Source organism: Brienomyrus brachyistius, unplaced genomic scaffold (genome assembly GCF_023856365.1).
Source record: "Brienomyrus brachyistius isolate T26 unplaced genomic scaffold, BBRACH_0.4 scaffold32, whole genome shotgun sequence".
In the NCBI taxonomy this organism is placed as follows: Eukaryota; Metazoa; Chordata; class Actinopteri; order Osteoglossiformes; family Mormyridae; genus Brienomyrus; species Brienomyrus brachyistius.
Genome location: NW_026042307.1, coordinates 3,804,624 through 4,071,515, shown reverse-complemented (window position 1 = coordinate 4,071,515; position 266,892 = coordinate 3,804,624). Strand labels below are relative to the sequence as shown.

Below are 266,892 nucleotides of genomic sequence, written 5' to 3'. Positions count from 1 at the left end.
ATTAATTAGTCTGGTTATGTTTTTATTGTTTCACAACAGACTGACATTCAAGGGGATGTCCTTGTGCCCTTGAAATTATTAGCCATTGAGAGATGGGTGTGTTTGTTTCAGGAGGGTGTGATTGAATATGTGAATTGAATGGAGGTGCTTCATTCTGGTGAGGAAACTGGGGAGTTAGACCCCGTACCACATCTTGGTCTCCGTAAGTGACTTTTAAGGCATAGCGCTGGGTCAGTCAGCATCCAGCACCCCAGGGAAGTTGGTAATATGATTACTCTGTGACTCATGGGCTTCAAACCCACAACCATCCGGACACACATTCATAATCCCTCTGAGTTACACATCTTGGATTTATCGAAATGGATGGTAGGGGGGCAGTCATGTCGCTCCGCCCACCGTCTCACTGGTACCACGGTGTCGTCCCCCAGAGCGGGAGAAGGAGCGACACAAGAAGCGTAGCCGCAGCCGGTCTCTGAGCCGTGGCGAGAAGCACCGCCACTGGAGCAAGGACTCCAGGGGGCGGAGTCACGAGAAGCGCAGCAGCAGCCGCGACCGCAAGGGTCGTGACCGACGGAGCAGCTCACGCGAGCACAAGAAGCACAGGTACCCCCCCTCACGGTCCCGGTTACAGGCACTGAAGCTGATATCTAGCTTGGTTTGAGGCCTCTTAACAAGTTTCTTTCACAATCAACCAATTGGTTTCTTCGTGGTGGGAAGGGGGACTGTACCCATATTAAATTTTAACTGGCGTTTATAAGTAGCCCCCGCCATAGCGATGGGACCTCAAAGCCAGCCTAAAAAGTGGCGCATGGTCACACCCTCATGACCTTAAACTGCCTGCGATCCAAAGTTAAATGTAAACATTCTGCCATCTGTTTGTTTTTGCCAGATTCTGAGTGTTTACACTGTATTGTTTGGGGAAAACAACCTTCTGTTTTGTGTTTGGGCAGCTACTCTTCTCGGAGAAGCCGTAAGAAAAGGACATACAAGTACTGGGATGTTCCCCCTCCGGGATTCGAGCACATCACCCCCATGCAGTACAAGGCAATGCAAGGTATGGATGCGACGCTTCCATGTGTGCTAGTTCAGTATTGCAAGGTTATGGTATATTGGTTGCAATGAAAGCATTTATTCTGGAGTGCCCTCCTCCCCCCCTGCTGGTCAAAGAGGGAATAACACTTGGGATGATTTCAGACAGTGTGAAGAGAGCTTAAACCTAGGGGTTAGAAGCAAATGAAGGCGACGATCCGGATGTTCTGGCCGTCCCTGGTTGGGGTCTTGAAGCCCTTTCTCCTCCCCACAGCTGCAGGGCAGATCCCCACGATAGCTTTACTGGCAACATCCACCACCAGCGGCGTGGCAGTGACGCCCACCCAGGTGCCGATGGTCGGCAGCCAGATGACCCGGCAGGCCAGGCGGCTTTATGTCGGCAACATCCCCTTCGGCCTGACGGAGGTGAGTCCAGGCAAAGTCCCGCGTTGCCTTCTGTCATGCATACTGGTGTCATGTGTAGCTCAGTGAGTTAGGACACTGAGCCGGTCACAAGAAGGTTGTTGGTTCAAATCCCTTGGGCAGCAGAGTGATTTCACCATTGGGCCCCCGAGCGCAGCCCTTAAGCACTATTTGCTCTAGGAACTGTCTGGTCCTGCTTCTTCAATGAAATGTATGTTGCTTTGGATGAAAGTGTCCGCAAAATAAATAGATAAATGTACTAGACTTGTCAGTCATTTTTTTTCTCGTTTGCCTGTTTTGATGTCTTCAGACGTCTGCCTGTCTTCATTCAGTGTGTCTGCCTGTCTTTTTAGGAGGCCATGGCGGATTTCTTCAATACCCAGATGCGATTGGCTGGCTTATGTCAAGGTCCCACCAATCCCGTCCTCGCTGTTCAGATAAACCAGGACAAGAACTTTGCCTTCCTTGAAGTAAGAGTCTTTCCTGCCTAATGGCTGCTGTGTCCAGGCGGAGACCGCAGCCTTCCCTGATTAACGACGTTCTTCGTTCTGCCCTAGTTTCGGTCCGTGGATGAGACCACGCAGGCAATGGCCTTCGACGGCATCATTTTCCAGGGTCAGTCGTTAAAAATCAGGCGGCCCCACGACTATCGCCCCCTGCCTGGCATCTCAGAGCAGCCCGCCTTCCACGTACCAGGTCCGTTTTGCTTGTCGCCGTCATAACCTTAATCTTTATTTACCTTTGAAGAGCCGATCGGCAAGGCCAGTTTTTTGTACTCGTTACGGACTGACTGTCCTTCGCAAGCTGCGGATGTCTTGTCATATAAAGAGGGAGACTTTCACTTTTATTTACTTAATGTTGTAAATATTTAGCAGACAGTTTTATCCAAAGTGAAGAATGTTTTTTTTTTTTTTTTTTTTTTTTTTTTTTTGAGAAATCAGGGTCAGCCTGTCCCTAGAGCAAACTCGCCGGCCCAGTGGTGTGATCACCAGTGATGTGAACCAGTGATCTTCTGATGATAACGCTGGCATCCTAACCAGCTGAGCCACACACACACACACACAGCTCAGTCACTCACTTCTTACTGTTAACATAGGCTGTGTGGCTCTGTGATGTTTGCCCATGAAAAGAAGGTTGCTGGTTCAAATACCAGGGTTGGCAGAGTGATTTCACCACTGGGCCCTTGAGCAAGGACCCTAACCCCCAAATTGTTCTAGGGTTGCTGGCTCCTATTCTAGTCAAAAATTCTGGACACACCTACTGAAAATGACTTGTTTTTCAGCAAGATAATGACCCAAAGCCCACCTTGAAGGTTATGCAAGTAGCTTATTACCTTGTGAACTAGGAAAGAGATGGTCCCCACAGCCCCCCAACCTAAACTCTATAGAGCTGGTTTGGGATCAGTTGGATGAGAGTAAGAGTAAGGTAGCCAGCTTGCGCGCAGAACTTGTGGAAACTCGAGGACTGTTGGAGAAACGGTCCAGGTGGGTACATATGTTAGCTGGTTGAGTCCGCAATGCTGTCATCGAAGCCAATGGCTCCTATTTTGAAGAGACAAAAATTTTGTCTTTGCAGTACTTCATATGCATAACTTCCATGCCCAAAGGCCTTTTACTATAAGGTGAATAACAGCTAAAATAGAGACAAATGCATTAAGAGCAGGTGTGTCCATACTTTTGACTGGTGCTGCATGTGTCAGCATCTCCCATGGAGAGCAAGATGGGAGAGACAAAAAACAGTCGTCAAACTGCCCCAGTATTTAGGTATTTTTTTGCTGGAGTTACATTTATCTGATATTATATAGAAGATAACGACGTCATACTGATTTGAAGTTGGCTTATTTCACTCGCGCCGTTTGCTCGTGGTCATTATCCGGCATGTTGACGGTTTGCTGTGATCGGCCGGCTTTGGGCGCCGTGCCGCTCTGTCTGCAGGGGTCGTCTCCACCGTGGTTCCAGACTCGCCACACAAGCTCTTTGTCGGAGGCCTGCCCAACTATCTCAGTGACGATCAGGTACCCCGCCCTCAGTCTCTGTCGCCGGGGAGCCGACCCACAACCCTCCTGTGTTTCTGTCCCACTGCTGCACGTGGAACTCAAGCAGGCATGCACACACACGCACGCACGCACGCACGCACGCGCACGCACATACATACATACATAAAATAAACACTCGTCTCTGTGTAACTGATTAGTAGGAAAAGAAAGCCTGTCAAAGTTACCTCACCGCTTAAAATTCATTACAAGATACTGGGGGGTCAAATGTCAGCATCATGTTTAAAGCTAGCTGCTGAAAATAGCCGCACATTTGAGTTTTTTTTTTTTTTTTTTTTTAAAGATATTCATGGGATTTATTAAACATTTATTAGACATGTAGGTAATGAGTTGACAGTTACATTACGCTCATTGTTTATCCAGCTGTAAATTATGAAGATATTGAGACCCCGCTAATGTAAAAGGTACGTTTCCCAAAACCTCATGTTATCGACTTGCATAGTTGGAACCATTCAGTTGTAAGTTGCTAATGTTGTTAGCAAATAACCTTATTAGCAACAAAGGCTTTGGGAAACGTGCCTTACAGCTGGCGGCTTGCCAAACCAGTCACGTAGCCAGTCCCTGTGCTGCCTGTTGCTGGGTACCCTGGAATATTTGTATATCGGGTTAATTGCTGAGTGTTAGTCGGATGAATCAGCCGCGTCGTTTTGCTGCATGAAAATTTAAAATCGAGTCATCTGCGCGTCACCTAACTGACGAATACCTCCACATTGCCGTACACCTGTGTTTGCCCAATCCCAGTCCTCGGGGAACCGCCGACTGTCCACATTTTCGCTCCCTCCTAGCTCCCAGCCAATCAGGAACACCGAATACCTGGTACAGGTGCGCTGAGAGGAAGCAAAAACGTGGACTGACCGGGGGGGTACCCCCGAGGACTGGGCTGGGAAACACTACCATAGACTGTGCTTGAAATGTGGGGGAGATCGACCAAGTCCCCAAACGCTTCAGTATTCGCAGACGTGCCGTGTCTCACGTCCATGTCCGCACACTGAGAACGATGACTTCACATCCCGTTAACAGCGATGGGGAGCTGCGGAAGAATCGTTCCCTACATTGCTGTGTCGCTCGAAAGGCAGAAAATACTTCGGACCTTTTTCCCGGTGAACGATTATCAGCTTCACTGGAGTTTTCACATCGTGCCCCATGCCCTATTCTGTTATGACGTCAGTGATGGATAATATTACCATAACAACATGCACAGATGAGGTCGTCTTACTCTGAAAGTGTTGAAAGGGTCACATTTTAGACATTTTCTACTTCTCATTAGCATCTTTTATGATTTTTTTTTTTTCTTCCTATATCGCCACCCCACTGAAATCGGCCCATTATAGACATAATCCATACAGGCATTTAATAGTTTACCTATTTATTTTGCAAAAGTTAATCGCAAAACGTTTTGCGTCCACCCCTGCATTGTAACATTTTGAGCTCCGGTGTCCCACTCACTTTAGCCTAAACTGTTAAAAATGGCAAGACTCAGCCCACAAGATAGTGATCGCGGTTTCAGTGAAAGGTAAGTGAGAAGTGCAGTCAGTTTGTTTTTCTTTGATTTTTTTCCTCCTTTTCGGATTGTCATCGTAATCTTTCTTATCCAGTGTGAGTCACATGTAATTCAAGTCAAGAGGAAGGCTGTACCAAAGCAGCACTGGGGGGAGAGAGTTTGAATCCAGCAGAACTGTTAATGTATTTCATGTCAAAGCCAGTAAATGTGCCATAGACAGGTGAAATGGAAACCGCTGCTTGTATCCTGGTGTTTACATTTTTTTTGCAGTCCCTGCTACCGCTTTGATACTTACAGCTCTTTCATTTTTGTTCCCCACTTTGTCCCCAGCTAGGGGCCTGTAAGATCGTTAAGTCTTCGCTCATAATTTGTTCAGTAGTACTGACCTACTGCTGCCATGCCAACATGTAACACAAGGCAAGTAAGACATTCCGTCCCTTGCACGGATATCCTCCCTGTCGACGGCCTGCCCCTGTGGGGGGGCTCTGTCCTGGAGTGCTCTTAAGCATATGGGGTCCTTTTTTTGGGGGTTGAAGGCTGGGGAGAGACTTATTATGCTGATCACAGGGTATAAATTTGATTTTTTTTTTTTTTTTGCCCCTAAGAGAAGGTAGGAGGTAGCGCCCTCTTGTGGCTGCCAGTGTCCCAGGTGACTCCTTTCTGAAGTCAGTGGTTAATGCGGCTTTACAGTAGATTCCTGTAGAATAAGTGAGGAATGATGTTAGCAGAGCTATTTCGTCCTGTTTGGCTTCAAGCCGTGGCCCCTTTAGCAGGACCCTGTGGCGGCTCTTAGCTTTACCTGTGAGTTTATCTCCTGTAGGCTTTGTCCCTCTAATTAACTGCACCAATGTGGTTCTTGGTTTTAAGAACAGGAAGTCAGTGATTCGGCTGGGTTTGTGTTCTGCCGAGTCGCCCCCCCCCCCTCCACATTGTATACATGGAACACTTAACATATAATTAGCTGTTTTTATTTAGTTTTTTTTTTATATACCATCTAGCTTAATTATTGTGGCCCTTAAAATCAGATGCAACTCGGTCCATATTTCAAAATTCGTAGTTGGAATTATCAGAGAACTTGATTAGGAATTCAGTTGTGTTGTATATGCTGTAGGATGGGGGGGGGGGAATCTGTGTTATCATTCATTGACAAGAATCAAAATAGTTACTTTTGTACGCTCCCAGTAAGTAAGTCATGCAGAAAGGGCACAGGGGGCTTTGAGCTCTAGTGTTGCACCGTAATGTCGAGCCACTTGTCATAAAGCCATTTTCCTGATGTCTTCACTGTTTCCTCATGTCGTTTTGCAAAGTTTAACATGCTGCTTCTCCCACAGTTAAGATTAGCATTTCTAGCGAGGCGCCGTGCCTGGACTGTCGGGCTAATCGCCCCCCCGCGTCTCCTCCTCTTGCCCAGGTGAAGGAACTCTTGACGTCGTTCGGACCTCTTAAGGCCTTCAACCTTGTGAAGGACAGTGCCACGTCACTGTCTAAGGGTTACGCTTTCTGTGAATACGTGGACATCAGTGCCACTGACCAGGTGCGTGAGGTGGGGCAGCAGCTGGAAGGTCTGGGGTGACTCGGGGCTTCCGGATGGAATTGCTGACGCTTGTGTGGGATGCATCCCGCAGGCCGTGGCTGGACTCAATGGCATGCAGCTCGGAGACAAGAAGCTCATCGTCCAGCGGGCAAGCGTGGGGGCTAAGAATGCCAACGCTGTGAGTATTTGCCCTCGGCTGCCGCCTTTCTGATGTCCTAAACCCAACTTGGTTCCTGGGTGCCTCCCAGGAAGCTTAATGCCCCTATTTCTTGGGTTTATTTGGGTCCATGTAAATTTCTCGCTGTTACTCGAGACGATTGGACGATCAGGGGGTATCTGACACTCTTGTCGCCCCCCGGGACAGACGGCCATCATTGAGACGCCGGTGACGCTGCAGGTTCCAGGGCTGCAGCGGCTGCAGAGCTCCGGCATGCCCACGGAGGTGCTGTGCCTCCTCAACATGGTCATGCCCGAGGAGCTGGTGGACGACGAGGACTACGAGGAGATCCTGGAGGACATCCGGGAGGAGTGTTGCAAGTACGGCAACGTGCGCTCCATCGAGATTCCGCGGCCCGTCGATGGCGTGGAGGTGCCTGGCTGTGGCAAGGTGGGACCCGTACTCTCCTGTACCAGTGGCAAAAAGAAGACCTCTGTAGGCACTAAACACAGGCTCATGGGAGCATTTCTTGCACAAAAGTGTTTTGAAAACGGAATAATTTTTTGTGTAAGAAAAACAATCTGATTGGTTCAGATAGACAGACAATCTGATTGGTTCAGATAGACAGACAATCTGATCGGTTCAGATAGACAGACAATCTGATCGGTTCAGATAGACAGACAATCTGATCGGTTCAGATAGACAGACAATCTGATCGGTTCAGATAGACAGACAATCATTTTTCATTCTGCCCTCAACATTTTCTTTGTGTAAGAAAGAAAATTTTGTACAATCATTGATTACTCGCAAATGTTAATAGTCATCCGCTGTTTATCTTGAATATGTAAAAGCAGTGCGCGTATATTTCCTCGTTAGTATAGTGGTGAGTATCCCCGCCTGTCACGCGGGGGCCGGTCGCGTATAGCCATAACACAGTGGCAGCCAATGAAATTGAAGGATTTTTTTTGCGAAGCGAAGAGACCCTCCCCGGCGCTGCAAAATCTCCGTTAATGATTTTTTTTCTGATACATTTCAAGTTAGAATGCTAATCATTTTGAGGCATGTTTTCAAAAAAGCATGAACAAATTTCTCCATTTCTTGTAATCACATTCATCCATTATTCTTCGTTTTCTTGATATTGATGTATTTAATAAACAGCTTAAAACTATGGTTACAATTTTATTTATTTATTTATTTATGTCGCTGTGGTAATTAAACAGACATAGACAGTTATGAATAAAATGTATTGTTTATTGAGTCTATTTACACAGAAAGAGACAAGTACTCAGGTTCTCATACTCAGGGGTATGATAAGATATACATCCATCCATCCATCCATTTTCCAAACCGCTTATTCTACTGGGTCACGGGGGTCCGGAGCCTATCCCGGAAGCAATGGGCACGAGGCAGGGAACAACCCAGGATGGGGGGCCAGCCCATCGCAGGGCACACTCACACACCATTCACTCTCACATGCACACCTATGGGCAATTTAGCAACTCCAATTAGCCTCAGCATGTTTTTGGACTGTGGGGGGAAACCGGAGTACCCCCCACGACGACATGGGGAGAACATGCAAACTCCACACACATGTGACACAGGCGGCGACTCAAACCTGGGTCCCAGAGGTGTGAGGCAACAGTGCTAACCACTGCACCACCATGCCACCCCCAAGATATACATTACCGCTCAAAAGTTTGGGATCACATGCAAATTTCTTTGTTTTCCAAAGAAAAACACATTTTCATGCAATTCACAAAATTTTATCCACATCTACATATAGAGGCCTATTATCAGCAACTGGCAGTCCTCTGCATCAATCTCCTGGTATGTCTGACTGCTTATTCTTTAAATATTGCTAACACATTTTGGAGGTTTGGTTTGGGTCATTATCCTTTTGTAGGATAAAACTGACCCCAATCAAGTCTTGTCACAGGGTATATAATTGAACGGTAGTGTATGTCAAATATTAAATAGATGAAATGATTAATTTTCTTAAACAGCAGTGTTAATGCATGCATTTTGTAGCATGTTAACAAATGACTCATTGAATCCTGAATCAAAACAAAAAGCATAATTAAAAATAGCATTGTTATGACAATACTAACAGTGATGCTGCAGCATTTTAACAACTGTCAGATAGTTAGACATACAGTACCAGTCAGTAATTTGGACACACCACTCTGCCTACAAAGGGACTGGGTCATATTACCTGGATACTTGAGCTAAACCCAGTAGAAATGTTTTTCAAGGAGTCTGACCAGAGAGTTAAAGAAAATCGGCTGAGTGCTCAGCATATATGAGACGGCTCCTTCAGGAGAGCTGGAAAAGCATTCCAGGAGGCCACCTCATTAAACTAGTATAAAGTAGAAAGCAGGATCAGTCAGTCCCTGGAGCAGCTGGGGTTAAGGGCCTTGCTCAAGGGCCCAATGGTGGGATCACTCGGCCAGCCCTGGGATTTGAACCGGCAACCTTCTGAGTTCCAACAGAATTGTCCCCCCCAACAAATTATTTTTTTTAAATAACTTTTCTGAGTAGTGCATAATTCCATGTGTATTACTTTATAGTTATGATGTCTTTATAAATATTATAAAATGTAAAGAATAGTACAAAGAAACAATTCTATAGGTAGGTGTGCCCAAAACTCCTGACTGACGCCGTAACACTTTCTTAGACTCACCACACTGGTTGATGTGGTGATGAGACAAGAGAGATTTAGCCAGTGGATAGGGAATGATTAATAGGACAGATCTGAAAGGGTCACGATGGGGAATTTAGCCATTGGGGTAACTGCCCCACACTTTGAGAGATGCTCAGGGATAATTTATGACCTTAGAGAATCAGGAACAAACAAGGAACATATTAACCATATGTTAAAATGCTGCAAGTGTATATTCAAACAATACTGAACTATAAAGAATATAAAACAATCTTTACTTTTTTTGTTTTAAAAAAAAACTATGCTTGCCACTTCTTTAAGAAAACCTACCTAACAGCGGCAATTTTTACAATCTGATTGTAACCCACCTGTTGCCATGCATTATTTGTCAGTGAAAAATGAGCCCAGACACAAAATAGCTGTTCTTAATAAAGTGGACAGAGTGTATATGGAAAACATTTACAATTTTTACAAATAACGCTGCTCTTGAAGTAGCAGGTAGTGTGTTACTTTTTTCTCTCCGCTGACCAACGCTGCTTTTCAGCCTCATAAAAAGGAGATTTTTGAAACTCCCTCCAGGTCATCTCTGGCTGCATAGTCTTGAACAATGGAACAAACAGAACACAGGCATCAAAACGGGCCTGAACGTGGCCAAAACAAGATGAATAATAAAGAACTTGGATGAAAAATTCTGATCATGACATCCAGAATTATCCTCCATAATTGAAGGGAAAGAACCTTTAGCATCATGGACTCCAACAACTTGCAAACCTGAAAGCAAAGTGAAAAAACCACAAATGAACCACAAATAATATTGATTCCTTAATTTATACTGAATCCTGAAGAGTGACTGTTTGTGTGTGTGCATGCATATGAGATTCTCACTCATCGGGCCTTCGGTTTTGGAAGGGGACCAACAAAGCATCATCCTCTCCAATTCCTCATCTTCCTCTATTTCTATAAAACAAAATAGATATGAATAAAAGACATAATCAATGCACAGAACCACATATATGAAACTGTCAGCCAACCTGGAGGATTAGTAGAAGTGTCTGGAAGTGCTGGTCTTGAGGGAGCAGAAGCCTCCAGTGTCATCTGAAGATTGCTGTGCTTCAGCCTCAGGTACTGCTGTAGTCGGTACATTTTGCTGCCTGGTACGCATTGTTGTTTGAGGATAACAGCCTCATACCCATCATCCCTACTGTCCCAAATATCCTTCCAGGTCTTACCAGCACGGACTCCAAACCCAACCAAATTCTCATCCTCACTTTTGACAGGTGGTAGTTGACAGGCGTAAAGAAACACAGAAGGGCATGGAATTATAAACAAGAATTCTGTGATCTGACACCTTTGCCATTTGGTAGCAAAGTAAGTGTAATAGCTTCTAACTGACTTGCTTTAACCTAAAACAAGGTTTGTTTGAACAACTTTAGTAGGTTTAATACTTAACGATTATGTGAGGAATTCTTTAATATCTAAGTTAACGGCAATGCCAGCAAACAATATGCATAAAAAAGTTGTAGTTAAATATCAATGACTTACAGGAAAGTTACCGTCACAGTACCTTGCATATAGGAACGTGCAGAATTAGTATATGTATAATACACTATATATATAAGGTTAGTTTATAAACGGTAATCCAGTTTATTCTGTCTCATCTGCCTAGACTCATTCTACTTGACCAGTGTATGCTCGTTTTACTGCAAATTACTCGTTTTCCATAAATGGACACTGTCTAGCTTAATAAATGTACTGCTTTACCGGGCCACTAATAAAAGATACTTTTGGATTCCTCACGATGAGTGGAATTCTTATAAACGGTACCCGCCTTAATTTCCAAAGTCAAACATGTTTTTATTTAAATTGTGCATTAAAAATTGAATACTAATTATTAAATATTTCAAAAGCAATGCTACCTATGGAGCGAGTGAATAACTACTTCAGCATTACACAGAGAGCTTCGCGAGGGGCTCCGTAAAACGTACAGCATCCAGTTCGATTTTGGAATGTGAAATACATCGGAATATTTAAGAAAATATAAGATTGCTGTTCAGTTTACCTTGGAAAGTCGTCCTTTCCGTTCGACCGGGCGGTTTTTCTTTTAGGTGAATCACCAAATTTACTGAAATACTACTCACTCTCTGCTGCTCTTTTCCAAAATCCAATTGTGTCGACTGTCGGTAGTGATAAGGGTAAAACGTCATTGGAGGCGTCGAAACAGCAACAAAACATCAACCAGCGGCCGAAAGAATATTACATCCGTACTGTTAAGCACTACCATTGAAAATGAATGGGAAAAGTTAAGGGAAGTTAAGCTAAACTATTCTCGCCGCCCGCGCGGGAGGCCCGGGTTCGATTCCCGGACAACGCAAAGCGGCTCTTTTAATAACTGTACACTCAGCGCTGAACTCCAGCTAATTCAGTCTTATCTCAAGACAGGTACTCCACATTTCCGCTCAACCCCTGGCAAGCGGAGCCCTGAGGCTGGCTCATTACAGTTCCCCTAGCTAAAAACTACACAGAGGCATCTCAGCTTCACACTTCTGACCGCCTTCTTGCCCATCCTTGCATCTGTGCACTTTCTCACACATTCCACTGTCTGACATATTGTCTTTGTTGAGCAACAGTCTCGTTGTCACGATATACGTCGGCGGTAGAGGCGCACGGGTAAGGTGATGAGCGGAGAGGCAAGCAAGCAGGCAGACTTAGGGCAAACGGGGATTTATTGGGAGTACGAGGACTCGGGAACATGGCACGCCGACTAACATCAATGACAGACAATGCTAACAGGTAAGACCAGGACTTAAAACCAGACAAGACTAATCAAAGTAAGCAGACACAGCAGGGTACAATCAAGGAAATACACGTGGGAAGGCAGGGGGCGTGGCACACACGAGGAGCGGACAAGCCGGGCATGACAGAGCCCCCCCCCAAAGGCGCGCTGCACCGGGCGCGCCCAGGAGGAGGCGACGAACGGGACGAGGGGACCAGGACCTGAAAAACAAAACCCAAAACCAAGAACAAAAGACCGGGAACTAAACAGAGAGACAGAACAGGCACAAAGACAGGACCAGGGACAAAACCTGACAGAGGACGGGGAACACGGACCGACAGAGAAAGAGAGGGGACACAGAAGGAACCGGCGGGACACAAGGGCCAGGAGTGAACAGAGGGCACAGAGGAGGACGGGCAGCAAAGACAGGAGGAACACGAGGAGCAGAGACGGGCGGGACGAAGGGACGAGCAGAAGAAGGGACAGAGACAGGCGGGACAAAGGCAGGGGCATAGGGAGACAAGGAGGGGGAACAAAGGGGAGCCCGAGGGAGACCCAGCGGGCGACGGGCGGCAGCCGGAGGGGCCGCAGGCGGCCGGGAGGCCGGAGCCGGAGGGGACCTCGGAGGGGCCGAGGAGGCAGGGCGAGGGACCCGCGGAGGGGCCAGGGAGGGAGCAGGAGGGAGCACCGGGGAAGGGGACGAGGGAGCTGGAGGGGCCCACGGCGAAGGCCCGGAGGAGGGGGGAGCCGCAGCAGGCGGCGACGTCCGGCGGAGGGCCGGAGGTAGGGGCCCCGCAGGCAACCGAGGAGCTGCCGTCGGGGAGCCCGCAGGCGGCCGACCAGGCACCGGAGGGGGGAGCGAGGCGGGGCGACGAGGTACTGGAGGGCCAGGACCCGCAGGCGCCAACCGAGCCAGAGCGCAGGCGAGGGAGGGCGAGCCAGGGGGCAGGGCGGGAGGGACCCCAGCCCTGCGTCTGTGTCCCCTTCCCCTGCGGGACACAGACAGGCCGACCCTAGTTCGGGGTCGAAGTCGCCGGGGCGAGGGACAAGGGGTTACAAGTTCTGTCCCCGAGGGGTCCCATTCCAGCTCCTCCACCTCCGAAGAGGGAGGAGCCAAGATGGAGTTGTCCGGGACCACCTCGGGGACTAGGACAGGGACTGGAGCTGCAGCAGTCGGAGGGGGCGCCTCTGGAGCTGCTGCAGTCGGAGGGGGCGCCTCTGGAGCTGCTGCAGTCGGAGGGGGCGCCTCTGGAGCTGCTGCAGTCGGAGGGGGCGCCTCTGGAGCTGCTGCAGTCGGAGGGGGCGCCTCTGGAGCTGCTGCAGGCTGCCGTGGCGCCGGGACAGGAACACGGTCAGGCTGCCGTGGCGCCGGGACAGGAACACGGTCAGGCTGCCGTGGCGCCGGGACAGGAACACGGTCAGGCTGCCGTGGCGCCGGGACAGGAACACGGTCAGGCTGCCGGGGCGCCGGGACAGGAACACGGTCAGGCTGCCGGGGCGCCGGGACAGGAACACGGTCAGGCTGCCGGGGCGCCGGGACAGGAACACGGTCAGGCCGCCGGGGCATCAGCCCGGAAACTGCAGGACGCTGCAGTGGGGACCTCGGCCCAGGTGCTGCAAGCCGCTGTCGTGGGGGCGCCCGCCCGGGAACTGCAGGACGCTGCAGAGGGGGCACCGGCACGGGCGTTGCAAGTCGCCGTCGTGGGGGCGCCCGCCCGGGAACTGCAGGACGCTGCAGTGGGAGCGCCGGCACGGGCGTTGCAAGTCGCCGTCGTGGGGGCGCCCGCCCGGGAACTGCAGGACGCTGCAGTGGGGGCGCCGGCCCAGGCGCTACAAGCCACCGTCGCGGGGGCGCTCGCCCTGGAACTGCAGGACACTGCAGTGGGGGCGCCGGCCCAGGCGCTGCAAGCCGCCGTCGTGGGGGCGCTCGCCCTGGAACTGCAAGACACTGCAGTGGGGGCGCCGGCCCAGGCGCTGCAAGCCGCCGTCGTGGGGGCGCTCGCCCTGGAACTACAGGTGACTGCAGTGGGGGCGCCTCGGAAGCGGCTGTAGCAGGCGGGGACAGGAGCGTCTCGGAAGCGGCTGCGGCGAGATCAGGAACAGGGGCGAGATCAGGAACTGGGGCGAGATCAGGAACTGGGGCGAGATCAGGAACTGGGGCGAGATCAGGAACTGGGGCGAGATCAGGAACTGGGGCTGCAGGCAATTGCTGTGGGGGCGCTCGCCCGGGAACTGCAGGGGACTGCAGCGGGGGCACCTCAGGAGCGGCTGCAGCAGGGCAGTCAGGGACAGGAGCGCAGTCAGGGACAGGAGCGCAGTCAGGGACAGGAGCGCAGTCAGGGACAGGAGCGCAGTCAGGGACTGGAGCTGCAGGCAATTGCTGTGGGGGCGCTCGCCCGGGAACTGCAGGGGACTGCAGCGGGGGCACCTCAGGAGCGGCTGCAGCAGGGCGGTCAGGGACAGGAGCGCAGTCAGGGACAGGAGCTGCAGCAGGCGGCTGCAGTGGGGGCGCCTGCCCGGGAGCTGCAGGTTGCTGCAGTGGGGGCGCCGGCCCGGGAGCTGCAGGTTGCTGCAGTGGGGGCGCCGGCCCGGGAGCTGCAGGTGGCTGCAGTGGGGGCGCCTGGACAGGAACAGGAGCGCGGTCAGGAACAGGAGCGCGGTCAGGAACAGGAGCGCGGTCAGGAACAGGAGCTGGCTGCAGTGGGGGCGCCTGCCCGGGAGCTGCAGCAGGTGGCTGCAGAGGGGGCGCCTGCCCGGGAGCTGCAGCAGGCGGCTGCAGAGGGGGTGCCTCTGCAGGAACTGGAGCGCGGTCAGGAACTGGAACACGGTCAGGAACAGGAGCTGGCTGCAGTGGGGGCGCCTGCCCGGGAGCTGCAGCAGGCGGCTGCAGAGGGGGCGCCTCTGCAGGAACTGGAGCGCAGTCAGGAACAGGAGCTGGCTGCAGTGGGGGCGCCAGCCCGGGAGCTGCAGGTTGCTGCAGTGGGGGCGCCTGCCCGGGAGCTGCAGCAGGCGGCTGCAGAGGGGGTGCCTCTGCAGGAACTGGAGCGCGGTCAGGAACTGGAACACGGTCAGGAACAGGAGCTGGCTGCAGTGGGGGCGCCTGCCCGGGAGCTGCAGCAGGCGGCTGCAGAGGGGGCGCCTCTGCAGGAACTGGAGCGCAGTCAGGAACAGGAGCTGGCTGCAGTGGGGGCGCCAGCCCGGGAGCTGCAGGTTGCTGCAGTGGGGGCGCCTGCCCGGGAGCTGTAACAGGCAGCGAAGGCGGCTGCGCAGGCGGCGGCTGCGCAGGCGGCGGCTGCGCAGGCGGCGGCTGCGCAGGCGGCGGCAGCGGCGAAGGCGGCTGCGCAGGCGGCGGCAGCGGCGAAGGCGGCAATGGCGGCTGCTCTGGAGCAGGGTCCGAGGACAGTGACGGCCGTTCTGGAGTGGGATCCACCGCTCTCCGGAGCAGGAGCAGCCCTCGGAGATCCGCTGCGAGCTGCTCCAGGACTTCCGGGGGGGAAGCAGGAGTGAACGCAGCGAACCCCTCCTCTAGCTGCATCACGAGCTGGTCCGCTTCGGGCGACATCTGCCCGGCCAGTTCATCCCTCACCCTCCAGTATAACCCCTGGAGGGTGAAGAACTGGGTAATGTGAGTCGGGGTTGGAGCGATTACCTCTGGCCGGAGTGTCTCTGCCGTAAGCGGTGGGACGAGCTGAGCCTGCACAGATGAGACGGGCTTGGTCCCTTTAAGACGCCGCGGGATTCGCGGGATGGCATCTCGTACAGTGGCGGCCCCTTTGTTCGCCACCCGCTCAGGCCGGAAGCAATTCCGCTCGAGCGGCGGTGGCAACTCCGTGGCGTCCGGTTCGGATGGCCACAGTAGCAGGGATTCATCCACCTCCTCCTCGCTCAAGGGCCAAAACCTGGCCAACGCGCAGGCTCCCAGACGGAGTACCGGTTCTTCCGGGTTTTGCTTGCTCCGCTTCTTTGCGTGGTCTGTCATTCTGTCACGATATACGTCGGCGGTAGAGGCGCACGGGTAAGGTGATGAGCGGAGAGGCAAGCAAGCAGGCAGACTTAGGGCAAACGGGGATTTATTGGGAGTACGAGGACTCGGGAACATGGCACGCCGACTAACATCAATGACAGACAATGCTAACAGGTAAGACCAGGACTTAAAACCAGACAAGACTAATCAAAGTAAGCAGACACAGCAGGGTACAATCAAGGAAATACACGTGGGAAGGCAGGGGGCGTGGCACACACGAGGAGCGGACAAGCCGGGCATGACACTCGTGTTAGCTTGAGAAGAGCCTCTCACCTGACTCGTGTACCGTACTATGGCTTAAAATCGGACACTTCTCATAGCTTGCTGCTGCTCCAGGTTGACATTCACTGCATGTGGCTCAGGTGGGGAAATGGGCTCCAAAGAAAGAGGCAGAAAACGGCAAGAGTGGAGCTCCCGGTTGTGCCGGAATAGCTCAGTTGGGAGAGCGTTAGACTGAAGATCTAAAGGTCCCTGGTTCAATCCCGGGTTCTGGCAGCACGTGACGTGAGTCTTGGAGCTCGTCTCCGCCTTGGGCTGCGATGTACCAGCTGGTTCCATGGTGTAATGGTTAGCACTCTGGGCTCTGAATCCAGCGATCCGAGTTCAAATCTCGGTGGGACCTGTCATGGGCTCAGTTTTGCGCCCCAAGGCGCACTCTTGCCCTAAAACGTTTCTTTTCCACTTTTTGCATGTGGTGTAGCCGACCTTTTTTGCCGCTTGGCCGGTTAGCTCAGCTGGTTAGAGCGTGGTGCTAATAATGCCAAGGTCATGGGTTCGATCCCCATACGGGCCACGCTTTCTCTTTCTCCCGGTGGTCGGAGTGCTTGGAGATCAGAGGTAGGGAAAATGAAAGTGTCCAACGTGATGATAAGAACACAGTCGTGCCAGATTCACCTGCGTCGTGGTGAGAAAAAGAAATGGAGGATACACGCATTTCTCTTAGCTGACAATTCTGCAGCAAGTGGACTGGCAAAGTGTACGTCTACATACACAATTTGCTCAAAGAGCGTAGTAGTTCTTGAAGAAAAATCCAACCCGCACTGTAAAACCATGCTGCCTTCTGGTGTTGTTTACAAGTTTCTGATGGAACGAGCTTTTTTGGAGGCATTTATTGGAAAAGTCGACGGAGTTGTCAAGCATCCCGAAGCAGCACTTCCACTAGAAGGTCCCAGAGTTCTTGTGCTTCAAGCACTTCAATTTATAAATACTCCGTTGATCTTAACAGTTGTGTGAAATGAGCTGTCATCACTCCGTTTTTGCTTTAGCATTTTTTCCGGTCTTTCGGCGGAAAGTCGGTATCGTGTGTTTGCATGGGTGGTTCAGTGGTAGAATTCTCGCCTGCCACACGGGAGGCCCGGGTTCGATTCCCGGCCAATGCAAAGTGGCTCTTTTAATAACTGTACACTCAGCGCTGAACTCCAGCTAATTCAGTCTTATCTCAAGACAGGTACTCCACATTTCCGCTCAACCCCTGGCAAGCGGAGCCCTGAGGCTGGCTCATTACAGTTCCCCTAGCTAAAAACTACACAGAGGCATCTCAGCTTCACACTTCTGACCGCCTTCTTGCCCATCCTTGCATCTGTGCACTTTCTCACACATTCCACTGTCTGACATATTGTCTTTGTTGAGCAACAGTCTCGTGTTAGCTTGAGAAGAGCCTCTCACCTGACTCGTGTACCGTACTATGGCTTAAAATCGGACACTTCTCATAGCTTGCTGCTGCTCCAGGTTGACATTCACTGCATGTGGCTCAGGTGGGGAGATGGGCTCCAAAGAAAGAGGCAGAAAACGGCAAGAGTGGAGCTCACGGTTGTGCCGGAATAGCTCAGTTGGGAGAGCGTTAGACTGAAGATCTAAAGGTCCCTGGTTCAATCCCAGGTTTTGGCAGCACGTGACGTGAGTCTTGGAGCTCGTCTCCGCCTTGGGCTGCGATGTACCTGCTGGTTCCATGGTGTAATGGTTAGCACTCTGGGCTCTGAATCCAGCGATCCGAGTTCAAATCTCGGTGGGACCTGTCATGGGCTCAGTTTTGCGCCCCAAGGCGCACTCTTGCCCAAAAAACGTTTCTTTTGCACTTTTTGCATGTGGTGTAGCCGACCTTTTCTGCCGCTTGGTCGGTTAGCGCAGCTGGTTAGAGCTTGGTGCTAATAACGCCAAGGTCATGGGTTCGATCCCCATACGGGCCACGCTTTCTCTTTCTCCCGGTGGTCGGAGTGCTTGGAGATCAGAGGTAAGGAAAATGAAAGTGTCCGACGTGATTATAAGAACACAGTCGTGCCAGATTCACCTGCGTCGTGGTGAGAAAAAGAAATGGAGGATACACGCATTTCTCTTAGCTGACAATTCTGCAGCAAGTGGACTGGCAAAGTGTACGTCTACATACACAATTTGCTCAAAGAGCGTAGTAGTTCTTGAAGAAAAATCCAACCCGCACTGTAAAACCATGCTGCCTTCTGGTGTTGTTTACAACTTTCTGATGGAACGAGCTTTTTTGGAGGCATTTATTGGAAAAGTCGACGGAGTTGTCAAGCATCCCGAAGCAGCACTTCCACTAGAAGGTCCCAGAGTTCTTGTGCTTCAAGCACTTCAATTTATAAATACTCCGTTGATCTTAACAGTTGTGTGAAATGAGCTGTCATCACTCTGTTTTTGCTTTAGCAATTTTTCCGGTCTTTCGGCGGAAAGCCGGTCTCGTGTGTTTGCATGGGTGGTTCAGTGGTAGAATTCTCGCCTGCCACGCGGGAGGCCCGGGTTCGATTCCCGGCCAATGCAAAGCGGCTCTTTTAATAACTGTACACTCAGCGCTGAACTCCAGCTAATTCAGTCTTATCTCAAGACAGGTACTCCACATTTCCGCTCAACCCCTGGCAAGCGGAGCCCTGAGGCTGGCTCATTACAGTTCCCCTAGCTAAAAACTACACAGAGGCATCTCAGCTTCACACTTCTGACCGCCTTCTTGCCCATCCTTGCATCTGTGCACTTTCTCACACATTCCACTGTCTGACATATTGTCTTTGTTGAGCAACAGTCTCGTGTTAGCTTGAGAAGAGCCTCTCACCTGACTCGTGTACCGTACTATGGCTTAAAATCGGACACTTCTCATAGCTTGCTGCTGCTCCAGGTTGACATTCACTACATGTGGCTCAGGTGGGGAGATGGGCTCCAAAGAAAGAGGCAGAAAACGGCAAGAGTGGAGCTCACGGTTGTGCCGGAATAGCTCAGTTGGGAGAGCGTTAGACTGAAGATCTAAAGGTCCCTGGTTCAATCCTGGGTTCTGGCAGCACGTGACGTGAGTCTTGGAGCTCGTCTCCGCCTTGGGCTGCGATGTACCAGCTGGTTCCATGGTGTAATGGTTAGCACTCTGGGCTCTGAATCCAGCGATCCGAGTTCAACTCTCGGTGGGACCTGTCATGGGCTCAGTTTTGCGCCCCAAGGCGCACTCTTGCCCAAAAACGTTTCTTTTGCACTTTTTGCATGTGGTGTAGCCGACCTTTTCTGCCACTTGGCCGGTTAGCTCAGCTGGTTAGAGCGTGGTGCTAATAACGCCAAGGTCATGGGTTCGATCCCCATACGGGCCACGCTTTCTCTTTCTCCCGGTGGTCGGAGTGCTTGGAGATCAGAGGTAGGGAAAATGAAAGTGTCCGACGTGATGATAAGAACACAGTCGTGCCAGATTCACCTGCGTCGTGGTGAGAAAAAGAAATGGAGGATACACGCATTTCTCTTAGCTGACAATTCTGCAGCAAGTGGACTGGCAAAGTGTACGTCTACATACACAATTTGCTCAAAGAGCGTAGTAGTTCTTGAAGAAAAATCCAACCCGCACTGTAAAACCATGCTGCCTTCTGGTGTTGTTTACAAGTTTCTGATGGAACGAGCTTTTTTGGAGGCATTTATTGGAAAAGTCGACGGAGTTGTCAAGCATCCCGAAGCAGCACTTCCACTAGAAGGTCCCAGAGTTCTTGTGCTTCAAGCACTTCAATTTATAAATACTCCGTTGATCTTAACAGTTGTGTGAAATGAGCTGTCATCACTCCGTTTTTGCTTTAGCAATTTTTCCGGTCTTTCCGCGGAAAGCCGGTCTTGTGTGTTTGCATGGGTGGTTCAGTGGTAGAATTCTCGCCTGCCACGCGGGAGGCCCGGGTTCGATTCCCGGCCAATGCAAAGCGGCTCTTTTAATAACTGTACACTCAGCGCTGAACTCCAGCTAATTCAGTCTTATCTCAAGACAGGTACTCCACATTTCCGCTCAACCCCTGGCAAGCGGAGCCCTGAGGCTGGCTCATTACAGTTCCCCTAGCTAAAAACTACACAGAGGCATCTCAGCTTCACACTTCTGACCGCCTTCTTGCCCATCCTTGCATCTGTGCACTTTCTCACACATTCCACTGTCTGACATATTGTCTTTGTTGAGCAACAGTCTCGTGTTAGCTTGAGAAGAGCCTCTCACCTGACTCGTGTACCGTACTATGGCTTAAAATCGGACACTTCTCATAGCTTGCTGCTGCTCCAGGTTGACATTCACTGCATGTGGCTCAGGTGGGGAGATGGGCTCCAAAGAAAGAGGCAGAAAACGGCAAGAGTGGAGCTCACAGTTGTGCCGGAATAGCTCAGTTGGGAGAGCGTTAGACTGAAGATCTAAAGGTCCCTGGTTCAATCCCGGGTTCTGGCAGCACGTGACGTGAGTCTTGGAGCTCGTCTCCGCCTTGTGCTGCGATGTACCTGCTGGTTCCATGGTGTAATGGTTAGCACTCTGGGCTCTGAATCCAGCGATCCGAGTTCAAATCTCGGTGGGACCTGTCATGGGCTCAGTTTTGCGCCCCAAGGCGCACTCTTGCCCAAAAACGTTTCTTTTGCACTTTTTGCATGTGGTGTAGCGGACCTTTTCTGCCGCTTGGCCGGTCAGCTCAGCTGGTTAGAGCGTGGTGCTAATAACGCCAAGGTCATGGGTTCGATCCCCATACGGGCCACGCTTTCTCTTTCTCCCGGTGGTCGGAGTGCTTGGAGATCAGAGGTAGGGAAAATGAAAGTGTCCGACGTGATGATAAGAACACAGTCGTGCCAGATTCACCTGCGTCGTGGTGAGAAAAAGAAATGGAGGATACACGCATTTCTCTTAGCTGACAATTCTGCAGCAAGTGGACTGGCAAAGTGTACGTCTACATACACAATTTGCTCAAAGAGCGTAGTAGTTCTTGAAGAAAAATCCAACCCGCACTGTAAAACCATGCTGCCTTCTGGTGTTGTTTACAAGTTTCTGATGGAACGAGCTTTTTTGGAAGCATTTATTGGAAAAGTCGACGGAGTTGTCAAGCATCCCGAAGCAGCACTTCCACTAGAAGGTCCCAGAGTTCTTGTGCTTCAAGCACTTCAATTTATAAATACTCCGTTGATCTTAACAGTTGTGTGAAATGAGCTGTCATCACTCCGTTTTTGCTTTAGCAATTTTTCCGGTCTTTCGGCGGAAAGCCGGTCTCGTGTGTTTGCATGGGTGGTTCAGTGGTAGAATTCTCGCCTGCCACGCGGGAGGTCCGGGTTCGATTCCCGGACAACGCAAAGCGGCTCTTTTAATAACTGTACACTCAGCGCTGAACTCCAGCTAATTCAGTCTTATCTCAAGACAGGTACTCCACATTTCCGCTCAACCCCTGGCAAGCGGAGCCCTGAGGCTGGCTCATTACAGTTCCCCTAGCTAAAAACTACACAGAGGCATCTCAGCTTCACACTTCTGACCGCCTTCTTGCCCATCCTTGCATCTGTGCACTTTCTCACACATTCCACTGTCTGACATATTGTCTTTGTTGAGCAACAGTCTCGTGTTAGCTTGAGAAGAGCCTCTCACCTGACTCGTGTACCGTACTATGGCTTAAAATCAGACACTTCTCATAGCTTGCTGCTGCTCCAGGTTGACATTCACTGCATGTGGCTCAGGTGGGGAGATGGGCTCCAAAGAAAGAGGCAGAAAACGGCAAGAGTGGAGCTCATGGTTGTGCCGGAATAGCTCAGTTGGGAGAGCGTTAGACTGAAGATCAAAAGGTCCCTGATTCAATCCCGGGTTCTGGCAGCACATGACGTGAGTCTTGGAGCTCGTCTCCGCCTTGGGCTGCGATGTACCTGCTGGTTCCATGGTGTAATGGTTAGCACTCTGGGCTCTGAATCCAGCGATCCGAGTTCAAATCTCGGTGGGACCTGTCATGGGCTCAGTTTTGCGCCCCAAGGCGCACTCTTGCCCAAAAACGTTTCTTTTGCACTTTTTGCATGTGGTGTAGCCGACCTTTTCTGCCGCTTGGTCGGTTAGCTCAGCTGGTTAGAGCTTGGTGCTAATAACGCCAAGGTCATGGGTTCGATCCCCATACGGGCCACGCTTTCTCTTTCTCCCGGTGGTCGGAGTGCTTGGAGATCAGAGGTAAGGAAAATGAAAGTGTCCGACGTGATTATAAGAACACAGTCGTGCCAGATTCACCTGCGTCGTGGTGAGAAAAAGAAATGGAGGATACACGCATTTCTCTTAGCTGACAATTCTGCAGCAAGTGGACTGGCAAAGTGTACGTCTACATACACAATTTGCTCAAAGAGCGTAGTAGTTCTTGAAGAAAAATCCAACCCGCACTGTAAAACCATGCTGCCTTCTGGTGTTGTTTACAACTTTCTGATGGAACGAGCTTTTTTGGAGGCATTTATTGGAAAAGTCGACGGAGTTGTCAAGCATCCCGAAGCAGCACTTCCACTAGAAGGTCCCAGAGTTCTTGTGCTTCACGCACTTCAATTTATAAATACTCCGTTGATCTTAACAGTTGTGTGAAATGAGCTGTCATCACTCCGTTTTTGCTTTAGCAATTTTTCCGGTCTTTCGGCGGAAAGCCGGTATCGTGTGTTTGCATGGGTGGTTCAGTGGTAGAATTCTCGCCTGCCACACGGGAGGCCCGGGTTCGATTCCCGGCCAATGCAAAGTGGCTCTTTTAATAACTGTACACTCAGCGCTGAACTCCAGCTAATTCAGTCTTATCTCAAGACAGGTACTCCACATTTCCGCTCAACCCCTGGCAAGCGGAGCCCTGAGGCTGGCTCATTACAGTTCCCCTAGCTAAAAACTACACAGAGGCATCTCAGCTTCACACTTCTGACCGCCTTCTTGCCCATCCTTGCATCTGTGCACTTTCTCACACATTCCACTGTCTGACATATTGTCTTTGTTGAGCAACAGTCTCGTGTTAGCTTGAGAAGAGCCTCTCACCTGACTCGTGTACCGTACTATGGCTTAAAATCGGACACTTCTCATAGCTTGCTGCTGCTCCAGGTTGACATTCACTGCATGTGGCTCAGGTGGGGAGATGGGCTCCAAAGAAAGAGGCAGAAAACGGCAAGAGTGGAGCTCACAGTTGTGCCGGAATAGCTCAGTTGGGAGAGCGTTAGACTGAAGATCTAAAGGTCCCTGGTTCAATCCCGGGTTCTGGCAGCACGTGACGTGAGTCTTGGAGCTCGTCTCCGCCTTGGGCTGCGATGTACCTGCTGGTTCCATGGTGTAATGGTTAGCACTCTGGGCTCTGAATCCAGCGATCCGAGTTCAAATCTCGGTGGGACCTGTCATGGGCTCAGTTTTGCGCCCCAAGGCGCACTCTTGCCCAAAAACGTTTCTTTTGCACTTTTTGCATGTGGTGTAGCGGACCTTTTCTGCCGCTTGGCCGGTCAGCTCAGCTGGTTAGAGCGTGGTGCTAATAACGCCAAGGTCATGGGTTCGATCCCCATACGGGCCACGCTTTCTCTTTCTCCCGGTGGTCGGAGTGCTTGGAGATCAGAGGTAGGGAAAATGAAAGTGTCCGACGTGATGATAAGAACACAGTCGTGCCAGATTCACCTGTGTCGTGGTGAGAAAAAGAAATGGAGGATAGACGCATTTCTCTTAGCTGACAATTCTGCAGCAAGTGGACTGGCAAAGTGTACGTCTACATACACAATTTGCTCAAAGAGCGTAGTAGTTCTTGAAGAAAAATCCAACCCGCACTGTAAAACCATGCTGCCTTCTGGTGTTGTTTACAACTTTCTGATGGAACGAGCTTTTTTGGAGGCATTTATTGGAAAAGTCGACGGAGTTGTCAAGCATCCCGAAGCAGCACTTCCACTAGAAGGTCCCAGAGTTCTTGTGCTTCACGCACTTCAATTTATAAATACTCCGTTGATCTTAACAGTTGTGTGAAATGAGCTGTCATCACTCCGTTTTTGCTTTAGCAATTTTTCCGGTCTTTCGGCGGAAAGCCGGTATCGTATGTTTGCATGGGTGGTTCAGTGGTAGAATTCTCGCCTGCCACACGGGAGGCCCGGGTTCGATTCCCGGCCAATGCAAAGTGGCTCTTTTAATAACTGTACACTCAGCGCTGAACTCCAGCTAATTCAGTCTTATCTCAAGACAGGTACTCCACATTTCCGCTCAACCCCTGGCAAGCGGAGCCCTGAGGCTGGCTCATTACAGTTCCCCTAGCTAAAAACTACACAGAGGCATCTCAGCTTCACACTTCTGACCGCCTTCTTGCCCATCCTTGCATCTGTGCACTTTCTCACACATTCCACTGTCTGACATATTGTCTTTGTTGAGCAACAGTCTCGTGTTAGCTTGAGAAGAGCCTCTCACCTGACTCGTGTACCGTACTATGGCTTAAAATCAGACACTTCTCATAGCTTGCTGCTGCTCCAGGTTGACATTCACTGCATGTGGCTCAGGTGGGGAGATGGGCTCCAAAGAAAGAGGCAGAAAACGGCAAGAGTGGAGCTCATGGTTGTGCCGGAATAGCTCAGTTGGGAGAGCGTTAGACTGAAGATCAAAAGGTCCCTGATTCAATCCCGGGTTCTGGCAGCACATGACGTGAGTCTTGGAGCTCGTCTCCGCCTTGGGCTGCGATGTACCTGCTGGTTCCATGGTGTAATGGTTAGCACTCTGGGCTCTGAATCCAGCGATCCGAGTTCAAATCTCGGTGGGACCTGTCATGGGCTCAGTTTTGCGCCCCAAGGCGCACTCTTGCCCAAAAACGTTTCTTTTGCACTTTTTGCATGTGGTGTAGCCGACCTTTTCTGCCGCTTGGTCGGTTAGCTCAGCTGGTTAGAGCTTGGTGCTAATAACGCCAAGGTCATGGGTTCGATCCCCATACGGGCCACGCTTTCTCTTTCTCCCGGTGGTCGGAGTGCTTGGAGATCAGAGGTAAGGAAAATGAAAGTGTCCGACGTGATTATAAGAACACAGTCGTGCCAGATTCACCTGCGTCGTGGTGAGAAAAAGAAATGGAGGATACACGCATTTCTCTTAGCTGACAATTCTGCAGCAAGTGGACTGGCAAAGTGTACGTCTACATACACAATTTGCTCAAAGAGCGTAGTAGTTCTTGAAGAAAAATCCAACCCGCACTGTAAAACCATGCTGCCTTCTGGTGTTGTTTACAACTTTCTGATGGAACGAGCTTTTTTGGAGGCATTTATTGGAAAAGTCGACGGAGTTGTCAAGCATCCCGAAGCAGCACTTCCACTAGAAGGTCCCAGAGTTCTTGTGCTTCACGCACTTCAATTTATAAATACTCCGTTGATCTTAACAGTTGTGTGAAATGAGCTGTCATCACTCCGTTTTTGCTTTAGCAATTTTTCCGGTCTTTCGGCGGAAAGCCGGTATCGTGTGTTTGCATGGGTGGTTCAGTGGTAGAATTCTCGCCTGCCACACGGGAGGCCCGGGTTCGATTCCCGGCCAATGCAAAGTGGCTCTTTTAATAACTGTACACTCAGCGCTGAACTCCAGCTAATTCAGTCTTATCTCAAGACAGGTACTCCACATTTCCGCTCAACCCCTGGCAAGCGGAGCCCTGAGGCTGGCTCATTACAGTTCCCCTAGCTAAAAACTACACAGAGGCATCTCAGCTTCACACTTCTGACCGCCTTCTTGCCCATCCTTGCATCTGTGCACTTTCTCACACATTCCACTGTCTGACATATTGTCTTTGTTGAGCAACAGTCTCGTGTTAGCTTGAGAAGAGCCTCTCACCTGACTCGTGTACCGTACTATGGCTTAAAATCGGACACTTCTCATAGCTTGCTGCTGCTCCAGGTTGACATTCACTGCATGTGGCTCAGGTGGGGAGATGGGCTCCAAAGAAAGAGGCAGAAAACGGCAAGAGTGGAGCTCACAGTTGTGCCGGAATAGCTCAGTTGGGAGAGCGTTAGACTGAAGATCTAAAGGTCCCTGGTTCAATCCCGGGTTCTGGCAGCACGTGACGTGAGTCTTGGAGCTCGTCTCCGCCTTGGGCTGCGATGTACCTGCTGGTTCCATGGTGTAATGGTTAGCACTCTGGGCTCTGAATCCAGCGATCCGAGTTCAAATCTCGGTGGGACCTGTCATGGGCTCAGTTTTGCGCCCCAAGGCGCACTCTTGCCCAAAAACGTTTCTTTTGCACTTTTTGCATGTGGTGTAGCGGACCTTTTCTGCCGCTTGGCCGGTCAGCTCAGCTGGTTAGAGCGTGGTGCTAATAACGCCAAGGTCATGGGTTCGATCCCCATACGGGCCACGCTTTCTCTTTCTCCCGGTGGTCGGAGTGCTTGGAGATCAGAGGTAGGGAAAATGAAAGTGTCCGACGTGATGATAAGAACACAGTCGTGCCAGATTCACCTGTGTCGTGGTGAGAAAAAGAAATGGAGGATAGACGCATTTCTCTTAGCTGACAATTCTGCAGCAAGTGGACTGGCAAAGTGTACGTCTACATACACAATTTGCTCAAAGAGCGTAGTAGTTCTTGAAGAAAAATCCAACCCGCACTGTAAAACCATGCTGCCTTCTGGTGTTGTTTACAACTTTCTGATGGAACGAGCTTTTTTGGAGGCATTTATTGGAAAAGTCGACGGAGTTGTCAAGCATCCCGAAGCAGCACTTCCACTAGAAGGTCCCAGAGTTCTTGTGCTTCACGCACTTCAATTTATAAATACTCCGTTGATCTTAACAGTTGTGTGAAATGAGCTGTCATCACTCCGTTTTTGCTTTAGCAATTTTTCCGGTCTTTCGGCGGAAAGCCGGTATCGTATGTTTGCATGGGTGGTTCAGTGGTAGAATTCTCGCCTGCCACACGGGAGGCCCGGGTTCGATTCCCGGCCAATGCAAAGTGGCTCTTTTAATAACTGTACACTCAGCGCTGAACTCCAGCTAATTCAGTCTTATCTCAAGACAGGTACTCCACATTTCCGCTCAACCCCTGGCAAGCGGAGCCCTGAGGCTGGCTCATTACAGTTCCCCTAGCTAAAAACTACACAGAGGCATCTCAGCTTCACACTTCTGACCGCCTTCTTGCCCATCCTTGCATCTGTGCACTTTCTCACACATTCCACTGTCTGACATATTGTCTTTGTTGAGCAACAGTCTCGTGTTAGCTTGAGAAGAGCCTCTCACCTGACTCGTGTACCGTACTATGGCTTAAAATCGGACACTTCTCATAGCTTGCTGCTGCTCCAGGTTGACATTCACTGCATGTGGCTCAGGTGGGGAGATGGGCTCCAAAGAAAGAGGCAGAAAACGGCAAGAGTGGAGCTCACAGTTGTGCCGGAATAGCTCAGTTGGGAGAGCGTTAGACTGAAGATCTAAAGGTCCCTGGTTCAATCCCGGGTTCTGGCAGCACGTGACGTGAGTCTTGGAGCTCGTCTCCGCCTTGGGCTGCGATGTACCTGCTGGTTCCATGGTGTAATGGTTAGCACTCTGGGCTCTGAATCCAGCGATCCGAGTTCAAATCTCGGTGGGACCTGTCATGGGCTCAGTTTTGCGCCCCAAGGCGCACTCTTGCCCAAAAACGTTTCTTTTGCACTTTTTGCATGTGGTGTAGCCGACCTTTTCTGCCGCTTGGCCGGTCAGCTCAGCTGGTTAGAGCTTGGTGCTAATAACGCCAAGGTCATGGGTTCGATCCCCATACGGGCCACGCTTTCTCTTTCTCCCAGTGGTCGGAGTGCTTGGAGATCAGAGGTAAGGAAAATGAAAGTGTCCGACGTGATTATAAGAACACAGTCGTGCCAGATTCACCTGCGTCGTGGTGAGAAAAAGAAATGGAGGATACACGCATTTCTCTTAGCTGACAATTCTGCAGCAAGTGGACTGGCAAAGTGTACGTCTACATACACAATTTGCTCAAAGAGCGTAGTAGTTCTTGAAGAAAAATCCAACCCGCACTGTAAAACCATGCTGCCTTCTGGTGTTGTTTACAAGTTTCTGATGGAACGAGCTTTTTTGGAGGCATTTATTGGAAAAGTCGACGGAGTTGTCAAGCATCCCGAAGCAGCACTTCCACTAGAAGGTCCCAGAGTTCTTGTGCTTCAAGCACTTCAATTTATAAATACTCCGTTGATCTTAACAGTTGTGTGAAATGAGCTGTCATCACTCCGTTTTTGCTTTAGCAATTTTTCCGGTCTTTCGGCGGAAAGCCGGTATCGTGTGTTTGCATGGGTGGTTCAGTGGTAGAATTCTCGCCTGCCACACGGGAGGCCCGGGTTCGATTCCCGGCCAATGCAAAGTGGCTCTTTTAATAACTGTACACTCAGCGCTGAACTCCAGCTAATTCAGTCTTATCTCAAGACAGGTACTCCACATTTCCGCTCAACCCCTGGCAAGCGGAGCCCTGAGGCTGGCTCATTACAGTTCCCCTAGCTAAAAACTACACAGAGGCATCTCAGCTTCACACTTCTGACCGCCTTCTTGCCCATCCTTGCATCTGTGCACTTTCTCACACATTCCACTGTCTGACATATTGTCTTTGTTGAGCAACAGTCTCGTGTTAGCTTGAGAAGAGCCTCTCACCTGACTCGTGTACCGTACTATGGCTTAAAATCGGACACTTCTCATAGCTTGCTGCTGCTCCAGGTTGACATTCACTGCATGTGGCTCAGGTGGGGAGATGGGCTCCAAAGAAAGAGGCAAAAAACGGCAAGAGTGGAGCTCACGGTTCTGCCGGAATAGCTCAGTTGGGGGAGCGTTAGACTGAAGATCTAAAGGTCCCTGGTTCAATCCCGGGTTCTGGCAGCACGTGATGTGAGTCTTGGAGCTCGTCTCCGCCTTGGGCTGCAATGTACCTGCTGGTTCCATGGTGTAATGGTTAGCACTCTGGGCTCTGAATCCAGCGATCCGAGTTCAAATCTCGGTGGGACCTGTCATGGGCTCAGTTTTGCGCCCCAAGGCGCACTCTTGCCCAAAAACGTTTCTTTTGCACTTTTTGCATGTGGTGTAGCCGACCTTTTCTACCGCTTGGTCGGTTAGCTCAGCTGGTTAGAGCTTGGTGCTAATAACGCCAAGGTCATGGGTTCGATCCCCATACGGGCCACGCTTTCTCTTTCTCCCGGTGGTCGGAGTGCTTGGAGATCAGAGGTAAGGAAAATGAAAGTGTCCGACGTGATTATAAGAACACAGTCGTGCCAGATTCACCTGCGTCGTGGTGAGAAAAAGAAATGGAGGATACACGCATTTCTCTTAGCTGACAATTCTGCAGCAAGTGGACTGGCAAAGTGTACGTCTACATACACAATTTGCTCAAAGAGCGTAGTAGTTCTTGAAGAAAAATCCAACCCGCACTGTAAAACCATGCTGCCTTCTGGTGTTGTTTACAACTTTCTGATGGAACGAGCTTTTTTGGAGGCATTTATTGGAAAAGTCGACGGAGTTGTCAAGCATCCCGAAGCAGCACTTCCACTAGAAGGTCCCAGAGTTCTTGTGCTTCAAGCACTTCAATTTATAAATACTCCGTTGATCTTAACAGTTGTGTGAAATGAGCTGTCATCACTCCGTTTTTGCTTTAGCAATTTTTCCGGTCTTTCGGCGGAAAGCCGGTCTCGTGTGTTTGCATGGGTGGTTCAGTGGTAGAATTCTCGCCTGCCACGCGGGAGGCCCGGGTTCGATTCCCGGCCAATGCAAAGCGGCTCTTTTAATAACTGTACACTCAGCGCTGAACTCCAGCTAATTCAGTCTTATCTCAAGACAGGTACTCCACATTTCCGCTCAACCCCTGGCAAGCGGAGCCCTGAGGCTGGCTCATTACAGTTCCCCTAGCTAAAAACTACACAGAGGCATCTCAGCTTCACACTTCTGACCGCCTTCTTGCCCATCCTTGCATCTGTGCACTTTCTCACACATTCCACTGTCTGACATATTGTCTTTGTTGAGCAACAGTCTCGTGTTAGCTTGAGAAGAGCCTCTCACCTGACTCGTGTACCGTACTATGGCTTAAAATCGGACACTTCTCATAGCTTGCTGCTGCTCCAGGTTGACATTCACTGCATGTGGCTCAGGTGGGGAGATGGGCTCCAAAGAAAGAGGCAGAAAACGGCAAGAGTGGAGCTCACGATTGTGCCGGAATAGCTCAGTTGGGAGAGCGTTAGACTGAAGATCTAAAGGTCCCTGGTTCAATCCTGGGTTCTGGCAGCACGTGACGTGAGTCTTGGAGCTCGTCTCCGCCTTGGGCTGCGATGTACCCGCTGGTTCCATGGTGTAATGGTTAGCACTCTGGGCTCTGAATCCAGCGATCTGAGTTCAAATCTCGGTGGGATCTGTCATGGGCTCAGTTTTGCGCCCCAAGGCGCACTCTTGCCCAAAAACGTTTCTTTTGCACTTTTTGCATGTGGTGTAGCCGACCTTTTCTGCCGCTTGGTCGGTTAGCTCAGCTGGTTAGAGCGTGGTGCTAATAACGCCAAGGTCATGGGTTCGATCCCCATACGGGCCACGCTTTCTCTTTCTACCGGTGGTCGGAGTGCTTGGAGATCAGAGGTAAGGAAAATGAAAGTGTCCGACGTGATTATAAGAACACAGTCGTGCCAGATTCACCTGCGTCGTGGTGAGAAAATGAAATGGGGGATACACGCATTTCTCTTAGCTGACAATTCTGCAGCAAGTGGACTGGCAAAGTGTACGTCTACATACACAATTTGCTCAAAGAGCGTAGTAGTTCTTGAAGAAAAATCCAACCCGCACTGTAAAACCATGCTGCCTTCTGGTGTTGTTTACAACTTTCTGATGGAACGAGCTTTTTTGGAGGCATTTATTGGAAAAGTCGACGGAGTTGTCAAGCATCCCGAAGCAGCACTTCCACTAGAAGGTCCCAGAGTTCTTGTGCTTCAAGCACTTCAATTTATAAATACTCCGTTGATCTTAACAGTTGTGTGAAATGAGCTGTCATCACTCCGTTTTTGCTTTAGCAATTTTTCCGGTCTTTCGGCGGAAAGCTGGTCTCGTGTGTTTGCATGGGTGGTTCAGTGGTAGAATTCTCGCCTGCCACGCGGGAGGCCCGGGTTCCATTCCCGGCCAATGCAAAGCGGCTCTTTTAATAACTGTACACTCAGCGCTGAACTCCAGCTAATTCAGTCTTATCTCAAGACAGGTACTCCACATTTCCGCTCAACCCCTGGCAAGCGGAGCCCTGAGGCTGGCTCATTACAGTTCCCCTAGCTAAAAACTACACAGAGGCATCTCAGCTTCACACTTCTGACCGCCTTCTTGCCCATCCTTGCATCTGTGCACTTTCTCACACATTCCACTGTCTGACATATTGTCTTTGTTGAGCAACAGTCTCGTGTTAGCTTGAGAAGAGCCTCTCACCTGACTCGTGTACCGTACTATGGCTTAAAATCGGACACTTCTCATAGCTTGCTGCTGCTCCAGGTTGACATTCACTGCATGTGGCTCAGGTGGGGAGATGGGCTCCAAAGAAAGAGGCAGAAAACGGCAAGAGTGGAGCTCACGGTTGTGCCGGAATAGCTCAGTTGGGAGAGCGTTAGACTGAAGATCTAAAGGTCCCTGGTTCAATCCCGGGTTCTGGCAGCACGTGACGTGAGTCTTGGAGCTCGTCTCCGCCTTGGGCTGCGATGTACCCGCTGGTTCCATGGTGTAATGGTTAGCACTCTGGGCTCTGAATCCAGCGATCTGAGTTCAAATCTCGGTGGGACCTGTCATGGGCTCAGTTTTGCGCCCCAAGGCGCACTCTTGCCCAAAAACGTTTCTTTTGCACTTTTTGCATGTGGTGTAGCCGACCTTTTCTGCCGCTTGGCCGGTTAGCTCAGCTGGTTAGAGCGTGGTGCTAATAGCGCCAAGGTCATGGGTTCGATCCCCATACGGGCCACGCTTTCTCTTTCTCCCGGTGGTCGGAGTGCTTGGAGATCAGAGGTAAGGAAAATGAAAGTGTCCGACGTGATTATAAGAACACAGTCGTGCCAGATTCACCTGCGTCGTGGTGAGAAAAAGAAATGGAGGATACACGCATTTCTCTTAGCTGACAATTCTGCAGCAAGTGGACTGGCAAAGTGTACGTCTACATACACAATTTGCTCAAAGAGCGTAGTAGTTCTTGAAGAAAAATCCAACCCGCACTGTAAAACCATGCTGCCTTCTGGTGTTGTTTACAACTTTCTGATGGAACGAGCTTTTTTGGAGGCATTTATTGGAAAAGTCGACGGAGTTGTCAAGCATCCCGAAGCAGCACTTCCACTAGAAGGTCCCAGAGTTCTTGTGCTTCAAGCACTTCAATTTATAAATACTCCGTTGATCTTAACAGTTGTGTGAAATGAGCTGTCATCACTCCGTTTTTGCTTTAGCAATTTTTCCGGTCTTTCGGCGGAAAGCTGGTCTCGTGTGTTAGCATGGGTGGTTCAGTGGTAGAATTCTCGCCTGCCACGCGGGAGGCCCGGGTTCCATTCCCGGCCAATGCAAAGCGGCTCTTTTAATAACTGTACACTCAGCGCTGAACTCCAGCTAATTCAGTCTTATCTCAAGACAGGTACTCCACATTTCCGCTCAACCCCTGGCAAGCGGAGCCCTGAGGCTGGCTCATTACAGTTCCCCTAGCTAAAAACTACACAGAGGCATCTCAGCTTCACACTTCTGACCGCCTTCTTGCCCATCCTTGCATCTGTGCACTTTCTCACACATTCTACTGTCTGACATATTGTCTTTGTTGAGCAACAGTCTCGTGTTAGCTTGAGAAGAGCCTCTCACCTGACTCGTGTACCGTACTATGGCTTAAAATTGGACACTTCTCATAGCTTGCTGGTGCTCCAGGTTGACATTCACTGCATGTGGCTCAGGTGGGGAGATGGGCTCCAAAGAAAGAGGCAGAAAACGGCAAGAGTGGAGCTCACGGTTGTGCCGGAATAGCTCAGTTGGGAGAGCGTTAGACTGAAGATCTAAAGGTCCCTGGTTCAATCCCGGGTTCTGGCAGCACGTGACGTGAGTCTTGGAGCTCGTCTCCGCCTTGGGCTGCGATGTACCCGCTGGTTCCATGGTGTAATGGTTAGCACTCTGGGCTCTGAATCCAGCGATCCGAGTTCAAATCTCGGTGGGACCTGTCATGGGCTCAGTTTTGCGCCCCAAGGCGCACTCTTGCCCAAAAACGTTTCTTTTGCACTTTTTGCATGTGGTGTAGCCGACCTTTTCTGCCGCTTGGCCGGTTAGCTCAGCTGGTTAGAGCGTGCTGCTAATAACGCCAAGGTCATGGGTTTGATCCCCGTACGGGCCACGCTTTCTATTTCTCCCGGTGGTCGGAGTGCTTGGAGATCAGAGGTAAGGAAAATGAAAGTGTCCAACGTGATTATAAGAACAGTCGTGCCATATTCACCTGCGTCGTGGTGAGAAAAAGAAATGGAGGATACATGCATTTCTCTTAGCTGACAATTCTGCAGCAAGTGGACTGGCAAAGTGTACGTCTACATACACAATTTGCTCAAAGAGCGTAGTAGTTCTTGAAGAAAAATCCAACCCGCACTGTAAAACCATGCTGCCTTCTGGTGTTGTTTACAAGTTTCTGATGGAACGAGCTTTTTTGGAGGCATTTATTGGAAAAGTCGACGGAGTTGTCAAGCATCCCGAAGCAGCACTTCCACTAGAAGGTCCCAGAGTTCTTGTGCTTCAAGCACTTCAATTTATAAATACTCCGTTGATCTTAACAGTTGTGTGAAATGAGCTGTCATCACTCCGTTTTTGCTTTAGCAATTTTTCCGGTCTTTCGGCGGAAAGCTGGTCTCGTGTGTTAGCATGGGTGGTTCAGTGGTAGAATTCTCGCCTGCCACGCGGGAGGCCCGGGTTAGATTCCCGGCCAATGCAAAGCGGCTCTTTTAATAACTGTACACTCAGCGCTGAACTCCAGCTAATTCAGTCTTTTCTGAAGACAGGTACTTCACATTTCCGCTCAACCCCTGGCAAGCGGAGCCCTGAGGCTGGCTCATTACAGTTCCCCTAGCTAAAAACTACACAGAGGCATCTCAGCTTCACACTTCTGACCGCCTTCTTGCCCATCCTTGCATCTGTGCACTTTCTCACACATTCCACTGTCTGACATATTGTCTTTGTTGAGCAACAGTCTCGTGTTAGCTTGAGAAGAGCCTCTCACCTGACTCGTGTACCGTACTATGGCTTAAAATTGGACACTTCTCATAGCTTGCTGGTGCTCCAGGTTGACATTCACTGCATGTGGCTCAGGTGGGGAGATGGGCTCCAAAGAAAGAGGCAGAAAACGGCAAGAGTGGAGCTCACGGTTGTGCCGGAATAGCTCAGTTGGGAGAGCGTTAGACTGAAGATCTAAAGGTTCCTGGTTCAATCCCGGGTTCTGGCAGCACGTGACGTGAGTCTTGGAGCTCGTCTCCGCCTTGGGCTGCGATGTACCCGCTGGTTCCATGGTGTAATGGTTAGCACTCTGGGCTCTGAATCCAGCGATCCGAGTTCAAATCTCGGTGGGACCTGTCATGGGCTCAGTTTTGCGCCCCAAGGCGCACTCTTGCCCAAAAACGTTTCTTTTGCACTTTTTGCATATGGTGTAGCCGACCTTTTCTGCCGCTTGGCCGGTTAGCTCAGCTGGTTAGAGCGTGCTGCTAATAACGCCAAGGTCATGGGTTTGATCCCCGTACGGGCCACGCTTTCTCTTTCTCCCGGTGGTCGGAGTGCTTGGAGATCAGAGGTAAGGAAAATGAAAGTGTCCAACGTGATTATAAGAACAGTCGTGCCATATTCACCTGCGTCGTGGTGAGAAAAAAAAATGGAGGATACATGCATTTCTCTTAGCTGACAATTCTGCAGCAAGTGGACTGGCAAAGTGTACGTCTACATACACAATTTGCTCAAAGAGCGTAGTAGTTCTTGAAGAAAAATCCAACCCGCACTGTAAAACCATGCTGCCTTCTGGTGTTGTTTACAAGTTTCTGATGGAACGAGCTTTTTTGGAGGCATTTATTGGAAAAGTCGACGGAGTTGTCAAGCATCCCGAAGCAGCACTTCCACTAGAAGGTCCCAGAGTTCTTGTGCTTCAAGCACTTCAATTTATAAATACTCCGTTGATCTTAACAGTTGTGTGAAATGAGCTGTCATCTCTCCGTTTTTGCTTTATCAATTTTTCCGGTCTTTCGGCGGAAAGCTGGTCTCGTGTGTTAGCATGGGTGGTTCAGTGGTAGAATTCTCGCCTGCCACGCGGGAGGCCCGGGTTCCATTCCCGACCAATGCAAAGCGGCTCTTTTAATAACTGTACACTCAGCGCTGAACTCCAGCTAATTCAGTCTTATCTCAAGACAGGTACTCCACATTTCCGCTCAACCCCTGGCAAGCGGAGCCCTGAGGCTGGCTCATTACAGTTCCCCTAGCTAAAAACTACACAGAGGCATCTCAGCTTCACACTTCTGACCGCCTTCTTGCCCATCCTTGCATCTGTGCACTTTCTCACACATTCCATTGTCTGACATATTGTCTTTGTTGAGCAACAGTCTCGTGTTAGCTTGAGAAGAGCCTCTCACCTGACTCGTGTACCGTACTATGGCTTAAAATTAGACACTTCTCATAGCTTGCTGGTGCTCCAGGTTGACATTCACTGCATGTGGCTCAGGTGGGGAGATGGGCTCCAAAGAAAGAGGCAGAAAACGGCAAGAGTGGAGCTCACGGTTGTGCCGGAATAGCTCAGTTGGGAGAGCGTTAGACTGAAGATCTAAAGGTCCCTGGTTCAATCCCGGGTTCTGGCAGCACGTGACGTGAGTCTTGGAGCTCGTCTCCGCCTTGGGCTGCGATGTACCCGCTGGTTCCATGGTGTAATGGTTAGCACTCTGGGCTCTGAATCCAGCGATCCGAGTTCAAATCTCGGTGGGACCTGTCATGGGCTCAGTTTTGCGCCCCAAGGCGCACTCTTGCCCAAAAACGTTTCTTTTGCACTTTTTGCATGTGGTGTAGCCGACCTTTTCTGCCGCTTGGCCGGTTAGCTCAGCTGGTTAGAGCGTGGTGCTAATAGCGCCAAGGTCATGGGTTCGATCCCCATACGGGCCACGCTTTCTCTTTCTCCCGGTGGTCGGTTGTGCTTGGAGATCAGAGGTAAGGAAAATGAAAGTGTCCGACGTGATTATAAGAACACAGTCGTGCCAGATTCACCTGCGTCGTGGTTAGGAAAAGAAATGGAGGATACACGCATTTCTCTTAGCTGACAATTCTGCAGCAAGTGGACTGGCAAAGTGTACGTCTACATACACAATTTGCTCAAAGAGCGTAGTAGTTCTTGAAGAAAAATCCAACCCGCACTGTAAAACCATGCTGCCTTCTGGTGTTGTTTACAACTTTCTGATGGAACGAGGTTTTTTGGAGGCATTTATTGGAAAAGTCGACGGAGTTGTCAAGCATCCCGAAGCAGCACTTCCACTAGAAGGTCCCAGAGTTCTTGTGCTTCAAGCACTTCAATTTATAAATACTCCGTTGATCTTAACAGTTGTGTGAAATGAGCTGTCATCACTCCGTTTTTGCTTTAGCAATTTTTCCGGTCTTTCGGCGGAAAGCCGGTCTCGTGTGTTTGCATGGGTGGTTCAGTGGTAGAATTCTCGCCTGCCACGCGGGAGGCCCGGGTTCGATTCCCGGCCAATGCAAAGCGGCTCTTTTAATAACTGTACACTCAGCGCTGAACTCCAGCTAATTCAGTCTTATCTCAAGACAGGTACTCCACATTTCCTCTCAACCCCTGGCAAGCGGAGCCCTGAGGCTGGCTCATTACAGTTCCCCTAGCTAAAAACTACACAGAGGCATCTCAGCTTCACACTTCTGACCGCCTTCTTGCCCATCCTAGCATCTGTGCACTTTCTCACACATTCCACTGTCTCACATATTGTCTTTGTTGAGCAACAGTCTCGTGTTAGTTTGAGAAGAGCCTCTCACCTGACTCGTGTACCGTACTATGGCTTAAAATCGGACACTTCTCATAGCTTGCTGCTGCTCCAGGTTGACATTCACTGCATGTGGCTCAGGTGGGGAGATGGGCTCCAAAGAAAGAGGCAGAAAACGGCAAGAGTGGAGCTCACGGTTGTGCCGGAATAGCTCAGTTGGGAGAGCGTTAGACTGAAGATCTAAAGGTCCCTGGTTCAATCCCGGGTTCTTGCAGCACGTGACGTGAGTCTTGGAGCTCGTCTCCACCTTGGGCTGCGATGTACCCGCTGGTTCCATGGTGTAATGGTTAGCACTCTGGGCTCTGAATCCAGCGATCCGAGTTCAAATCTCGGTGGGACCTGTCATGGGCTCAGTTTTGCGCCCCAAGGCGCACTCTTGCCCAAAAACGTTTCTTTTGCACTTTTTGCATGTGGTGTAGCCGACCTTTTCTGCCGCTTGGCCGGTTAGCTCAGCTGGTTAGAGCGTGGTGCTAATAACGGCAAGGTCATGGGTTCGATCCCCGTACGGGCCACGCTTTCTCTTTCTCCCGGTGGTCGGAGTGCTTGGAGATCAGAGGTAAGGAAAATGAAAGTGTCCGACGTGATTATAAGAACACAGTCGTGCCATATTCACCTGCGTCGTGGTGAGAAAAAGAAATGGAGGATACATGCATTTCTCTTAGCTGACAACTCTGCAGCAAGTGGACTGGCAAAGTGTACGTCTACATACACAATTTGCTCAAAGAGCGTAGTAGTTCTTGAAGAAAAATCCAACCCGCACTGTAAAACCATGCTGCCTTCTGGTGTTGTTTACAAGTTTCTGATGGAACGAGCTTTTTTGGAGGCATTTATTGGAAAAGTCGACGGAGTTGTCAAGCATCCCGAAGCAGCACTTCCACTAGAAGGTCCCAGAGTTCTTGTGCTTCAAGCACTTCAATTTATAAATACTCCGTTGATCTTAACAGTTGTGTGAAATGAGCTGTCATCACTCCGTTTTTGCTTTAGCAATTTTTCCGGTCTTTCGGCGGAAAGCTGGTCTCGTGTGTTTGCATGGGTGGTTCAGTGGTAGAATTCTCGCCTGCCACGCGGGAGGCCCGGGTTCCATTCCCGGCCAATGCAAAGCGGCTCTTTTAATAACTGTACACTCAGCGCTGAACTCCAGCTAATTCAGTCTTCTCTCAAGACAGGTACTCCACATTTCCGCTCAACCCCTGGCAAGCGGAGCCCTGAGGCTGGCTCATTACAGTTCCCCTAGCTAAAAACTACACAGAGGCATCTCAGCTTCACACTTCTGACCGCCTTCTTGCCCATCCTTGCATCTGTGCACTTTCTCACACATTCCACTGTCTGACATATTGTCTTTGTTGAGCAACAGTCTCGTGTTAGCTTGAGAAGAGCCTCTCACCTGACTCGTGTACCGTACTATGGCTTAAAATCGGACACTTCTCATAGCTTGCTGCTGCTCCAGGTTGACATTCACTGCATGTGGCTCAGGTGGGGAGATGGGCTCCAAAGAAAGAGGCAGAAAACGGCAAGAGTGGAGCTCACGGTTGTGCCGGAATAGCTCAGTTGGGAGAGCGTTAGACTGAAGATCTAAAGGTCCCTGGTTCAATCCTGGGTTCTGGCAGCACGTGACGTGAGTCTTGGAGCTCGTCTCCGCCTTGGGCTGCGATGTACCCGCTGGTTCCATGGTGTAATGGTTAGCACTCTGTGCTCTGAATCCAGCGATCTGAGTTCAAATCTCGGTGGGACCTGTCATGGTCTCAGTTTTGCGCCCCAAGGCGCACTCTTGCCCAAAAACGTTTCTTTTGCACTTTTTGCATGTGGTGTAGCCGACCTTTTCTGCCGCTTGGCCGGTTAGCTCAGCTGGTTAGAGCGTGGTGCTAATAGCGCCAAGGTCATGGGTTCGATCCCCATACGGGCCACGCTTTCTCTTTCTCCCGGTGGTCGGAGTGCTTGGAGATCAGAGGTAAGGAAAATGAAAGTGTCCGACGTGATTATAAGAACACAGTCGTGCCAGATTCACCTGCGTCGTGGTGAGAAAAAGAAATGGAGGATACACGCATTTCTCTTAGCTGACAATTCTGCAGCAAGTGGACTGGCAAAGTGTACGTCTACATACACAATTTGCTCAAAGAGCGTAGTAGTTCTTGAAGAAAAATCCAACCCGCACTGTAAAACCATGCTGCCTTCTGGTGTTGTTTACAACTTTCTGATGGAACGAGCTTTTTTGGAGGCATTTATTGGAAAAGTCGTCGGAGTTGTCAAGCATCCCGAAGCAGCACTTCCACTAGAAGGTCCCAGAGTTCTTGTGCTTCAAGCACTTCAATTTATAAATACTCCGTTGATCTTAACAGTTGTGTGAAATGAGCTGTCATCACTCCGTTTTTGCTTTAGCAATTTTTCCGGTCTTTCGGCGGAAAGCCGGTCTCGTGTGTTTGCATGGGTGGTTCAGTGGTAGAATTCTCGCCTGCCACGCGGGAGGCCCGGGTTCGATTCCCGGCCAATGCAAAGCGGCTCTTTTAATAACTGTACACTCAGCGCTGAACTCCAGCTAATTCAGTCTTATCTCAAGACAGGTACTCCACATTTCCTCTCAACCCCTGGCAAGCGGAGCCCTGAGGCTGGCTCATTACAGTTCCCCTAGCTAAAAACTACACAGAGGCATCTCAGCTTCACACTTCTGACCGCCTTCTTGCCCATCCTTGCATCTGTGCACTTTCTCACACATTCCACTGTCTGACATATTGTCTTTGTTGAGCAACAGTCTCGTGTTAGCTTGAGAAGAGCCTCTCACCTGACTCGTGTACCGTACTATGGCTTAAAATCGGACACTTCTCATAGCTTGCTGCTGCTCCAGGTTGACATTCACTGCATGTGGCTCAGGTGGGGAGATGGGCTCCAAAGAAAGAGCCAGAAAACGGCAAGAGTGGAGCTCACGGTTGTGCCGGAATAGCTCAGTTGGGAGAGCGTTAGACTGAAAATCTAAAGGTCCCTGGTTCAATCCCGGGTTCTGGCAGCACGTGACGTGAGTCTTGGAGCTCGTCTCCGCCTTGGGCTGCGAGGTACCCGCTGGTTCCATGGTGTAATGGTTTGCGCTCTGGGCTCTGAATCCAGCGATCCGAGTTCCAATCTCGGTGGGACCTGTCATGGGCTCAGTTTTGCGCCCCAAGGCGCACTCTTGCCCAAAAACGTTTCTTTTGCACTTTTTGCATGTGGTGTAGCCGACCTTTTCTGCCGCTTGGCCGGTTAGCTCAGCTGGTTAGAGCGTGGTGCTAATAACGCCAAGGTCATGGGTTCGATCCCCATACGGGCCACGCTTTCTCTTTCTCCCGGTGGTCGGAGTGCTTGGAGATCAGAGGTAGGGAAAATGAAAATGTCCGACGTGATGATAAGAACACAGTCGTGCCAGATTCACCTGCGTTGTGGTGAGAAAAATAAATGGAGGATACACGCATTTCTCTTAGCTGACAATTCTGCAGCAAGTGGACTGGCAAAGTGTACGTCTACATACACAATTTGCTCAAAGAGCGTAGTAGTTCTTGAAGAAAAATCCAACCCGCACTGTAAAACCATGCTGCCTTCTGATGTTGTTTACAAGTTTCTGATGGAACGAGCTTTTTTGGAGGCATTTATTGGAAAAGTCGACGGAGTTGTCAAGCATCCCGAAGCAGCACTTCCACTAGAAGGTCCCAGAGTTCTTGTGCTTCAAGCACTTCAATTTATAAATACTCCGTTGATCTTAACAGTTGTGTGAAATGAGCTGTCATCACTCCGTTTTTGCTTTAGCAATTTTTCCGGTCTTTCGGCGGAAAGCCGGTCTCGTGTGTTTGCATGGGTGGTTCAGTGGTAGAATTCTCGCCTGCCACGCGGGAGGCCCGGGTTCGATTCCCGGCCAATGCAAAGCGGCTCTTTTAATAACTGTACACTCAGCGCTGAACTCCAGCTAATTCAGTCTTATCTCAAGACAGGTACTCCACATTTCCGCTCAACCCCTGGCAAGCGGAGCCCTGAGGCTGGCTCATTACAGTTCCCCTAGCTAAAAACTACACAGAGGCATCTCAGCTTCACACTTCTGACCGCCTTCTTGCCCATCCTTGCATCTGTGCACTTTCTCACACATTCCACTGTCTGACATATTGTCTTTGTTGAGCAACAGTCTCGTGTTAGCTTGAGAAGAGCCTCTCACCTGACTCGTGTACCGTACTATGGCTTAAAATCGGACACTTTTCATAGCTTGCTGCTGCTCCAGGTTGACATTCACTGCATGTGGCTCAGGTGGGGAGATGGGCTCCAAAGAAAGAGGCAGAAAACGGCAAGAGTGGAGCTCACGGTTGTGCCGGAATAGCTCAGTTGGGAGAGCGTTAGACTGAAGATCTAAAGGTCCCTGGTTCAATCCCGGGTTCTTGCAGCACGTGACGTGAGTCTTGGAGCTCGTCTCCACCTTGGGCTGCGATGTACCCGCTGGTTCCATGGTGTAATGGTTAGCACTCTGGGCTCTGAATCCAGCGATCCGAGTTCAAATCTCGGTGGGACCTGTCATGGGCTCAGTTTTGCGCCCCAAGGCGCACTCTTGCCCAAAAACGTTTCTTTTGCACTTTTTGCATGTGGTGTAGCCGACCTTTTCTGCCGCTTGGCCGGTTAGCTCAGCTGGTTAGAGCGTGGTGCTAATAACGGCAAGGTCATGGGTTCGATCCCCGTACGGGCCACGCTTTCTCTTTCTCCCGGTGGTCGGAGTGCTTGGAGATCAGAGGTAAGGAAAATGAAAGTGTCCGACGTGATTATAAGAACACAGTCGTGCCATATTCACCTGCGTCGTGGTGAGAAAAAGAAATGGAGGATACATGCATTTCTCTTAGCTGACAACTCTGCAGCAAGTGGACTGGCAAAGTGTACGTCTACATACACAATTTGCTCAAAGAGCGTAGTAGTTCTTGAAGAAAAATCCAACCCGCACTGTAAAACCATGCTGCCTTCTGGTGTTGTTTACAAGTTTCTGATGGAACGAGCTTTTTTGGAGGCATTTATTGGAAAAGTCGACGGAGTTGTCAAGCATCCCGAAGCAGCACTTCCACTAGAAGGTCCCAGAGTTCTTGTGCTTCAAGCACTTCAATTTATAAATACTCCGTTGATCTTAACAGTTGTGTGAAATGAGCTGTCATCACTCCGTTTTTGCTTTAGCAATTTTTCCGGTCTTTCGGCGGAAAGCCGGTCTCGTGTGTTTGCATGGGTGGTTCAGTGGTAGAATTCTCGCCTGCCACGCGGGAGGCCAGGGTTCGATACCCGGCCAATGCAAAGCGGCTCTTTTAATAACTGTACACTCAGCGCTGAACTCCAGCTAATTCAGTCTTATCTCAAGACAGGTACTCCACATTTCCTCTCAACCCCTGGCAAGCGGAGCCCTGAGGCTGGCTCATTACAGTTCCCCTAGCTAAAAACTACACAGAGGCATCTCAGCTTCACACTTCTGACCGCCTTCTTGCCCATCCTTGCATCTGTGCACTTTCTCACACATTCCACTGTCTGACATATTGTCTTTGTTGAGCAACAGTCTCGTGTTAGCTTGAGAAGAGCCTCTCACCTGACTCGTGTACCGTACTATGGCTTAAAATCGGACACTTCTCATAGCTTGCTGCTGCTCCAGGTTGACATTCACTGCATGTGGCTCAGGTGGGGAGATGGGCTCCAAAGAAAGAGCCAGAAAACGGCAAGAGTGGAGCTCACGGTTGTGCCGGAATAGCTCCGTTGGGAGAGCGTTAGACTGAAGATCTAAAGGTCCCTGGTTCAATCCCGGGTTCTGGCAGCACGTGACGTGAGTCTTGGAGCTCGTCTCCGCCTTGGGCTGCGAGGTACCCGCTGGTTCCATGGTGTAATGGTTAGCACTCTGGGCTCTGAATCCAGCGATCCGAGTTCCAATCTCGGTGGGACCTGTCATGGGCTCAGTTTTGCGCCCCAAGGCGCACTCTTGCCCAAAAACGTTTCTTTTGCACTTTTTGCATGTGGTGTAGCCGACCTTTTCTGCCGCTTGGCCGGTTAGCTCAGCTGGTTAGAGCGTGCTGCTAATAACGCCAAGGTCATGGGTTCGATCCCCATACGGGCCACGCTTTCTCTTTCTCCCGGTGGTCGGAGTGCTTGGAGATCAGAGGTAAGGAAAATGAAAATGTCCGACGTGATGATAAGAACACAGTCGTGCCAGATTCACCTGCGTTGTGGTGAGAAAAATAAATGGAGGATACACGCATTTCTCTTAGCTGACAATTCTGCAGCAAGTGGACTGGCAAAGTGTACGTCTACATACACAATTTGCTCAAAGAGCGTAGTAGTTCTTGAAGAAAAATCCAACCCGCACTGTAAAACCATGCTGCCTTCTGATGTTGTTTACAAGTTTCTGATGGAACGAGCTTTTTTGGAGGCATTTATTGGAAAAGTCGACGGAGTTGTCAAGCATCCCGAAGCAGCACTTCCACTAGAAGGTCCCAGAGTTCTTGTGCTTCAAGCACTTCAATTTATAAATACTCCGTTGATCTTAACAGTTGTGTGAAATGAGCTGTCATCACTCCGTTTTTGCTTTAGCAATTTTTCCGGTCTTTCGGCGGAAAGCCGGTCTCGTGTGTTTGCATGGGTGGTTCAGTGGTAGAATTCTCGCCTGCCACGCGGGAGGCCCGGGTTCGATTCCCGGCCAATGCAAAGCGGCTCTTTTAATAACTGTACACTCAGCGCTGAACTCCAGCTAATTCAGTCTTATCTCAAGACAGGTACTCCACATTTCCGCTCAACCCCTGGCAAGCGGAGCCCTGAGGCTGGCTCATTACAGTTCCCCTAGCTAAAAACTACACAGAGGCATCTCAGCTTCACACTTCTGACCGCCTTCTTGCCCATCCTTGCATCTGTGCACTTTCTCACACATTCCACTGTCTGACATATTGTCTTTGTTGAGCAACAGTCTCGTGTTAGCTTGAGAAGAGCCTCTCACCTGACTCGTGTACCGTACTATGGCTTAAAATCGGACACTTTTCATAGCTTGCTGCTGCTCCAGGTTGACATTCACTGCATGTGGCTCAGGTGGGGAGATGGGCTCCAAAGAAAGAGGCAGAAAACGGCAAGAGTGGAGCTCACGGTTGTGCCGGAATAGCTCAGTTGGGAGAGCGTTAGACTGAAGATCTAAAGCTCCCTGGTTCAATCCCGGGTTCTGGCAGCACGTGACGTGAGTCTTGGAGCTCGTCTCCGCCTTGGGCTGCGATGTACCCGCTGGTTCCATGGTGTAATGGTTAGCACTCTGGGCTCTGAATCCAGCGATCCGAGTTCAAATCTCGGTGGGACCTGTCATGGGCTCAGTTTTGCGCCCCAAGGCGCACTCTTGCCCAAAAACGTTTCTTTTGCACTTTTTGCATGTGGTGTAGCCGACCTTTCCTGCCGCTTGGCCAGTTAGCTCAGCTGGTTAGAGCGTGGTGCTAATAACGCCAAGGTCATGGGTTCGATCCCCGTACGGGCCACGCTTTCTCTTTCTCCCGGTGGTCGGAGTGCTTGGAGATCAGAGGTAAGGAAAATGAAAGTGTCCGACGTGATTATAAGAACACAGTCGTGCCAGATTCACCTTCGTCGTGGTGAGAAAAAAAAATGGAGGATACACGCATTTCTCTTAGCTGACAATTCTGCAGCATTTGGACTGGCAAAGTGTATGTCTACATACACAATTTGCTCAAAGAGCGTAGTAGTTCTTGAAGAAAAATCCAACCCGCACTGTAAAACCATGCTTCCTTCTGGTGTTGTTTACAAGTTTCTGATGGAACGAGCTTTTTTGGAGGCATTTATTGGAAAAGTCGACGGAGTTGTCAAGCATCCCGAAGCAGCACTTCCACTAGAAGGTCCCAGAGTTCTTGTGCTTCAAGCACTTCAATTTATAAATACTCCGTTGATCTTAACAGTTGTGTGAAATGAGCTGTCATCACTCCGTTTTTGCTTTAGCAATTTTTCCGGTCATTCGGCGGAAAGATGGTCTCGTGTGTTTGCATGGGTGGTTCAGTGGTAAAATTCTCGCCTGCCACGCGGGAGGCCCGGGTTCCATTCCCGGCCAATGCAAAGCGGCTCTTTTAATAACTGTACACTCAGCGCTGAACTCCAGCTAATTCAGTCTTATCTCAAGACAGGTACTCCACATTTCCGCTCAACCCCTGGCAAGCGGAGCCCTGAGGCTGGCTCATTACAGTTCCCCTAGCTAAAAACTACACAGAGGCATCTCAGCTTCACACTTCTGACCGCCTTCTTGCCCATCCTTGCATCTGTGCACTTTCTCACACATTCCACTGTCTGACATATTGTCTTTGTTGAGCAACAGTCTCGTGTTAGCTTGAGAAGAGCCTCTCACCTGACTCGTGTACCGTACTATGGCTTAAAATCGGACACTTCTCATAGCTTGCTGCTGCTCCAGGTTGACATTCACTGCATGTGGCTCAGGTGGGGAGATGGGCTCCAAAGAAAGAGGCAGAAAACGGCAAGAGTGGAGCTCACGGTTGTGCCGGAATAGCTCAGTTGGGAGAGCGTTAGACTGAAGATCTAAAGGTCCCTGGTTCAATCCCGGGTTCTGGCAGCACGTGACGTGAGTCTTGGAGCTCGTCTCCGCCTTGGGCTGCGATGTACCCGCTGGTTCCATGGTGTAATGGTTAGCACTCTGGGCTCTGAATCCAGCGATCCGAGTTCAAATCTCGGTGGGACCTGTCATGGGCTCAGTTTTGCGCCCCAAGGCACATCTCTTGCCCAAAAACGTTTCTTTTGCACTTTTTGCATGTGGTGTAGCCGACCTTTTCTGCCGCTTGGCCGGTTAGCTCAGCTGGTTAGAGCGTGGTGCTAATAGCGCCAAGGTCATGGGTTCGATCCCCATACGGGCCACGCTTTCTCTTTCTCCCGGTGGTCGGAGTGCTTGGAGATCAGAGGTAAGGAAAATGAAAGTGTCCGACGTGATTATAAGAACACAGTCGTGCCAGATTCACCTGCGTCGTGGTGAGAAAAAGAAATGGAGGATACACGCATTTCTCTTAGCTGACAATTCTGCAGCAAGTGGACTGGCAAAGTGTACGTCTACATACACAATTTGCTCAAAGAGCGTAGTAGTTCTTGAAGAAAAATCCAACCCGCACTGTAAAACCATGCTGCCTTCTGGTGTTGTTTACAACTTTCTGATGGAACGAGGTTTTTTGGAGGCATTTATTGGAAAAGTCGACGGAGTTGTCAAGCATCCCGAAGCAGCACTTCCACTAGAAGGTCCCAGAGTTCTTGTGCTTCAAGCACTTCAATTTATAAATACTCCGTTGATCTTAACAGTTGTGTGAAATGAGCTTTCATCACTCCGTTTTTGCTTTAGCAATTTTTCCAGTCTTTCGGCGGAAAGCTAGTCTCGTGTGTTTGCATGGGTGGTTCAGTGGTAGAACTCTCGCCTGCCACGCGGGAGGCCCGGGTTCGATTCCACTGTCTGACATATTGTCTTTGTTGAGCAACAGTCTCGTGTTAGCTTGAGAAGAGCCTCTCACCTGACTCGTGTACCGTACTATGGCTTAAAATCGGACACTTCTCATAGCTTGCTGCTGCTCCAGGTTGACATTCACTGCATGTGGCTCAGGTGGGGAGATGGGCTCCAAAGAAAGAGGCAGAAAACGGCAAGAGTGGAGCTCTCGGTTCTGCCGGAATAGCTCAGTTGGGAGAGCGTTAGACTGAAGATCTAAAGGTCCCTGGTTCAATCCCGGGTTCTGGCAGCACGTGACGTGAGTCTTGGAGCTCGTCTCCGCCTTGGGCTGCGACGTACCCGCTGGTTCCATGGTGTAATGGTTAGCACTCTGGGCTCTGAATCCAGCGATCCGAGTTCAAATCTCGGTGGGACCTGTCATGGGCTCAGTTTTGCGCCCCAAGGCGCACTCTTGCCCAAAAACGTTTCTTTTGCACTTTTTGCATGTGGTGTAGCCGACCTTTTCTGCCGCTTGGCCGGTTAGCTCAACTGGTTAGAGCGTGGTGCTAATAACGCCAAGGTCATGGGTTCGATCCCCATACGGGCCACGCTTTCTCTTTCTCCCGGTGGTCGGAGTGCTTGGAGATCAGAGGTAGGGAAAATGAAAATGTCCGACGTGATGATAAGTACACAGTCGTGCCAGATTCACCTGCGTTGTGGTGAGAAAAATAAATGGAGGATACACGCATTTCTCTTAGCTGACAATTCTGCAGCAAGTGGACTGGCAAAGTGTACGTCTACATACACAATTTGCTCAAAGAGCGTAGTAGTTCTTGAAGAAAAATCCAACCCGCACTGTAAAACCATGCTGCCTTCTGATGTTGTTTACAAGTTTCTGATGGAACGAGCTTTTTTGGAGGCATTTATTGGAAAAGTCGACGGAGTTGTCAAGCATCCCGAAGCAGCACTTCCACTAGAAGGTCCCAGAGTTCTTGTGCTTCAAGCACTTCAATTTATAAATACTCCGTTGATCTTAACAGTTGTGTGAAATGAGCTGTCATCACTCCGTTTTTGCTTTAGCAATTTTTCCGGTCTTTCGGCGGAAAGCCGGTCTCGTGTGTTTGCATGGGTGGTTCAGTGGTAGAATTCTCGCCTGCCACGCGGGAGGCCCGGGTTCGATTCCCGGCCAATGCAAAGCGGCTCTTTTAATAACTGTACACTCAGCGCTGAACTCCAGCTAATTCAGTCTTATCTCAAGACAGGTACTCCACATTTCCGCTCAACCCCTGGCAAGCGGAGCCCTGAGGCTGGCTCATTACAGTTCCCCTAGCTAAAAACTACACAGAGGCATCTCAGCTTCACACTTCTGACCGCCTTCTTGCCCATCCTTGCATCTGTGCACTTTCTCACACATTCCACTGTCTGACATATTGTCTTTGTTGAGCAACAGTCTCGTGTTAGCTTGAGAAGAGCCTCTCACCTGACTCGTGTACCGTACTATGGCTTAAAATCGGACACTTCTCATAGCTTGCTGCTGCTCCAGGTTGACATTCACTGCATGTGGCTCAGGTGGGGAGATGGGCTCCAAAGAAAGAGGCAGAAAACGGCAAGAGTGGAGCTCACGGTTGTGCCGGAATAGCTCAGTTGGGAGAGCGTTAGACTGAAGATCTAAAGGTCCCTGGTTCAATCCCGGGTTTTGGCAGCACGTGACGTGAGTCTTGGAGCTCGTCTCCGCCTTGGGCTGCGATGTACCCGCTGGTTCCATGGTGTAATGGTTAGCACTCTGGGCTCTGAATCCAGCGATCCGAGTTCAAATCTCGGTGGGACCTGTCATGGGCTCAGTTTTGCGCCCCAAGGCGCACTCTTGCCCAAAAACGTTTATTTTGCACTTTTTGCATGTGGTGTAGCCGACCTTTTCTGCCGCTTGGCCGGTTAGCTCAGCTGGTTAGAGCGCGGTGCTAATAACGCCAAGGTCATGGGTTCGATCCCCATACGGGCCACGCTTTCTCTTTCTCCCGGTGGTCGGAGTGCTTGGAGATCAGAGGTAAGGAAAATAAAACAGTCCGACGTGATTATAAGAACACAGTCGTGCCAGATTCACCTGCGTCGTGGTTAGAAAAAGAAATGGAGGATACACGCATTTCTCTTAGCTGACAATTCTGCAGCAAGTGGACTGGCAAAGTGTACGTCTACATACACAATTTGCTCAAAGAGCGTAGTAGTTCTTGAAGAAAAATCCAACCCGCACTGTAAAACCATGCTGCCTTCTGATGTTGTTTACAACTTTCTGATGGAACGAGCTTTTTTGGAGGCATTTATTGGAAAAGTCGTCGGAGTTGTCAAGCATCCCGAAGCAGCACTTCCACTAGAAGGTCCCAGAGTTCTTGTGCTTCAAGCACTTCAATTTATAAATACTCCGTTGATCTTAACAGTTGTGTGAAATGAGCTGTCATCACTCCGTTTTTGCTTTAGCAATTTTTCCGGTCTTTCGGCGGAAAGCCGGTCTCGTGTGTTTGCATGGGTGGTTCAGTGGTAGAATTCTCGCCTGCCACGCGGGAGGCCCGGGTTCGATTCCCGGCCAATGCAAAGCGGCTCTTTTAATAACTGTACACTCAGCGCTGAACTCCAGCTAATTCAGTCTTATCTCAAGACAGGTACTCCACATTTCCGCTCAACCCCTGGCAAGCGGAGCCCTGAGGCTGGCTCATTACAGTTCCCCTAGCTAAAAACTACACAGAGGCATCTCAGCTTCACACTTCTGACCGCCTTCTTGCCCATCCTTGCATCTGTGCACTTTCTCACACATTCCACTGTCTGACATATTGTCTTTGTTGAGCAACAGTCTCGTGTTAGCTTGAGAAGAGCCTCTCACCTGACTCGTGTACCGTACTATGGCTTAAAATCGGACACTTCTCATAGCTTGCTGCTGCTCCAGGTTGACATTCACTGCATGTGGCTCAGGTGGGGAGATGGGCTCCAAAGAAAGAGGCAGAAAACGGCAAGAGTGGAGCTCTCGGTTCTGCCGGAATAGCTCAGTTGGTAGAGCGTTAGACTGAAGATCTAAAGGTCCCTGGTTCAATCCCGGGTTCTGGCAGCACGTGACGTGAGTCTTGGAGCTCGTCTCCGCCTTGGGCTGCGACGTACCCGCTGGTTCCATGGTGTAATGGTTAGCACTCTGGGCTCTGAATCCAGCGATCCGAGTTCAAATCTCGGTGGGACCTGTCATGGGCTCAGTTTTGCGCCCCAAGGCGCACTCTTGCCCAAAAACGTTTCTTTTGCACTTTTTGCATGTGGTGTAGCCGACCTTTTCTGCCGCTTGGCCGGTTAGCTCAGCTGGTTAGAGCGTGGTGCTAATAACGCCAAGGTCATGGGTTCGATCCCCATACGGGCCACGCTTTCTCTTTCTCCCGGTGGTCGGAGTGCTTGGAGATCAGAGGTAGGGAAAATGAAAATGTCCGACGTGATGATAAGTACACAGTCGTGCCAGATTCACCTGCGTTGTGGTGAGAAAAATAAATGGAGGATACACGCATTTCTCTTAGCTGACAATTCTGCAGCAAGTGGACTGGCAAAGTGTACGTCTACATACACAATTTGCTCAAAGAGCGTAGTAGTTCTTGAAGAAAAATCCAACCCGCACTGTAAAACCATGCTGCCTTCTGATGTTGTTTACAACTTTCTGATGGAACGAGCTTTTTTGGAGGCATTTATTGGAAAAGTCGACGGAGTTGTCAAGCATCCCGAAGCAGCACTTCCACTAGAAGGTCCCAGAGTTCTTGTGCTTCAAGCACTTCAATTTATAAATACTCCGTTGATCTTAAAAGTTGTGTGAAATGAGCTGTCATCACTCCGTTTTTGCTTTAGCAATTTTTCCGGTCTTTCGGCGGAAAGCCGGTCTCGTGTGTTTGCATGGGTGGTTCAGTGGTAGAATTCTCGCCTGCCACGCGGGAGGCCCGGGTTCGATTCCCGGCCAATGCAAAGCGGCTCTTTTAATAACTGTACACTCAGCGCTGAACTCCAGCTAATTCAGTCTTATCTCAAGACAGGTACTCCACATTTCCGCTCAACCCCTGGCAAGCGGAGCCCTGAGGCTGGCTCATTACAGTTCCCCTAGCTAAAAACTACACAGAGGCATCTCAGCTTCACACTTCTGACCGCCTTCTTGCCCATCCTTGCAACTGTGCACTTTCTCACACATTCCACTGTCTGACATATTGTCTTTGTTGAGCAACAGTCTCGTGTTAGCTTGAGAAGAGCCTCTCACCTGACTCGTGTACCGTACTATGGCTTAAAATCGGACACTTCTCATAGCTTGCTGCTGCTCCAGGTTGACATTCACTGCATGTGGCTCAGGTGGGGAGATGGGCTCCAAAGAAAGAGGCAGAAAACGGCAAGAGTGGAGCTCACGGTTGTGCCGGAATAGCTCAGTTGGGAGAGCGTTAGACTGAAGATCTAAAGGTCCCTGGTTCAATCCCGGGTTCTGGCAGCACGTGACGTGAGTCTTGGAGCTCGTCTCCGCCTTGGGCTGCGATTTACCCGCTGGTTCCATGGTGTAATGGTTAGCACTCTGGGCTCTGAATCCAGCGATCCGAGTTCAAATCTCGGTGAGACCTGTCATGGGCTCAGTTTTGCGCCCCAAGGCGCACTCTTGCCCAAAAACGTTTCTTTTGCACTTTTTGCATGTGGTGTAGCCGACCTTTTCTGCCGCTTGGCCGGTTAGCTCAGCTGGTTAGAGCGTGGTGCTAATAACGCCAAGGTCATGGGTTCGATCCCCATACGGGCCACGCTTTCTCTTTCTCCCGGTGGTCGGAGTGCTTGGAGATCAGAGGTAGGGAAAATGAAAATGTCCGACGTGATGATAAGTACACAGTCGTGCCAGATTCACCTGCGTTGTGGTGAGAAAAATAAATGGAGGATACACGCATTTCTCTTAGCTGACAATTCTGCAGCAAGTGGACTGGCAAAGTGTACGTCTACATACACAATTTGCTCAAAGAGCGTAGTAGTTCTTGAAGAAAAATCCAACCCGCACTGTAAAACCATGCTGCCTTCTGATGTTGTTTACAACTTTCTGATGGAACGAGCTTTTTTGGAGGCATTTATTGGAAAAGTCGACGGAGTTGTCAAGCATCCCGAAGCAGCACTTCCACTAGAAGGTCCCAGAGTTCTTGTGCTTCAAGCACTTCAATTTATAAATACTCCGTTGATCTTAAAAGTTGTGTGAAATGAGCTGTCATCACTCCGTTTTTGCTTTAGCAATTTTTCCGGTCTTTCGGCGGAAAGCCGGTCTCGTGTGTTTGCATGGGTGGTTCAGTGGTAGAATTCTCGCCTGCCACGCGGGAGGCCCGGGTTCGATTCCCGGCCAATGCAAAGCGGCTCTTTTAATAACTGTACACTCAGCGCTGAACTCCAGCTAATTCAGTCTTATCTCAAGACAGGTACTCCACATTTCCGCTCAACCCCTGGCAAGCGGAGCCCTGAGGCTGGCTCATTACAGTTCCCCTAGCTAAAAACTACACAGAGGCATCTCAGCTTCACACTTCTGACCGCCTTCTTGCCCATCCTTGCAACTGTGCACTTTCTCACACATTCCACTGTCTGACATATTGTCTTTGTTGAGCAACAGTCTCGTGTTAGCTTGAGAAGAGCCTCTCACCTGACTCGTGTACCGTACTATGGCTTAAAATCGGACACTTCTCATAGCTTGCTGCTGCTCCAGGTTGACATTCACTGCATGTGGCTCAGGTGGGGAGATGGGCTCCAAAGAAAGAGGCAGAAAACGGCAAGAGTGGAGCTCACGGTTGTGCCGGAATAGCTCAGTTGGGAGAGCGTTAGACTGAAGATCTAAAGGTCCCTGGTTCAATCCCGGGTTCTGGCAGCACGTGACGTGAGTCTTGGAGCTCGTCTCCGCCTTGGGCTGCGATGTACCCGCTGGTTCCATGGTGTAATGGTTAGCACTCTGGGCTCTGAATCCAGCGATCCGAGTTCAAATCTCGGTGAGACCTGTCATGGGCTCAGTTTTGCGCCCCAAGGCGCACTCTTGCCCAAAAACGTTTCTTTTGCACTTTTTGCATGTGGTGTAGCCGACCTTTTCTGCCGCTTGGCCGGTTAGCTCAGCTGGTTAGAGCGTGGTGCTAATAACGCCAAGGTCATGGGTTCGATCCCCATACGGGCCACGCTTTCTCTTTCTCCCGGTGGTCAGAGTGCTTGGAGATCAGAGGTAAGGAAAATGAAAGTGTCCGACGTGATAATAAGAACACAGTCGTGCCATATTCACCTGCGTCGTGGTGAGAAAAAGAAATGGAGGATACATGCATTTCTCTTAGCTGACAATTCTGCAGCAAGTGGACTGGCAAAGTGTACGTCTACATACACAATTTGCTCAAAGAGCGTAGTAGTTCTTGAAGAAAAATCCAACCCGCACTGTAAAACCATGCTGCCTTCTGGTGTTGTTTACAACTTTCTGATGGAACGAGCTTTTTTGGAGGCATTTATTGGAAAAGTCGAAGGAGTTGTCAAGCATCCCGAAGCAGCACTTCCACTAGAAGGTCCCAGAGTTCTTGTGCTTCAAGCACTTCAATTTATAAATACTCCGTTGATCTTAACAGTTGTGTGAAATGAGCTGTCATCACTCCGTTTTTGCTTTAGCAATTTTTCCGGTCTTTCGGCGGAAAGCCGGTCTCGTGTGTTTGCATGGGTGGTTCAGTGGTAGAATTCTCGCCTGCCACGCGGGAGGCCCGGGTTCGATTCCCGGCCAATGCAAAGCGGCTCTTTTAATAACTGTACACTCAGCGCTGAACTCCAGCTAATTCAGTCTTATCTCAAGACAGGTACTCCACATTTCCGCTCAACCCCTGGCAAGCGGAGCCCTGAGGCTGGCTCATTACAGTTCCCCTAGCTAAAAACTACACAGAGGCATCTCAGCTTCACACTTCTGACCGCCTTCTTGCCCATCCTTGCATCTGTGCACTTTCTCACACATTCCACTGTCTGACATATTGTCTTTGTTGAGCAACAGTCTCGTGTTAGCTTGAGAAGAGCCTCTCACCTGACTCGTGTACCGTACTATGGCTTAAAATCGGACACTTCTCATAGCTTGCTGCTGCTCCAGGTTGACATTCACTGCATGTGGCTCAGGTGGGGAGATGGGCTCCAAAGAAAGAGGCAGAAAACGGCAAGAGTGGAGCTCACAGTTGTGCCGGAATAGCTCAGTTGGGAGAGCGTTAGACTGAAGATCTAAAGGTCTCTGGTTCAATCCCGGGTTCTGGCAGCACGTGACGTGAGTCTTGGAGCTCGTCTCCGCCTTGGGCTGCAATTTACCCGCTGGTTCCATGGTGTAATGGTTAGCACTCTGGGCTCTGAATCCAGCGATCTGAGTTCAAATCTCGGTGAGACCTGTCATGGGCTCAGTTTTGCGCCCCAAGGCGCACTCTTGCCCAAAAACGTTTCTTTTGCACTTTTTGCATGTGGTGTAGCCGACCTTTTCTGCCGCTTGGCCGGTTAGCTCAGCTGGTTAGAGCGTGGTGCTAATAACGCCAAGGTCATGGGTTCGATCCCCGTACGGGCCACGCTTTCTCTTTCTCCCGGTGGTCGGAGTGCTTGGAGATCAGAGGTAAGGAAAATGAAAGTGTCCGATGTGATGATAAGAACACAGTCGTGCCAGATTCACCTGCGTCGTGGTGAGAAAAAGAAATGGAGGATACACGCATTTCTCTTAGCTGACAATTCTGCAGCAAGTGGACTGGCAAAGTGTACGTCTACATACACAATTTGCTCAAAGAGCGTAGTAGTTCTTGAAGAAAAATCCAACCCGCACTGTAAAACCATGCTGCCTTCTGATGTTGTTTACAACTTTCTGATGGAACGAGCTTTTTTGGAGGCATTTATTGGAAAAGTCGACGGAGTTGTCAAGCATCCCGAAGCAGCACTTCCACTAGAAGGTCCCAGAGTTCTTGTGCTTCAATCACTTCAATTTATAAATACTCCGTTGATCTTAACAGTTGTGTGAAATGAGCTGTCATCACTCCGTTTTTGCTTTAGCAATTTTTCCGGTCTTTCCGCGGAAAGCCGGTCTCGTGTGTTTGCATGGGTGGTTCAGTGGTAGAATTCTCGCCTGCCACGCGGGAGGCCCGGGTTCGATTCCCGGCCAATGCAAAGCGGCTCTTTTAATAACTGTACACTCAGCGCTGAACTCCAGCTAATTCAGTCTTATCTCAAGACAGGTACTCCACATTTCCGCTCAACCCCTGGCAAGCGGAGCCCTGAGGCTGGCTCATTACAGTTCCCCTAGCTAAAAACTACACAGAGGCATCTCAGCTTCACACTTCTGACCGCCTTCTTGCCCATCCTTGCATCTGTGCACTTTCTCACACATTCCACTGTCTGACATATTGTCTTTGTTGAGCAACAGTCTCGTGTTAGCTTGAGAAGAGCCTCTCACCTGACTCGTGTACCGTACTATGGCTTAAAATCGGACACTTCTCATAGCTTGCTGCTGCTCCAGGTTGACATTCACTGCATGTGGCTCAGGTGGGGAGATGGGCTCCAAAGAAAGAGGCAGAAAACGGCAAGAGTGGAGCTCTCGGTTCTGCCGGAATAGCTCAGTTGGGAGAGCGTTAGACTGAAGATCTAAAGGTCCCTGGTTCAATCCCAGGTTCTGGCAGCACGTGACGTGAGTCTTGGAGCTCGTCTCCGCCTTGGGCTGCGATGTACCCGCTGGTTCCATGGTGTAATGGTTAGCACTCTGGGCTCTGAATCCAGCGATCCGAGTTCAAATCTCGGTGGGACCTGTCATGGGCTCAGTTTTGCGCCCCAAGGCGCACTCTTGCCCAAAAACGTTTCTTTTGCACTTTTTGCATGTGGTGTAGCCGACCTTTTCTGCCGCTTGGCCGGTTAGCTCAGCTGGTTAGAGCGTGGTGCTAATAACGCCAAGGTCATGGGTTCGATCCCCGTACGGGCCACGCTTTCTCTTTCTCCCGGTGGTCGGAGTGCTTGGAGATCAGAGGTAAGGAAAATGAAAGTGTCCGATGTGATGATAAGAACACAGTCGTGCCAGATTCACCTGCGTCGTGGTGAGAAAAAGAAATGGAGGATACACGCATTTCTCTTAGCTGACAATTCTGCAGCAAGTGGACTGGCAAAGTGTACGTCTACATACACAATTTGCTCAAAGAGCGTAGTAGTTCTTGAAGAAAAATCCAACCCGCACTGTAAAACCATGCTGCCTTCTGGTGTTGTTTACAACTTTCTGATGGAACGAGCTTTTTTGGAGGCATTTATTGGAAAAGTCGACGGAGTTGTCAAGCATCCCGAAGCAGCACTTCCACTAGAAGGTCCCAGAGTTCTTGTGCTTCAAGCACTTCAATTTATAAATACTCCGTTGATCTTAACAGTTGTGTGAAATGAGCTGTCATCACTCCGTTTTTGCTTTAGCAATTTTTCCGGTCTTTCGGCGGAAAGCTGGTCTCGTGTGTTTGCATGGGTGGTTCAGTGGTAGAATTCTCACCTGCCACGCGGGAGGCCCGGGTTCGATTCCCGGCCAATGCAAAGTGGCTCTTTTAATAACTGTACACTCAGCGCTGAACTCCAGCTAATTCAGTCTTATCTCAAGACAGGTACTCCACATTTCCGCTCAACCCCTGGCAAGCGGAGCCCTGAGGCTGGCTCATTACAGTTCCCCTAGCTAAAAACTACACAGAGGCATCTCAGCTTCACACTTCTGACCGCCTTCTTGCCCATCCTTGCATCTGTGCACTTTCTCACACATTCCACTGTCTGACATATTGTCTTTGTTGAGCAACAGTCTCGTGTTAGCTTGAGAAGAGCCTCTCACCTGACTCGTGTACCGTACTATGGCTTAAAATCGGACACTTCTCATAGCTTGCTGCTGCTCCAGGTTGACATTCACTGCATGTGGCTCAGGTGGGGAGATGGGCTCCAAAGAAAGAGGCAGAAAACGGCAAGAGTGGAGCTCTCGGTTCTGCCGGAATAGCTCAGTTGGGAGAGCGTTAGACTGAAGATCTAAAGGTCCCTGGTTCAATCCCAGGTTCTGGCAGCACGTGACGTGAGTCTTGGAGCTCGTCTCCGCCTTGGGCTGCGATGTACCCGCTGGTTCCATGGTGTAATGGTTAGCACTCTGGGCTCTGAATCCAGCGATCCGAGTTCAAATCTCGGTGGGACCTGTCATGGGCTCAGTTTTGCGCCCCAAGGCGCACTCTTGCCCAAAAACGTTTCTTTTGCACTTTTTGCATGTGGTGTAGCCGACCTTTTCTGCCGCTTGGCCGGTTAGCTCAGCTGGTTAGAGCGTGGTGCTAATAACGCCAAGATCATGGGTTCGATCCCCGTACGGGCCACGCTTTCTCTTTCTCCCGGTGGTCGGAGTGCTTGGAGATCAGAGGTAAGGAAAATGAAAGTGTCCGATGTGATGATAAGAACACAGTCGTGCCAGATTCACCTGCGTCGTGGTGAGAAAAAGAAATGGAGGATACACGCATTTCTCTTAGCTGACAATTCTGCAGCAAGTGGACTGGCAAAGTGTACGTCTACATACACAATTTGCTCAAAGAGCGTAGTAGTTCTTGAAGAAAAATCCAACCCGCACTGTAAAACCATGCTGCCTTCTGATGTTGTTTACAACTTTCTGATGGAACAAGCTTTTTTGGAGGCATTTATTGGAAAAGTCGACGGAGTTGTCAAGCATCCCGAAGCAGCACTTCCACTAGAAGGTCCCAGAGTTCTTGTGCTTCAAGCACTTCAATTTATAAATACTCCGTTGATCTTAACAGTTGTGTGAAATGAGCTGTCATCACTCCGTTTTTGCTTTAGCAATTTTTCCGGTTTTTCGGCGGAAAGCTGGTCTCGTGTGTTTGCATGGGTGGTTCAGTGGTAGAATTCTCACCTGCCACGCGGGAGGCCCGGGTTCGATTCCCGGCCAATGCAAAGTGGCTCTTTTAATAACTGTACACTCAGCGCTGAACTCCAGCTAATTCAGTCTTATCTCAAGACAGGTACTCCACATTTCCGCTCAACCCCTGGCAAGCGGAGCCCTGAGGCTGGCTCATTACAGTTCCCCTAGCTAAAAACTACACAGAGGCATCTCAGCTTCACACTTCTGACCGCCTTCTTGCCCATCCTTGCATCTGTGCACTTTCTCACACATTCCACTGTCTGACATATTGTCTTTGTTGAGCAACAGTCTCGTGTTAGCTTGAGAAGAGCCTCTCACCTGACTCGTGTACCGTACTATGGCTTAAAATCGGACACTTCTCATAGCTTGCTGCTGCTCCAGGTTGACATTCACTGCATGTGGCTCAGGTGGGGAGATGGGCTCCAAAGAAAGAGGCAGAAAACGGCAAGAGTGGAGCTCTCGGTTCTGCCGGAATAGCTCAGTTGGGAGAGCGTTAGACTGAAGATCTAAAGGTCCCTGGTTCAATCCCAGGTTCTGGCAGCACGTGACGTGAGTCTTGGAGCTCGTCTCCGCCTTGGGCTGCGATGTACCCGCTGGTTCCATGGTGTAATGGTTAGCACTCTGGGCTCTGAATCCAGCGATCCGAGTTCAAATCTCGGTGGGACCTGTCATGGGCTCAGTTTTGCGCCCCAAGGCGCACTCTTGCCCAAAAACGTTTCTTTTGCACTTTTTGCATGTGGTGTAGCCGACCTTTTCTGCCGCTTGGCCGGTTAGCTCAGCTGGTTAGAGCGTGGTGCTAATAACGCCAAGGTCATGGGTGCGATCCCCATACGGGCCACGCTTTCTCTTTCTCCCGGTGGTCGGAGTGCTTGGAGATCAGAGGTAGGGAAAATGAAAGTGTCCGACGTGATGATAAGAACACAGTCGTGCCAGATTCACCTGCGTCGTGGTGAGAAAAAGAAATGGAGGATACACGCATTTCTCTTAGCTGACAATTCTGCAGCAAGTGGACTGGCAAAGTGTACGTCTACATACACAATTTGCTCAAAGAGCGTAGTAGTTCTTGAAGAAAAATCCAACCCGCACTGTAAAACCATGCTGCCTTCTGATGTTGTTTACAACTTTCTGATGGAACGAGCTTTTTTGGAGGCATTTATTGGAAAAGTCGACGGAGTTGTCAAGCATCCCGAAGCAGCACTTCCACTAGAAGGTCCCAGAGTTCTTGTGCTTCAAGCACTTCAATTTATAAATACTCCGTTGATCTTAACAGTTGTGTGAAATGAGCTGTCATCACTCCGTTTTTGCTTTAGCAATTTTTCCGGTCTTTCGGCGGAAAGCTGGTCTCGTGTGTTTGCATGGGTGGTTCAGTGGTAGAATTCTCGCCTGCCACGCGGGAGGCCCGGGTTCCATTCCCGGCCAATGCAAAGCGGCTCTTTTAATAACTGTACACTCAGCGCTGAACTCCAGCTAATTCAGTCTTATCTCAAGACAGGTACTCCACATTTCCGCTCAACCCCTGGCAAGCGGAGCCCTGAGGCTGGCTCATTACAGTTCCCCTAGCTAAAAACTACACAGAGGCATCTCAGCTTCACACTTCTGACCGCCTTCTTGCCCATCCTTGCATCTGTGCACTTTCTCACACATTCCACTGTCTGACATATTGTCTTTGTTGAGCAACAGTCTCGTGTTAGCTTGAGAAGAGCCTCTCACCTGACTCGTGTACCGTACTATGGCTTAAAATCGGACACTTCTCATAGCTTGCTGCTGCTCCAGGTTGACATTCACTGCATGTGGCTCAGGTGGGGAGATGGGCTCCAAAGAAAGAGGCAGAAAACGGCAAGAGTGGAGCTCACGGTTGTGCCGGAATAGCTCAGTTGGGAGAGCGTTAGACTGAAGATCTAAAGGTCCCTGGTTCAATCCCGGGTTCTGGCAGCACGTGACGTGAGTCTTGGAGCTCGTCTCCGCCTTGGGCTGCGATGTACCCGCTGGTTCCATGGTGTAATGGTTAGCATTCTGGGCTCTGAATCCAGCGATCCGAGTTCAAATCTCGGTGGGACCTGTCATGGGCTCAGTTTTGCGCCCCAAGGCGCACTCTTGCCCAAAAACGTTTCTTTTGCACTTTTTGCATGTGGTGTAGCCGACCTTTTCTGCCGCTTGGCCGGTTAGCTCAGCTGGTTAGAGCATGGTGCTAATAACGCCAAGGTCATGGGTTCGATCCCTGTACGGGCCACACTTTCTCTTTCTCCCGGTGGTCGGAGTGCTTGGAGATCAGAGGTAAGGAAAATGAAAGTGTCCGACGTGATTATAAGAACACAGTCGTGCCATATTCACCTGCGTCGTAGTGAGAAAAAGAAATGGAGGATACATGCATTTCTCTTAGCTGACAATTCTGCAGCAAGTGGACTGGCAAAGTGTACGTCTACATACACAATTTGCTCAAAGAGCGTAGTAGTTCTTGAAGAAAAATCCAACCCGCACTGTAAAACCATGCTGCCTTCTGGTGTTGTTTACAACTTTCTGATGGAACGAGGTTTTTTGGAGGCATTTATTGGAAAAGTCGACGGAGTTGTCAAGCATCCCGAAGCAGCACTTCCACTAGAAGGTCCCAGAGTTCTTGTGCTTCAAGCACTTCAATTTATAAATACTCCGTTGATCTTAACAGTTGTGTGAAATGAGCTGTCATCACTCCGTTTTTGCTTTAGCAATTTTTCCGGTCTTTCGGCGGAAAGCCGGTATCGTGTGTTTGCATGGGTGGTTCAGTGGTAGAATTCTCGCCTGCCACACGGGGGCCGGTCGCGTATAGCCATAACACAGTGGCAGCCAATGAAATTGAAGGATTTTTTTTGCGAAGCGAAGAGACCCTCCCCGGCGCTGCAAAATCTCCGTTAATGATTTTTTTTCTGATACATTTCAAGTTAGATTGAAATGCTAATCATTTTGAGGCATGTTTTCAAAAAAGCATGAACAAATTTCTCCATTTCTTGTAATCACATTCATCCATTATTCTTCGTTTTCTTGATATTGATGTATTTAATAAACAGCTTAAAACTATGGTTACAATTTTATTTATTTATTTATTTATGTCGCTGTGGTAATTAAACAGACATAGACAGTTATGAATAAAATGTATTGTTTATTGAGTCTATTTACACAGAAAGAGACAAGTACTCAGGTTCTCATACTCAGGGGTATGATAAGATATACATCCATCCATCCATCCATTTTCCAAACCGCTTATTCTACTGAGTCACGGGGGTCCGGAGCCTATCCCGGAAGCAATGGGCACGAGGCAGGGAACAACCCAGGATGGGGGGCCAGCCCATCGCAGGGCACACTCACACACCATTCACTCTCACATGCACACCTATGGGCAATTTAGCAACTCCAATTAGCCTCAGCATGTTTTTGGACTGTGGGGGGAAACCGGAGTACCCCCCACGACGACATGGGGAGAACATGCAAACTCCACACACATGTGACACAGGCGGCGACTCAAACCTGGGTCCCAGAGGTGTGAGGCAACAGTGCTAACCACTGCACCACCATGCCACCCCCAAGATATACATTACCGCTCAAAAGTTTGGGATCACATGCAAATTTCTTTGTTTTCCAAAGAAAAACACATTTCTGCATCTTTTTGCCTCGGTCTCAAAAGGCACCAAGCTAGAACCGGCCCCGTGTTAGTGGAAACGGGGCTTGTGACTTGTACTCATGCATAATATTCTGCGGGTCGCTCAGCAGCGCAGCATATGAAACTAGACTCGGATTGTAAGTGTGTAGTTTTGATAATTGATGTATGGATGGATGGATCCTTAATAAGAGATATAAACAATAAGGTCCAGTCGCCAACTAATCATGTAAAATACGTCATAAACTCATGGTTGTTAAACCCAGAATAAAAATGAAGACGTATAACTAGGAAAGTCAACTTGCACATTTCAATTTTGGTTCGATATAATCACGTTGTCCTTAACCCTCCAGTGCAGGAGGGGACGGTAATGCGCATCGAATGTTTCCGAACCTGTGTGTGATACAACCGAGGAAGAGCCGATGACTTCGGGGGAGGAGGGGCAGGCGACTCGGAAGAAAAAGCAGCAGAACCCAATGCAGCCTGTAGCCCATTCAAAGGCCTACTGTTGGACCTCTGCTTATTTTGCAATACGTCTTTAGTACGGACTGAAAAATGTCCGATTTCGATGAGTTTGAGAAGCAGTTAAGCGAAAATCGGCAAGGTAAGTTTGGCTTTGAAGATCGGTGTATGCTCCCTGTTTTAGGGTAATAAAGTGGCCGGCGTGTCCTAGCGCCGAGGATGGTGCGGAGGGCACTTCTGCTGGTTCCGAAAAGAAAAGCGCGGCTGGGAAATCGGTGCCTTTTATCCGAGTGCTCGCCGATTCTGAAACCTGCCCGATTCTTCTTCTCCCAGCTGCCGCAGGATCCCCGAAAACTGACCGCTTTGGTAAATCAGTGACATTCTTTGCTTGGCATTGTTATAGAGATCGCTAGGCCTGCATCCATCAGTGCCCGGCGTACATAACATGGACATTTCAATGAAACGTTATTGGGGTGCACTCGATGTGAAAGCCTGCGGTTTTATTTATTTAATTATTTACCATTATACACTTGGATCATAAATTGCGACCCGCGTATTTTCATTCGCAGTAACACACTATGCATGGATGTTTGTTGCAAGCGTTATATTTTCAAGATCACGTTTAAAGTTTTATGCAAATAAAAACGACCGCGACCACTTGATTTAAAGTCCGCACTTAATAACAGTGTTAGTTACTTGGTTTTTAAATACTACGACGAGTTTTCTATATAATGATATGATTTTGTCTCTTTCCGATGCACAATAGCCTTTCCCTTGGGTCCGAAATGCTGGCCCTGTCATCCGTACAGAATAAGTCTTTCTCACACGATCGCCGTTTCTTCATGATGTATAGACTCTAAAAATCAGCCGCGTTCCCTGGAATCATAACAACTGCTTTTAGGTCGTTATTGCAAAGTCTTGCACCTGTATCTACCTTTACAGCGGATAGCAGTAACTAACAATGATGTACAGTTATATAACAATACACATATAACTTCATTAAAGTGCAGAGAATCCAGTAAACTGAATAAACTTAAGCCATACTAACGCAACTGAAATATGCAACATGCGTTACAACGGAGTCGAAAGTAGGATTGATTTATGTACCTATCAAATGGCAATCTTGTCATATCAGCTCCTTATCACTAAATCACTAAAATGTCCTTCGAAACGACCTGATTCGGCTAGACGAGCACTAAGTGCCGCCGTGTTTGATAAACTAGCAGTTCCAGTCATTCATATCTGCGCTCTGACTATGCCTGCGATTGCGGTAATTGGTTATTACCGATTTACGTAAGATGCATTGGCCGCTCCGTGTCTGTACTTTTGCAGCGGTGCATTACCGTAACGCTGTTATAACTGATGCATGAAGCTGATTCCTCGAGCAGCACCTGCGTTTAAATGCTTCACTGAAAACTGCACCTTCAGGGATTTATTTAAGCTTCTATATGAAGGACCTGCTGGGATAGAAAGGTGATATTTTATTGCTAGTTTAATAAAGTGCTGTCTGTCAGATTGAAACGATATTAATTACCCATCCATCGTCCAACCAGTTATCTTAGTCAGGCTCCCCTGGAGCCTATTCCAGGCAAATTCCCCATACAGAGAGCAGAGGCAAAATTCAGGCCTCCAGACTCGGAGGCGTGAGGCAACTGTACTCACCACTGTGCTCCTATATCATTAATTAGTCTGGTTATGTTTTTATTGTTTCACAACAGACTGACATTCAAGGGGATGTCCTTGTGCCCTTGAAATTATTAGCCATTGAGAGATGGGTGTGTTTGTTTCAGGAGGGTGTGATTGAATATGTGAATTGAATGGAGGTGCTTCATTCTGGTGAGGAAACTGGGGAGTTAGACCCCGTACCACATCTTGGTCTCCGTAAGTGACTTTTAAGGCATAGCGCTGGGTCAGTCAGCATCCAGCACCCCAGGGAAGTTGGTAATATGATTACTCTGTGACTCATGGGCTTCAAACCCACAACCATCCGGACACACATTCATAATCCCTCTGAGTTACACATCTTGGATTTATCGAAATGGATGGTAGGGGGGCAGTCATGTCGCTCCGCCCACCGTCTCACTGGTACCACGGTGTCGTCCCCCAGAGCGGGAGAAGGAGCGACACAAGAAGCGTAGCCGCAGCCGGTCTCTGAGCCGTGGCGAGAAGCACCGCCGCTGGAGCAAGGACTCCAGGGGGCGGAGTCACGAGAAGCGCAGCAGCAGCCGCGACCGCAAGGGTCGTGACCGACGGAGCAGCTCACGCGAGCACAAGAAGCACAGGTACCCCCCCTCACGGTCCCGGTTACAGGCACTGAAGCTGATATCTAGCTTGGTTTGAGGCCTCTTAACAAGTTTCTTTCACAATCAACCAATTGGTTTCTTCATGGTGGGAAGGGGGACTGTACCCATATTAAATTTTAACTGGCGTTTATAAGTAGCCCCCGCCATAGCGATGGGACCTCAAAGCCAGCCTAAAAAGTGGCGCATGGTCACACCCTCATGACCTTAAACTGCCTGCGATCCAAAGTTAAATGTAAACATTCTGCCATCTGTTTGTTTTTGCCAGATTCTGAGTGTTTACACTGTATTGTTTGGGGAAAACAACCTTCTGTTTTGTGTTTGGGCAGCTACTCTTCTCGGAGAAGCCGTAAGAAAAGGACATACAAGTACTGGGATGTTCCCCCTCCGGGATTCGAGCACATCACCCCCATGCAGTACAAGGCAATGCAAGGTATGGATGCGACGCTTCCATGTGTGCTAGTTCAGTATTGCAAGGTTATGGTATATTGGTTGCAATGAAAGCATTTATTCTGGAGTGCCCTCCTCCCCCCCTGCTGGTCAAAGAGGGAATAACACTTGGGATGATTTCAGACAGTGTGAAGAGAGCTTAAACCTAGGGGTTAGAAGCAAATGAAGGCGACGATCCGGATGTTCTGGCCGTCCCTGGTTGGGGTCTTGAAGCCCTTTCTCCTCCCCACAGCTGCAGGGCAGATCCCCACGATAGCTTTACTGGCAACATCCACCACCAGCGGCGTGGCAGTGACGCCCACCCAGGTGCCGATGGTCGGCAGCCAGATGACCCGGCAGGCCAGGCGGCTTTATGTCGGCAACATCCCCTTCGGCCTGACGGAGGTGAGTCCAGGCAAAGTCCCGCGTTGCCTTCTGTCATGCATCCTGGTGTCATGTGTAGCTCAGTGAGTTAGGACACTGAGCCGGTCACAAGAAGGTTGTTGGTTCAAATCCCTTGGGCAGCAGAGTGATTTCACCATTGGGCCCCCGAGCGCAGCCCTTAAGCACTATTTGCTCTAGGAACTGTCTGGTCCTGCTTCTTCAATGAAATGTATGTTGCTTTGGATGAAAGTGTCCGCAAAATAAATAGATAAATGTACTAGACTTGTCAGTCATTTTTTTTCTCGTTTGCCTGTTTTGATGTCTTCAGACGTCTGCCTGTCTTCATTCAGTGTGTCTGCCTGTCTTTTTAGGAGGCCATGGCGGATTTCTTCAATACCCAGATGCGATTGGCTGGCTTATGTCAAGGTCCCACCAATCCCGTCCTCGCTGTTCAGATAAACCAGGACAAGAACTTTGCCTTCCTTGAAGTAAGAGTCTTTCCTGCCTAATGGCTGCTGTGTCCAGGCGGAGACCGCAGCCTTCCCTGATTAACGACGTTCTTCGTTCTGCCCTAGTTTCGGTCCGTGGATGAGACCACGCAGGCAATGGCCTTCGACGGCATCATTTTCCAGGGTCAGTCGTTAAAAATCAGGCGGCCCCACGACTATCGCCCCCCTGCCTGGCATCTCAGAGCAGCCCGCCTTCCACGTACCAGGTCCGTTTTGCTTGTCGCCGTCATAACCTTAATCTTTATTTACCTTTGAAGAGCCGATCGGCAAGGCCAGTTTTTTGTACTCGTTACGGACTGACTGTCCTTCGCAAGCTGCGGATGTCTTGTCATATAAAGAGGGAGACTTTCACTTTTATTTACTTAATGTTGTAAATATTTAGCAGACAGTTTTATCCAAAGTGAAGAATGTTTTTTTTTTTTTTTTTTTTTTTTTTGAGAAATCAGGGTCAGCCTGTCCCTAGAGCAAACTCGCCGGCCCAGTGGTGTGATCACCAGTGATGTGAACCAGTGATCTTCTGATGATAACGCTGGCATCCTAACCAGCTGAGCCACACACACACACACACAGCTCAGTCACTCACTTCTTACTGTTAACATAGGCTGTGTGGCTCTGTGATGTTTGCCCATGAAAAGAAGGTTGCTGGTTCAAATACCAGGGTTGGCAGAGTGATTTCACCACTGGGCCCTTGAGCAAGGACCCTAACCCCCAAATTGTTCTAGGGTTGCTGGCTCCTATTCTAGTCAAAAATTCTGGACACACCTACTGAAAATGACTTGTTTTTCAGCAAGATAATGACCCAAAGCCCACCTTGAAGGTTATGCAAGTAGCTTATTACCTTGTGAACTAGGAAAGAGATGGTCCCCACAGCCCCCCAACCTAAACTCTATAGAGCTGGTTTGGGATCAGTTGGATGAGAGTAAGAGTAAGGTAGCCAGCTTGCGCGCAGAACTTGTGGAAACTCGAGGACTGTTGGAGAAACGGTCCAGGTGGGTACATATGTTAGCTGGTTGAGTCCGCAATGCTGTCATCGAAGCCAATGGCTCCTATTTTGAAGAGACAAAAATTTTGTCTTTGCAGTACTTCATATGCATAACTTCCATGCCCAAAGGCCTTTTACTATAAGGTGAATAACAGCTAAAATAGAGACAAATGCATTAAGAGCAGGTGTGTCCATACTTTTGACTGGTGCTGCATGTGTCAGCATCTCCCATGGAGAGCAAGATGGGAGAGACAAAAAACAGTCGTCAAACTGCCCCAGTATTTAGGTATTTTTTTGCTGGAGTTACATTTATCTGATATTATATAGAAGATAACGACGTCATACTGATTTGAAGTTGGCTTATTTCACTCGCGCCGTTTGCTCGTGGTCATTATCCGGCATGTTGACGGTTTGCTGTGATCGGCCGGCTTTGGGCGCCGTGCCGCTCTGTCTGCAGGGGTCGTCTCCACCGTGGTTCCAGACTCGCCACACAAGCTCTTTGTCGGAGGCCTGCCCAACTATCTCAGTGACGATCAGGTACCCCGCCCTCAGTCTCTGTCGCCGGGGAGCCGACCCACAACCCTCCTGTGTTTCTGTCCCACTGCTGCACGTGGAACTCAAGCAGGCATGCACACACACGCACGCACGCACGCACGCACGCGCACGCACATACATACATACATAAAATAAACACTCGTCTCTGTGTAACTGATTAGTAGGAAAAGAAAGCCTGTCAAAGTTACCTCACCGCTTAAAATTCATTACAAGATACTGGGGGGTCAAATGTCAGCATCATGTTTAAAGCTAGCTGCTGAAAATAGCCGCACATTTGAGTTTTTTTTTTTTTTTTTTTAAAGATATTCATGGGATTTATTAAACATTTATTAGACATGTAGGTAATGAGTTGACAGTTACATTACGCTCATTGTTTATCCAGCTGTAAATTATGAAGATATTGAGACCCCGCTAATGTAAAAGGTACGTTTCCCAAAACCTCATGTTATCGACTTGCATAGTTGGAACCATTCAGTTGTAAGTTGCTAATGTTGTTAGCAAATAACCTTATTAGCAACAAAGGCTTTGGGAAACGTGCCTTACAGCTGGCGGCTTGCCAAACCAGTCACGTAGCCAGTCCCTGTGCTGCCTGTTGCTGGGTACCCTGGAATATTTGTATATCGGGTTAATTGCTGAGTGTTAGTCGGATGAATCAGCCGCGTCGTTTTGCTGCATGAAAATTTAAAATCGAGTCATCTGCGCGTCACCTAACTGACGAATACCTCCACATTGCCGTACACCTGTGTTTGCCCAATCCCAGTCCTCGGGGAACCGCCGACTGTCCACATTTTCGCTCCCTCCTAGCTCCCAGCCAATCAGGAACACCGAATACCTGGTACAGGTGCGCTGAGAGGAAGCAAAAACGTGGACTGACCGGGGGGGTACCCCCGAGGACTGGGCTGGGAAACACTACCATAGACTGTGCTTGAAATGTGGGGGAGATCGACCAAGTCCCCAAACGCTTCAGTATTCGCAGACGTGCCGTGTCTCACGTCCATGTCCGCACACTGAGAACGATGACTTCACATCCCGTTAACAGCGATGGGGAGCTGCGGAAGAATCGTTCCCTACATTGCTGTGTCGCTCGAAAGGCAGAAAATACTTCGGACCTTTTTCCCGGTGAACGATTATCAGCTTCACTGGAGTTTTCACATCGTGCCCCATGCCCTATTCTGTTATGACGTCAGTGATGGATAATATTACCATAACAACATGCACAGATGAGGTCGTCTTACTCTGAAAGTGTTGAAAGGGTCACATTTTAGACATTTTCTACTTCTCATTAGCATCTTTTATGATTTTTTTTTTTCTTCCTATATCGCCACCCCACTGAAATCGGCCCATTATAGACATAATCCATACAGGCATTTAATAGTTTACCTATTTATTTTGCAAAAGTTAATCGCAAAACGTTTTGCGTCCACCCCTGCATTGTAACATTTTGAGCTCCGGTGTCCCACTCACTTTAGCCTAAACTGTTAAAAATGGCAAGACTCAGCCCACAAGATAGTGATCGCGGTTTCAGTGAAAGGTAAGTGAGAAGTGCAGTCAGTTTGTTTTTCTTTGATTTTTTTCCTCCTTTTCGGATTGTCATCGTAATCTTTCTTATCCAGTGTGAGTCACATGTAATCCAAGTCAAGAGGAAGGCTGTACCAAAGCAGCACTGGGGGGAGAGAGTTTGAATCCAGCAGAACTGTTAATGTATTTCATGTCAAAGCCAGTAAATGTGCCATAGACAGGTGAAATGGAAACCGCTGCTTGTATCCTGGTGTTTACATTTTTTTTGCAGTCCCTGCTACCGCTTTGATACTTACAGCTCTTTCATTTTTGTTCCCCACTTTGTCCCCAGCTAGGGGCCTGTAAGATCGTTAAGTCTTCGCTCATAATTTGTTCAGTAGTACTGACCTACTGCTGCCATGCCAACATGTAACACAAGGCAAGTAAGACATTCCGTCCCTTGCACGGATATCCTCCCTGTCGACGGCCTGCCCCTGTGGGGGGGCTCTGTCCTGGAGTGCTCTTAAGCATATGGGGTCCTTTTTTTGGGGGTTGAAGGCTGGGGAGAGACTTATTATGCTGATCACAGGGTATAAATTTGATTTTTTTTTTTTTTTTGCCCCTAAGAGAAGGTAGGAGGTAGCGCCCTCTTGTGGCTGCCAGTGTCCCAGGTGACTCCTTTCTGAAGTCAGTGGTTAATGCGGCTTTACAGTAGATTCCTGTAGAATAAGTGAGGAATGATGTTAGCAGAGCTATTTCGTCCTGTTTGGCTTCAAGCCGTGGCCCCTTTAGCAGGACCCTGTGGCGGCTCTTAGCTTTACCTGTGAGTTTATCTCCTGTAGGCTTTGTCCCTCTAATTAACTGCACCAATGTGGTTCTTGGTTTTAAGAACAGGAAGTCAGTGATTCGGCTGGGTTTGTGTTCTGCCGAGTCGCCCCCCCCCCTCCACATTGTATACATGGAACACTTAACATATAATTAGCTGTTTTTATTTAGTTTTTTTTTTATATACCATCTAGCTTAATTATTGTGGCCCTTAAAATCAGATGCAACTCGGTCCATATTTCAAAATTCGTAGTTGGAATTATCAGAGAACTTGATTAGGAATTCAGTTGTGTTGTATATGCTGTAGGATGGGGGGGGGGGAATCTGTGTTATCATTCATTGACAAGAATCAAAATAGTTACTTTTGTACGCTCCCAGTAAGTAAGTCATGCAGAAAGGGCACAGGGGGCTTTGAGCTCTAGTGTTGCACCGTAATGTCGAGCCACTTGTCATAAAGCCATTTTCCTGATGTCTTCACTGTTTCCTCATGTCGTTTTGCAAAGTTTAACATGCTGCTTCTCCCACAGTTAAGATTAGCATTTCTAGCGAGGCGCCGTGCCTGGACTGTCGGGCTAATCGCCCCCCCGCGTCTCCTCCTCTTGCCCAGGTGAAGGAACTCTTGACGTCGTTCGGACCTCTTAAGGCCTTCAACCTTGTGAAGGACAGTGCCACGTCACTGTCTAAGGGTTACGCTTTCTGTGAATACGTGGACATCAGTGCCACTGACCAGGTGCGCGAGGTGGGGCAGCAGCTGGAAGGTCTGGGGTGACTCGGGGCTTCCGGATGGAATTGCTGACGCTTGTGTGGGATGCATCCCGCAGGCCGTGGCTGGACTCAATGGCATGCAGCTCGGAGACAAGAAGCTCATCGTCCAGCGGGCAAGCGTGGGGGCTAAGAATGCCAACGCTGTGAGTATTTGCCCTCGGCTGCCGCCTTTCTGATGTCCTAAACCCAACTTGGTTCCTGGGTGCCTCCCAGGAAGCTTAATGCCCCTATTTCTTGGGTTTATTTGGGTCCATGTAAATTTCTCGCTGTTACTCGAGACGATTGGACGATCAGGGGGTATCTGACACTCTTGTCGCCCCCCGGGACAGACGGCCATCATCGAGACGCCGGTGACGCTGCAGGTTCCAGGGCTGCAGCGGCTGCAGAGCTCCGGCATGCCCACGGAGGTGCTGTGCCTCCTCAACATGGTCATGCCCGAGGAGCTGGTGGACGACGAGGACTACGAGGAGATCCTGGAGGACATCCGGGAAGAGTGTTGCAAGTACGGCAACGTGTGCTCCATCGAGATTCCGCGGCCCGTCGATGGCGTGGAGGTGCCTGGCTGTGGCAAGGTGGGACCCGTACTCTCCTGTACCAGTGGCAAAAAGAAGACCTCTGTAGGCACTAAACACAGGCTCATGGGAGCATTTCTTGCACAAAAGTGTTTTGAAAACGGAATAATTTTTTGTGTAAGAAAAACAATCTGATTGGTTCAGATAGACAGACAATCTGATTGGTTCAGATAGACAGACAATCTGATTGGTTCAGATAGACAGACAATCTGATCGGTTCAGATAGACAGACAATCTGATCGGTTCAGATAGACAGACAATCTGATCGGTTCAGATAGACAGACAATCTGATCGGTTCAGATAGACAGACAATCTGATCGGTTCAGATAGACAGACAATCTGATCGGTTCAGATAGACAGACAATCATTTTTCATTCTGCCCTCAACATTTTCTTTGTGTAAGAAAGAAAATTTTGTACAATCATTGATTACTCGCAAATGTTAATAGTCATCCGCTGTTTATCTTGAATATGTAAAAGCAGTGCGCGTATATTTCCTCGTTAGTATAGTGGTGAGTATCCCCGCCTGTCACGCGGGGGCCGGTCGCGTATAGCCATAACACAGTGGCAGCCAATGAAATTGAAGGATTTTTTTTGCGAAGCGAAGAGACCCTCCCCGGCGCTGCAAAATCTCCGTTAATGATTTTTTTTCTGATACATTTCAAGTTAGATTGAAATGCTAATCATTTTGAGGCATGTTTTCAAAAAAGCATGAACAAATTTCTCCATTTCTTGTAATCACATTCATCCATTATTCTTCGTTTTCTTGATATTGATGTATTTAATAAACAGCTTAAAACTATGGTTACAATTTTATTTATTTATTTATTTATGTCGCTGTGGTAATTAAACAGACATAGACAGTTATGAATAAAATGTATTGTTTATTGAGTCTATTTACACAGAAAGAGACAAGTACTCAGGTTCTCATACTCAGGGGTATGATAAGATATACATCCATCCATCCATCCATTTTCCAAACCGCTTATTCTACTGGGTCACGGGGGTCCGGAGCCTATCCCGGAAGCAATGGGCACGAGGCAGGGAACAACCCAGGATGGGGGGCCAGCCCATCGCAGGGCACACTCACACACCATTCACTCTCACATGCACACCTATGGGCAATTTAGCAACTCCAATTAGCCTCAGCATGTTTTTGGACTGTGGGGGGAAACCGGAGTACCCCCCACGACGACATGGGGAGAACATGCAAACTCCACACACATGTGACACAGGCGGCGACTCAAACCTGGGTCCCAGAGGTGTGAGGCAACAGTGCTAACCACTGCACCACCATGCCACCCCCAAGATATACATTACCGCTCAAAAGTTTGGGATCACATGCAAATTTCTTTGTTTTCCAAAGAAAAACACATTTTCATGCAATTCACAAAATTTTATCCACATCTACATATAGAGGCCTATTATCAGCAACTGGCAGTCCTCTGCATCAATCTCCTGGTATGTCTGACTGCTTATTCTTTAAATATTGCTAACACATTTTGGAGGTTTGGTTTGGGTCATTATCCTTTTGTAGGATAAAACTGACCCCAATCAAGTCTTGTCACAGGGTATATAATTGAACGGTAGTGTATGTCAAATATTAAATAGATGAAATGATTAATTTTCTTAAACAGCAGTGTTAATGCATGCATTTTGTAGCATGTTAACAAATGACTCATTGAATCCTGAATCAAAACAAAAAGCATAATTAAAAATAGCATTGTTATGACAATACTAACAGTGATGCTGCAGCATTTTAACAACTGTCAGATAGTTAGACATACAGTACCAGTCAGTAATTTGGACACACCACTCTGCCTACAAAGGGACTGGGTCATATTACCTGGATACTTGAGCTAAACCCAGTAGAAATGTTTTTCAAGGAGTCTGACCAGAGAGTTAAAGAAAATCGGCTGAGTGCTCAGCATATATGAGACGGCTCCTTCAGGAGAGCTGGAAAAGCATTCCAGGAGGCCACCTCATTAAACTAGTATAAAGTAGAAAGCAGGATCAGTCAGTCCCTGGAGCAGCTGGGGTTAAGGGCCTTGCTCAAGGGCCCAATGGTGGGATCACTCGGCCAGCCCTGGGATTTGAACCGGCAACCTTCTGAGTTCCAACAGAATTGTCCCCCCCAACAAATTATTTTTTTTAAATAACTTTTCTGAGTAGTGCATAATTCCATGTGTATTACTTTATAGTTATGATGTCTTTATAAATATTATAAAATGTAAAGAATAGTACAAAGAAACAATTCTATAGGTAGGTGTGCCCAAAACTCCTGACTGACGCCGTAACACTTTCTTAGACTCACCACACTGGTTGAGGTGGTGATGAGACAAGAGAGATTTAGCCAGTGGATAGGGAATGATTAATAGGACAGATCTGAAAGGGTCACGATGGGGAATTTAGCCATTGGGGTAACTGCCCCACACTTTGAGAGATGCTCAGGGATAATTTATGACCTTAGAGAATCAGGAACAAACAAGGAACATATTAACCATATGTTAAAATGCTGCAAGTGTATATTCAAACAATACTGAACTATAAAGAATATAAAACAATCTTTACTTTTTTTGTTTTAAAAAAAAACTATGCTTGCCACTTCTTTAAGAAAACCTACCTAACAGCGGCAATTTTTACAATCTGATTGTAACCCACCTGTTGCCATGCATTATTTGTCAGTGAAAAATGAGCCCAGACACAAAATAGCTGTTCTTAATAAAGTGGACAGAGTGTATATGGAAAACATTTACAATTTTTACAAATAACGCTGCTCTTGAAGTAGCAGGTAGTGTGTTACTTTTTTCTCTCCGCTGACCAACGCTGCTTTTCAGCCTCATAAAAAGGAGATTTTTGAAACTCCCTCCAGGTCATCTCTGGCTGCATAGTCTTGAACAATGGAACAAACAGAACACAGGCATCAAAACGGGCCTGAACGTGGCCAAAACAAGATGAATAATAAAGAACTTGGATGAAAAATTCTGATCATGACATCCAGAATTATCCTCCATAATTGAAGGGAAAGAACCTTTAGCATCATGGACTCCAACAACTTGCAAACCTGAAAGCAAAGTGAAAAAACCACAAATGAACCACAAATAATATTGATTCCTTAATTTATACTGAATCCTGAAGAGTGACTGTTTGTGTGTGTGCATGCATATGAGATTCTCACTCATCGGGCCTTCGGTTTTGGAAGGGGACCAACAAAGCATCATCCTCTCCAATTCCTCATCTTCCTCTATTTCTATAAAACAAAATAGATATGAATAAAAGACATAATCAATGCACAGAACCACATATATGAAACTGTCAGCCAACCTGGAGGATTAGTAGAAGTGTCTGGAAGTGCTGGTCTTGAGGGAGCAGAAGCCTCCAGTGTCATCTGAAGATTGCTGTGCTTCAGCCTCAGGTACTGCTGTAGTCGGTACATTTTGCTGCCTGGTACGCATTGTTGTTTGAGGATAACAGCCTCATACCCATCATCCCTACTGTCCCAAATATCCTTCCAGGTCTTACCAGCACGGACTCCAAACCCAACCAAATTCTCATCCTCACTTTTGACAGGTGGTAGTTGACAGGCGTAAAGAAACACAGAAGGGCATGGAATTATAAACAAGAATTCTGTGATCTGACACCTTTGCCATTTGGTAGCAAAGTAAGTGTAATAGCTTCTAACTGACTTGCTTTAACCTAAAACAAGGTTTGTTTGAACAACTTTAGTAGGTTTAATACTTAACGATTATGTGAGGAATTCTTTAATATCTAAGTTAACGGCAATGCCAGCAAACAATATGCATAAAAAAGTTGTAGTTAAATATCAATGACTTACAGGAAAGTTACCGTCACAGTACCTTGCATATAGGAACGTGCAGAATTAGTATATGTATAATACACTATATATATAAGGTTAGTTTATAAACGGTAATCCAGTTTATTCTGTCTCATCTGCCTAGACTCATTCTACTTGACCAGTGTATGCTCGTTTTACTGCAAATTACTCGTTTTCCATAAATGGACACTGTCTAGCTTAATAAATGTACTGCTTTACCGGGCCACTAATAAAAGATACTTTTGGATTCCTCACGATGAGTGGAATTCTTATAAACGGTACCCGCCTTAATTTCCAAAGTCAAACATGTTTTTATTTAAATTGTGCATTAAAAATTGAATACTAATTATTAAATATTTCAAAAGCAATGCTACCTATGGAGCGAGTGAATAACTACTTCAGCATTACACAGAGAGCTTCGCGAGGGGCTCCGTAAAACGTACAGCATCCAGTTCGATTTTGGAATGTGAAATACATCGGAATATTTAAGAAAATATAAGATTGCTGTTCAGTTTACCTTGGAAAGTCGTCCTTTCCGTTCGACCGGGCGGTTTTTCTTTTAGGTGAATCACCAAATTTACTGAAATACTACTCACTCTCTGCTGCTCTTTTCCAAAATCCAATTGTGTCGACTGTCGGTAGTGATAAGGGTAAAACGTCATTGGAGGCGTCGAAACAGCAACAAAACATCAACCAGCGGCCGAAAGAATATTACATCCGTACTGTTAAGCACTACCATTGAAAATGAATGGGAAAAGTTAAGGGAAGTTAAGCTAAACTATTCTCGCCGCCCGCGCGGGAGGCCCGGGTTCGATTCCCGGACAACGCAAAGCGGCTCTTTTAATAACTGTACACTCAGCGCTGAACTCCAGCTAATTCAGTCTTATCTCAAGACAGGTACTCCACATTTCCGCTCAACCCCTGGCAAGCGGAGCCCTGAGGCTGGCTCATTACAGTTCCCCTAGCTAAAAACTACACAGAGGCATCTCAGCTTCACACTTCTGACCGCCTTCTTGCCCATCCTTGCATCTGTGCACTTTCTCACACATTCCACTGTCTGACATATTGTCTTTGTTGAGCAACAGTCTCGTGTTAGCTTGAGAAGAGCCTCTCACCTGACTCGTGTACCGTACTATGGCTTAAAATCGGACACTTCTCATAGCTTGCTGCTGCTCCAGGTTGACATTCACTGCATGTGGCTCAGGTGGGGAAATGGGCTCCAAAGAAAGAGGCAGAAAACGGCAAGAGTGGAGCTCACGGTTGTGCCGGAATAGCTCAGTTGGGAGAGCGTTAGACTGAAGATCTAAAGGTCCCTGGTTCAATCCCGGGTTCTGGCAGCACGTGACGTGAGTCTTGGAGCTCGTCTCCGCCTTGGGCTGCGATGTACCAGCTGGTTCCATGGTGTAATGGTTAGCACTCTGGGCTCTGAATCCAGCGATCCGAGTTCAAATCTCGGTGGGACCTGTCATGGGCTCAGTTTTGCGCCCCAAGGCGCACTCTTGCCCAAAAACGTTTCTTTTCCACTTTTTGCATGTGGTGTAGCCGACCTTTTTTGCCGCTTGGCCGGTTAGCTCAGCTGGTTAGAGCGTGGTGCTAATAATGCCAAGGTCATGGGTTCGATCCCCATACGGGCCACGCTTTCTCTTTCTCCCGGTGGTCGGAGTGCTTGGAGATCAGAGGTAGGGAAAATGAAAGTGTCCAACGTGATGATAAGAACACAGTCGTGCCAGATTCACCTGCGTCGTGGTGAGAAAAAGAAATGGAGGATACACGCATTTCTCTTAGCTGACAATTCTGCAGCAAGTGGACTGGCAAAGTGTACGTCTACATACACAATTTGCTCAAAGAGCGTAGTAGTTCTTGAAGAAAAATCCAACCCGCACTGTAAAACCATGCTGCCTTCTGGTGTTGTTTACAAGTTTCTGATGGAACGAGCTTTTTTGGAAGCATTTATTGGAAAAGTCGACGGAGTTGTCAAGCATCCCGAAGCAGCACTTCCACTAGAAGGTCCCAGAGTTCTTGTGCTTCAAGCACTTCAATTTATAAATACTCCGTTGATCTTAACAGTTGTGTGAAATGAGCTGTCATCACTCCGTTTTTGCTTTAGCAATTTTTCCGGTCTTTCGGCGGAAAGCCGGTATCGTGTGTTTGCATGGGTGGTTCAGTGGTAGAATTCTCGCCTGCCACACGGGAGGCCCGGGTTCGATTCCCGGCCAATGCAAAGTGGCTCTTTTAATAACTGTACACTCAGCGCTGAACTCCAGCTAATTCAGTCTTATCTCAAGACAGGTACTCCACATTTCCGCTCAACCCCTGGCAAGCGGAGCCCTGAGGCTGGCTCATTACAGTTCCCCTAGCTAAAAACTACACAGAGGCATCTCAGCTTCACACTTCTGACCGCCTTCTTGCCCATCCTTGCATCTGTGCACTTTCTCACACATTCCACTGTCTGACATATTGTCTTTGTTGAGCAACAGTCTCATGTTAGCTTGAGAAGAGCCTCTCACCTGACTCGTGTACCGTACTATGGCTTAAAATCGGACACTTCTCATAGCTTGCTGCTGCTCCAGGTTGACATTCACTGCATGTGGCTCAGGTGGGGAGATGGGCTCCAAAGAAAGAGGCAGAAAACGGCAAGAGTGGAGCTCACGGTTGTGCCGGAATAGCTCAGTTGGGAGAGCGTTAGACTGAAGATCTAAAGGTCCCTGGTTCAATCCCGGGTTCTGGCAGCACGGGACGTGAGTCTTGGAGCTCGTCTCCGCCTTGGGCTGCGATGTACCAGCTGGTTCCATGGTGTAATGGTTAGCACTCTGGGCTCTGAATCCAGCGATCCGAGTTCAAATCTCGGTGGGACCTGTCATGGGCTCAGTTTTGCGCCCCAAGGCGCACTCTTGCCCAAAAACGTTTCTTTTGCACTTTTTGCATGTGGTGTAGCCGACCTTTTCTGCCGCTTGGTCGGTTAGCTCAGCTGGTTAGAGCTTGGTGCTAATAACGCCAAGGTCATGGGTTCGATCCCCATACGGGCCACGCTTTCTCTTTCTCCCGGTGGTCGGAGTGCTTGGAGATCAGAGGTAAGGAAAATGAAAGTGTCCGACGTGATTATAAGAACACAGTTGTGCCAGATTCACCTGCGTCGTGGTGAGAAAAAGAAATGGAGGATACACGCATTTCTCTTAGCTGACAATTCTGCAGCAAGTGGACTGGCAAAGTGTACGTCTACATACACAATTTGCTCAAAGAGCGTAGTAGTTCTTGAAGAAAAATCCAACCCGCACTGTAAAACCATGCTGCCTTCTGGTGTTGTTTACAAGTTTCTGATGGAACGAGCTTTTTTGGAGGCATTTATTGGAAAAGTCGACGGAGTTGTCAAGCATCCCGAAGCAGCACTTCCACTAGAAGGTCCCAGAGTTCTTGTGCTTCAAGCACTTCAATTTATAAATACTCCGTTGATCTTAACAGTTGTGTGAAATGAGCTGTCATCACTCCGTTTTTGCTTTAGCAATTTTTCCGGTCTTTCGGCGGAAAGCCGGTATCGTGTGTTTGCATGGGTGGTTCAGTGGTAGAATTCTCGCCTGCCACACGGGAGGCCCGGGTTCGATTCCCGGCCAATGCAAAGTGGCTCTTTTAATAACTGTACACTCAGCGCTGAACTCCAGCTAATTCAGTCTTATCTCAAGACAGGTACTCCACATTTCCGCTCAACCCCTGGCAAGCGGAGCCCTGAGGCTGGCTCATTACAGTTCCCCTAGCTAAAAACTACACAGAGGCATCTCAGCTTCACACTTCTGACCGCCTTCTTGCCCATCCTTGCATCTGTGCACTTTCTCACACATTCCACTGTCTGACATATTGTCTTTGTTGAGCAACAGTCTCATGTTAGCTTGAGAAGAGCCTCTCACCTGACTCGTGTACCGTACTATGGCTTAAAATCGGACACTTCTCATAGCTTGCTGCTGCTCCAGGTTGACATTCACTGCATGTGGCTCAGGTGGGGAGATGGGCTCCAAAGAAAGAGGCAGAAAACGGCAAGAGTGGAGCTCACGGTTGTGCCGGAATAGCTCAGTTGGGAGAGCGTTAGACTGAAGATCTAAAGGTCCCTGGTTCAATCCCGGGTTCTGGCAGCACGGGACGTGAGTCTTGGAGCTCGTCTCCGCCTTGGGCTGCGATGTACCAGCTGGTTCCATGGTGTAATGGTTAGCACTCTGGGCTCTGAATCCAGCGATCCGAGTTCAAATCTCGGTGGGACCTGTCATGGGCTCAGTTTTGCGCCCCAAGGCGCACTCTTGCCCAAAAACGTTTCTTTTGCACTTTTTGCATGTGGTGTAGCCGACCTTTTCTGCCGCTTGGTCGGTTAGCTCAGCTGGTTAGAGCTTGGTGCTAATAACGCCAAGGTCATGGGTTCGATCCCCATACGGGCCACGCTTTCTCTTTCTCCCGGTGGTCGGAGTGCTTGGAGATCAGAGGTAAGGAAAATGAAAGTGTCCGACGTGATTATAAGAACACAGTTGTGCCAGATTCACCTGCGTCGTGGTGAGAAAAAGAAATGGAGGATACACGCATTTCTCTTAGCTGACAATTCTGCAGCAAGTGGACTGGCAAAGTGTACGTCTACATACACAATTTGCTCAAAGAGCGTAGTAGTTCTTGAAGAAAAATCCAACCCGCACTGTAAAACCATGCTGCCTTCTGGTGTTGTTTACAAGTTTCTGATGGAACGAGCTTTTTTGGAGGCATTTATTGGAAAAGTCGACGGAGTTGTCAAGCATCCCGAAGCAGCACTTCCACTAGAAGGTCCCAGAGTTCTTGTGCTTCAAGCACTTCAATTTATAAATACTCCGTTGATCTTAACAGTTGTGTGAAATGAGCTGTCATCACTCCGTTTTTGCTTTAGCAATTTTTCCGGTCTTTCGGCGGAAAGCCGGTATCGTGTGTTTGCATGGGTGGTTCAGTGGTAGAATTCTCGCCTGCCACACGGGAGGCCCGGGTTCGATTCCCGGCCAATGCAAAGTGGCTCTTTTAATAACTGTACACTCAGCGCTGAACTCCAGCTAATTCAGTCTTATCTCAAGACAGGTACTCCACATTTCCGCTCAACCCCTGGCAAGCGGAGCCCTGAGGCTGGCTCATTACAGTTCCCCTAGCTAAAAACTACACAGAGGCATCTCAGCTTCACACTTCTGACCGCCTTCTTGCCCATCCTTGCATCTGTGCACTTTCTCACACATTCCACTGTCTGACATATTGTCTTTGTTGAGCAACAGTCTCGTGTTAGCTTGAGAAGAGCCTCTCACCTGACTCGTGTACCGTACTATGGCTTAAAATCGGACACTTCTCATAGCTTGCTGCTGCTCCAGGTTGACATTCACTACATGTGGCTCAGGTGGGGAGATGGGCTCCAAAGAAAGAGGCAGAAAACGGCAAGAGTGGAGCTCACGGTTGTGCCGGAATAGCTCAGTTGGGAGAGCGTTAGACTGAAGATATAAAGGTCCCTGGTTCAATCCCGGGTTCTGGCAGCACGTGACGTGAGTCTTGGAGCTCGTCTCCACCTTGGGCTGCGATGTACCCGCTGGTTCCATGGTGTAATGGTTAGCACTCTGGGCTCTGAATCCAGCGATCCGAGTTCAAATCTCGGTGGGACCTGTCATGGGCTCAGTTTTGCGCCCCAAGGCGCACTCTTGCCCAAAAACGTTTCTTTTGCACTTTTTGCATGTGGTGTAGCCGACCTTTTTTGCCGCTTGGTCGGTTAGCTCAGCTGGTTAGAGCGTGGTGCTAATAACGCCAAGGTCATGGGTTCGATCCCCATACGGGCCACGCTTTCTCTTTCTCCCGGTGGTCGGAGTGCTTGGAGATCAGAGGTAAGGAAAATGAAAGTGTCCGACGTGATTATAAGAACACAGTCATGCCAGATTCACCTGCGTCGTGGTGAGAAAAAGAAATGGAGGATACACGCATTTCTCTTAGCTGACAATTCTGCAGCAAGTGGACTGGCAAAGTGTATGTCTACATACACAATTTGCTCAAAGAGCGTAGTAGTTCTTGAACAAAAATCCAACCCGCACTGTAAAACCATGCTGCCTTCTGGTGTTGTTTACAAGTTTCTGATGGAACGAGCTTTTTTGGAGGCATTTATTGGAAAAGTCGACGGAGTTGTCAAGCATCCCGAAGCAGCACTTCCACTAGAAGGTCCCAGAGTTCTTGTGCTTCAAGCACTTCAATTTATAAATACTCCGTTGATCTTAACAGTTGTGTGAAATGAGCTGTCATCACTCCGTTTTTGCTTTAGCAATTTTTCCGGTCTTTCCGCGGAAAGCCGGTCTTGTGTGTTTGCATGGGTGGTTCAGTGGTAGAATTCTCGCCTGCCACACGGGAGGCCCGGGTTCGATTCCCGGCCAATGCAAAGTGGCTCTTTTAATAACTGTACACTCAGCGCTGAACTCCAGCTAATTCAGTCTTATCTCAAGACAGGTACTCCACATTTCCGCTCAACCCCTGGCAAGCGGAGCCCTGAGGCTGGCTCATTACAGTTCCCCTAGCTAAAAACTACACAGAGGCATCTCAGCTTCACACTTCTGACAGCCTTCTTGCCCATCCTTGCATCTGTGCACTTTCTCACACATTCCACTGTCTGACATATTGTCTTTGTTGAGCAACAGTCTCGTGTTAGCTTGAGAAGAGCCTCTCACCTGACTCGTGTACCGTACTATGGCTTAAAATCGGACACTTCTCATAGCTTGCTGCTGCTCCAGGTTGACATTCACTACATGTGGCTCAGGTGGGGAGATGGGCTCCAAAGAAAGAGGCAGAAAACAGCAAGAGTGGAGCTCACGGTTGTGCCGGAATAGCTCAGTTGGGAGAGCGTTAGACTGAAGATATAAAGGTCCCTGGTTCAATCCCGGGTTCAGGCAGCACGTGACGTGAGTCTTGGAGCTCGTCTCCTCCTTGGGCTGCGATGTACCCGCTGGTTCCATGGTGTAATGGTTAGCACTCTGGGCTCTGAATCCAGCGATCCGAGTTCAAATCTCGGTGGGACCTGTCATGGGCTCAGTTTTGCGCCCCAAGGCGCACTCTTGCCCAAAAACGTTTCTTTTGCACTTTTTGCATGTGGTGTAGCCAGCCTTTTCTGCCGCTTGGTCGGTTAGCTCAGCTGGTTAGAGCGTGGTGCTAATAACGCCAAGGTCATGGGTTCGATCCCCATACGGGCCACGCTTTCTCTTTCTCCCGGTGGTCGGAGTGCTTGGAGATCAGAGGTAAGGAAAATGAAAGTGTCCGACGTGATTATAAGAACACAGTCATGCCAGATTCACCTGCGTCGTGGTGAGAAAAAGAAGATAGATAGATAGATAGATAGATAGAACTTTATTAATCCCTCGGGAAGGTTCCTCTGGGAAATTCTAGTTTCCAGCAGCAGTACACCAGCATATTACAAGTTACAAATACAATAAAAATACAATATAAGAGAAATTTAAAATACACATACTAAAGTAAGAGCCAAATAGATATTGCGGTATTGCACATGAGATTGCACAGTTATGTGGTCCATTGCACAGTCCGAGTGTTTGATTGTCTGGTGCAATTTATTGTTCCTGTTTCTCCCCGTCCTACTCTGACCTCCTGTTTCCCCTCCTCCTCCTCTCCCTCAGTGAGGAGTTGAACAGTTTGATGGCGTGTGGGACAAAGGAGTTTTTAAGTCTGCTGGTTCTCGACTTGGGGAGAAGCATCCTGTCACTGAACAGGCTCCTCTGTTTGTTTATGACAGTGTGCAGAGGGTGCCTAACATTGTCCATAATGGACAGCAGTTTGTTGAGACTTCTCTTCTCAGCCACTGTCAACAGAGAGTCCAGCTTCATGCCGACTACCGAGCCGGCCTTCCTGACTAGTTTTTCCAGCCTGGATAAGTCCCTCTTTGCTGTGCTGCTCCCCCAGCACACAACAGCATAAAAGAGGACACTGGCAACCACAGACTGGTAGAACATCCACAGGAGCTTCCTGCAGATGTTGAAGGACCGCAGCCTCCTCAGGAAGTACAGTCTGGTTTGACCCTTTCTGTACAGGTGCTGTGTGTTAATTGTCCAGTCCAGTTTGTTATCCACCCACAGTCCTAGGTACTTGTATGAGTTGACCACCTCCACTTCCTCTTCCCTGATCAGAACTGGTCGTGGACTTGGTCTGGACCTCCCAAAGTCAATGACCAACTCCTTAGTTTTTGAGGTGTTAAGCTGCAGGTGGTTTGTGTGGCACCAGGCTACAAAGTTCATCACCAGACCTCTGTACTCCTCTTCTTGGTCGTCCCTGATACACCCCATGATGGCTGTGTCATCTGCAAACTTCTGGATGTGACATAGTTCCGAGTTATAGCAGAAGTCTGAGGTGTACAGGGTGAAGAGCAGAGGGGATAGCACAGTTCCCTGTGGTGCTCCTGTGCTACTCACTACAGTGTCAGAGGTGACGTCCTTCAGCCTGACGTACTGATGTCTATCCGTGAGATAGTTGTGGATCCAGGCAGCTAGGCAGGGATCTACCTGCATTCTGGACATTTTTTCATGGAGCAGACAGGGCCGAATTGTATTAAAGGCACTAGAGAAATCCAGGAACAGGATTCTGACAGTGCCTTTTTCCTTGTCCAGGTGTGAATGGGCTCGGTGTAGGAGGTACAGTACGGCATCCTCCACACCGACATCTGTCTGGTAGGCAAACTGTAGGGGGTCCTGAGCATGTTGTACCTGGGGTCTAAGAAGGTTGAGAAAGAGCCGCTCCAGAGTCTTCATCAGATGTGACGTGAGTGCCACCGGTCGGTAGTCATTCAGCTCACTGGGCCTGTTCTTTTTTGGAACTGGGACAATGCAGGATGTCTTCCAGAGCGCAGGCACTCTCCCCAGTCGTAGACTGAGGTTGAAGACACGTTGTAGCGGCTCCCCGAGTTCAGCAGCACAGGTTTTTAGTAGCCTGGGGCACACCTTATCTGGGCCTGCTGCCTTCCTGGGGCGAAGCTTCCTCAGTTGTCCCCTGACCTGGTCTGCTGTGACGCTGTGAAGTGGCTGGGAGGAGGAGGGGGTGGGGGTGGAATCACCTTGGTGTTGGAGGTGTTGGAGGAGGGGGTTTGAGGGAGGAAGAGGAGGAGGGGGTGGGGTTGCTGTGGGCTGGTCAAACCTGTTGAAGAAGTTGTTGAGTTCGTTTGCCTTCTCCACAGTCCCCCCCGCTGTGCCGTTCTTGGTGTTGTAACCTGTGATGGTTTTCACACCCTTCCAGACGTCCCTCATATTGTTCTCCCCCAGCTTCTGCTCTACCTTCCTCCTATATGTGTCCTTTGCCTCCCTTACACATTGTTTCACCTCCCTCTGTGCTGTTTTCATCTCCTCCTTGTCTCTGTTCCTGAAGGCTTTCTTCTTTTTGTTGAGGACAGCTTTGACTTCCTGTGTCACCCACGGTTTGTTATTAGGGTAACACCGTACCGTCTTAGCAGGGGCGACCACGTCTACACAGAAATTGAGGTAATCTGTTAGACAGTGTGTTACCCCCTCTATGTCCTCACCATGTGTGCTCAGTAACACATCCCAGTCCGTGGTGTCGTAGCAGTCTCTCAGGGCATCCTCCATTTCAGGGGTCCATCTCCTGATGGAGCGTGTGGTGACAGGCTGCCTTTGAACCAGGGGTGTATATTGGGGTTTAAGGTAGACCAGGTTGTGGTCTGACTTCCCTAATGGGGGGAGGGGGGTGGCTCTGTATGCATCCCTCATATTAGCATACAGAAGGTCAATTGTCCTGTTGTTCCGTGTGGGGCAATCCACGAACTGGTAAAAAGACGCCAGTGTATAGTCCAAAGTGACGTGATTAAAATCTCCAGTTATTATAATGAAGGCCTCAGGGTGCTGTGTCTGCAGTCTTGCTGTAACTATGTGTATTTTCTCACAGGCAGTGGCCGCGTCTGCCCTCGGAGGAATGTAAACACACACACAGATCACGTGACTGAGCTCCCGAGGCAAATAATATGGCCGCATGCTAACGACTAGCAGCTCCAGGTCTGGGCAGCATGAAGACGCTTTAACGGAGACATGCCCTGGATTACACCATCTGTTGTTAATGTAGACAATCAGTCCCCCTCCTCGCGCTTTTCCCGCAGGCTTCTGCGTCTCTGTCGGCTCTCACAGACGCAAAACCGCGCAGGTCCACGTTAGCCTCTGGCGTTAGCTCGGTTAGCCACGTCTCCGTGAAGATGAATAAGCTGGACTCCCGGTACAACCGCTGATTGTTCAGTGCATGCAGCTCATCCATCTTATTTTGCAGCGAGTTTACGTTGCCCGTAATCACTGAAGGGATAGATGGTTTAAAACGCCTCCGGTGCTCCGCTGTCCTCGCCTTAAGCTTCGCTCCGGCCCTGCAGCCTCGGTATCTCCTCTTCAGCTCCGGCGGAATGTGGTGTCGTATGTCGGTCCGTGCTGTTGTTTTCAGCGCCAGCAGCTCTTCTCTCGAATAAACGAAAGAACTCGCTAATGTTGTGGTTCTAAAAAGTGCTGTATCCATGGGATACGTAAATACGCACCATGTCTCCGTGGAGAGATAGAAAGTAAAGTAAAGAAAAGGGGTTTAAAAATAAAATAAAAGCACGGTGGTACAGAGCTACTGGAGAGGCTGCCGACTCCTTCGGCGCCAGGGGTTGGCCCACCTCGGCGCCAGGGGTTGGCCCAGAAATGGAGGATACACGCATTTCTCTTAGCTGACAATTCTGCAGCAAGTGGACTGGCAAAGTGTATGTCTACATACACAATTTGCTCAAAGAGCGTAGTAGTTCTTGAAGAAAAATCCAACCCGCACTGTAAAACCATGCTGCCTTCTGGTGTTGTTTACAAGTTTCTGATGGAACGAGCTTTTTTGGAGGCATTTATTGGAAAAGTCGACGGAGTTGTCAAGCATCCCGAAGCAGCACTTCCACTAGAAGGTCCCAGAGTTCTTGTGCTTCAAGCACTTCAATTTATAAATACTCCGTTGATCTTAACAGTTGTGTGAAATGAGCTGTCATCACTCCGTTTTTGCTTTAGCAATTTTTCCGGTCTTTCGGCGGAAAGCCGGTATCGTGTGTTTGCATGGGTGGTTCAGTGGTAGAATTCTCGCCTGCCACACGGGAGGCCCGGGTTCGATTCCCGGCCAATGCAAAGTGGCTCTTTTAATAACTGTACACTCAGCGCTGAACTCCAGCTAATTCAGTCTTATCTCAAGACAGGTACTCCACATTTCCGCTCAACCCCTGGCAAGCGGAGCCCTGAGGCTGGCTCATTACAGTTCCCCTAGCTAAAAACTACACAGAGGCATCTCAGCTTCACACTTCTGACCGCCTTCTTGCCCATCCTTGCATCTGTGCACTTTCTCACACATTCCACTGTCTGACATATTGTCTTTGTTGAGCAACAGTCTCGTGTTAGCTTGAGAAGAGCCTCTCACCTGACTCGTGTACCGTACTATGGCTTAAAATCGGACACTTCTCATAGCTTGCTGCTGCTCCAGGTTGACATTCACTACATGTGGCTCAGGTGGGGAGATGGGCTCCAAAGAAAGAGGCAGAAAACGGCAAGAGTGGAGCTCACGGTTGTGCCGGAATAGCTCAGTTGGGAGAGCGTTAGACTGAAGATATAAAGGTCCCTGGTTCAATCCCGGGTTCTGGCAGCACGTGACGTGAGTCTTGGAGCTCGTCTCCGCCTTGGGCTGCGATGTACCCGCTGGTTCCATGGTGTAATGGTTAGCACTCTGGGCTCTGAATCCAGCGATCCGAGTTCAAATCTCGGTGGGACCTGTCATGGGCTCAGTTTTGCGCCCCAAGGCGCACTCTTGCCCAAAAACGTTTCTTTTGCACTTTTTGCATGTGGTGTAGCCGACCTTTTCTGCCGCTTGGTCGGTTAGCTCAGCTGGTTAGAGCGTGGTGCTAATAACGCCAAGGTCATGGGTTCGATCCCCATACGGGCCACGCTTTCTCTTTCTCCCGGTGGTCGGAGTGCTTGGAGATCAGAGGTAAGGAAAATGAAAGTGTCCGACGTGATTATAAGAACACAGTCGTGCCAGATTCACCTGCGTCGTGGTGAGAAAAAGAAATGGAGGATACACGCATTTCTCTTAGCTGACAATTCTGCAGCAAGTGGACTGGCAAAGTGTACGTCTACATACACAATTTGCTCAAAGAGCGTAGTAGTTCTTGAAGAAAAATCCAACCCGCACTGTAAAACCATGCTGCCTTCTGGTGTTGTTTACAAGTTTCTGATGGAACGAGCTTTTTTGGAGGCATTTATTGGAAAAGTCGACGGAGTTGTCAAGCATCCCGAAGCAGCACTTCCACTAGAAGGTCCCAGAGTTCTTGTGCTTCAAGCACTTCAATTTATAAATACTCCGTTGATCTTAACAGTTGTGTGAAATGAGCTGTCATCACTCCGTTTTTGCTTTAGCAATTTTTCCGGTCTTTCGGCGGAAAGCCGGTATCGTGTGTTTGCATGGGTGGTTCAGTGGTAGAATTCTCGCCAGCCACACGGGAGGCCCGGGTTCGATTCCCGGCCAATGCAAAGTGGCTCTTTCAATAACTGTACACTCAGCGCTGAACTCCAGCTAATTCAGTCTTATCTCAAGACAGGTACTCCACATTTCCGCTCAACCCCTGGCAAGCGGAGCCCTGAGGCTGGCTCATTACAGTTCCCCTAGCTAAAAACTACACAGAGGCATCTCAGCTTCACACTTCTGACCGCCTTCTTGCCCATCCTTGCATCTGTGCACTTTCTCACACATTCCACTGTCTGACATATTGTCTTTGTTGAGCAACAGTCTCGTGTTAGCTTGAGAAGAGCCTCTCACCTGACTCGTGTACCGTACTATGGCTTAAAATCGGACACTTCTCATAGCTTGCTGCTGCTCCAGGTTGACATTCACTGCATGTGGCTCAGGTGGGGAGATGGGCTCCAAAGAAAGAGGCAGAAAATGGCAAGAGTGGAGCTCACGGTTGTGCCGGAATAGCTCAGTTGGGGGAGCGTTAGACTGAAGATCTAAAGGTCCCTGGTTCAATCCCGGGTTCTGGCAGCACGTGACGTGAGTCTTGGAGCTCGTCTCCGCCTTGGGCTGCGATGTACCTGCTGGTTCCATGGTGTAATGGTTAGCACTCTGGGCTCTGAATCCAGCGATCCGAGTTCAAATCTTGGTGGGACCTGTCATGGGCTCAGTTTTGCGCCCCAAGGCGCACTCTTGCCCAAAAACGTTTCTTTTGCACTTTTTGCATGTGGTGTAGCCGACCTTTTCTACCGCTTGGTCGGTTAGCTCAGCTGGTTAGAGCTTGGTGCTAATAACGCCAAGGTCATGGGTTCGATCCCCATACGGGCCACGCTTTCTCTTTCTCCCGGTGGTCGGAGTGCTTGGAGATCAGAGGTAAGGAAAATGAAAGTGTCCGACGTGATTATAAGAACACAGTCATGCCAGATTCACCTGCGTCGTGGTGAGAAAAAGAAATGGAGGATACACGCATTTCTCTTAGCTGACAATTCTGCAGCAAGTGGACTGGCAAAGTGTACGTCTACATACACAATTTGCTCAAAGAGCGTAGTAGTTCTTGAAGAAAAATCCAACCCGCACTGTAAAACCATGCTGCCTTCTGGTGTTGTTTACAAGTTTCTGATGGAACGAGCTTTTTTGGAGGCATTTATTGGAAAAGTCGACGGAGTTGTCAAGCATCCCGAAGCAGCACTTCCACTAGAAGGTCCCAGAGTTCTTGTGCTTCAAGCACTTCAATTTATAAATACTCCGTTGATCTTAACAGTTGTGTGAAATGAGCTGTCATCACTCCGTTTTTGCTTTAGCAATTTTTCCGGTCTTTCGGCGGAAAGCCGGTATCGTGTGTTTGCATGGGTGGTTCAGTGGTAGAATTCTCGCCTGCCACACGGGAAGCCCGGGTTCGATTCCCGGCCAATGCAAAGTGGCTCTTTTAATAACTGTACACTCAGCGCTGAACTCCAGCTAATTCAGTCTTATCTCAAGACAGGTACTCCACATTTCCGCTCAACCCCTGGCAAGCGGAGCCCTGAGGCTGGCTCATTACAGTTCCCCTAGCTAAAAACTACACAGAGGCATCTCAGCTTCACACTTCTGACCGCCTTCTTGCCCATCCTTGCATCTGTGCACTTTCTCACACATTCCACTGTCTGACATATTGTCTTTGTTGAGCAACAGTCTCGTGTTAGCTTGAGAAGAGCCTCTCACCTGACTCGTGTACCGTACTATGGCTTAAAATCGGACACTTCTCATAGCTTGCTGCTGCTCCAGGTTGACATTCACTGCATGTGGCTCAGGTGGGGAGATGGGCTCCAAAGAAAGAGGCAGAAAATGGCAAGAGTGGAGCTCACGGTTGTGCCGGAATAGCTCAGTTGGGGGAGCGTTAGACTGAAGATCTAAAGGTCCCTGGTTCAATCCCGGGTTCTGGCAGCACGTGACGTGAGTCTTGGAGCTCGTCTCCGCCTTGGGCTGCGATGTACCTGCTGGTTCCATGGTGTAATGGTTAGCACTCTGGGCTCTGAATCCAGCGATCCGAGTTCAAATCTCGGTGGGACCTGTCATGGGCTCAGTTTTGCGCCCCAAGGCGCACTCTTGCCCAAAAACGTTTCTTTTGCACTTTTTGCATGTGGTGTAGCTGACCTTTTCTACCGCTTGGTCGGTTAGCTCAGCTGGTTAGAGCTTGGTGCTAATAACGCCAAGGTCATGGGTTCGATCCCCATACGGGCCACGCTTTCTCTTTCTCCCGGTGGTCGGAGTGCTTGGAGATCAGAGGTAAGGAAAATGAAAGTGTCCGACGTGATTATAAGAACACAGTCATGCCAGATTCACCTGCGTCGTGGTGAGAAAAAGAAATGGAGGATACACGCATTTCTCTTAGCTGACAATTCTGCAGCAAGTGGACTGGCAAAGTGTACGTCTACATACACAATTTGCTCAAAGAGCGTAGTAGTTCTTGAAGAAAAATCCAACCCGCACTGTAAAACCATGCTGCCTTCTGGTGTTGTTTACAACTTTCTGATGGAACGAGCTTTTTTGGAGGCATTTATTGGAAAAGTCGACGGAGTTGTCAAGCATCCCGAAGCAGCATTTCCACTAGAAGGTCCCAGAGTTCTTGTGCTTCAAGCACTTCAATTTATAAATACTCCGTTGATCTTAACAGTTGTGTGAAATGAGCTGTCATCACTCCGTTTTTGCTTTAGCAATTTTTCCGGTCTTTCGGCGGAAAGCCGGTCTCGTGTGTTTGCATGGGTGGTTCAGTGGTAGAATTCTCGCCTGCCACGCGGGAGGCCCGGGTTCGATTCCCGGCCAATGCAAAGCGGCTCTTTTAATAACTGTACACTCAGCGCTGAACTCCAGCTAATTCAGTCTTATCTCAAGACAGGTACTCCACATTTCCGCTCAACCCCTGGCAAGCGGAGCCCTGAGGCTGGCTCATTACAGTTCCCCTAGCTAAAAACTACACAGAGGCATCTCAGCTTCACACTTCTGACCGCCTTCTTGCCCATCCTTGCATCTGTGCACTTTCTCACACATTCCACTGTCTGACATATTGTCTTTGTTGAGCAACAGTCTCGTGTTAGCTTGAGAAGAGCCTCTCACCTGACTCGTGTACCGTACTATGGCTTAAAATCGGACACTTCTCATAGCTTGCTGCTGCTCCAGGTTGACATTCACTACATGTGGCTCAGGTGGGGAGATGGGCTCCAAAGAAAGAGGCAGAAAACGGCAAGAGTGGAGCTCACGGTTGTGCCGGAATAGCTCAGTTGGGAGAGCGTTAGACTGAAGATATAAAGGTCCCTGGTTCAATCCCGGGTTCTGGCAGCACGTGACGTGAGTCTTGGAGCTCGTCTCCACCTTGGGCTGCGATGTACCCGCTGGTTCCATGGTGTAATGGTTAGCACTCTGGGCTCTGAATCCAGCGATCCGAGTTCAAATCTCGGTGGGACCTGTCATGGGCTCAGTTTTGCGCCCCAAGGCGCACTCTTGCCCAAAAACGTTTCTTTTGCACTTTTTGCATGTGGTGTAGCCGACCTTTTTTGCCGCTTGGTCGGTTAGCTCAGCTGGTTAGAGCGTGGTGCTAATAACGCCAAGGTCATGGGTTCGATCCCCATACGGGCCACGCTTTCTCTTTCTCCCGGTGGTCGGAGTGCTTGGAGATCAGAGGTAAGGAAAATGAAAGTGTCCGACGTGATTATAAGAACACAGTCATGCCAGATTCACCTGCGTCGTGGTGAGAAAAAGAAATGGAGGATACACGCATTTCTCTTAGCTGACAATTCTGCAGCAAGTGGACTGGCAAAGTGTATGTCTACATACACAATTTGCTCAAAGAGCGTAGTAGTTCTTGAACAAAAATCCAACCCGCACTGTAAAACCATGCTGCCTTCTGGTGTTGTTTACAAGTTTCTGATGGAACGAGCTTTTTTGGAGGCATTTATTGGAAAAGTCGACGGAGTTGTCAAGCATCCCGAAGCAGCACTTCCACTAGAAGGTCCCAGAGTTCTTGTGCTTCAAGCACTTCAATTTATAAATACTCCGTTGATCTTAACAGTTGTGTGAAATGAGCTGTCATCACTCCGTTTTTGCTTTAGCAATTTTTCCGGTCTTTCCGCGGAAAGCCGGTCTTGTGTGTTTGCATGGGTGGTTCAGTGGTAGAATTCTCGCCTGCCACACGGGAGGCCCGGGTTCGATTCCCGGCCAATGCAAAGTGGCTCTTTTAATAACTGTACACTCAGCGCTGAACTCCAGCTAATTCAGTCTTATCTCAAGACAGGTACTCCACATTTCCGCTCAACCCCTGGCAAGCGGAGCCCTGAGGCTGGCTCATTACAGTTCCCCTAGCTAAAAACTACACAGAGGCATCTCAGCTTCACACTTCTGACAGCCTTCTTGCCCATCCTTGCATCTGTGCACTTTCTCACACATTCCACTGTCTGACATATTGTCTTTGTTGAGCAACAGTCTCGTGTTAGCTTGAGAAGAGCCTCTCACCTGACTCGTGTACCGTACTATGGCTTAAAATCGGACACTTCTCATAGCTTGCTGCTGCTCCAGGTTGACATTCACTACATGTGGCTCAGGTGGGGAGATGGGCTCCAAAGAAAGAGGCAGAAAACAGCAAGAGTGGAGCTCACGGTTGTGCCGGAATAGCTCAGTTGGGAGAGCGTTAGACTGAAGATATAAAGGTCCCTGGTTCAATCCCGGGTTCAGGCAGCACGTGACGTGAGTCTTGGAGCTCGTCTCCTCCTTGGGCTGCGATGTACCCGCTGGTTCCATGGTGTAATGGTTAGCACTCTGGGCTCTGAATCCAGCGATCCGAGTTCAAATCTCGGTGGGACCTGTCATGGGCTCAGTTTTGCGCCCCAAGGCGCACTCTTGCCCAAAAACGTTTCTTTTGCACTTTTTGCATGTGGTGTAGCCAACCTTTTCTGCCGCTTGGTCGGTTAGCTCAGCTGGTTAGAGCGTGGTGCTAATAACGCCAAGGTCATGGGTTCGATCCCCATACGGGCCACGCTTTCTCTTTCTCCCGGTGGTCGGAGTGCTTGGAGATCAGAGGTAAGGAAAATGAAAGTGTCCGACGTGATTATAAGAACACAGTCATGCCAGATTCACCTGCGTCGTGGTGAGAAAAAGAAGATAGATAGATAGATAGATAGATAGATAGATAGAACTTTATTAATCCCTCGGGAAGGTTCCTCTGGGAAATTCTAGTTTCCAGCAGCAGTACACCAGCATATTACAAGTTACAAATACAATAAAAATACAATATAAGAGAAATTTAAAATACACATACTAAAGTAAGAGCCAAATAGATATTGCGGTATTGCACATGAGATTGCACAGTTATGTGGTCCATTGCACAGTCCGAGTGTTTGATTGTCTGGTGCAATTTATTGTTCCTGTTTCTCCCCGTCCTACTCTGACCTCCTGTTTCCCCTCCTCCTCCTCTCCCTCAGTGAGGAGTTGAACAGTTTGATGGCGTGTGGGACAAAGGAGTTTTTAAGTCTGCTGGTTCTCGACTTGGGGAGAAGCATCCTGTCACTGAACAGGCTCCTCTGTTTGTTTATGACAGTGTGCAGAGGGTGCCTAACATTGTCCATAATGGACAGCAGTTTGTTGAGACTTCTCTTCTCAGCCACTGTCAACAGAGAGTCCAGCTTCATGCCGACTACCGAGCCGGCCTTCCTGACTAGTTTTTCCAGCCTGGATAAGTCCCTCTTTGCTGTGCTGCTCCCCCAGCACACAACAGCATAAAAGAGGACACTGGCAACCACAGACTGGTAGAACATCCACAGGAGCTTCCTGCAGATGTTGAAGGACCGCAGCCTCCTCAGGAAGTACAGTCTGGTTTGACCCTTTCTGTACAGGTGCTGTGTGTTAATTGTCCAGTCCAGTTTGTTATCCACCCACAGTCCTAGGTACTTGTATGAGTTGACCACCTCCACTTCCTCTTCCCTGATCAGAACTGGTCGTGGACTTGGTCTGGACCTCCCAAAGTCAATGACCAACTCCTTAGTTTTTGAGGTGTTAAGCTGCAGGTGGTTTGTGTGGCACCAGGCTACAAAGTTCATCACCAGACCTCTGTACTCCTCTTCTTGGTCGTCCCTGATACACCCCATGATGGCTGTGTCATCTGCAAACTTCTGGATGTGACATAGTTCCGAGTTATAGCAGAAGTCTGAGGTGTACAGGGTGAAGAGCAGAGGGGATAGCACAGTTCCCTGTGGTGCTCCTGTGCTACTCACTACAGTGTCAGAGGTGACGTCCTTCAGCCTGACGTACTGATGTCTATCCGTGAGATAGTTGTGGATCCAGGCAGCTAGGCAGGGATCTACCTGCATTCTGGACATTTTTTCATGGAGCAGACAGGGCCGAATTGTATTAAAGGCACTAGAGAAATCCAGGAACAGGATTCTGACAGTGCCTTTTTCCTTGTCCAGGTGTGAATGGGCTCGGTGTAGGAGGTACAGTACGGCATCCTCCACACCGACATCTGTCTGGTAGGCAAACTGTAGGGGGTCCTGAGCATGTTGTACCTGGGGTCTAAGAAGGTTGAGAAAGAGCCGCTCCAGAGTCTTCATCAGATGTGACGTGAGTGCCACCGGTCGGTAGTCATTCAGCTCACTGGGCCTGTTCTTTTTTGGAACTGGGACAATGCAGGATGTCTTCCAGAGCGCAGGCACTCTCCCCAGTCGTAGACTGAGGTTGAAGACACGTTGTAGCGGCTCCCCGAGTTCAGCAGCACAGGTTTTTAGTAGCCTGGGGCACACCTTATCTGGGCCTGCTGCCTTCCTGGGGCGAAGCTTCCTCAGTTGTCCCCTGACCTGGTCTGCTGTGACGCTGTGAAGTGGCTGGGAGGAGGAGGGGGTGGGGGTGGAATCACCTTGGTGTTGGAGGTGTTGGAGGAGGGGGTTTGAGGGAGGAAGAGGAGGAGGGGGTGGGGTTGCTGTGGGCTGGTCAAACCTGTTGAAGAAGTTGTTGAGTTCGTTTGCCTTCTCCACAGTCCCCCCCGCTGTGCCGTTCTTGGTGTTGTAACCTGTGATGGTTTTCACACCCTTCCAGACGTCCCTCATATTGTTCTCCCCCAGCTTCTGCTCTACCTTCCTCCTATATGTGTCCTTTGCCTCCCTTACACATTGTTTCACCTCCCTCTGTGCTGTTTTCATCTCCTCCTTGTCTCTGTTCCTGAAGGCTTTCTTCTTTTTGTTGAGGACAGCTTTGACTTCCTGTGTCACCCACGGTTTGTTATTAGGGTAACACCGTACCGTCTTAGCAGGGGCGACCACGTCTACACAGAAATTGAGGTAATCTGTTAGACAGTGTGTTACCCCCTCTATGTCCTCACCATGTGTGCTCAGTAACACATCCCAGTCCGTGGTGTCGTAGCAGTCTCTCAGGGCATCCTCCATTTCAGGGGTCCATCTCCTGATGGAGCGTGTGGTGACAGGCTGCCTTTGAACCAGGGGTGTATATTGGGGTTTAAGGTAGACCAGGTTGTGGTCTGACTTCCCTAATGGGGGGAGGGGGGTGGCTCTGTATGCATCCCTCATATTAGCATACAGAAGGTCAATTGTCCTGTTGTTCCGTGTGGGGCAATCCACGAACTGGTAAAAAGACGCCAGTGTATAGTCCAAAGTGACGTGATTAAAATCTCCAGTTATTATAATGAAGGCCTCAGGGTGCTGTGTCTGCAGTCTTGCTGTAACTATGTGTATTTTCTCACAGGCAGTGGCCGCGTCTGCCCTCGGAGGAATGTAAACACACACACAGATCACGTGACTGAGCTCCCGAGGCAAATAATATGGCCGCATGCTAACGACTAGCAGCTCCAGGTCTGGGCAGCATGAAGACGCTTTAACGGAGACATGCCCTGGATTACACCATCTGTTGTTAATGTAGACAATCAGTCCCCCTCCTCGCGCTTTTCCCGCAGGCTTCTGCGTCTCTGTCGGCTCTCACAGACGCAAAACCGCGCAGGTCCACGTTAGCCTCTGGCGTTAGCTCGGTTAGCCACGTCTCCGTGAAGATGAATAAGCTGGACTCCCGGTACAACCGCTGATTGTTCAGTGCATGCAGCTCATCCATCTTATTTTGCAGCGAGTTTACGTTGCCCGTAATCACTGAAGGGATAGATGGTTTAAAACGCCTCCGGTGCTCCGCTGTCCTCGCCTTAAGCTTCGCTCCGGCCCTGCAGCCTCGGTATCTCCTCTTCAGCTCCGGCGGAATGTGGTGTCGTATGTCGGTCCGTGCTGTTGTTTTCAGCGCCAGCAGCTCTTCTCTCGAATAAACGAAAGAACTCGCTAATGTTGTGGTTCTAAAAAGTGCTGTATCCATGGGATACGTAAATACGCACCATGTCTCCGTGGAGAGATAGAAAGTAAAGTAAAGAAAAGGGGTTTAAAAATAAAATAAAAGCACGGTGGTACAGAGCTACTGGAGAGGCTGCCGACTCCTTCGGCGCCAGGGGTTGGCCCACCTCGGCGCCAGGGGTTGGCCCAGAAATGGAGGATACACGCATTTCTCTTAGCTGACAATTCTGCAGCAAGTGGACTGGCAAAGTGTACGTCTACATACACAATTTGCTCAAAGAGCGTAGTAGTTCTTGAAGAAAAATCCAACCCGCACTGTAAAACCATGCTGCCTTCTGGTGTTGTTTACAAGTTTCTGATGGAACGAGCTTTTTTGGAGGCATTTATTGGAAAAGTCGACGGAGTTGTCAAGCATCCCGAAGCAGCACTTCCACTAGAAGGTCCCAGAGTTCTTGTGCTTCAAGCACTTCAATTTATAAATACTCCGTTGATCTTAACAGTTGTGTGAAATGAGCTGTCATCACTCCGTTTTTGCTTTAGCAATTTTTCCGGTCTTTCGGCGGAAAGCCGGTATCGTGTGTTTGCATGGGTGGTTCAGTGGTAGAATTCTCGCCAGCCACACGGGAGGCCCGGGTTCGATTCCCGGCCAATGCAAAGTGGCTCTTTCAATAACTGTACACTCAGCGCTGAACTCCAGCTAATTCAGTCTTATCTCAAGACAGGTACTCCACATTTCCGCTCAACCCCTGGCAAGCGGAGCCCTGAGGCTGGCTCATTACAGTTCCCCTAGCTAAAAACTACACAGAGGCATCTCAGCTTCACACTTCTGACCGCCTTCTTGCCCATCCTTGCATCTGTGCACTTTCTCACACATTCCACTGTCTGACATATTGTCTTTGTTGAGCAACAGTCTCGTGTTAGCTTGAGAAGAGCCTCTCACCTGACTCGTGTACCGTACTATGGCTTAAAATCGGACACTTCTCATAGCTTGCTGCTGCTCCAGGTTGACATTCACTGCATGTGGCTCAGGTGGGGAGATGGGCTCCAAAGAAAGAGGCAGAAAATGGCAAGAGTGGAGCTCACGGTTGTGCCGGAATAGCTCAGTTGGGGGAGCGTTAGACTGAAGATCTAAAGGTCCCTGGTTCAATCCCGGGTTCTGGCAGCACGTGACGTGAGTCTTGGAGCTCGTCTCCGCCTTGGGCTGCGATGTACCTGCTGGTTCCATGGTGTAATGGTTAGCACTCTGGGCTCTGAATCCAGCGATCCGAGTTCAAATCTCGGTGGGACCTGTCATGGGCTCAGTTTTGCGCCCCAAGGCGCACTCTTGCCCAAAAACGTTTCTTTTGCACTTTTTGCATGTGGTGTAGCCGACCTTTTCTACCGCTTGGTCGGTTAGCTCAGCTGGTTAGAGCTTGGTGCTAATAACGCCAAGGTCATGGGTTCGATCCCCATACGGGCCACGCTTTCTCTTTCTCCCGGTGGTCGGAGTGCTTGGAGATCAGAGGTAAGGAAAATGAAAGTGTCCGACGTGATTATAAGAACACAGTCATGCCAGATTCACCTGCGTCGTGGTGAGAAAAAGAAATGGAGGATACACGCATTTCTCTTAGCTGACAATTCTGCAGCAAGTGGACTGGCAAAGTGTACGTCTACATACACAATTTGCTCAAAGAGCGTAGTAGTTCTTGAAGAAAAATCCAACCCGCACTGTAAAACCATGCTGCCTTCTGGTGTTGTTTACAAGTTTCTGATGGAACGAGCTTTTTTGGAGGCATTTATTGGAAAAGTCGACGGAGTTGTCAAGCATCCCGAAGCAGCACTTCCACTAGAAGGTCCCAGAGTTCTTGTGCTTCAAGCACTTCAATTTATAAATACTCCGTTGATCTTAACAGTTGTGTGAAATGAGCTGTCATCACTCCGTTTTTGCTTTAGCAATTTTTCCGGTCTTTCGGCGGAAAGCCGGTATCGTGTGTTTGCATGGGTGGTTCAGTGGTAGAATTCTCGCCTGCCACACGGGAAGCCCGGGTTCGATTCCCGGCCAATGCAAAGTGGCTCTTTTAATAACTGTACACTCAGCGCTGAACTCCAGCTAATTCAGTCTTATCTCAAGACAGGTACTCCACATTTCCGCTCAACCCCTGGCAAGCGGAGCCCTGAGGCTGGCTCATTACAGTTCCCCTAGCTAAAAACTACACAGAGGCATCTCAGCTTCACACTTCTGACCGCCTTCTTGCCCATCCTTGCATCTGTGCACTTTCTCACACATTCCACTGTCTGACATATTGTCTTTGTTGAGCAACAGTCTCGTGTTAGCTTGAGAAGAGCCTCTCACCTGACTCGTGTACCGTACTATGGCTTAAAATCGGACACTTCTCATAGCTTGCTGCTGCTCCAGGTTGACATTCACTGCATGTGGCTCAGGTGGGGAGATGGGCTCCAAAGAAAGAGGCAGAAAATGGCAAGAGTGGAGCTCACGGTTGTGCCGGAATAGCTCAGTTGGGGGAGCGTTAGACTGAAGATCTAAAGGTCCCTGGTTCAATCCCGGGTTCTGGCAGCACGTGACGTGAGTCTTGGAGCTCGTCTCCGCCTTGGGCTGCGATGTACCTGCTGGTTCCATGGTGTAATGGTTAGCACTCTGGGCTCTGAATCCAGCGATCCGAGTTCAAATCTCGGTGGGACCTGTCATGGGCTCAGTTTTGCGCCCCAAGGCGCACTCTTGCCCAAAAACGTTTCTTTTGCACTTTTTGCATGTGGTGTAGCTGACCTTTTCTACCGCTTGGTCGGTTAGCTCAGCTGGTTAGAGCTTGGTGCTAATAACGCCAAGGTCATGGGTTCGATCCCCATACGGGCCACGCTTTCTCTTTCTCCCGGTGGTCGGAGTGCTTGGAGATCAGAGGTAAGGAAAATGAAAGTGTCCGACGTGATTATAAGAACACAGTCATGCCAGATTCACCTGCGTCGTGGTGAGAAAAAGAAATGGAGGATACACGCATTTCTCTTAGCTGACAATTCTGCAGCAAGTGGACTGGCAAAGTGTACGTCTACATACACAATTTGCTCAAAGAGCGTAGTAGTTCTTGAAGAAAAATCCAACCCGCACTGTAAAACCATGCTGCCTTCTGGTGTTGTTTACAACTTTCTGATGGAACGAGCTTTTTTGGAGGCATTTATTGGAAAAGTCGACGGAGTTGTCAAGCATCCCGAAGCAGCATTTCCACTAGAAGGTCCCAGAGTTCTTGTGCTTCAAGCACTTCAATTTATAAATACTCCGTTGATCTTAACAGTTGTGTGAAATGAGCTGTCATCACTCCGTTTTTGCTTTAGCAATTTTTCCGGTCTTTCGGCGGAAAGCCGGTCTCGTGTGTTTGCATGGGTGGTTCAGTGGTAGAATTCTCGCCTGCCACGCGGGAGGCCCGGGTTCGATTCCCGGCCAATGCAAAGCGGCTCTTTTAATAACTGTACACTCAGCGCTGAACTCCAGCTAATTCAGTCTTATCTCAAGACAGGTACTCCACATTTCCGCTCAACCCCTGGCAAGCGGAGCCCTGAGGCTGGCTCATTACAGTTCCCCTAGCTAAAAACTACACAGAGGCATCTCAGCTTCACACTTCTGACCGCCTTCTTGCCCATCCTTGCATCTGTGCACTTTCTCACACATTCCACTGTCTGACATATTGTCTTTGTTGAGCAACAGTCTCGTGTTAGCTTGAGAAGAGCCTCTCACCTGACTCGTGTACCGTACTATGGCTTAAAATCGGACACTTCTCATAGCTTGCTGCTGCTCCAGGTTGACATTCACTGCATGTGGCTCAGGTGGGGAGATGGGCTCCAAAGAAAGAGGCAGAAAACGGCAAGAGTGGAGCTCACGGTTGTGCCGGAATAGCTCAGTTGGGAGAGCGTTAGACTGAAGATCTAAAGGTCCCTGGTTCAATCCTGGGTTCTGGCAGCACGTGACGTAAGTCTTGGAGCTCGTCTCCGCCTTGGGCTGCGATGTACCCGCTGGTTCCATGGTGTAATGGTTAGCGCTCTGGGCTCTGAATCCAGCGATCTGAGTTCAAATCTCGGTGGGATCTGTCATGGGCTCAGTTTTGCGCCCCAAGGCGCACTCTTGCCCAAAAACGTTTCTTTTGCACTTTTTGCATGTGGTGTAGCCAACCTTTTCTGCCGCTTGGCCGGTTAGCTCAGCTGGTTAGAGCGTGGTGCTAATAACGCAAAGGTCATGGGTTCGATCCCCATACGGGCCACGCTTTCTCTTTCTCCCAGTGGTCGGAGTGCTTGGAGATCAGAGGTAGGGAAAATGAAAGTGTCCGACGTGATGATAAGAACACAGTCGTGCCAGATTCATCTGCGTCGTGGTGAGAAAAAGAAATGGAGGATACACGCATTTCTCTTAGCTGACAATTCTGCAGCAAGTGGACTGGCAAAGTGTACGTCTACATACACAATTTGCTCAAAGAGCGTAGTAGTTCTTGAAGAAAAATCCAACCCGCACTGTAAAACCATGCTGCCTTCTGGTGTTGTTTACAAGTTTCTGATGGAACGAGCTTTTTTGGAGGCATTTATTGGAAAAGTCGACGGAGTTGTCAAGCATCCCGAAGCAGCACTTCCACTAGAAGGTCCCTGAGTTCTTGTGCTTCAAGCACTTCAATTTATAAATACTCCGTTGATCTTAACAGTTGTGTGAAATGAGCTGTCATCACTCCGTTTTTGCTTTAGCAATTTTTCCGGTCTTTCCGCGGAAAGCCGGTCTTGTGTGTTTGCATGGGTGGTTCAGTGGTAGAATTCTCGCCTGCCACGCGGGAGGCCCGGGTTCGATTCCCGGCCAATGCAAAGCGGCTCTTTTAATAACTGTACACTCAGCGCTGAACTCCAGCTAATTCAGTCTTATCTCAAGACAGGTACTCCACATTTCCGCTCAACCCCTGGCAAGCGGAGCCCTGAGGCTGGCTCATTACAGTTCCCCTAGCTAAAAACTACACAGAGGCATCTCAGCTTCACACTTCTGACCGCCTTCTTGCCCATCCTTGCATCTGTGCACTTTCTCACACATTCCACTGTCTGACATATTGTCTTTGTTGAGCAACAGTCTCGTGTTAGCTTGAGAAGAGCCTCTCACCTGACTCGTGTACCGTACTATGGCTTAAAATCGGACACTTCTCATAGCTTGCTGCTGCTCCAGGTTGACATTCACTACATGTGGCTCAGGTGGGGAGATGGGCTCCAAAGAAAGAGGCAGAAAACGGCAAGAGTGGAGCTCACGGTTGTGCCGGAATAGCTCAGTTGGGAGAGCGTTAGACTGAAGATCTAAAGGTCCCTGGTTCAATCCCGGGTTCTGGCAGCACGTGACGTGAGTCTTGGAGCTCGTCTCCGCCTTGGGCTGCGATGTACCCGCTGGTTCCATGGTGTAATGGTTAGCACTCTGGGCTCTGAATCCAGCGATCCGAGTTCAAATCTCGGTGGGACCTGTCATGGGCTCAGTTTTGCGCCCCAAGGCGCACTCTTGCCCAAAAACGTTTCTTTTGCACTTTTTGCATGTGGTGTAGCCGACCTTTTCTGCCACTTGGTAGGTTAGCTCAGCTGGTTAGAGCGTGGTGCTAATAACGCCAAGGTCATGGGTTCGATCCCCATACGGGCCACGCTTTCTCTTTCTCCCGGTGGTCGGAGTGCTTGGAGATCAGAGGTAAGGAAAATGAAAGTGTCCGACGTGATTATAAGAACACAGTCATGCCAGATTCACCTGCGTCGTGGTGAGAAAAAGAAATGGAGGATACACGCATTTCTCTTAGCTGACAATTCTGCAGCAAGTGGACTGGCAAAGTGTACGTCTACATACACAATTTGCTCAAAGAGCGTAGTAGTTCTTGAAGAAAAATCCAACCCGCACTGTAAAACCATGCTGCCTTCTGGTGTTGTTTACAAGTATCTGATGGAACGAACTTTTTTGGAGGCATTTATTGGAAAAGTCGACGGAGTTGTCAAGCATCCCGAAGCAGCACTTCCACTAGAAGGTCCCAGAGTTCTTGTGCTTCAAGCACTTCAATTTATAAATACTCCGTTGATCTTAACAGTTGTGTGAAATGAGCTGTCATCACTCCGTTTTTGCTTTAGCAATTTTTCCGGTCTTTCGGCGGAAAGCCGGTCTCGTGTGTTTGCATGGGTGGTTCAGTGGTAGAATTCTCGCCTGCCACGCGGGAGGCCCGGGTTCGATTCCCGGCCAATGCAAAGCGGCTCTTTTAATAACTGTACACTCAGCGCTGAACTCCAGCTAATTCAGTCTTATCTCAAGACAGGTACTCCACATTTCCGCTCAACCCCTGGCAAGCGGAGCCCTGAGGCTGGCTCATTACAGTTCCCCTAGCTAAAAACTACACAGAGGCATCTCAGCTTCACACTTCTGACCGCCTTCTTGCCCATCCTTGCATCTGTGCACTTTCTCACACATTCCACTGTCTGACATATTGTCTTTGTTGAGCAACAGTCTCGTGTTAGCTTGAGAAGAGCCTCTCACCTGACTCGTGTACCGTACTATGGGTTAAAATCGGACACTTCTCATAGCTTGCTGCTGCTCCAGGTTGACATTCACTGCATGTGGCTCAGGTGGGGAGATGGGCTCCAAAGAAAGAGGCAGAAAACGGCAAGAGTGGAGCTCACGATTGTGCCGGAATAGCTCAGTTGGGAGAGCGTTAGACTGAAGATCTAAAGGTCCCTGGTTCAATCCTGGGTTCTGGCAGCACGTGACGTGAGTCTTGGAGCTCGTCTCCGCCTTGGGCTGCGATGTACCCGCTGGTTCCATGGTGTAATGGTTAGCACTCTGGGCTCTGAATCCAGCGATCTGAGTTCAAATCTCGGTGGGATCTGTCATGGGCTCAGTTTTGCGCCCCAAGGCGCACTCTTGCCCAAAAACGTTTCTTTTGCACTTTTTGCATGTGGTGTAGCCGACCTTTTCTGCCGCTTGGTCGGTTAGCTCAGCTGGTTAGAGCGTGGTGCTAATAACGCCAAGGTCATGGGTTCGATCCCCATACGGGCCACGCTTTCTCTTTCTACCGGTGGTCGGAGTGCTTGGAGATCAGAGGTAAGGAAAATGAAAGTGTCCGACGTGATTATAAGAACACAGTCGTGCCAGATTCACCTGCGTCGTGGTGAGAAAAAGAAATGGAGGATACACGCATTTCTCTTAGCTGACAATTCTGCAGCAAGTGGACTGGCAAAGTGTACGTCTACATACACAATTTGCTCAAAGAGCGTAGTAGTTCTTGAAGAAAAATCCAACCCGCACTGTAAAACCATGCTGCCTTCTGGTGTTGTTTACAACTTTCTGATGGAACGAGCTTTTTTGGAGGCATTTATTGGAAAAGTCGACGGAGATGTCAAGCATCCCGAAGCAGCACTTCCACTAGAAGGTCCCAGAGTTCTTGTGCTTCAAGCACTTCAATTTATAAATACTCCGTTGATCTTAACAGTTGTGTGAAATGAGCTGTCATCACTCCGTTTTTGCTTTAGCAATTTTTCCGGTCTTTCGGCGGAAAGCCGGTCTCGTGTGTTTGCATGGCTGGTTCAGTGGTAGAATTCTCGCCTGCCACGCGGGAGGCCCGGGTTCGATTCCCGGCCAATGCAAAGCGGCTCTTTTAATAACTGTACACTCAGCGCTGAACTCCAGCTAATTCAGTCTTATCTCAAGACAGGTACTCCACATTTCCGCTCAACCCCTGGCAAGCGGAGCCCTGAGGCTGGCTCATTACAGTTCCCCTAGCTAAAAACTACACAGAGGCATCTCAGCTTCACACTTCTGACCGCCTTCTTGCCCATCCTTGCATCTGTGCACTTTCTCACACATTCCACTGTCTGACATATTGTCTTTGTTGAGCAACAGTCTCGTGTTAGCTTGAGAAGAGCCTCTCACCTGACTCGTGTACCATACTATGGCTTAAAATCGGACACTTCTCATAGCTTGCTGCTGCTCCAGGTTGACATTCACTGCATGTGGCTCAGGTGGGGAGATGGGCTCCAAAGAAAGAGGCAGAAAACGGCAAGAGTGGAGCTCACGGTTGTGCCGGAATAGCTCAGTTGGGAGAGCGTTAGACTGAAGATCTAAAGGTCCCTGGTTCAATCCCGGGTTCTGGCAGCACGTGACGTGAGTCTTGGAGCTCGTCTCCGCCTTGGGCTGCAATGTACCCGCTGGTTCCATGGTGTAATGGTTAGCACTCTGGGCTCTGAATCCAGCGATCCGAGTTCAAATCTCTGTGGGACCTGTCATGGGCTCAGTTTTGCGCCCCAAGGCACACTCTTGCCCAAAAACGTTTCTTTTGCACTTTTTGCATGTGGTGTAGCCGACCTTTTCTGCCGCTTGGCCGGTTAGCTCAGCTGGTTAGAGCGTGGTGCTAATAACGCCAAGGTAATGGGTTCGATCCCCATACGGGCCACGCTTTCTCTTTCTCCCGGTGGTCGGAGTGCTTGGAGATAAGAGGTAAGGAAAATGAAAGTGTCCGACGTGATTATAAGAACACAGTCGTGCCAGATTCACCTGCGTCGTGGTGAGAAAAAGAAATGGAGGATAGACGCATTTCTCTTAGCTGACAATTCTGCAGCAAGTGGACTGGCAAAGTGTACGTCTACATACACAATTTGCTCAAAGAGCGTAGTAGTTCTTGAAGAAAAATCCAACCCGCACTGTAAAACCATGCTGCCTTCTGGTGTTGTTTACAACTTTCTGATGGAACGAGCTTTTTTGGAGGCATTTATTGGAAAAGTCGACGGAGTTGTCAAGCATCCCGAAGCAGCACTTCCACTAGAAGGTCCCAGAGTTCTTGTGCTTCAAGCACTTCAATTTATAAATACTCCGTTGATCTTAACAGTAGTGTGAAATGAGCTGTCATCACTCCGTTTTTGCTTTAGCAATTTTTCCGGTCTTTCGGCGGAAAGCCGGTTTCGTGTGTTTGCATGGGTGGTTCAGTGGTAGAATTCTCGCCTGCCACGCGGGAGGCCAGGGTTCGATTCCCGGCCAATGCAAAGTGGCTCTTTTAATAACTGTACACTCAGCACTGAACTCCAGCTAATTCAGTCTTATCTCAAGACAGGTACTCTACATTTCCGCTCAACCCCTGGCAAGCGGAGCCCTGAGGCTGGCTCATTACAGTTCCCCTAGCTAAAAACTACACAGAGGCATCTCAGCTTCACACTTCTGACCGCCTTCTTGCCCATCCTTGCATCTGTGCACTTTCTCACACATTCCACTGTCTGACATATTGTCTTTGTTGAGCAACAGTCTCGTGTTAGCTTGAGAAGAGCCTCTCACCTGACTCGTGTACCGTACTATGGCTTAAAATCGGACACTTCTCATAGCTTGCTGCTGCTCCAGGTTGACATTCACTGCATGTGGCTCAGGTGGGGAGATGGGCTCCAAAGAAAGAGGCAGAAAACGGCAAGAGTGGAGCTCACGGTTGTGCCGGAATAGCTCAGTTGGGAGAGCGTTAGACTGAAGATCTAAAGGTCCCTGGTTCAATCCCGGGTTCTGGCAGCACGTGATGTGAGTCTTGGAGCTCGTCTCCGCCTTGGGCTGCAATGTACCCGCTGGTTCCATGGTGTAATGGTTAGCACTCTGGGCTCTGAATCCAGCGATCCGAGTTCAAATCTCTGTGGGACCTGTCATGGGCTCAGTTTTGCGCCCCAAGGCGCACTCTTGCCCAAAAACGTTTCTTTTGCACTTTTTGCATGTGGTGTAGCCGACCTTTTCTGCCGCTTGGCCGGTTAGCTCAGCTGGTTAGAGCGTGGTGCTAATAACGCCAAGGTCATGGGTTCGATCCCCATACGGGCCACGCTTTCTCTTTCTCCCGGTGGTCGGAGTGCTTGGAGATAAGAGGTAAGGAAAATGAAAGTGTCCGACGTGATTATAAGAACACAGTCGTGCCAGATTCACCTGCGTCGTGGTGAGAAAAAGAAATGGAGGATACACGCATTTCTCTTAGCTGACAATTCTGCAGTAAGTGGACTGGCAAAGTGTACGTCTACATACACAATTTGCTCAAAGAGCGTAGTAGTTCTTGAAGAAAAATCCAACCCGCACTGTAAAACCATGCTGCCTTCTGGTGTTGTTTACAAGTTTCTGATGGAACGAGCTTTTTTGGAGGCATTTATTGGAAAAGTCGACGGAGTTGTCAAGCATCCCGAAGCAGCACTTCCACTAGAAGGTCCCAGAGTTCTTGTGCTTCAAGCACTTCAATTTATAAATACTCCGTTGATCTTAACAGTTGTGTGAAATGAGCTGTCATCACTCCGTTTTTGCTTTAGCAATTTTTCCGGTCTTTCGGCGGAAAGCCGGTCTCGTGTGTTTGCATGGGTGGTTCAGTGGTAGAATTCTCGCCTGCCACGCGGGAGGCCCGGGTTCGATTCCCGGCCAATGCAAAGCGGCTCTTTCAATAACTGTACACTCAGCGCTGAACTCCAGCTAATTCAGTCTTATCTCAAGACAGGTACTCCACATTTCCGCTCAACCCCTGGCAAGCGGAGCCCTGAGGCTGGCTCATTACAGTTCCCCTAGCTAAAAACTACACAGAGGCATCTCAGCTTCACACTTCTGACCGCCTTCTTGCCCATCCTTGCATCTGTGCACTTTCTCACACATTCCACTGTCTGACATATTGTCTTTGTTGAGCAACAGTCTCGTGTTAGCTTGAGAAGAGCCTCTCACCTGACTCGTGTACCGTACTATGGCTTAAAATCGTACACTTCTCATAGCTTGCTGCTGCTCCAGGTTGACATTCACTGCATGTGGCTCAGGTGGGGAGATGGGCTCCAAAGAAAGAGGCAGAAAACGGCAAGAGTGGAGCTCACGGTTGTGCTGGAATAGCTCAGTTGGGAGAGCGTTAGACTGAAGATCTAAAGGTCCCTGGTTCAATCCCGGGTTTTGGCAGCACGTGACGTGAGTCTTGGAGCTCGTCTCCTCCTTGGGCTGCGATGTACCAGCTGGTTCCATGGTGTAATGGTTAGCACTCTGGGCTCTGAATCCAGCGATCCGAGTTCAACTCTCGGTGGGACCTGTCATGGGCTCAGTTTTGCGCCCCAAGGCGCACTCTTGCCCAAAAACGTTTCTTTTGCACTTTTTGCATGTGGTGTAGCCGACCTTTTCTGCCACTTGGCCGGTTAGCTCAGCTGGTTAGAGCGTGGTGCTAATAACGCCAAGGTCATGGGTTCGATCCCCATACGGGCCACGCTTTCTCTTTCTCCCGGTGGTCGGAGTGCTTGGAGATCAGAGGTAGGGAAAATGAAAGTGTCCGACGTGATTATAAGAACACAGTCGTGCCAGATTCACCTGCGTCGTGGTGAGAAAAAGAAATGGAGGATACACGCATTTCTCTTAGCTGACAATTCTGCAGCAAGTGGACTGGCAAAGTGTACGTCTACATACACAATTTGCTCAAAGAGCGTAGTAGTTCTTGAAGAAAAATCCAACCCGCACTGTAAAACCATGCTGCCTTCTGGTGTTGTTTACAAGTTTCTGATGGAACGAGCTTTTTTGGAAGCATTTATTGGAAAAGTCGACGGAGTTGTCAAGCATCCCGAAGCAGCACTTCCACTAGAAGGTCCCAGAGTTCTTGTGCTTCAAGCACTTCAATTTATAAATACTCCGTTGATCTTAACAGTTGTGTGAAATGAGCTGTCATCACTCCGTTTTTGCTTTAGCAATTTTTCCGGTCTTTCGGCGGAAAGCCGGTCTCGTGTGTTTGCATGGGTGGTTCAGTGGTAGAATTCTCGCCTGCCACGCGGGAGGCCCGGGTTCGATTCCCGGACAACGCAAAGCGGCTCTTTTAATAACTGTACACTCAGCGCTGAACTCCAGCTAATTCAGTCTTATCTCAAGACAGGTACTCCACATTTCCGCTCAACCCCTGGCAAGCGGAGCCCTGAGGCTGGCTCATTACAGTTCCCCTAGCTAAAAACTACACAGAGGCATCTCAGCTTCACACTTCTGACCGCCTTCTTGCCCATCCTTGCATCTGTGCACTTTCTCACACATTCCACTGTCTGACATATTGTCTTTGTTGAGCAACAGTCTCGTGTTAGCTTGAGAAGAGCCTCTCACCTGACTCGTGTACCGTACTATGGCTTAAAATCGGACACTTCTCATAGCTTGCTGCTGCTCCAGGTTGACATTCACTGCATGTGGCTCAGGTGGGGAGATGGGCTCCAAAGAAAGAGGCAGAAAACGGCAAGAGTGGAGTTCACGGTTGTGCCGGAATAGCTCAGTTGGGAGAGTGTTAGACTGAAGATCTAAAGGTCCCTGGTTCAATCCCGGGTTCTGGCAGCACGTGACGTGAGTCTTGGAGCTCATCTCCGCCTTGGGCTGCGATGTACCCGCTGGTTCCATGTTGTAATGGTTAGCACTCTGGGCTCTGAATCCAGCGATCCGAGTTCAAATCTCTGTGGGACCTGTCATGGGCTCAGTTTTGCGCCCCAAGGCGCACTCTTGCCCAAAAACGTTTCTTTTGCACTTTTTGCATGTGGTGTAGCCGACCTTTTCTGCCGCTTGGCCGGTTAGCTCAGCTGGTTAGAGCGTCATGGGTTCGATCCCCATACGGGCCACGCTTTCTCTTTCTCCTGGTGGTTGGAGTGCTTGGAGATCAGAGGTAGGGAAAATGAAAGTGTCCGACGTGATGATAAGAACACAGTCGTGCCAGATTCACCTGCGTCGTGGTGAGAAAAAGAAATGGAGGATACACGCATTTCTCTTAGCTGACAATTCTGCAGCAAGTGGACTGGCAAAGTGTACGTCTACATACACAATTTGCTCAAAGAGCGTAGTAGTTCTTGAAGAAAAATCCAACCCGCACTGTAAAACCATGCTGCCTTCTGGTGTTGTTTACAAGTTTCTGATGGAACGAGCTTTTTTGGAGGCATTTATTGGAAAAGTCGACGGAATTGTCAAGCATCCCGAAGCAGCACTTCCACTAGAAGGTCCCAGAGTTCTTGTGCTTCAAGCACTTCAATTTATAAATACTCCGTTGATCTTAACAGTTGTGTGAAATGAGCTGTCATCACTCCGTTTTTGCTTTAGCAATTTTTCCGGTCTTTCGGCGGAAAGCCGGTCTCGTGTGTTTGCATGGGTGGTTCAGTAGTAGAATTCTCGCCTGCCACGCGGGAGGCCAGGGTTCGATTCCCGGCCAATGCAAAGCGGCTCTTTTAATAACTGTACACTCAGCACTGAACTCCAGCTAATTCAGTCTTATCTCAAGACAGGTACTCCACATTTCCGCTCAACCCCTGGCAAGCGGAGCCCTGAGGCTGGCTTATTACAGTACCCCTAGCTAAAAACTACACAGAGGCATCTCAGCTTCACACTTCTGACCGCCTTCTTGCCCATCCTTGCATCTGTGCACTTTCTCACACATTCCACTGTCTGACATATTGTCTTTGTTGAGCAACAGTCTCGTGTTAGCTTGAGAAGAGCCTCTCACCTGACTCGTGTACCGTACTATGGCTTAAAATCGGACACTTCTCATAGCTTGCTGCTGCTCCAGGTTGACATTCACTGCATGTGGCTCAGGTGGGGAGATGGGCTCCAAAGAAAGAGGCAGAAAACGGCAAGAGTGGAGCTCACGGTTGTGCCGGAATAGCTCAGTTGGGAGAGCGTTAGACTGAAGATCTAAAGGTCCCTGGTTCAATCCCGGGTTCTGGCAGCACGTGACGTGAGTCTTGGAGCTCGTCTCCGCCTTGGGCTGCAATGTACCCGCTGTTTCCATGGTGTAATGGTTAGCACTCTGGGCTCTGAATCCAGCGATCCGAGTTCAAATCTCGGTGGGACCTGTCATGGGCTCAGTTTTGCGCCCCAAGGCGCACTCTTGCCCAAAAACGTTTCTTTTGCACTTTTTGCATGTGGTGTAGCCGACCTTTTCTACCGCTTGGCCGGTTAGCTCAGCTGGTTAGAGCTTGGTGCTAATAACGCCAAGGTCATGGGTTCGATCCCCATACGGGCCACGCTTTCTCTTTCTCCCGGTGGTCGGAGTGCTTGGAGATCAGAGGTAAGGAAAATGAAAGTGTCCGACGTGATTATAAGAACACAGTCGTGCCAGATTCACCTGCGTCGTGGTGAGAAAAAGAAATGGAGGATACACGCATTTCTCTTAGCTGACAATTCTGCAGCAAGTGGACTGGCAAAGTGTACGTCTACATACACAATTTGCTCAAAGAGCGTAGTAGTTCTTGAAGAAAAATCCAACCCGCACTGTAAAACCATGCTGCCTTCTGGTGTTGTTTACAAGTTTCTGATGGAACGAGCTTTTTTGGAGGCATTTATTGGAAAAGTCGACGGAGTTGTCAAGCATCCCGAAGCAGCACTTCCACTAGAAGGTCCCAGAGTTCTTGTGCTTCAAGCACTTCAATTTATAAATACTCCGTTGATCTTAACAGTTGTGTGAAATGAGCTGTCATCACTCCGTTTTTGCTTTAGCAATTTTTCCGGTCTTTCGGCGGAAAGCCGGTCTCGTGTGTTTGCATGGGTGGTTCAGTGGTAGAATTCTCGCCTGCCACGCGGGAGGCCCGGGTTCGATTCCCGGCCAATGCAAAGCGGCTCTTTTAATAACTGTACACTCAGCGCTGAACTCCAGCTAATTCAGTCTTATCTCAAGACAGGTACTCCACATTTCCGCTCAACCCCTGGCAAGCGGAGCCCTGAGGCTGGCTCATTACAGTTCCCCTAGCTAAAAACTACACAGAGGCATCTCAGCTTCACACTTCTGACCGCCTTCTTGCCCATCCTTGCATCTGTGCACTTTCTCACACATTCCACTGTCTGACATATTGTCTTTGTTGAGCAACAGTCTCGTGTTAGCTTGAGAAGAGCCTCTCACCTGACTCGTGTACCGTACTATGGCTTAAAATCGGACACTTCCCATAGCTTGCTGCTGCTCCAGGTTGACATTCACTACATGTGGCTCAGGTGGGGAGATGGGCTCCAAAGAAAGAGGCAGAAAACGGCAAGAGTGGAGCTCACGGTTGTGCCGGAATAGCTCAGTTGGGAGAGCGTTAGACTGAAGATATAAAGGTCCCTGGTTCAATCCCGGGTTCTGGCAGCACGTGACGTGAGTCTTGGAGCTCGTCTCCGCCTTGGGCTGCGATGTACCCGCTGGTTCCATGGTGTAATGGTTAGCACTCTGGGCTCTGAATCCAGCGATCCGAGTTCAAATCTCGGTGGGACCTGTCATGGGCTCAGTTTTGCGCCCCAAGGCGCACTCTTGCCCAAAAACGTTTCTTTTGCACTTTTTGCATGCGGTGTAGCCGACCTTTTCTGCCGCTTGGTCGGTTAGCTCAGCTGGTTAGAGCGTGGTGCTAATAACGCCAAGGTCATGGGTTCGATCCCCATACGGGCCACGCTTTCTCTTTCTCCCGGTGGTCGGAGTGCTTGGAGATCAGAGGTAAGGAAAATGAAAGTGTCCGACGTGATTATAAGAACACAGTCATGCCAGATTCACCTGCGTCGTGGTGAGAAAAAGAAATGGAGGATACACGCATTTCTCTTAGCTGACAATTCTGCAGCAAGTGGACTGGCAAAGTGTACGTCTACATACACAATTTGCTCAAAGAGCGTAGTAGTTCTTGAAGAAAAATCCAACCCGCACTGTAAAACCATGCTGCCTTCTGGTGTTGTTTACAACTTTCTGATGGAACGAGCTTTTTTGGAGGCATTTATTGGAAAAGTCGACGGAGTTGTCAAGCATCCCGAAGCAGCACTTCCACTAGAAGGTCCCTGAGTTCTTGTGCTTCAAGCACTTCAATTTATAAATACTCCGTTGATCTTAACAGTTGTGTGAAATGAGCTGTCATCACTCCGTTTTTGCTTTAGCAATTTTTCCGGTCTTTCCGCGGAAAGCCGGTCTTGTGTGTTTGCATGGGTGGTTCAGTGGTAGAATTCTCGCCTGCCACGCGGGAGGCCCGGGTTCGATTCCCGGCCAATGCAAAGCGGCTCTTTTAATAACTGTACACTCAGCGCTGAACTCCAGCTAATTCAGTCTTATCTCAAGACAGGTACTCCACATTTCCGCTCAACCCCTGGCAAGCGGAGCCCTGAGGCTGGCTCATTACAGTTCCCCTAGCTAAAAACTACACAGAGGCATCTCAGCTTCACACTTCTGACCGCCTTCTTGCCCATCCTTGCATCTGTGCACTTTCTCACACATTCCACTGTCTGACATATTGTCTTTGTTGAGCAACAGTCTCGTGTTAGCTTGAGAAGAGCCTCTCACCTGACTCGTGTACCGTACTATGGCTTAAAATCGGACACTTCTCATAGCTTGCTGCTGCTCCAGGTTGACATTCACTACATGTGGCTCAGGTGGGGAGATGGGCTCCAAAGAAAGAGGCAGAAAACGGCAAGAGTGGAGCTCACGGTTGTGCCGGAATAGCTCAGTTGGGAGAGCGTTAGACTGAAGATCTAAAGGTCCCTGGTTCAATCCCGGGTTCTGGCAGCACGTGACGTGAGTCTTGGAGCTCGTCTCCGCCTTGGGCTGCGATGTACCCGCTGGTTCCATGGTGTAATGGTTAGCACTCTGGGCTCTGAATCCAGCGATCCGAGTTCAAATCTCGGTGGGACCTGTCATGGGCTCAGTTTTGCGCCCCAAGGCGCACTCTTGCCCAAAAACGTTTCTTTTGCACTTTTTGCATGTGGTGTAGCCGACCTTTTCTGCCACTTGGTAGGTTAGCTCAGCTGGTTAGAGCGTGGTGCTAATAACGCCAAGGTCATGGGTTCGATCCCCATACGGGCCACGCTTTCTCTTTCTCCCGGTGGTCGGAGTGCTTGGAGATCAGAGGTAAGGAAAATGAAAGTGTCCGACGTGATTATAAGAACACAGTCATGCCAGATTCACCTGCGTCGTGGTGAGAAAAAGAAATGGAGGATACACGCATTTCTCTTAGCTGACAATTCTGCAGCAAGTGGACTGGCAAAGTGTACGTCTACATACACAATTTGCTCAAAGAGCGTAGTAGTTCTTGAAGAAAAATCCAACCCGCACTGTAAAACCATGCTGCCTTCTGGTGTTGTTTACAAGTATCTGATGGAACGAGCTTTTTTGGAGGCATTTATTGGAAAAGTCGACGGAGTTGTCAAGCATCCCGAAGCAGCACTTCCACTAGAAGGTCCCAGAGTTCTTGTGCTTCAAGCACTTCAATTTATAAATACTCCGTTGATCTTAACAGTTGTGTGAAATGAGCTGTCATCACTCCGTTTTTGCTTTAGCAATTTTTCCGGTCTTTCGGCGGAAAGCCGGTCTCGTGTGTTTGCATGGGTGGTTCAGTGGTAGAATTCTCGCCTGCCACGCGGGAGGCCCGGGTTCGATTCCCGGCCAATGCAAAGCGGCTCTTTTAATAACTGTACACTCAGCGCTGAACTCCAGCTAATTCAGTCTTATCTCAAGACAGGTACTCCACATTTCCGCTCAACCCCTGGCAAGCGGAGCCCTGAGGCTGGCTCATTACAGTTCCCCTAGCTAAAAACTACACAGAGGCATCTCAGCTTCACACTTCTGACCGCCTTCTTGCCCATCCTTGCATCTGTGCACTTTCTCACACATTCCACTGTCTGACATATTGTCTTTGTTGAGCAACAGTCTCGTGTTAGCTTGAGAAGAGCCTCTCACCTGACTCGTGTACCGTACTATGGGTTAAAATCGGACACTTCTCATAGCTTGCTGCTGCTCCAGGTTGACATTCACTGCATGTGGCTCAGGTGGGGAGATGGGCTCCAAAGAAAGAGGCAGAAAACGGCAAGAGTGGAGCTCACGATTGTGCCGGAATAGCTCAGTTGGGAGAGCGTTAGACTGAAGATCTAAAGGTCCCTGGTTCAATCCTGGGTTCTGGCAGCACGTGACGTGAGTCTTGGAGCTCGTCTCCGCCTTGGGCTGCGATGTACCCGCTGGTTCCATGGTGTAATGGTTAGCACTCTGGGCTCTGAATCCAGCGATCTGAGTTCAAATCTCGGTGGGATCTGTCATGGGCTCAGTTTTGCGCCCCAAGGCGCACTCTTGCCCAAAAACGTTTCTTTTGCACTTTTTGCATGTGGTGTAGCCGACCTTTTCTGCCGCTTGGTCGGTTAGCTCAGCTGCTTAGAGCGTGGTGCTAATAACGCCAAGGTCATGGGTTCGATCCCCATACGGGCCACGCTTTCTCTTTCTACCGGTGGTCGGAGTGCTTGGAGATCAGAGGTAAGGAAAATGAAAGTGTCCGACGTGATTATAAGAACACAGTCGTGCCAGATTCACCTGCGTCGTGGTGAGAAAAAGAAATGGAGGATACACGCATTTCTCTTAGCTGACAATTCTGCAGCAAGTGGACTGGCAAAGTGTACGTCTACATACACAATTTGCTCAAAGAGCGTAGTAGTTCTTGAAGAAAAATCCAACCCGCACTGTAAAACCATGCTGCCTTCTGGTGTTGTTTACAACTTTCTGATGGAACGAGCTTTTTTGGAGGCATTTATTGGAAAAGTCGACGGAGATGTCAAGCATCCCGAAGCAGCACTTCCACTAGAAGGTCCCAGAGTTCTTGTGCTTCAAGCACTTCAATTTATAAATACTCCGTTGATCTTAACAGTTGTGTGAAATGAGCTGTCATCACTCCGTTTTTGCTTTAGCAATTTTTCCGGTCTTTCGGCGGAAAGCCGGTCTCGTGTGTTTGCATGGCTGGTTCAGTGGTAGAATTCTCGCCTGCCACGCGGGAGGCCCGGGTTCGATTCCCGGCCAATGCAAAGCGGCTCTTTTAATAACTGTACACTCAGCGCTGAACTCCAGCTAATTCAGTCTTATCTCAAGACAGGTACTCCACATTTCCGCTCAACCCCTGGCAAGCGGAGCCCTGAGGCTGGCTCATTACAGTTCCCCTAGCTAAAAACTACACAGAGGCATCTCAGCTTCACACTTCTGACCGCCTTCTTGCCCATCCTTGCATCTGTGCACTTTCTCACACATTCCACTGTCTGACATATTGTCTTTGTTGAGCAACAGTCTCGTGTTAGCTTGAGAAGAGCCTCTCACCTGACTCGTGTACCATACTATGGCTTAAAATCGGACACTTCTCATAGCTTGCTGCTGCTCCAGGTTGACATTCACTGCATGTGGCTCAGGTGGGGAGATGGGCTCCAAAGAAAGAGGCAGAAAACGGCAAGAGTGGAGCTCACAGTTGTGCCGGAATAGCTCAGTTGGGAGAGCGTTAGACTGAAGATCTAAAGGTCCCTGGTTCAATCCCGGGTTCTGGCAGCACGTGACGTGAGTCTTGGAGCTCGTCTCCGCCTTGGGCTGCAATGTACCCGCTGGTTCCATGGTGTAATGGTTAGCACTCTGGGCTCTGAATCCAGCGATCCGAGTTCAAATCTCTGTGGGACCTGTCATGGGCTCAGTTTTGCGCCCCAAGGCACACTCTTGCCCAAAAACGTTTCTTTTGCACTTTTTGCATGTGGTGTAGCCGACCTTTTCTGCCGCTTGGCCGGTTAGCTCAGCTGGTTAGAGCGTGGTGCTAATAACGCCAAGGTAATGGGTTCGATCCCCATACGGGCCACGCTTTCTCTTTCTCCCGGTGGTCGGAGTGCTTGGAGATAAGAGGTAAGGAAAATGAAAGTGTCCGACGTGATTATAAGAACACAGTCGTGCCAGATTCACCTGCGTCGTGGTGAGAAAAAGAAATGGAGGATAGACGCATTTCTCTTAGCTGACAATTCTGCAGCAAGTGGACTGGCAAAGTGTACGTCTACATACACAATTTGCTCAAAGAGCGTAGTAGTTCTTGAAGAAAAATCCAACCCGCACTGTAAAACCATGCTGCCTTCTGGTGTTGTTTACAACTTTCTGATGGAACGAGCTTTTTTGGAGGCATTTATTGGAAAAGTCGACGGAGTTGTCAAGCATCCCGAAGCAGCACTTCCACTAGAAGGTCCCAGAGTTCTTGTGCTTCAAGCACTTCAATTTATAAATACTCCGTTGATCTTAACAGTAGTGTGAAATGAGCTGTCATCACTCCGTTTTTGCTTTAGCAATTTTTCCGGTCTTTCGGCGGAAAGCCGGTTTCGTGTGTTTGCATGGGTGGTTCAGTGGTAGAATTCTCGCCTGCCACGCGGGCGGCCAGGGTTCGATTCCCGGCCAATGCAAAGTGGCTCTTTTAATAACTGTACACTCAGCACTGAACTCCAGCTAATTCAGTCTTATCTCAAGACAGGTACTCTACATTTCCGCTCAACCCCTGGCAAGCGGAGCCCTGAGGCTGGCTCATTACAGTTCCCCTAGCTAAAAACTACACAGAGGCATCTCAGCTTCACACTTCTGACCGCCTTCTTGCCCATCCTTGCATCTGTGCACTTTCTCACACATTCCACTGTCTGACATATTGTCTTTGTTGAGCAACAGTCTCGTGTTAGCTTGAGAAGAGCCTCTCACCTGACTCGTGTACCGTACTATGGCTTAAAATCGGACACTTCTCATAGCTTGCTGCTGCTCCAGGTTGACATTCACTGCATGTGGCTCAGGTGGGGAGATGGGCTCCAAAGAAAGAGGCAGAAAACGGCAAGAGTGGAGCTCACGGTTGTGCCGGAATAGCTCAGTTGGGAGAGCGTTAGACTGAAGATCTAAAGGTCCCTGGTTCAATCCCGGGTTCTGGCAGCACGTGATGTGAGTCTTGGAGCTCGTCTCCGCCTTGGGCTGCAATGTACCCGCTGGTTCCATGGTGTAATGGTTAGCACTCTGGGCTCTGAATCCAGCGATCCGAGTTCAAATCTCTGTGGGACCTGTCATGGGCTCAGTTTTGCGCCCCAAGGCGCACTCTTGCCCAAAAACGTTTCTTTTGCACTTTTTGCATGTGGTGTAGCCGACCTTTTCTGCCGCTTGGCCGGTTAGCTCAGCTGGTTAGAGCGTGGTGCTAATAACGCCAAGGTCATGGGTTCGATCCCCATACGGGCCACGCTTTCTCTTTCTCCCGGTGGTCGGAGTGCTTGGAGATAAGAGGTAAGGAAAATGAAAGTGTCCGACGTGATTATAAGAACACAGTCGTGCCAGATTCACCTGCGTCGTGGTGAGAAAAAGAAATGGAGGATACACGCATTTCTCTTAGCTGACAATTCTGCAGCAAGTGGACTGGCAAAGTGTACGTCTACATACACAATTTGCTCAAAGAGCGTAGTAGTTCTTGAAGAAAAATCCAACCCGCACTGTAAAACCATGCTGCCTTCTGGTGTTGTTTACAAGTTTCTGATGGAACGAGCTTTTTTGGAGGCATTTATTGGAAAAGTCGACGGAGTTGTCAAGCATCCCGAAGCAGCACTTCCACTAGAAGGTCCCAGAGTTCTTGTGCTTCAAGCACTTCAATTTATAAATACTCCGTTGATCTTAACAGTTGTGTGAAATGAGCTGTCATCACTCCGTTTTTGCTTTAGCAATTTTTCCGGTCTTTCGGCGGAAAGCCGGTCTCGTGTGTTTGCATGGGTGGTTCAGTGGTAGAATTCTCGCCTGCCACGCGGGAGGCCCGGGTTCGATTCCCGGCCAATGCAAAGCGGCTCTTTCAATAACTGTACACTCAGCGCTGAACTCCAGCTAATTCAGTCTTATCTCAAGACAGGTACTCCACATTTCCGCTCAACCCCTGGCAAGCGGAGCCCTGAGGCTGGCTCATTACAGTTCCCCTAGCTAAAAACTACACAGAGGCATCTCAGCTTCACACTTCTGACCGCCTTCTTGCCCATCCTTGCATCTGTGCACTTTCTCACACATTCCACTGTCTGACATATTGTCTTTGTTGAGCAACAGTCTCGTGTTAGCTTGAGAAGAGCCTCTCACCTGACTCGTGTACCGTACTATGGCTTAAAATCGTACACTTCTCATAGCTTGCTGCTGCTCCAGGTTGACATTCACTGCATGTGGCTCAGGTGGGGAGATGGGCTCCAAAGAAAGAGGCAGAAAACGGCAAGAGTGGAGCTCACGGTTGTGCTGGAATAGCTCAGTTGGGAGAGCGTTAGACTGAAGATCTAAAGGTCCCTGGTTCAATCCCGGGTTTTGGCAGCACGTGACGTGAGTCTTGGAGCTCGTCTCCTCCTTGGGCTGCGATGTACCAGCTGGTTCCATGGTGTAATGGTTAGCACTCTGGGCTCTGAATCCAGCGATCCGAGTTCAACTCTCGGTGGGACCTGTCATGGGCTCAGTTTTGCGCCCCAAGGCGCACTCTTGCCCAAAAACGTTTCTTTTGCACTTTTTGCATGTGGTGTAGCCGACCTTTTCTGCCACTTGGCCGGTTAGCTCAGCTGGTTAGAGCGTGGTGCTAATAACGCCAAGGTCATGGGTTCGATCCCCATACGGGCCACGCTTTCTCTTTCTCCCGGTGGTCGGAGTGCTTGGAGATCAGAGGTAGGGAAAATGAAAGTGTCCGACGTGATTATAAGAACACAGTCGTGCCAGATTCACCTGCGTCGTGGTGAGAAAAAGAAATGGAGGATACACGCATTTCTCTTAGCTGACAATTCTGCAGCAAGTGGACTGGCAAAGTGTACGTCTACATACACAATTTGCTCAAAGAGCGTAGTAGTTCTTGAAGAAAAATCCAACCCGCACTGTAAAACCATGCTGCCTTCTGGTGTTGTTTACAAGTTTCTGATGGAACGAGCTTTTTTGGAAGCATTTATTGGAAAAGTCGACGGAGTTGTCAAGCATCCCGAAGCAGCACTTCCACTAGAAGGTCCCAGAGTTCTTGTGCTTCAAGCACTTCAATTTATAAATACTCCGTTGATCTTAACAGTTGTGTGAAATGAGCTGTCATCACTCCGTTTTTGCTTTAGCAATTTTTCCGGTCTTTCGGCGGAAAGCCGGTCTCGTGTGTTTGCATGGGTGGTTCAGTGGTAGAATTCTCGCCTGCCACGCGGGAGGCCCGGGTTCGATTCCCGGACAACGCAAAGCGGCTCTTTTAATAACTGTACACTCAGCGCTGAACTCCAGCTAATTCAGTCTTATCTCAAGACAGGTACTCCACATTTCCGCTCAACCCCTGGCAAGCGGAGCCCTGAGGCTGGCTCATTACAGTTCCCCTAGCTAAAAACTACACAGAGGCATCTCAGCTTCACACTTCTGACCGCCTTCTTGCCCATCCTTGCATCTGTGCACTTTCTCACACATTCCACTGTCTGACATATTGTCTTTGTTGAGCAACAGTCTCGTGTTAGCTTGAGAAGAGCCTCTCACCTGACTCGTGTACCGTACTATGGCTTAAAATCGGACACTTCTCATAGCTTGCTGCTGCTCCAGGTTGACATTCACTGCATGTGGCTCAGGTGGGGAGATGGGCTCCAAAGAAAGAGGCAGAAAACGGCAAGAGTGGAGTTCACGGTTGTGCCGGAATAGCTCAGTTGGGAGAGTGTTAGACTGAAGATCTAAAGGTCCCTGGTTCAATCCCGGGTTCTGGCAGCACGTGACGTGAGTCTTGGAGCTCATCTCCGCCTTGGGCTGCGATGTACCCGCTGGTTCCATGTTGTAATGGTTAGCACTCTGGGCTCTGAATCCAGCGATCCGAGTTCAAATCTCTGTGGGACCTGTCATGGGCTCAGTTTTGCGCCCCAAGGCGCACTCTTGCCCAAAAACGTTTCTTTTGCACTTTTTGCATGTGGTGTAGCCGACCTTTTCTGCCGCTTGGCCGGTTAGCTCAGCTGGTTAGAGCGTCATGGGTTCGATCCCCATACGGGCCACGCTTTCTCTTTCTCCCGGTGGTTGGAGTGCTTGGAGATCAGAGGTAGGGAAAATGAAAGTGTCCGACGTGATGATAAGAACACAGTCGTGCCAGATTCACCTGCGTCGTGGTGAGAAAAAGAAATGGAGGATACACGCATTTCTCTTAGCTGACAATTCTGCAGCAAGTGGACTGGCAAAGTGTACGTCTACATACACAATTTGCTCAAAGAGCGTAGTAGTTCTTGAAGAAAAATCCAACCCGCACTGTAAAACCATGCTGCCTTCTGGTGTTGTTTACAAGTTTCTGATGGAACGAGCTTTTTTGGAAGCATTTATTGGAAAAGTCGACGGAGTTGTCAAGCATCCCGAAGCAGCACTTCCACTAGAAGGTCCCAGAGTTCTTGTGCTTCAAGCACTTCAATTTATAAATACTCCGTTGATCTTAACAGTTGTGTGAAATGAGCTGTCATCACTCCGTTTTTGCTTTAGCAATTTTTCCGGTCTTTCGGCGGAAAGCCGGTCTCGTGTGTTTGCATGGGTGGTTCAGTGGTAGAATTCTCGCCTGCCACGCGGGAGGCCCGGGTTCGATTCCCGGACAACGCAAAGCGGCTCTTTTAATAACTGTACACTCAGCGCTGAACTCCAGCTAATTCAGTCTTATCTCAAGACAGGTACTCCACATTTCCGCTCAACCCCTGGCAAGCGGAGCCCTGAGGCTGGCTCATTACAGTTCCCCTAGCTAAAAACTACACAGAGGCATCTCAGCTTCACACTTCTGACCGCCTTCTTGCCCATCCTTGCATCTGTGCACTTTCTCACACATTCCACTGTCTGACATATTGTCTTTGTTGAGCAACAGTCTCGTGTTAGCTTGAGAAGAGCCTCTCACCTGACTCGTGTACCGTACTATGGCTTAAAATCGGACACTTCTCATAGCTTGCTGCTGCTCCAGGTTGACATTCACTGCATGTGGCTCAGGTGGGGAGATGGGCTCCAAAGAAAGAGGCAGAAAACGGCAAGAGTGGAGTTCACGGTTGTGCCGGAATAGCTCAGTTGGGAGAGTGTTAGACTGAAGATCTAAAGGTCCCTGGTTCAATCCCGGGTTCTGGCAGCACGTGACGTGAGTCTTGGAGCTCATCTCCGCCTTGGGCTGCGATGTACCCGCTGGTTCCATGTTGTAATGGTTAGCACTCTGGGCTCTGAATCCAGCGATCCGAGTTCAAATCTCGGTGGGACCTGTCATGGGCTCAGTTTTGCGCCCCAAGGCGCACTCTTGCCCAAAAACGTTTCTTTTGCACTTTTTGCATGTGGTGTAGCTGACCTTTTCTGCCGCTTGGCCGGTTAGCTCAGCTGGTTAGAGCGTGGTGCTAATAACGCCAAGGTCATGGGTTCGATCCCCATACGGGCCACGCTTTCTCTTTCTCCAGGAGGTCGGAGTGCTTGGAGATCAGAGGTAGGGAAAATGAAAGTGTCCCACGTGATGATAAGAACACAGTCGTGCCAGATTCACCTGCGTCGTGGTGAGAAAAAGAAATGGAGGATAGACGCATTTCTCTTAGCTGACAATTCTGCAGCAAGTATACTGGCAAAGTGTACGTCTACATACACAATTTGCTCAAAGAGCGTAGTACTTCTTGAAGAAAAATCCAACCCGCACTGTAAAACCATGCTGCCTTCTGGTGTTGTTTACAAGTTTCTGATGGAACGAGCTTTTTTGGAGGCATTTATTGGAAAAGTCGACGGAGTTGTCAAGCATCCCGAAGCAGCACTTCCACTAGAAGGTCCCAGAGTTCTTGTGCTTCAAGCACTTCAATTTATAAATACTCCGTTGATCTTAACAGTTGTGTGAAATGAGCTGTCATCACTCCGTTTTTGCTTTAGCAATTTTTCCAGTCTTTCGGCGGAAAACCGGTTTCGTGTGTTTGCATGGGTGGTTCAGTGGTAGAATTCTCGCCTGCCACACGGGAGGCCAGGGTTCGATTCCCGGCCAATGCAAAGCGGCTCTTTTAATAACTGTACACTCAGCGCTGAACTCCAGCTAATTCAGTCTTATCTCAAGACAGGTACTCCACATTTCCGCTCAACCCCTGGCAAGCGGAGCCCTGAGGCTGGCTTATTACAGTACCCCTAGCTAAAAACTACACAGAGGCATCTCAGCTTCACACTTCTGACCGCCTTCTTGCCCATCCTTGCATCTGTGCACTTTCTCACACATTCCACTGTCTGACATATTGTCTTTGTTGAGCAACAGTCTCGTGTTAGCTTGAGAAGAGCCTCTCACCTGACTCGTGTACCGTACTATGGCTTAAAATCGGACACTTCTCATAGCTTGCTGCTGCTCCAGGTTGACATTCACTGCATGTGGCTCAGGTGGGGAGATGGGCTCCAAAGAAAGAGGCAGAAAACGGCAAGAGTGGAGCTCACGGTTGTGCCGGAATAGCTCAGTTGGGAGAGCGTTAGACTGAAGATCTAAAGGTCCCTGGTTCAATCCCGGGTTCTGGCAGCACGTGACGTGAGTCTTGGAGCTCGTCTCCGCCTTGGGCTGCAATGTACCCGCTGTTTCCATGGTGTAATGGTTAGCACTCTGGGCTCTGAATCCAGCGATCCGAGTTCAAATCTCGGTGGGACCTGTCATGGGCTCAGTTTTGCGCCCCAAGGCGCACTCTTGCCCAAAAACGTTTCTTTTGCACTTTTTGCATGTGGTGTAGCCGACCTTTTCTACCGCTTGGCCGGTTAGCTCAGCTGGTTAGAGCTTGGTGCTAATAACGCCAAGGTCATGGGTTCGATCCCCATACGGGCCACGCTTTCTCTTTCTCCCGGTGGTCGGAGTGCTTGGAGATCAGAGGTAAGGAAAATGAAAGTGTCCGACGTGATTATAAGAACACAGTCGTGCCAGATTCACCTGCGTCGTGGTGAGAAAAAGAAATGGAGGATAGACGCATTTCTCTTAGCTGACAATTCTGCAGCAAGTGGACTGGCAAAGTGTACGTCTACATACACAATTTGCTCAAAGAGCGTAGTAGTTCTTGAAGAAAAATCCAACCCGCACTGTAAAACCATGCTGCCTTCTGGTGTTGTTTACAAGTTTCTGATGGAACGAGCTTTTTTGGAGGCATTTATTGGAAAAGTCGACGGAGTTGTCAAGCATCCCGAAGCAGCACTTCCACTAGAAGGTCCCAGAGTTCTTGTGCTTCAAGCACTTCAATTTATAAATACTCCGTTGATCTTAACAGTTGTGTGAAATGAGCTGTCATCACTCCGTTTTTGCTTTAGCAATTTTTCCGGTCTTTCGGCGGAAATCCGGTCTCGTGTGTTTGCATGGGTGGTTCAGTGGTAGAATTCTCGCCTGCCACGCGGGAGGCCCGGGTTCGATTCCCGGCCAATGCAAAGCGGCTCTTTTAATAACTGTACACTCAGCGCTGAACTCCAGCTAATTCAGTCTTATCTCAAGACAGGTACTCCACATTTCCGCTCAACCCCTGGCAAGCGGAGCCCTGAGGCTGGCTCATTACAGTTCCCCTAGCTAAAAACTACACAGAGGCATCTCAGCTTCACACTTCTGACCGCCTTCTTGCCCATCCTTGCATCTGTGCACTTTCTCACACATTCCACTGTCTGACATATTGTCTTTGTTGAGCAACAGTCTCGTGTTAGCTTGAGAAGAGCCTCTCACCTGACTCGTGTACCGTACTATGGCTTAAAATCGGACACTTCTCATAGCTTGCTGCTGCTCCAGGTTGACATTCACTGCATGTGGCTCAGGTGGGGAGATGGGCTCCAAAGAAAGAGGCAGAAAACGGCAAGAGTGGAGCTCACGGTTGTGCCGGAATAGCTCAGTTGGGAGAGCGTTAGACTGAAGATCTAAAGGTCCCTGGTTCAATCCTGGGTTCTGGCAGCACGTGATGTGAGTCTTGGAGCTCGTCTCCGCCTTGGGCTGCGATGTACCTGCTGGTTCCATGGTGTAATGGTTAGCACTCTGGGCTCTGAATCCAGCGATCCGAGTTCAAATCTCGGTGGGACCTGTCATGGGCTCAGTTTTGCGCCCCAAGGCGCACTCTTGCCCAAAAACGTTTCTTTTGCACTTTTTGCATGTGGTGTAGCCGACCTTTTCTGCCGCTTGGCCGGTTAGCTCAGCTGGTTAGAGCGTGGTGCTAATAACGCCAAGGTCATGGGTTCGATCCCCATACGGGCCACGCTCTCTCTTTCTCCCGTAGGTCGGAGTGCTTGGAGATCAGAGGTAGGGAAAATGAAAGTGTCCAACGTGATGATAAGAACACAGTCGTGCCAGATTCACCTGCGTCGTGGTGAGAAAAAGAAATGGAGGATACACGCATTTCTCTTAGCTGACAATTCTGCAGCAAGTGGACTGGCAAAGTGTACGTCTACATACACAATTTGCTCAAAGAGCGTAGTAGTTCTTGAAGAAAAATCCAACCCGCACTGTAAAACCATGCTGCCTTCTGGTGTTGTTTACAAGTTTCTGATGGAACGAGCTTTTTTGGAGGCATTTATTGGAAAAGTCGACGGAGTTGTCAAGCATCCCGAAGCAGCACTTCCACTAGAAGGTCCCAGAGTTCTTGTGCTTCAAGCACTTCAATTTATAAATACTCCGTTGATCTTAACAGTTGTGTGAAATGAGCTGTCATCACTCCGTTTTTGCTTTAGCAATTTTTCCGGTCTTTCGGCGGAAAGCCGGTCTCGTGTGTTTGCATGGCTGGTTCAGTGGTAGAATTCTCGCCTGCCACGCGGGAGGCCAGGGCTCGATTCCCGGCCAATGCAAAGTGGCTCTTTTAATAACTGTACACTCAGCACTGAACTCCAGCTAATTCAGTCTTATCTCAAGACAGGTACTCCACATTTCCGCTCAACCCCTGGCAAGCGGAGCCCTGAGGCTGGCTCATTACAGTTCCCCTAGCTAAAAACTACACAGAGGCATCTCAGCTTCACACTTCTGACCGCCTTCTTGCCCATCCTTGCATCTGTGCACTTTCTCACACATTCCACTGTCTGACATATTGTCTTTGTTGAGCAACAGTCTCGTGTTAGCTTGAGAAGAGCCTCTCACCTGACTCGTGTACCATACTATGGCTTAAAATCGGACACTTCTCATAGCTTGCTGCTGCTCCAGGTTGACATTCACTGCATGTGGCTCAGGTGGGGAGATGGGCTCCAAAGAAAGAGGCAGAAAACGGCAAGAGTGGAGCTCACGGTTGTGCCGGAATAGCTCAGTTGGGAGAGCGTTAGAATGAAGATCTAAATGTCCCTGGTTCAATCCCGGGTTCTGGCAGCACGTGACGTGAGTCTTGGAGCTCGTCTCCGCCTTGGGCTGCAATGTACCCACTGGTTCCATGGTGTAATGGTTAGCACTCTGGGCTCTGAATCCAGCGATCCGAGTTCAAATCTCTGTGGGACCTGTCATGGGCTCAGTTTTGCGCCCCAAGGCGCACTCTTGCCCAAAAACGTTTCTTTTGCACTTTTTGCATGTGGTGTAGCCGACCTTTTCTGCCGCTTGGCCGGTTAGCTCAGCTGGTTAGAGCGTGGTGCTAATAACGCCAAGGTAATGGGTTCGATCCCCATACGGGCCACGCTTTCTCTTTCTCCCGGTGTTCGGAGTGCTTGGAGATAAGAGGTAAGGAAAATGAAAGTGTCCGACGTGATTATAAGAACACAGTCGTGCCAGATTCACCTGCGTCGTGGTGAGAAAAAGAAATGGAGGATACACGCATTTCTCTTAGCTGACAATTCTGCAGCAAGTGGACTGGCAAAGTGTACGTCTACATACACAATTTGCTCAAAGAGCGTAGTAGTTCTTGAAGAAAAATTCAACCCGCACTGTAAAACCATGCTGCCTTCTGGTGTTGTTTACAAGTTTCTGATGGAACGAGCTTTTTTGGAGGCATTTATTGGAAAAGTCGACGGAGTTGTCAAGCATCCCGAAGCAGCACTTCCACTAGAAGGTCCCAGAGTTCTTGTGCTTCAAGCACTTCAATTTATAAATACTCCGTTGATCTTAACAGTTGTGTGAAATGAGCTGTCATCACTCCGTTTTTGCTTTAGCAATTTTTCCGGTCTTTCGGCGGAAAGCCGGTCTCGTGTGTTTGCATGGGTGGTTCAGTGGTAGAATTCTCGCCTGCCACGCGGGAGGCCCGGGTTCGATTCCCGGCCAATGCAAAGCGGCTCTTTCAATAACTGTACACTCAGTGCTGAACTCCAGCTAATTCAGTCTTATCTCAAGACAGGTACTCCACATTTCCGCTCAACCCCTGGCAAGCGGAGCCCTGAGGCTGGCTCATTACAGTTCCCCTAGCTAAAAACTACACAGAGGCATCTCAGCTTCACACTTCTGACCGCCTTCTTGCCCATCCTTGCATCTGTGCACTTTCTCACACATTCCACTGTCTGACATATTGTCTTTGTTGAGCAACAGTCTCGTGTTAGCTTGAGAAGAGCCTCTCACCTGACTCGTGTACCGTACTATGGCTTAAAATCGGACACTTTTCATAGCTTGCTGCTTAAGGTCGACGTTCACGGCATGTGGCTCAGGTGGGGAGATGGGCTCCAAAGAAAGAGGCAGAAAACGGCAAGAGTGGAGCTCACGAATGTGCCGGAATAGCTCAGTTGGGAGAGCGTTAGACTGAAGATCTAAAGGTCCCTGGTTCAATCCCGGGTTTTGGCAGCACGTGACATGCGTTTTGGAGCTCGTCTCCGCCTGGGCTGCAATGCACCAGCTGGTTCCATGGTGTAATGGTTAGCACTCTGGGCTTTGAATCCAGCGATCCGAGTTCAAATCTCGGTGGGACCTATCATGGGCTCAGTTTTGCGCCCCATGGCGCACTCTGGCTCAAAAACATTTCTTTTGCACTTTTTGCATGTGATGTAGCCGACCTTTTCTGCCGCTTGGCCGGTTAGCTCAGCTGGTTAGAGCGTGGTGCTAATCACGCCAAGGTCATGGGTTCGATCCCCGTACGGGCCATGCTTTCTCTTTCTCCCGGTGGTGGGAGTGCTTGGAGATCAGAGGTAAAGAAAATGAAAGTGTCAGACGTGATTATAAGAATACAGATATGCCACATTCACCTGTGTCGTGGTGAGCGAAAGAAATGGAGGATACACGCATTTCTCTTAGCTGACAATTCTGCAGCAATTGGACTGGCAAAGTATACGTTGACATACACAATTTGCTCAAAGAGCGTAGTAGTTCTTGAAGAAAAATCCAACCCGCGTTGTAAAACCATGCTGCCTTCTGATGCTCTTTACAACTTTCTGATGGAACTAGCTTTTTTCGAGGCATTTATTGGAAAAGTCGACGGAGTTGTCAAGTATCCCGAAGCAGCACTTCCACTAGAAGGTCCCAGAGTTCTTGTGCTTCAAGCATTTCAATTTATAAATATTCCGTTGATCTTAACAGTTGTGTGAAATGAGCTGTCATCACTCCGTTTCTGCTTTAGGAATTTTTCCGGTCTTTCGGCGGAAAGTCGGTCTCGTGTGTTTGCATTGGTGGTTCAGTGGTAGAATTCTCGCCTGCCACGCGGGAGGCCCGGGTTCGATTCCCGGCCAATGCAAAGCTCCTCTTTTAACGACTGTACACTCAGCGCTGAACTCCAGCTAATTCAGTCTTATCTCAAGACAGGTACTCCACATTTCCGCTCAACCCCTGGCAAGCGGAGCCCTGAGGCTGGCTCATTACAGTTCCCCTAGCTAAAAACTACACAGAGGCATCTCAGCTTCACACTTCTGACCACCTTCTTGCCCATCCTTGCATCTCTGCACTTTCTCACACATTCCACTGTCTGACATATTGTCTTTGTTGAGCAACAGTCTCGTGTTAGCTTGAGAAGAGCCTCTCACCTGACTCGTGTACCGTACTATTGCTTAAAATCGGACACTTTTCATAGCTTGCTGCTGCTTAAGGTCGACGTTCACGGCATGTGGCTCAGGTGGGGAGATGGGCTCCAAAGAAAGAGGCAGAAAACGGCAAGAGTGGAGCTCACGAATGTGCCGGAATAGCTCAGTTGGGAGAGCGTTAGACTGAAGATCTAAAGGTCCCTGGTTCAATCCCGGGTTTTGGCAGCACGTGACATGCGTTTTGGAGCTCGTCTCCGCCTGGGCTGCAATGCACCAGCTGGTTCCATGGTGTAATGGTTAGCACTCTGGGCTTTGAATCCAGCGATCCGAGTTCAAATCTCGGTGGGACCTATCATGGGCTCAGTTTTGCGCCCCATGGCGCACTCTGGCTCAAAAACATTTCTTTTTCACTTTTTGCATGTGATGTAGCCGACCTTTTCTGCCGCTTGGCCGGTTAGCTCAGCTGGTTAGAGCGTGGTGCTAATCACGCCAAGGTCATGGGTTCGATCCCCGTACGGGCCATGCTTTCTCTTTCTCCCGGTGGTGGGAGTGCTTGGAGATCAGAGGTAAAGAAAATGAAAGTGTCAGACGTGATTATAAGAACACAGATATGCCACATTCACCTGTGTCGTGGTGAGCGAAAGAAATGGAGGATACACGCATTTCTTTTAGCTGACAATTCTGCAGCAATTGGACTGGCAAAGTATACGTTGACATACACAATTTGCTCAAAGAGCGTAGTAGTTCTTGAAGAAAAATCCAACCCGCGTTGTAAAACCGTGCTGCCTTCTGATGCTCTTTACAACTTTCTGATGGAACTAGCTTTTTTCGAGGCATTTATTGGAAAAGTCGACGGAGTTGTCAAGTATCCCGAAGCAGCACTTCCACTAGAAGGTCCCAGAGTTCTTGTGCTTCAAGCATTTCAATTTATAAATATTCCGTTGATCTTAACAGTTGTGTGAAATGAGCTGTCATCACTCCGTTTCTGCTTTAGGAATTTTTCCGGTCTTTCGGCGGAAAGTCGGTCTCGTGTGTTTGCATTGGTGGTTCAGTGGTAGAATTCTCGCCTGCCACGCGGGAGGCCCGGGTTCGATTCCCGGCCAATGCAAAGCTGCTCTTTTAACGACTGTACACTCAGCGCTGAACTCCAGCTAATTCAGTCTTATCTCAAGACAGGTACTCCACATTTCCGCTCAACCCCTGGCAAGCGGAGCCCTGAGGCTGGCTCATTACAGTTCCCCTAGCTAAAAACTACACAGAGGCATCTCAGCTTCACACTTCTGACCACCTTCTTGCCCATCCTTGCATCTCTGCACTTTCTCACACATTCCACTGTCTGACATATTGTCTTTGTTGAGCAACAGTCTCGTATTAGCTTGAGAAGAGCCTCTCACCTGACTCGTGTACCGTACTATGGCTTAAAATCGGACACTTTTCATAGCTTGCTGCTGCTTAAGGTCGACATTCACGGCATGTGGCTCAGGTGGGGAGATGGGCTCCAAAGAAAGAGGCAGAAAACGGCAAGAGTGGAGCTCACGAATGTGCCGGAATAGCTCAGTTGGGAGAGCGTTAGACTGAAGATCTAAAGGTCCCTGGTTCAATCCTGGGTTTTGGCAGCACGTGACATGCGTTTTGGAGCTCATCTCCACCTGGGCTGCAATGCACCAGCTGGTTCCGTGGTGTAAAGGTTAGCACTCTGGGCTTTGAATCCAGCGATCCGAGTTCAAATCTCGGTGGGACCTATCATGGGCTCAGTTTTGCGCCCCATGGCGCACTCTGGCTCAAAAACATTTCTTTTGCACTTTTTGCATGTGATGTAGCCGACCTTTTCTGCCGCTTGGCCGGTTAGCTCAGCTGGTTAGAGCGTGGTGCTAATCACGCCAAGGTCATGGGTTCGATCCCCGTACGGGCCATGCTTTCTCTTTCTCCCGGTGGTGGGAGTGCTTGGAGATCAGAGGTAAAGAAAATGAAAGTGTCAGACGTGATTATAAGAACACAGATATGCCACATTCACCTGTGTCGTGGTGAGCGAAAGAAATGGAGGATACACGCATTTCTTTTAGCTGACAATTCTGCAGCAATTGGACTGGCAAAGTATACGTTGACATACACAATTTGCTCAAAGAGCGTAGTAGTTCTTGAAGAAAAATCCAACCCGCGTTGTAAAACCGTGCTGCCTTCTGATGCTCTTTACAACTTTCTGATGGAACTAGCTTTTTTCGAGGCATTTATTGTAAAAGTCGACGGAGTTGTCAAGTATCCCGAAGCAGCACTTTCACTAGAAGGTCCCAGAGTTCTTGTGCTTCAAGCATTTCAATTTATAAATATTTCGTTGATCTTAACAGTTGTGTGAAATGAGCTGTCATCACTCCGTTTCTGCTTTAGGAATTTTTCCGGTCTTTCGGCGGAAAGTCGGTCTCGTGTGTTTGCATTGGTGGTTCAGTGGTAGAATTCTCGCCTGCCACGCGGGAGGCCCGGGTTCGATTCCCGGCCAATGCAAAGCTGCTCTTTTAACGACTGTACACTCAGCGCTGAACTCCAGCTAATTCAGTCTTATCTCAAGACAGGTACTCCACATTTCCGCTCAACCCCTGGCAAGCGGAGCCCTGAGGCTGGCTCATTACAGTTCCCCTAGCTAAAAACTACACAGAGGCATCTCAGCTTCACACTTCTGACCACCTTCTTGCCCATCCTTGCATCTCTGCACTTTCTCACACATTCCACTGTCTGACATATTGTCTTTGTTGAGCAACAGTCTCGTATTAGCTTGAGAAGAGCCTCTCACCTGACTCGTGTACCGTACTATGGCTTAAAATCGGACACTTTTCATAGCTTGCTGCTGCTTAAGGTCGACATTCACGGCATGTGGCTCAGGTGGGGAGATGGGCTCCAAAGAAAGAGGCAGAAAACGGCAAGAGTGGAGCTCACGAATGTGCCGGAATAGCTCAGTTGGGAGAGCGTTAGACTGAAGATCTAAAGGTCCCTGGTTCAATCCTGGGTTTTGGCAGCACGTGACATGCGTTTTGGAGCTCATCTCCACCTGGGCTGCAATGCACCAGCTGGTTCCGTGGTGTAAAGGTTAGCACTCTGGGCTTTGAATCCAGCGATCCGAGTTCAAATCTCGGTGGGACCTATCATGGGCTCAGTTTTGCGCCCCATGGCGCACTCTGGCTCAAAAACATTTCTTTTGCACTTTTTGCATGTGATGTAGCCGACCTTTTCTGCCGCTTGGCCGGTTAGCTCAGCTGGTTAGAGCGTGGTGCTAATCACGCCAAGGTCATGGGTTCGATCCCCGTACGGGCCATGCTTTCTCTTTCTCCCGGTGGTGGGAGTGCTTGGAGATCAGAGGTAAAGAAAATGAAAGTGTCAGACGTGATTATAAGAACACAGATATGCCACATTCACCTGTGTCGTGGTGAGCGAAAGAAATGGAGGATACACGCATTTCTCTTAGCTGACAATTCTGCAGCAATTGGACTGGCAAAGTATACGTTGACATACACAATTTGCTCAAAGAGCGTAGTAGTTCTTGAAGAAAAATCCAACCCGCGTTGTAAAACCGTGCTGCCTTCTGATGCTCTTTACAACTTTCTGATGGAACTAGCTTTTTTCGAGGCATTTATTGGAAAAGTCGACGGAGTTGTCAAGTATCCCGAAGCAGCACTTCCACTAGAAGGTCCCAGAGTTCTTGTGCTTCAAGCATTTCAATTTATAAATATTCCGTTGATCTTAACAGTTGTGTGAAATGAGCTGTCATCACTCCGTTTCTGCTTTAGGAATTTTTCCGGTCTTTCGGCGGAAAGTCGGTCTCGTGTGTTTGCATTGGTGGTTCAGTGGTAGAATTCTCGCCTGCCACGCGGGAGGCCCGGGTTCGATTCCCGGCCAATGCAAAGCTGCTCTTTTAACGACTGTACACTCAGCGCTGAACTCCAGCTAATTCAGTCTTATCTCAAGACAGGTACTCCACATTTCCGCTCAACCCCTGGCAAGCGGAGCCCTGAGGCTGGCTCATTACAGTTCCCCTAGCTAAAAACTACACAGAGGCATCTCAGCTTCACACTTCTGACCACCTTCTTGCCCATCCTTGCATCTCTGCACTTTCTCACACATTCCACTGTCTGACATATTGTCTTTGTTGAGCAACAGTCTCGTGTTAGCTTGAGAAGAGCCTCTCACCTGACTCGTGTACCATACTATGGCTTAAAATCGGACACTTTTCATAGCTTGCTGCTGCTTAAGGTCGACATTCACGGCATGTGGCTCAGGTGGGGAGATGGGCTCCAAAGAAAGAGGCAGAAAACGGCAAGAGTGGAGCTCACGAATGTGCCGGAATAGCTCAGTTGGGAGAGCGTTAGACTGAAGATCTAAAGGTCCCTGGTTCAATCCCGGGTTTTGGCAGCACGTGACATGCGTTTTGGAGCTCATCTCCACCTGGGCTGCAATGCACCAGCTGGTTCCGTGGTGTAATGGTTATCACTCTGGGCTTTGAATCCAGCGATCCGAGTTCAAATCTCGGTGGGACCTATCATGGGCTCAGTTTTGCGCCCCATGGCGCACTCTGGCTCAAAAACATTTCTTTTGCACTTTTTGCATGTGATGTAGCCGACCTTTTCTCCCGCTTGGCCGGTTAGCTCAGCTGGTTAGAGCGTGGTGCTAATCACGCCAAGGTCATGGGTTCGATCCCCGTACGGGCCATGCTTTCTCTTTCTCCCGGTGGTGGGAGTGCTTGGAGATCAGAGGTAAAGAAAATGAAAGTGTCAGACGTGATTATAAGAACACAGATATGCCACATTCACCTGTGTCGTGGTGAGCGAAAGAAATGGAGGATACACGCATTTCTCTTAGCTGACAATTCTGCAGCAATTGGACTGGCAAAGTATACGTTGACATACACAATTTGCTCAAAGAGCGTAGTAGTTCTTGAAGAAAAATCCAACCCGCGTTGTAAAACCGTGCTGCCTTCTGATGCTCTTTACAACTTTCTGATGGAACTAGCTTTTTTCGAGGCATTTATTGGAAAAGTCGACGGAGTTGTCAAGTATCCCGAAGCAGCACTTCCACTAGAAGGTCCCAGAGTTCTTGTGCTTCAAGCATTTCAATTTATAAATATTCCGTTGATCTTAACAGTTGTGTGAAATGAGCTGTCATCACTCCGTTTCTGCTTTAGGAATTTTTCCGGTCTTTCGGCGGAAAGTCGGTCTCGTGTGTTTGCATTGGTGGTTCAGTGGTAGAATTCTCGCCTGCCACGCGGGAGGCCCGGGTTCGATTCCCGGCCAATGCAAAGCTGCTCTTTTAACCACTGTACACTCAGCGCTGAACTCCAGCTAATTCAGTCTTATCTCAAGACAGGTACTCCACATTTCCGCTCAACCCCTGGCAAGCGGAGCCCTGAGGCTGGCTCATTACAGTTCCCCTAGCTAAAAACTACACAGAGGCATCTCAGCTTCACACTTCTGACCACCTTCTTGCCCATCCTTGCATCTCTGCACTTTCTCACACATTCCACTGTCTGACATATTGTCTTTGTTGAGCAACAGTCTCGTGTTAGCTTGAGAAGAGCCTCTCACCTGACTCGTGTACCGTACTATGGCTTAAAATCGGACACTTTTCATAGCTTGCTGCTGCTTAAGGTCGACATTCACGGCATGTGGCTCAGGTGGGGAGATGGGCTCCAAAGAAAGAGGCAGAAAACGGCAAGAGTGGAGCTCACGAATGTGCCGGAATAGCTCAGTTGGGAGAGCGTTAGACTGAAGATCTAAAGGTCCCTGGTTCAATCCTGGGTTTTGGCAGCACGTGACATGCGTTTTGGAGCTCATCTCCACCTGGGCTGCAATGCACCAGCTGGTTCCGTGGTGTAAAGGTTAGCACTCTGGGCTTTGAATCCAGCGATCCGAGTTCAAATCTCGGTGGGACCTATCATGGGCTCAGTTTTGCGCCCCATGGCGCACTCTGGCTCAAAAACATTTCTTTTGCACTTTTTGCATGTGATGTAGCCGACCTTTTCTGCCGCTTGGCCGGTTAGCTCAGCTGGTTAGAGCGTGGTGCTAATCACGCCAAGGTCATGGGTTCGATCCCCGTACGGGCCATGCTTTCTCTTTCTCCCGGTGGTGGGAGTGCTTGGAGATCAGAGGTAAAGAAAATGAAAGTGTCAGACGTGATTATAAGAACACAGATATGCCACATTCACCTGTGTCGTGGTGAGCGAAAGAAATGGAGGATACACGCATTTCTCTTAGCTGACAATTCTGCAGCAATTGGACTGGCAAAGTATACGTTGACATACACAATTTGCTCAAAGAGCGTAGTAGTTCTTGAAGAAAAATCCAACCCGCGTTGTAAAACCGTGCTGCCTTCTGATGCTCTTTACAACTTTCTGATGGAACTAGCTTTTTTCGAGGCATTTATTGGAAAAGTCGACGGAGTTGTCAAGTATCCCGAAGCAGCACTTCCACTAGAAGGTCCCAGAGTTCTTGTGCTTCAAGCATTTCAATTTATAAATATTCCGTTGATCTTAACAGTTGTGTGAAATGAGCTGTCATCACTCCGTTTCTGCTTTAGGAATTTTTCCGGTCTTTCGGCGGAAAGTCGGTCTCGTGTGTTTGCATTGGTGGTTCAGTGGTAGAATTCTCGCCTGCCACGCGGGAGGCCCGGGTTCGATTCCCGGCCAATGCAAAGCTGCTCTTTTAACCACTGTACACTCAGCGCTGAACTCCAGCTAATTCAGTCTTATCTCAAGACAGGTACTCCACATTTCCGCTCAACCCCTGGCAAGCGGAGCCCTGAGGCTGGCTCATTACAGTTCCCCTAGCTAAAAACTACACAGAGGCATCTCAGCTTCACACTTCTGACCACCTTCTTGCCCATCCTTGCATCTCTGCACTTTCTCACACATTCCACTGTCTGACATATTGTCTTTGTTGAGCAACAGTCTCGTGTTAGCTTGAGAAGAGCCTCTCACCTGACTCGTGTACCGTACTATGGCTTAAAATCGGACACTTTTCATAGCTTGCTGCTGCTTAAGGTCGACATTCACGGCATGTGGCTCAGGTGGGGAGATGGGCTCCAAAGAAAGAGGCAGAAAACGGCAAGAGTGGAGCTCACGAATGTGCCGGAATAGCTCAGTTGGGAGAGCGTTAGACTGAAGATCTAAAGGTCCCTGGTTCAATCCCGGGTTTTGGCAGCACGTGACATGCGTTTTGGAGCTCGTCTCCGCCTGGGCTGCAATGCACCAGCTGGTTCCATGGTGTAATGGTTAGCACTCTGGGCTTTGAATCCAGCGATCTGAGTTCAAATCTCGGTGGGACCTATCATGGGCTCAGTTTTGCGCCCCATGGCGCACTCTGGCTCAAAAACATTTCTTTTGCACTTTTTGCATGTGATGTAGCCGACATTTTCTGCCGCTTGGCCGGTTAGCTCAGCTGGTTAGAGCGTGGTGCTAATCACGCCAAGGTCATGGGTTCGATCCCCGTACGGGCCATGCTTTCTCTTTCTCCCGGTGGTGGGAGTGCTTGGAGATCAGAGGTAAAGAAAATGAAAGTGTCAGACGTGATTATAAGAACACAGATATGCCACATTCACCTGTGTCGTGGTGAGCGAAAGAAATGGAGGATACACGCATTTCTCTTAGCTGACAATTCTGCAACAAGTGGACTGGCAAAGTGTACGTCTACATACACAATTTGCTCAAGGAGCGTAGTAGTTCTTGAAGAAAAATCCAACCCGCACTGTAAAACCATGCTGCCTTCTGGTGTTGTTTACAACTTTCTGATGGAACGAGCTTTTTTGGAGGCATTTATTGGAAAAGTCGACGGAGTTGTCAAGCATCCCGAAGCAGCACTTCCACTAGAAGGTCCCAGAGTTCTTGTGCTTCAAGCACTTCAATTTATAAATACTCCGTTGATCTTAACAGTTGTGTGAAATGAGCTGTCATCGCTCCGTTTTTGCTTTAGCAATTTTTCCGGTCTTTCGGTGGAAAGCCAGTCTCGTGTGCTTGCATGGGTGGTTCAGTGGTAGAATTCTCGCCTGCCACGCGGGAGGCCCGGGTTCGATTCCCGGCCAATGCCAAGCAGCTCTTTTAATAACTGTACACTCAGCGCTGAACTCCAGCTAATTCAGTCTTATCTCAAGACAGGTACTCCACATTTCCGCTCAACCCCTGGCAAGCGGAGCCCTGAGGCTGGCTCATTACAGTTCCCCTAGCTAAAAACTACACAGAGGCATCTCAGCTTCACACTTCTGACCGCCTTCTTGCCCATCCTTGCATCTGTGCACTTTCTCACACATTCCACTGTCTGACATATTGTCTTTGTTGAGCAACAGTCTCGTGTTAGCTTGAGAAGAGCCTCTCACCTGACTCGTGTACCGTACTATGGCTTAAAATCGGACACTTCTCATAGCTTGCTGCTGCTCCAGGTTGACATTCACTGCATGTGGCTCAGGTGGGGAGATGGGCTCCAAAGAAAGAGGCAGAAAACGGCAAGAGTGGAGCTCACGGTTGTGCCGGAATAGCTCAGTTGGGAGAGCGTTAGACTGAAGATCTAAAGGTCCCTGGTTCAATCCCGGGTTCTGGCAGCACGTGACGTGAGTCTTGGAGCTCGTCTCCGCCTTGGGCTGCGATGTACCCGCTGGTTCCATGGTGTAATGGTTAGCACTCTGGGCTCTGAATCCAGCGATCCGAGTTCAAATCTCGGTGGGACCTGTCATGGGCTCAGTTTTGCGCCCCAAGGCGCACTCTTGCCCAAAAATGTTTCTTTTGCACTTTTTGCATGTGGTGTAGCCGACCTTTTCTGCCGCTTGGCCGGTTAGCTCAGCTGGTTAGAGCGTGGTGCTAATAACGCCAAGGTCATGGGTTCGATCCCCATACGGGCCACGCTTTCTCTTTCTCCCGGTGGTCGGAGTGCTTGGAGATCAGAGGTAAGGAAAATGAAAGTGTCCGACGTGATTATAAGAACACAGTCCTGCCAGATTCACCTGCGTCGTGGTGAGAAAAAGAAATGGAGGATACACGCATTTCTCTTAGCTGACAATTCTGCAACAAGTGGACTGGCAAAGTGTACGTCTACATACACAATTTGCTCAAAGAGCGTAGTAGTACTTGAAGAAAAATCCAACCCGCACTGTAAAACCATGCTGCCTTCTGGTGTTGTTTACAACTTTCTGATGGAACGAGCTTTTTTGGAGGCATTTATTGGAAAAGTCGACGGAGTTGTCAAGCATCCCGAAGCAGCACTTCCACTAGAAGGTCCCAGAGTTCTTGTGCTTCAAGCACTTCAATTTATAAATACTCCGTTGATCTTAACAGTTGTGTGAAATGAGCTGTCATCACTCCGTTTTTGCTTTAGCAATTTTTCCGGTCTTTCGGCGGAAAATCGGTCTCGTGTGTTTGCATGGGTGGTTCAGTGGTAGAATTCTCGCCTACCACACGGGAGGCCAGGGTTCGATTCCCGGCCAATGCAAAGCGGCTCTTTTAATAACTGTACACTCAGCGCTGAACTCCAGCTAATTCAGTCTTATCTCAAGACAGGTACTCCACATTTCCGCTCAACCCCTGGCAAGCGGAGCCCTGAGGCTGGCTCATTACAGTTCCCCTAGCTAAAAACTACACAGAGGCATCTCAGCTTCACACTTCTGACCGCCTTCTTGCCCATCCTTGCATCTGTGCACTTTCTCACACATTCCACTGTCTGACATATTGTCTTTGTTGAGCAACAGTCTCGTGTTAGCTTGAGAAGAGCCTCTCACCTGACTCGTGTACCGTACTATGGCTTAAAATCGGACACTTCTCATAGCTTGCTGCTGCTCCAGGTTGACATTCACTGCATGTGGCTCAGGTGGGGAGATGGGCTCCAAAGAAAGAGGCAGAAAACGGCAAGAGTGGAGCTCACGGTCGTGCCGGAATAGCTCAGTTGGGAGAGCGTTAGACTGAAGATCTAAAGGTCCCTGGTTCAATCCTGGGTTCTGGCAGCATGTGACGTGAGTCTTGGAGCTCGTCTCCGCCTTGGGCTGCGATGTACCCGCTGGTTCCATGGTGTAATGGTTAGCACTCTGGGCTCTGAATCCAGCGATCCGAGTTCAAATCTCGGTGGGACCTGTCATGGGCTCAGTTTTGCGCCCCCAGGCGCACTCTTGCCCAAAAACGTTTCTTTTGCACTTTTTGCATGTGATGTAGCCGACCTTTTCTGCCACTTGGCCGGTTAGCTCAGCTGGTTAGAGTGTGGTGCTAATAACGCCAAGGTCATGGGTTCGATCCCCATACGGGCCACGCTTTCTCTTTCTCCCGGTGGTCGGAGTGCTTGGAGATCAGAGGTAGGGAAAATGAAAGTGTCCGACGTGATTATAAGAACACAGTCGTGCCAGATTCACCTGCGTCGTGGTGAGAAAAAGAAATGGAGGATACACACATTTCTCTTAGCTGACAATTCTGCAGCAAGTGGACTGGCAAAGTGTACATCTACATACACAATTTGCTCAAAGAGCGTAGTAGTTCTTGAAGAAAAATCCAACCCGCACTGTAAAACCATGCTGCCTTCTTGTGTTGTTTACAACTTTCTGATGGAACGAGCTTTTTTGGAGGCATTTATTGGAAAAGTCGACGGAGTTGTCAAGCATCCCGAAGCAGGACTTCCACTAGAAGGTCCCAGAGTTCTTGTGCTTCAAGCACTTCAATTTATAAATACTCCGTTGATCTTAACAGTTGTGTGAAATGAGCTGTCATCACTCCGTTTTTGCTTTAGCAATTTTTCCGCTCTTTCGACGGAAAGCCGGTCTCGTGTGTTTGCATGGGTGGTTCAGTGGTAGAATTCTCGCCTGCCACGCGGGAGGCCCGGGTTCGATTCCCGGCCAATGCAAAGCGGCTCTTTTAATAACTGTACACTCAGCGCTGAACTCCAGCTAATTCAGTCTTATCTCAAGACAGGTACTCCACATTTCCGCTCAACCCCTGGCAAGCGGAGCCCTGAGGCTGGCTCATTACAGTTCCCCTAGCTAAAAACTACACAGAGGCATCTCAGCTTCACACTTCTGACCGCCTTCTTGCCCATCCTTGCATCTGTGCACTTTCTCACACATTCCACTGTCTGACATATTGTCTTTGTTGAGCAACAGTCTCGTGTTAGCTTGAGAAGAGCCTCTCACCTGACTCGTGTACCGTACTATGGCTTAAAATCGGACACTTCTCATAGCTTGCTGCTGCTCCAGGTTGACATTCACTGCATGTGGCTCAGGTGGGGAGATGGGCTCCAAAGAAAGAGGCAGAAAACGGCAAGAGTGGAGCTCACGGTTGTGCCGGAATAGCTCAGTTGGGAGAGCGTTAGACTGAAGATCTAAAGGTCCGTGGTTCAATCCCGGGTTCTGGCAGCACGTAACATGAGTCTTGGAGCTCGTCTCCGCCTTGGGCTGCGATGTACTCGCTGGTTCCATGGTGTAATGGTTAGCACTCTGTGCTCTGAATCCAGCGATCCGAGTTCAAATCTCGGTGGGACCTGTCATGGGCTCAGTTTTGCGCCCCAAGGCGCACTCTTGCCCAAAAATGTTTCTTTTGCACTTTTTGCATGTGGTGTAGCCGACCTTTTCTGCCGCTTGGCCGGTTAGCTCAGCTGGTTAGAGCGTGGTGCTAATAACGCCAAGGTCATGGCTTCGATCCCCATACGGGCCACGCTTTCTCTTTCTCCCGGTGGTCGGAGTGCTTGGAGATCAGAGGTAGGGAAAATGAAAGTGTCCGACGTGATTATAAGAACACAGTCGTGCCAGATTCACCTGCGTCGTGGTGAGAAAAAGAAATGGAGGATACACACATTTCTCTTAGCTGACAATTCTGCAGCAAGTGGACTGGCAAAGTGTACATCTACATACACAATTTGCTCAAAGAGCGTAGTAGTTCTTGAAGAAAAATCCAACCCGCACTGTAAAACCATGCTGCCTTCTTGTGTTGTTTACAACTTTCTGATGGAACGAGCTTTTTTGGAGGCATTTATTGGAAAAGTCGACGGAGTTGTCAAGCATCCCGAAGCAGGACTTCCACTAGAAGGTCCCAGAGTTCTTGTGCTTCAAGCACTTCAATTTATAAATACTCCGTTGATCTTAACAGTTGTGTGAAATGAGCTGTCATCACTCCGTTTTTGCTTTAGCAATTTTTCCGCTCTTTCGACGGAAAGCCGGTCTCGTGTGTTTGCATGGGTGGTTCAGTGGTAGAATTCTCGCCTGCCACGCGGGAGGCCCGGGTTCGATTCCCGGCCAATGCAAAGCGGCTCTTTTAATAACTGTACACTCAGCGCTGAACTCCAGCTAATTCAGTCTTATCTCAAGACAGGTACTCCACATTTCCGCTCAACCCCTGGCAAGCGGAGCCCTGAGGCTGGCTCATTACAGTTCCCCTAGCTAAAAACTACACAGAGGCATCTCAGCTTCACACTTCTGACCGCCTTCTTGCCCATCCTTGCATCTGTGCACTTTCTCACACATTCCACTGTCTGACATATTGTCTTTGTTGAGCAACAGTCTCGTGTTAGCTTGAGAAGAGCCTCTCACCTGACTCGTGTACCGTACTATGGCTTAAAATCGGACACTTCTCATAGCTTGCTGCTGCTCCAGGTTGACATTCACTGCATGTGGCTCAGGTGGGGAGATGGGCTCCAAAGAAAGAGGCAGAAAACGGCAAGAGTGGAGCTCACGGTTGTGCCGGAATAGCTCAGTTGGGAGAGCGTTAGACTGAAGATCTAAAGGTCCGTGGTTCAATCCCGGGTTCTGGCAGCACGTGACATGAGTCTTGGAGCTCGTCTCCGCCTTGGGCTGCGATGTACCCGCTGGTTCCATGGTGTAATGGTTAGCACTCTGTGCTCTGAATCCAGCGATCCGAGTTCAAATCTCGGTGGGACCTGTCATGGGCTCAGTTTTGCGCCCCAAGGCGCACTCTTGCCCAAAAATGTTTCTTTTGCACTTTTTGCATGTGGTGTAGCCGACCTTTTCTGCCGCTTGGCCGGTTAGCTCAGCTGGTTAGAGCGTGGTGCTAATAACGCCAAGGTCATGGGTTCGATCCCCATACGGGCCACGCTTTCTCTTTCTCCCGGTGGTCAGAGTGCTTGGAGATCAGAGGTAAGGAAAATGAAAGTGTCCGACGTGATTATAAGAACACAGTCGTGCCAGATTCACCTGCGTCGTGGTGAGAAAAAGAAATGGAGGATACACGCATTTCTCTTAGCTGACAATTCTGCAACAAGTGGACTGGCAAAGTGTACGTCTACATACACAATTTGCTCAAAGAGCGTAGTAGTACTTGAAGAAAAATCCAACCCGCACTGTAAAACCATGCTGCCTTCTGGTGTTGTTTACAAGTTTCTGATGGAACGAGCTTTTTTGGAGGCATTTATTGGAAAAGTCGACGGAGTTGTCAAGCATCCCGAAGCAGCACTTCCACTAGAAGGTCCCAGAGTTCTTGTGCTTCAAGCACTTCAATTTATAAATACTCCGTTGATCTTAACAGTTGTGTGAAATGAGCTGTCATCACTCCGTTTTTGCTTTAGCAATTTTTCCGCTCTTTCGGCGGAAAGCCGGTCTCGTGTGTTTGCATGGGTGGTTCAGTGGTAGAATTCTCGCCTGCCACGCGGGAGGCCCGGGTTCGATTCCCGGCCAATGCAAAGCGGCTCTTTTAATAACTGTACACTCAGCGCTGAACTCCAGCTAATTCAGTCTTATCTCAAGACAGGTACTCCACATTTCCGCTCAACCCCTGGCAAGCGGAGCCCTGAGGCTGGCTCATTACAGTTCCCCTAGCTAAAAACTACACAGAGGCATCTCAGCTTCACACTTCTGACCGCCTTCTTGCCCATCCTTGCATCTGTGCACTTTCTCACACATTCCACTGTCTGACATATTGTCTTTGTTGAGCAACAGTCTCGTGTTAGCTTGAGAAGAGCCTCTCACCTGACTCGTGTACCGTACTATGGCTTAAAATCGGACACTTCTCATAGCTTGCTGCTGCTCCAGGTTGACATTCACTGCATGTGGCTCAGGTGGGGAGATGGGCTCCAAAGAAAGAGGCAGAAAACGGCAAGAGTGGAGCTCACGGTTGTGCCGGAATAACTCAGTTGGGAGAGCGTTAGACTGAAGATCTAAAGGTCCGTGGTTCAATCCCGGGTTCTGGCAGCACGTGACATGAGTCTTGGAGCTCGTCTCCGCCTTGGGCTGCGACGTACCCGCTGGTTCCATGGTGTAATGGTTAGCACTCTGGGCTCTGAATCCAGCGATCCGAGTTCAAATCTCGGTGGGACCTGTCATGGGCTCAGTTTTGCGCCCCAAGGCGCACTCTTGCCCAAAAATGTTTCTTTTGCACTTTTTGCATGTGGTGTAGCCGACCTTTTCTGCCGCTTGGCCGGTTAGCTCAGCTGGTTAGAGCGTGGTGCTAATAACGCCAAGGTCATGGGTTCGATCCCCATACGGGCCACGCTTTCTCTTTCTCCCGGTGGTCAGAGTGCTTGGAGATCAGAGGTAAGGAAAATGAAAGTGTCCGACGTGATTATAAGAACACAGTCGTGCCAGATTCACCTGCGTCGTGGTGAGAAAAAGAAATGGAGGATACACGCATTTCTCTTAGCTGACAATTCTGCAACAAGTGGACTGGCAAAGTGTACGTCTACATACACAATTTGCTCAAAGAGCGTAGTAGTACTTGAAGAAAAATCCAACCCGCACTGTAAAACCATGCTGCCTTCTGTTGTTGTTTACAAGTTTCTGATGGAACGAGCTTTTTTGGAGGCATTTATTGGAAAAGTCGACGGAGTTGTCAAGCATCCCGAAGCAGCACTTCCACTAGAAGGTCCCAGAGTTCTTGTGCTTCAAGCACTTCAATTTATAAATACTCCGTTGATCTTAACAGTTGTGTGAAATGAGCTGTCATCACTCCGTTTTTGCTTTAGCAATTTTTCCACTCTTTCGGCGGAAAGCCGGTCTCGTGTGTTTGCATGGGTGGTTCAGTGGTAGAATTCTCACCTGCCACGCGGGAGGCCCGGGTTCGATTCCTGGCCAATGCAAAGCGGCTCTTTTAATAACTGTACACTCAGCGCTGAACTCCAGCTAATTCAGTCTTATCTCAAGACAGGTACTCCACATTTCCGCTCAACCCCTGGCAAGCGGAGCCCTGAGGCTGGCTCATTACAGTTCCCCTAGCTAAAAACTACACAGAGGCATCTCAGCTTCACACTTCTGACCGCCTTCTTGCCCATCCTTGCATCTGTGCACTTTCTCACACATTCCACTGTCTGACATATTGTCTTTGTTGAGCAACAGTCTCGTGTTAGCTTGAGAAGAGCCTCTCACCTGACTCGTGTACCGTACTATGGCTTAAAATCGGACACTTCTCATAGCTTGCTGCTGCTCCAGGTTGACATTCACTGCATGTGGCTCAGGTGGGGAGATGGGCTCCAAAGAAAGAGGCAGAAAACGGCAAGAGTGGAGCTCACAGTTATGCCGGAATAGCTCAGTTGGGAGAGCGTTAGACTGAAGATCTAAAGGTCCCTGGTTCAATCCCGGGTTCTGGCAGCACGTGACGTGAGTCTTGGAGCTCGTCTCCGCCTTGGGCTGTGATGTACCCGCTGGTTCCATGGTGTAATGGTTAGCACTCTGGGCTCTGAATCCAGCGATCTGAGTTCAAATCTCGGTGGGACCTGTCATGGGCTCAGTTTTGCGCCCCAAGGCGCACTCTTGCCCAAAAATGTTTCTTTTGCACTTTTTGCATGTGGTGTAGCCGACCTTTTCTGCCGCTTGGCCGGTTAGCTCAGCTGGTTAGAGCGTGGTGCTAATAACGCCAAGGTCATGGGTTCGATCACCATACGGGCCACGCTTTCTCTTTCTCCCGGTGGTCGGAGTGCTTGGAGATCAGAGGTAAGGAAAATGAAAGTGTCCGACGTGATTATAAGAACACAGTCGTGCCAGATTCACCTGCGTCGTTGTGAGAAAAAGAAATGGAGGATACACGCATTTCTCTTAGCTGACAATTCTGCAACAAGTGGACTGGCAAAGTGTACGTCTACATACACAATTTGCTCAAAGAGCGTAGTAGTACTTGAAGAAAAATCCAACCCACACTGTAAAACCATGCTGCCTTCTGGTGTTGTTTACAACTTTCTGATGGAACGAGCTTTTTTGGAGGCATTTATTGGAAAAGTCGACGGAGTTGTCAAGCATCCCGAAGCAGCACTTCCACTAGAAGGTCCCAGAGTTCTTGTGCTTCAAGCACTTCAATTTATAAATACTCCGTTGATCTTAACAGTTGTGTGAAATGAGCTGTCATCACTCCGTTTTTGCTTTAGCAATTTTTCCGGTCTTTCGGCGGAAAACCGGTCTCGTGTGTTTGCATGGGTGGTTCAGTGGTAGAATTCTCGCCTACCACACGGGAGGCCAGGGTTCGATTCCCGGCCAATGCAAAGCGGCTCTTTTAATAACTGTACACTCAGCGCTGAACTCCAGCTAATTCAGTCTTATCTCAAGACAGGTACTCCACATTTCCGCTCAACCCCTGGCAAGCGGAGCCCTGAGGCTGGCTCATTACAGTTCCCCTAGCTAAAAACTACACAGAGGCATCTCAGCTTCACACTTCTGACCGCCTTCTTGCCCATCCTTGCATCTGTGCACTTTCTCACACATTCCACTGTCTGACATATTGTCTTTGTTGAGCAACAGTCTCGTGTTAGCTTGAGAAGAGCCTCTCACCTGACTCGTGTACCGTACTATGGCTTAAAATCGGACACTTCTCATAGCTTGCTGCTGCTCCAGGTTGACATTCACTGCATGTGGCTCAGGTGGGGAGATGGGCTCCAAAGAAAGAGGCAGAAAACGGCAAGAGTGGAGCTCACGGTTGTGCCGGAATAACTCAGTTGGGAGAGCGTTAGACTGAAGATCTAAAGGTCCGTGGTTCAATCCCGGGTTCTGGCAGCACGTGACATGAGTCTTGGAGCTCGTCTCCGCCTTGGGCTGCGACGTACCCGCTGGTTCCATGGTGTAATGGTTAGCACTCTGGGCTCTGAATCCAGCGATCCGAGTTCAAATCTCGGTGGGACCTGTCATGGGCTCAGTTTTGCGCCCCAAGGCGCACTCTTGCCCAAAAATGTTTCTTTTGCACTTTTTGCATGTGGTGTAGCCGACCTTTTCTGCCGCTTGGCCGGTTAGCTCAGCTGGTTAGAGCGTGGTGCTAATAACGCCAAGGTCATGGGTTCGATCCCCATACGGGCCACGCTTTCTCTTTCTCCCGGTGGTCAGAGTGCTTGGAGATCAGAGGTAAGGAAAATGAAAGTGTCCGACGTGATTATAAGAACACAGTCGTGCCAGATTCACCTGCGTCGTGGTGAGAAAAAGAAATGGAGGATACACGCATTTCTCTTAGCTGACAATTCTGCAACAAGTGGACTGGCAAAGTGTACGTCTACATACACAATTTGCTCAAAGAGCGTAGTAGTACTTGAAGAAAAATCCAACCCGCACTGTAAAACCATGCTGCCTTCTGTTGTTGTTTACAAGTTTCTGATGGAACGAGCTTTTTTGGAGGCATTTATTGGAAAAGTCGACGGAGTTGTCAAGCATCCCGAAGCAGCACTTCCACTAGAAGGTCCCAGAGTTCTTGTGCTTCAAGCACTTCAATTTATAAATACTCCGTTGATCTTAACAGTTGTGTGAAATGAGCTGTCATCACTCCGTTTTTGCTTTAGCAATTTTTCCACTCTTTCGGCGGAAAGCCGGTCTCGTGTGTTTGCATGGGTGGTTCAGTGGTAGAATTCTCACCTGCCACGCGGGAGGCCCGGGTTCGATTCCTGGCCAATGCAAAGCGGCTCTTTTAATAACTGTACACTCAGCGCTGAACTCCAGCTAATTCAGTCTTATCTCAAGACAGGTACTCCACATTTCCGCTCAACCCCTGGCAAGCGGAGCCCTGAGGCTGGCTCATTACAGTTCCCCTAGCTAAAAACTACACAGAGGCATCTCAGCTTCACACTTCTGACCGCCTTCTTGCCCATCCTTGCATCTGTGCACTTTCTCACACATTCCACTGTCTGACATATTGTCTTTGTTGAGCAACAGTCTCGTGTTAGCTTGAGAAGAGCCTCTCACCTGACTCGTGTACCGTACTATGGCTTAAAATCGGACACTTCTCATAGCTTGCTGCTGCTCCAGGTTGACATTCACTGCATGTGGCTCAGGTGGGGAGATGGGCTCCAAAGAAAGAGGCAGAAAACGGCAAGAGTGGAGCTCACAGTTATGCCGGAATAGCTCAGTTGGGAGAGCGTTAGACTGAAGATCTAAAGGTCCCTGGTTCAATCCCGGGTTCTGGCAGCACGTGACGTGAGTCTTGGAGCTCGTCTCCGCCTTGGGCTGTGATGTACCCGCTGGTTCCATGGTGTAATGGTTAGCACTCTGGGCTCTGAATCCAGCGATCTGAGTTCAAATCTCGGTGGGACCTGTCATGGGCTCAGTTTTGCGCCCCAAGGCGCACTCTTGCCCAAAAATGTTTCTTTTGCACTTTTTGCATGTGGTGTAGCCGACCTTTTCTGCCGCTTGGCCGGTTAGCTCAGCTGGTTAGAGCGTGGTGCTAATAACGCCAAGGTCATGGGTTCGATCACCATACGGGCCACGCTTTCTCTTTCTCCCGGTGGTCGGAGTGCTTGGAGATCAGAGGTAAGGAAAATGAAAGTGTCCGACGTGATTATAAGAACACAGTCGTGCCAGATTCACCTGCGTCGTTGTGAGAAAAAGAAATGGAGGATACACGCATTTCTCTTAGCTGACAATTCTGCAACAAGTGGACTGGCAAAGTGTACGTCTACATACACAATTTGCTCAAAGAGCGTAGTAGTACTTGAAGAAAAATCCAACCCACACTGTAAAACCATGCTGCCTTCTGGTGTTGTTTACAACTTTCTGATGGAACGAGCTTTTTTGGAGGCATTTATTGGAAAAGTCGACGGAGTTGTCAAGCATCCCGAAGCAGCACTTCCACTAGAAGGTCCCAGAGTTCTTGTGCTTCAAGCACTTCAATTTATAAATACTCCGTTGATCTTAACAGTTGTGTGAAATGAGCTGTCATCACTCCGTTTTTGCTTTAGCAATTTTTCCGGTCTTTCGGCGGAAAACCGGTCTCGTGTGTTTGCATGGGTGGTTCAGTGGTAGAATTCTCGCCTACCACACGGGAGGCCAGGGTTCGATTCCCGGCCAATGCAAAGCGGCTCTTTTAATAACTGTACACTCAGCGCTGAACTCCAGCTAATTCAGTCTTATCTCAAGACAGGTACTCCACATTTCCGCTCAACCCCTGGCAAGCGGAGCCCTGAGGCTGGCTCATTACAGTTCCCCTAGCTAAAAACTACACAGAGGCATCTCAGCTTCACACTTCTGACCGCCTTCTTGCCCATCCTTGCATCTGTGCACTTTCTCACACATTCCACTGTCTGACATATTGTCTTTGTTGAGCAACAGTCTCGTGTTAGCTTGAGAAGAGCCTCTCACCTGACTCGTGTACCGTACTATGGCTTAAAATCGGACACTTCTCATAGCTTGCTGCTGCTCCAGGTTGACATTCACTGCATGTGGCTCAGGTGGGGAGATGGGCTCCAAAGAAAGAGGCAGAAAACGGCAAGAGTGGAGCTCACGGTTGTGCCGGAATAGCTCAGTTGGGAGAGCGTTAGACTGAAGATCTAAAGGTCCCTGGTTCAATCCCGGGTTCTGGCAGCACGTGACGTGAGTCTTGGAGCTCGTCTCCGCCTTGGGCTGCGATCTACCCACTGGTTCTATGGTGTAATGGTTAGCACTCTGGGCTCTGAATCCAGCGATCCGAGTTCAAATCTCGGTGGGACCTGTCATGGGCTCAGTTTTGCGCCCCAAGGCGCACTCTTGCCCAAAAATGTTTCTTTTGCACTTTTTGCATGTGGTGTAGCCGACCATTTCTGCCGCTTGGCCGGTTAGCTCAGCTGGTTAGAGCGTGGTGCTAATAACGCCAAGGTCATGGGTTCGATCCCCATACGGGCCACGCTTTCTCTTTCTCCCGGTGGTCAGAGTGCTTGGAGATCAGAGGTAAGGAAAATGAAAGTGTCCGACGTGATTATAAGAACACAGTCGTGCCAGATTCACCTGCGTCGTGGTGAGAAAAAGAAATGGAGGATACACGCATTTCTCTTAGCTGACAATTCTGCAACAAGTGGACTGGCAAAGTGTACGTCTACATACACAATTTGCTCAAAGAGCGTAGTAGTACTTGAAGAAAAATCCAACCCGCACTGTAAAACCATGCTGCCTTCTGGTGTTGTTTACAACTTTCTGATTGAACGAGCTTTTTTGGAGGCATTTATTGGAAAAGTCGACGGAGTTGTCAAGCATCCCGAAGCAGCACTTCCACTAGAAGGTCCCAGAGTTCTTGTGCTTCAAGCACTTCAATTTATAAATACTCCGTTGATCTTAACAGTTGTGTGAAATGAGCTGTCATCACTCCGTTTTTGCTTTAGCAATTTTTCCGGTCTTTCGGCGGAAAACCGGTCTCGTGTGTTTGCATGGGTGGTTCAGTGGTAGAATTCTCGCCTACCACACGGGAGGCCAGGGTTCGATTCCCGGCCAATGCAAAGCGGCTCTTTTAATAACTGTACACTCAGCGCTGAACTCCAGCTAATTCAGTCTTATCTCAAGACAGGTACTCCACATTTCCGCTCAACCCCTGGCAAGCGGAGCCCTGAGGCTGGCTCATTACAGTTCCCCTAGCTAAAAACTACACAGAGGCATCTCAGCTTCACACTTCTGACCGCCTTCTTGCCCATCCTTGCATCTGTGCACTTTCTCACACATTCCACTGTCTGACATATTGTCTTTGTTGAGCAACAGTCTCGTGTTAGCTTGAGAAGAGCCTCTCACCTGACTCGTGTACCGTACTATGGCTTAAAATCGGACACTTCTCATAGCTTGCTGCTGCTCCAGGTTGACATTCACTGCATGTGACTCAGGTGGGGAGATGGGCTCCAAAGAAAGAGGCAGAAAACGGCAAGAGTGGAGCTCACGGTTGTGCTGGAATAGCTCAGTTGGGAGAGCGTTAGACTGAAGATCTAAAAGTCCCTGGTTCAATCCCGGGTTCTGGCAGCACGTGACGTGAGTCTTGGAGCTCGTCTCTGCCTTGGGCTGCGATGTACCAGCTGGTTCCATGGTGTAATGGTTAGCACTCTGGGCTCTGAATCCAGCGATCCGAGTTCAAATCTCGGTGGGACCTGTCATGGGCTCAGTTTTGCGCCCCAAGGCGCACTCTTGCCCAAAAACGTTTCTTTTGCACTTTTTGCATGTGGTGTAGCCGACCTTTTCTGCCGCTTGGCTGGTTAGCTCAGCTGGTTAGAGCGTGGTGCTAATAACGCCAAGGTCATGGGTTCGATCCCCATACGGGCCACGCTTTCTCTTTCTCCCGGTGGTCGGAGTGCTTGGAGATCAGAGGTAAGGAAAATGAAAGTGTCCGACGTGATTATAAGAACACACTCGTGCCAGATTCACCTGCGTCGTGGTGAGAAAAAGAAATGGAGGATACACGCATTTCTCTTAGCTGACAATTCTGCAGCAAGTGGACTGGCAAAGTGTACGTCTACGTACACAATTTGCTCAAAGAGCGTAGTAGTTCTTGAAGAAAAATCCAACCCGCACTGTAAAACCATGCTGCCTTCTGGTGTTGTTTACAACTTTCTGATGGAACGAGCTTTTTTGGAGGCATTTATTGGAAAAGTCGACGGAGTTGTCAAGCATCCCGAAGCAGCACTTCCACTAGAAGGTCCCAGAGTTCTTGTGCTTCAAGCACTTCAATTTATAAATACTCCGTTGATCTTAACAGTTGTGTGAAATGAGCTGTCATCGCTCCGTTTTTGCTTTAGCAATTTTTCCAGTCTTTCGGTGGAAAGCCAGTCTCGTGTGTTTGCATGGGTGGTTCAGTGGTAGAATTCTCGCCTGCCACGCGGGAGGCCCGGGTTCGATTCCCGGCCAATGCCAAGCGGCTCTTTTAATAACTGTACACTCAGCGCTGAACTCCAGCTAATTCAGTCTTATCTCAAGACAGGTACTCCACATTTCCGCTCAACCCCTGGCAAGCGGAGCCCTGAGGCTGGCTCATTACAGTTCCCCTAGCTAAAAACTACACAGAGGCATCTCAGCTTCACACTTCTGACCGCCTTCTTGCCCATCCTTGCATCTGTGCACTTTCTCACACATTCCACTGTCTGACATATTGTCTTTGTTGAGCAACAGTCTCGTGTTAGCTTGAGAAGAGCCTCTCACCTGACTCGTGTACTGTACTATGGTTTAAAATCGGACACTTCTAATAGCTTGCTGCTGCTCCAGGTTGACATTCACTGCATGTGGCTCAGGTGGGGAGATGGGCTCCAAAGAAAGAGGCAGAAAACGGCAAGAGTGGAGCTCACGGTTGTGCTGGAATAGCTCAGTTGGGAGAGCGTTAGACTGAAGATCTAAAAGTCCCTGGTTCAATCCCGGGTTCTGGCAGCACGTGACGTGAGTCTTGGAGCTCGTCTCTGCCTTTGGCTGCGATGTACCCGGTGGTTCCATGGTGTAATGGTTAGCACTCTGGGCTCTGAATCCAGCGATCCGAGTTCAAATCTCGGTGGGACCTGTCATGGGCTCAGTTTTGCGCCCCAAGGCGCACTCTTGCCCAAAAACGTTTCTTTTGCACTTTTTGCATGTGGTGTAGCCGACCTTTTCTGCCGCTTGGCTGGTTAGCTCAGCTGGTTAGAGCGTGGTGCTAATAACGCCAAGGTCATGGGTTCGATCCCCATACGGGCCACGCTTTCTCTTTCTCCCGGTGGTCGGAGTGCTTGGAGATCACAGGTAAGGAAAATGAAAGTGTCCGACGTGATTATAAGAACACACTCGTGCCAGATTCACCTGCGTCGTGGTGAGAAAAAGAAATGGAGGATACACGCATTTCTCTTAGCTGACAATTCTGCAGCAAGTGGACTGGCAAAGTGTACGTCTACATACACAATTTGCTCAAAGAGCGTAGTAGTTCTTGAAGAAAAATCCAACCCGCACTGTAAAACCATGCTGCCTTCTGGTGTTGTTTACAACTTTCTGATGGAACGAGCTTTTTTGGAGGCATTTATTGGAAAGGTCGACGGAGTTGTCAAGCATCCCGAAGCAGAACTTCCACTAGAAGGTCCCAGAGTTCTTGTGCTTCAAGCACTTCAATTTATAAATACTCCGTTGATCTTAACAGTTGTGTGAAATGAGCTGTCATCGCTCCGTTTTTGCTTTAGCAATTTTTCCGGTCTTTCGGTGGAAAGCCAGTCTCGTGTGTTTGCATGGGTGGTTCAGTGGTAGAATTCTCGCCTGCTACGCGGGAGGCCCGGGTTCGATTCCCGGCCAATGCCAAGCGGCTCTTTTAATAACTGTACACTCAGCGCTGAACTCCAGCTAATTCAGTCTTATCTCAAGACAGGTACTCCACATTTCCGCTCAACCCCTGGCAAGCGGAGCCCTGAGGCTGGCTCATTACAGTTCCCCTAGCTAAAAACTACACAGAGGCATCTCAGCTTCACACTTCTGACCGCCTTCTTGCCCATCCTTGCATCTGTGCACTTTCTCACACATTCCACTGTCTGACATATTGTTTTTGTTGAGCAACAGTCTCGTGTTAGCTTGAGAAGAGCCTCTCACTTGACTCGTGTACCGTACTATGGCTTAAAATCGGACACTTCTCATAGCTTGCTGCTGCTCCAGGTTGACATTCACTGCATGTGGCTCAGGTGGGGAGATGGGCTCCAAAGAAAGAGGCAGAAAACGGCAAGAGTGGAGCTCACGGTTGTGCCGGAATAGCTCAGTTGGGAGAGCGTTAGACTGAAGATCTAAAGGTCCCTGGTTCAATCCCGGGTTCTGGCAGCATGTGACGTGAGTCTTGGAGCTCGTCTCCGCCTTGGGCTGCGATGTACCCGCTGGTTCCATGGTGTAATGGTTAGCACTCTGGGCTCTGAATCCAGCGATCCGAGTTCAAATCTCGGTGGGACCTGTCATGGGCTCAGTTTTGCGCCCCAAGGCGCACTCTTGCCCAAAAACGTTTCATTTGCACTTTTTGCATGTGGTGTAGCCGACCTTTTCTGCCGCTTGGCCGGATAGCTCAGCTGGTTAGAGTGTGGTGCTAATAACGCCAAGGTCATGGGTTCGATCCCCATACGGGCCACGCTTTCTCTTTCTCCCGGTGGTCGGAGTGCTTGGAGATCAGAGGTAAGGAAAATGAAAGTGTCCGACGTGATTATAAGAACACAGTCGTGCCAGATTCACCTGCGTCGTGGTGAGAAAAAGAAATGGAGGATACACGCATTTCTCTTAGCTGACAATTCTGCAGCAAGTGGACTGGCAAAGTGTACGTCTACATACACAATTTGCTCAAAGAGCTTAGTAGTTCTTGAAGAAAAATCCAACCCGCACTGTAAAACCATGCTGCCTTCTGGTGTTGTTTACAACTTTCTGATGGAACGAGCTTTTTTGGAGGCATTTATTGGAAAAGTCGACGGAGTTGTCAAGCATCCCGAAGCAGCACTTCCACTAGAAGGTCCCAGAGTTCTTGTGCTTCAAGCACTTCAATTTATAAATACTCCGTTGATCTTAACAGTTGTGTGAAATGAGCTGTCATCGCTCCGTTTTTGCTTTAGCAATTTTTCCAGTCTTTCGGTGGAAAGCCAGTCTCGTGTGTTTGCATGGGTGGTTCAGTGGTAGAATTCTCGCCTGCCACGCGGGAGGCCCGGGTTCGATTCCCGGCCAATGCCAAGCGGCTCATTTAATAACTGTACACTCAGCGCTGAACTCCAGCTAATTCAGTCTTATCTCAAGACAGGTACTCCACATTTCCGCTCAACCCCTGGCAAGCGGAGCCCTGAGGCTGGCTCATTACAGTTCCCCTAGCTAAAAACTACACAGAGGCATCTCAGCTTCACACTTCTGACCGCCTTCTTGCCCATCCTTGCATCTGTGCACTTTCTCACACATTCCACTGTCTGACATATTGTCTTTGTTGAGCAACAGTCTCGTGTTAGCTTGAGAAGAGCCTCTCACCTGACTCGTGTACTGTACTATGGTTTAAAATCGGACACTTCTAATAGCTTGCTGCTGCTCCAGGTTGACATTCACTGCATGTGGCTCAGGTGGGGAGATGGGCTCCAAAGAAAGAGGCAGAAAACGGCAAGAGTGGAGCTCACGGTTGTGCTGGAATAGCTCAGTTGGGAGAGCGTTAGACTGAAGATCTAAAAGTCCCTGGTTCAATCCCGGGTTCTGGCAGCACGTGACGTGAGTCTTGGAGCTCGTCTCTGCCTTGGGCTGCGATGTACCTGCTGGTTCCATGGTGTAATGGTTAGCACTCTGGGCTCTGAATCCAGCGATCCGAGTTCAAATCTCGGTGGGACCTGTCATGGGCTCAGTTTTGCGCCCCAAGGCGCACTCTTGCCCAAAAACGTTTCTTTTGCACTTTTTGCATGTGGTGTAGCCGACCTTTTCTGCCGCTTGGCTGGTTAGCTCAGCTGGTTAGATCGTGGTGCTAATAACGCCAAGGTCATGGGTTCGATCCCCATACGGGCCACGCTTTCTCTTTCTCCCGGTGGTCGGAGTGCTTGGAGATCACAGGTAAGGAAAATAAAGTGTCCGACGTGATTATAAGAACACAGTCGTGCCAGATTCACCTGCGTCGTGGTGAGAAAAAGAAATGGAGGATACACGCATTTCTCTTAGCTGACAATTCTGCAGCAAGTGGACTGGCAAAGTGTACGTCTACATACACAATTTGCTCAAAGAGCGTAGTAGTTCTTGAAGAAAAATCCAACCCGCACTGTAAAACCATGCTGCCTTCTGGTGTTGTTTACAACTTTCTGATGGAACGAGCTTTTTTGGAGGCATTTATTGGAAAAGTCGACGGAGTTGTCAAGCATCCCGAAGCAGCACTTCCACTAGAAGGTCCCAGAGTTCTTGTGCTTCAAGCACTTCAATTTATAAATACTCCGTTGATCTTAACAGTTGTGTGAAATGAGCTGTCATCGCTCCGTTTTTGCTTTAGCAATTTTTCCGGTCTTTCGGTGGAAAGCCAGTCTCGTGTGTTTGCATGGGTGGTTCAGTGGTAGAATTCTCGCCTGCCACGCGGGAGGCCCGGGTTCGATTCCCGGCCAATGCCAAGCGGCTCTTTTAATAACTGTACACTCAGCGCTGAACTCCAGCTAATTCAGTCTTATCTCAAGACAGGTACTCCACATTTCCGCTCAACCCCTGGCAAGCGGAGCCCTGAGGCTGTCTCATTACAGTTCCCCTAGCTAAAAACTACACAGAGGCATCTCAGCTTCACACTTCTGACCGCCTTCTTGCCCATCCTTGCATCTGTGCACTTTCTCACACATTCCACTGTCTGACATATTGTCTTTGTTGAGCAACAGTCTCGTGTTAGCTTGAGAAGAGCCTCTCACTTGACTCGTGTACCGTACTATGGCTTAAAATCGGACACTTCTCATAGCTTGCTGCTGCTCCAGGTTGACATTCACTGCATGTGGCTCAGGTGGGGAGATGGGCTCCAAAGAAAGAGGCAGAAAACGGCAAGAGTGGAGCTCACGGTTGTGCCGGAATAGCTCAGTTGGGAGAGCATTAGACTGAAGATCTAAAGGTCCCTGGTTCAATCCCGGGTTCTGGCAGCATGTGACGTGAGTCTTGGAGCTCGTCTCCGCCTTGGGCTGCGATGTACCCGCTGGTTCCATGGTGTAATGGTTAGCACTCTGGGCTCTGAACCCAGCGATCTGAGTTCAAATCTCGGTGGGACCTGTCATGGGCTCAGTTTTGCGCCCCAAGGCGCACTCTTGCCCAAAAACGTTTCTTTTGCACTTTTTGCATGTGATGTAGCCGACCTTTTCTGCCGCTTGGCCGGTTAACTCAGCTGGTTAGAGCGTGGTGCTAATAACGCCAAGGTTATGGGTTCGATCCCCATACGGGCCACGCTTTCTCTTTCTCCCGGTGGTCGGAGTGCTTGGAGATCAGAGGTAAGGAAAATGAAAGTGTCCGACGTGATTATAAGAACACACTCGTGCCAGATTCACCTGCGTCGTGGTGAGAAAAAGAAATGGAGGATACACGCATTTCTCTTAGCTGACAATTCTGCAGCAAGTGGACTGGCAAAGTGTACGTCTACATACACAATTTGCTCAAAGAGCGTAGTAGTTCTTGAAGAAAAATCCAACCCGCACTGTAAAACCATGCTGCCTTCTGGTGTTGTTTACAACTTTCTGATGGAACGAGCTTTTTTGGAGGCATTTATTGGAAAAGTCGACGGAGTTGTCAAGCATCCCGAAGCAGCACTTCCACTAGAAGGTCCCAGAGTTCTTGTGCTTCAAGCACTTCAATTTATAAATACTCCGTTGATCTTAACAGTTGTGTGAAATGAGCTGTCATCGCTCCGTTTTTGCTTTAGCAATTTTTCCGGTCTTTCGGTGGAAAGCCAGTCTCGTGTGTTTGCATGGGTGGTTCAGTGGTAGAATTCTCGCCTGCCACGCGGGAGGCCCGGGTTCGATTCCCGGCCAATGCCAAGCGGCTCTTTTAATAACTGTACACTCAGCGCTGAACTCCAGCTAATTCAGTCTTATCTCAAGACAGGTACTCCACATTTCCGCTCAACCCCTGGCAAGCGGAGCCCTGAGGCTGGCTCATTACAGTTCCCCTAGCTAAAAACTACACAGAGGCATCTCAGCTTCACACTTCTGACCGCCTTCTTGCCCATCCTTGCATCTGTGCACTTTCTCACACATTCCACTGTCTGACATATTGTTTTTGTTGAGCAACAGTCTCGTGTTAGCTTGAGAAGAGCCTCTCACTTGACTCGTGTACCGTACTATGGCTTAAAATCGGACACTTCTCATAGCTTGCTGCTGCTCCAGGTTGACATTCACTGCATGTGGCTCAGGTGGGGAGATGGGCTCCAAAGAAAGAGGCAGAAAACGGCAAGAGTGGAGCTCACGGTTGTGCCGGAATAGCTCAGTTGGGAGAGCGTTAGACTGAAGATCTAAAGGTCCCTGGTTCAATCCCGGGTTCTGGCAGCACGTGACGTGAGTCTTGGAGCTCGTCTCCGCCTTGGGCTGCGATGTACCCGCTGGTTCCATGGTGTAATGGTTAGCACTCTGGGCTCTGAATCCAGCGATCCGAGTTCAAATCTCGGTGGGACCTGTCATGGGCTCAGTTTTGCGCCCCAAGGCGCACTCTTGCCCAAAAACGTTTCTTTTGCACTTTTTGCATGTGGTGTAGCCGACCTTTTCTGCCGCTTGGCCGGATAGCTCAGCTGGTTAGAGTGTGGTGCTAATAACGCCAAGGTCATGGGTTCGATCCCCATACGGGCCACGCTTTCTCTTTCTCCCGGTGGTCGGAGTGCTTGGAGATCAGAGGTAAGGAAAATGAAAGTGTCCGACGTGATTATAAGAACACAGTCGTGCCAGATTCACCTGCGTCGTGGTGAGAAAAAGAAATGGAGGATACACGCATTTCTCTTAGCTGACAATTCTGCAGCAAGTGTACTGGCAAAGTGTACGTCTACATACACAATTTGCTCAAAGAGCTTAGTAGTTCTTGAAGAAAAATCCAACCCGCACTGTAAAACCATGCTGCCTTCTGGTGTTGTTTACAACTTTCTGATGGAACGAGCTTTTTTGGAGGCATTTATTGGAAAAGTCGACGGAGTTGTCAAGCATCCCGAAGCAGCACTTCCACTAGAAGGTCCCAGAGTTCTTGTGCTTCAAGCACTTCAATTTATAAATACTCCGTTGATCTTAACAGTTGTGTGAAATGAGCTGTCATCGCTCCGTTTTTGCTTTAGCAATTTTTCCGGTCTTTCGGTGGAAAGCCAGTCTCGTGTGTTTGCATGGGTGGTTCAGTGGTAGAATTCTCGCCTGCCACGCGGGAGGCCCGGGTTCGATTCCCGGCCAATGCCAAGCGGCTCTTTTAATAACTATACACTCAGCGCTGAACTCCAGCTAATTCAGTCTTATCTCAAGACAGGTACTCCACATTTCCGCTCAACCCCTGGCAAGCGGAGCCCTGAGGCTGGCTCATTACAGTTCCCCTAGCTAAAAACTACACAGAGGCATCTCAGCTTCACACTTCTGACCGCCTTCTTGCCCATCCTTGCATCTGTGCACTTTCTCACACATTCCACTGTCTGACATATTGTTTTTGTTGAGCAACAGTCTCGTGTTAGCTTGAGAAGAGCCTCTCACTTGACTCGTGTACCGTACTATGGCTTAAAATCGGACACTTCTCATAGCTTGCTGCTGCTCCAGGTTGACATTCACTGCAAGAGAGAGAGGATGAATGCCATCAAATTGACAGGTCGGGTCAAAAGGTCACTTGTGGGCGGGGCTTGTGTAGGCGGGGTTTGGTTGTGGTGGTACGATGTGACGTCACGGGAGTTGGATTTATTTATTATTTATTTCATTATTTATTTATGAAATTATTTATGTATTAAATGATTTATTATTTATTTTAAATTATTATTTTTAATTATTATTTATTATTATTATAAATTATTTTAAATGATTTATTTAATTATAATTTTATTTTAAAATTATATTGAGGAGAGTGCTATATTGAGGAGAGTGCTTATGAGTGTGTGTGTGTTATTTTAATAAGTTATTATTTTGTCGGGCACAGCCGTGGCCGAGCGGGGGTGAGTTACCTGATGGAGCGTGAGCGTACGCCGTGTCTGGTGTTACGGTACCGCGGTAAGGTCCCGGGCTTTGGAGAATCAGCAAAGGCCTTAGAACCCTGTGTCTGGTGCGGTACTGCGCTAAGGTCCCCGCGGGCTCGGATAATCCTCGGAGAGAGCGATGCCGGAGAGCTGAGAGCCGTGCCGCGGCGCGAGTCTGATGCCGGCGAGCTGAGAGCCGTGCCGCTGCGCGAGTCTGTGACAAACTCTGAGAGACTGAGACTCTGGGAGAAAATGATAAAGTTGGAGCAAAGAATGAGAGGAGGAGGAGGTGGAGGGTCTGTCGTCCAATAAAAACGCTTGGCGGTAGTTTTGACAATGTATGTGTGTTTCTTCCTCACGCAGGCGTTTGTATTACATCAGCGTATGGTGCCACACTTTTGAAGGCCGTCTCTAACGACTTGGGCCATACATCAAGTTGGACACCTTGTCTCCCAGTAAATCCTGTTTTCATACATGACAGTACAGATATGGGTTAACAGAGAAACAATATGACTGCACCTGGTTGATATTGCGGCGAGCGGGGGGGCCTATTCCTCCTAGGGCAGAGGCACAAGTATCTTCGAGGTCTTACCCTTCCTGCCAGCCAAAGAGGTTCATCCAGGCCTTACCCGCTGAGTATATTATTTCTTTTATTCGCGTGATAAAAATGCTAATTAATTAAATTAAATTAAATTAAATTAAAAATAACATTCTAATAATAGGTATTCTCTATTTTTTCTATGTACAAGAGAGAGACTGCGCTGACCGGTCAAGAGAAAATCTACAAGAGACCTGAATCAGCAGTGTTATAAAGCACATAGCCAACGCTAATTAATAAAGAATTTAAGCATAATAGCCCAGACGTACCATGGCCTATAGCTGGTAGAAATGGAGCTATCCTACGGCCTACAAGATAAAAGCATATGGCACCAAATTGGAATCAGTAGTCTTTAAAAGAATAAATGGACTAGCAACTGTCTCTGGGGGAGCAGCCCCGGTTAGGTACTATTAAGCAGCATTTAGTGACATGCATCAAAACACATTTTTTAAAACTTTGACAGAATAAAGTCTTAGTTATTTTAATAAATACGTTTTTCAGTAAATGTTTATTCACGCGCATGCGGACAAACACACACCCCGGAGGTCAAACTAAAAAAAAAGTTGATACAAACTACAGTTGTATCGGACACGCACACAAAAACACAAAAGAGTTTGCTCAATCAAAAAAACACCAAACATATATAGTTCACGTTTTTTATTAAAATGTATAAGGATTGTTTTGATTTAAATTAATATGAGTGGAATATAAGTCATTTAGGCAACAGGATTTGAGGAAGAACCTAAATAGCAGCTAGAAATGACCGACCAGGCAGGCAGAAGTCTGCTTTTCTTATCTCTCAAGTCATGGAAGGGTGGGAGGGGGGCCACATAAGTGTGGGGTAGGAACTGTGGAATCAGGCAGGGGTGTAAGAATTTAGGATATAGTCTTGTTATTTTAAAGAAGGTGTACATGATTATTTAATTATATTTAAAGAAGGTGTACATGATTATTTAATTATATTTAATAGGAACCAGTAAGCTGCATTTAGCAGCATGCTGCAAATACACATTAAAATCTTTAAAGAATAAGGTCTTAGTTATTTTAATAAAGACATCCTACAAGGTGCCCACGGCCCCAGCTTATATAATCTACAAGCTTGATCTGAGATGCTTGCTGGAGTACAATGCTAAGTTGACAACGGTAACGGAGCTGCAGACTGTTTGATAGTTAATGAAACATAGTTCAAATTCAACAGTGTCAGCAGTCATCCACTATGCAGGGAGACTACAGATTCACTATAACGACCCCATTTATCTGCTAGAATTATTTAAAAATTGTTTTTGACAGAATAAAGCCTTAGTTATTTTAATAAATATGTTTTTTCAGTAAATGTATATTCATGCTCATGTGCACAAACACACACACACACACACACACACACACACACACACACACCGGTGGTCAGGGGCTATAGAGTTTAACTTTAGGTCTGTGAAAGTATAGGACCGCCATGTGTTTACAGACCCCAAAACATACTAACTTAGTCGTTCATGAGTCTTATTGTGAAAAACCACACAAAATAGACTTGTAAATTTTAAAGAAAACAACATTAACAGCTTTTGTTAATGTTTAAATGTATAAAAACTTTAGATGTGTTTGTTAAACAGTCAAACAAAAATGTGTTATTTTAAAGTAGCATAAAATATAACCTTAACTTTGGACGCAAGATGAACAACCTACACAGACACAAACGCAGACAGACACACACACACACACACACACACACACACACACACACACATACACACACACAGCAAAACCCCAAGCATGCGCACAAGCGCACAACCAAAGGTTGGGAAGTGTGCTTTCCTTATCTCACAAGTCATGGAAGGGTGGGAGGGGGGCCATATAAGTGAGGGGTAGGAACTGTGGAATCAGGCAAGGGTGTAAGAATTTAGGATATAGTCTTGTTATTTTAAAGAAGGTGTACATGATTATTTAATTACATTTAATAGCAACCAGTAAGCTGCATTTACACATTAAATGCAAATACACTTTAAAACTTTAAAGAATGGTAATATAACTTGACCATAGTTTTTAGTTACACAAATATTTTAAGACGTAACATGAACGTTTTTCAAAGTAAGATGTACAAATGTTTTAAAATGTAACATTAAAGTTTTTCAAAGTAAGATGTACAACTGTTTTAAGACGTAACATGAAAGTTTTTCAAAGTAAGATGTACAAATGTTTTAAAACGTAACATAAAAGTTTTTCAAAGTAAGATGTACAAATGTTTTAAAATTTGACATGAAAGTTTTTCAAAGTAAGATGTACAAATGTTTTAAGACGTAACATGAACGTTTTTCAGATAAACAGATGTTTTAAAATGTAACATGAAAGTTTTTCAAAGTAAGATGTACAAGTATTTTAAAATGTAACATGAAAGTTTTTCAAAGTAAGATGTACAAATGTTTTAAAATGTAACATTAAAGTTTTTCAAAGTAAGATGTACAACTGTTTTAAGACGTAACATAAAAGTTTTTCAAAGATGTACAGATGTTTTAAGATGTAAGATGTTTGGGTGTTTTACAAAAACATTTTGTTATATGTTTGCAGCCCAAACGTATTTTTAAAATGTACAAAGTTTTATGCATTCATTTTGTGAATTAGTTTTGAAATCTAATATGAACATGGCTTTTATTTTACAAAAGCAAAGTTGTAAAAAGTTTGTAGGGATTTTATCAAAGGAGATTTTGTTAATGTAATATGAAGTTTTTTTTATTTTCAAAGTTGCACAAGTGTTTTAAAATGTATCATGTATACGTGTGTTTTATTTTTCAAGCTTGTGTACATTTATCAAATGAGTTTTTAAAATGTACCATGACCGGGTGTTTTATTATTCAAAATAAAAGTTGTGCATATGTTTTGTTATATGTATGTAGCACGGTTGTGTTTTTAAAATGTACTAATTTTGTGGGGTGGTGGGAATAAACCGTATTTAAAGGGGTACCTCTCATGGAATCTACCAATCTTTAACAGCTGATGAACCCTGAGCCACACGGGGACTGGGAGTTTTAACCGTGAGACTCGACACCTAGGCATTAGATCCTTATGTCAGCAATGCTCCCCATGCATGTACCCAGTGTAGGGTCAGGTCCAGAGAAAGCTGTAACTACGAGTGCAGCTGATTAATAGCATTTAATTTATAACAGTAGGAGCTAGTAAACTACATTTAGCAGTCGCAATAAAACACGTTAAAGACTTTAAAGAATAAAGGCTTAGTTATTTTTTAATAAAGATGGCTTTTCAGTAAATGTTGACTTCCCTACAAGGTGACCCCCAAGGCCTATGCTTATAGCATCCGGGTGCCTGATTTGAGATGCTTACTGAGGATGCCATGTTAACACCGGTAACTGAGCTGCACCATCTGTCACACTTAATGAAACTTAGTCCTAATTCAACAGAACCAGTCGTCATCCACTTTGCAGTGAGATTTCTGAGCGAAAAGTGAGCGAAGTTTCATTTTCTTACTTTACCACCTATCGGGGGCTCTGACGTTTTTAAGATGCGGCTAACTATCCCCGAGACACTTTAGCCAGGTTCGTGTACATTTGCTCTTAATGCTGCTGTCAACGCCAGGAGGGAGCTGGCTAGCAATAACATCTTTAGCTGGTCTTAAAGCTTGCTGTATTTTTCATTCAGTAAATACACGGTTTAGAAGAAAACCTAATCGACATTTAAATAAATAAAAAATAAACGTACAAAACTATTGAAATCCACAAGAAGCATGTGCATATTTTTCTGGTTTGCATGTTATGTGTGGTTGTCTAAGCACCGTCGGCCTAGTGTTTGATAGGTGATGGAGAAGCATACGGTCGTAAACTGCATGCGCTTATGCCAACAGGTGTTTAACATACAAACATAGACGCTTTTCTTTAACGTAAAACATTTAAAGGCTCATTCTGTTTTGTCGACATTCTTTAATTTTATTCAAGTAGCCTCTAATCACCTTACACTTGTTCTATTTTACTGTAGAGTATTTTAAAACAATGTCACTGTAATGTCACCACATGTCAAAGCTAACAAGGTAACATGATTGTATCAGCGGAACAAAAAGCCGTCGCCTGGATATGTATAGACAGATCATGTATTGCTCAGCAAATCGACCGCATTATGAAATCTATTTGTATTTAGACAAATATATTGAGAATGAAGCGTCGCGTTTTAAGAGGCAGACATTGAGGCCGAATTTAAGTTGGTCACAAATGTATTTTTCTTCTGCAGCTAGAAGCGTCGTCTGAGCCTGATTTTAACTGGCATGACGGTGTGGGATTCTTGTAGTAGAAGTTAAGTGAATTGCGGTACTCTGAAATTAAGTGATATATGTATTAGAATCGTGAAGTGTCATCTTCCTTTTGTTTTAGCTTCCCCCTGGGCATTTTTATGAACTGTATTGCAATATCAGACAGTGTGTCATGAATTTCTGAAGGCATGTTATATATGACCGTTCCTTGGATACGTCTCTTGTACAGTAGTTGCAGTTTGTCAGGACAAGACTGTTTGCCTAATGTGACATGGTGAACAAGTCCTGTGATTAAAGCATGTCTGCTGCTTAAAACATTGTGTTGTATGATGAAGGTTTCTTGCCGGTACATGTTGAATTACATTAGAATATTCAAGTATTATTTTTTAAATCATTTAATGAAATAGGTATTTATCTCATCATTGATGATGACTGTGGTCCACCTGTATGACAAGTAACCTGTCCCGGACAGAGGTTTCTTCAAGGCCTGTTGTAGGAACCCCATGGTGTAGCATTATGAGAAAGTATACAGGGAGTAGTACAAATGAGCAGTCGCCCTGCCCCTCTTTTACTCATTTTGGATGCTTAAATTACTAAATTGTGTCTTTAATGCTATTCTGTATGATTCTATGGTCTGAGTGAGTCTCCAGTACTACATGAATGGTAAACTTAAAAACTCTACTTCTCTTAGCTTAATAATATTTTCTTTCTTGAGTTGAATTAGTTTGTGTCTAATTTTCATTTTATTGATTTTCTGCACACTTGGATTATTTATTTGCCCCCCTTGTCTTAAAGGCTAGAGGGGGTCTGTGCTTGTGACCTGGCAATTATTTTCGGTGTTTGTCACTAAACTTGCAATATAAAATTTGAAGACAGGTCTGTGACCTGTGCTTGCAACAAAAAACGTCTAAGTGGTAGTAGGCAAAGCACAGCACTGCCTATACTTTCTGAAAAGGCTAATCTTTTATGGCACAGACAGGAAAAGGTGATGATCCACTAGCAGCTCCAAGACGAAAATGGGGTTTATTAAAGAAAAACAGAGCACCCTGGGGTAAAATACTAAACAAAAAGGCCGTGAGGGGTCCGAAACTAGCTGGGAGAAATAAGATTGAACTAAAGAAATCATTAAGTAACACAACTAAGGAACTAGGCTAAACAGAGAGCAGGACTAAAAAACCAAGCACACAGTTCACAACTAACACTGACCACAGACAGACGGACGGACAAACGAATGCATGTGCCACACACACACACACACACACACACACGCACACACGCAGACCGGTGGTCAGGGGCTTTAGAGTTTAACTTTAGGTCTGTGAAAGTATAGGACCGCGATGTGTATACAGACCCCAAAACATACTAACTTAGTCGTTCATGAGTCTTATTGTGAAAAACCACACAAAATAGACTTGTAAATTTTAAAGAAAACACATTAACAGCTTTTGTTAATGTTTAAATGTATAAAAACTTTAGATGTGTTTGTTAAACAGTCAAACAAAAATGTGTTATTTTAAAGTAGTATAAAATATAACCTTAATTTTGGACGCAAGATGAACAACCTACACACACAGACACACACACACACACACACACACACAGCAAAACCCCAAGCATGCGCACAACCAAAGGTTGGGAAGTGTGCTTTCCTTATCTCACAAGTCATGGAAGGGTGGGAGGGGGGCCATATAAGTGAGGGGTAGGAACTGTGGAATCAGGCAAGGGTGTAAGAATTTAGGATATAGTCTTGTTATTTTAAAGAAGGTGTACATGATTATTTAATTACATTTAATAGCAACCAGTAAGCTGCATTTACACATTAAATGCAAATACACTTTAAAACTTTAAAGAATGGTAATATAACTTGACCATAGTTTTTAGTTACACAAATATTTTAAGACGTAACATGAACGTTTTTCAAAGTAAGATGTACACCTTCTTTAAAATAACAAGACTATATCCTAAATTCTTACACCCCTGCCTGATTCCACAGTTCCTACCCCACACTTATGTGGCCCCCCTCCCACCCTTCCATGACTTGAGAGATAAGAAAAGCAGACTTCTGCCTGCCTGGTCGGTCATTTCTAGCTGCTATTTAGGTTCTTCCTCAAATCCTGTTGCCTAAATGACTTATATTCCACTCATATTAATTTAAATCAAAACAATCCTTATACATTTTAATAAAAAACGTGAACTATATATGTTTGGTGTTTTTTTGATTGAGCAAACTCTTTTGTGTTTTTGTGTGCGTGTCCGATACAACTGTAGTTTGTATCAACTTTTTTTTTAGTTTGACCTCCGGGGTGTGTGTTTGTCCGCATGCGCGTGAATAAACATTTACTGAAAAACGTATTTATTAAAATAACTAAGACTTTATTCTGTCAAAGTTTTAAAAAATGTGTTTTGATGCATGTCACTAAATGCTGCTTAATAGTACCTAACCGGGGCTGCTCCCCCAGAGACAGTTGCTAGTCCATTTATTCTTTTAAAGACTACTGATTCCAATTTGGTGCCATATGCTTTTATCTTGTAGGCCGTAGGATAGCTCCATTTCTACCAGCTATAGGCCATGGTACGTCTGGGCTATTATGCTTAAATTCTTTATTAATTAGCGTTGGCTATGTGCTTTATAACACTGCTGATTCAGGTCTCTTGTAGATTTTCTCTTGACCGGTCAGCGCAGTCTCTCTCTTGTACATAGAAAAAACAGAGAATACCTATTATTACAATGTTATTTTTAATTTAATTTAATTTAATTTAATTAATTAGCATTTTTATCACGCGAATAAAAGAAATAATATACTCAGCGGGTAAGGCCTGGATGAACCTCTTTGGCTGGCAGGAAGGGTTAGACCTCGAAGATACTTGTGCCTCTGCCCTAGGAGGAATAGGCCCCCCCGCTCGCCGCAATATCAACCAGGTGCAGTCATATCGTTTCTCTGTTAACCCATATCTGTACTGTCATGTATGAAAACAGGATTTACTGGGAGACAAGGTGTCCAACTTGATGTATGGCCCAAGTCGTTAGAGACGGCCTTCAAAAGTGTGGCACCATACGCTGATGTAATACAAACGCCTGCGTGAGGAAGAAACACACATACATTGTCAAAACTACCGCCAAGCGTTTTTATTGGACGACAGACCCTCCACCTCCTCCTCCTCTCATTCTTTGCTCCAACTTTATCATTTTCTCCCAGAGTCTCAGTCTCTCAGAGTTTGTCACAGACTCGCGCAGCGGCACGGCTCTCAGCTCGCCGGCATCAGACTCGCGCCGCGGCACGGCTCTCAGCTCTCCGGCATCGCTTTCTCCGAGGATTATCCGAGCCCGCGGGGACCTTAGCGCAGTACCGCACCAGACACAGGGTTCTAAGGCCTTTGCTGATTCTCCAAAGCCCGGGACCTTACCGCGGTACCGTAACACCAGACACGCCGTACGCTCACGCTCCATCAGGTAACCCACCCCCGCTCGGCCACAGCTGTGCCCGACAAAATAATAACTTATTAAAATAACACACACACACTCATAAGCACTCTCCTCAATATAGCACTCTCCTCAATATAATTTTAAAATAAAATTATAATTAAATAAATCATTTAAAATAATTTATAATAATAATAAATAATAATTAAAAATAATAATAAAAAATAATAATTAAAAATAAATAATAAATCATTTAATACATAAATAATTTAATAAATAAATAATGAAATAAATAATAAATAAATCCAACTCCCGTGACGTCACATCGTACCACCACAACCAAACCCCGCCTACACAAGCCCCGCCCACAAGTGACCTTTTGACCCGACCTGTCAATTTGATGGAAGCGGCATTCATCCTCTCTCTAATGCATGTGGCTCAGGTGGGGAGATGGGCTCCAAAGAAAGAGGCAGAAAACGGCAAGAGTGGAGCTCACGGTTGTGCCGGAATAGCTCAGTTGGGAGAGCGTTAGACTGAAGATCTAAAGGTCCTGGGTTCAATCCCGGGTTCTGGCAGCACGTGCCGTGAGTCTTGGAGCTCGTCTCCGCCTTGGGCTGCGATGTACCCGCTGGTTCCATGGTGTAATGGTTAGCACTCTGGGCTCTGAATCCAGCGATCCGAGTTCAAATCTCGGTGGGACCTGTCATGGGCTCAGTTTTGCGCCCCAAGGCGCACTCTTGCCCAAAAACGTTTCTTTTGCACTTTTTGCATGTGGTGTAGCCGACCTTTTCTGCCGCTTGGCCGGTTAGCTCAGCTGGTTAGAGCGTGCTGCTAATAACGCCAAGGTCATGGGTTCGATCCCCATACGGGCCACGCTTTCTCTTTCTCCCGGTGGTCGGAGTGCTTGGAGATCAGAGGTAAGGAAAATGAAAGTGTCCGACGTGATGATAAGAACACAGTCGTGCCAGATTCACCTGCGTCGTGGTGAGAAAAAGAAATGGAGGATACACACATTTCTCTTAGCTGACAATTCTGCAGCAAGTGGACTGGCAAAGTGTACGTCTACATACACAATTTGCTCAAAGAGCGTAGTAGTTCTTGAAGAAAAATCCAACCCGCACTGTAAAACCATGCTGCCTTCTGGTGTTGTTTACAAGTTTCTGATGGAACGAGCTTTTTTGGAGGCATTTATTGGAAAAGTCGACGGAGTTGTCAAGCATCCCGAAGCAGCACTTCCACTAGAAGGTCCCAGAGTTCTTGTGCTTCAAGCACTTCAATTTATAAATACTCCGTTGATTTTAACAGTTGTGTGAAATGAGCTGTCATCACTCCGTTTTTGCTTTAGCAATTTTTCCGCTCTTTCGGCGGAAAGCCGCTCTCGTGTGTTTGCATGGGTGGTTCAGTGGTAGAATTCTCGCCTGCCACGCGGGAGGCCCGGGTTCGATTCCCGGCCAATGCAAAGCGGCTCTTTTAATAACTGTACACTCAGCGCTGAACTCCAGCTAATTCAGTCTTATCTCAAGACAGGTACTCCACATTTCCGCTCAACCCCTGGCAAGCGGAGCCCTGAGGCTGGCTCATTACAGTTCCCCTAGCTAAAAACTACACAGAGGCATCTCAGTTTCACACTTCTGACCGCCTTCTTGCCCATCCTTGCATCTGTGCACTTTCTCACACATTCCACTGTCTGACATATTGTCTTTGTTGAGCAACAGTCTCGTGTTAGCTTGAGAAGAGCCTCTCACCTGACTCGTGTACCGTACTATGGCTTAAAATCGGACACTTCTCATAGCTTGCTGCTGCTCCAGGTTGACATTCACTGCATGTGGCTCAGGTGGGGAGATGGGCTCCAAAGAAAGAGGCAGAAAACGGCAAGAGTGGAGCTCATGGTTGTGCCGGAATAGCTCAGTTGGGAGAGCGTTAGACTGAAGATCTAAAGGTCCCTGGTTCAATCCCGGGTTCTGGCAGCACGTGACGTGAGTCTTGGAGCTCGTCTCCGCCTTGGGCTGCGATTTACCCGCTGGTTCCATGGTGTAATGGTTAGCACTCTGGGCTCTGAATCCAGCGATCCGAGTTCAAATCTCGGTGGGACCTGTCATGGGCTCAGTTTTGCACCCCAAGGCGCACTCTTGCCCAAAAACGTTTCTTTTGCACTTTTTGCATGTGGTGTAGCCGACCTTTTTTGCCGCTTGGCCGGTTAGCTCAGCTGGTTAGAGCGTGGTGCTAATAACGCCAAGGTCATGGGTTCGATCCCCATACGGGCCACGCTTTCTCTTTCTCCCGGTGGTCGGAGTGCTTGGAGATCAGTGGTAAGGAAAATGAAAGTGTCCGACGTGATTATAAGAACACAGTCGTGCCAGATTCACCTGCGTCGTGGTGAGAAAAAGAAATGGAGGATACACGCATTTCTCTTGGCTGACAATTCTGCAGCAAGTGGACTGGCAAAGTGTACGTCTACATACACAATTTGCTCAAAGAGCGTAGTAGTTCTTGAAGAAAAATCCAACCCGCACTGTAAAAGGCCGGTCGCGTATAGCCATAACACAGTGGCAGCCAATGAAATTGAAGGATTTTTTTTGCGAAGCGAAGAGACCCTCCCCGGCGCTGCAAAATCTCCGTTAATGATTTTTTTTCTGATACATTTCAAGTTAGATTGAAATGCTAATCATTTTGAGGCATGTTTTCAAAAAAGCATGAACAAATTTCTCCATTTCTTGTAATCACATTCATCCATTATTCTTCGTTTTCTTGATATTGATGTATTTAATAAACAGCTTAAAACTATGGTTACAATTTTATTTATTTATTTATTTATTTCGCTGTGGTTTTTAAATCAATATGTTAATTAAACAGACATAGACAGTTATGAATAAAATGTATTGTTTATTGAGTCTATTTACACAGAAAGAGACAAGTACTCAGGTTCTCATACTCAGGGGTATGATAAGATATACATCCATCCATCTATCCATCCATTTTCCAAACCGCTTATTCTACTGGGTCACAGGGGTCCGGAGCCTATCCCGGAAGCAATGGGCACGAGGCAGGGAACAACCCAGGATGGGGGGCCAGCCCATAGCAGGGCAAACTCACACACCATTCACTCTCACATGCACACCTACGGGCAATTTAGCAACTCCAATTAGCCTCAGCATGTTTTTGGACTGTGGGGGGAAACCGGAGTACCCGAAGGAAACCCCACGACGACATGGGGAGAACATGCAAACTCCACACACATGTGACCCAGGCGGAGACTTGAACCCGGGTCCCAGAGGTGTGAGGCAACAGTGCTAACCACTGCACCACCATGCCGCCCCCAAGATATACATTACCGCTCAAAAGTTTGGGATCACATGCAAATTTCTTTGTTTTCCAAAGAAAAACACATTTTCATGCAATTCACAAACAATTTTATCCACATCTACATATAGAGGCCTATTATCAGCAACTGGCAGTCCTCTGCATCAATCTCCTGGTATGTCTGACTGCTTATTCTTTAAATATTGCTAACACATTTTGGAGGTTTGGTTTGGGTCATTATCCTTTTGTAGGATAAAACTGACCCCAATCAAGTCTTGTCACAGGGTATATAATTGAACGGTAGTGTATGTCAAATATTAAATAGATGAAATGATTAATTTTGTTAAACAGCAGTGTTAATGCATTTTGTAGCATGTTAACAAATGACTCATTGAATCCTGAATCAAAACAAAAAGCATAATTAAAAATAGCATTGTTATGACAATACTAACAGTGATGCTGCAGCATTTTAACAACAGTCAGATAGTTAGACATACAGTACCAGTCAGTAATTTGGACACACCACTCTGCCTACAAAGGGACTGGATCATATTACCTGGATACTTGAGCTAAACCCAGTAGAAATGTTTTTCAAGGAGTCTGACCAGAGAGTTAAAGAAAATCAGCTGAGTGCTCAGCATATATGAGACGGCTCCTTCAGGAGAGCTGGAAAAGCATTCCAGGGGGCCATCTCATTAAACTAGTAGAAAGTAGAAAGCAGGATCAGTCAGTCCCTGGAGCAGCTGGGGTTAAGGGCCTTGCTCAAGGGCCCAATGGTGGGATCACTCGGCCAACCCTGGGATTTGAACCGGCAACCTTCTGAGTTCCAACAGAATTGTCCCTCCCAACAAATTATTTTTTTTAAATACCTTTTCTGAGTAGTGCATAATTCCATGTGTATTACTTTATAGTTACGATGTCTTTAAAAATATTATAAAATGTAAAGAATAGTACAAAGAAACAATTCTATAGGTAGGTGTGCCCAAAACTCCTGACTGACGCTGTAACACTTTCTTAGACTCACCACACTGGTTGAGGTGGTGATGAGACAAGAGAGATTTCGCCAGTGGATAGGGAATGATTAATAGGCCAGATCTGCCATTGGGGTAACTGCCCCACACTTTGAGAGATGCTCAGGGATAATTTATGACCTTAGAGAATCAGGAACAAACAAGGAACATATTAACCATATGTTAAAATGCTGCAAGTGTATATTCAAACAATACTGAACTATAAAGAATATAAAACAATCTTTACTTTTTTTGTTTTAAAAAAACTATGCTTGCCACTTCTTTAAGTAAACCTACCTAACAGTGGCAATTTTTACAATCTGATTGTAACCCACCTGGGGGCGGCATGGTGGTGCAGTGGTTAGCACTGTCGCCTCACTCCTCTCCAATTCCTCATCTTCCTCTATTTCTATAAAACAAAACAGATATGAATAAAAGACATAATCAATGCACAAAACCACATATATGAAACTGTCAGCCAACCTGGAGGATTAGTAGAAGTGTCTGGAAGTGCTGGTCTTGAGGGAGCAGAAGCCTCCAGTGTCATCTGAAGATTGCTGTGCTTCAGCCTCAGGTACTGCTGTAGTCGGTACATTTTGCTGCCTGGTACGCATCGCTGTTTGAGGATAAAAGCTGCATACCCATCATCCCTACTGTCCCAAATATCCTTCCAGGTCTTGCCAGCACAGACCCCAAACCCAACCAAATTCTCATCCTCACTTTTGACAGGTGGTAGTTGACAGGCGTAAAGAAACACAGAAGGGCATGGAATTATAAACAAGAATTCTGTGATCTGACACCTTTGCCATTTGGTAAGTGTACAAGTAAGTGTAATAGCTTCTAACTGACTTGCTTTAACCTAAAACAAGGTTTGTTTGAACAACTTTAGTAGGTTTAATACTTAACGATTATGTGAGAAATTCTTTAATATCTAAGTTAACGGCAATGCCAGCAAACAATATGCATAAAAAAAGTTGTAGTTAAATATCAATGACTTACAGGAAAGTTACCGTCACAGTACCTTGCATATAGGAACGTGCAGAATTAGTATATGTATAATACACTATATATATAAGGTTAGTTTATAAACGGTAATCCAGTTTATTCTGTCTCATCTGCCTAGACTCATTCTACTTGACCAGTGTATGCTCGTTTTACTGCAAATTACTCGTTTTCCATAAATGGACACTGTCTAGCTTAATAAATGTACTGCTTTACCGGGCCACTAATAAAAGATACTTTTGGATTCCTCACGATGAGTGGAATTCTTATAAACGGTACCCGCCTTAATTTCCAAAGTCAAACATGTTTTTATTTAAATTGTGCATTAAAAATTGAATATTAATTATTAAATATTTCAAAAGCAATGCTACCTATGGAGCGAGTGAATAACTACTTCAGCATTACACAGAGAGCTTCGCGAGGGGCTCCGTAAAACGTACAGCATCCAGTTCGATTTTGGAATGTGAAATACATCGGAATATTTAAGAAAATATGAGATTGCTGTTCAGTTTACCTTGGAAAGTCGTCCTTTCCGTTCGACCGGGCGGTTTTTCTTTTAGGTTTTTCTTTTTCTTTTACTCACAGTAGCTGCTCTTTTCCAAAATCCAGTTGTGTCGACTGTCGGTAGTGATAAGGGTAAAACGTCATTGGAGGCGTCGAAACAGCGACAAAACATCAACCAGCGGCCGAAAGAATATTACATCCGTACTGTTAAGCACTACCATTGAAAATGAATGGGAAAAGTTAAGGGAAGTTAAGCTAAACTATTCTCGCCGCCCGCGCGGGAGGCCCGGGTTCGATTCCCGGCCAATGAAAAGCGGCTCTTTTAATAACTGTACACTCAGCGCTGAACTCCAGCTAATTCAGTCTTATCTCAAGACAGGTACTCCACATTTCCGCTCAACCCCTGGCAAGCGGAGCCCTGAGGCTGGCTCATTACAGTTCCCCTAGCTAAAAACTACACAGAGGCATCTCAGCTTCACAATTCTGACCGCCTTCTTGCCCATCCTTGCATCTCTGCACTTTCTCACACATTCCACTGTCAGACGTGATTATAAGAACACAGATATGCCACATTCACCTGTGTCGTGGTGAGCGAAAGAAATGGAGGATACACGCATTTCTCTTAGCTGACAATTCTGCAGCAATTGGACTGGCAAAGTATACGTTGACATACACAATTTGCTCAAAGAGCGTAGTAGTTCTTGAAGAAAAATCCAACCCGCGTTGTAAAACCGTGCTGCCTTCTGATGCTCTTTACAACTTTCTGATGGAACTAGCTTTTTTAGAGGAATTTATTGGAAAAGTCGACGGAGTTGTCAAGTATCCCGAAGCAGCACTTCCACTAGAAGGTCCCAGAGTTCTTGTGCTTCAAGCATTTCAATTTATAAATATTCCGTTGATCTTAACAGTTGTGTGAAATGAGCTGTCATCACTCCGTTTTTGCTTTAGGAATTTTTCCGGTCTTTCGGCGGAAAGTCGGTCTCGTGTCTTTGCATTGGTGGTTCAGTGGTAGGATTCTCGCCTGCCACGCGGGAGGCCCGGGTTCGATTCCCGGCCAATGCAAAGCTGCTCTTTTAACGACTGTACACTTAGCGCTGAACTCCAGCTAATTCAGTCTTATCTCAAGACAGGTACTCCACATTTCCGCTCAACCCCTGGCAAGCGGAGCCCTGAGGCTGGCTCATTACAGTTCCCCTAGCTAAAAACTACACAGAGGCATCTCAGCTTCACACTTCTGACCACCTTCTTGCCCATCCTTGCATCTCTGCACTTTCTCACACATTCCACTGTCTGACATATTGTCTTTGTTGAGCAACAGTCTCGCGTTAGCTTGAGAAGAGCCTCTCACCTGACTCGTGTACCGTACTATGGCTTAAAATCGGACACTTTTCATAGCTTGCTGCTGCTTAAGGTCGACGTTCACGGCATGTGGCTCAGGTGGGGAGATGGGCTCCAAAGAAAGAGGCAGAAAACGGCAAGAGTGGAGCTCACGAATGTGCCGGAATAGCTCAGTTGGGAGAGCGTTAGACTGAAGATCTAAAGGTCCCTGGTTCAATCCCGGGTTTTGGCAGCACGTGACATGCGTTTTGGAGCTCGTCTCCGCCTGGGCTGCAGTGCACCAGCTGGTTCCATGGTGTAATGGTTAGCACTCTGGGCTTTGAATCCAGCGATCCGAGTTCAAATCTCGGTGGGACCTATCATGGGCTCAGTTTTGCACCCCATGGCGCACTCTGTCTCAAAAACATTTCTTTTGCACTTTTTGCATGTGATGTAGCCGACCTTTTCTGCCGCTTGGCCGGTTAGCTCAGCTGGTTAGAGCGTGGTGCTAATCACGCCAAGGTCATGGGTTCAATCCCCGTACGGGCCATGCTTTCTCTTTCTCCCGGTGGTGGGAGTGCTTGGAGATCAGAGGTAAAGAAAATGAAAGTGTCAGACGTGATTATAAGAACACAGATATGCCACATTCACCTGTGTCGTGGTGAGCGAAAGAAATGGAGGATACACGCATTTCTCTTAGCTGACAATTCTGCAGCAATTGGACTGGCAAAGTATACGTTGACATACACAATTTGCTCAAAGAGCGTAGTAGTTCTTGAAGAAAAATCCAACCCGCGTTGTAAAACCGTGCTGCCTTCTGATGCTCTTCACAACTTTCTGATGGAACTAGCTTTTTTCGAGGCATTTATTGGAAAAGTCGACGGAGTTGTCAAGTATCCCGAAGCAGCACTTCCACTAGAAGGTCCCAGAGTTCTTGTGCTTCAAGCATTTCAATTTATACATATTTCGTTGATTTTAAAAGTTGTGTGAAATGAGCTGTCATCACTCCGTTTCTGCTTTAGGAATTTTTCTGGTCTTTCGGCGGAAAGTCGGTCTCGTGTGTTTGCATTGGTGGTTCAGTGGTAGAATTCTCGCCTGCCACGAGGGAGGCCCGGGTTTCATTCCCCGCCAATGCAAAGCTGCTCTTTTAACAACTGTACACTCAGCGCTGAACTCCAGCTAATTCAGTCTCATCTCAAGACAGGTACTCCACATTTCCGCTCAACCCCTGGCAAGCGGAGCCCTGAGGCTGGCTCATTACAGTTCCCCTAGCTAAAAACTACACAGAGGCATCTCAGCTTCACACTTCTGACCACCTTCTTGCCCATCCTTGCATCTCTGCACTTTCTCACACATTCCACTGTCTGACATATTGTCTTTGTTGAGCAACAGTCTCGTGTTAGCTTGAGAAGAGCCTCTCACCTGACTCGTGTACCGTACTATGGCTTAAAATCGGACACTTTTCATAGCTTGCTGCTGCTTAAGGTCGACGTTCACGGCATGTGGCTCAGGTGGGGAGATGGGCTCCAAAGAAAGAGGCAGAAAACGGCAAGAGTGGAGCTCACGAATGTGCCGGAATAGCTCAGTTGGGAGAGCGTTAGACTGAAGATCTAAAGGTCCCTGGTTCAATCCCGGGTTTTGGCAGCACGTGACATGCGTTTTGGAGCTCGTCTCCGCCTGGGCTGCAGTGCACCAGCTGGTTCCATGGTGTAATGGTTAGCACTCTGGGCTTTGAATCCAGCGATCCGAGTTCAAATCTCGGTGGGACCTATCATGGGCTCAGTTTTGCACCCCATGGCGCACTCTGTCTCAAAAACATTTCTTTTGCACTTTTTGCATGTGATGTAGCCGACCTTTTCTGCCGCTTGGCCGGTTAGCTCAGCTGGTTAGAGCGTGGTGCTAATCACGCCAAGGTCATGGGTTCAATCCCCGTACGGGCCATGCTTTCTCTTTCTCCCGGTGGTGGGAGTGCTTGGAGATCAGAGGTAAAGAAAATGAAAGTGTCAGACGTGATTATAAGAACACAGATATGCCACATTCACCTGTGTCGTGGTGAGCGAAAGAAATGGAGGATACACGCATTTCTCTTAGCTGACTAATTCTGCAGCAATTGGACTGGCAAAGTATATGTTGACATACACAATTTGCTCAAAGAGCGTAGTAGTTCTTGAAGAAAAATCCAACCCGCGTTGTAAAACCGTGCTGCCTTCTGATGCTCTTTACAACTTTCTGATGGAACTAGCTTTTTTCGAGGCATTTATTGGAAAAGTCGACGGAGTTGTCAAGTATCCCGAAGCAGCACTTCCACTAGAAGGTCCCAGAGTTCTTGTGCTTCAAGCATTTCAATTTATAAATATTCCGTTGATCTTAACAGTTGTGTGAAATGAGCTGTCATCACTCCGTTTCTGCTTTAGGAATTTTTCCGGTCTTTCGGCGGAAAATCGGTCTCGTGTGTTTGCATTGGTGGTTCAGTGGTAGAATTCTCGCCTGTCACGCGGGAGGCCCGGGTTCGATTCCCGGCCAATGCAAAGCTGCTCTTTTAACAACTGTACACTCAGCGCTGAACTCCAGCTAATTCAGTCTTATCTCAAGACAGGTACTCCACATTTCCGCTCAACCCCTGGCAAGCGGAGCCCTGAGGCTGGCTCATTACAGTTCCCCTAGCTAAAAACTACACAGAGGCATCTCAGCTTCACACTTCTGACCACCTTCTTGCCCATCCTTGCATCTCTGCACTTTCTCACACGTTCCACTGTCTGACATATTGTCTTTGTTGAGCAACAGTCTCGTGTTAGCTTGAGAAGAGCCTCTCACCTGACTCGTGTACCGTACTATGGCTTAAAATCGGACACTTTTCATAGCTTGCTGCTGCTTAAGGTCGACGTTCACGGCATGTGGCTCAGGTGGGGAGATGGGCTCCAAAGAAAGAGGCAGAAAACGGCAAGAGTGGAGCTCACGAATGTGCCGGAATAGCTCAGTTGGGAGAGCGTTAGACTGAAGATCTAAAGGTCCCTGGTTCAATCCCGGGTTTTGGCAGCACGTGACATGCGTTTTGGAGCTCGTCTCCGCCTGGGCTGCAGTGCACCAGCTGGTTCCATGGTGTAATGGTTAGCACTCTGGGCTTTGAATCCAGCGATCCGAGTTCAAATCTCGGTGGGACCTATCATGGGCTCAGTTTTGCACCCCATGGCGCACTCTGGCTCAAAAACATTTCTTTTGCACTTTTTGCATGTGATGTAGCCGACATTTTCTGCCACTTGGCCGGTTAGCTCAGCTGTTTAGAGCGTGGTGCTAATCACGCCAAGGTCATGGGTTCGATCCCCGTACGGGCCATGCTTTCTCTTTCTCCCGGTGGTGGGAGTGCTTGGAGATCAGAGGTAAAGAAAATGAAAGTGTCAGACGTGATTATAAGAACACAGATATGCCACATTCACCTGTGTCGTGGTGAGCGAAAGAAATGGAGGATACACGCATTTCTCTTAGCTGACTAATTCTGCAGCAATTGGACTGGCAAAGTATATGTTGACATACACAATTTGCTCAAAGAGCGTAGTAGTTCTTGAAGAAAAATCCAACCCGCGTTGTAAAACCGTGCTGCCTTCTGATGCTCTTTACAACTTTCTGATGGAACTAGCTTTTTTCGAGGCATTTATTGGAAAAGTCGACGGAGTTGTCAAGTATCCCGAAGCAGCACTTCCACTAGAAGGTCCCAGAGTTCTTGTGCTTCAAGCATTTCAATTTATAAATATTCCGTTGATCTTAACAGTTGTGTGAAATGAGCTGTCATCACTCCGTTTCTGCTTTAGGAATTTTTCCGGTCTTTCGGCGGAAAATCGGTCTCGTGTGTTTGCATTGGTGGTTCAGTGGTAGAATTCTCGCCTGCCACGCGGGAGGCCCGGGTTCGATTCCCGGCCAATGCAAAGCTGCTCTTTTAACAACTGTACACTCAGCGCTGAACTCCAGCTAATTCAGTCTTATCTCAAGACAGGTACTCCACATTTCCGCTCAACCCCTGGCAAGCGGAGCCCTGAGGCTGGCTCATTACAGTTCCCCTAGCTAAAAACTACACAGAGGCATCTCAGCTTCACACTTCTGACCACCTTCTTGCCCATCCTTGCATCTCTGCACTTTCTCACACGTTCCACTGTCTGACATATTGTCTTTGTTGAGCAACAGTCTCGTGTTAGCTTGAGAAGAGCCTCTCACCTGACTCGTGTACCGTACTATGGCTTAAAATCGGACACTTTTCATAGCTTGCTGCTGCTTAAGGTCGACGTTCACGGCATGTGGCTCAGGTGGGGAGATGGGCTCCAAAGAAAGAGGCAGAAAACGGCAAGAGTGGAGCTCACGAATGTGCCGGAATAGCTCAGTTGGGAGAGCGTTAGACTGAAGATCTAAAGGTCCCTGGTTCAATCCCGGGTTTTGGCAGCACGTGACATGCGTTTTGGAGCTCGTCTCCGCCTGGGCTGCAGTGCACCAGCTGGTTCCATGGTGTAATGGTTAGCACTCTGGGCTTTGAATCCAGCGATCCGAGTTCAAATCTCGGTGGGACCTATCATGGGCTCAGTTTTGCACCCCATGGCGCACTCTGGCTCAAAAACATTTCTTTTGCACTTTTTGCATGTGATGTAGCCGACATTTTCTGCCACTTGGCCGGTTAGCTCAGCTGTTTAGAGCGTGGTGCTAATCACGCCAAGGTCATGGGTTCGATCCCCGTACGGGCCATGCTTTCTCTTTCTCCCGGTGGTGGGAGTGCTTGGAGATCAGAGGTAAAGAAAATGAAAGTGTCAGACGTGATTATAAGAACACAGATATGCCACATTCACCTGTGTCGTGGTGAGCGAAAGAAATGGAGGATACACGCATTTCTCTTAGCTGACAATTCTGCAGCAATTGGACTGGCAAAGTATACGTTGACATACACAATTTGCTCAAAGAGCGTAGTAGTTCTTGAAGAAAAATCCAACCCGCGTTGTAAAACCGTGCTGCCTTCTGATGCTCTTTACAACTTTCTGATGGAACTAGCTTTTTTCGAGGAATTTATTGGAAAAGTCGACGGAGTTGTCAAGTATCCCGAAGCAGCACTTCCACTAGAAGGTCCCAGAGTTCTTGTGCTTCAAGCATTTCAATTTATAAATATTCCGTTGATCTTAACAGTTGTGTGAAATGAGCTGTCATCACTCCGTTTCTGCTTTAGGAATTTTTCCGGTCTTTCGGCAGAAAGTCGGTCTCGTGTGTTTGCATTGGTGGTTCAGTGGTAGAATTCTCGCCTGCCACGCGGGAGGCCCGGGTTCGATTCCCGGCCAATGCAAAGCTGCTCTTTTAACGACTGTACACTCAGCGCTGAACTCCAGCTAATTCAGTCTTATCTCAAGACAGGTACTCCACATTTCCGCTCAACCCCTGGCAAGCGGAGCCCTGAGGCTGGCTCATTACAGTTCCCCTAGCTAAAAACTACACAGAGGCATCTCAGCTTCACACTTCTGACCACCTTCTTGCCCATCCTTGCATCTCTGCACTTTCTCACACATTCCACTGTCTGACATATTGTCTTTGTTGAGCAACAGTCTCGCGTTAGCTTGAGAAGAGCCTCTCACCTGACTCGTGTACCGTACTATGGCTTAAAATCGGACACTTTTCATAGCTTGCTGCTGCTTAAGGTCGACGTTCACGGCATGTGGCTCAGGTGGGGAGATGGGCTCCAAAGAAAGAGGCAGAAAACGGCAAGAGTGGAGCTCACGAATGTGCCGGAATAGCTCAGTTGGGAGAGCGTTAGACTGAAGATCTAAAGGTCCCTGGTTCAATCCCGGGTTTTGGCAGCACGTGACATGCGTTTTGGAGCTCGTCTCCGCCTGGGCTGCAGTGCACCAGCTGGTTCCATGGTGTAATGGTTAGCACTCTGGGCTTTGAATCCAGCGATCCGAGTTCAAATCTCGGTGGGACCTATCATGGGCTCAGTTTTGCGCCCCATGGCGCACTCTGGCTCAAAAACATTTCTTTTGCACTTTTTGCATGTGATGTAGCCGACCTTTTCTGCCACTTGGCCGGTTAGCTCAGCTGGTTAGAGCGTGGTGCTAATCACGCCAAGGTCATGGGTTCGATCCCCGTACGGGCCATGCTTTCTCTTTCTCCCGGTGGTGGGAGTGCTTGGAGATCAGAGGTAAAGAAAATGAAAGTGTCAGACGTGATTATAAGAACACAGATATGCCACATTCACCTGTGTCGTGGTGAGCGAAAGAAATGGAGGATACACGCATTTCTCTTAGCTGACAATTCTGCAGCAATTGGACTGGCAAAGTATACGTTGACATACACAATTTGCTCAAAGAGCGTAGTAGTTCTTGAAGAAAAATCCAACCCGCGTTGTAAAACCGTGCTGCCTTCTGATGCTCTTTACAAGTTTCTGATGGAACTAGCTTTTTTCGAGGCATTTATTGGAAAAGTCGACGGAGTTGTCAAGTATCCCGAAGCAGCACTTCCACTAGAAGGTCCCAGAGTTCTTGTGCTTCAAGCATTTCAATTTATAAATATTCCGTTGATCTTAACAGTTGTGTGAAATGAGCTGTCATCACTCCGTTTCTGCTTTAGGAATTTTTCCGGTCTTTCGGCGGAAAGTCGGTCTCGTGTGTTTGCATTGGTGGTTCAGTGGTAGAATTCTCGCCTGCCACGCGGGAGGCCCGGGTTCGATTCCCGGCCAATGCAAAGCTGCTCTTTTAACGACTGTACACTCAGCGCTGAACTCCAGCTAATTCAGTCTTATCTCAAGACAGGTACTCCACATTTCCGCTCAACCCCTGGCAAGCGGAGCCCTGAGGCTGGCTCATTACAGTTCCCCTAGCTAAAAACTACACAAAGGCATCTCAGCTTCACACTTCTGACCACCTTCTTGCCCATCCTTGCATCTCTGCACTTTCTCACACATTCCACTGTCTGACATATTGTCTTTGTTGAGCAACAGTCTCGCGTTAGCTTGAGAAGAGCCTCTCACCTGACTCGTGTACCGTACTATGGCTTAAAATCGGACACTTTTCATAGCTTGCTGCTGCTTAAGGTCGACGTTCACGGCATGTGGCTCAGGTGGGGAGATGGGCTCCAAAGAAAGAGGCAGAAAACGGCAAGAGTGGAGCTCACGAATGTGCCGGAATAGCTCAGTTGGGAGAGCGTTAGACTGAAGATCTAAAGGTCCCTGGTTCAATCCCGGGTTTTGGCAGCACGTGACATGCGTTTTGGAGCTCGTCTCCGCCTGGGCTGCAATGCACCAGCTGGTTCCATGGTGTAATGGTTAGCACTCTGGGCTTTGAATCCAGCGATCTGAGTTCAAATCTCGGTGGGACCTATCATGGGCTCAGTTTTGCGCCCCATGGCGCACTCTGGCTCAAAAACATTTCTTTTACACTTTTTGCATGTGATGTAGCCGACCTTTTCTGCCACTTGGCCGGTTAGCTCAGCTGGTTAGAGCGTGGTGCTAATCACGCCAAGGTCATGGGTTCGATCCCCGTACGGGCCATGCTTTCTCTTTCTCCCGGTGGTGGGAGTGCTTGGAGATCAGAGGTAAAGAAAATGAAAGTGTCAGACGTGATTATAAGAACACAGATATGCCACATTCACCTGTGTCGTGGTGAGCGAAAGAAATGGAGGATACACGCATTTCTCTTAGCTGACAATTCTGCAGCAATTGGACTGGCAAAGTATACGTTGACATACACAATTTGCTCAAAGAGCGTAGTAGTTCTTGAAGAAAAATCCAACCCGCGTTGTAAAACCGTGCTGCCTTCTGATGCTCTTTACAACTTTCTGATGGAACTAGCTTTTTTCGAGGCATTTATTGGAAAAGTCGACGGAGTTGTCAAGTATCCCGAAGCAGCACTTCCACTAGAAGGTCCCAGAGTTCTTGTGCTTCAAGCATTTCAATTTATAAATATTCCGTTGATCTTAACAGTTGTGTGAAATGAGCTGTCATCACTCCGTTTCTGCTTTAGGAATTTTTCCGGTCTTTCGGCGGAAAATCGGTCTCGTGTGTTTGCATTGGTGGTTCAGTGGTAGAATTCTCGCCTGCCACGCGGGAGGCCCGGGTTCGATTCCCGGCCAATGCAAAGCTGCTCTTTTAACAACTGTACACTCAGCGCTGAACTCCAGCTAATTCAGTCTTATCTCAAGACAGGTACTCCACATTTTCGCTCAACCCCTGGCAAGCGGAGCCCTGTGGCTGGCGCATTACAGTTCCCCTAGCTAAAAACTACACAGAGGCATCTCAGCTTCACACTTCTGACCACCTTCTTGCCCATCCTTGCATCTCTGCACTTTCTCACACGTTCCACTGTCTGACATATTGTCTTTGTTGAGCAACAGTCTCGTGTTAGCTTGAGAAGAGCCTCTCACCTGACTCGTGTACCGTACTATGGCTTAAAATCGGACACTTTTCATAGCTTGCTGCTGCTTAAGGTCGACGTTCACGGCATGTGGCTCAGGTGGGGAGATGGGCTCCAAAGAAAGAGGCAGAAAACGGCAAGAGTGGAGCTCACGAATGTGCCGGAATAGCTCAGTTGGGAGAGCGTTAGACTGAAGATCTAAAGGTCCCTGGTTCAATCCCGGGTTTTGGCAGCACGTGACATGCGTTTTGGAGCTCGTCTCCGCCTGGGCTGCAGTGCACCAGCTGGTTCCATGGTGTAATGGTTAGCACTCTGGGCTTTGAATCCAGCGATCCGAGTTCAAATCTCGGTGGGACCTATCATGGGCTCAGTTTTGCACCCCATGGCGCACTCTGGCTCAAAAACATTTCTTTTGCACTTTTTGCATGTGATGTAGCCGACATTTTCTGCCACTTGGCCGGTTAGCTCAGCTGGTTAGAGCGTGGTACTAATCACGCCAAGGTCATGGGTTCGATCCCCGTACGGGCCATGCTTTCTCTTTCTCCCGGTGGTGGGAGTGCTTGGAGATCAGAGGTAAAGAAAATGAAAGTGTCAGACGTGATTATAAGAACACAGATATGCCACATTCACCTGTGTCGTGGTGAGCGAAAGAAATGGAGGATACACGCATTTCTCTTAGCTGACAATTCTGCAGCAATTGGACTGGCAAAGTATACGTTGACATACACAATTTGCTCAAAGAGCGTAGTAGTTCTTGAAGAAAAATCCAACCCGCGTTGTAAAACCGTGCTGCCTTCTGATGCTCTTTACAAGTTTCTGATGGAACTAGCTTTTTTCGAGGCATTTATTGGAAAAGTCGACGGAGTTGTCAAGTATCCCGAAGCAGCACTTCCACTAGAAGGTCCCAGAGTTCTTGTGCTTCAAGCATTTCAATTTATAAATATTCCGTTGATCTTAACAGTTGTGTGAAATGAGCTGTCATCACTCCGTTTCTGCTTTAGGAATTTTTCCGGTCTTTCGGCGGAAAGTCGGTCTCGTGTGTTTGCATTGGTGGTTCAGTGGTAGAATTCTCGCCTGCCACGCGGGAGGCCCGGGTTCGATTCCCGGCCAATGCAAAGCTGCTCTTTTAACGACTGTACACTCAGCGCTGAACTCCAGCTAATTCAGTCTTATCTCAAGACAGGTACTCCACATTTCCGCTCAACCCCTGGCAAGCGGAGCCCTGAGGCTGGCTCATTACAGTTCCCCTAGCTAAAAACTACACAAAGGCATCTCAGCTTCACACTTCTGACCACCTTCTTGCCCATCCTTGCATCTCTGCACTTTCTCACACATTCCACTGTCTGACATATTGTCTTTGTTGAGCAACAGTCTCGCGTTAGCTTGAGAAGAGCCTCTCACCTGACTCGTGTACCGTACTATGGCTTAAAATCGGACACTTTTCATAGCTTGCTGCTGCTTAAGGTCGACGTTCACGGCATGTGGCTCAGGTGGGGAGATGGGCTCCAAAGAAAGAGGCAGAAAACGGCAAGAGTGGAGCTCACGAATGTGCCGGAATAGCTCAGTTGGGAGAGCGTTAGACTGAAGATCTAAAGGTCCCTGGTTCAATCCCGGGTTTTGGCAGCACGTGACATGCGTTTTGGAGCTCGTCTCCGCCTGGGCTGCAATGCACCAGCTGGTTCCATGGTGTAATGGTTAGCACTCTGGGCTTTGAATCCAGCGATCTGAGTTCAAATCTCGGTGGGACCTATCATGGGCTCAGTTTTGCGCCCCATGGCGCACTCTGGCTCAAAAACATTTCTTTTACACTTTTTGCATGTGATGTAGCCGACCTTTTCTGCCACTTGGCCGGTTAGCTCAGCTGGTTAGAGCGTGGTGCTAATCACGCCAAGGTCATGGGTTCGATCCCCGTACGGGCCATGCTTTCTCTTTCTCCCGGTGGTGGGAGTGCTTGGAGATCAGAGGTAAAGAAAATGAAAGTGTCAGACGTGATTATAAGAACACAGATATGCCACATTCACCTGTGTCGTGGTGAGCGAAAGAAATGGAGGATACACGCATTTCTCTTAGCTGACAATTCTGCAGCAATTGGACTGGCAAAGTATACGTTGACATACACAATTTGCTCAAAGAGCGTAGTAGTTCTTGAAGAAAAATCCAACCCGCGTTGTAAAACCGTGCTGCCTTCTGATGCTCTTTACAACTTTCTGATGGAACTAGCTTTTTTCGAGGCATTTATTGGAAAAGTCGACGGAGTTGTCAAGTATCCCGAAGCAGCACTTCCACTAGAAGGTCCCAGAGTTCTTGTGCTTCAAGCATTTCAATTTATAAATATTCCGTTGATCTTAACAGTTGTGTGAAATGAGCTGTCATCACTCCGTTTCTGCTTTAGGAATTTTTCCGGTCTTTCGGCGGAAAATCGGTCTCGTGTGTTTGCATTGGTGGTTCAGTGGTAGAATTCTCGCCTGCCACGCGGGAGGCCCGGGTTCGATTCCCGGCCAATGCAAAGCTGCTCTTTTAACAACTGTACACTCAGCGCTGAACTCCAGCTAATTCAGTCTTATCTCAAGACAGGTACTCCACATTTTCGCTCAACCCCTGGCAAGCGGAGCCCTGTGGCTGGCGCATTACAGTTCCCCTAGCTAAAAACTACACAGAGGCATCTCAGCTTCACACTTCTGACCACCTTCTTGCCCATCCTTGCATCTCTGCACTTTCTCACACGTTCCACTGTCTGACATATTGTCTTTGTTGAGCAACAGTCTCGTGTTAGCTTGAGAAGAGCCTCTCACCTGACTCGTGTACCGTACTATGGCTTAAAATCGGACACTTTTCATAGCTTGCTGCTGCTTAAGGTCGACGTTCACGGCATGTGGCTCAGGTGGGGAGATGGGCTCCAAAGAAAGAGGCAGAAAACGGCAAGAGTGGAGCTCACGAATGTGCCGGAATAGCTCAGTTGGGAGAGCGTTAGACTGAAGATCTAAAGGTCCCTGGTTCAATCCCGGGTTTTGGCAGCACGTGACATGCGTTTTGGAGCTCGTCTCCGCCTGGGCTGCAGTGCACCAGCTGGTTCCATGGTGTAATGGTTAGCACTCTGGGCTTTGAATCCAGCGATCCGAGTTCAAATCTCGGTGGGACCTATCATGGGCTCAGTTTTGCACCCCATGGCGCACTCTGGCTCAAAAACATTTCTTTTGCACTTTTTGCATGTGATGTAGCCGACATTTTCTGCCACTTGGCCGGTTAGCTCAGCTGGTTAGAGCGTGGTACTAATCACGCCAAGGTCATGGGTTCGATCCCCGTACGGGCCATGCTTTCTCTTTCTCCCGGTGGTGGGAGTGCTTGGAGATCAGAGGTAAAGAAAATGAAAGTGTCAGACGTGATTATAAGAACACAGATATGCCACATTCACCTGTGTCGTGGTGAGCGAAAGAAATGGAGGATACACGCATTTCTCTTAGCTGACAATTCTGCAGCAATTGGACTGGCAAAGTATACGTTGACATACACAATTTGCTCAAAGAGCGTAGTAGTTCTTGAAGAAAAATCCAACCCGCGTTGTAAAACCGTGCTGCCTTCTGATGCTCTTTACAACTTTCTGATGGAACTAGCTTTTTTCGAGGAATTTATTGGAAAAGTCGACGGAGTTGTCAAGTATCCCGAAGCAGCACTTCCACTAGAAGGTCCCAGAGTTCTTGTGCTTCAAGCATTTCAATTTATAAATATTCCGTTGATCTTAACAGTTGTGTGAAATGAGCTGTCATCACTCCGTTTCTGCTTTAGGAATTTTTCCGGTCTTTCGGCGGAAAGTCGGTCTCGTGTGTTTGCATTGGTGGTTCAGTGGTAGAATTCTCGCCTGCCACGCGGGAGGCCCGGGTTCGATTCCCGGCCAATGCAAAGCTGCTCTTTTAACAACTGTACACTCAGCGCTGAACTCCAGCTAATTCAGTCTTATCTCAAGACAGGTACTCCACATTTCCGCTCAACCCCTGGCAAGCGGAGCCCTGAGGCTGGCTCATTACAGTTCCCCTAGCTAAAAACTACACAGAGGCATCTCAGCTTCACACTTCTGACCACCTTCTTGCCCATCCTTGCATCTCTGCACTTTCTCACACATTCCACTGTCTGACATATTGTCTTTGTTGAGCAACAGTCTCGCGTTAGCTTGAGAAGAGCCTCTCACCTGACTCGTGTACCGTACTATGGCTTAAAATCGGACACTTTTCATAGCTTGCTGCTGCTTAAGGTCGACGTTCACGGCATGTGGCTCAGGTGGGGAGATGGGCTCCAAAGAAAGAGGCAGAAAACGGCAAGAGTGGAGCTCACGAATGTGCCGGAATAGCTCAGTTGGGAGAGCGTTAGACTGAAGATCTAAAGGTCCCTGGTTCAATCCCGGGTTTTGGCAGCACGTGACATGCGTTTTGGAGCTCGTCTCCGCCTGGGCTGCAGTGCACCAGCTGGTTCCATGGTGTAATGGTTAGCACTCTGGGCTTTGAATCCAGCGATCCGAGTTCAAATCTCGGTGGGACCTATCATGGGCTCAGTTTTGCACCCCATGGCGCACTCTGGCTCAAAAACATTTCTTTTGCACTTTTTGCATGTGATGTAGCCGACATTTTCTGCCACTTGGCCGGTTAGCTCAGCTGGTTAGAGCGTGGTACTAATCACGCCAAGGTCATGGGTTCGATCCCCGTACGGGCCATGCTTTCTCTTTCTCCCGGTGGTGGGAGTGCTTGGAGATCAGAGGTAAAGAAAATGAAAGTGTCAGACGTGATTATAAGAACACAGATATGCCACATTCACCTGTGTCGTGGTGAGCGAAAGAAATGGAGGATACACGCATTTCTCTTAGCTGACAATTCTGCAGCAATTGGACTGGCAAAGTATACGTTGACATACACAATTTGCTCAAAGAGCGTAGTAGTTCTTGAAGAAAAATCCAACCCGCGTTGTAAAACCGTGCTGCCTTCTGATGCTCTTTACAACTTTCTGATGGAACTAGCTTTTTTCGAGGAATTTATTGGAAAAGTCGACGGAGTTGTCAAGTATCCCGAAGCAGCACTTCCACTAGAAGGTCCCAGAGTTCTTGTGCTTCAAGCATTTCAATTTATAAATATTCCGTTGATCTTAACAGTTGTGTGAAATGAGCTGTCATCACTCCGTTTCTGCTTTAGGAATTTTTCCGGTCTTTCGGCGGAAAGTCGGTCTCGTGTGTTTGCATTGGTGGTTCAGTGGTAGAATTCTCGCCTGCCACGCGGGAGGCCCGGGTTCGATTCCCGGCCAATGCAAAGCTGCTCTTTTAACAACTGTACACTCAGCGCTGAACTCCAGCTAATTCAGTCTTATCTCAAGACAGGTACTCCACATTTCCGCTCAACCCCTGGCAAGCGGAGCCCTGAGGCTGGCTCATTACAGTTCCCCTAGCTAAAAACTACACAGAGGCATCTCAGCTTCACACTTCTGACCACCTTCTTGCCCATCCTTGCATCTCTGCACTTTCTCACACATTCCACTGTCTGACATATTGTCTTTGTTGAGCAACAGTCTCGCGTTAGCTTGAGAAGAGCCTCTCACCTGACTCGTGTACCGTACTATGGCTTAAAATCGGACACTTTTCATAGCTTGCTGCTGCTTAAGGTCGACGTTCACGGCATGTGGCTCAGGTGGGGAGATGGGCTCCAAAGAAAGAGGCAGAAAACGGCAAGAGTGGAGCTCACGAATGTGCCGGAATAGCTCAGTTGGGAGAGCGTTAGACTGAAGATCTAAAGGTCCCTGGTTCAATCCCGGGTTTTGGCAGCACGTGACATGCGTTTTGGAGCTCGTCTCCGCCTGGGCTGCAGTGCACCAGCTGGTTCCATGGTGTAATGGTTAGCACTCTGGGCTTTGAATCCAGCGATCCGAGTTCAAATCTCGGTGGGACCTATCATGGGCTCAGTTTTGCGCCCCATGGCGCACTCTGGCTCAAAAACATTTCTTTTGCACTTTTTGCATGTGATGTAGCCGACCTTTTCTGCCACTTGGCCGGTTAGCTCAGCTGGTTAGAGCGTGGTGCTAATCACGCCAAGGTCATGGGTTCGATCCCCGTACGGGCCATGCTTTCTCTTTCTCCCGGTGGTGGGAGTGCTTGGAGATCAGAGGTAAAGAAAATGAAAGTGTCAGACGTGATTATAAGAACACAGATATGCCACATTCACCTGTGTCGTGGTGAGCGAAAGAAATGGAGGATACACGCATTTCTCTTAGCTGACAATTCTGCAGCAATTGGACTGGCAAAGTATACGTTGACATACACAATTTGCTCAAAGAGCGTAGTAGTTCTTGAAGAAAAATCCAACCTGCGTTGTAAAACCGTGCTGCCTTCTGATGCTCTTTACAACTTTCTGATGGAACTAGCTTTTTTCGAGGCATTTATTGGAAAAGTCGACGGAGTTGTCAAGTATCCCGAAGCAGCACTTCCACTAGAAGGTCCCAGAGTTCTTGTGCTTCAAGCATTTCAATTTATAAATATTCCGTTGATCTTAACAGTTGTGTGAAATGAGCTGTCATCACTCCGTTTCTGCTTTAGGAATTTTTCCGGTCTTTCGGCGGAAAGTCGGTCTCATGTGTTTGCATTGGTGGTTCAGTGGTAGAATTCTCGCCTGCCACGCGGGAGGCCCGGGTTCGATTCCCGGCCAATGCAAAGCTGCTCTTTTAACGACTGTACACTCAGCGCTGAACTCCAGCTAATTCAGTCTTATCTCAAGACTGGTACTCCACATTTCCGCTCAACCCCTGGCAAGCGGAGCCCTGAGGCTGGCTCATTACAGTTCCCCTAGCTAAAAACTACACAGAGGCATCTCAGCTTCACACTTCTGACCACCTTCTTGCCCATCCTTGCATCTCTGCACTTTCTCACACATTCCACTGTCTGACATATTGTCTTTGTTGAGCAACAGTCTCGCGTTAGCTTGAGAAGAGCCTCTCACCTGACTCGTGTACCGTACTATGGCTTAAAATCGGACACTTTTCATAGCTTGCTGCTGCTTAAGGTCGACGTTCACGGCATGTGGCTCAGGTGGGGAGATGGGCTCCAAAGAAAGAGGCAGAAAACGGCAAGAGTGGAGCTCACGAATGTGCCGGAATAGCTCAGTTGGGAGAGCGTTAGACTGAAGATCTAAAGGTCCCTGGTTCAATCCCGGGTTTTGGCAGCACGTGACATGCGTTTTGGAGCTCGTCTCCGCCTGGGCTGCAGTGCACCAGCTGGTTCCATGGTGTAATGGTTAGCACTCTGGGCTTTGAATCCAGCGATCCGAGTTCAAATCTCGGTGGGACCTATCATGGGCTCAGTTTTGCGCCCCATGGCGCACTCTGGCTCAAAAACATTTCTTTTGCACTTTTTGCATGTGATGTAGCCGACCTTTTCTGCCACTTGGCCGGTTAGCTCAGCTGGTTAGAGCGTGGTGCTAATCACGCCAAGGTCATGGGTTCGATCCCCGTACGGGCCATGCTTTCTCTTTCTCCCGGTGGTGGGAGTGCTTGGAGATCAGAGGTAAAGAAAATGAAAGTGTCAGACGTGATTATAAGAACACAGATATGCCACATTCACCTGTGTCGTGGTGAGCGAAAGAAATGGAGGATACACGCATTTCTCTTAGCTGACAATTCTGCAGCAATTGGACTGGCAAAGTATACGTTGACATACACAATTTGCTCAAAGAGCGTAGTAGTTCTTGAAGAAAAATCCAACCTGCGTTGTAAAACCGTGCTGCCTTCTGATGCTCTTTACAAGTTTCTGATGGAACTAGCTTTTTTCGAGGCATTTATTGGAAAAGTCGACGGAGTTGTCAAGTATCCCGAAGCAGCACTTCCACTAGAAGGTCCCAGAGTTCTTGTGCTTCAAGCATTTCAATTTATAAATATTCCGTTGATCTTAACAGTTGTGTGAAATGAGCTGTCATCACTCCGTTTCTGCTTTAGGAATTTTTCCGGTCTTTCGGCGGAAAGTCGGTCTCGTGTGTTTGCATTGGTGGTTCAGTGGTAGAATTCTCGCCTGCCACGCGGGAGGCCCGGGTTCGATTCCCGGCCAATGCAAAGCTGCTCTTTTAACGACTGTACACTCAGCGCTGAACTCCAGCTAATTCAGTCTTATCTCAAGACAGGTACTCCACATTTCCGCTCAACCCCTGGCAAGCGGAGCCCTGAGGCTGGCTCATTACAGTTCCCCTAGCTAAAAACTACACAGAGGCATCTCAGCTTCACACTTCTGACCACCTTCTTGCCCATCCTTGCATCTCTGCACTTTCTCACACATTCCACTGTCTGACATATTGTCTTTGTTGAGCAACAGTCTCGTGTTAGCTTGAGAAGAGCCTCTCACCTGACTCGTGTACCGTACTATGGCTTAAAATCGGACACTTTTCATAGCTTGCTGCTGCTTAAGGTCGACGTTCACGGCATGTGGCTCAGGTGGGGAGATGGGCTCCAAAGAAAGAGGCAGAAAACGGCAAGAGTGGAGCTCACGAATGTGCCGGAATAGCTCAGTTGGGAGAGCGTTAGACTGAAGATCTAAAGGTCCCTGGTTCAATCCCGGGTTTTGGCAGCACGTGACATGCGTTTTGGAGCTCGTCTCCGCCTGGGCTGCAGTGCACCAGCTGGTTCCATGGTGTAATGGTTAGCACTCTGGGCTTTGAATCCAGCGATCCGAGTTCAAATCTCGGTGGGACCTATCATGGGCTCAGTTTTGCGCCCCATGGCGCACTCTGGCTCAAAAACATTTCTTTTGCACTTTTTGCATGTGATGTAGCCGACCTTTTCTGCCACTTGGCCGGTTAGCTCAGCTGGTTAGAGCGTGGTGCTAATCACGCCAAGGTCATGGGTTCGATCCCCGTACGGGCCATGCTTTCTCTTTCTCCCGGTGGTGGGAGTGCTTGGAGATCAGAGGTAAAGAAAATGAAAGTGTCAGACGTGATTATAAGATCACAGATATGCCACATTCACCTGTGTCGTGGTGAGCGAAAGAAATGGAGGATACACGCATTTCTCTTAGCTGACAATTCTGCAGCAATTGGACTGGCAAAGTATACGTTGACATACACAATTTGCTCAAAGAGCGTAGTAGTTCTTGAAGAAAAATCCAACCCGCGTTGTAAAACCGTGCTGCCTTCTGATGCTCTTTACAACTTTCTGATGGAACTAGCTTTTTTCGAGGCATTTATTGGAAAAGTCGACGGAGTTGTCAAGTATCCCGAAGCAGCACTTCCACTAGAAGGTCCCAGAGTTCTTGTGCTTCAAGCATTTCAATTTATAAATATTCCGTTGATCTTAACAGTTGTGTGAAATGAGCTGTCATCACTCCGTTTCTGCTTTAGGAATTTTTCCGGTCTTTCGGCGGAAAGCCGGTCTCGTGTGTTTGCATTGGTGGTTCAGTGGTAGAATTCTCGCCTGCCACGCGGGAGGCCCGGGTTCGATTCCCGGCCAATGCAAAGCTGCTCTTTTAACAACTGTACACTCAGCGCTGAACTCCAGCTAATTCAGTCTTATCTCAAGACAGGTACTCCACATTTCCGCTCAACCCCTGGCAAGCGGAGCCCTGAGGCTGGCTCATTACAGTTCCCGTAGCTAAAAACTACACAGAGGCATCTCAGCTTCACACTTCTGACCACCTTCTTGCCCATCCTTGCATCTCTGCACTTTCTCACACATTCCACTGTCTGACATATTGTCTTTGTTGAGCAACAGTCTCGCGTTAGCTTGAGAAGAGCCTCTCACCTGACTCGTGTACCGTACTATGCCTAAAAATCGGACACTTTTCATAGCTTGCTGCTGCTTAAGGTCGACGTTCACGGCATGTGGCTCAGGTGGGGAGATGGGCTCCAAAGAAAGAGGCAGAAAACGGCAAGAGTGGAGCTCACGAATGTGCCGGAATAGCTCAGTTGGGAGAGCGTTAGACTGAAGATCTAAAGGTCCCTGGTTCAATCCCGGGTTTTGGCAGCACGTGACATGCGTTTTGGAGCTCGTCTCCGCCTGGGCTGCAACGCACCAGCTGGTTCCATGGTGTAATGGTTAGCACTCTGGGCTTTGAATCCAGCGATCCGAGTTCAAATCTCGGTGGGACCTATCATGGGCTCAGTTTTGCGCCCCATGGCGCACTCTGGCTCAAAAACATTTCTTTTGCACTTTTTTGCATGTGATGTAGCCGACCTTTTCTGCCACTTGGCCGGTTAGCTCAGCTGGTTAGAGCGTGGTGCTAATCACGCCAAGGTCATGGGTTCGATCCCCGTACGGGCCATGCTTTCTCTTTCTCCCGGTGGTGGGAGTGCTTGGAGATCAGAGGTAAAGAAAATGAAAGTGTCAGACGTGATTATAAGAACACAGATATGCCACATTCACCTGTGTCGTGGTGAGCGAAAGAAATGGTGGATACACCCATTTCTCTTAGCTGACAATTCTGCAGCAATTGGACTGGCAAAGTATACGTTGACATACACAATTTGCTCAAAGAGCGTAGTAGTTCTTGAAGAAAAATCCAACCCGCGTTGTAAAACCGTGCTGCCTTCTGATGCTCTTTACAAGTTTCTGATGGAACTAGCTTTTTTCGAGGCATTTATTGGAAAAGTCGACGGAGTTGTCAAGTATCCCGAAGCAGCACTTCCACTAGAAGGTCCCAGAGTTCTTGTGCTTCAAGCATTTCAATTTATAAATATTCCGTTGATCTTAACAGTTGTGTGAAATGAGCTGTCATCACTCCGTTTCTGCTTTAGGAATTTTTCCGGTCTTTCGGCGGAAAGTCGGTCTCATGTGTTTGCATTGGTGGTTCAGTGGTAGAATTCTCGCCTGCCACGCGGGAGGCCCGGGTTCGATTCCCGGCCAATGCAAAGCTGCTCTTTTAACGACTGTACACTCAGCGCTGAACTCCAGCTAATTCAGTCTTATCTCAAGACTGGTACTCCACATTTCCGCTCAACCCCTGGCAAGCGGAGCCCTGAGGCTGGCTCATTACAGTTCCCCTAGCTAAAAACTACACAGAGGCATCTCAGCTTCACACTTCTGACCACCTTCTTGCCCATCCTTGCATCTCTGCACTTTCTCACACATTCCACTGTCTGACATATTGTCTTTGTTGAGCAACAGTCTCGCGTTAGCTTGAGAAGAGCCTCTCACCTGACTCGTGTACCGTACTATGGCTTAAAATCGGACACTTTTCATAGCTTGCTGCTGCTTAAGGTCGACGTTCACGGCATGTGGCTCAGGTGGGGAGATGGGCTCCAAAGAAAGAGGCAGAAAACGGCAAGAGTGGAGCTCACGAATGTGCCGGAATAGCTCAGTTGGGAGAGCGTTAGACTGAAGATCTAAAGGTCCCTGGTTCAATCCCGGGTTTTGGCAGCACGTGACATGCGTTTTGGAGCTCATCTCCGCCTGGGCTGCAGTGCACCAGCTGGTTCCATGGTGTAATGGTTAGCACTCTGGGCTTTGAATCCAGCGATCCGAGTTCAAATCTCGGTGGGACCTATCATGGGCTCAGTTTTGCGCCCCATGGCGCACTCTGGCTCAAAAACATTTCTTTTGCACTTTTTGCATGTGATGTAGCCGACCTTTTCTGCCACTTGGCCGGTTAGCTCAGCTGGTTAGAGCGTGGTGCTAATCACGCCAAGGTCATGGGTTCGATCCCCGTACGGGCCATGCTTTCTCTTTCTCCCGGTGGTGGGAGTGCTTGGAGATCAGAGGTAAAGAAAATGAAAGTGTCAGACGTGATTATAAGAACACAGATATGCCACATTCACCTGTGTCGTGGTGAGCGAAAGAAATGGAGGATACACGCATTTCTCTTAGCTGACAATTCTGCAGCAATTGGACTGGCAAAGTATACGTTGACATACACAATTTGCTCAAAGAGCGTAGTAGTTCTTGAAGAAAAATCCAACCTGCGTTGTAAAACCGTGCTGCCTTCTGATGCTCTTTACAAGTTTCTGATGGAACTAGCTTTTTTCGAGGCATTTATTGGAAAAGTCGACGGAGTTGTCAAGTATCCCGAAGCAGCACTTCCACTAGAAGGTCCCAGAGTTCTTGTGCTTCAAGCATTTCAATTTATAAATATTCCGTTGATCTTAACAGTTGTGTGAAATGAGCTGTCATCACTCCGTTTCTGCTTTAGGAATTTTTCCGGTCTTTCGGCGGAAAGTCGGTCTCGTGTGTTTGCATTGGTGGTTCAGTGGTAGAATTCTCGCCTGCCACGCGGGAGGCCCGGGTTCGATTCCCGGCCAATGCAAAGCTGCTCTTTTAACGACTGTACACTCAGCGCTGAACTCCAGCTAATTCAGTCTTATCTCAAGACAGGTACTCCACATTTCCGCTCAACCCCTGGCAAGCGGAGCCCTGAGGCTGGCTCATTACAGTTCCCCTAGCTAAAAACTACACAGAGGCATCTCAGCTTCACACTTCTGACCACCTTCTTGCCCATCCTTGCATCTCTGCACTTTCTCACACATTCCACTGTCTGACATATTGTCTTTGTTGAGCAACAGTCTCGTGTTAGCTTGAGAAGAGCCTCTCACCTGACTCGTGTACCGTACTATGGCTTAAAATCGGACACTTTTCATAGCTTGCTGCTGCTTAAGGTCGACGTTCACGGCATGTGGCTCAGGTGGGGAGATGGGCTCCAAAGAAAGAGGCAGAAAACGGCAAGAGTGGAGCTCACGAATGTGCCGGAATAGCTCAGTTGGGAGAGCGTTAGACTGAAGATCTAAAGGTCCCTGGTTCAATCCCGGGTTTTGGCAGCACGTGACATGCGTTTTGGAGCTCGTCTCCGCCTGGGCTGCAGTGCACCAGCTGGTTCCATGGTGTAATGGTTAGCACTCTGGGCTTTGAATCCAGCGATCCGAGTTCAAATCTCGGTGGGACCTATCATGGGCTCAGTTTTGCGCCCCATGGCGCACTCTGGCTCAAAAACATTTCTTTTGCACTTTTTGCATGTGATGTAGCCGACCTTTTCTGCCACTTGGCCGGTTAGCTCAGCTGGTTAGAGCGTGGTGCTAATCACGCCAAGGTCATGGGTTCGATCCCCGTACGGGCCATGCTTTCTCTTTCTCCCGGTGGTGGGAGTGCTTGGAGATCAGAGGTAAAGAAAATGAAAGTGTCAGACGTGATTATAAGATCACAGATATGCCACATTCACCTGTGTCGTGGTGAGCGAAAGAAATGGAGGATACACGCATTTCTCTTAGCTGACAATTCTGCAGCAATTGGACTGGCAAAGTATACGTTGACATACACAATTTGCTCAAAGAGCGTAGTAGTTCTTGAAGAAAAATCCAACCCGCGTTGTAAAACCGTGCTGCCTTCTGATGCTCTTTACAAGTTTCTGATGGAACTAGCTTTTTTCGAGGCATTTATTGGAAAAGTCGACGGAGTTGTCAAGTATCCCGAAGCAGCACTTCCACTAGAAGGTCCCAGAGTTCTTGTGCTTCAAGCATTTCAATTTATAAATATTCCGTTGATCTTAACAGTTGTGTGAAATGAGCTGTCATCACTCCGTTTCTGCTTTAGGAATTTTTCCGGTCTTTCGGCGGAAAGCCGGTCTCGTGTGTTTGCATTGGTGGTTCAGTGGTAGAATTCTCGCCTGCCACGCGGGAGGCCCGGGTTCGATTCCCGGCCAATGCAAAGCTGCTCTTTTAACAACTGTACACTCAGCGCTGAACTCCAGCTAATTCAGTCTTATCTCAAGACAGGTACTCCACATTTCCGCTCAACCCCTGGCAAGCGGAGCCCTGAGGCTGGCTCATTACAGTTCCCGTAGCTAAAAACTACACAGAGGCATCTCAGCTTCACACTTCTGACCACCTTCTTGCCCATCCTTGCATCTCTGCACTTTCTCACACATTCCACTGTCTGACATATTGTCTTTGTTGAGCAACAGTCTCGCGTTAGCTTGAGAAGAGCCTCTCACCTGACTCGTGTACCGTACTATGCCTAAAAATCGGACACTTTTCATAGCTTGCTGCTGCTTAAGGTCGACGTTCACGGCATGTGGCTCAGGTGGGGAGATGGGCTCCAAAGAAAGAGGCAGAAAACGGCAAGAGTGGAGCTCACGAATGTGCCGGAATAGCTCAGTTGGGAGAGCGTTAGACTGAAGATCTAAAGGTCCCTGGTTCAATCCCGGGTTTTGGCAGCACGTGACATGCGTTTTGGAGCTCGTCTCCGCCTGGGCTGCAACGCACCAGCTGGTTCCATGGTGTAATGGTTAGCACTCTGGGCTTTGAATCCAGCGATCCGAGTTCAAATCTCGGTGGGACCTATCATGGGCTCAGTTTTGCGCCCCATGGCGCACTCTGGCTCAAAAACATTTCTTTTGCACTTTTTGCATGTGATGTAGCCGACCTTTTCTGCCACTTGGCCGGTTAGCTCAGCTGGTTAGAGCGTGGTGCTAATCACGCCAAGGTCATGGGTTCGATCCCCGTACGGGCCATGCTTTCTCTTTCTCCCAGTGGTGGGAGTGCTTGGAGATCAGAGGTAAAGAAAATGAAAGTGTCAGACGTGATTATAAGAACACAGATATGCCACATTCACCTGTGTCGTGGTGAGCGAAAGAAATGGTGGATACACCCATTTCTCTTAGCTGACAATTCTGCAGCAATTGGACTGGCAAAGTATACGTTGACATACACAATTTGCTCAAAGAGCGTAGTAGTTCTTGAAGAAAAATCCAACCCGCGTTGTAAAACCGTGCTGCCTTCTGATGCTCTTTACAAGTTTCTGATGGAACTAGCTTTTTTCGAGGCATTTATTGGAAAAGTCGACGGAGTTGTCAAGTATCCCGAAGCAGCACTTCCACTAGAAGGTCCCAGAGTTCTTGTGCTTCAAGCATTTCAATTTATAAATATTCCGTTGATCTTAACAGTTGTGTGAAATGAGCTGTCATCACTCCGTTTCTGCTTTAGGAATTTTTCCGGTCTTTCGGCGGAAAGTCGGTCTCATGTGTTTGCATTGGTGGTTCAGTGGTAGAATTCTCGCCTGCCACGCGGGAGGCCCGGGTTCGATTCCCGGCCAATGCAAAGCTGCTCTTTTAACGACTGTACACTCAGCGCTGAACTCCAGCTAATTCAGTCTTATCTCAAGACAGGTACTCCACATTTCCGCTCAACCCCTGGCAAGCGGAGCCCTGAGGCTGGCTCATTACAGTTCCCCTAGCTAAAAACTACACAGAGGCATCTCAGCTTCACACTTCTGACCACCTTCTTGCCCATCCTTGCATCTCTGCACTTTCTCACACATTCCACTGTCTGACATATTGTCTTTGTTGAGCAACAGTCTCGTGTTAGCTTGAGAAGAGCCTCTCACCTGACTCGTGTACCGTACTATGGCTTAAAATCGGACACTTTTCATAGCTTGCTGCTGCTTAAGGTCGACGTTCACGGCATGTGGCTCAGGTGGGGAGATGGGCTCCAAAGAAAGAGGCAGAAAACGGCAAGAGTGGAGCTCACGAATGTGCCGGAATAGCTCAGTTGGGAGAGCGTTAGACTGAAGATCTAAAGGTCCCTGGTTCAATCCCGGGTTTTGGCAGCACGTGACATGCGTTTTGGAGCTCGTCTCCGCCTGGGCTGCAGTGCACCAGCTGGTTCCATGGTGTAATGGTTAGCACTCTGGGCTTTGAATCCAGCGATCCGAGTTCAAATCTCGGTGGGACCTATCATGGGCTCAGTTTTGCGCCCCATGGCGCACTCTGGCTCAAAAACATTTCTTTTGCACTTTTTGCATGTGATGTAGCCGACCTTTTCTGCCACTTGGCCGGTTAGCTCAGCTGGTTAGAGCGTGGTGCTAATCACGCCAAGGTCATGGGTTCGATCCCCGTACGGGCCATGCTTTCTCTTTCTCCCGGTGGTGGGAGTGCTTGGAGATCAGAGGTAAAGAAAACGAAAGTGTCAGACGTGATTATAAGAACACAGATATGCCACATTCACCTGTGTCGTGGTGAGCGAAAGAAATGGAGGATACACGCATTTCTCTTAGCTGACAATTCTGCAGCAATTGGACTGGCAAAGTATACGTTGACATACACAATTTGCTCAAAGAGCGTAGTAGTTCTTGAAGAAAAATCCAACCCGCGTTGTAAAACCGTGCTGCCTTCTGATGCTCTTTACAACTTTCTGATGGAACTAGCTTTTTTCGAGGCATTTATTGGAAAAGTCGACGGAGTTGTCAAGTATCCCGAAGCAGCACTTCCACTAGAAGGTCCCAGAGTTCTTGTGCTTCAAGCATTTCAATTTATAAATATTCCGTTGATCTTAACAGTTGTGTGAAATGAGCTGTCATCACTCCGTTTCTGCTTTAGGAATTTTTCCGGTCTTTCGGCGGAAAGTCGGTCTCGTGTCTTTGCATTGGTGGTTCAGTGGTAGGATTCTCGCCTGCCACGCGGGAGGCCCGGGTTCGATTCCCGGCCAATGCAAAGCTGCTCTTTTAACGACTGTACACTTAGCGCTGAACTCCAGCTAATTCAGTCTTATCTCAAGACAGGTACTCCACATTTCCGCTCAACCCCTGGCAAGCGGAGCCCTGAGGCTGGCTCATTACAGTTCCCCTAGCTAAAAACTACACAGAGGCATCTCAGCTTCACACTTCTGACCACCTTCCTGCCCATCCTTGCATCTCTGCACTTTCTCACACATTCCACTGTCTGACATATTGTCTTTGTTGAGCAACAGTCTCGTGTTAGCTTGAGAAGAGCCTCTCACCTGACTCGTGTACCGTACTATGGCTTAAAATCGGACACTTTTCATAGCTTGCTGCTGCTTAAGGTCGACGTTCACGGCATGTGGCTCAGGTGGGGAGATGGGCTCCAAAGAAAGAGGCAGAAAACGGCAAGAGTGGAGCTCACGAATGTGCCGGAATAGCTCAGTTGGGAGAGCGTTAGACTGAAGATCTAAAGGTCCCTGGTTCAATCCCGGGTTTTGGCAGCACGTGACATGCGTTTTGGAGCTCGTCTCCGCCTGGGCTGCAGTGCACCAGCTGGTTCCATGGTGTAATGGTTAGCACTCTGGGCTTTGAATCCAGCGATCCGAGTTCAAATCTCGGTGGGACCTATCATGGGCTCAGTTTTGCGCCCCATGGCGCACTCTGGCTCAAAAACATTTCTTTTGCACTTTTTGCATGTGATGTAGCCGACCTTTTCTGCCACTTGGCCGGTTAGCTCAGCTGGTTAGAGCGTGGTGCTAATCACGCCAAGGTCATGGGTTCGATCCCCGTACGGGCCATGCTTTCTCTTTCTCCCGGTGGTGGGAGTGCTTGGAGATCAGAGGTAAAGAAAACGAAAGTGTCAGACGTGATTATAAGAACACAGATATGCCACATTCACCTGTGTCGTGGTGAGCGAAAGAAATGGAGGATACACGCATTTCTCTTAGCTGACAATTCTGCAGCAATTGGACTGGCAAAGTATACGTTGACATACACAATTTGCTCAAAGAGCGTAGTAGTTCTTGAAGAAAAATCCAACCCGCGTTGTAAAACCGTGCTGCCTTCTGATGCTCTTTACAACTTTCTGATGGAACTAGCTTTTTTCGAGGCATTTATTGGAAAAGTCGACGGAGTTGTCAAGTATCCCGAAGCAGCACTTCCACTAGAAGGTCCCAGAGTTCTTGTGCTTCAAGCATTTCAATTTATAAATATTCCGTTGATCTTAACAGTTGTGTGAAATGAGCTGTCATCACTCCGTTTCTGCTTTAGGAATTTTTCCGGTCTTTCGGCGGAAAGTCGGTCTCGTGTCTTTGCATTGGTGGTTCAGTGGTAGGATTCTCGCCTGCCACGCGGGAGGCCCGGGTTCGATTCCCGGCCAATGCAAAGCTGCTCTTTTAACGACTGTACACTTAGCGCTGAACTCCAGCTAATTCAGTCTTATCTCAAGACAGGTACTCCACATTTCCGCTCAACCCCTGGCAAGCGGAGCCCTGAGGCTGGCTCATTACAGTTCCCCTAGCTAAAAACTACACAGAGGCATCTCAGCTTCACACTTCTGACCACCTTCCTGCCCATCCTTGCATCTCTGCACTTTCTCACACATTCCACTGTCTGACATATTGTCTTTGTTGAGCAACAGTCTCGTGTTAGCTTGAGAAGAGCCTCTCACCTGACTCGTGTACCGTACTATGGCTTAAAATCGGACACTTTTCATAGCTTGCTGCTGCTTAAGGTCGACGTTCACGGCATGTGGCTCAGGTGGGGAGATGGGCTCCAAAGAAAGAGGCAGAAAACGGCAAGAGTGGAGCTCACGAATGTGCCGGAATAGCTCAGTTGGGAGAGCGTTAGACTGAAGATCTAAAGGTCCCTGGTTCAATCCCGGGTTTTGGCAGCACGTGACCTGCGTTTTGGAGCTCGTCTCCGCCTGGGCTGCAGTGCACCAGCTGGTTCCATGGTGTAATGGTTAGCACTCTGGGCTTTGAATCCAGCGATCCGAGTTCAAATCTCGGTGGGACCTATCATGGGCTCAGTTTTGCGCCCCATGGCGCACTCTGGCTCAAAAACATTTCTTTTGCACTTTTTGCATGTGATGTAGCCGACCTTTTCTGCCACTTGGCCGGTTAGCTCAGCTGGTTAGAGCGTGGTGCTAATCACGCCAAGGTCATGGGTTCGATCCCCGTACGGGCCATGCTTTCTCTTTCTCCCGGTGGTGGGAGTGCTTGGAGATCAGAGGTAAAGAAAACGAAAGTGTCAGACGTGATTATAAGAACACAGATATGCCACATTCACCTGTGTCGTGGTGAGCGAAAGAAATGGAGGATACACGCATTTCTCTTAGCTGACAATTCTGCAGCAATTGGACTGGCAAAGTATACGTTGACATACACAATTTGCTCAAAGAGCGTAGTAGTTCTTGAAGAAAAATCCAACCCGCGTTGTAAAACCGTGCTGCCTTCTGATGCTCTTTACAACTTTCTGATGGAACTAGCTTTTTTCGAGGCATTTATTGGAAAAGTCGACGGAGTTGTCAAGTATCCCGAAGCAGCACTTCCACTAGAAGGTCCCAGAGTTCTTGTGCTTCAAGCATTTCAATTTATAAATATTCCGTTGATCTTAACAGTTGTGTGAAATGAGCTGTCATCACTCCGTTTCTGCTTTAGGAATTTTTCCGGTCTTTCGGCGGAAAGTCGGTCTCGTGTCTTTGCATTGGTGGTTCAGTGGTAGGATTCTCGCCTGCCACGCGGGAGGCCCGGGTTCGATTCCCGGCCAATGCAAAGCTGCTCTTTTAACGACTGTACACTTAGCGCTGAACTCCAGCTAATTCAGTCTTATCTCAAGACAGGTACTCCACATTTCCGCTCAACCCCTGGCAAGCGGAGCCCTGAGGCTGGCTCATTACAGTTCCCCTAGCTAAAAACTACACAGAGGCATCTCAGCTTCACACTTCTGACCACCTTCCTGCCCATCCTTGCATCTCTGCACTTTCTCACACATTCCACTGTCTGACATATTGTCTTTGTTGAGCAACAGTCTCGCGTTAGCTTGAGAAGAGCCTCTCACCTGACTCGTGTACCGTACTATGGCTTAAAATCGGACACTTTTCATAGCTTGCTGCTGCTTAAGGTCGACGTTCACAGCATGTGGCTCAGGTGGGGAGATGGGCTCCAAAGAAAGAGGCAGAAAACGGCAAGAGTGGAGCTCACGAATGTGCCGGAATAGCTCAGTTGGGAGAGCGTTAGACTGAAGATCTAAAGGTCCCTGGTTCAATCCCGGGTTTTGGCAGCACGTGACCTGCGTTTTGGAGCTCGTCTCCGCCTGGGCTGCAGTGCACCAGCTGGTTCCATGGTGTAATGGTTAGCACTCTGGGCTTTGAATCCAGCGATCCGAGTTCAAATCTCGGTGGGACCTATCATGGGCTCAGTTTTGCGCCCCATGGCGCACTCTGGCTCAAAAACATTTCTTTTGCACTTTTTGCATGTGATGTAGCCGACCTTTTCTGCCACTTGGCCGGTTAGCTCAGCTGGTTAGAGCGTGGTGCTAATCACGCCAAGGTCATGGGTTCGATCCCCGTACGGGCCATGCTTTCTCTTTCTCCCGGTGGTGGGAGTGCTTGGAGATCAGAGGTAAAGAAAATGAAAGTGTCAGACGTGATTATAAGAACACAGATATGCCACATTCACCTGTGTCGTGGTGAGCGAAAGAAATGGAGGATACACGCATTTCTCTTAGCTGACAATTCTGCAGCAATTGGACTGGCAAAGTATACGTTGACATACACAATTTGCTCAAAGAGCATAGTAGTTCTTGAAGAAAAATCCAACCCGCGTTGTAAAACCGTGCTGCCTTCTGATGCTCTTTACAACTTTCTGATGGAACTAGCTTTTTTCGAGGCATTTATTGGAAAAGTCGACGGAGTTGTCAAGTATCCCGAAGCAGCACTTCCACTAGAAGGTCCCAGAGTTCTTGTGCTTCAAGCATTTCAATTTATAAATATTCCGTTGATCTTAACAGTTGTGTGAAATGAGCTGTCATCACTCCGTTTCTGCTTTAGGAATTTTTCCGGTCTTTCGGCGGAAAGTCGGTCTCGTGTCTTTGCATTGGTGGTTCAGTGGTAGGATTCTCGCCTGCCACGCGGGAGGCCCGGGTTCGATTCCCGGCCAATGCAAAGCTGCTCTTTTAACGACTGTACACTTAGCGCTGAACTCCAGCTAATTCAGTCTTATCTCAAGACAGGTACTCCACATTTCCGCTCAACCCCTGGCAAGCGGAGCCCTGAGGCTGGCTCATTACAGTTCCCCTAGCTAAAAACTACACAGAGGCATCTCAGCTTCACACTTCTGACCACCTTCCTGCCCATCCTTGCATCTCTGCACTTTCTCACACATTCCACTGTCTGACATATTGTCTTTGTTGAGCAACAGTCTCGTGTTAGCTTGAGAAGAGCCTCTCACCTGACTCGTGTACCGTACTATGGCTTAAAATCGGACACTTTTCATAGCTTGCTGCTGCTTAAGGTCGACGTTCACGGCATGTGGCTCAGGTGGGGAGATGGGCTCCAAAGAAAGAGGCAGAAAACGGCAAGAGTGGAGCTCACGAATGTGCCGGAATAGCTCAGTTGGGAGAGCGTTAGACTGAAGATCTAAAGGTCCCTGGTTCAATCCCGGGTTTTGGCAGCACGTGACATGCGTTTTGGAGCTCGTCTCCGCCTGGGCTGCAGTGCACCAGCTGGTTCCATGGTGTAATGGTTAGCACTCTGGGCTTTGAATCCAGCGATCCGAGTTCAAATCTCGGTGGGACCTATCATGGGCTCAGTTTTGCGCCCCATGGCGCACTCTGGCTCAAAAACATTTCTTTTGCACTTTTTGCATGTGATGTAGCCGACCTTTTCTGCCACTTGGCCGGTTAGCTCAGCTGGTTAGAGCGTGGTGCTAATCACGCCAAGGTCATGGGTTCGATCCCCGTACGGGCCATGCTTTCTCTTTCTCCCGGTGGTGGGAGTGCTTGGAGATCAGAGGTAAAGAAAATGAAAGTGTCAGACGTGATTATAAGAACACAGATATGCCACATTCACCTGTGTCGTGGTGAGCGAAAGAAATGGAGGATACACTCATTTCTCTTAGCTGACAATTCTGCAGCAATTGGACTGGCAAAGTATACGTTGACATACACAATTTGCTCAAAGAGCGTAGTAGTTCTTGAAGAAAAATCCAACCCGCGTTGTAAAACCGTGCTGCCTTCTGATGCTCTTTACAACTTTCTGATGGAACTAGCTTTTTTCGAGGCATTTATTGGAAAAGTCGACGGAGTTGTCAAGTATCCCGAAGCAGCACTTCCACTAGAAGGTCCCAGAGTTCTTGTGCTTCAAGCATTTCAATTTATAAATATTCCGTTGATCTTAACAGTTGTGTGAAATGAGCTGTCATCACTCCGTTTCTGCTTTAGGAATTTTTCCGGTCTTTCGGCGGAAAGTCGGTCTCGTGTCTTTGCATTGGTGGTTCAGTGGTAGGATTCTCGCCTGCCACGCGGGAGGCCCGGGTTCGATTCCCGGCCAATGCAAAGCTGCTCTTTTAACGACTGTACACTTAGCGCTGAACTCCAGCTAATTCAGTCTTATCTCAAGACAGGTACTCCACATTTCCGCTCAACCCCTGGCAAGCGGAGCCCTGAGGCTGGCTCATTACAGTTCCCCTAGCTAAAAACTACACAGAGGCATCTCAGCTTCACACTTCTGACCACCTTCCTGCCCATCCTTGCATCTCTGCACTTTCTCACACATTCCACTGTCTGACATATTGTCTTTGTTGAGCAACAGTCTCGCGTTAGCTTGAGAAGAGCCTCTCACCTGACTCGTGTACCGTACTATGGCTTAAAATCGGACACTTTTCATAGCTTGCTGCTGCTTAAGGTCGACGTTCACAGCATGTGGCTCAGGTGGGGAGATGGGCTCCAAAGAAAGAGGCAGAAAACGGCAAGAGTGGAGCTCACGAATGTGCCGGAATAGCTCAGTTGGGAGAGCGTTAGACTGAAGATCTAAAGGTCCCTGGTTCAATCCCGGGTTTTGGCAGCACGTGACCTGCGTTTTGGAGCTCGTCTCCGCCTGGGCTGCAGTCCACCAGCTGGTTCCATGGTGTAATGGTTAGCACTCTGGGCTTTGAATCCAGCGATCCGAGTTCAAATCTCGGTGGGACCTATCATGGGCTCAGTTTTGCGCCCCATGGCGCACTCTGGCTCAAAAACATTTCTTTTGCACTTTTTGCATGTGATGTAGCCGACCTTTTCTGCCACTTGGCCGGTTAGCTCAGCTGGTTAGAGCGTGGTGCTAATCACGCCAAGGTCATGGGTTCGATCCCCGTACGGGCCATGCTTTCTCTTTCTCCCGGTGGTGGGAGTGCTTGGAGATCAGAGGTAAAGAAAATGAAAGTGTCAGACGTGATTATAAGAACACAGATATGCCACATTCACCTGTGTCGTGGTGAGCGAAAGAAATGGAGGATACACGCATTTCTCTTAGCTGACAATTCTGCAGCAATTGGACTGGCAAAGTATACGTTGACATACACAATTTGCTCAAAGAGCGTAGTAGTTCTTGAAGAAAAATCCAACCCGCGTTGTAAAACCGTGCTGCCTTCTGATGCTCTTTACAACTTTCTGATGGAACTAGCTTTTTTCGAGGCATTTATTGGAAAAGTCGACGGAGTTGTCAAGTATCCCGAAGCAGCACTTCCACTAGAAGGTCCCAGAGTTCTTGTGCTTCAAGCATTTCAATTTATAAATATTCCGTTGATCTTAACAGTTGTGTGAAATGAGCTGTCATCACTCCGTTTCTGCTTTAGGAATTTTTCCGGTCTTTCGGCGGAAAGTCGGTCTCGTGTCTTTGCATTGGTGGTTCAGTGGTAGGATTCTCGCCTGCCACGCGGGAGGCCCGGGTTCGATTCCCGGCCAATGCAAAGCTGCTCTTTTAACGACTGTACACTTAGCGCTGAACTCCAGCTAATTCAGTCTTATCTCAAGACAGGTACTCCACATTTCCGCTCAACCCCTGGCAAGCGGAGCCCTGAGGCTGGCTCATTACAGTTCCCCTAGCTAAAAACTACACAGAGGCATCTCAGCTTCACACTTCTGACCACCTTCCTGCCCATCCTTGCATCTCTGCACTTTCTCACACATTCCACTGTCTGACATATTGTCTTTGTTGAGCAACAGTCTCGTGTTAGCTTGAGAAGAGCCTCTCACCTGACTCGTGTACCGTACTATGGCTTAAAATCGGACACTTTTCATAGCTTGCTGCTGCTTAAGGTCGACGTTCACGGCATGTGGCTCAGGTGGGGAGATGGGCTCCAAAGAAAGAGGCAGAAAACGGCAAGAGTGGAGCTCACGAATGTGCCGGAATAGCTCAGTTGGGAGAGCGTTAGACTGAAGATCTAAAGGTCCCTGGTTCAATCCCGGGTTTTGGCAGCACGTGACATGCGTTTTGGAGCTCGTCTCCGCCTGGGCTGCAGTGCACCAGCTGGTTCCATGGTGTAATGGTTAGCACTCTGGGCTTTGAATCCAGCGATCCGAGTTCAAATCTCGGTGGGACCTATCATGGGCTCAGTTTTGCGCCCCATGGCGCACTCTGGCTCAAAAACATTTCTTTTGCACTTTTTGCATGTGATGTAGCCGACCTTTTCTGCCACTTGGCCGGTTAGCTCAGCTGGTTAGAGCGTGGTGCTAATCACGCCAAGGTCATGGGTTCGATCCCCGTACGGGCCATGCTTTCTCTTTCTCCCGGTGGTGGGAGTGCTTGGAGATCAGAGGTAAAGAAAATGAAAGTGTCAGACGTGATTATAAGAACACAGATATGCCACATTCACCTGTGTCGTGGTGAGCGAAAGAAATGGAGGATACACTCATTTCTCTTAGCTGACAATTCTGCAGCAATTGGACTGGCAAAGTATACGTTGACATACACAATTTGCTCAAAGAGCGTAGTAGTTCTTGAAGAAAAATCCAACCCGCGTTGTAAAACCGTGCTGCCTTCTGATGCTCTTTACAACTTTCTGATGGAACTAGCTTTTTTCGAGGCATTTATTGGAAAAGTCGACGGAGTTGTCAAGTATCCCGAAGCAGCACTTCCACTAGAAGGTCCCAGAGTTCTTGTGCTTCAAGCATTTCAATTTATAAATATTCCGTTGATCTTAACAGTTGTGTGAAATGAGCTGTCATCACTCCGTTTCTGCTTTAGGAATTTTTCCGGTCTTTCGGCGGAAAGTCGGTCTCGTGTGTTTGCATTGGTGGTTCAGTGGTAGAATTCTCGCCTGCCACGCGGGAGGCCCGGGTTCGATTCCTGGCCAATGCAAAGCTGCTCTTTTAACGACTGTACACTCAGCGCTGAACTCCAGCTAATTCAGTCTTATCTCAAGACAGGTACTCCACATTTCCGCTCAACCCCTGGCAAGCGGAGCCCTGAGGCTGGCTCATTACAGTTCCCCTAGCTAAAAACTACACAGAGGCATCTCAGCTTCACACTTCTGACCACCTTCTTGCCCATCCTTGCATCTCTGCACTTTCTCACACATTCCACTGTCTGACATATTGTCTTTGTTGAGCAACAGTCTCGTGTTAGCTTGAGAAGAGCCTCTCACCTGACTCGTGTACCGTACTATGGCTTAAAATCGGACACTTTTCATAGCTTGCTGCTGCTTAAGGTCGACGTTCACGGCATGTGGCTCAGGTGGGGAGATGGGCTCCAAAGAAAGAGGCAGAAAACGGCAAGAGTGGAGCTCACGAATGTGCCGGAATAGCTCAGTTGGGAGAGCGTTAGACTGAAGATCTAAAGGTCCCTGGTTCAATCCCGGGTTTTGGCAGCACGTGACCTGCGTTTTGGAGCTCGTCTCCGCCTGGGCTGCAGTGCACCAGCTGGTTCCATGGTGTAATGGTTAGCACTCTGGGCTTTGAATCCAGCGATCCGAGTTCAAATCTCGGTGGGACCTATCATGGGCTCAGTTTTGCGCCCCATGGCGCACTCTGGCTCAAAAACATTTCTTTTGCACTTTTTGCATGTGATGTAGCCGACCTTTTCTGCCACTTGGCCGGTTAGCTCAGCTGGTTAGAGCGTGGTGCTAATCACGCCAAGGTCATGGGTTCGATCCCCGTACGGGCCATGCTTTCTCTTTCTCCCGGTGGTGGGAGTGCTTGGAGATCAGAGGTAAAGAAAATGAAAGTGTCAGACGTGATTATAAGAACACAGATATGCCACATTCACCTGTGTCGTGGTGAGCGAAAGAAATGGAGGATACACGCATTTCTCTTAGCTGACAATTCTGCAGCAATTGGACTGGCAAAGTATACGTTGACATACACAATTTGCTCAAAGAGCGTAGTAGTTCTTGAAGAAAAATCCAACCCGCGTTGTAAAACCGTGCTGCCTTCTGATGCTCTTTACAACTTTCTGATGGAACTAGCTTTTTTCGAGGCATTTATTGGAAAAGTCGACGGAGTTGTCAAGTATCCCGAAGCAGCACTTCCACTAGAAGGTCCCAGAGTTCTTGTGCTTCAAGCATTTCAATTTATAAATATTCCGTTGATCTTAACAGTTGTGTGAAATGAGCTGTCATCACTCCGTTTTTGCTTTAGGAATTTTTCCGGTCTTTCGGCGGAAAGTCGGTCTCGTGTCTTTGCATTGGTGGTTCAGTGGTAGGATTCTCGCCTGCCACGCGGGAGGCCCGGGTTCGATTCCCGGCCAATGCAAAGCTGCTCTTTTAACGACTGTACACTTAGCGCTGAACTCCAGCTAATTCAGTCTTATCTCAAGACAGGTACTCCACATTTCCGCTCAACCCCTGGCAAGCGGAGCCCTGAGGCTGGCTCATTACAGTTCCCCTAGCTAAAAACTACACAGAGGCATCTCAGCTTCACACTTCTGACCACCTTCCTGCCCATCCTTGCATCTCTGCACTTTCTCACACATTCCACTGTCTGACATATTGTCTTTGTTGAGCAACAGTCTCGTGTTAGCTTGAGAAGAGCCTCTCACCTGACTCGTGTACCGTACTATGGCTTAAAATCGGACACTTTTCATAGCTTGCTGCTGCTTAAGGTCGACGTTCACGGCATGTGGCTCAGGTGGGGAGATGGGCTCCAAAGAAAGAGGCAGAAAACGGCAAGAGTGGAGCTCACGAATGTGCCGGAATAGCTCAGTTGGGAGAGCGTTAGACTGAAGATCTAAAGGTCCCTGGTTCAATCCCGGGTTTTGGCAGCACGTGACATGCGTTTTGGAGCTCGTCTCCGCCTGGGCTGCAGTGCACCAGCTGGTTCCATGGTGTAATGGTTAGCACTCTGGGCTTTGAATCCAGCGATCCGAGTTCAAATCTCGGTGGGACCTATCATGGGCTCAGTTTTGCGCCCCATGGCGCACTCTGGCTCAAAAACATTTCTTTTGCACTTTTTGCATGTGATGTAGCCGACCTTTTCTGCCACTTGGCCGGTTAGCTCAGCTGGTTAGAGCGTGGTGCTAATCACGCCAAGGTCATGGGTTTGATCCCCGTACGGGCCATGCTTTCTCTTTCTCCCGGTGGTGGGAGTGCTTGGAGATCAGAGGTAAAGAAAATGAAAGTGTCAGACGTGATTATAAGAACACAGATATGCCACATTCACCTGTGTCGTGGTGAGCGAAAGAAATGGAGGATACACTCATTTCTCTTAGCTGACAATTCTGCAGCAATTGGACTGGCAAAGTATACGTTGATATACACAATTTGCTCAAAGAGCGTAGTAGTTCTTGAAGAAAAATCCAACCCGCGTTGTAAAACCGTGCTGCCTTCTGATGCTCTTTACAACTTTCTGATGGAACTAGCTTTTTTCGAGGCATTTATTGGAAAAGTCGACGGAGTTGTCAAGTATCCCGAAGCAGCACTTCCACTAGAAGGTCCCAGAGTTCTTGTGCTTCAAGCATTTCAATTTATAAATATTCCGTTGATCTTAACAGTTGTGTGAAATGAGCTGTCATCACTCCGTTTCTGCTTTAGGAATTTTTCCGGTCTTTCGGCGGAAAGTCGGTCTCGTGTGTTTGCATTGGTGGTTCAGTGGTAGAATTCTCGCCTGCCACGCGGGAGGCCCGGGTTCGATTCCCGGCCAATGCAAAGCTGCTCTTTTAACGACTGTACACTCAGCGCTGAACTCCAGCTAATTCAGTCTTATCTCAAGACAGGTACTCCACATTTCCGCTCAACCCCTGGCAAGCGGAGCCCTGAGGCTGGCTCATTACAGTTCCCCTAGCTAAAAACTACACAGAGGCATCTCAGCTTCACACTTCTGACCACCTTCTTGCCCATCCTTGCATCTCTGCACTTTCTCACACATTCCACTGTCTGACATATTGTCTTTGTTGAGCAACAGTCTCGTGTTAGCTTGAGAAGAGCCTCTCACCTGACTCGTGTACCGTACTATGGCTTAAAATCGGACACTTTTCATAGCTTGCTGCTGCTTAAGGTCGACGTTCACGGCATGTGGCTCAGGTGGGGAGATGGGCTCCAAAGAAAGAGGCAGAAAACGGCAAGAGTGGAGCTCACGAATGTGCCGGAATAGCTCAGTTGGGAGAGCGTTAGACTGAAGATCTAAAGGTCCCTGGTTCAATCCCGGGTTTTGGCAGCACGTGACATGCGTTTTGGAGCTCGTCTCCGCCTGGGCTGCAGTGCACCAGCTGGTTCCATGGTGTAATGGTTAGCACTCTGGGCTTTGAATCCAGCGATCCGAGTTCAAATCTCGGTGGGACCTATCATGGGCTCAGTTTTGCGCCCCATGGCGCACTCTGGCTCAAAAACATTTCTTTTGCACTTTTTGCATGTGATGTAGCCGACCTTTTCTGCCACTTGGCCGGTTAGCTCAGCTGGTTAGAGCGTGGTGCTAATCACGCCAAGGTCATGGGTTCGATCCCCGTACGGGCCATGCTTTCTCTTTCTCCCGGTGGTGGGAGTGCTTGGAGATCAGAGGTAAAGAAAATGAAAGTGTCAGACGTGATTATAAGAACACAGATATGCCACATTCACCTGTGTCGTGGTGAGCGAAAGAAATGGAGGATACACGCATTTCTCTTAGCTGACAATTCTGCAGCAATTGGACTGGCAAAGTATACGTTGACATACACAATTTGCTCAAAGAGCGTAGTAGTTCTTGAAGAAAAATCCAACCCGCGTTGTAAAACCGTGCTGCCTTCTGATGCTCTTTACAACTTTCTGATGGAACTAGCTTTTTTCGAGGCATTTATTGGAAAAGTCGACGGAGTTGTCAAGTATCCCGAAGCAGCACTTCCACTAGAAGGTCCCAGAGATCTTGTGCTTCAAGCATTTCAATTTATAAATATTCCGTTGATCTTAACAGTTGTGTGAAATGAGCTGTCATCACTCCGTTTCTGCTTTAGGAATTTTTCCGGTCTTTCGGCGGAAAGCCGGTCTCGTGTGTTTGCATTGGTGGTTCAGTGGTAGAATTCTCGCCTGCCACGCGGGAGGCCCGGGTTTGATTCCCGGCCAATGCAAAGCTGCTCTTTTAACAACTGTACACTCAGCGCTGAACTCCAGCTAATTCAGTCTTATCTCAAGACAGGTACTCCACATTTCCGCTCAACCCCTGGCAAGCGGAGCCCTGAGGCTGGCTCATTACAGTTCCCCTAGCTAAAAACTACACAGAGGCATCTCAGCTTCACACTTCTGACCACCTTCTTGCCCATCCTTGCATCTCTGCACTTTCTCACACATTCCACTGTCTGACATATTGTCTTTGTTGAGCAACAGTCTCGCGTTAGCTTGAGAAGAGCCTCTCACCTGACTCGTGTACCGTACTATGGCTTAAAATCGGACACTTTTCATAGCTTGCTGCTGCTTAAGGTCGACGTTCACGGCATGTGGCTCAGGTGGGGAGATGGGCTCCAAAGAAAGAGGCAGAAAACGGCAAGAGTGGAGCTCACGAATGTGCCGGAATAGCTCAGTTGGGAGAGCGTTAGACTGAATATCTAAAGGTCCCTGGTTCAATCCCGGGTTTTGGCAGCACGTGACATGCGTTTTGGAGCTCGTCTCCGCCTGGGCTGCAATGCACCAGCTGGTTCCATGGTGTAATGGTTAGCACTCTGGGCTTTGAATCCAGCGATCCGAGTTCAAATCTCGGTGGGACCTATCATGGGCTCAGTTTTGCGCCCCATGGCGCACTCTGGCTCAAAAACATTTCTTTTGCACTTTTTGCATGTGATGTAGCCGACCTTTTCTGCCGCTTGGCCGGTTTGCTCAGCTGGTTAGAGCGTGGTGCTAATCACGCCAAGGTCATGGGTTCGATCCCCGTACGGGCCATGCTTTCTCTTTCTCCCGGTGGTGGGAGTGCTTGGAGATCAGAGGTAAAGAAAATGAAAGTGTCAGACGTGATTATAAGAACACAGATATGCCACATTCACCTGTGTCGTGGTGAGCGAAAGAAATGGAGGATACACGCATTTCTCTTAGCTGACAATTCTGCAGCAATTGGACTGGCAAAGTATACGTTGACATACACAATTTGCTCAAAGAGCGTAGTAGTTCTTGAAGAAAAATCCAACCCGCGTTGCAAAACCGTGCTGCCTTCTGATGCTCTTTACAACTTTCTGATGGAACTAGCTTATTTCGAGGCATTTATTGGAAAAGTCGACGGAGTTGTCAAGTATCCCGAAGCAGCACTTCCACTAGAAGGTCCCAGAGATCTTGTGCTTCAAGCATTTCAATTTATAAATATTCCGTTGATCTTAACAGTTGTGTGAAATGAGCTGTCATCACTCCGTTTCTGCTTTAGGAATTTTTCCGGTCTTTCGGCGGAAAGCCGGTCTCGTGTGTTTGCATTGGTGGTTCAGTGGTAGAATTCTCGCCTGCCACGCGGGAGGCCCGGGTTTGATTCCCGGCCAATGCAAAGCTGCTCTTTTAACAACTGTACACTCAGCGCTGAACTCCAGCTAATTCAGTCTTATCTCAAGACAGGTACTCCACATTTCCGCTCAACCCCTGGCAAGCGGAGCCCTGAGGCTGGCTCATTACAGTTCCCCTAGCTAAAAACTACACAGAGGCATCTCAGCTTCACACTTCTGACCACCTTCTTGCCCATCCTTGCATCTCTGCACTTTCTCACACATTCCACTGTCTGACATATTGTCTTTGTTGAGCAACAGTCTCGCGTTAGCTTGAGAAGAGCCTCTCACCTGACTCGTGTACCGTACTATGGCTTAAAATCGGACACTTTTCATAGCTTGCTGCTGCTTAAGGTCGACGTTCACGGCATGTGGCTCAGGTGGGGAGATGGGCTCCAAAGAAAGAGGCAGAAAACGGCAAGAGTGGAGCTCACGAATGTGCCGGAATAGCTCAGTTGGGAGAGCGTTAGACTGAATATCTAAAGGTCCCTGGTTCAATCCCGGGTTTTGGCAGCACGTGACATGCGTTTTGGAGCTCGTCTCCGCCTGGGCTGCAATGCACCAGCTGGTTCCATGGTGTAATGGTTAGCACTCTGGGCTTTGAATCCAGCGATCCGAGTTCAAATCTCGGTGGGACCTATCATGGGCTCAGTTTTGCGCCCCATGGCGCACTCTGGCTCAAAAACATTTCTTTTGCACTTTTTGCATGTGATGTAGCCGACCTTTTCTGCCGCTTGGCCGGTTTGCTCAGCTGGTTAGAGCGTGGTGCTAATCACGCCAAGGTCATGGGTTCGATCCCCGTACGGGCCATGCTTTCTCTTTCTCCCGGTGGTGGGAGTGCTTGGAGATCAGAGGTAAAGAAAATGAAAGTGTCAGACGTGATTATAAGAACACAGATATGCCACATTCACCTGTGTCGTGGTGAGCGAAAGAAATGGAGGATACACGCATTTCTCTTAGCTGACAATTCTGCAGCAATTGGACTGGCAAAGTATACGTTGACATACACAATTTGCTCAAAGAGCGTAGTAGTTCTTGAAGAAAAATCCAACCCGCGTTGCAAAACCGTGCTGCCTTCTGATGCTCTTTACAACTTTCTGATGGAACTAGCTTATTTCGAGGCATTTATTGGAAAAGTCGACGGAGTTGTCAAGTATCCCGAAGCAGCACTTCCACTAGAAGGTCCCAGAGTTCTTGTGCTTCAAGCATTTCAATTTATAAATATTCCGTTGATCTTAACAGTTGTGTAAAATGAGCTGTCATCACTCCGTTTCTGCTTTAGGAATTTTTCCGGTCTTTCGGCGGAAAGTCGGTCTCGTGTGTTTGCATTGGTGGTTCAGTGGTAGAATTCTCGCCTGCCACGCGGGAGGCCCGGGTTCGATTCCCGGCCAATGCAAAGCTGCTCTTTTAACGACTGTACACTCAGCGCTGAACTCCAGCTAATTCAGTCTTATCTCAAGACAGGTACTCCACATTTCCGCTCAACCCCTGGCAAGCGGAGCCCTGAGGCTGGCTCATTACAGTTCCCCTAGCTAAAAACTACACAGAGGCATCTCAGCTTCACACTTCTGACCACCTTCTTGCCCATCCTTGCATCTCTGCACTTTCTCACACATTCCACTGTCTGACATATTGTCTTTGTTGAGCAACAGTCTCGTGTTAGCTTGAGAAGAGCCTCTCACCTGACTCGTGTACCGTACTATGGCTTAAAATCGGACACTTTTCATAGCTTGCTGCTGCTTAAGGTCGACGTTCACGGCATGTGGCTCAGGTGGGGAGATGGGCTCCAAAGAAAGAGGCAGAAAACGGCAAGAGTGGAGCTCACGAATGTGCCGGAATAGCTCAGTTGGGAGAGCGTTAGACTGAAGATCTAAAGGTCCCTGGTTCAATCCCGGGTTTTGGCAGCACGTGACATGCGTTTTGGAGCTCGTCTCCGCCTGGGCTGCAATGCACCAGCTGGTTCCATGGTGTAATGGTTAGCACTCTGGGCTTTGAATCCAGCGATCCGAGTTCAAATCTCGGTGGGACCTATCATGGGCTCAGTTTTGCGCCCCATGGCGCACTCTGGCTCAAAAACATTTCTTTTGCACTTTTTGCATGTGATGTAGCCGACCTTTTCTGCCGCTTGGCCGGTTTGCTCAGCTGGTTAGAGCGTGGTGCTAATCACGCCAAGGTCATGGGTTCGATCCCCGTACGGGCCATGCTTTCTCTTTCTCCCGGTGGTGGGAGTGCTTGGAGATCAGAGGTAAAGAAAATGAAAGTGTCAGACGTGATTATAAGAACACAGATATGCCACATTCACCTGTGTCGTGGTGAGCGAAAGAAATGGAGGATACACGCATTTCTCTTAGCTGACAATTCTGCAGCAATTGGACTGGCAAAGTATACGTTGACATACACAATTTGCTCAAAGAGCGTAGTAGTTCTTGAAGAAAAATCCAACCCGTGTTGCAAAACCGTGCTGCCTTCTGATGCTCTTTACAACTTTCTGATGGAACTAGCTTTTTTCGAGGCATTTATTGGAAAAGTCGACGGAGTTGTCAAGTATCCCGAAGCAGCACTTCCACTAGAAGGTCCCAGAGTTCTTGTGCTTCAAGCATTTCAATTTATAAATATTCCGTTGATCTTAACAGTTGTGTGAAATGAGCTGTCATCACTCCGTTTCTGCTTTAGGAATTTTTCCGGTCTTTCGGCGGAAAGTCGGTCTCGTGTGTTTGCATTGGTGGTTCAGTGGTAGAATTCTCGCCTGCCACGCGGGAGGCCCGGGTTCGATTCCCGGCCAATGCAAAGCTGCTCTTTTAACGACTGTACACTCAGCGCTGAACTCCAGCTAATTCAGTCTTATCTCAAGACAGGTACTCCACATTTCCGCTCAACCCCTGGCAAGCGGAGCCCTGAGGCTGGCTCATTACAGTTCCCCTAGCTAAAAACTACACAGAGGCATCTCAGCTTCACACTTCTGACCACCTTCTTGCCCATCCTTGCATCTCTGCACTTTCTCACACATTCCACTGTCTGACATATTGTCTTTGTTGAGCAACAGTCTCGTGTTAGCTTGAGAAGAGCCTCTCACCTGACTCGTGTACCGTACTATGGCTTAAAATCGGACACTTTTCATAGCTTGCTGCTGCTTAAGGTCGACGTTCACGGCATGTGGCTCAGGTGGGGAGATGGGCTCCAAAGAAAGAGGCAGAAAACGGCAAGAGTGGAGCTCACGAATGTGCCGGAATAGCTCAGTTGGGAGAGCGTTAGACTGAAGATCTAAAGGTCCCTGGTTCAAGCCCGGGTTTTGGCAGCACGTGACATGGGTTTTGGAGCTCGTTTCCGCCTGGGCTGCAGTGCACCAGCTGGTTCCATGGTGTAATGGTTAGCACTCTGGGCTTTGAATCCAGCGATCCGAGTTCAAATCTCGGTGGGACCTATCATGGGCTCAGTTTTGCGCCCCATGGCGCACTCTGGCTCAAAAACATTTCTTTTGCACTTTTTGCATGTGATGTAGCCGACATTTTCTGCCACTTGGCCGGTTAGCTCAGCTGGTTAGAGCGTGGTGCTAATCACGCCAAGGTCATGGGTTCGATCCCCGTACGGGCCATGCTTTCTCTTTCTCCCGGTGGTGGGAGTGCTTGGAGATCAGAGGTAAAGAAAATGAAAGTGTCAGACGTGATTATAAGAACACAGATATGCCACATTCACCTGTGTCGTGGTGAGCGAAAGAAATGGAGGACACACGCATTTCTCTTAGCTGACAATTCTGCAGCAATTGGACTGGCAAAGTATACGTTGACATACACAATTTGCTCAAAGAGCGTAGTAGTTCTTGAAGAAAAATCCAACCCGCGTTGTAAAACCGTGCTGCCTTCTGATGCTCTTTACAACTTTCTGATGGAACTAGCTTATTTCGAGGCATTTATTGGAAAAGTCGACGGAGTTGTCAAGTATCCCGAAGCAGCACTTCCACTAGAAGGTCCCAGAGTTCTTGTGCTTCAAGCATTTCAATTTATAAATATTCCGTTGATCTTAACAGTTGTGTAAAATGAGCTGTCATCACTCCGTTTCTGCTTTAGGAATTTTTCCGGTCTTTCGGCGGAAAGTCGGTCTCGTGTGTTTGCATTGGTGGTTCAGTGGTAGAATTCTCGCCTGCCACGCGGGAGGCCCGGGTTCGATTCCCGGCCAATGCAAAGCTGCTCTTTTAACGACTGTACACTCAGCGCTGAACTCCAGCTAATTCAGTCTTATCTCAAGACAGGTACTCCACATTTCCGCTCAACCCCTGGCAAGCGGAGCCCTGAGGCTGGCTCATTACAGTTCCCCTAGCTAAAAACTACACAGAGGCATCTCAGCTTCACACTTCTGACCACCTTCTTGCCCATCCTTGCATCTCTGCACTTTCTCACACATTCCACTGTCTGACATATTGTCTTTGTTGAGCAACAGTCTCGTGTTAGCTTGAGAAGAGCCTCTCACCTGACTCGTGTACCGTACTATGGCTTAAAATCGGACACTTTTCATAGCTTGCTGCTGCTTAAGGTCGACGTTCACGGCATGTGGCTCAGGTGGGGAGATGGGCTCCAAAGAAAGAGGCAGAAAACGGCAAGAGTGGAGCTCACGAATGTGCCGGAATAGCTCAGTTGGGAGAGCGTTAGACTGAAGATCTAAAGGTCCCTGGTTCAATCCCGGGTTTTGGCAGCACGTGACATGCGTTTTGGAGCTCGTCTCCGCCTGGGCTGCAATGCACCAGCTGGTTCCATGGTGTAATGGTTAGCACTCTGGGCTTTGAATCCAGCGATCCGAGTTCAAATCTCGGTGGGACCTATCATGGGCTCAGTTTTGCGCCCCATGGCGCACTCTGGCTCAAAAACATTTCTTTTGCACTTTTTGCATGTGATGTAGCCGACCTTTTCTGCCGCTTGGCCGGTTTGCTCAGCTGGTTAGAGCGTGGTGCTAATCACGCCAAGGTCATGGGTTCGATCCCCGTACGGGCCATGCTTTCTCTTTCTCCCGGTGGTGGGAGTGCTTGGAGATCAGAGGTAAAGAAAATGAAAGTGTCAGACGTGATTATAAGAACACAGATATGCCACATTCACCTGTGTCGTGGTGAGCGAAAGAAATGGAGGATACACGCATTTCTCTTAGCTGACAATTCTGCAGCAATTGGACTGGCAAAGTATACGTTGACATACACAATTTGCTCAAAGAGCGTAGTAGTTCTTGAAGAAAAATCCAACCCGTGTTGCAAAACCGTGCTGCCTTCTGATGCTCTTTACAACTTTCTGATGGAACTAGCTTTTTTCGAGGCATTTATTGGAAAAGTCGACGGAGTTGTCAAGTATCCCGAAGCAGCACTTCCACTAGAAGGTCCCAGAGTTCTTGTGCTTCAAGCATTTCAATTTATAAATATTCCGTTGATCTTAACAGTTGTGTGAAATGAGCTGTCATCACTCCGTTTCTGCTTTAGGAATTTTTCCGGTCTTTCGGCGGAAAGTCGGTCTCGTGTGTTTGCATTGGTGGTTCAGTGGTAGAATTCTCGCCTGCCACGCGGGAGGCCCGGGTTCGATTCCCGGCCAATGCAAAGCTGCTCTTTTAACGACTGTACACTCAGCGCTGAACTCCAGCTAATTCAGTCTTATCTCAAGACAGGTACTCCACATTTCCGCTCAACCCCTGGCAAGCGGAGCCCTGAGGCTGGCTCATTACAGTTCCCCTAGCTAAAAACTACACAGAGGCATCTCAGCTTCACACTTCTGACCACCTTCTTGCCCATCCTTGCATCTCTGCACTTTCTCACACATTCCACTGTCTGACATATTGTCTTTGTTGAGCAACAGTCTCGTGTTAGCTTGAGAAGAGCCTCTCACCTGACTCGTGTACCGTACTATGGCTTAAAATCGGACACTTTTCATAGCTTGCTGCTGCTTAAGGTCGACGTTCACGGCATGTGGCTCAGGTGGGGAGATGGGCTCCAAAGAAAGAGGCAGAAAACGGCAAGAGTGGAGCTCACGAATGTGCCGGAATAGCTCAGTTGGGAGAGCGTTAGACTGAAGATCTAAAGGTCCCTGGTTCAAGCCCGGGTTTTGGCAGCACGTGACATGGGTTTTGGAGCTCGTTTCCGCCTGGGCTGCAGTGCACCAGCTGGTTCCATGGTGTAATGGTTAGCACTCTGGGCTTTGAATCCAGCGATCCGAGTTCAAATCTCGGTGGGACCTATCATGGGCTCAGTTTTGCGCCCCATGGCGCACTCTGGCTCAAAAACATTTCTTTTGCACTTTTTGCATGTGATGTAGCCGACATTTTCTGCCACTTGGCCGGTTAGCTCAGCTGGTTAGAGCGTGGTGCTAATCACGCCAAGGTCATGGGTTCGATCCCCGTACGGGCCATGCTTTCTCTTTCTCCCGGTGGTGGGAGTGCTTGGAGATCAGAGGTAAAGAAAATGAAAGTGTCAGACGTGATTATAAGAACACAGATATGCCACATTCACCTGTGTCGTGGTGAGCGAAAGAAATGGAGGACACACGCATTTCTCTTAGCTGACAATTCTGCAGCAATTGGACTGGCAAAGTATACGTTGACATACACAATTTGCTCAAAGAGCGTAGTAGTTCTTGAAGAAAAATCCAACCCGCGTTGTAAAACCGTGCTGCCTTCTGATGCTCTTTACAACTTTCTGATGGAACTAGCTTTTTTCGAGGCATTTATTGATAAAGTCGACGGAGTTGTCAAGTATCCCGAAGCAGCACTTCCACTAGAAGGTCCCAGAGTTCTTGTGCTTCAAGCATTTCAATTTATAAATATTCCGTTGATCTTAACAGTTGTGTGAAATGAGCTGTCATCACTCCGTTTCTGCTTTAGGAATTTTTCCGGTCTTTCGGCGGAAAGCCGGTCTCGTGTGTTTGCATTGGTGGTTCAGTGGTAGAATTCTCGCCTGCCACGCGGGAGGCCCGGGTTCGATTCCCGGCCAATGCAGAGCTGCTCTTTTAACAACTGTACACTCAGCGCTGAACTCCAGCTAATTCAGTCTTATCTCAAGACAGGTACTCCACATTTCCGCTCAACCCCTGGCAAGCGGAGCCCTGAGGCTGGCTCGTTACAGTTCCCCTAGCTAAAAACTACACAGAGGCATCTCAGCTTCACACTTCTGACCACCTTCTTGCCCATCCTTGCATCTCTGCACTTTCTCACACATTCCACTGTCTGACATATTGTCTTTGTTGAGCAACAGTCTCGTGTTAGCTTGAGAAGAGCCTCTCACCTGACTCGTGTACCGTACTATGGCTTAAAATCGGACACTTTTCATAGCTTGCTGCTGCTTAAGGTCGACGTTCACGGCATGTGGCTCAGGTGGGGAGATGGGCTCCAAAGAAAGAGGCAGAAAACGGCAAGAGTGGAGCTCACGAATGTGCCGGAATAGCTCAGTTGGGAGAGCGTTAGACTGAAGATCTAAAGGTCCCTGGTTCAATCCCGGGTTTTGGCAGCACGTGACATGCGTTTTGGAGCTCGTCTCCGCCTGGGCTGCAATGCACCAGCTGGTTCCATGGTGTAATGGTTAGCACTCTGGGCTTTGAATCCAGCGATCCGAGTTCAAATCTCGGTGGGACCTATCATGGGCTCAGTTTTGCGCCCCATGGCGCACTCTGGCTCAAAAACATTTCTTTTGCACTTTTTGCATGTGATGTAGCCGACCTTTTCTGCCGCTTGGCCGGTTTGCTCAGCTGGTTAGAGCGTGGTGCTAATCACGCCAAGGTCATGGGTTCGATCCCCGTACGGGCCATGCTTTCTCTTTCTCCCGGTGGTGGGAGTGCTTGGAGATCAGAGGTAAAGAAAATGAAAGTGTCAGACGTGATTATAAGAACACAGATATGCCACATTCACCTGTGTCGTGGTGAGCGAAAGAAATGGAGGATACACGCATTTCTCTTAGCTGACAATTCTGCAGCAATTGGACTGGCAAAGTATACGTTGACATACACAATTTGCTCAAAGAGCGTAGTAGTTCTTGAAGAAAAATCCAACCCGTGTTGCAAAACCGTGCTGCCTTCTGATGCTCTTTACAACTTTCTGATGGAACTAGCTTATTTCGAGGCATTTATTGGAAAAGTCGACGGAGTTGTCAAGTATCCCGAAGCAGCACTTCCACTAGAAGGTCCCAGAGTTCTTGTGCTTCAAGCATTTCAATTTATAAATATTCCGTTGATCTTAACAGTTGTGTAAAATGAGCTGTCATCACTCCGTTTCTGCTTTAGGAATTTTTCCGGTCTTTCGGCGGAAAGTCGGTCTCGTGTGTTTGCATTGGTGGTTCAGTGGTAGAATTCTCGCCTGCCACGCGGGAGGCCCGGGTTCGATTCCCGGCCAATGCAAAGCTGCTCTTTTAACGACTGTACACTCAGCGCTGAACTCCAGCTAATTCAGTCTTATCTCAAGACAGGTACTCCACATTTCCGCTCAACCCCTGGCAAGCGGAGCCCTGAGGCTGGCTCATTACAGTTCCCCTAGCTAAAAACTACACAGAGGCATCTCAGCTTCACACTTCTGACCACCTTCTTGCCCATCCTTGCATCTCTGCACTTTCTCACACATTCCACTGTCTGACATATTGTCTTTGTTGAGCAACAGTCTCGTGTTAGCTTGAGAAGAGCCTCTCACCTGACTCGTGTACCGTACTATGGCTTAAAATCGGACACTTTTCATAGCTTGCTGCTGCTTAAGGTCGACGTTCACGGCATGTGGCTCAGGTGGGGAGATGGGCTCCAAAGAAAGAGGCAGAAAACGGCAAGAGTGGAGCTCACGAATGTGCCGGAATAGCTCAGTTGGGAGAGCGTTAGACTGAAGATCTAAAGGTCCCTGGTTCAATCCCGGGTTTTGGCAGCACGTGACATGCGTTTTGGAGCTCGTCTCCGCCTGGGCTGCAATGCACCAGCTGGTTCCATGGTGTAATGGTTAGCACTCTGGGCTTTGAATCCAGCGATCCGAGTTCAAATCTCGGTGGGACCTATCATGGGCTCAGTTTTGCGCCCCATGGCGCACTCTGGCTCAAAAACATTTCTTTTGCACTTTTTGCATGTGATGTAGCCGACCTTTTCTGCCGCTTGGCCGGTTTGCTCAGCTGGTTAGAGCGTGGTGCTAATCACGCCAAGGTCATGGGTTCGATCCCCGTACGGGCCATGCTTTCTCTTTCTCCCGGTGGTGGGAGTGCTTGGAGATCAGAGGTAAAGAAAATGAAAGTGTCAGACGTGATTATAAGAACACAGATATGCCACATTCACCTGTGTCGTGGTGAGCGAAAGAAATGGAGGATACACGCATTTCTCTTAGCTGACAATTCTGCAGCAATTGGACTGGCAAAGTATACGTTGACATACACAATTTGCTCAAAGAGCGTAGTAGTTCTTGAAGAAAAATCCAACCCGCGTTGCAAAACCGTGCTGCCTTCTGATGCTCTTTACAACTTTCTGATGGAACTAGCTTTTTTCGAGGCATTTATTGGAAAAGTCGACGGAGTTGTCAAGTATCCCGAAGCAGCACTTCCACTAGAAGGTCCCAGAGTTCTTGTGCTTCAAGCATTTCAATTTATAAATATTCCGTTGATCTTAACAGTTGTGTGAAATGAGCTGTCATCACTCCGTTTCTGCTTTAGGAATTTTTCCGGTCTTTCGGCGGAAAGTCGGTCTCGTGTGTTTGCATTGGTGGTTCAGTGGTAGAATTCTCGCCTGCCACGCGGGAGGCCCGGGTTCGATTCCCGGCCAATGCAAAGCTGCTCTTTTAACGACTGTACACTCAGCGCTGAACTCCAGCTAATTCAGTCTTATCTCAAGACAGGTACTCCACATTTCCGCTCAACCCCTGGCAAGCGGAGCCCTGAGGCTGGCTCATTACAGTTCCCCTAGCTAAAAACTACACAGAGGCATCTCAGCTTCACACTTCTGACCACCTTCTTGCCCATCCTTGCATCTCTGCACTTTCTCACACATTCCACTGTCTGACATATTGTCTTTGTTGAGCAACAGTCTCGTGTTAGCTTGAGAAGAGCCTCTCACCTGACTCGTGTACCGTACTATGGCTTAAAATCGGACACTTTTCATAGCTTGCTGCTGCTTAAGGTCAACGTTCACGGCATGTGGCTCAGGTGGGGAGATGGGCTCCAAAGAAAGAGGCAGAAAACGGCAAGAGTGGAGCTCACGAATGTGCCGGAATAGCTCAGTTGGGAGAGCGTTAGACTGAAGATCTAAAGGTCCCTGGTTCAAGCCCGGGTTTTGGCAGCACGTGACATGGGTTTTGGAGCTCGTTTCCGCCTGGGCTGCAGTGCACCAGCTGGTTCCATGGTGTAATGGTTAGCACTCTGGGCTTTGAATCCAGCGATCCGAGTTCAAATCTCGGTGGGACCTATCATGGGCTCAGTTTTGCGCCCCATGGCGCACTCTGGCTCAAAAACATTTCTTTTGCACTTTTTGCATGTGATGTAGCCGACATTTTCTGCCACTTGGCCGGTTAGCTCAGCTGGTTAGAGCGTGGTGCTAATCACGCCAAGGTCATGGGTTCGATCCCCGTACGGGCCATGCTTTCTCTTTCTCCCGGTGGTGGGAGTGCTTGGAGATCAGAGGTAAAGAAAATGAAAGTGTCAGACGTGATTATAAGAACACAGATATGCCACATTCACCTGTGTCGTGGTGAGCGAAAGAAATGGAGGACACACGCATTTCTCTTAGCTGACAATTCTGCAGCAATTGGACTGGCAAAGTATACGTTGACATACACAATTTGCTCAAAGAGCGTAGTAGTTCTTGAAGAAAAATCCAACCCGCGTTGTAAAACCGTGCTGCCTTCTGATGCTCTTTACAACTTTCTGATGGAACTAGCTTTTTTCGAGGCATTTATTGATAAAGTCGACGGAGTTGTCAAGTATCCCGAAGCAGCACTTCCACTAGAAGGTCCCAGAGTTCTTGTGCTTCAAGCATTTCAATTTATAAATATTCCGTTGATCTTAACAGTTGTGTGAAATGAGCTGTCATCACTCCGTTTCTGCTTTAGGAATTTTTCCGGTCTTTCGGCGGAAAGCCGGTCTCGTGTGTTTGCATTGGTGGTTCAGTGGTAGAATTCTCGCCTGCCACGCGGGAGGCCCGGGTTCGATTCCCGGCCAATGCAGAGCTGCTCTTTTAACAACTGTACACTCAGCGCTGAACTCCAGCTAATTCAGTCTTATCTCAAGACAGGTACTCCACATTTCCGCTCAACCCCTGGCAAGCGGAGCCCTGAGGCTGGCTCGTTACAGTTCCCCTAGCTAAAAACTACACAGAGGCATCTCAGCTTCACACTTCTGACCACCTTCTTGCCCATCCTTGCATCTCTGCACTTTCTCACACATTCCACTGTCTGACATATTGTCTTTGTTGAGCAACAGTCTCGTGTTAGCTTGAGAAGAGCCTCTCACCTGACTCGTGTACCGTACTATGGCTTAAAATCGGACACTTTTCATAGCTTGCTGCTGCTTAAGGTCGACGTTCACGGCATGTGGCTCAGGTGGGGAGATGGGCTCCAAAGAAAGAGGCAGAAAACGGCAAGAGTGGAGCTCACGAATGTGCCGGAATAGCTCAGTTGGGAGAGCGTTAGACTGAAGATCTAAAGGTCCCTGGTTCAATCCCGGGTTTTGGCAGCACGTGACATGCGTTTTGGAGCTCGTCTCCGCCTGGGCTGCAATGCACCAGCTGGTTCCATGGTGTAATGGTTAGCACTCTGGGCTTTGAATCCAGCGATCCGAGTTCAAATCTCGGTGGGACCTATCATGGGCTCAGTTTTGCGCCCCATGGCGCACTCTGGCTCAAAAACATTTCTTTTGCACTTTTTGCATGTGATGTAGCCGACCTTTTCTGCCGCTTGGCCGGTTTGCTCAGCTGGTTAGAGCGTGGTGCTAATCACGCCAAGGTCATGGGTTCGATCCCCGTACGGGCCATGCTTTCTCTTTCTCCCGGTGGTGGGAGTGCTTGGAGATCAGAGGTAAAGAAAATGAAAGTGTCAGACGTGATTATAAGAACACAGATATGCCACATTCACCTGTGTCGTGGTGAGCGAAAGAAATGGAGGATACACGCATTTCTCTTAGCTGACAATTCTGCAGCAATTGGACTGGCAAAGTATACGTTGACATACACAATTTGCTCAAAGAGCGTAGTAGTTCTTGAAGAAAAATCCAACCCGCGTTGTAAAACCGTGCTGCCTTCTGATGCTCTTTACAACTTTCTGATGGAACTAGCTTATTTCGAGGCATTTATTGGAAAAGTCGACGGAGTTGTCAAGTATCCCGAAGCAGCACTTCCACTAGAAGGTCCCAGAGTTCTTGTGCTTCAAGCATTTCAATTTATAAATATTCCGTTGATCTTAACAGTTGTGTGAAATGAGCTGTCATCACTCCGTTTCTGCTTTAGGAATTTTTCCGGTCTTTCGGCGGAAAGTCGGTCTCGTGTGTTTGCATTGGTGGTTCAGTGGTAGAATTCTCGCCTGCCACGCGGGAGGCCCGGGTTCGATTCCCGGCCAATGCAAAGCTGCTCTTTTAACGACTGTACACTCAGCGCTGAACTCCAGCTAATTCAGTCTTATCTCAAGACAGGTACTCCACATTTCCGCTCAACCCCTGGCAAGCGGAGCCCTGAGGCTGGCTCATTACAGTTCCCCTAGCTAAAAACTACACAGAGGCATCTCAGCTTCACACTTCTGACCACCTTCTTGCCCATCCTTGCATCTCTGCACTTTCTCACACATTCCACTGTCTGACATATTGTCTTTGTTGAGCAACAGTCTCGTGTTAGCTTGAGAAGAGCCTCTCACCTGACTCGTGTACCGTACTATGGCTTAAAATCGGACACTTTTCATAGCTTGCTGCTGCTTAAGGTCGACATTCACGGCATGTGGCTCAGGTGGGGAGATGGGCTCCAAAGAAAGAGGCAGAAAACGGCAAGAGTGGAGCTCACGAATGTGCCGGAATAGCTCAGTTGGGAGAGCGTTAGACTGAAGATCTAAAGGTCCCTGGTTCAATCCCGGGTTTTGGCAGCACATGACATGCGTTTTGGAGCTCGTCTCCGCCTGGGCTGCAGTGCACCAGCTGGTTCCATGGTGTAATGGTTAGCACTCTGGGCTTTGAATCCAGCGATCCGAGTTCAAATCTCGGTGGGACCTATCATGGGCTCAGTTTTGCACCCCATGGCGCACTCTGTCTCAAAAACATTTCTTTTGCACTTTTTGCATGTGATGTAGCCGACCTTTTCTGCCGCTTGGCCGGTTAGCTCAGCTGGTTAGAGCGTGGTGCTAATCACGCCAAGGTCATGGGTTCAATCCCCGTACGGGCCATGCTTTCTCTTTCTCCCGGTGGTGGGAGTGCTTGGAGATCAGAGGTAAAGAAAATGAAAGTGTCAGACGTGATTATAAGAACACAGATATGCCACATTCACCTGTGTCGTGGTGAGCGAAAGAAATGGAGGATACACGCATTTCTCTTAGCTGACAATTCTGCAGCAATTGGACTGGCAAAGTATACGTTGACATACACAATTTGCTCAAAGAGCGTAGTAGTTCTTGAAGAAAAATCCAACCCGCGTTGTAAAACCGTGCTGCCTTCTGATGCTCTTCACAACTTTCTGATGGAACTAGCTTTTTTCGAGGCATTTATTGGAAAAGTCGACGGAGTTGTCAAGTATCTCGAAGCAGCACTTCCACTAGAAGGTCCCAGAGTTCTTGTGCTTCAAGCATTTCAATTTATAAATATTCCGTTGATCTTAACAGTTGTGTGAAATGAGCTGTCATCACTCCATTTCTGCTTTAGGAATTTTTCCGGTCTTTCGGCGGAAAGTCGGTCTCGTGTGTTTGCATTGGTGGGTCAGTGGTAGAATTCTCGCCTGCCACGCGGGAGGCCCGGGTTCGATTCCCGGCCAATGCAAAGCTGCTCTTTTAACGACTGTACACTCAGCGCTGAACTCCAGCTAATTCAGTCTTATCTCAAGACAGGTACTCCACATTTCTGCTCAACCCCTGGCAAGCGGAGCCCTGAGGCTGGCTCATTACAGTTCCCCTAGCTAAAAACTACACAGAGGCATCTCAGCTTCACACTTCTGACCACCTTCTTGCCCATCCTTGCATCTCTGCACTTTCTCACACATTCCACTGTCTGACATATTGTCTTTGTTGAGCAACAGTCTCGTGTTAGCTTGAGAAGAGCCTCTCACCTGACTCGTGTACCGTACTATGGCTTAAAATCGGACACTTTTCATAGCTTGCTGCTGCTTAAGGTCGACATTCACGGCATGTGGCTCAGGTGGGGAGATGGGCTCCAAAGAAAGAGGCAGAAAACGGCAAGAGTGGAGCTCACGAATGTGCCGGAATAGCTCAGTTGGGAGAGCGTTAGACTGAAGATCTAAAGGTCCCTGGTTCAATCCCGGGTTTTGGCAGCACGTGACATGCGTTTTGGAGCTCGTCTCCGCCTGGGCTGCAATGCACCAGCTGGTTCCATGGTGTAATGGTTAGCACTCTGGGCTTTGAATCCAGCGATCCGAGTTCAAATCTCGGTGGGACCTATCATGGGCTCAGTTTTGCGCCCCATGGCGCACTCTGGCTCAAAAACATTTCTTTTGCACTTTTTGCATGTGATGTAGCCGACCTTTTCTGCCGCTTGGCCGGTTAGCTCAGCTGGTTAGAGCGTGGTGCTAATCACGCCAAGGTCATGGGTTCGATCCCCGTACGGGTCATGCTTTCTCTTTCTCCCGGTGGTGGGAGTGCTTGGAGATCAGAGGTAAAGAAAATGAAAGTGTCAGACGTGATTATAAGAACACAGATATGCCACATTCACCTGTGTCGTGGTGAGCGAAAGAAATGGAGGATACACGCATTTCTCTTAGCTGACAATTCTGCAGCAATTGGACTGGCAAAGTATACGTTGACATACACAATTTGCTCAAAGAGCGTAGTAGTTCTTGAAGAAAAATCCAACCCGCGTTGTAAAACCGTGCTGCCTTCTGATGCTCTTTACAACTTTCTGATGGAACTAGCTTATTTCGAGGCATTTATTGGAAAAGTCGACGGAGTTGTCAAGTATCCCGAAGCAGCACTTCCACTAGAAGGTCCCAGAGTTCTTGTGCTTCAAGCATTTCAATTTATAAATATTCCGTTGATCTTAACAGTTGTGTGAAATGAGCTGTCATCACTCCGTTTCTGCTTTAGGAATTTTTCCGGTCTTTCGGCGGAAAGTCGGTCTCGTGTGTTTGCATTGGTGGTTCAGTGGTAGAATTCTCGCCTGCCACGCGGGAGGCCCGGGTTCGATTCCCGGCCAATGCAAAGCTGCTCTTTTAACGACTGTACACTCAGCGCTGAACTCCAGCTAATTCAGTCTTATCTCAAGACAGGTACTCCACATTTCTGCTCAACCCCTGGCAAGCGGAGCCCTGAGGCTGGCTCATTACAGTTCCCCTAGCTAAAAACTACACAGAGGCATCTCAGCTTCACACTTCTGACCACCTTCTTGCCCATCCTTGCATCTCTGCACTTTCTCACACATTCCACTGTCTGACATATTGTCTTTGTTGAGCAACAGTCTCGTGTTAGCTTAAGAAGAGCCTCTCACCTGACTCGTGTACCGTACTATGGCTTAATATCGGACACTTTTCATAGCTTGCTGCTGCTTAAGGTCGACATTCACGGCATGTGGCTCAGGTGGGGAGATGGGCTCCAAAGAAAGAGGCAGAAAACGGCAAGAGTGGAGCTCACGAATGTGCCGGAATAGCTCAGTTGGGAGAGCGTTAGACTGAAGATCTAAAGGTCCCTGGTTCAATCCCGGGTTTTGGCAGCACGTGACATGCGTTTTGGAGCTCGTCTCCACCTGGGCTGCAATGCACCAGCTGGTTCCATGGTGTAATGGTTAGCACTCTGGGCTTTGAATCCAGCGATCCGAGTTCAAATCTCGGTGGGACCTATCATGGGCTCAGTTTTGCGCCCCATGGCGCACTCTGGCTCAAAAACATTTCTTTTGCACTTTTTGCATGTGATGTAGCCGACCTTTTCTGCCACTTGGCCGGTTAGCTCAGCTGGTTAGAGCGTGGTGCTAATCATGCCAAGGTCATGGGTTCGATCCCCGTACGGGCCATGCTTTCTCTTTCTCCCGGTGGTGGGAGTGCTTGGAGATCAGAGGTAAAGAAAATGAAAGTGTCAGACGTGATTATAAGAACACAGATATGCCACATTCACCTGTGTCGTGGTGAGCGAAAGAAATGGAGGATACACGCATTTCTCTTAGCTGACAATTCTGCAGCAATTGGACTGGCAAAGTATACGTTGACATACACAATTTGCTCAAAGAGCGTAGTAGTTCTTGAAGAAAAATCCAACCCGCGTTGTAAAACCGTGCTGCCTTCTGATGCTCTTCACAACTTTCTGATGGAACTAGCTTTTTTCGAGGCATTTATTGGAAAAGTCGACGGAGTTGTCAAGTATCCCGAAGCAGCACTTCCACTAGAAGGTCCCAGAGTTCTTGTGCTTCAAGCATTTCAATTTATAAATATTCCGTTGATCTTAACAGTTGTGTGAAATGAGCTGTCATCACTCCGTTTCTGCTTTAGGAATTTTTCCGGTCTTTCGGCGGAAAGTCGGTCTCGTGTGTTTGCATTGGTGGTTCAGTGGTAGAATTCTCGCCTGCCACGCGGGAGGCCCGGGTTCGATTCCCGGCCAATGCAAAGCTGCTCTTTTAACGACTGTACACTCAGCGCTGAACTCCAGCTAATTCAGTCTTATCTCAAGACAGGTACTCCACATTTCCGCTCAACCCCTGGCAAGCGGAGCCCTGAGGCTGGCTCATTACAGTTCCCCTAGCTAAAAACTACACAGAGGCATCTCAGCTTCACACTTCTGACCACCTTCTTGCCCATCCTTGCATCTCTGCACTTTCTCACACATTCCACTGTCTGACATATTGTCTTTGTTGAGCAACAGTCTCGTGTTAGCTTGAGAAGAGCCTCTCACCTGACTCGTGTACCGTACTATGGCTTAAAATCGGACACTTTTCATAGCTTGCTGCTGCTTAAGGTCGACATTCACGGCATGTGGCTCAGGTGGGGAGATGGGCTCCAAAGAAAGAGGCAGAAAACGGCAAGAGTGGAGCTCACGAATGTGCCGGAATAGCTCAGTTGGGAGAGCGTTAGACTGAAGATCTAAAGGTCCCTGGTTCAATCCCGGGTTTTGGCAGCACGTGACATGCGTTTTGGAGCTCGTCTCCGCCTGGGCTGCAATGCACCAGCTGGTTCCATGGTGTAATGGTTAGCACTCTGGGCTTTGAATCCAGCGATCCGAGTTCAAATCTCGGTGGGACCTATCATGGGCTCAGTTTTGCGCCCCATGGCGCACTCTGGCTCAAAAACATTTCTTTTGCACTTTTTGCATGTGATGTAGCCGACCTTTTCTGCCGCTTGGCCGGTTAGCTCAGCTGGTTAGAGCGTGGTGCTAATCACGCCAAAGTCATGGGTTCGATCCCCGTACGGGCCATGCTTTCTCTTTCTCCCGGTGGTGGGAGTGCTTGGAGATCAGAGGTAAAGAAAATGAAAGTGTCAGACGTGATTATAAGAACACAGATATGCCACATTCACCTGTGTCGTGGTGAGCGAAAGAAATGGAGGATACACGCATTTCTCTTAGCTGACAATTCTGCAGCAATTGGACTGGCAAAGTATACGTTGACATACACAATTTGCTCAAAGAGCGTAGTAGTTCTTGAAGAAAAATCCAACCCGCGTTGTAAAACCGTGCTGCCTTCTGATGCTCTTCACAACTTTCTGATGGAACTAGCTTTTTTCGAGGCATTTATTGGAAAAGTCGACGGAGTTGTCAAGTATCCCGAAGCAGCACTTCCACTAGAAGGTCCCAGAGTTCTTGTGCTTCAAGCATTTCAATTTATAAATATTCCGTTGATCTTAACAGTTGTGTGAAATGAGCTGTCATCACTCCGTTTCTGCTTTAGGAATTTTTCCGGTCTTTCGGCGGAAAGTCGGTCTCGTGTGTTTGCATTGGTGGTTCAGTGGTAGAATTCTCGCCTGCCACGCGGGAGGCCCGGGTTCGATTCCCGGCCAATGCAAAGCTGCTCTTTTAACGACTGTACACTCAGCGCTGAACTCCAGCTAATTCAGTCTTATCTCAAGACAGGTACTCCACATTTCCGCTCAACCCCTGGCAAGCGGAGCCCTGAGGCTGGCTCATTACAGTTCCCCTAGCTAAAAACTACACAGAGGCATCTCAGCTTCACACTTCTGACCACCTTCTTGCCCATCCTTGCATCTCTGCACTTTCTCACACATTCCACTGTCTGACATATTGTCTTTGTTGAGCAACAGTCTCGTGTTAGCTTGAGAAGAGCCTCTCACCTGACTCGTGTACCGTACTATGGCTTAAAATCGGACACTTTTCATAGCTTGCTGCTGCTTAAGGTCGACATTCACGGCATGTGGCTCAGGTGGGGAGATGGGCTCCAAAGAAAGAGGCAGAAAACGGCAAGAGTGGAGCTCACGAATGTGCCGGAATAGCTCAGTTGGGAGAGCGTTAGACTGAAGATCTAAAGGTCCCTGGTTCAATCCCGGGTTTTGGCAGCACGTGACATGCGTTTTGGAGCTCGTCTCCGCCTGGGCTGCAATGCACCAGCTGGTTCCATGGTGTAATGGTTAGCACTCTGGGCTTTGAATCCAGCGATCCGAGTTCAAATCTCGGTGGGACCTATCATGGGCTCAGTTTTGCGCCCCATGGCGCACTCTGGCTCAAAAACATTTCTTTTGCACTTTTTGCATGTGATGTAGCCGACCTTTTCTGCCGCTTGGCCGGTTAGCTCAGCTGGTTAGAGCGTGGTGCTAATCACGCCAAGGTCATGGGTTCGATCCCCGTACGGGTCATGCTTTCTCTTTCTCCCGGTGGTGGGAGTGCTTGGAGATCAGAGGTAAAGAAAATGAAAGTGTCAGACGTGATTATAAGAACACAGATATGCCACATTCACCTGTGTCGTGGTGAGCGAAAGAAATGGAGGATACACGCATTTCTCTTAGCTGACAATTCTGCAGCAATTGGACTGGCAAAGTATACGTTGACATACACAATTTGCTCAAAGAGCGTAGTAGTTCTTGAAGAAAAATCCAACCCGCGTTGTAAAACCGTGCTGCCTTCTGATGCTCTTTACAACTTTCTGATGGAACTAGCTTTTTTCGAGGCATTTATTGGAAAAGTCGACGGAGTTGTCAAGTATCCCGAAGCAGCACTTCCACTAGAAGGTCCCAGAGTTCTTGTGCTTCAAGCATTTCAATTTATAAATATTCCGTTGATCTTAACAGTTGTGTGAAATGAGCTGTCATCACTCCGTTTCTGCTTTAGGAATTTTTCCGGTCTTTCGGCGGAAAGTCGGTCTCGTGTGTTTGCATTGGTGGTTCAGTGGTAGAATTCTCGCCTGCCACGCGGGAGGCCCGGGTTCGATTCCCGGCCAATGCAAAGCTGCTCTTTTAACGACTGTACACTCAGCGCTGAACTCCAGCTAATTCAGTCTTATCTCAAGACAGGTACTCCACATTTCTGCTCAACCCCTGGCAAGCGGAGCCCTGAGGCTGGCTCATTACAGTTCCCCTAGCTAAAAACTACACAGAGGCATCTCAGCTTCACACTTCTGACCACCTTCTTGCCCATCCTTGCATCTCTGCACTTTCTCACACATTCCACTGTCTGACATATTGTCTTTGTTGAGCAACAGTCTCGCGTTAGCTTGAGAAGAGCCTCTCACCTGACTCGTGTACCGTACTATGGCTTAAAATCAGACACTTTTCATAGCTTGCTGCTGCTTAAGGTCGACATTCACGGCATGTGGCTCAGGTGGGGAGATGGGCTCCAAAGAAAGAGGCAGAAAACGGCAAGAGTGGAGCTCACGAATGTGCCGGAATAGCTCAGTTGGGAGAGCGTTAGACTGAAGATCTAAAGGTCCCTGGTTCAATCCCGGGTTTTGGCAGCACGTGACATGCGTTTTGGAGCTCGTCTCCGCCTGGGCTGCAATGCACCAGCTGGTTCCATGGTGTAATGGTTAGCACTCTGGGCTTTGAATCCAGCGATCCGAGTTCAAATCTCGGTGGGACCTATCATGGGCTCAGTTTTGCGCCCCATGGCGCACTCTGGCTCAAAAACATTTCTTTTGCACTTTTTGCATGTGATGTAGCCGACCTTTTCTGCCGCTTGGCCGGTTAGCTCAGCTGGTTAGAGCGTGGTGCTAATCACGCCAAGGTCATGGGTTCGATCCCCGTACGGGTCATTCTTTCTCCCGGTGGTGGGAGTGCTTGGAGATCAGAGGTAAAGAAAATGAAAGTGTCAGACGTGATTATAAGAACACAGATATGCCACATTCACCTGTGTCGTGGTGAGCGAAAGAAATGGAGGATACACGCATTTCTCTTAGCTGACAATTCTGCAGCAATTGGACTGGCAAAGTATACGTTGACATACACAATTTGCTCAAAGAGCGTAGTAGTTCTTGAAGAAAAATCCAACCCGCGTTGTAAAACCGTGCTGCCTTCTGATGCTCTTTACAACTTTCTGATGGAACTAGCTTTTTTCGAGGCATTTATTGGAAAAGTCGACGGAGTTGTCAAGTATCCCGAAGCAGCACTTCCACTAGAAGGTCCCAGAGTTCTTGTGCTTCAAGCATTTCAATTTATAAATATTCCGTTGATCTTAACAGTTGTGTGAAATGAGCTGTCATCACTCCGTTTCTGCTTTAGGAATTTTTCCGGTCTTTCGGCGGAAAGTCGGTCTCGTGTGTTTGCATTGGTGGTTCAGTGGTAGAATTCTCGCCTGCCACGCGGGAGGCCCGGGTTCGATTCCCGGCCAATGCAAAGCTGCTCTTTTAACGACTGTACACTCAGCGCTGAACTCCAGCTAATTCAGTCTTATCTCAAGACAGGTACTCCACATTTCTGCTCAACCCCTGGCAAGCGGAGCCCTGAGGCTGGCTCATTACAGTTCCCCTAGCTAAAAACTACACAGAGGCATCTCAGCTTCACACTTCTGACCACCTTCTTGCCCATCCTTGCATCTCTGCACTTTCTCACACATTCCACTGTCTGACATATTGTCTTTGTTGAGCAACAGTCTCGTGTTAGCTTAAGAAGAGCCTCTCACCTGACTCGTGTACCGTACTATGGCTTAATATCGGACACTTTTCATAGCTTGCTGCTGCTTAAGGTCGACATTCACGGCATGTGGCTCAGGTGGGGAGATGGGCTCCAAAGAAAGAGGCAGAAAACGGCAAGAGTGGAGCTCACGAATGTGCCGGAATAGCTCAGTTGGGAGAGCGTTAGACTGAAGATCTAAAGGTCCCTGGTTCAATCCCGGGTTTTGGCAGCACGTGACATGCGTTTTGGAGCTCGTCTCCACCTGGGCTGCAATGCACCAGCTGGTTCCATGGTGTAATGGTTAGCACTCTGGGCTTTGAATCCAGCGATCCGAGTTCAAATCTCGGTGGGACCTATCATGGGCTCAGTTTTGCGCCCCATGGCGCACTCTGGCTCAAAAACATTTCTTTTGCACTTTTTGCATGTGATGTAGCCGACCTTTTCTGCCACTTGGCCGGTTAGCTCAGCTGGTTAGAGCGTGGTGCTAATCATGCCAAGGTCATGGGTTCGATCCCCGTACGGGCCATGCTTTCTCTTTCTCCCGGTGGTGGGAGTGCTTGGAGATCAGAGGTAAAGAAAATGAAAGTGTCAGACGTGATTATAAGAACACAGATATGCCACATTCACCTGTGTCGTGGTGAGCGAAAGAAATGGAGGATACACGCATTTCTCTTAGCTGACAATTCTGCAGCAATTGGACTGGCAAAGTATACGTTGACATACACAATTTGCTCAAAGAGCGTAGTAGTTCTTGAAGAAAAATCCAACCCGCGTTGTAAAACCGTGCTGCCTTCTGATGCTCTTTACAACTTTCTGATGGAACTAGCTTTTTTCGAGGCATTTATTGGAAAAGTCGACGGAGTTGTCAAGTATCCCGAAGCAGCACTTCCACTAGAAGGTCCCAGAGTTCTTGTGCTTCAAGCATTTCAATTTATAAATATTCCGTTGATCTTAACAGTTGTGTGAAATGAGCTGTCATCACTCCGTTTCTGCTTTAGGAATTTTTCCGGTCTTTCGGCGGAAAGTCGGTCTCGTGTGTTTGCATTGGTGGTTCAGTGGTAGAATTCTCGCCTGCCACGCGGGAGGCCCGGGTTCGATTCCCGGCCAATGCAAAGCTGCTCTTTTAACGACTGTACACTCAGCGCTGAACTCCAGCTAATTCAGTCTTATCTCAAGACAGGTACTCCACATTTCTGCTCAACCCCTGGCAAGCGGAGCCCTGAGGCTGGCTCATTACAGTTCCCCTAGCTAAAAACTACACAGAGGCATCTCAGCTTCACACTTCTGACCACCTTCTTGCCCATCCTTGCATCTCTGCACTTTCTCACACATTCCACTGTCTGACATATTGTCTTTGTTGAGCAACAGTCTCGTGTTAGCTTAAGAAGAGCCTCTCACCTGACTCGTGTACCGTACTATGGCTTAATATCGGACACTTTTCATAGCTTGCTGCTGCTTAAGGTCGACATTCACGGCATGTGGCTCAGGTGGGGAGATGGGCTCCAAAGAAAGAGGCAGAAAACGGCAAGAGTGGAGCTCACGAATGTGCCGGAATAGCTCAGTTGGGAGAGCGTTAGACTGAAGATCTAAAGGTCCCTGGTTCAATCCCGGGTTTTGTCAGCACGTGACATGCGTTTTGGAGCTCGTCTCCACCTGGGCTGCAATGCACCAGCTGGTTCCATGGTGTAATGGTTAGCACTCTGGGCTTTGAATCCAGCGATCCGAGTTCAAATCTCGGTGGGACCTATCATGGGCTCAGTTTTGCGCCCCATGGCGCACTCTGGCTCAAAAACATTTCTTTTGCACTTTTTGCATGTGATGTAGCCGACCTTTTCTGCCACTTGGCCGGTTAGCTCAGCTGGTTAGAGCGTGGTGCTAATCATGCCAAGGTCATGGGTTCGATCCCCGTACGGGCCATGCTTTCTCTTTCTCCCGGTGGTGGGAGTGCTTGGAGATCAGAGGTAAAGAAAATGAAAGTGTCAGACGTGATTATAAGAACACAGATATGCCACATTCACCTGTGTCGTGGTGAGCGAAAGAAATGGAGGATACACGCATTTCTCTTAGCTGACAATTCTGCAGCAATTGGACTGGCAAAGTATACGTTGACATACACAATTTGCTCAAAGAGCGTAGTAGTTCTTGAAGAAAAATCCAACCCGCGTTGTAAAACCGTGCTGCCTTCTGATGCTCTTCACAACTTTCTGATGGAACTAGCTTTTTTCGAGGCATTTATTGGAAAAGTCGACGGAGTTGTCAAGTATCCCGAAGCAGCACTTCCACTAGAAGGTCCCAGAGTTCTTGTGCTTCAAGCATTTCAATTTATAAATATTCCGTTGATCTTAACAGTTGTGTGAAATGAGCTGTCATCACTCCGTTTCTGCTTTAGGAATTTTTCCGGTCTTTCGGCGGAAAGTCGGTCTCGTGTGTTTGCATTGGTGGTTCAGTGGTAGAATTCTCGCCTGCCACGCGGGAGGCCCGGGTTCGATTCCCGGCCAATGCAAAGCTGCTCTTTTAACGACTGTACACTCAGCGCTGAACTCCAGCTAATTCAGTCTTATCTCAAGACAGGTACTCCACATTTCCGCTCAACCCCTGGCAAGCGGAGCCCTGAGGCTGGCTCATTACAGTTCCCCTAGCTAAAAACTACACAGAGGCATCTCAGCTTCACACTTCTGACCACCTTCTTGCCCATCCTTGCATCTCTGCACTTTCTCACACATTCCACTGTCTGACATATTGTCTTTGTTGAGCAACAGTCTCGTGTTAGCTTGAGAAGAGCCTCTCACCTGACTCGTGTACCGTACTATGGCTTAAAATCGGACACTTTTCATAGCTTGCTGCTGCTTAAGGTCGACATTCACGGCATGTGGCTCAGGTGGGGAGATGGGCTCCAAAGAAAGAGGCAGAAAACGGCAAGAGTGGAGCTCACGAATGTGCCGGAATAGCTCAGTTGGGAGAGCGTTAGACTGAAGATCTAAAGGTCCCTGGTTCAATCCCGGGTTTTGGCAGCACGTGACATGCGTTTTGGAGCTCGTCTCCGCCTGGGCTGCAATGCACCAGCTGGTTCCATGGTGTAATGGTTAGCACTCTGGGCTTTGAATCCAGCGATCCGAGTTCAAATCTCGGTGGGACCTATCATGGGCTCAGTTTGGCGCCCCATGGCGCACTCTGGCTCAAAAACATTTCTTTTGCACTTTTTGCATGTGATGTAGCCGACCTTTTCTGCCGCTTGGCCGGTTAGCTCAGCTGGTTAGAGCGTGGTGCTAATCACGCCAAAGTCATGGGTTCGATCCCCGTACGGGCCATGCTTTCTCTTTCTCCCGGTGGTGGGAGTGCTTGGAGATCAGAGGTAAAGAAAATGAAAGTGTCAGACGTGATTATAAGAACACAGATATGCCACATTCACCTGTGTCGTGGTGAGCGAAAAAAATGGAGGATACACGCATTTCTCATAGCTGACAATTCTGCAGCAATTGGACTGGCAAAGTATACGTTGACATACACAATTTGCTCAAAGAGCGTAGTAGTTCTTGAAGAAAAATCCAACCCGTGTTGTAAAACCGTGCTGCCTTCTGATGCTCTTTACAACTTTCTGATGGAACTAGCTTTTTTCGAGGCATTTATTGGAAAAGTCGACGGAGTTGTCAAGTATCCCGAAGCAGCACTTCCACTAGAAGGTCCCAGAGTTCTTGTGCTTCAAGCATTTCAATTTATAAATATTCCGTTGATCTTAACAGTTGTGTGAAATGAGCTGTCATCACTCCCTTTCTGCTTTAGGAATTTTTCCGGTCTTTCGGCGGAAAGTCGGTCTCGTGTGTTTGCATTGGTGGTTCAGTGGTAGAATTCTCGCCTGCCACGCGGGAGGCCCGGGTTCGATTCCCGGCCAATGCAAAGCTGCTCTTTTAACGACTGTACACTCAGCGCTGAACTCCAGCTAATTCAGTCTTATCTCAAGACAGGTACTCCACATTTCCGCTCAACCCCTGGCAAGCGGAGCCCTGAGGCTGGCTCATTACAGTTCCCCTAGCTAAAAACTACACAGAGGCATCTCAGCTTCACACTTCTGACCACCTTCTTGCCCATCCTTGCATCTCTGCACTTTCTCACACATTCCACTGTCTGACATATTGTCTTTGTTGAGCAACAGTCTCGTGTTAGCTTGAGAAGAGCCTCTCACCTGACTCGTGTACCGTACTATGGCTTAAAATCGGACACTTTTCATAGCTTGCTGCTGCTTAAGGTCGACATTCACGGCATGTGGCTCAGGTGGGGAGATGGGCTCCAAAGAAAGAGGCAGAAAACGGCAAGAGTGGAGCTCACGAATGTGCCGGAATAGCTCAGTTGGGAGAGCGTTAGACTGAAGATCTAAAGGTCCCTGGTTCAATCCCGGGTTTTGGCAGCACGTGACATGCGTTTTGGAGCTCGTCTCCGCCTGGGCTGCAATGCACCAGCTGGTTCCATGGTGTAATGGTTAGCACTCTGGGCTTTGAATCCAGCGATCCGAGTTCAAATCTCGGTGGGACCTATCATGGGCTCAGTTTGGCGCCCCATGGCGCACTCTGGCTCAAAAACATTTCTTTTGCACTTTTTGCATGTGATGTAGCCGACCTTTTCTGCCGCTTGGCCGGTTAGCTCAGCTGGTTAGAGCGTGGTGCTAATCACGCCAAAGTCATGGGTTCGATCCCCGTACGGGCCATGCTTTCTCTTTCTCCCGGTGGTGGGAGTGCTTGGAGATCAGAGGTAAAGAAAATGAAAGTGTCAGACGTGATTATAAGAACACAGATATGCCACATTCACCTGTGTCGTGGTGAGCGAAAAAAATGGAGGATACACGCATTTCTCATAGCTGACAATTCTGCAGCAATTGGACTGGCAAAGTATACGTTGACATACACAATTTGCTCAAAGAGCGTAGTAGTTCTTGAAGAAAAATCCAACCCGTGTTGTAAAACCGTGCTGCCTTCTGATGCTCTTTACAACTTTCTGATGGAACTAGCTTTTTTCGAGGCATTTATTGGAAAAGTCGACGGAGTTGTCAAGTATCCCGAAGCAGCACTTCCACTAGAAGGTCCCAGAGTTCTTGTGCTTCAAGCATTTCAATTTATAAATATTCCGTTGATCTTAACAGTTGTGTGAAATGAGCTGTCATCACTCCCTTTCTGCTTTAGGAATTTTTCCGGTCTTTCGGCGGAAAGTCGGTCTCGTGTGTTTGCATTGGTGGTTCAGTGGTAGAATTCTCGCCTGCCACGCGGGAGGCCCGGGTTCGATTCCCGGCCAATGCAAAGCTGCTCTTTTAACGACTGTACACTCAGCGCTGAACTCCAGCTAATTCAGTCTTATCTCAAGACAGGTACTCCACATTTCCGCTCAACCCCTGGCAAGCGGAGCCCTGAGGCTGGCTCATTACAGTTCCCCTAGCTAAAAACTACACAGAGGCATCTCAGCTTCACACTTCTGACCACCTTCTTGCCCATCCTTGCATCTCTGCACTTTCTCACACATTCCACTGTCTGACATATTGTCTTTGTTGAGCAACAGTCTCGTGTTAGCTTGAGAAGAGCCTCTCACCTGACTCGTGTACCGTACTATGGCTTAAAATCGGACACTTTTCATAGCTTGCTGCTGCTTAAGGTCGACATTCACGGCATGTGGCTCAGGTGGGGAGATGGGCTCCAAAGAAAGAGGCAGAAAACGGCAAGAGTGGAGCTCACGAATGTGCCGGAATAGCTCAGTTGGGAGAGCGTTAGACTGAAGATCTAAAGGTCCCTGGTTCAATCCCGGGTTTTGGCAGCACGTGACATGCGTTTTGGAGCTCGTCTCCGCCTGGGCTGCAGGGCACCAGCTGGTTCCATGGTGTAATGGTTAGCACTCTGGGCTTTGAATCCAGCGATCCGAGTTCAAATCTCGGTGGGACCTATCATGGGCTCAGTTTTGCGCCCCATGGCGCACTCTGGCTCAAAAACATTTCTTTTGCACTTTTTGCATGTGATGTAGCCGACCTTTTCTGCCGCTTGGCCGGTTAGCTCAGCTGGTTAGAGCGTGGTGCTAATCACGCCAAGGTCATGGGTTTGATCCCCGTACGGGCCATGCTTTCTCTTTCTCCCGGTGGTGGGAGTGCTTGGAGATCAGAGGTAAAGAAAATGAAAGTGTCAGACGTGATTATAAGAACACAGATATGCCACATTCACCTGTGTCGTCGTGAGCGAAAGAAATGGAGGATACACGCATTTCTCTTAGCTGACAATTCTGCAGCAATTGGACTGGCAAAGTATACGTTGACATACACAATTTGCTCAAAGAGCGTAGTAGTTCTTGAAGAAAAATCCAACCCGCGTTGTAAAACCGTGCTGCCTTCTGATGCTCTTTACAACTTTCTGATGGAACTAGCTTTTTTCGAGGCATTTATTGGAAAAGTCGACGGAGTTGTCAAGTATCCCGAAGCAGCACTTCCACTAGAAGGTCCCAGAGTTCTTGTGCTTCAAGCATTTCAATTTATAAATATTCCGTTGATCTTAACAGTTGTGTGAAATGAGCTGTCATCACTCCGTTTCTGCTTTAGGAATTTTTCCGGTCTTTCGGCGGAAAGTCGGTCTCGTGTGTTTGCATTGGTGGTTCAGTGGTAGAATTCTCGCCTGCCACGCGGGAGGCCCGGGTTCGATTCCCGGCCAATGCAAAGCTGCTCTTTTAACGACTGTACACTCAGCGCTGAACTCCAGCTAATTCAGTCTTATCTCAAGACAGGTACTCCACATTTCCGCTCAACCCCTGGCAAGCGGAGCCCTGAGGCTGGCTCATTACAGTTCCCCTAGCTAAAAACTACACAGAGGCATCTCAGCTTCACACTTCTGACCACCTTCTTGCCCATCCTTGCATCTCTGCACTTTCTCACACATTCCACTGTCTGACATATTGTCTTTGTTGAGCAACAGTCTCTTGTTAGCTTGAGAAGAGCCTCTCACCTGACTCGTGTACCGTACTATGGCTTAAAATCGGACACTTTTCATAGCTTGCTGCTGCTTAAGGTCGACATTCACGGCATGTGGCTCAGGTGGGGAGATGGGCTCCAAAGAAAGAGGCAGAAAACGGCAAGAGTGGAGCTCACGAATGTGCCGGAATAGCTCAGTTGGGAGAGCGTTAGACTGAAGATCTAAAGGTCCCTGGTTCAATCCCGGGTTTTGGCAGCACGTGACATGCGTTTTGGAGCTCGTCTCCGCCTGGGCTGCAATGCACCAGCTGGTTCCATGGTGTAATGGTTAGCACTCTGGACTTTGAATCCAGCGATCCGAGTTCAAATCTCGGTGGGACCTATCATGGGCTCAGTTTTGCGCCCCATGGCGCACTCTGGCTCAAAAACATTTCTTTTGCACTTTTTGCATGTGATGTAGCCGACCTTTTCTGCCGCTTGGCCGGTTAGCTCAGCTGGTTAGAGCGTGGTGCTAATCACGCCAAGGTCATGGGTTCGATCCCCGTACGGGTCATGCTTTCTCTTTCTCCCGGTGGTGGGAGTGCTTGGAGATCAGAGGTAAAGAAAATGAAAGTGTCAGACGTGATTATAAGAACACAGATATGCCACATTCACCTGTGTCGTGGTGAGCGAAAGAAATGGAGGATACACACATTTCTCTTAGCTGACAATTCTGCAGCAATTGGACTGGCAAAGTCGACGGAGTTGTCAGGTATCCTGAAGCAGCACCTCCACTAGAAGGTCCCAGAGTTCATTTCAATTTTTCAATTCCGCTGATGTTACGAGTTGTGTGAAATGAGTCATCACTGCGTTTTTGTTTAAGGAATTTTTCCCTGCTTTCGGTTTATAGCTCGTCTTATGTATTTGCATCACATAACTGTTAAGACCATCCATCCATCCATCCATCCATCATCTCCCGCTTAATCCGGAGTCGGGTCGCGGGGCCACCAGCCTCAGCAGGGAGACCCAGACTTCCCTCTCCCCGGCCACTTCGTCCAGCTCCTCTGGGGGGACCCCGAGGCGTTCCCAGGCCAGCCGAGAGACATAGTCTCTCTAGCGTGTCCTGGGTCTTCCCCGGGGTCTCCTCCCAGTGGGACATGCCCGGAATACCTCCCCAGGGAGGCGTCCCGGAGGCATCCTGATCAGATGCCCGAGCCACCTCATCTGGCTCCTCTCGATGCGGAGGAGCAGCGGCTCTACTCTGAGTCCCTCCCGAATGACTGAGCTCCTCACCCTATCTCTAAGGGAGAGCCCAGCCACCCTGCAGAGGAAACTCATTTCGGCCGCTTGTACCCGCGATCTCGTTCTTTCGGTCACTACCCAAAGCTCATGACCATAGGTGAGGGTAGGAACGTAGATCGACTGGTAAATCGAGAGCTTCGCCTTTTGGCTCAGCTCTCTCTTCACCATGACAGACCGATGCAGCGCCCGCATGACTGCTGACGCCGCACCGATCCGCCTGTCGATCTCTCGCTCCATCGTTCCCCCACTCGTGAACAAGATCCCGAGATACTTAAACTCCTCCACTTGGGGGAGGACCCCATCCCCAACCCGGAGAGAGCACTCTACCCTTTTCCGGCTGAGAACCATGGTCTCGGATTTGGAGGTGCTGATTCTCATCCCAGCCGCTTCGCACTCGGCTGCGAACTGCTCCAGTGAGAGCTGAAGGTCACGGCTCGATGAGGCCAACAGAACCACATCATCCGCAAAAAGCAGAGACCTAATCCTGAGGTCACCGAACCGGACGCCCTCAACGCCCTGGCTGCGCCTAGAAATTCTGTCCATAAAAACTATGAACAGAATCGGTGACAAAGGGCAGCCCTGACGGAGTCCAACCCTCACCAGAAACGAGTCTGACTTATTGCCGCCCATGCGGACCAAACTCTGGCACCGGTCATACAGGGACCAAACCGCCCTTAAAAGGGAGCCCGATACCCCATACTCCCGGAGCACTCCCCACAGGACCCCACGAGGGACACGGTCGAATGCCTTTTCCAAGTCCACAAAACACATGTAGACTGGTCGGGCAAACTCCCATGAACCCTCCAGAACCCTGCTGAGAGTATAGAGCTGGTCCACGGTTCCACGGCCAGGGCGAAAACCACACTGCTCCTCCTGGATCCGAGGTTCGACAATCCGGCGGACCCTCCTTTCCAGGACCCCCGAATAGACCTTGCCAGGGAGGCTGAGGAGTGTGATCCCCCTGTAGTTGGAACACACCCTCCGGTCCCCCTTCTTAAAGAGGGGGACCACCACCCCGGTCTGCCAATCCAGAGGCACTGCCCCCGATGTCCACGCGATGCCGCAGATGCGTGTCAGCCAGGACAGCCCCGCAGCATCCAGAGCCTTGAGGAACTCTGGGCGAATCTCGTCCATCCCCGGGGCCCGGCCACCGAGGAGCTTTTTGACCACCTCAGCGACGTCCACCCCCGAGATAGGCGAGTCCACCCCCAAGTCCCCACATCGGAAGGCGTGTCGGTGGGATTGAGGAGGTCTTCGAAGTACTCCCTCCACCGACCCAAAACGTCCCGAGCTGAAGTCAGCAGCGCACCATCCCCACCATAAATAGTGTTGATGCTGCACCGCTTTCCCGCCCGGAGCCGCCGGATGGTGGACCAGAATCTCCTCGAAGCCGTCCGGAAGTCGTTCTCCATGGCCTCACCAAACTCCTCCCACACCCGAGTTTTTGCCTCAGCGACCGCCAAAGCCGCATTCTGCTTGGCCTGCCGGTAGCTGTCGGCTGCGTCTGGAGTCCCACAGGCCAGAAAGGCCCGATAGGACTCCTTCTTCAGCTTGACGGCATCCCTTACCACCGGTGTCCACCAGCAGGTTCGGGGATTGCCGCCGCGACAGGCACCGACCACCTTACGGCTGCAGCTCCGGTCAGCCACCTCCACAATGGAGGCACGGAACATGGCCCATTCGGACTCAATGTCCCCTGCCTCCCCCGGGATATGGGAGAAGTTCTGCTGGAGGTAGAAACTCTCCCTGACAGGGGATTCCGCCAGACGTTCCCAGCAGACCCTCACTATACGCTTGGGCCTGCCAGGCCTGGCCGGCTTCCTCCCCCACCAGCGGAGCCAACCCACTACCAGGTAGTGATCGGTTGACAGCTCCGCCCCTCTCTTCACCCGAGTGTCCAAAACATGCGGCCGCAAGTCCGACGACACGACTACAAAGTTGATCATCGAACTGCGGCCTAGGGTGTCCTGGTGCCAAGTGCACATATGGACACCCTTATGCTTGAACATGGTGTTCATTATGGACAGTCCGTGACGAGCACAGAAGTCCAATAACAAAACACCGCTCGGGTTCAGATCGGGGGGGCCGTTCCTCCCAATCACGCCCCTCCAGGTCTCACTGTCGCTGTCCACGTGAGCATTGAAGTCCCCCAGCAGAACAAGGGAGTCCCCAGGAGGAGCACTCTCCAACATCCCTTCCAAGGACTCCAAAAAGGGTGGGTATTCTGAACTGCTGTTTGGCGCATAAGCGCAAACAACAGTCAGGACCCGTCCCCCCACCCGAAGGCGGAGGGAGGCTACCCTCTCGTCCACTGCGGTAAACCCCAATGTACAGGCACCCAGCCTGGGGGCAATAAGTATGCCCATGCCCGCTCGGCGCCTCTCCCCGCGGGCAACTCCAGAGTGGAAAAGGGTCCAACCCCCCTCAAGGAGACTGGTTCCAGAGCCCAAGCCGTGCGTCGAGGTGAGTCCGACTATATCTAGCCGGAACTTCGCAACCTCGCGCACCAGCTCAGGCTCTTTCCCCATCAGAGAGGTGACATTCCATGTCCCTAGAGCTAGCTTCTGCAGCCGAGGATCGGACCGCCAGGGTCCCCGCCTTTGGCTGCCGCCCAGATCGCCTCGCACCCGACCCCTATGGCCCCTCCCATGGAGGGGGGACCCACGTGCCTTGTTCGGGCTGCGCCTGACCAGGCCCCATGGGTATAGGCCTGGCCACCAAGCGCTCGCCATTGAGCCCCACCCCCAGGCCTGGCTCCAGGGGCGGGCCCCGGTGACCCGCGTCCGGGCAAGGGAAAACGTGGTTCCAATATTTTCATCATCATAAGGGGTTTTTGAGCCGCGCTTCATCTGGTTCCTCACCCAGGACCTGTTTGCCTTGGGTGACCCTACCAGGGGCATAAAGCCCCAGACAACATAGCTCCTGGGATCATTGTAACACGCAAACCCCTCCACCACGATAAGGTGTCGGCTCCAGGAGGGGTGGGACTATTCCGTTTCGAGTTAAAGGGATGAAAATGTATTATTCGCTCCCGAGTGAAATGTCATGTCATAAATGAGTAAATATTATTATTTAATATTTAATTAATAATAATTTTATTGTATTACTGTGTTGATTATGTTCTTTTGTGTAAAGTGATGTATGTATTTCTGTTTGGGCTTTAAAAAGAATGGATAGGGGACCATAAATATCATAAGTACAGAGGGAAAAGAATTCAAGGTAGCTCCCGTGTTACTTTTAATGCACAAAAGGGTGCTACATAAATTGGAGGCACCGCTGGGATCTGATTAGGGTCCTTAGCTAAATAGATATTGAGTTACTTCACAACCGGGAAAATAAAGTTTACTGGTGAACATGACGCATGCAGCTGAGTTAGTAGCAAAGCTGAAAGGTTGGTGTCATGGTGAGGGTCTGTCTGAGGCTCATACGCTTATGGTGATCATCCCTGATGACGCGGACATCAGCGAGATTGAGGATACTCTCCAGACTGTGAAATGTTTGGGTCATGTTCGTGTCCGAGGTAGGACTTTTGATGTGAAGCACAGTCAGCTGATGGCTTTGTGTGAATGCAAGGAGAACCTCAAGGAGGCAAATGTTCCAAAGGAAGTGCTGTCTATTGGTGGAGGAGAGCCCTGGCTTATTGTAGTAGTAGGTGAAACTCTGCCAGATGATACTGATGATTTTGGCCACAAGCTCGTAGGGTTCCTACAGAAAGAGGGGAAGACCTTAGAGGAACTTCGTACTCTCTTCTCTGCTCCTGACCATTCCACTGATCCCACAGAGGCCATACTTCGTGCTGTTAGTGACCTGTTAGAAAAGCCCAGACCTTCCGTTGAGCCTGGTGGCTATCGCCGCCTACGTCTTTTCTCTGTTGCCCACCCCAGCAGGTGAGGAGCCATTTGAGGTCTGGATGGAGCAGGCGTGACTCATGGTGGAGGAGTGTGATTGCTCTGGAAAGGAGAAGAGACAGAGGTTAATGGAAAGCCTTAAGGGGCCGGCGCTAGGGATAATTAAAGCTGTGAGAGCGAGTAACCCTGATGTCCATGCAGGTGAATGTTTGGATGCTTTGGAAGATGCATTTGGGTCAGTAGAGACTGGAGACGACCTGTATTTTGCCTTTCGCTTATTGCAGCAGCAATCAGGCGAGAAGCTGTCCGACTTCCTATGTCGCTTAGACCGGTCGTTGGAAAAGGTTAAGAAGGGTGGTGTTCCAGTTGGCTCAGCTGATAGAGCGAGGGTAGAGCAACTGTTAAGGGGCGCTGTTGCTTCGGACCTAATGCTGATGCATCTCCGTTTAAGACAAAGAAAAGCAGATCCACCCACTTTTCATCAGCTATTGAAGGAGATTCGGGAGGAAGAGGAATATGAGGCTTCAAGGAAGAACCTTAGCTCATCGATGTAAAGTGTACTAACCAAATCTAAGGTAGACTCAAAGTATGCTGAGATTCAGACCTTGAAATCGGAAATAAAGGAGCTTAAAACCTTGATTGTGGGCACAGTGACCCGACCAGTTCCCGGTAAGCCGGAGAGTACTGAGCAAGTACTGGTGAACGCAGCAGGTCATTATGAGGTCCAACATAATTCGGAATTAGCTGCTGTAAAAAAAAACAATTGAAGCGGTTTCAACAGAAGGTTAACAGAAAGAATACTGCGGCCGAAGCTTTAACCATAGTCACAAATGTGGAAGCGGCAAATTCGGCCTCTAACTCTTCTTGGAGGCAATTAAAAGGCTCCAAAGAGCAGTTCTGCTATCGTTGTGGAGAGGATGGGCATTTCGCTGTGAAGTGCCAGAACCCTGAATACCAGGGTAAGGTGATTAAGAAGCTAATTCAGGCATTACGGGTCTCAAAGAACCCACGGCTCGGCAACAGCAGGGCTGGTGAGCATAATTGTGAGGTCAAAAACAGTGCTGCTACCAAGCAGGGGACGGCATTTGTCCCGGAAGGCTTGGTGGGGCCGCGTAGCCTTGTACCGCTGAAAGTCAATGGACACTCATGCACTGCGTTGCTTGATAGTGGTTCGCAGGTTACCATTATTTTTGAGTTCTGGTACCAGAAGTATTTATCTGATGTTCCCATCCAGCCAGTGTCTGGGTTCGTTATCTGGGGTTTGAGCGAATCTACTGTCAGTTACCCCTTCTTAGGTTATATTGTGGTTGATCTAGAATACCCAGCTGAGATTGTGGGTACAAGTCAGGCCGTGACTATACTTGCCCTTATTTGTCCTAGTCCTAAGACGTCCGACCAGATACCAGTAATTGTGGGGACTAATGCTACCTATGTTAGACAGTTAGTGAGGCAGTGTAAAGAAAGTGGAGTGGATATTGCTCAGACACTAGGCATAAAGTTTTGTGATGCTGATGACCGGGATGTGCGCAGTACCACCGACTCCATAGCTGATGACAGAGATGAGGTTGGCTGTGTGAGGTGGCAGGGTCCAGGCCCTTGAACTTGTCTCTGGGTGGAGAGATGCAAGCTGTTTGCTGGGTTGAGTTAAAGCATGCAGTTGACCAGGGGATTCTGATGGTGGATGCCTCCCCAGTGACTCCACTTCCTGCTGGTGTGTTACTCCAACCTATGGTGATGCCAAGACGGGCATTAGAAATGAATAGTCTCAGAGTCTTAGTGGAGAACAAGTCATGGAAGGAAACAGCCATACCTGAGGGGACAGTTATTGGACATGTTCATCTTGTAGATTCTATCGCTACTTTTCCTTCCAAGGATTCAGTGTGATCCAGGTTTTATGCTAATATGATTAACTTTGGGGACTCTCCTGTCTCCGAAGAATGGAAAGATCGAATGCGTCAGAAACTGGCTCAAAGAGCTCATGTTTTTTCCATGCATGAATGGGATTTTGGGTTGACGAAACGGGTGGAGCACAGAATCAGACTGTCTGACTCAAGACCCTTCCGCCAGCACTCACGCCAGCTGTCACCTGCAGATACTGAAGATGTGAGGAAACATCTGCAGGAACTCCAGCAGGCTGGTATAATAAAAGAATCTCGTAGCCCCTATGCCTCCCCAATAGTTGTTGTGAGGAAGAAAAATGGGACCATAAGAATTTGTATAGATTACAGACTCCTGAACAGTTGGACCATCACAGACTAATACACAACACCTTGCATAGATGATGCATTGAATGCCTTGTCAGGTAGCCGTTGGTTCTCTGTTCTTGACCTGAGAAGCGACTATTACCAGACAGCCATGGATGAGGAAGACAAAGAAAAAACTGCTTTTATTTGTCCAATAGGCTTCTTTCAATTCGAACGGATGCCACAGGGGATATCAGGAGCTCCAGCCACCTTCCAAAGATTAATGGAAAAGGCTGTGGGTGATATGAACTTACTGGAGGTCCTGGTATATTTAGATGACTTGATTGTCTTTGGTAGGACTCTCGAGGAGCATGAAGAGAGGTTGCTCAAAGTTCTTGACCGCATTGGAGAAGTAGGGCTGAAAATCTCTGTAGATAAGTGCCAAATTTGCTTGACACAGGTGAAGTATTTGCCAATGGTGTCTCTACTGATCCAGCTAAGATTGAGGCAGTGACCAACTGGCTTCAGCCGACAAACTTGAAAACTTTGCAGTCATTCTTAGGATTCTGTGGTTATTATAGCCGGTTTATAGCAAATTATTCTGCCATCGTTCGTCCACTGACAGAGCTCACCAAAGGGTATGCTCCGGTTCAGAAGGGCAAGAAAAATGCCATAGATCCGTCTAAACAGTACATGAGAGAATCTGAACCCTTTGGTGAGAGATGGGATGACTCTTATGTAGATGCTTTCCATCAGATTATTAATTGCCTCACACATGCTGCAGTATTGGCGTTTGCTGATCCCCAAAAGCCATACATTTTGCATGTTGATGCTAGTTTAAAAGGGCTGGGTGCAGTACTATATCAAGAGCATCCAGAGGGCTTGCCCCCAGTTGCTTTTGCAAGCAGAAAATTGAAACCATCTGAGAAGAATTATCCGATCCACCAATTGGAGTTCTTGTCTTTGAAGTGGGCTGTCGTTGATAAGTTCCACGAGTACTTGTATGGAGCTAAATTCACAGTACGTACAGATAACAATCCCCTCACCTACGTGTTCACGTCAGCAAAGCTTAATGCTGTCGGGCACAGGTGGTTAGCTGCATTGTCTGTGTATGAGTTTGATGTGCAGTACCGGCCAGGCCGTCACAATATCGATGCTGACTTACTATCTAGAAACATTCCTGAAGAAGACGCTACAGAGTGGGTGACCATACCTGAGTCTGGTGTGAAGTCTAAGCCAACCTGTTTGTGCTCTTGAATCCTCTATTAGCCCACTGAGGTATGTAGACCAGATAGGAGCTTCACCTGACAGTGTTCTGGACATTTACGCGTTTCCGACTCACTTGGAGTTGAAATCCTTAAAGCAGATGTCCATGCAGGATCTTAGAAGATCTCAGAAAGAGGATGCAACGATAGGGCCTGTTATACAGGCGGTTAAATATGGAAAATGGCCTAAGGATGACAATCTAGATCTAGAGCAGTCACTGATGAAAAGGGAAATGGGAAAATTAACTCTGAAAGGTGGTTTATTATACCGTTTGAGCAGGCGGTCGTCGGGTGAAGTAGTCCATCAGCTTGTCCTGCCTAGAGAGTTCAGGGATGTAGTGCTGTGGGCTATGCATGATGATTTGGGACACCTGGGGGTGGAAAGAGCTAGTGACCTCATGAGAAGCCGATTCTTTTGGCCAAAGATGGCGGTAGATGTAGAAGAATACATTAGAAACTGTGGACAATGAGTCATTCGAAATTCCCCTTGTCAGAGAGCTGCCCCGTTGCATCATATTGTGAGGAATGGACCGATGGATCTCGTTTGCATGGATTTTCTTTGCATGGAACCGGATTCGAAGGGCATAGGTAATGTGCTTGTAGTGACGGACCATTTTACGCGGTACACCCAGGCCTTCCCTACAAAAAACCAGAAAGCTCATGTTGTCGCTAAGACCTTAGTCAAGAAATATTTTGTACATTATGGACTGCCTGCAAGGATCCATTCCGATCAGGGCAGAGACTTCGAAAGCCATCTGATCAAAGAGCTCCTGAATCTGATGGGTATTAGAAAATCGCGGACAACCCGCTATCATCCACAAGGAGATCCTCAGCTGGAGAGGTTCAACCGAACCTTGCTTTCAATGCTTGGCACTCTGGGTCAGGAGAAGAAACACCACTGGAGTCAGCATGTGGGATACCTGGTTCATGCTTATAACAGCACAAAGTGTGACGCTACCGGATACTCAACATATTTTTTAATGTTTGGGCGAGAGGCAAGACTTCCAGTAGACCTGTGCTTTGGAACCTCTCCAGATAACATAGAACATGAGTGTCATTCTCGCTATGTAAGTAAGCTGAAGGAGGATTTGTCAGAAGCCTATAAGCTTGCTTCCGAAGCTGCAGACAAGAGACACCAGCGAAATAAGAAACTCTATGACCAGAAAGTTGGATTTCAGAGGTTGGAGATTGGAGACCGGGTGTTGCTCCGGAATTTGGGGCTAAAAGGGAAGCACAAGCTAGGAAAGTCGATGGAATCCTACTCCCTATGTTGTAGTAGGAAGGATGCCCAACCTTCCAGTATTTAAGATCAGACGTGAGGATGAGAGGGGTAGTGACAAGATAATGTATGTGAGGGTTCCAACAGCAGATGGGAAGGAAGAATTACCTGTTCGGCTACGAACCAAAGTCAGTACTCGCCCGAAGCAGACTAAGGACTTATCTGAGATGCCAGTCACTCATGTTGAATCAGGAGTTTTCTGATGCATCCTCTGACCTTGAATATTCCACACCCTTTACAACTTGTTTCCTCCTCAGAGTGAGGGCCGTGCTAGGCATATAGGTAGTTTCCCAAAGAGAGATGATGTTCTTCAGCCGAGTGATGGGAGTGAGGGAGGTAATGCTACCCCAGTCGAAGATTCTGAAGCTGAGTCCCAGGGTTTGCATGAAAATGATTCAGAGCAGTATATAGATCCTGTTACCACTAGTGATGATGGGGAGGGACCAGCGAAAGAGTCTGAGACTGTTATGCTGCCCAAACAAAAAGTGAGGGTTAGGTCAGATACTCGTCCCAAAAAATTAATAAAACCAACCATTAAACTTACGTATGATGAACCAGGGAGGTTGAGAGATCAACCCTTAACTATAGTACATAGAGGTGTTATCATCAAGATAGGGAAACATTAGATTAAGAGAGTTCTAACATCTGTGATGCCCTTAGGTTTGATATGGGATAGTATGTCTGATGGGGACATGCAGACGTTCAGAAGGGGGAGGGTGTAACCCAGTTGTTAAAAATGTTTTTTTTTTGTATTTCTTCATTATGTTCATGTATTAAATGTTGAACTTTTGAGGTAAAGAAAAAAAAAAAGGAAATTCTTATGTTTGTATATGTGCTGTGTTGATATCTTGTATTATTGTAAACCGGGCATGTTATAATTTATTCATATATTTATTTGGGTGAGGTGTGGTCCAATGAGCGCTGAGGGTCAAGGTTGAGAGAGGCGCAGGAAGAGAGCGGTGGAGAAGAAGGTGGTGTAATGGCAGAGAGCTGTTGTCTGTCATTGATGTTACCTAGTGTACGTATTCGTGAGATGTTTCCCAGTCCTCGTCTGACTAATAAATCCCCGTTCACCCTGCTCTTGCCTGGTCGACTGCCTCTCTGCCCATCGCCCCGTCTGTGCGCCTCACCCAGCGCTCGTAACGAGCGTGACAGTCTACAGGCTGAGTTAAAAAATATTAGACGAGCTAAAAGAAATGTCAAAAGGATGATTGCATTGGAAGCTAAGGATGACGTTAAAAGTTTCTTCCAGTATATTAACTCTAAAAGAGCTCTAAAACCTGAAATTGCTAATCTGCAGGATAGTAAGGGTCTTATAGTAAACGACATTGATATAGTAAATGAGTTCAATGATAGTTTTTCACGGGTATTCACTGTTGAGGACCTTAGTAATTTACCAGTTATTACCTATCCAGCATCGTCTATAACTAATATATATATATATATATATATATATATATATATATATATATATATATATATATATATATATATATAACTGAAGCTGATGTTTTGCAAAGCCTAGCTAAGCTCAAAATAAATAAATCACAGGGCCCTGATGGCATCTTACCTATAGTGTTAAAAGAGATGAGGGATATTATTTGCCGACCGTTAACTTTACTGTTTCAAAAATCCTTATCTGAAGGTGTGGTACCTTCTGATTGGAAGCATGCCAACATAACGGCCATTTTCAAAAAAGGGGATAGAAGTAATTTGTCAAACTATAGGCCAATCAGTCTAACTTGTATAACTGGTAAAGTTATGGAGGCTATAATCAAAGAGAAAATGGTAGATTACCTGGACTCCAATAACATTTTGCGGGATAGCCAGTATGGATTTAGGAGAGGTAGATCCTGTTTAACGAATCTGTTGGAGTTTTTTGAGGAAGCTACTCAGGAAGTTGATGATAAGAAGGCCTATGATGTCATCTACTTAGATTTCCAAAAGGCTTTTGATGTTGTCCCCCACAAGAGGCTCCTACTTAAACTCTAAGCGACAGGGTACCATAGCGACCTGGATTGATAACTGGTTAACAGATAGGAAACAGCGAGTAGTTATAAGAGGCACAATGTCACAGTGGGCCTGCGTCCATAGTGGGGTACCGCAGGGTTCGATTTTAGGACCACTATTGTTTCTAATTTACATAAATAATATAGATACCAATATATACAGTAAACTGGTGAAATTTTCAGATGACACCAAGGTGGGTGGTGTAGCAGATACTGAATTAGCGGTTCAGCAGCTACAGCAGGATCTTGATTTAATTAGTGACTGGGCCGATACCTGACAGATGAAATTTAACGTAGACAAATGTAAGGTACTCCATCTAGGGAGCAGAAATATAAAGTACAGGTATTTTATGGGTCCCACTGAAATAAAGGTAGCTGATCATGAAAAAGACCTTGGTGTGTATGTTGATGCTTCCATGTCCCATTCTCGCCAGTGTGGTGAAGCAATAAAAAAGGCCAATAGGATGTTGGGGTATATCTCCAGGTGTGTGGAGTATAAGTCAAGGGAGGTAATGCTAAGATTATACAATTCCTTGGTGAGACCTCACCTAGAATATTGTGTGCAGGTTTGGTCACCATATCTTAAAAAGGACATTGTGGCCTTAGAAAAGGTGCAACGTAGGGCCACAAAAATGATTCCTGGTCTTAGAGGAATGTCATACGAGGAAAGGTTACTTGAGCTAAATCTGTTCAGTCTCAAGCAAAGGAGACTGAGGGGGGACATGATCCAGGTATATAAGATTCTAACAGGTTTGGATGCTGTTCAACCAAATAGTTACTTCAGCATTAGTTCAAATACATGAACTCATGGCCATAGGTGGAAATTAGCGGGAGAACATTTCAAACTGGATTTAAGGAAGCACTTCTTTACACAGCGCGTAGTCAGAGTATGGAATAGTCTTCCTGATAACGTAGTGCAAGCTGAATCCTTGGGTTCCTTTAAATCAGAGCTAGATAAGATTTTAACAACTCTGACTATTAGTTAAGTTCTCCCCAAGCGAGCTTGTTGGGCCGAATGGCATCCTCTCGTTTGTATAGTTCTTATGTTAAATGTATTATTCGCTCCCGAGTGAAATGTCTTTTATAAACTGTCATAAATGAGTAAATATTACCATTTACTGTGTTGATTATGTTCTTTTGTGTAATGTGATGTATGTATTTGTGTTTGGGCTTTAAAGAGAATGGATAGGGGACCCTAAATATCATAAGTACAGAGGGAAAAGAATTCAAGGTAGCTCCCGTGTTACTTTTAATGCACAAAGGGGCGCTACATAATACAGCCAACAGTTAATGGATGTAATATTAATTACAAAATTAAGTCAACACCATCTAACTGTCATACATAAAACAACTGTGCTGGACAGACAACTAAGTTTTCATTGGAAAGGAGGAAATATTTTTTTTACAGTGTACTGGATTACAGTCAGCCTGCAGCTTATTCTGAGAAGCACCAGGCTTGCGGCACAGCATACCCTGTGAAAAACACTAGTGTGAGGTCACAGTGTGACCTATTGAGCCAGTATGGGATCTGGACTGGGATCACAATTCTATGTGAAACAAAGTTTAAATTTTTTTATATGTTTGGAAAGAATTCTGCTTGACCAGCATTTACATTTTCATATTGTAATTATTACCTCTGACAATGTTTATCCCATGAAAAATAAAGTAATTGTTCATGTGAAATTATTTTTGTTATTCGCTTGTTTCACATCCTCTTTCAGTTTCACTTGTGTGCTGATTCTGCTCAGCTGAGTCATTATCATTCAGTCCATCCTAATCTCATCTAAATTGGTGCAGAATCCTGACCAGACTAGACTTATCATTTTGGCTCAAAAGATCATCAGCAATCCCTCTCATCCTGGTCATCATCCTTTCCACAGCCTTCCAGGTAGGAAGCACTTTCAAGCAATTAACCCAGAAGCACTAGGCACAACAAAAGCTTCCTTACAGAAGCTGTAGTAGCGATCAAACAGTGATCTCTTCAGCTTAGCTCATAACTGCACTCTCTCTTCCTTTTGCACATCAGTTTAGCTCATTGGCACCTTGACACTACATTGTTCATCATTCTTACACCGTTCTGTCTTACAGTTTCTACTCATTACACAGTCCATATACGTGTTTACCTGTATATTTATTGCATTTACTGAATTTTAGGATGCATTTTAGGATTATCTATACAGTCATGTCTGTCTGTCTCCTCACAATTGTACCTTTTGTATCAAGTAAAATTGTATATGCATTAATGTACTTGGTGAATGAACCTTTCATACAGTCGGGTTTGATTGAAATTAAGCTTCAAAAGACCCACTACTGGCCACGTTGCTGTTCTGAATTGCATTACAGTCCTTCACCCCAATATTTATAAATGAAACAAGTGGTTGATCACTTTAATGTCATGCCCTGAAGGCCACCATTTCCCTCTTCATACTGAGTGATTTTTGGCATAATTAATTTTATGGCAAACTTTATGATGAGATGATGTCCCTTCCGTACCTCTGCTTCCTTTGCAACAATGAACATGGATGCTCAGATTATAAAAGCTGCATACTCTTACGTGCGGATCGTGTGTGTGTCTGTGTACACTGTGTGTGCATGCCTCAATTTGTTAACAGGGGACGGTCCTCAAATATCTGGCAGCAAATCATATCCAGCTCACTTCCGAGGAGGACGGCTTTTTCCAGCTGTCTACCATCTGTAATGTGCCTGTTTGTCCAGGCTTGTTCTGTTCTGGTAGTTTGGGTCGGAGACTGGACAGTGTAGCAGGGGCATGCCTATACTCCCATCACGTAGGTTCAACACACCCTAGGTAATGGGGCAAGTGCAACCACTTGCATTTTATGTTTTAAAACTAATGCTTAGACTAGTTGCTTATTTTATTGAGTTAGATAAACTGTGTAACACTGTTTGGTTTTGTTGTTTTGCTTTTTGAGTATGTTTTGTGTTTAGTTAATTTTCTGCTGGGTATTTACAGTGAAATAAATGTCCTGTCTTTACTCCCTGGCTGCAGAACTGAGTATGTGTGTGTGCGTGTGTCTGTGTGGATCTGTTGGGGGGCTCCTACTGTCCTCCACTTAAATGTTATTGATGCCCCTCCATCCCTAAACGTTATCCCGATAGCGCATAAGAGTTCATGTCCCCCTTTGGTGATTCACTAACATCTTCTTCAATCTATAATTGTACAATCTATAATTTCATGTACAATAGGGGTAGGGTGTGGATCAGCAGGTTTAGCCTTGGTAATCAGAAGGTTGCTGGCTCAAGCCTTGCACTCAGCAGAATAGTCACATGTCAGTAGACCCTTGAGAAAGGCCCTTAACCCCCAGCTCCACGGGCACTGCACACTGGCTGACCTCAAGTTTGCTCTCACCTGTATGTGTGCCTCATAGAAGAGCAACATGGGGCAAAGTGAAAAGAGAAAATCCACACAAGGATCAACAATTCTCTAACCCATGTATGCCTGCCAACTCTAACTTCTGCATGTGAATAATTTTGAACATCACAGCTGTTGACACTTGAAGAACCCAAGTAAAACTTATATCAGTTTAGCTTTGTAATAATTTCGAGCATACTCTAAGATTACATGACATAACATCCATTCATCCATTTTCTGAAACCACTTGTCCCATTCAGGGTCACAGGGATCTGCAATCTATCCCGGAGGCTACGGGTGCAAGGTAGGGAACTACCCAGGATGGGGCATGACATAATACAAAAATAGATTACAGTGGAACCCACTTATAGTGATGACGGTTATAACGTCATCAAATGCTTGTATGGATCAAAAACCTTGGGATCATCATTCCTATATAGATACTGTTTCAATAATTAATTTATAGTAATGCAGTAGTCCGCTTGCAGTGTTCATTTTGGGTCTTTTTATAAATGACAACATGCGGAAAAAATTAAAACTGCTCTAATTCTTTTTTTCTTTTTTAGTTGACTTTGATAAGCTGACTTCGCCTTACAGTAAAAAGTCTGCTTCTGGCTAGCTACCCGAGGCTAATGCTGCCTGCACAGAAAACATGACAAGAAAAATAAAGTAATTTTCTCTCAATGTCAAACTCATTAAAGATTATGATAAACCTCCACAAATAAGCCACTGAGATGTAACAGTGAAACTAAAATAAGCTATATTTTAAGTACAGTAGGCTCCTATAGTGTACTGCCGGCCCCTGGAGGATGGGTTCCCCCTTTGAGTCTGCTCCCTCCCAAGGTTTCTTCCTTATAGGGAAGAAACCTATAAGGCCTCTGGCTTGCTCCCTGTGGGCTTTGAGACAATGCAATGTTGTGGAAATGCGCTATACAAATAAAACTGAATTAAATTGAATTGTGTTATAGTATATTTGATTTAACAGTTCAGTAATTTCATTTTAACAGCAGTGTAATTTGAAAAGTGTTTGAAACAGCTGTATTATATTTTGAAAATCAAAAAAGATTCTGTAAACAGCAATGCTGTAACATTTTATTACCTTATATTCAAGTAATAAATATACAAATGTGAATTAGATGGTAATCTGCCTGAGACCTAAAGAAAAATGAAAAAAAGGTTATAATGATCATCTGCATATAGTGATCAATTTCACCCAGACAGACATGATCACTTTACGCGGATTCCACTGTATTTTAAATTACATATAATAATGAGCCTGAAGTTTAATTTAATTTGAATCATGAAGTCTATCACATAAATTAATAGAACTTCTATCTTGAGATTTGCCTCACACTATGCAGAAGGAACTATAAACATTTCATATGTATCACCTTACATTACAACCTCACCTTACAACCATACTTTTGAAGGTAAAATAAACCATGTTCGAGTTACATTAACAACAAAAAAAAAACAATTTGATAAATGCATACAATTTGTACATCATGCATTTTAAAAACAGTTTGAAACATGGTCGAAAAATAAAACACATGTACATGTTACGTCTGAAAACATTTCAACATCGAGTTTAGGATAGGCATAATAGTAGCTGTAGATGTCAGTACCCAAAAGGCAGAGTTTCCCCACTAGTCAACAATTTGCCTTTGTTTTAAATGAACCTTACCTTTTTATCGAGAGGTCTATTAAACAGGTGAAACGTTTTCACATTGTCAGGTTCGCGAAGGAGCGACAGGCAGGCGGGAAGGAAGGATGCAGGGAAGGACAAGGCAGGGAGGCAAAACGTGAGGAAAACTGGGGATTTATTAAAGGAAGGAAGACTACGGGTAGAACAGGACATCACTGACAATACCTAACATCAATGACGGACGAAAGGCAAGGCAAGATGTGGACTCAAATAGACAAGACTTGGCGAAAATAATAGGACACAGCTGGGCAAGATCGGGGAAGCACAAGTGGATAATCAGGGGGCGTGGCACACACAAGGATCGGACGAGCCGGGTCATTATAGGTAATTATCTCGATGACTTTCATTTAACATGCTTAACCTTCGGCCTGTGTTAGCTTTCTGTTCCTATCTCTTATGTTAGATGGGTCGGCGCCGACCCATGTCTTAAATCAGCCATAAAATATCCTCAAAACAATTTATCATCAAATTTATTTCTTACCTCTTGGTTATCATGTTATGCTTCCTTATCCATGAAAAGATTGGTTTTAATATTTTTGTTACGATACCCCATTGTCAAAAACCATGCTATTTTTGGTTTTATTAGTATGGGTAGGCTACTTTAAGAGTATTGCATATCATAGATTTTCCTCAATAATAGCATATATACTGTAATGCATGGTTTACAAAAACACATATGATTAATGTATTTCATCACATAATATATATAGGCCTTCATTTTCTTTTTGAAATATGATTAGGACTAAATATATGAATATACTGATGACAACACACAAGGCCAATTCAATTCTCAGACAGCGCTGGGGCAGACAGCGAGGGAACATCAGACATTGACTAACATCAATGACGGACAAAAACCAGGGCAAGACATGGACTGAAATAGACAAGACAATGCGAAATAACAAGGAAGAGCTGGGTACGATTGGGGAAGCACACGTGGATAATCAAGGGGGCGTGGCACACACGAGGATCGTACGAGCCGGGCATGACAGCTATAATGTGTTATACCTTTTTAGAAATATTTATAGCCGTGTTTATAATACTTCATGAATACATTACAATGCATTATGAATGTATCTATAATGCATTTATATGTCTGATTTAAGTAAAGTGTTACTAAGTAGAGAAACCAGTTTATCGTAAACTTGGTTCCATTCGTAAAGGATTGTCCCAGAAAACATGAGAATGTACAGCAGCATAATTATACATCAACCTGACTAACAATTAAAGTTTTTTTCAGTTGCTAACATAGTACAATCAAATGTAAAGCCCAACTTTAAAAGCTGACACTCAAAGACAGACACTTCAAAATGTACGCTCATGTTAGCAAAATTCTAAACACATAGTCTACCTGTCACGTTTCGGTGGTGATCGGGTGCTCGCACAGGCAGGCAAGCAGGCAGAAAACAGGCAAGCAGGCGGAATTCGGGGGAAACTGGGGATTTATTAGGGGATCAGGTACGGGAAACATCCAATCATGGATTGACAATGATGGAGGCTGGACAGAGGGTACAGAGTTGTCTTACTGTTGCCTCTGTTGTTCAGACATATCTCTTTGACAACAGGTATGTAATCCACATAGCACACACTCTGTATATGTAATCCAAAAAATTATATGAAATATACTGTGAATATTACTTTTATGGTACAAGCATTTTACACTCAACTGTACTAGAATCTGACTAATATCTACATTACACTTTTATCAAAGGATTTAAAGATGAGTTCATTGTGGTGGAAGAAATCGAACTGAGGAACAAGAAGTAGCAATTATAAGTTCAGTTTTTAGCAAATAATGAAATTAGGCTAAGAGAAATTCAAAGCAACATCATAAATGATCGTACAATTTTTAGCCACATCAGGTAAGACAGCCTGAGCAGCCCAGCCCACGTACTTCAACGACACCAAGTAAACATGAAGCAGTTTTACAAGGGACCCTTTCAGAGAAATGCAGAAAGAATCAAAGATCTGAGGCATGAGCATGTGACCGCAAGTACAAGACTGATGACATACAGCATTTTCATAATGCTAAACTAAGCAATATTGATCATTATGCATTGTAAGAAAGTGCTGGAAATGGATGCGGATGCAATCTCCCATGAGTTTATTTCCATGGATGAGGCTGGCTTCACCCTCACCAAAACCAGGAGAAGCAGAAGAAACATCATTGGTCACAGAACTGTTGTGGATGTTTCTGGCCTGCGTGGGGGGATCATTACAATGGGTGCTGCAGGTCAGGTCAAGTCAGGTCAGGTTTGGGAGCATGCGCCTTGCCGCACCCACCACACGACCCCAAAAGACAAACATGTTTTATATTAAACATGGCGGTGTGTAGTTGGTTTCATCAAAAGCAGAGCTCCATTTTGCAGGATAGGTGAGTTGTTTTGCTGTTTGGGTGTGTGATTTTGTGAGTTGTGTTTAGTGATTTGAAGTATTGAGTCCTGTTGTCAAAATTGTGCTTATGTAATTGAATAGAAACTGTAATGTGAACACAAAAACAATTAAAATCAGATTTCTTTTTAGATTTTGTGCATATTATGTAATAGTTGCTGTCCTGTAACAGTAATCTCACCAATCTTACCTTGTGGTCAGTGGTGTTCCATCCACCCATTTCCAGGTTCCTTCATGGTCACTGTCTGTCAGACCGATCCAGGCTCTCTGGTATTTACTGAATATCAGCTAAAATGTAGTAAAATGATTATGAATAATGTGAATGATCACCATTAAGAATTCCCTTTACTTTCCATCTTCTCTTTCTGTCCATTGATATCATTGCGGGAGAAGCTGTATGAAATTCTCCTACGAATATAATAATCTGACATGTTTTTACTTTCTGACCTGTTCCTTTAAACTGTTTATAATGAATAGATCTGCTCCCTTGTGTCTACAGTTGTCCTGGCTGTTGATCCAAGTCTTCTGTTGATCAGACACGTAATAACATTTAAAATTAAAACTAATCCAGCCAGAGGGACATCTGGGTCCTGCAAGGAAAAATAGATTAATCTCAAGGATACTGTGATCCAGAGTCATCATTTTACAATACAAATACTGTACAGCACATTCAAAACTGGTGGCAGGTACAGCTGTCCCCAATGTCACTTTGCAGCATGAGATCAAAAGCAGTGCATGTGAGTGAAGAGCCAGATACAGGGAAAGACAAATCAAAATGGCTCATATGCTTGTGGCTCGGATGCTTGTAAACACTGGAGCCAAAGAGATGCCGCACTGGAGACAGCTGGCTGCTGAATGTTTTGTTACACCTCAGGTTAGATTTTTCTTATCAGTTATTGGGGTCATCAACTTTTAATTTACTCAAACAACACTCAGCCAAAGGGTGTGAACCTCCATTCTGAGCATCTTACTCTGGGAATTCAAATAATTCACTCACTTTGCGCTACACTGGCTAGCTGGTCTCTCTCTGTTTTCACAATGCTATAATTTGTCTGTAGCTGGTTGTGGTTCATCTTCAGTGAGCTGTAATTTGTCTGTAGCTGGTTGTGGTTCATCTTCAGTGAGCTGTAATTTGTCTGTAGCTGGTCTCTCTTTGCTGCTAACATGTTGGACTTCTCTTCAAGATCATTAAAAGCTCCTTTATCTGAAGCAGATAACCAGACATGAGTCACTAAATCACTGGAATTCATGTTGTGTATTTAAAACAGACCATAACAGGAAATAGGGCTGCAGGATAAACCATAGCATTGATCTGAAATATTTGCACTTAATATTTTGCTATCTACAAAACAAAAAAGATTAAATTTACCTGAAATAAACTGCAGCCAAAGACAACTTGTTATTATCTCCAGTAGACACAATCAATCTATCTATTTTATTTTTATATTATACGGAATGATACGGGGGGTGGCATGGTGGTGCAGTGGTCAGCACTGTTGCCTCACACCTCTGGGGCTCGGGTTCGAGTCTCTGCCTTGGTCACATGTGTGTGGAGTTTGCATGTTCTCCCCATGTCGTCGTGGGGTTTCCTCTGGGTATTCTGGTTTCCCCCCACAGTCCAAAAACATGCTGAGGCTAATTGGAGTTGCTAAATTGCCCATAGGTATGCATGTGTGAGTGAATGGTGTGTGAGTGTGCCCTGCGATGAGCTGGCCCACCATCCTGGATTGTTCCCTGCCTTGTGCCCATTGCTTCCGGGATAGGCTCCAGACCCCCCGCAACCCCGTAGGATAAGCGGTTTGGAAAATGGATGGATGGATGGAATCAAACATAATTCCACTTGTAATTTATTTGACATACTTTGAACAATATTAATATTTACATGTAAGTTTTTACATACGATTTCAGAGTGTCACGATCTGCCGAGCCGGGACCGGGAAAGCAGGGAGAGGAGTGAAGCGATCGGGAAACATGGGGTTTAATGGAGAACGGCGAACACGCAATGTTAATGACCAGACTGAGGAAACAAACTTAAACGCAGACTAAATACATTGATCTAATGACAGCAACAGGAAACAGCTGGTGAACATGGGGAATTCACACAGGGTAAGATGAGGGGGCGTGGCACACGGGAGGATTGGACGAGTGGGGCATGACACAGAGAACATATACGAATTAGTGCGACGCGATTACAAAGCTTTAGATGATGGGTGTAAAAATTTGTCCAGACACTGGCTTTTCAGTACTATATGGACACTTGCGTACGGCCACAACCTGATAAGCAGATCAGTAGAATTCATACAATATTAATTAGAGGCATACTGTAATATGTAAAAGTTAGTAATGTACATAAATTTGGCATGTCCATATGTTTAATAAATGTGTCACTATAATTTGCAAAGCACTGCCACACAACCAACATCTTTTTCCCTTGTTTATCCGCAATATCTCCTCTTTCAAAAGATGCTTTGGCTGCTGAGCTGTCACTTTCTTCACCGCAAGTTCAATATGTTTTACTTCCATGATTTACCAAAACAATAGCATGTGGCGCACTGCGCTAACCAAATTTAATAAACATAAAGATACACCAAATTTATTGATTATCAATTACTGTGCATGAGCACATATCATGATTATATCACGATGTGATATCCTGCAGCCCTAGTAGAAAATTACATTTTTCCACAATACATTCAGAGCAGAATGAGCACATGTACAGGTATGTCCTAAATCAGAAAACCAAGCCCAGTATTAAGTGCCAACAGAACTAGAGCAAACACAAAGTTATGAGGGCCTCCTACAAGAGATAAAAGTCATATACACAAGGACACATGACGTAACTCACATTATTGAGTGTAACTAATTTCAGACAATAATAGGCTCTCTGAGACATGGAACCATGATATCCACACTAAACATAACTTATATCAGACAGCTAGTGGATACTATTACTAAAGTGCAACTAAGATACTCACAGTAAACAAAAAGCACTGTGATGAGCATCAAGAGGAGCAAACACAGCATCCCAAGACACACTGCGGGCAGTCTGTACCATCGTGCCCCTGCAGGCTCAGATCCTGGGTGGGATACAAACAGCTCTATCACTGGGGATCATGGGAGAACAGGGAGATCAGCAGACACAGCAGACATAGTAATTTACCGCACAGAATCCTTCATTATTCAAATGTACTGAACAGTGTGGACTCAAAATCAGGCAACACTAGAGTTACTCCTACTCTTATCTTCACCATTCCCAGCACCAGATGATATCGCTTTCATAGTTCACTGACCACACATACAGTAATTTGTCACCCGCCCCCCCCCCCCCCCCCCCCGGGTAGTTTCTGGGTAGTTTCTGTTAAAATAGATTTGGGAAGTAGAAAACAGAATATAAATGAGGAAGTGTTACAAGTTTAATAGGGGTGAAGAAATGTATGCAGTGTAACACAGCTTCTGAAAAATAACTAATGTGATCGGATCTGAATACTACCATTATACATTAATAATACTCACAACATTATAATAGTATGTTTGAATGATAGGCTGTAGGCCCTGCCATAATCCAGAGCAGAATATGTGTCAGGAAGATAGATAGACGGATGCATGCATTCAGTAATATTCAGCAAGTAAAGGATGGCAATTTCAGAACAATTTGTAAAATATTTTAAATATCCTCCAAAAAAAAAAACCATTTCTTTCAATATTCCTCCATCTTACCCCTGAAAATGCAGCTGACGGTAATGTACAGAGTTTCTCTGTGTCTGTGTACATACCTGAATGTTGAGACCTCCTTGATGTCTGTTCCATGGGACTGGAGGTGCCTTTCGGGGCTTCATTAGCCTTAATGATGTCTGCATTGGCATACACATCCTCATCCATTTTATTAGCATAGATATTCTCATCCACATTTGTACTGATGCAAGTATCATCAGACATCTTCATTTTTAACCTCCTGTATTGATCACCAGTATCCCTCTTTGCTGGACTGTGTTTTCTATGTGCAGTAACCAGCTCCATGTCTACTGCTGTCCGCTGCTGTGTACTCTGTTGTGATCTAATTCCCTGTAAACTATACAGTACCTATTTTACTGCTCTGTGGTCCACGCGATATTTAAAGCACGGGTGAAAGGAGTTCTGAATTTGACAAGCCAGAGAGGAGACCAGTGGGGTGGAGTTAAATTTTTAGATAGCAGAAGAAGAGGACAGATAACCATAACTAGATTTATTTTTGCTTAAAAGCAGCGGGATTTAGCATGTACATATACTCCTCTTTTATTATAATGTACTACCTCTCCAGTGTCTGGTTTAATTTTTGTTTACCAATTTTTGTCTCTTTATTACTTGTTGGTGCTATTGTCATCATACTTGCCTTTCTGTTGCTATGTGAACAAAAATGCTTCATGTCAACATATTACATGCACATTTTTATATTGTGATATTACGGCTGTAGTGTAACAATGTTGAGAGTATCACTATACACATGCACCAATCCCTATGTGTCAGCTGGCTCACATTGAACATCTTGAACTAACTTTCAAGACGACAGTGGACAACAGGAATGCTGAAGTATACAGGTTAAGACAGTTTTGTCCTGAAAAAATGAATATATTCACCAAAAAATAGCAGACACTTATTCTTCTTATCGACTATCATTGCTTGCAGTAGTACTTTGCATAGTGTCAATTTGGAGTGACACAACTGAGGTATGTATTTCGTAGGCAATTGTACAGTCCTACACTACATAAACTTTGCTATTACAGTTTTTTTCAATTGCTAAGGCATGTTCTGCCATACTGAAGTCACTTTCTTAAAACAGTTGCCATAACATTAGTCTGTGGGAGCTAAACTGTGAATCCTTTCCCATTTCTTTAGTACAAAATGCATTCAATGACTAAATGCCTCAAAATTCATGCATATTTTCCTCACTCAAAATCTACCACTATCAAAACTCAATGTTTTTAGAGGACATTTTGTACATCCTTGCATACTGTTGTCAAAATGATTAAACATACATTTAAAACTAAATTAGTGCAATTTACAGTATTGATATCAAGCCTCTTGTGAAATAGATTGTAAAAATTACCAGAGGATGAGAGAGTGCGAGTGAGCACAAATGTTTTGGTATTTGTTGTGGTTTGGGATCATGTGGCATTCCAGCACTCTCATGCAGTCACAGACTGGTTTGTAGCAGGCCCAAGTATGTCTTCATTGTTTCTTCCACCATTCTTCCCCTTCCTAAACCCCATTGAGGATTTTTTTTTCCTGCATGGAGGTGGAAGGTTTATACCCATCGCCCACATGATCTCATGTCACTACTGGATGCTATGAATGCTGGATGCCAATATATTTCACCAGAGCAATGTCAAGGATGGATCAGGCATGCCAAGAGATATTTCCCACGATGTATCGCTAGAGAGAACATCATATGTGATGTCGATGAGAACTTGTGGTCGAATCCAGAGGAGCGGATAGATTACAAATTGACTGCTATAGTATTGTTACAGTCATGGACGAAATGCAAATGTGTGTTTTTTGTTTCTGTCTATAGTATTTACAATAAGTTTTTTTATTCCAAAAGAGTATTCTGTATTTACCTTACAGTATGAAAAATAAATCCAGATTTAGTCTAAAGATGATCATTTAATGATGAACCACTTTATATTTTATATAATACTGTCTATTGTTAGTGCTTTGTAGGCCATTCTTTTGCCTGTAGACCAGGGCTGGATCAAACAACTTTGTCTACATCACAAGAAATGCTCTCCCTTGCTTGGTGACACGGAAAGAATCCTGTGTTGGACCCATTTGTACCTTGAGTTTAACTCACCTATGGTACTTACCCTCTCATCTGACACGTATTCTATGTTGTAGTCAGTCTTTGTTCTCTACACATGTTTAGAAGCATGTGTGAACAGTTTTGAGTCATTGTGTTTAAATGATGACTACTGTGTGTTGGCTGTGCTTAACTTCTTTGACCTGTGTTTTCTGTTTCGCATCAAAGTAAACCACAGTGAAAAAAAGTGTTTTGATGATTGAGAATGTGTGTAGATGTTTGCAAAACCCTCAGGTCTCAGGTCGGTAAATTGTGTCTGGGTGGGTATTGTTTAAAGTTTTGCCTAACGAGGAATTGATTCAGTAACTAAGTTTTGGCAATTGGAAGTTTTGTTCCAAGAATGGGGTATAGTGTTTCAGAAATTCAGAAAAACTGTAATATACAGAAGCGAATATCATTAATATCCTGGGAAATAACACCTTTAATGAAAGACATTTTTGAGAACTGTAGTACAGTTGCAGTAGAAACACCATAAATAGGGTAGATTTCATACCAAACGTAGTTACATGTAAATGTGTGAAAAGGCATCATTTTTAGTAGCCTTGCAAGCGTGAAAATTAGATCATGGGTGTTGCTTCCCCGAAGTGACCTAAGAATGACAATGTTTACAGAGAGAGATGTATTCTGGGTGTTGCACACAGTTGGAAGAGATAAAAGCATTTAAAAGGCTGATTAATTTTTCATCCAATTTATATATTCAGACTAGTTGGTGCGGCAGGGGTGATTTGAGGCTGCATAGCTATGGGTGGTGTGGGCACTCTCTGTGACCTTTTCCCCAATGAGGATGTGCTTCAAACTTATTGGGTTGTGAGAACTAGCAGTAGATGGAAACTACTCCACTGAGGGGCTTTCATCTTAGGGATAATTTTTGTTAATTATAAAAATAATACAGTTTTTCTGAATTGCTAAAACGCATTTCTTAAAATCTCCTCTCCTTTTTTCAAAAGATTCCAAAACACAGATAAGATGTTGCTATCCTTTGTGCAAAGATTAGGTGTTACTATCCTTTGTGCAAGAATGTACAATAGGTTCACTGTTAAGCTTGGGATGCATCATCAGTAGTGCTCCACTGGCTCATGGGGTGTTTCGGCCTTTAACACTATACACCCTCACCAGAAGCAGCCAGCTATAGGGTGATCAGCCCTAAGCTTGTGTCCCATGCCCAATTAGTCAAGAGAGTTGCCTTGATGATTGAACACTAAGCACAAACTCTAAAATTCAAGCTACACTCACAAAACTTTTGCAGAACGGAGGGACCACAGGGGGATGAGGAGCAGAGACAGGAGGGACACAGGAACGAGGAGGAAACACAGGGGTCCAAACGGGAATGAACGGGGAACAAAGAGGAGCCCGAAGGAGCCACAGGGGGCGATGGGCGGCAGCCGGAGGGGCCACAGGCGACCGGGAGGCCGGAGCAGGAGGGGACCACGGCGCAGGCGAGAAGGAGAGGGAAGCCACAGCAAGTGACGGTGCAGCCAAAGTCGGGGAAGGCAACCTCTGACGCCATGCCACAGTGAGGGGACCCGCAGGCGACCGAGGAGTTGAGGCAGGGGAACCTGGAGGTGGCCGACGAGGCGGAAGGCCCGTCTTGTTGCTTGGGCGGAGCAGGGACAGGCACCGGCAGAGGGGCTTCGGGGGGAGCAGGGACAGGCGGAGGCAGAGGAGCCTCGGGTAGAGCTGCAGGCAGCGCAGCAGACGGAGACGGAGCCATAGCAGGCGCCTCAGGGATGGGCTGAGCAGGGACTAGTGGAGCGAGGATCGGCGGAGCAGGAGCCTTGGGCGGTGCAGCAGGCAGAGGCGGCGCCTCAGGCGGAGGCGGCGCCTCAGGCAGTGCAGCAGGCGGAGCAGCAGCCGCAGCAGGGAGCTCGGGTGGAGCAGCAACCGCAGAAGGGAGCTCGGGCTGTGTAGGGAGCAGAGCAGTAGCTGGAGGCGGGGCCGTGGCAGGCGCCTCGGGCGGAGCAGGAACCATCGACTCCGAGCCAGCAGGGGGTGCTGCAGGAACCACCGACTTTGGGCCAGCAGGGGGCGCTGCAGTGGCCAGAACCTTGCTGGGTGGCGCGGCAGTCACCAGGACAGGCAGATCAGGAATGGGCAGGACAGGCAGATCAGGAACGGGCAGGACAGGCAGATCAGGAACGGGCAGGACAGGCAGATCAGGCGCATCGAGCAGAACAGGTGGCTGCGCTTTCCGCAGCTGTAGCAGCCTCCTCAGGCCGTCCGCTACCCTCTCCATCTCGCCTGGAGAAGTCGTCAGCGAAAAGAGGGAGAACTCGCAGGGTAGCTGTGTGGAAAACTGGACAGCTTCAGCAGACTTCTGTACGGCTGGGTCTTCGGTCACCCTCCAGTAGAGCTCCTGGAGGGTGAAATAGCATTTGGTGAAAGCCAGTTCTGCCCATGCTTCCGCCGGCATAAACACCGCTGGGTCCAGGATAGGACGGGGCTCTGGTAAGCACCCGGCGGGGGAGGAAAGTGAGAGGGTCACAGCCCGTAAGGGGATTGCCAGCGTCTCCTCGGGCCTCTTACCTCCTCTCTGCTTTTTCTTCCTCCGGGTCTGGGCTTTCGGTGGAGGCTGAGATCTGTCATGTCCGGTGGCAGACAGGCAGGCAGAACTTCAGGGGAAGGATGAGGCAGGTAGGCAGGAATGCGGCATACACATAAATACACAAGACAAGCCGAAATAACAGGAAACAGCTGGGCATGATCGGGGAAGCACACGTGGATGATCAGGGGGCGTGGCACACACGAGGATCAGACGCACAGATCATGACAACATGTAGGTAAACGTTTGCTGTGGATGCGGTCTTTTGCAAAACTGGAAACCAAAAGACTATGCCAAAAAAGTAGCTGTCTACCAAAAATGTTTGTATACAATTATACTAAACCAGTAAGTAATGTTTGCAGTATTTTTGTTCATATAGCAACAGAAAGGCAAATGAGAGGCATATTACAGTAAAATGTTGTGCAACTGCCAAGCCAGAGTTAAAGAAAAATATTCATTCTTCCTCATCACCATGTCTCATGGCTGGATCAGGAGATACAACTTTGTCTACATCAGAGGAAGAGAGGGAGATGTATTGTGGGTGCTGCTTATAGTTGGAAGAAATAAAAGTATTTTAAAAGCTGGTTAAATTTACATCCAGTAGATACAATCAGAAC

The 266,892-nt window shown here is 48.1% G+C and overlaps 4 protein-coding genes, 2 long non-coding RNA genes and 144 other non-coding genes across 151 annotated transcripts in view; 147 read left to right on the top strand and 3 right to left on the bottom strand.

The window, feature by feature from the left end:
- LOC125721157 (splicing factor U2AF 65 kDa subunit-like) overlaps window positions 1–7,857 on the top strand; it is a 9,557-nt gene extending 1,700 nt beyond the window's left edge. The window contains exons 2-10 of the mRNA XM_048997183.1: window positions 429–603; window positions 951–1,054; window positions 1,304–1,455; window positions 1,806–1,922; window positions 2,010–2,148; window positions 3,387–3,466; window positions 6,418–6,540; window positions 6,632–6,718; window positions 6,905–7,857. Coding sequence (XP_048853140.1) covers window positions 429–603; window positions 951–1,054; window positions 1,304–1,455; window positions 1,806–1,922; window positions 2,010–2,148; window positions 3,387–3,466; window positions 6,418–6,540; window positions 6,632–6,718; window positions 6,905–7,282 — 1,355 coding nt within the window. The 3' untranslated portion in view covers window positions 7,283–7,857. The remainder of the gene's footprint in view (window positions 1–428; window positions 604–950; window positions 1,055–1,303; window positions 1,456–1,805; window positions 1,923–2,009; window positions 2,149–3,386; window positions 3,467–6,417; window positions 6,541–6,631; window positions 6,719–6,904) is intronic.
- A 2,214-nt stretch (window positions 7,858–10,071) lies between these two features.
- On the bottom strand, window positions 10,072–10,467 carry LOC125721216 (uncharacterized). Its single transcript, XR_007385730.1, has 3 exons — window positions 10,388–10,467; window positions 10,242–10,313; window positions 10,072–10,127 (listed from the first exon to the last, which is right to left on the bottom strand). It is a non-coding gene; the product is annotated as an uncharacterized LOC125721216 (long non-coding RNA).
- Window positions 10,468–36,060: 25,593 nt separating this feature from the next.
- trnaf-gaa (transfer RNA phenylalanine (anticodon GAA)) lies at window positions 36,061–36,133 on the top strand. The gene has a single exon. It is a non-coding gene; the product is annotated as a tRNA-Phe (tRNA).
- Window positions 36,134–40,237: 4,104 nt separating this feature from the next.
- On the top strand, window positions 40,238–40,310 carry trnaf-gaa (transfer RNA phenylalanine (anticodon GAA)). The gene has a single exon. It is a non-coding gene; the product is annotated as a tRNA-Phe (tRNA).
- A 5,495-nt stretch (window positions 40,311–45,805) lies between these two features.
- trnaf-gaa (transfer RNA phenylalanine (anticodon GAA)) lies at window positions 45,806–45,878 on the top strand. Its single transcript has one exon. It is a non-coding gene; the product is annotated as a tRNA-Phe (tRNA).
- Window positions 45,879–46,964: 1,086 nt separating this feature from the next.
- Window positions 46,965–47,037, top strand: trnaf-gaa (transfer RNA phenylalanine (anticodon GAA)). The gene has a single exon. It is a non-coding gene; the product is annotated as a tRNA-Phe (tRNA).
- Window positions 47,038–49,748: 2,711 nt separating this feature from the next.
- On the top strand, window positions 49,749–49,821 carry trnaf-gaa (transfer RNA phenylalanine (anticodon GAA)). Its single transcript has one exon. It is a non-coding gene; the product is annotated as a tRNA-Phe (tRNA).
- Window positions 49,822–51,140: 1,319 nt separating this feature from the next.
- On the top strand, window positions 51,141–51,213 carry trnaf-gaa (transfer RNA phenylalanine (anticodon GAA)). The gene has a single exon. It is a non-coding gene; the product is annotated as a tRNA-Phe (tRNA).
- A 1,319-nt stretch (window positions 51,214–52,532) lies between these two features.
- On the top strand, window positions 52,533–52,605 carry trnaf-gaa (transfer RNA phenylalanine (anticodon GAA)). Its single transcript has one exon. It is a non-coding gene; the product is annotated as a tRNA-Phe (tRNA).
- A 2,711-nt stretch (window positions 52,606–55,316) lies between these two features.
- trnaf-gaa (transfer RNA phenylalanine (anticodon GAA)) lies at window positions 55,317–55,389 on the top strand. The gene has a single exon. It is a non-coding gene; the product is annotated as a tRNA-Phe (tRNA).
- Window positions 55,390–56,708: 1,319 nt separating this feature from the next.
- Window positions 56,709–56,781, top strand: trnaf-gaa (transfer RNA phenylalanine (anticodon GAA)). The gene has a single exon. It is a non-coding gene; the product is annotated as a tRNA-Phe (tRNA).
- A 1,319-nt stretch (window positions 56,782–58,100) lies between these two features.
- On the top strand, window positions 58,101–58,173 carry trnaf-gaa (transfer RNA phenylalanine (anticodon GAA)). The gene has a single exon. It is a non-coding gene; the product is annotated as a tRNA-Phe (tRNA).
- Window positions 58,174–59,492: 1,319 nt separating this feature from the next.
- Window positions 59,493–59,565, top strand: trnaf-gaa (transfer RNA phenylalanine (anticodon GAA)). The gene has a single exon. It is a non-coding gene; the product is annotated as a tRNA-Phe (tRNA).
- Window positions 59,566–61,723: 2,158 nt separating this feature from the next.
- LOC125721179 (splicing factor U2AF 65 kDa subunit-like) lies at window positions 61,724–69,934 on the top strand. The gene is made up of 8 exons (XM_048997232.1): window positions 61,724–61,865; window positions 63,831–64,005; window positions 64,353–64,456; window positions 64,706–64,857; window positions 65,208–65,324; window positions 65,412–65,551; window positions 66,785–66,864; window positions 69,812–69,934. The coding sequence occupies exons 1-7, from the start codon at window positions 61,817–61,819 to the stop codon at window positions 66,855–66,857; spliced, it is 810 nt and encodes a 269-aa protein (XP_048853189.1). The 5' UTR covers window positions 61,724–61,816; the 3' UTR covers window positions 66,858–66,864; window positions 69,812–69,934.
- Window positions 69,440–71,342, top strand: LOC125721191 (splicing factor U2AF 65 kDa subunit-like). Its single transcript, XM_048997254.1, has 3 exons — window positions 69,440–69,934; window positions 70,026–70,112; window positions 70,299–71,342. Exons 2-3 carry the CDS (start codon window positions 70,047–70,049, stop codon window positions 70,674–70,676), a joined length of 444 nt encoding a protein of 147 aa, XP_048853211.1. The 5' UTR covers window positions 69,440–69,934; window positions 70,026–70,046; the 3' UTR covers window positions 70,677–71,342.
- A 2,206-nt stretch (window positions 71,343–73,548) lies between these two features.
- Window positions 73,549–73,944, bottom strand: LOC125721215 (uncharacterized). Its single transcript, XR_007385729.1, has 3 exons — window positions 73,865–73,944; window positions 73,719–73,790; window positions 73,549–73,604 (listed from the first exon to the last, which is right to left on the bottom strand). It is a non-coding gene; the product is annotated as an uncharacterized LOC125721215 (long non-coding RNA).
- Window positions 73,945–75,639: 1,695 nt separating this feature from the next.
- On the top strand, window positions 75,640–75,712 carry trnaf-gaa (transfer RNA phenylalanine (anticodon GAA)). Its single transcript has one exon. It is a non-coding gene; the product is annotated as a tRNA-Phe (tRNA).
- A 1,319-nt stretch (window positions 75,713–77,031) lies between these two features.
- Window positions 77,032–77,104, top strand: trnaf-gaa (transfer RNA phenylalanine (anticodon GAA)). Its single transcript has one exon. It is a non-coding gene; the product is annotated as a tRNA-Phe (tRNA).
- Window positions 77,105–78,423: 1,319 nt separating this feature from the next.
- On the top strand, window positions 78,424–78,496 carry trnaf-gaa (transfer RNA phenylalanine (anticodon GAA)). The gene has a single exon. It is a non-coding gene; the product is annotated as a tRNA-Phe (tRNA).
- Window positions 78,497–100,459: 21,963 nt separating this feature from the next.
- On the top strand, window positions 100,460–100,532 carry trnaf-gaa (transfer RNA phenylalanine (anticodon GAA)). Its single transcript has one exon. It is a non-coding gene; the product is annotated as a tRNA-Phe (tRNA).
- A 2,711-nt stretch (window positions 100,533–103,243) lies between these two features.
- On the top strand, window positions 103,244–103,316 carry trnaf-gaa (transfer RNA phenylalanine (anticodon GAA)). Its single transcript has one exon. It is a non-coding gene; the product is annotated as a tRNA-Phe (tRNA).
- A 1,319-nt stretch (window positions 103,317–104,635) lies between these two features.
- On the top strand, window positions 104,636–104,708 carry trnaf-gaa (transfer RNA phenylalanine (anticodon GAA)). The gene has a single exon. It is a non-coding gene; the product is annotated as a tRNA-Phe (tRNA).
- Window positions 104,709–108,791: 4,083 nt separating this feature from the next.
- On the top strand, window positions 108,792–108,864 carry trnaf-gaa (transfer RNA phenylalanine (anticodon GAA)). Its single transcript has one exon. It is a non-coding gene; the product is annotated as a tRNA-Phe (tRNA).
- Window positions 108,865–111,575: 2,711 nt separating this feature from the next.
- Window positions 111,576–111,648, top strand: trnaf-gaa (transfer RNA phenylalanine (anticodon GAA)). The gene has a single exon. It is a non-coding gene; the product is annotated as a tRNA-Phe (tRNA).
- A 2,711-nt stretch (window positions 111,649–114,359) lies between these two features.
- On the top strand, window positions 114,360–114,432 carry trnaf-gaa (transfer RNA phenylalanine (anticodon GAA)). The gene has a single exon. It is a non-coding gene; the product is annotated as a tRNA-Phe (tRNA).
- A 1,319-nt stretch (window positions 114,433–115,751) lies between these two features.
- On the top strand, window positions 115,752–115,824 carry trnaf-gaa (transfer RNA phenylalanine (anticodon GAA)). Its single transcript has one exon. It is a non-coding gene; the product is annotated as a tRNA-Phe (tRNA).
- A 5,475-nt stretch (window positions 115,825–121,299) lies between these two features.
- Window positions 121,300–121,372, top strand: trnaf-gaa (transfer RNA phenylalanine (anticodon GAA)). The gene has a single exon. It is a non-coding gene; the product is annotated as a tRNA-Phe (tRNA).
- Window positions 121,373–125,599: 4,227 nt separating this feature from the next.
- Window positions 125,600–125,671, top strand: trnaq-uug (transfer RNA glutamine (anticodon UUG)). Its single transcript has one exon. It is a non-coding gene; the product is annotated as a tRNA-Gln (tRNA).
- A 686-nt stretch (window positions 125,672–126,357) lies between these two features.
- On the top strand, window positions 126,358–126,428 carry trnag-gcc (transfer RNA glycine (anticodon GCC)). Its single transcript has one exon. It is a non-coding gene; the product is annotated as a tRNA-Gly (tRNA).
- A 562-nt stretch (window positions 126,429–126,990) lies between these two features.
- Window positions 126,991–127,062, top strand: trnaq-uug (transfer RNA glutamine (anticodon UUG)). The gene has a single exon. It is a non-coding gene; the product is annotated as a tRNA-Gln (tRNA).
- Window positions 127,063–127,748: 686 nt separating this feature from the next.
- On the top strand, window positions 127,749–127,819 carry trnag-gcc (transfer RNA glycine (anticodon GCC)). Its single transcript has one exon. It is a non-coding gene; the product is annotated as a tRNA-Gly (tRNA).
- Window positions 127,820–129,139: 1,320 nt separating this feature from the next.
- trnag-gcc (transfer RNA glycine (anticodon GCC)) lies at window positions 129,140–129,210 on the top strand. Its single transcript has one exon. It is a non-coding gene; the product is annotated as a tRNA-Gly (tRNA).
- Window positions 129,211–130,530: 1,320 nt separating this feature from the next.
- Window positions 130,531–130,601, top strand: trnag-gcc (transfer RNA glycine (anticodon GCC)). The gene has a single exon. It is a non-coding gene; the product is annotated as a tRNA-Gly (tRNA).
- A 1,320-nt stretch (window positions 130,602–131,921) lies between these two features.
- On the top strand, window positions 131,922–131,992 carry trnag-gcc (transfer RNA glycine (anticodon GCC)). The gene has a single exon. It is a non-coding gene; the product is annotated as a tRNA-Gly (tRNA).
- Window positions 131,993–133,312: 1,320 nt separating this feature from the next.
- trnag-gcc (transfer RNA glycine (anticodon GCC)) lies at window positions 133,313–133,383 on the top strand. The gene has a single exon. It is a non-coding gene; the product is annotated as a tRNA-Gly (tRNA).
- A 1,826-nt stretch (window positions 133,384–135,209) lies between these two features.
- Window positions 135,210–135,282, top strand: trnaf-gaa (transfer RNA phenylalanine (anticodon GAA)). Its single transcript has one exon. It is a non-coding gene; the product is annotated as a tRNA-Phe (tRNA).
- Window positions 135,283–136,095: 813 nt separating this feature from the next.
- On the top strand, window positions 136,096–136,166 carry trnag-acc (transfer RNA glycine (anticodon ACC)). The gene has a single exon. It is a non-coding gene; the product is annotated as a tRNA-Gly (tRNA).
- A 4,739-nt stretch (window positions 136,167–140,905) lies between these two features.
- On the top strand, window positions 140,906–140,977 carry trnaq-cug (transfer RNA glutamine (anticodon CUG)). Its single transcript has one exon. It is a non-coding gene; the product is annotated as a tRNA-Gln (tRNA).
- Window positions 140,978–142,169: 1,192 nt separating this feature from the next.
- On the top strand, window positions 142,170–142,242 carry trnaf-gaa (transfer RNA phenylalanine (anticodon GAA)). Its single transcript has one exon. It is a non-coding gene; the product is annotated as a tRNA-Phe (tRNA).
- An 813-nt stretch (window positions 142,243–143,055) lies between these two features.
- trnag-acc (transfer RNA glycine (anticodon ACC)) lies at window positions 143,056–143,126 on the top strand. Its single transcript has one exon. It is a non-coding gene; the product is annotated as a tRNA-Gly (tRNA).
- A 563-nt stretch (window positions 143,127–143,689) lies between these two features.
- On the top strand, window positions 143,690–143,761 carry trnaq-cug (transfer RNA glutamine (anticodon CUG)). The gene has a single exon. It is a non-coding gene; the product is annotated as a tRNA-Gln (tRNA).
- Window positions 143,762–144,953: 1,192 nt separating this feature from the next.
- On the top strand, window positions 144,954–145,026 carry trnaf-gaa (transfer RNA phenylalanine (anticodon GAA)). Its single transcript has one exon. It is a non-coding gene; the product is annotated as a tRNA-Phe (tRNA).
- Window positions 145,027–145,839: 813 nt separating this feature from the next.
- On the top strand, window positions 145,840–145,910 carry trnag-acc (transfer RNA glycine (anticodon ACC)). Its single transcript has one exon. It is a non-coding gene; the product is annotated as a tRNA-Gly (tRNA).
- A 435-nt stretch (window positions 145,911–146,345) lies between these two features.
- On the top strand, window positions 146,346–146,418 carry trnaf-gaa (transfer RNA phenylalanine (anticodon GAA)). Its single transcript has one exon. It is a non-coding gene; the product is annotated as a tRNA-Phe (tRNA).
- Window positions 146,419–147,231: 813 nt separating this feature from the next.
- Window positions 147,232–147,302, top strand: trnag-acc (transfer RNA glycine (anticodon ACC)). Its single transcript has one exon. It is a non-coding gene; the product is annotated as a tRNA-Gly (tRNA).
- A 563-nt stretch (window positions 147,303–147,865) lies between these two features.
- trnaq-cug (transfer RNA glutamine (anticodon CUG)) lies at window positions 147,866–147,937 on the top strand. Its single transcript has one exon. It is a non-coding gene; the product is annotated as a tRNA-Gln (tRNA).
- Window positions 147,938–149,257: 1,320 nt separating this feature from the next.
- On the top strand, window positions 149,258–149,329 carry trnaq-cug (transfer RNA glutamine (anticodon CUG)). Its single transcript has one exon. It is a non-coding gene; the product is annotated as a tRNA-Gln (tRNA).
- A 686-nt stretch (window positions 149,330–150,015) lies between these two features.
- On the top strand, window positions 150,016–150,086 carry trnas-gcu (transfer RNA serine (anticodon GCU)). The gene has a single exon. It is a non-coding gene; the product is annotated as a tRNA-Ser (tRNA).
- Window positions 150,087–150,521: 435 nt separating this feature from the next.
- On the top strand, window positions 150,522–150,594 carry trnaf-gaa (transfer RNA phenylalanine (anticodon GAA)). Its single transcript has one exon. It is a non-coding gene; the product is annotated as a tRNA-Phe (tRNA).
- A 55-nt stretch (window positions 150,595–150,649) lies between these two features.
- Window positions 150,650–150,721, top strand: trnaq-cug (transfer RNA glutamine (anticodon CUG)). The gene has a single exon. It is a non-coding gene; the product is annotated as a tRNA-Gln (tRNA).
- Window positions 150,722–152,041: 1,320 nt separating this feature from the next.
- trnaq-cug (transfer RNA glutamine (anticodon CUG)) lies at window positions 152,042–152,113 on the top strand. The gene has a single exon. It is a non-coding gene; the product is annotated as a tRNA-Gln (tRNA).
- Window positions 152,114–153,432: 1,319 nt separating this feature from the next.
- Window positions 153,433–153,504, top strand: trnaq-cug (transfer RNA glutamine (anticodon CUG)). Its single transcript has one exon. It is a non-coding gene; the product is annotated as a tRNA-Gln (tRNA).
- A 1,192-nt stretch (window positions 153,505–154,696) lies between these two features.
- On the top strand, window positions 154,697–154,769 carry trnaf-gaa (transfer RNA phenylalanine (anticodon GAA)). Its single transcript has one exon. It is a non-coding gene; the product is annotated as a tRNA-Phe (tRNA).
- A 55-nt stretch (window positions 154,770–154,824) lies between these two features.
- On the top strand, window positions 154,825–154,896 carry trnaq-cug (transfer RNA glutamine (anticodon CUG)). The gene has a single exon. It is a non-coding gene; the product is annotated as a tRNA-Gln (tRNA).
- Window positions 154,897–165,307: 10,411 nt separating this feature from the next.
- Window positions 165,308–165,379, top strand: trnaq-cug (transfer RNA glutamine (anticodon CUG)). The gene has a single exon. It is a non-coding gene; the product is annotated as a tRNA-Gln (tRNA).
- Window positions 165,380–166,571: 1,192 nt separating this feature from the next.
- On the top strand, window positions 166,572–166,644 carry trnaf-gaa (transfer RNA phenylalanine (anticodon GAA)). The gene has a single exon. It is a non-coding gene; the product is annotated as a tRNA-Phe (tRNA).
- Window positions 166,645–166,699: 55 nt separating this feature from the next.
- trnaq-cug (transfer RNA glutamine (anticodon CUG)) lies at window positions 166,700–166,771 on the top strand. The gene has a single exon. It is a non-coding gene; the product is annotated as a tRNA-Gln (tRNA).
- A 4,713-nt stretch (window positions 166,772–171,484) lies between these two features.
- trnag-gcc (transfer RNA glycine (anticodon GCC)) lies at window positions 171,485–171,555 on the top strand. Its single transcript has one exon. It is a non-coding gene; the product is annotated as a tRNA-Gly (tRNA).
- Window positions 171,556–172,117: 562 nt separating this feature from the next.
- Window positions 172,118–172,189, top strand: trnaq-uug (transfer RNA glutamine (anticodon UUG)). Its single transcript has one exon. It is a non-coding gene; the product is annotated as a tRNA-Gln (tRNA).
- Window positions 172,190–173,508: 1,319 nt separating this feature from the next.
- trnaq-uug (transfer RNA glutamine (anticodon UUG)) lies at window positions 173,509–173,580 on the top strand. The gene has a single exon. It is a non-coding gene; the product is annotated as a tRNA-Gln (tRNA).
- A 687-nt stretch (window positions 173,581–174,267) lies between these two features.
- On the top strand, window positions 174,268–174,338 carry trnad-guc (transfer RNA aspartic acid (anticodon GUC)). The gene has a single exon. It is a non-coding gene; the product is annotated as a tRNA-Asp (tRNA).
- Window positions 174,339–174,900: 562 nt separating this feature from the next.
- On the top strand, window positions 174,901–174,972 carry trnaq-uug (transfer RNA glutamine (anticodon UUG)). Its single transcript has one exon. It is a non-coding gene; the product is annotated as a tRNA-Gln (tRNA).
- A 687-nt stretch (window positions 174,973–175,659) lies between these two features.
- trnag-gcc (transfer RNA glycine (anticodon GCC)) lies at window positions 175,660–175,730 on the top strand. Its single transcript has one exon. It is a non-coding gene; the product is annotated as a tRNA-Gly (tRNA).
- Window positions 175,731–176,292: 562 nt separating this feature from the next.
- trnaq-uug (transfer RNA glutamine (anticodon UUG)) lies at window positions 176,293–176,364 on the top strand. Its single transcript has one exon. It is a non-coding gene; the product is annotated as a tRNA-Gln (tRNA).
- Window positions 176,365–177,050: 686 nt separating this feature from the next.
- On the top strand, window positions 177,051–177,121 carry trnag-gcc (transfer RNA glycine (anticodon GCC)). Its single transcript has one exon. It is a non-coding gene; the product is annotated as a tRNA-Gly (tRNA).
- Window positions 177,122–177,683: 562 nt separating this feature from the next.
- On the top strand, window positions 177,684–177,755 carry trnaq-uug (transfer RNA glutamine (anticodon UUG)). The gene has a single exon. It is a non-coding gene; the product is annotated as a tRNA-Gln (tRNA).
- A 686-nt stretch (window positions 177,756–178,441) lies between these two features.
- On the top strand, window positions 178,442–178,512 carry trnag-gcc (transfer RNA glycine (anticodon GCC)). The gene has a single exon. It is a non-coding gene; the product is annotated as a tRNA-Gly (tRNA).
- A 1,320-nt stretch (window positions 178,513–179,832) lies between these two features.
- On the top strand, window positions 179,833–179,903 carry trnag-gcc (transfer RNA glycine (anticodon GCC)). Its single transcript has one exon. It is a non-coding gene; the product is annotated as a tRNA-Gly (tRNA).
- Window positions 179,904–180,465: 562 nt separating this feature from the next.
- On the top strand, window positions 180,466–180,537 carry trnaq-uug (transfer RNA glutamine (anticodon UUG)). The gene has a single exon. It is a non-coding gene; the product is annotated as a tRNA-Gln (tRNA).
- A 686-nt stretch (window positions 180,538–181,223) lies between these two features.
- Window positions 181,224–181,294, top strand: trnag-gcc (transfer RNA glycine (anticodon GCC)). The gene has a single exon. It is a non-coding gene; the product is annotated as a tRNA-Gly (tRNA).
- A 1,320-nt stretch (window positions 181,295–182,614) lies between these two features.
- On the top strand, window positions 182,615–182,685 carry trnag-gcc (transfer RNA glycine (anticodon GCC)). The gene has a single exon. It is a non-coding gene; the product is annotated as a tRNA-Gly (tRNA).
- A 562-nt stretch (window positions 182,686–183,247) lies between these two features.
- trnaq-uug (transfer RNA glutamine (anticodon UUG)) lies at window positions 183,248–183,319 on the top strand. The gene has a single exon. It is a non-coding gene; the product is annotated as a tRNA-Gln (tRNA).
- A 686-nt stretch (window positions 183,320–184,005) lies between these two features.
- On the top strand, window positions 184,006–184,076 carry trnag-gcc (transfer RNA glycine (anticodon GCC)). Its single transcript has one exon. It is a non-coding gene; the product is annotated as a tRNA-Gly (tRNA).
- Window positions 184,077–184,638: 562 nt separating this feature from the next.
- Window positions 184,639–184,710, top strand: trnaq-uug (transfer RNA glutamine (anticodon UUG)). The gene has a single exon. It is a non-coding gene; the product is annotated as a tRNA-Gln (tRNA).
- A 686-nt stretch (window positions 184,711–185,396) lies between these two features.
- Window positions 185,397–185,467, top strand: trnag-gcc (transfer RNA glycine (anticodon GCC)). The gene has a single exon. It is a non-coding gene; the product is annotated as a tRNA-Gly (tRNA).
- A 562-nt stretch (window positions 185,468–186,029) lies between these two features.
- Window positions 186,030–186,101, top strand: trnaq-uug (transfer RNA glutamine (anticodon UUG)). The gene has a single exon. It is a non-coding gene; the product is annotated as a tRNA-Gln (tRNA).
- Window positions 186,102–186,787: 686 nt separating this feature from the next.
- On the top strand, window positions 186,788–186,858 carry trnag-gcc (transfer RNA glycine (anticodon GCC)). Its single transcript has one exon. It is a non-coding gene; the product is annotated as a tRNA-Gly (tRNA).
- Window positions 186,859–187,420: 562 nt separating this feature from the next.
- Window positions 187,421–187,492, top strand: trnaq-uug (transfer RNA glutamine (anticodon UUG)). The gene has a single exon. It is a non-coding gene; the product is annotated as a tRNA-Gln (tRNA).
- Window positions 187,493–188,178: 686 nt separating this feature from the next.
- trnag-gcc (transfer RNA glycine (anticodon GCC)) lies at window positions 188,179–188,249 on the top strand. Its single transcript has one exon. It is a non-coding gene; the product is annotated as a tRNA-Gly (tRNA).
- A 562-nt stretch (window positions 188,250–188,811) lies between these two features.
- Window positions 188,812–188,883, top strand: trnaq-uug (transfer RNA glutamine (anticodon UUG)). The gene has a single exon. It is a non-coding gene; the product is annotated as a tRNA-Gln (tRNA).
- A 686-nt stretch (window positions 188,884–189,569) lies between these two features.
- On the top strand, window positions 189,570–189,640 carry trnag-gcc (transfer RNA glycine (anticodon GCC)). Its single transcript has one exon. It is a non-coding gene; the product is annotated as a tRNA-Gly (tRNA).
- Window positions 189,641–190,202: 562 nt separating this feature from the next.
- Window positions 190,203–190,274, top strand: trnaq-uug (transfer RNA glutamine (anticodon UUG)). Its single transcript has one exon. It is a non-coding gene; the product is annotated as a tRNA-Gln (tRNA).
- A 687-nt stretch (window positions 190,275–190,961) lies between these two features.
- Window positions 190,962–191,032, top strand: trnag-gcc (transfer RNA glycine (anticodon GCC)). The gene has a single exon. It is a non-coding gene; the product is annotated as a tRNA-Gly (tRNA).
- A 562-nt stretch (window positions 191,033–191,594) lies between these two features.
- trnaq-uug (transfer RNA glutamine (anticodon UUG)) lies at window positions 191,595–191,666 on the top strand. Its single transcript has one exon. It is a non-coding gene; the product is annotated as a tRNA-Gln (tRNA).
- Window positions 191,667–192,352: 686 nt separating this feature from the next.
- Window positions 192,353–192,423, top strand: trnag-gcc (transfer RNA glycine (anticodon GCC)). The gene has a single exon. It is a non-coding gene; the product is annotated as a tRNA-Gly (tRNA).
- Window positions 192,424–192,985: 562 nt separating this feature from the next.
- On the top strand, window positions 192,986–193,057 carry trnaq-uug (transfer RNA glutamine (anticodon UUG)). The gene has a single exon. It is a non-coding gene; the product is annotated as a tRNA-Gln (tRNA).
- Window positions 193,058–193,743: 686 nt separating this feature from the next.
- trnag-gcc (transfer RNA glycine (anticodon GCC)) lies at window positions 193,744–193,814 on the top strand. The gene has a single exon. It is a non-coding gene; the product is annotated as a tRNA-Gly (tRNA).
- Window positions 193,815–194,376: 562 nt separating this feature from the next.
- trnaq-uug (transfer RNA glutamine (anticodon UUG)) lies at window positions 194,377–194,448 on the top strand. The gene has a single exon. It is a non-coding gene; the product is annotated as a tRNA-Gln (tRNA).
- Window positions 194,449–195,134: 686 nt separating this feature from the next.
- On the top strand, window positions 195,135–195,205 carry trnag-gcc (transfer RNA glycine (anticodon GCC)). Its single transcript has one exon. It is a non-coding gene; the product is annotated as a tRNA-Gly (tRNA).
- A 562-nt stretch (window positions 195,206–195,767) lies between these two features.
- trnaq-uug (transfer RNA glutamine (anticodon UUG)) lies at window positions 195,768–195,839 on the top strand. Its single transcript has one exon. It is a non-coding gene; the product is annotated as a tRNA-Gln (tRNA).
- Window positions 195,840–196,525: 686 nt separating this feature from the next.
- On the top strand, window positions 196,526–196,596 carry trnag-gcc (transfer RNA glycine (anticodon GCC)). The gene has a single exon. It is a non-coding gene; the product is annotated as a tRNA-Gly (tRNA).
- A 562-nt stretch (window positions 196,597–197,158) lies between these two features.
- Window positions 197,159–197,230, top strand: trnaq-uug (transfer RNA glutamine (anticodon UUG)). Its single transcript has one exon. It is a non-coding gene; the product is annotated as a tRNA-Gln (tRNA).
- Window positions 197,231–197,916: 686 nt separating this feature from the next.
- On the top strand, window positions 197,917–197,987 carry trnag-gcc (transfer RNA glycine (anticodon GCC)). Its single transcript has one exon. It is a non-coding gene; the product is annotated as a tRNA-Gly (tRNA).
- Window positions 197,988–198,549: 562 nt separating this feature from the next.
- Window positions 198,550–198,621, top strand: trnaq-uug (transfer RNA glutamine (anticodon UUG)). The gene has a single exon. It is a non-coding gene; the product is annotated as a tRNA-Gln (tRNA).
- Window positions 198,622–199,307: 686 nt separating this feature from the next.
- trnag-gcc (transfer RNA glycine (anticodon GCC)) lies at window positions 199,308–199,378 on the top strand. Its single transcript has one exon. It is a non-coding gene; the product is annotated as a tRNA-Gly (tRNA).
- A 562-nt stretch (window positions 199,379–199,940) lies between these two features.
- Window positions 199,941–200,012, top strand: trnaq-uug (transfer RNA glutamine (anticodon UUG)). Its single transcript has one exon. It is a non-coding gene; the product is annotated as a tRNA-Gln (tRNA).
- A 686-nt stretch (window positions 200,013–200,698) lies between these two features.
- trnag-gcc (transfer RNA glycine (anticodon GCC)) lies at window positions 200,699–200,769 on the top strand. Its single transcript has one exon. It is a non-coding gene; the product is annotated as a tRNA-Gly (tRNA).
- Window positions 200,770–201,331: 562 nt separating this feature from the next.
- On the top strand, window positions 201,332–201,403 carry trnaq-uug (transfer RNA glutamine (anticodon UUG)). The gene has a single exon. It is a non-coding gene; the product is annotated as a tRNA-Gln (tRNA).
- Window positions 201,404–202,089: 686 nt separating this feature from the next.
- trnag-gcc (transfer RNA glycine (anticodon GCC)) lies at window positions 202,090–202,160 on the top strand. Its single transcript has one exon. It is a non-coding gene; the product is annotated as a tRNA-Gly (tRNA).
- A 562-nt stretch (window positions 202,161–202,722) lies between these two features.
- trnaq-uug (transfer RNA glutamine (anticodon UUG)) lies at window positions 202,723–202,794 on the top strand. The gene has a single exon. It is a non-coding gene; the product is annotated as a tRNA-Gln (tRNA).
- A 686-nt stretch (window positions 202,795–203,480) lies between these two features.
- trnag-gcc (transfer RNA glycine (anticodon GCC)) lies at window positions 203,481–203,551 on the top strand. The gene has a single exon. It is a non-coding gene; the product is annotated as a tRNA-Gly (tRNA).
- A 562-nt stretch (window positions 203,552–204,113) lies between these two features.
- On the top strand, window positions 204,114–204,185 carry trnaq-uug (transfer RNA glutamine (anticodon UUG)). Its single transcript has one exon. It is a non-coding gene; the product is annotated as a tRNA-Gln (tRNA).
- Window positions 204,186–205,504: 1,319 nt separating this feature from the next.
- Window positions 205,505–205,576, top strand: trnaq-uug (transfer RNA glutamine (anticodon UUG)). The gene has a single exon. It is a non-coding gene; the product is annotated as a tRNA-Gln (tRNA).
- A 686-nt stretch (window positions 205,577–206,262) lies between these two features.
- On the top strand, window positions 206,263–206,333 carry trnag-gcc (transfer RNA glycine (anticodon GCC)). The gene has a single exon. It is a non-coding gene; the product is annotated as a tRNA-Gly (tRNA).
- A 562-nt stretch (window positions 206,334–206,895) lies between these two features.
- Window positions 206,896–206,967, top strand: trnaq-uug (transfer RNA glutamine (anticodon UUG)). Its single transcript has one exon. It is a non-coding gene; the product is annotated as a tRNA-Gln (tRNA).
- Window positions 206,968–207,653: 686 nt separating this feature from the next.
- On the top strand, window positions 207,654–207,724 carry trnag-gcc (transfer RNA glycine (anticodon GCC)). Its single transcript has one exon. It is a non-coding gene; the product is annotated as a tRNA-Gly (tRNA).
- A 562-nt stretch (window positions 207,725–208,286) lies between these two features.
- Window positions 208,287–208,358, top strand: trnaq-uug (transfer RNA glutamine (anticodon UUG)). The gene has a single exon. It is a non-coding gene; the product is annotated as a tRNA-Gln (tRNA).
- A 1,319-nt stretch (window positions 208,359–209,677) lies between these two features.
- On the top strand, window positions 209,678–209,749 carry trnaq-uug (transfer RNA glutamine (anticodon UUG)). Its single transcript has one exon. It is a non-coding gene; the product is annotated as a tRNA-Gln (tRNA).
- Window positions 209,750–210,435: 686 nt separating this feature from the next.
- Window positions 210,436–210,506, top strand: trnag-gcc (transfer RNA glycine (anticodon GCC)). Its single transcript has one exon. It is a non-coding gene; the product is annotated as a tRNA-Gly (tRNA).
- Window positions 210,507–211,068: 562 nt separating this feature from the next.
- On the top strand, window positions 211,069–211,140 carry trnaq-uug (transfer RNA glutamine (anticodon UUG)). Its single transcript has one exon. It is a non-coding gene; the product is annotated as a tRNA-Gln (tRNA).
- A 686-nt stretch (window positions 211,141–211,826) lies between these two features.
- trnag-gcc (transfer RNA glycine (anticodon GCC)) lies at window positions 211,827–211,897 on the top strand. Its single transcript has one exon. It is a non-coding gene; the product is annotated as a tRNA-Gly (tRNA).
- A 562-nt stretch (window positions 211,898–212,459) lies between these two features.
- On the top strand, window positions 212,460–212,531 carry trnaq-uug (transfer RNA glutamine (anticodon UUG)). Its single transcript has one exon. It is a non-coding gene; the product is annotated as a tRNA-Gln (tRNA).
- A 686-nt stretch (window positions 212,532–213,217) lies between these two features.
- trnag-gcc (transfer RNA glycine (anticodon GCC)) lies at window positions 213,218–213,288 on the top strand. The gene has a single exon. It is a non-coding gene; the product is annotated as a tRNA-Gly (tRNA).
- A 562-nt stretch (window positions 213,289–213,850) lies between these two features.
- On the top strand, window positions 213,851–213,922 carry trnaq-uug (transfer RNA glutamine (anticodon UUG)). The gene has a single exon. It is a non-coding gene; the product is annotated as a tRNA-Gln (tRNA).
- A 686-nt stretch (window positions 213,923–214,608) lies between these two features.
- trnag-gcc (transfer RNA glycine (anticodon GCC)) lies at window positions 214,609–214,679 on the top strand. The gene has a single exon. It is a non-coding gene; the product is annotated as a tRNA-Gly (tRNA).
- A 562-nt stretch (window positions 214,680–215,241) lies between these two features.
- Window positions 215,242–215,313, top strand: trnaq-uug (transfer RNA glutamine (anticodon UUG)). Its single transcript has one exon. It is a non-coding gene; the product is annotated as a tRNA-Gln (tRNA).
- Window positions 215,314–215,999: 686 nt separating this feature from the next.
- On the top strand, window positions 216,000–216,070 carry trnag-gcc (transfer RNA glycine (anticodon GCC)). Its single transcript has one exon. It is a non-coding gene; the product is annotated as a tRNA-Gly (tRNA).
- A 562-nt stretch (window positions 216,071–216,632) lies between these two features.
- trnaq-uug (transfer RNA glutamine (anticodon UUG)) lies at window positions 216,633–216,704 on the top strand. The gene has a single exon. It is a non-coding gene; the product is annotated as a tRNA-Gln (tRNA).
- A 686-nt stretch (window positions 216,705–217,390) lies between these two features.
- On the top strand, window positions 217,391–217,461 carry trnag-gcc (transfer RNA glycine (anticodon GCC)). Its single transcript has one exon. It is a non-coding gene; the product is annotated as a tRNA-Gly (tRNA).
- A 562-nt stretch (window positions 217,462–218,023) lies between these two features.
- Window positions 218,024–218,095, top strand: trnaq-uug (transfer RNA glutamine (anticodon UUG)). The gene has a single exon. It is a non-coding gene; the product is annotated as a tRNA-Gln (tRNA).
- Window positions 218,096–218,781: 686 nt separating this feature from the next.
- On the top strand, window positions 218,782–218,852 carry trnag-gcc (transfer RNA glycine (anticodon GCC)). The gene has a single exon. It is a non-coding gene; the product is annotated as a tRNA-Gly (tRNA).
- Window positions 218,853–219,414: 562 nt separating this feature from the next.
- Window positions 219,415–219,486, top strand: trnaq-uug (transfer RNA glutamine (anticodon UUG)). The gene has a single exon. It is a non-coding gene; the product is annotated as a tRNA-Gln (tRNA).
- Window positions 219,487–220,172: 686 nt separating this feature from the next.
- trnag-gcc (transfer RNA glycine (anticodon GCC)) lies at window positions 220,173–220,243 on the top strand. The gene has a single exon. It is a non-coding gene; the product is annotated as a tRNA-Gly (tRNA).
- A 562-nt stretch (window positions 220,244–220,805) lies between these two features.
- On the top strand, window positions 220,806–220,877 carry trnaq-uug (transfer RNA glutamine (anticodon UUG)). Its single transcript has one exon. It is a non-coding gene; the product is annotated as a tRNA-Gln (tRNA).
- Window positions 220,878–221,563: 686 nt separating this feature from the next.
- trnag-gcc (transfer RNA glycine (anticodon GCC)) lies at window positions 221,564–221,634 on the top strand. Its single transcript has one exon. It is a non-coding gene; the product is annotated as a tRNA-Gly (tRNA).
- Window positions 221,635–222,196: 562 nt separating this feature from the next.
- Window positions 222,197–222,268, top strand: trnaq-uug (transfer RNA glutamine (anticodon UUG)). Its single transcript has one exon. It is a non-coding gene; the product is annotated as a tRNA-Gln (tRNA).
- A 686-nt stretch (window positions 222,269–222,954) lies between these two features.
- On the top strand, window positions 222,955–223,025 carry trnag-gcc (transfer RNA glycine (anticodon GCC)). Its single transcript has one exon. It is a non-coding gene; the product is annotated as a tRNA-Gly (tRNA).
- Window positions 223,026–223,587: 562 nt separating this feature from the next.
- trnaq-uug (transfer RNA glutamine (anticodon UUG)) lies at window positions 223,588–223,659 on the top strand. The gene has a single exon. It is a non-coding gene; the product is annotated as a tRNA-Gln (tRNA).
- Window positions 223,660–224,978: 1,319 nt separating this feature from the next.
- trnaq-uug (transfer RNA glutamine (anticodon UUG)) lies at window positions 224,979–225,050 on the top strand. Its single transcript has one exon. It is a non-coding gene; the product is annotated as a tRNA-Gln (tRNA).
- A 686-nt stretch (window positions 225,051–225,736) lies between these two features.
- Window positions 225,737–225,807, top strand: trnag-gcc (transfer RNA glycine (anticodon GCC)). The gene has a single exon. It is a non-coding gene; the product is annotated as a tRNA-Gly (tRNA).
- Window positions 225,808–226,369: 562 nt separating this feature from the next.
- On the top strand, window positions 226,370–226,441 carry trnaq-uug (transfer RNA glutamine (anticodon UUG)). The gene has a single exon. It is a non-coding gene; the product is annotated as a tRNA-Gln (tRNA).
- A 686-nt stretch (window positions 226,442–227,127) lies between these two features.
- Window positions 227,128–227,198, top strand: trnag-gcc (transfer RNA glycine (anticodon GCC)). The gene has a single exon. It is a non-coding gene; the product is annotated as a tRNA-Gly (tRNA).
- Window positions 227,199–227,760: 562 nt separating this feature from the next.
- trnaq-uug (transfer RNA glutamine (anticodon UUG)) lies at window positions 227,761–227,832 on the top strand. The gene has a single exon. It is a non-coding gene; the product is annotated as a tRNA-Gln (tRNA).
- A 686-nt stretch (window positions 227,833–228,518) lies between these two features.
- Window positions 228,519–228,589, top strand: trnag-gcc (transfer RNA glycine (anticodon GCC)). Its single transcript has one exon. It is a non-coding gene; the product is annotated as a tRNA-Gly (tRNA).
- Window positions 228,590–229,151: 562 nt separating this feature from the next.
- On the top strand, window positions 229,152–229,223 carry trnaq-uug (transfer RNA glutamine (anticodon UUG)). Its single transcript has one exon. It is a non-coding gene; the product is annotated as a tRNA-Gln (tRNA).
- Window positions 229,224–229,909: 686 nt separating this feature from the next.
- trnag-gcc (transfer RNA glycine (anticodon GCC)) lies at window positions 229,910–229,980 on the top strand. The gene has a single exon. It is a non-coding gene; the product is annotated as a tRNA-Gly (tRNA).
- Window positions 229,981–230,542: 562 nt separating this feature from the next.
- On the top strand, window positions 230,543–230,614 carry trnaq-uug (transfer RNA glutamine (anticodon UUG)). Its single transcript has one exon. It is a non-coding gene; the product is annotated as a tRNA-Gln (tRNA).
- Window positions 230,615–231,294: 680 nt separating this feature from the next.
- Window positions 231,295–231,365, top strand: trnag-gcc (transfer RNA glycine (anticodon GCC)). Its single transcript has one exon. It is a non-coding gene; the product is annotated as a tRNA-Gly (tRNA).
- Window positions 231,366–231,927: 562 nt separating this feature from the next.
- trnaq-uug (transfer RNA glutamine (anticodon UUG)) lies at window positions 231,928–231,999 on the top strand. Its single transcript has one exon. It is a non-coding gene; the product is annotated as a tRNA-Gln (tRNA).
- A 686-nt stretch (window positions 232,000–232,685) lies between these two features.
- trnag-gcc (transfer RNA glycine (anticodon GCC)) lies at window positions 232,686–232,756 on the top strand. The gene has a single exon. It is a non-coding gene; the product is annotated as a tRNA-Gly (tRNA).
- Window positions 232,757–233,318: 562 nt separating this feature from the next.
- Window positions 233,319–233,390, top strand: trnaq-uug (transfer RNA glutamine (anticodon UUG)). The gene has a single exon. It is a non-coding gene; the product is annotated as a tRNA-Gln (tRNA).
- A 686-nt stretch (window positions 233,391–234,076) lies between these two features.
- On the top strand, window positions 234,077–234,147 carry trnag-gcc (transfer RNA glycine (anticodon GCC)). Its single transcript has one exon. It is a non-coding gene; the product is annotated as a tRNA-Gly (tRNA).
- A 562-nt stretch (window positions 234,148–234,709) lies between these two features.
- Window positions 234,710–234,781, top strand: trnaq-uug (transfer RNA glutamine (anticodon UUG)). The gene has a single exon. It is a non-coding gene; the product is annotated as a tRNA-Gln (tRNA).
- Window positions 234,782–235,467: 686 nt separating this feature from the next.
- On the top strand, window positions 235,468–235,538 carry trnag-gcc (transfer RNA glycine (anticodon GCC)). Its single transcript has one exon. It is a non-coding gene; the product is annotated as a tRNA-Gly (tRNA).
- Window positions 235,539–236,100: 562 nt separating this feature from the next.
- trnaq-uug (transfer RNA glutamine (anticodon UUG)) lies at window positions 236,101–236,172 on the top strand. Its single transcript has one exon. It is a non-coding gene; the product is annotated as a tRNA-Gln (tRNA).
- Window positions 236,173–236,858: 686 nt separating this feature from the next.
- Window positions 236,859–236,929, top strand: trnag-gcc (transfer RNA glycine (anticodon GCC)). Its single transcript has one exon. It is a non-coding gene; the product is annotated as a tRNA-Gly (tRNA).
- Window positions 236,930–237,491: 562 nt separating this feature from the next.
- On the top strand, window positions 237,492–237,563 carry trnaq-uug (transfer RNA glutamine (anticodon UUG)). The gene has a single exon. It is a non-coding gene; the product is annotated as a tRNA-Gln (tRNA).
- A 686-nt stretch (window positions 237,564–238,249) lies between these two features.
- Window positions 238,250–238,320, top strand: trnag-gcc (transfer RNA glycine (anticodon GCC)). Its single transcript has one exon. It is a non-coding gene; the product is annotated as a tRNA-Gly (tRNA).
- Window positions 238,321–238,882: 562 nt separating this feature from the next.
- On the top strand, window positions 238,883–238,954 carry trnaq-uug (transfer RNA glutamine (anticodon UUG)). The gene has a single exon. It is a non-coding gene; the product is annotated as a tRNA-Gln (tRNA).
- A 15,918-nt stretch (window positions 238,955–254,872) lies between these two features.
- On the bottom strand, window positions 254,873–262,053 carry LOC125721178 (CD209 antigen-like). Of its 2 annotated transcripts, none has more exons than XM_048997231.1 (6): window positions 261,677–262,053; window positions 260,879–260,980; window positions 258,901–259,107; window positions 258,351–258,493; window positions 258,094–258,191; window positions 254,873–257,781 (listed from the first exon to the last, which is right to left on the bottom strand). In XM_048997231.1, exons 1-6 carry the CDS (start codon window positions 261,918–261,920, stop codon window positions 257,757–257,759), a joined length of 819 nt encoding a protein of 272 aa, XP_048853188.1. In that variant the 5' UTR covers window positions 261,921–262,053; the 3' UTR covers window positions 254,873–257,756. The 2 variants fall into 2 exon arrangements, with proteins under 2 accessions (XP_048853188.1, XP_048853187.1); XM_048997230.1 differs by having other exon boundaries at window positions 254,873–257,711.
- Between the last annotated feature and the right edge of the window lie 4,839 nt (window positions 262,054–266,892).

Excerpts from the sequence above, each read along its gene's own strand:
- LOC125721179 (XM_048997232.1), top strand. The coding sequence starts at position 61,817 with ATGTCCGATTTCGATGAGTTTGAGAAGCAGTTAAGCGAAAATCGGCAA. Across the intron at positions 64,006-64,352 it reads CGCGAGCACAAGAAGCACAG|CTACTCTTCTCGGAGAAGCC; the intron begins GTACCCCCCCTC and ends GTGTTTGGGCAG. Across the intron at positions 64,858-65,207 it reads TCCCCTTCGGCCTGACGGAG|GAGGCCATGGCGGATTTCTT; the intron begins GTGAGTCCAGGC and ends CTGTCTTTTTAG.
- LOC125721191 (XM_048997254.1), top strand. The coding sequence starts at position 70,047 with ATGCAGCTCGGAGACAAGAAGCTCATCGTCCAGCGGGCAAGCGTGGGG. Across the intron at positions 70,113-70,298 it reads GGGCTAAGAATGCCAACGCT|ACGGCCATCATCGAGACGCC; the intron begins GTGAGTATTTGC and ends CCCCCGGGACAG.
- LOC125721178 (XM_048997230.1), bottom strand. The coding sequence starts at position 261,920 with ATGGAGCTGGTTACTGCACATAGAAAACACAGTCCAGCAAAGAGGGAT. Across the intron at positions 258,192-258,350 it reads TAAACAGTTTAAAGGAACAG|CTGATATTCAGTAAATACCA; the intron begins GTCAGAAAGTAA and ends ACTACATTTTAG. Across the intron at positions 257,712-258,093 it reads GGAACACCACTGACCACAAG|GCCAGAAACATCCACAACAG; the intron begins GTAAGATTGGTG and ends CCCCCCACGCAG.